The following is a 263,025-nucleotide window of genomic DNA, read 5'->3' as shown; positions in this document are numbered from 1 at the left end:
TTCCATGTTAGGGATATGTTGGAACTGCACCTGCAATAAGCCAGCACTAAATATAAACTTGAAAATGAGTATATGAGGCAATTGAGTTATGGAGTTTAAATTGTGTGTATGTGTATGTATGTGCACACACACTCACGTTTGCTTTCTTGGTGTGTCATTATATACCAGTTCCTTATTTCCTGGATCAGATTGTCTTTCAGTCTGTAATTTTGGTAGTAAGTCAAAGATAAAAACCTTTGCTACAAAATGCTACCTGGTAGCGAGTACTTGGGTACTTTTGATATTGCCTGTGGGATTATGGGATTTCATAAATAAGCCTCTCTCAAAGCTTTGTGACTCATAATTCTCTGAAATATATCTGAAGTAAGGAAATAGTTTAGAATCCCTTTTCTAAATTAGTAAAGTCTTCAGAAAATATGATCTATAACTATTGAATACCAAGTCATATTAATGCACAATTATTTGTTCTAATAACATAGTTATGTTAGGGTTAGCTGCTAACCTATTATACCATAAATTTGCTATGCCTTTTTTTAAACTAGCTCTGTGAAGAGGGGCACTCGTTTAAGAAACAGTTACTAACTCATTCATTCAAAGTCAAGAAACAGGCTCTGGATTTAGGCACTTGGGTGTAAAGAAAATAAGACTTGATTCCTGCTCTAAAAATAAATAAATAAATAAATAGTTTAGTTTCTAGTAAGGGGACATGGTGGGGGATAATGTAAGAAAAAGTTCAAAATATAGTATTACAAAAACTTTGTAACTTAGAGCTGGATGGGAATTTAGAGATTATTTCATTTTCTCTCTTCAAATTCCAAAGAAGGGCTCTGATGCCCAGAGGAATTAAGAGCTTGCCCAAGATCCCATAGCTAATTTGTGGGCTAGGATTCAATATCTGTAGCCCACAATAATACCACTTTGGTATTATTTCTACCACACAACACACTTTATTTTTCTCATAAACCTGAGATCAAATACATTTACAGGTAGTTTGCAGTACAGATAGTTTGCAGTATAAAGAAGTATTATATGATAGAGTCAAAGACAGCACAAATTCCCAAGACACTGTTTTCTTTTTCTTCAAATATGAAATTATTTTAAGTGTTATTTTCAAAAAACTTGCTCAGAAGTTCACAAGTTTATAATTGAAAATTTCTTTTCCCAGCTTTAAGGTCTTAAAATCTTCTTAAACTGCTAAACATTAAAATCTACTCAGTTTCACATCACATCTGCAAGTAGATAACTAACTAGGAAGGCATTTTGCTTACATAATAACCACCCAGAGAATTTCGGGACATATTGTGTTTTCATAGTATGCTCTTCTGTGAACCACACATCTACCAGTCTGTTTGCTATGGGACTTTTCATCCCATACTAGTGCTTCATCATTCAATAAACAAAAATTGAAAAAGAATTCCTGACATTGATTTAGCACTTACAACATGCTAGATGCTATGCTAAGTGCTTTAAGTATGCATTAACACATTTAATTCTATGAGATATGTCTTCTTATCTTTATTTTACACATGAGGAAACTAATGTAGAAACCTTACCCTGGATGAGCTACCATTGTAGAAGAAACCAAAGGAGAAAATAACACACTACACTATTGTTTGTATGGGAGACCAGAAGGACAGCTTGTCAGGAAGAGGTTAGAGAAAACTTCTTAGGGCAAGTAATAGTCTGTGACTGCTTCAGAATTTCTATGGAGGAGTTTTATTAGCTGCAATCTAGTTGAAAGTCCAAGGGACTTATCTTGAAGATGCACTTGTATAGCGAGTACTTTGCTTTTACTTAGTATGTTGCAGATAATAAAAATGCAAATCTTTTTAAAGATGCTTTTTGTACATAGTTTACATGAGATTGCAAAACTCCAATCATCCATACGAAATATTTTTTTAAATTTTGATTTGGGTTGCTTAGGGGGACTGATGGGATTTATGGAAAGGGTTTAAAGCCCCCGTTATACAATGTTTTGGTGAAACCAGGTAACATCTGATGCTGGCCCAAGGATGAGTAGGAATTTGCTTGGTGACAGGGCAGTCTAGATATGGCACTACATTAAGGAATAGTGACCAGGGTGGGTATTGAGTATAGGGAGAAGAATAGTAGGAGATAGGGCTAAAGAGTTGAGCTGGTGGGCCGGGCACAGTGGCTCATGCCTGTAATCCCAGCACTTTGGGAGGCCGAGGCGGGTGGATCACAAGGTCAGGTGATTGAGACCACCATGGCTAACAGTGAAATCCCATCTCTACTAAAAATATAAAAAATTAGCTGGACATGGTGGCACGCACCTGTAGTCCCAGCTATTTGGGAGGCTGAGGCAGGAGAATCGCTTGAACCTGGGAGGCAGAGGCTGCTGTGAGCCGAGATTGCGCCACTGCACTCCAGCCTGGCGACAGAGTGAGACTCCATCTCAAAAACAAACAAACAAAAAAAAACAGTTGAGCTGGTGCTGGGTTCCCAAGGTTGTTACTATAAATGCAATCTTCAAAGTGTTTAAGCCTTGAATTTGGTGGGTATTATGTCTCCTTTATTATGCATTCATTTATTTAGTTTAACACAATGTATTTCCATGTTCTTGGGAAATAACCACCTACAACTCACAATGAGTAATGATCAAAGTTGTTTTTTAAGTAGTTAGGTAACATAACCAGGTGTGTTTTAGAAAGATGACAAGCAGTAATGAAGATGGCCAAGTATGGAGAAGTGCCCAAACCTGTCAGGATGCAATTATGATAGTTTTGTTGACCTTAGAAATAGTGAATTGAGAAGGATTTCATAATAGAGACATTAGGTGGGTTGAGACTGTAGAACTTGGCGAATGATTACATGGTGTCAGAAGATGGAAAAGAATTTTTAAATTGTTGTCAGAGGCTGGACACGGTGGCTCACACCTGTAATCCCAGCACTTTGGGAGGCTGAGGCAGACGGATTGCTTTGAGCCCAGGAGTTCAAGACCAACCTGGGCAACATGACGAAACCCCATCTTTAAAAAAAAAAAATTTTTTTAACTAGCTGGGCATGGTGACATGCGCTTATAGTCCTAGCTACTCAGGAGGCTGAGGCAGGAGGATCACTTGAGCCCAGGAGTTAGAGACTGCAGTGAGCTGTGATTGTACCACTGCACTCCAACCCGGGCAATAGAGCAAGACCCTGTCTCAAATAAATAAATTGCTATCAGAAATAACGTTCATTCCACACATTGAGGGCCAACTATGTTCCCAAAACTTTGCTAGTGCTGGGAATAAAAAGATGAACGACATAGTATCCATCCTTGAGCATCTCAATCTAATAAGGGAGATTGTTAAATAAAAATTGCAAAATTGCAATGTTAAGTGTTATAATAAAGCTGAGTATAAAGTGTAATTTGGAGTGCTTGGATGGGCTCCTTTGCTCTCTAAGGATTAGTAGGAATTCATAAAAAGGCACACTCCTGGCAGAGAAAGTTCAAAGGCAGTGGGGAATTCTGTTGTTCTGTATGGCTAGAGAGAGAAGGAAATGGATGGGAAGGGCAGGGGATGAAGTTGGACAGGAAAGTAGAATCCAGAGATTAACAGGATCAGGTTTGCATTTTAGATGACTGGTAGCAGGATGTAAGATGGAATGGAGCACTGTGACAAGGCAAGGAGACTAATGAGTCGATTGCAATAATAAAAGCTTGAATAGGGCAGTGGCAGTGGAGACAGAGGAGTGGACATATTTGAGGGATTTAAGAGGTTGAATTGAAACCCTTGGTGAGTCTTTGGATGTGGGAAATGAGAGATGGGAATCATCTTAAAAGACTCAGTTTTCTCACTAGGGTGCCTGGGTGGTTGATGATGTCATTAACCAAAAACAGGAGCAAGTGTAGGAGTGAAGATCAGTTTAATTTGGGACACACTGAGTTTGAGATGCCTGGGGGACATTCAAGAGGCTGAGGACAAAATGCTGTGGAATAGTCAGAAAAAGAAAAGCCTGAGACAGAGACTGAACCGGCACATTCAGAAGTAGAAGTAGGAGGCCAAGGTGAGGAGAGATTAACATTTTGTTTTGTTGAAACAGGGTCTCAGTCACCCAGGCTGGAGTGCAGTGGCACAATCATCACTGCAGCCTCAACCTCTCGGGCTCAGGTGATCCTCCCACCTCAGCCTCCTGAGTAGCTGGGACTACAGGCATGCCAGGCTAATTTTTGTATTTTTTGTAGAGACAGGGTTCCGCTATATTGCCCAGGCTGGTCTCAAATTCGTGGGCTCAAGTGATCCTCCTGCCTCAGCCTCTCAAAGTGGTGGGATTACAAAAGTTTTTTTTTGCTTTTTAAAAAATTCAATGTTAGCAAGAGAATGATAAGTTTGGGAGCCTCATATGATGCTTTAGAAGTGTAAATTGCCTTTCTGATAAGTGGCTGAGCAAGCTATATCAGGAATGTAGCTTTTTTGTTGTTTTTTGAGATGGTCTTGCGTTGTTGCCCAGGCTTTGAGTGCAGTGGCATGATCATGGCTCACTGCAGCCTCAACCTCCCTGACTCAAGTGATCCTCCCACCTCAGCCTCCCAGGTAGCTGGGACTACAGGCACGCACCACTCCACTCGGCTGATTTTTTATTTTTTATTTTTGTAGAGACGGGGTCTTCCTGTGTTGCCCAGGCCAGTCTCTGAACTCCTGGGCTCAAGTGATCCTCCTGCCTTGTCCACCCAAAGTGCTGGGATTATGGGTGTGAGCCACCATGCCAGGCTTGTAGCTTTGTATCTTTAGCCCTTTCTCCTCTTGGGATCTACCATTAAGGAACAAGGCCTGTTTACCGCCATACCACCCTGAATGTGTCCAATCTCATGTGATCTTGAAAGAAATAAGGCCAGACATGGTGGCTCACACCTATAATCCCAGCCTCCCAAGTAGCTGGGACTACAGGGCACCTACTGCTGCACTTAGCTTTATCTTTTAACTCATAATTTAAATGTCTTCTACAAGGCACAGAAAAATAAGTAGTTGTGTTCATTTTTAAGTAAATAGTAGTAAACAGTTTCAAATGCTGTTTGAAATGTTAAGGCACACACTTAGACTAGTCCATTTGATTTGAAAATTAGGATTTTATTGTGCTTTTTGTTAATTACTGACTTTTAAAAGATCAGTAGTAGGGGCAGAAACTAGACTAGTGGGTTGAAGGGTGAACAGGAAATAAGTAATACTTATTCTTTCAAGGAGCTTGACTGAAAAGGAGACAGTGGTAGTTTGAAGATACTGCTGTTTTTAAGATAAAAATGATTTCAGCACTTTAAAAATAAAAAGTTGGAAATGATCAATGAATCAAGGATCATCAAGAAAGAGGCAAGAGGAGGTAAGATTAAGCACAAAGAGTATCAACTGATAGGTGGCATTTCAAGGAACTTCAGGTGTTGAATATCTAAAGCACCAAACGCGTGTGGACAGCAGTGAAGATAAAGCTGGAAATGCGCCGGCAGACCAACACATGATGAGCCCTGTAGGCAGTGGACAAAGACTATGAGCAAGCCATTTAGGCAAACATCTGAAGAATTTAAAAATCAAAGGCAAACAAATAGGACTGTTTCATTAAGATCACTTGCATTCTAACAGGTTATGATGAATGGAAAGCTGATGGTTCCTGGTTGGAAAAAAGATAATTTTCAATTTGGACATGTCACATTTGAGATGCAGTTGACACACCCAAGATACATAATATATTGTCTTTCAAAATTCAGAAACCTAATAAACCATGATCTCAATAACCCCCACTCCATCTCCTGCTAGTTTTGGCGGGGGGCGGGGTACTTTATTTGACTCAGTTTTGATCTATTGCAGGGGCTATTTTGAAGTTCTGATTATCTATATATTCTTCTCCAGTTATATACTTTTTATTTTGTAAATTCAAATACCAAGACTATTTTGAATCTGGCTTAGCTAGATATGAGAAGTGTACATTTCTATCATGTTAATATTGTACAAGTTTTAGTGTTTAGTGTTTGTGATTCACCTCTCATAGAGTGGTTTCTTAATTACTTCCAAACTTAACCAATATTAGCATAAGAATTTTAATTCTAATTTGAGAATTTCAATTCTACTCTGATGCTGTATTTTTATTTTTATTTTTATTTTTGAGGCAGGGACTTGCTCTGTTGCCCAGGCTGGAGTGCAGTGGCACAATCACGGCTCACTGCAGCCTTGACCTCCTGGGCTCAAGAAATCCTCCCACCTTAGCCTCCCTGTAGCTACCACAGGCACCACCATGCACCACCATGCCTGGATTTTTTTTTTTTTTTTTTTTTGAGATGGGGTCTCACTTTGTTGCCCAGGCTGGTCTTGAATTGGGCTCAAGTAATCCTCGTACCTCAGCCTCCCAGAGTGCTGGGATCACAGGTGTGGCCAGCCCTGCCCAGCCCCGATGCTGTATTTTCATAACACCATCCCAATCAATTAAACATTGAATTTCCAAATCAGGAATATACTAAGAAAAACAATCTTTTTATTCAGAGACATAACATTTTTCTAGATAAGAGCTGTCATGAATATAATGTACTGAAGTTTACCTCTTTTCTTTCAATTCCATGCTTAATTTTAGCCTGGCAAATGAGCTTAATTAAAAAAAAATGCAACTGAAATATACTTGCATTTAAACAATTACATGCTTAGGAAAGAAAATGCCTAATACTCCACAAAATTTTTCTTTTACTTACATCCATGCAGCTCTCAAAAATATAATCTAGTCAACTGGGGAGATGAAATATATACATACATATATATGTGTGTATATATACATGCACAATCTACTTTGTTAAATAATCAGGAGACCATTGGCCTGAGGTTGTCTCCATAATTTGAGTTTCTACTTGAGGAACTGCAACTTAACTTAGTACATAACAACTGAAAACTAATTTAAGAGTATAATAAACAACTGAGTCTCAGCCAATCCTAATCACCTGAGCTTCTGCTATCACAGGCTACCAACTGATCAGACCATGTCCAAATAAGGCAGACTCACAGCTGTAACCAATCAAGCTATTTCTGTACAATAGTACCTTGGTATTTCCAGGGGATTGATTCCAGAACCCCTACAGATACCAAAATCTTCAGATGTTCAAGGCCTTTATATAAAATGGTGTATGGCCGGGCGTGGTAGCTCATGCCTGTAATCCTAGCACTTTGGGAGGCTGAGGCAAGCAGATCACTCGAGGTCAGGAGTTGAGACCAGTGAAAGGGGAGAGTTGCTTGATTCCCCGTGCAGGAGGCAGGATGTGCAACAGGGGTGTGGCTCCCTTGAGAAAGGGGGAGCATGCAGATGGGCAGGTGCTGAGGTCGGGGCCAGTGCTTCGGGCTCCAGCTCCACGGTAGTGTCTAGGAGTGGGTGCCTGCAGCCCTAGTGTTACAAAGCTCTTTCAGCTTTGCCGTCTGCAGATGGCTTGAGTGTTAATCAGCTCACTGGACCCTCTGCCTTATCACAAGGGCAGAGGGCCAGTGTGACAGCTTTCTGTATCCTGAGATCATGCCCAGTGTCCTGGAAGAATCGGATCACACGTGGCCTTGAAGGATGGATGCAAGGTTTTGTTGAGTGGTGGAGGCGGCTCTCAGCAAGATGGATGGGGAGCCAGAAAGGGAGATGGAGTGAGAAGGTGATCTTCGCCTGGAGCCAGGCTGCCCAGCCACCAGACTCTTCTCCTACCACCCCCATCTGAATTCCTCTTGACGTCCAGACTTTCCTCTTCTTTTCTCTTTCTCCTCCACGTTTTGTTCCACTATCCATCTGCTTGCCTTCTCGTCTCCTCACTTGCTAATCTGCTCTGGAGTTTGAGGTTCAGGGGGTTATATGGGGACAGGATAGGGGCGTGGTGGGCCAAAAGGCGAAACAGGGTGCGAAAACAGAAATGCCTGTTCTTACTTAGGGCTGCGTGGGTATCTGTGCTTGAGGGTGGGGATTTTGCCGGAGAACCACCCTCTTCTACCCAGCATTTCCCCATCTCCTGTTCATATCAACAGCCTGGCCAACATGGCAAAACCCCATCTCTACTAAAAATACCAAAAAATTTAGCTGGGTGTGGTGGCGGGCAACTGTAGTCCCAGCTACTCGAGAGGCTGAGGCACGAGAATCACTTGAACCTGGGAGGCAGAGGTTGCAGTGAGCCGAGATGCTGCCACTGCACTCCAGCCTGGGCAACAATGCGAGACTCCGTCTCAAAAAAAAAAAAAAAAAAAAAGGCCGGGCATGGTGGCTCACGCCTGTAATCCCAGCATTTTGGGAGGCTGAGGCAGGTGGATCACCTGAGGTCAGGAGTTTGAAACCAGCCTTGCCAACACGATGAAAACCCGTCTCTACGAAAAATACAAAAAAGTAGCCGGGCACAGTGGCATGTGCCTGTAATCCTAGCTACTTGGGAGGCTGAGGCAGGAGAATCACTTGAGCACGGAAGGCAGAGGTTGCAGTGAGCCGAGATCACACCACTGCACTCTAGCTTGGGCAGCAGAGTGAGCCTCTGTAGCAACCCCCCACCAAAAAAAGAATAAATTTAACCAAGGAGGTAAAAGATATGTGCACTGGAAACTATAAAACATCAGTGAAATAAATTGAAGACAAGTAAATAGAAAGATATTCTATGTTTATGGATTTGAAGAATACTGTTAAAATGTCCATACTATCCAAAGCAATCAACAGATTCAATGTAATCCCTATGAAAATTCCAATGATATTTTTCACAGACATAGAAAAAAATTCTAAAACTTTTTAATAAATAAAATATATACATTTTTTGAGACAGAGTCTCCCTCTGTCACCCAGGCTGGAGTGCAGTGGTGCAATCTCAGCTCACTGCAAGCTCCACCTCCTGGGTTCAAATGATTCTCCTGCCTCAGCCTCCTGAGTAGCTGGGACTACAAGCAGCCACCACCACACCTGGCTAATGTTTTGTATTTTTAGTAGAGCTGGGGTTTTGCCATGTTGTCCAGGCTGGTTTCGAACTCTTGAGCTCAGGCAATCTACCTGCTTCAGCCTGCCAAAGTACTGGGATTACAGGAGTGAGCCACCATAGCTGGCCAGGTTTTTTTTTTAATAAATAAAAGTAAAATTTTTATTTTAAAAATTTAAAAATAAAATAAAATGATGTAGTATTTGCATAACACCTAGGCACAATCCTCCTACTTTAAATCCTCTCTGGATTACTTATAATACCTAATACAATGTATGTGCTATATAAATAGTTGTTAGACTGTATTTTTTATTTGTATAATATTATTCTTTATTGATATTCTTATTGGGTTTTAAAAATATATTTTTTTGGCTGGACATGGTGGCTCATGCCTGTGATCCCAGCACTTTGGGAGGCTGAGGCGGGAGGATCACTTGAGGTCAGGAGTTCAAGACCAGCCTGGTCAACATGGTAAAACCCTGTCTCTACTAAAAATACAAAACTTAGCCAGGTGTGGTGGTGTGTGCCTGTAATCCTAGCTGAGGGCGAGGCTGAGGCAGGAGAATCGCTTGAACCCGGGAGATGGAGGTTGCAGTGAGCCGAGACTGTGCTACTGCACTCCAGCCTGGGTGACAGAGTGAAACAACATCTCAAAAAAATAAAAAAATAAAAATAAAAATAAAAATATATATATATATTCCATGGTTAGTTGAATCTCTGGATACAGAAGCCACAAATATAGAGGGCCAACTGTACTTCCCATTTCTGTCTATAAATATTCACTGCCCAAGTTGCAGATTGGAGCTCTCTGAGCCATTTCTGCTTCTGAGTACTGCCCAATTCATGAATCATTCTTTGCTCAAATAAACTGTGTTAAATTTAAATTGTCCAAAATTGTTCCTTTGACAACTTTTAGGTTAAGAAAGTAAATAAAATATCTTTCTACAGCTTTCTGGTTTAGAGTAAATTATAGAGAAAATTCAAGAAATTTCGAAAATTCTAAATTCAAGAAATCAGAAAATAACATCAAATTGAATCAAATAGAAGAAAGGAATTATTATGGAACTTAGTGGAACTTTTAATTAGAAATCAGAAAAAGTAGAACTGATAAATCTAAAAGCTGGTTCTTTTTTTTTTTTTTTTTTTTTGGTAAAGACGGAGGTGCTGCTCTCAAATTCCTGACCTTAAGGGATCATCCTGCCTTGGCCTCTCAGAGTGCTGGGATTACAGGTATGAGCCATTGCACCCTGCCTAAGTGCTGATTCCTTTTTTTTTTTTTCTTTTTTGAGAAAGAGTCTTTCTCTGTCACCCAGGCTGGAATGCAGTGGCGAAGTCTCAGCTCACTGCAACCTCTGCCTCCCAGGTTCAAGTGATTCTCCTGCCTCAGCCTCCCCAGCAGCTGGGATTACAGGCACGTGCCACCGTACCTGGCTATTTTTTTTTGTATTTGTAGTAGAGATGGGGTTTTGCCATGTTGGCCAGGCTGGTCTCCTGACCTCGTGATCTGCCTGTCTTGGCCTCCCAAAGTGCTGGGATTACAGGCGTGAGCCACCACGCCTGCCCAAGAGCTGATTCTTAAAGCAATCCACACACTAGCTTAATGGAGAGAAAAGCCTAAGTATACAATATTAGAGAGGACATATGGAAATTAAGAAAATAAGTATTTGGCACAACTACATGCAAATATAATTGAAAACCTGATTGAAATGTATGACTTCTAGGGAAATATGAATTACCAAAATGGAGTAAAGAGAAAACTTACACAGATTATTAACCTTGGAAGAAACTGAGAAAGTGTTCAAAATAGTGCTAACTAGTGTCACTATTAAGTCATTTTAGAATATGGAGAAAGAAGAAAAGCCAACAGATGTGATTTAAGAAGCTATCATAATATGTTCAGCACAATCTGACTAAAGATAGCATAAAAGAGAAATTTATAGAATAACATCACTTATGTTAACAAATGCAAAATTCCTAAAAGATAAAGTAGTATATTAAAATAATAATACATGGCAATTTATTTAAGAAATGAAAGGTGATTTTATGGGAAAACTACTCGTATAGTACACCCATATTAATAGGTCAAATAAGAAAAATATCTCAATACATGACAAAATTTAACTTGAAACAACAAAATTAAAAGAGTACTATAAGAAAACAGGAGTGGTATTTTAATATAATCTTTCAGTGAGAATGCACATGAAACCCAGAAAAATACATGAAACTCAAATCATAAAATAGAAGACTGAAATTTGGCTGTTTAAAATTTAGAACTAAGATATGCCTAAAATATCATAAACAGAATGAAAAGACAAAAGATAGATTGAGAAATTTTTGCTTTTTAAGAAAAATTAAAATGCATGCAGTCGGAAAAAAATAAAAGATTTTCAACCAGACTCATAATTTAAAAAGCATTAGAAAAAGAACCATACAAGAAAAACTTTTAGGCACGGCACAGTGGCTCATGCCTGTAATCCCAGCATTTTGAGAGGCCAAGGCAGGTGGATCGCTTGATCCCAGGAGTTCAAGACCAGCCTGGGCAGCATGGCAAAACCCTGTCTTTATTAAAGGAAAAAAAAAAAAAAAAACTTTTTGAAAATAAAAATAGATTCAATAAACAATAATAAATTTGATAAGTGGGGATACTATAGGTAAATAAGTGAATACATAGTAGCCCTTTTTTTTTTTTTTTTTTTTTTTGAGACAGAGTCTCCCTCCGTTGCCCAGCTGGAGTGCAGTGGTGCCATTTCGGCTCACTGCAAGCTCCGCCTCCCGGGTTCACGCCATTCTCCTGCCTCAGCCTCCCGAGTAGCTGGGACTACAGGCGCCTGCCACCACGCCCAGCTAATTTTTTTGTATTTTTAGTAGAGACGTGGTTTCACCGTGTTAGCCAGGATAGTCTCGCTCTCCTGACCTTGTGATCCGCCCGCCTCGGCCTCCAAAGTGCTGGGATTACAGGTGTGAGCCACCATGCCCGGCCACTAGCCCATGTTTTCACTTAGGAATTACAAATGAAAACAAGTTGGATGCTTTGCTGACAATATAAAAAATTATTGGAGATAATCACAAACTCACCACCAATTGAAATGAAGTAGAAAAACAATTCCAAGTACTATTACACTAATACAAGTTTAAATTATTGGTCAAGTCAGATAACTTGCTTAGAATTCAGTTCACTTCTAATTTTCAATATCAAGCTAAAATTATGTGCAGATTATATTAAAACTCAATGCAAAAACTGTGTGTGGGATGATTGTGCTTTTCATAGTAAATGAGATAACATCTAAAAATTACCAAGGAGGAAAGGAAAACACGCTGGGGTGTCATATGTGGCACAAATGGCTGAGTTCATTTAAATTACCACAAGGATTTATTTACAGCACATCAGCATCATGCAGCTATTACTGCCATCACAGATTTAACACCCTTATCTGCTGCTTTTTAATTTTTTAATTTCCTTAGAAGTAGGAAAGAATTCAAAAGTTCATTGTTTAGTTGATTCTGCCATAAATTTTTTCTTAAAAAATATTGATCATCTTAAAATTCAAACATAATATTAACATCTTCTAGGCTGGGCGAGGTGGCTCATGCCTGTATTCCCAGCACTTTGGGAGGCCAAAGCAGGAGGATCACTTAAGGCCAGGAGTTCAAGACCAGCCTGGGCAACATGGTGAAACCCAGTCTCTACTAAAAATACAAAAGTTAACCGGCTATGGCTGAATGCACCTGTAATCCCAGCTACTTGGTAAACTGAGGCACAAGAATCGCATGGTAGACAGAGGTTGCAGTGAGCCAAGATTGTGCCATTGCGCTCCAGCCTGGGCAACAGAGTGAGACTCTACTCTGTCTCAAAAAAAAAAAAAAAAGAAAGAAATGAAACCTTCTTAGAAACGACAATTCAATCGATAGATTCTAAAGTTAGTAATACTACTAAGTGAAGAAAACATTACATATGTAAGAATTTTTAGAAAAAAAATTGAGTTTTCCCAAGTACTTTTTTTGGAAAGATATAACTGGTTACCTGAGTCATCCATAGGAATGATGTTTAATTTATCTATGAAAATAATCTCATTTTCATGTTTCAGTTCCTTTATTTTTGTTACCAATAATATATCTTCATTAGTTTTGATTGCCATAGTGAAAAGTTGAAGTGTGTATAGTTTCTTTGAATGAGTTACATACTAAAAATCTTGTAATAAGAAAAAAGGCTGGGCACTGGTGGCTCATGCCTGTAATTCCAGCACTTTGGGAGGCTGAGGCGGGCAGATAACTTGAGGTCAGGAGTTCTAGACCAGCCTGGGCAACATGGTGAAACATGGTGAAACTAAATATACAAAAATTAGCCAGGCGTGGTGGCACACTCCTGTAGTCCCAGCTACTTTGGAGGCTGAGGTAAGAGAATCATTTGAACCTGGGATGCAGAGGTTGCAGTGAGCCAAGATGGTACCACTGCATTCTAGCCAGGGCAACAGAGTGAGACTACATCTCAAAAAAATAAAAATAAAAAATAAAAGAGAAAAGTAGGAAAGCAAATTAGGAATATTATTTGCAAAAAAAAGAGACAGATTTATATTCTTAATATATAAATATCTCATATATCAATCAGAAGAATGCTAACAGCCTAATAGAAAAACTAGGCAAAAAATAGACAAAGTTAACAAAAGAAGAAATAGAAATGGCCAGTAAAAATACAGCGAATGATAAAATAGTTTATATACTAGTTAATAAAGAAGTACAAAACAAAACATGTTTGTCTATTTAATTGATGAGAAACAAAATTATAAAACCTAATGTTGGATGGAGTGCAGTAAGATTGGCATTGAATTCATATATTATTAATGTAATGAATACATTGTAAATTGGTACAGACTTTCAGGAAAGCACTTTGGCAATAGGGATAAGGGCCTTAAAAATAAATCATGATTGTTAACTCGGTAATCTCATTTTTAGAAATTTAGTGAATAATCTGAAATTGCTAAGATTTATACATATATGTATATATAACATTCTAAATGTTATGGAATATGGAAATTATTAAATATTACTTTATTTTGATATGTTGGGATATTAAGCTACTTTGATAAATATTATGTTTAATAAGAATATTTGATGGTATTGGGAATGCTCACAATCAAGTGAAGAAGTTTGATACCAATGTATACATGTAGCATAATCTATGATAAAGACTGCTGTTATAATCTTATGTGTCAACTTGGCTAAGCTAAAGTACCCAAGGATTTAATCAAACACTAATCTAGGTGTTACTGTGAAGGTGTTTTGTAGATGTGTTAAACCTAGACAATCATTTGACTTTCAATAAAAGGGATTTCCCTCGAGAATATAGCTGGGCCTCGTCCAATCAGTTGAAGGCCTTAAGCAAAAACTGAAGTTTCCTGGATATGAAGAAAATCTACTTCAAGACCAAAGCATCAACTCCTGCCTGACTTTCCAGTCTGCTGGCCTGCTCTACAAACTTTAGACTTGCCAGCACTCACAATTGTATGTGCCAATTCCTTAAACTTTTTTTTTTTTTTGAGACGAGCTCTGTTGCCCAGGCTAGAGTGCACTGGCATGATCATGGCTCACTGCAGCCTTGACCTCCCTGGGCTCAAGTGACCACCCACTTCAGCCTCCTGAGTAGCTGAGACTACAGGCCTGCACCACTACATGCGGCTAATTTTTGGATTTTTTTTGTAGAGACCAGATTTCACCACGTTGCCCAGGCTGGTCTCAAACTCCTGGGCTCAAGTAATCTTCCCACCTCAGCCTCCCAAAGTGCTGGGATTACAGGCATGAGCCACTGAGCCTGGCCTAAGTCTCTCTCCCTTTTTTTCTTTCTTTCTTTCTCTTTCTCTTTCTTTTCTTTCTTTCTTTCTTTCTTTCTTTCTTTCTTTCTTTCTTTCTTTCTTTCTTTCTTTCTTTCTTCCTTTCTTCCTTTCTTTCTTTTCTTTTCTTTCTTTCTTTTTTTTCTTTCTTTCTTTCTTTCTTTCTTCTTTCTTTCTTTTCTTTATCTCTTTCTTTCTCTCTCTCTCTCTCTTTCTCTCTCTCTCTTTCTTTCTTTCTTTTTTGACAGGGTCTTGCTCTGTTGCCCAGGCTGGATGGAGTACAGTGTTGCAATCTTGGCTCACTGCAATCTCTGCCTCCTGGGTTCAAGCGATCTCCTGCCTCAGCCTCCCAAGTAGCTGGGATTGCAGGCACATACCACCATGCCAGCTAATTTTTGTATTTTTAGTGGAGACAAAAAATGTTATATTTTTGTACCAATTTACAATGTATTTATTACATTAATAGTATATGAGTTCAATGCCAATCTTACTGCACTGCATCCAACATTAGGTTTTATAATTTTGTTTCTTATCAATTAAATAGATGAACATGTTTTATTTTGTACTTCTTTATGGGGTTTCACCATGTGGGCCAGGCTGGTCTCGAACTCCTAGCCTCAAGTGATGCACCCGCCTCAGCTTCCCAAAGTGCGTGAGCCACTGTGGCCTGGCCCTGGCCTAAATTTCTTAGTATGTATAAGGAAAAGTGTAGAGTGGTACTTCCTGAAATTTCCTTAAAGACACCTTCTCATCTTTCCTCTATTGAGCTGCCTGGAGCACAGACGTGATAGCTGGAGCTCTGTCAGTGTTCATGAGGGTGACGGCCAGACCCCAGGGATGGCGGAGTAGAAAGCTGAGAGGAGCCTAGGTCCCTCAATACCTCATGAAACTACTATAGCAACTCTAGATACCGATGTCTGGACTGCTATTACATGAGGGAACAGACCTTTGTGTGTTTAAACTACTATTGATTTGGATTTTCTCTTACATGTAGCCAAACCTAGTCCTAACTGATAAAGTATATACGAATATATTACTATCAAGAGTTAGTTCTGGGTTTTGGGAGTCAATCTGGTTATACTATTCTTTCTAAGAGGGTTTTTTTTTTTTAGCAATAAACATGTAGTAATTACTCATAATAAAAACTTAATAAAAATTACTTAAAACAATGGGATTATTTCTCCTAGTGACTTTTACTATAATTGTAAATATTGTAATTGAAACATAAAGGGTGGATCTCATTGTGTCTTCAAAAGACACATGATAACTTTTACAATTAACATTAAATTTTGTAGCACACCAAACAAGTTAAGTGGGTTTATTATTATTATTTATAGACAGGGTCTCTCTGTTGCCCAGGCCAGAATGTAGTGGTGCTATCATAGCTCACTGCAAGCCTCCCCATTCTGGGCTCAACCCATCACCCTGCCTCAGCCTCACAAGCAGCTGTGACTACCGGCATGTGTCTCTGAGTCTGGCTAAAAATGGGTTTAAACTAAAGAATTAGCTAGAAAAAAGACCCATTAGTTTCAGTTTTTATTTTCATCAAAATTATATGTAAATATAGTTTAAAGAATCAGGCCATGTGCAGTGGCTTATGCCTATAATCCCAGCACTTTTGGAGGCTGAGCCAGGGGATCACTTGAGGTCAGGAGTTCGAGACAAGCCTGGGTAACATGGTGAAATCCTGTCTCTACAAAAATAGAAAAATTAGCCGATGTGGTAGTGCACGCCTGTAATCCGAGCTACTCAGGAGGCTGATGCACGAGAATCACTTGAACTTGGGAGGCGGAGGTTGCAGTGAACCAAGATTGCGCCACTGCACTCTAGCCTGGGCCACAGAGCGAGACTCTGTCTCAAAAAATAAGTAAATAAATAAATAAAATTTAATTTAAAAAAGAATCAAATTGCTCTGCAAGTCTTAGTGAAAAAGCAGACAAAAATGAGTCCCGTGTCTGGCTCCATCCATCCCCAAATCCCACTTTCTACAACAACCACTTTCAAGCCTCCCAACTATTTCTTCTTTGTTGCCATTTCTCTAAATAACATGAACTCCCTATGACAGAATCTGTCACAACATGCTTTTCAGTTTTAGGCATTATGTATTGTTGTCTCACTTTGGAAGATGAGAATTTGGTTTTCATTTCCTCACCTCCGTGATCCAGCATACCTGTATCATAATTTTAGTTATTCCAGAATTTAGAATTTACATTTTTATAATTATGAAAACTGCTAAGCCAGTAAGTAACAATGATTGCTTTTTCTTCCTTTCTTCTCTCTGGAGTTAGTAACTGTTCTTTTTGCCTGTTTTCTTAGCTTTCTATGTAAACATCATTTATTCACACCTAAACTCTTCCTCAGTTATCTATGTATGTTCCAGAATGTTCAAACATACCAGGTATGCATTTCAATTTCTCTTACTAGAACTCTCTCTCCTGGAGCCTCCGAACCTGTTCCCATCTGAATAGTTTATTCTTCAGGAGTACTGCAGTGCTGTCTTCCTGGATCTCCCTTCGCTTTCAACATGAGGATTGCTTCATCTCTCTCCTTTTTAAGCTCCCTGTTTCCTGTCTCACATCTTCCTCTTTGCTTTATATCTTGTTTTGTTGAAGTACTTCCTGCAATAGCATTCTGAGGAGTGCATGGGTGGTACAATTCTTGAGAACTTGAAACTCAGAAAAGGCTGAGTACACTGGCTCATGCCTATAGTCCTGGCACTTCGGGAGTCCAAGGCGGGAGGATGGCTTGAGCCCAGGAGTTCGATACCAGCCTGGGCAATATCGTAAGACCTCTCTCTCTACAAAAAAAAAAAAAAAAAAAAAAAATTAAAAGAAAAAAGAAAATCAGAAAACCTATTTAACCCATACACATACAGGATAGCTTAACCATGTATAAAATTCTTAATCAAAAGAACTTGATTCTTTTTAAGTAGTCTGGAGAGTGTTAGGATTTTCTCCTTGGCCTTAATGTTGTAAGGCAGTATATAGTCATGTGCCTTAATGTGGGTATATTTTCATCCATTGTGCTAAGCACTTGATGGGCCTTCTTAGTCTGGAAACTCATGTCCTTCAGTTCTAGGAAATTCTCTTAAATATTCCTTTTAGGATTTCCTCCCCCTCTATTTTCTCTGATCTGTCTTTTTGAAACTCCTGTTATTTAGGTATAGGACTGCTAATACCTTTTCTCTCCTATTAGTCTCTTTGTCTTTGTACTTTACTCCTTGGGACATTTCCTCAAATTTATCTCTCAGCCCTTCCATTCAAGTTCTCATTTTCATTACTGCTATTGTATTTTTAAATTTTAAGAGCTGTTGATTTTGTTCTTTGAAATTTTCCTTCTTAAGAGTATCTTGTTCTTGTTCCTTGGATGCAATGTTTTCCTTATCTATCTGAAGATAGAGGGTTTTTTTTTTAAGTTTTAAACTTTCTGCACACTGTATTTCCTCTAATTTGCTTTTTTCTATATGTTTGTTTCAGTCTATCTTAAATTAGAGGCATTCCTTGGCTGTTTGCTTATATTTAAGGGACTCAGTCTATTAAAATTCAGCTTGGATTAAGCTCTCAGTCACATCTGCCTGAACTGCAGCTATTTCAAACTGAAGGGAAAAATGTATGACTGTAATCAAGCTGAGAAGTCTATCAACCATGGCTCCTCAGTTTCCCCTCACCAAAGAATCCCTTCTAGTGTCAAAACTCACATTTCTGAAACTATGGACTGATTGTATCTATTCTCTATTACTCACACCAGAGCAGAAAGCACACATTAGGGCAAAATGAAACTTTACAAATATAATGAGATTGTTTCATATATTCACATCTTTCAGTTCAGAGAAATCACACTGAAGAAAAACCTTACAAATGTAATGGGTGTAGCAAAGCCTTTGGTTTGTGTTCAGGCCTTCTAGTCACCGCAGAATTCATACTTAAGAGAAACCTGACAAATGCAATGAGTGTGGCAAACCCTTTATCAAGAGTTTAAGCCTTAGTTGACGTCAGAAAGACCATTCTAAAGGGAAATCATATAACTATAACATATGTGGGAGAGGCTTTTTCCAGGCCTCAGAACTCACCAGGCATCAAAATATACGTCTCTGATGAAACCACACAAATGAAATGTGCATGCTAAACCTTTGACCCAGGGATCAAAACTATGGATCACGAGAGGATTTATACTGGAGAGGAACCTCACAAATGTAATGAATGTATAAGATTTTGGGCCAAACATTCATGATTTTGGTGTCATGAGAGGATTTATATTGGAGAGAAATAAGACAAATACAGTATAGGCAGAAAAATCTTTAATCAAAGGTATCTTCTCAGGATTTACAAAAAAAATCACACTGGAAAGAACACTTACAAATGTAATGACATGATAAATGTTAAAAGCAATTCTCACGATATACTCTACATCAGAACTAAGTCTCCAGTTCTCCAAGATTTGAGGTTTCTTGAAGAGGCTACTTTACTATCTATAACTTTCCATCTGAACTTTGAAGTCTATTGATATTATGCCTTTCTTACAGGCCTTTCCTGGTATCTCTGGGAAATAATCAATAGGATAAAAGGTGATGTCATTAGGTAATGTTTATTTCAATCCATGTTCTGGGAAGAACAAGGAAACTGCCTTTTGAAATTAAATATTGTCTGAATTCGCATTTGTGAGGGGCAGAGAGTAATGTAACACTGTGTTAGTCATCATGCTGATTGCATTCTGGGGACCCTTCTCCAGACAGAGGGCACTGTGTGATATAGGAAAGGAATGCTTCACCAACTAACTGAAATAGAGCAGGCCAGGACCTTAGGAGGCTGGGATTTTTATGGGAGGACAGTAATATATTACTATGGACTGATTATGGTAGAAATAATGCAGGGGAAATGGTGGCCACCCTCTCCATTCAATGGTGATAGCCGTTGTATAGCAAAGATTGACCAAAAAAAAAAAAAAAGTTATTGAAATTGAAGACAGAATCGTTATCAGAAAGGAGGCTTTAATCAAAAGAACCAGAACAGCTTGTCTTGAATAGGAATCACATTTAACTGCTAGTGTTACATTTTGCTTCTGTTTTATTCAGAATGTATCATAGTTCTCATGTTTTAATTAATAAAATTGAATCTTTTTTCATAACTATGAATGAAGTCCATTCCTTTTACCAACAAAGTTTTATCACATCCCAGTAGGATACTTCATAATAGACACTAACAATGTACTATTAGGCTCTTAAGATTGAAGGATCTATTTACTATAACAATTTTTTTCTATTGTAGAATCAAACAACAATTTTGGGAACACATAATTGTTCTTTGCACTGGAGTTATTCTCTTTGCACTCTGCCCTAAGATACTTACATAGGTGTAATGAAAATCCCATAGAAATGGACTTGCAGACTGACACCCTAATACATGTATCACAGTTGATGAATAGGCACCATATTATATTTCTACACGCCTTTTTCTTTTGTGCTATATAAGACCCATAGCATGCACCTTGATTTACAAAAAGTGAAAATACAAATATATTAGGAATAGGATAAAGACTATGAAATGAAAGAAATTTTGCAAATAAAAAAATAACAGTCTCTTTTTTATGCTTGTAGTGCATGGTGAAATATTTTGAAAACATCAGTGTTGATAAATTTCCTCTTAAGAATGAACACATACAATGAGATTTTGTTTGTTTGTTGTGGTAGGTAAACTAGAAACTTTATATATTCACCCATAGCATTTTTGTTAATTTGTACTTACAACCACTCCACTGGAACTGGGGTTGAACTCCACTTAAAGTTCAGTTTGGATGACAAGAATGATGATACCATACACTGGAGTGTTTTGAGAATGTTTATTGTAGAGTAGGGAAAGGTAACTGGCTTAGGATATTATGGTGGTTACTGGGTGGGGCTGGAGTGAGAGTACTTAGACAAGGTTTAAACTTCCAGCTGGTACCAAGGAAGAAAACACTCAGGCTTTATTATCAGCTTTCCCAGATGGGCAGAATAGGAAGAGGGAGTGATGAGGTATACAAGGTGTTAGCAGTCATACATCAAAAAATGGAGTCAGACTCTTTAGTACACCCTGAATTACTCTTTTTGAAACTCTTTACATTTTGGTTGGGAAAGACTCTAATTTTCTTTATGACAATCGCTTACTGCATTCCTTTCCCTGCTGCACACATAGGTCCCATTGCACAATATGATTGTGAATATGTTTGTGAAATACTGTTTACAGAAAACGTCCATGATATTTTATACTAGTTCAATGAAAGTTGATCTGTGGAAATGTTTTTTAGATAATAAATATATATGATTAAACAAATTTTTAAAAGACATTCTAACAGGTATAAGGTGATAGCTCATTGTGGTTTTGATTTGCATTCCCCTGGTAATTTGTGATGTTGAGCACCTTTTCGTATACCTGTTAACCATTTGTATGTCTTCTTTCAGAAATGTCTATTCAGGATCTTTGCCATTTTTCGATCAAATTATTTGTTTTCTTGCTATTGAGTTGTGCTCCTTATAGATCTTGACTATTAACCCCTTATCAGATGTATGGTTTACAAATATTTTCCCCAATTCCATAGGTGTCTCTTTGCTGTGTTGACTGTTTCTCTTGCTGTGCAGAAGCTTTTTACTTTGATAAAATCCCATTTGTCTATTTATGCTTTTGTTGCCTGTGTTTGTGGGGCTAAGGCCAAAAAATCATCACCCAGATCAATGTCAAGAAGCTTTTTCCCTATATTTTCTTCTAGGAGTTTTACAGTTGCAGTCTTATGTTATAGTCTTTAATCCCTTTTGAATTGATTTTTGTACTTGAGATAAGGGTCTAATTTCATTCTTCTGCATGTGGATATCACTTTCCCGGTACCATTTATTGAAGAGGCTGCCTTTTCTCCATTGTATGTTCTTGGCACCTTTGCCAAAGACCAGTTGACCATAAATGTATTCTGTGCCATTTTGTTCCATTGGTCTTTATGTCCATTTTTGTGTCAATACCATGCTGTTTTGGTTACCATAGCTTTGTAGTATATTTTTGAGATCAGGTAGCATGATGCCTCTAGCTTGTTCCTTTTGCTTAAGATTTCTTTGGCTATTCAGGGTCTTTTGGGGTTCCACACAAATTTTAGAATTTTTTTTTCTATTTCTGTGAAAAATATCATTGGAATTTTGATAGGGATTACATTAAATCTGTTGATTGCTTTCAGTGGTATGGACATTTTAACAATATTAATTATTCCAGTTTATAAACACAGAATATCTTTCTGTTTACATATGTCTTTAATTTACTTCACCAATGTTTTATAGTTTTCAGTGTACATATCTTTTACCTCCGTGGTTGTTTATTCTTAAGTATTTTTTGATACTATTATAAATGAGATTATGTTCTTGACTTCTTTTTGGACATTCTGTTGTTAGTGTATAGAAATGCTACTTATTTTTATGTTATTTTTGTTACTACAACTTTACTGAATTCATTTATTAGTTCTAACAGTTTTTGGTAGCATTTTTAGGGTTTTCTGTATATAAGGTCAGGTCATCTATAAATAGAGACAAAAAGGCATTTGGATAGCTTTTATTTCTTTTTCTTGCCTAATTGCTCTGGCTAGAGCTTTCAGTCCTATGTTGAATAGAAGTGGTAAGAGTGGGCATCTTTGTCTTGTTCCTGATCTTAAATTAAAGGAAAATTTTCAGTTTTCCACCCTTGAGTATAATGCTAGCTGTGGGTTTCTGATATACAGCCTTCATTATGTTGAAGTAATTTACTTCTATTTTAAGTTTGTTGAGGTGTTTTTTTATTATTATTATTGGGAAAGGATGTTGAATTTTGTCAAATGCTTTTACTGGATCTTTAAAGATGATCATATAGTTTTTGTTCTTCATTCTTCTAATGTGGTGTATTACATTTACTGATTTGTGTATGTTGAAGTATCCTTGCATCCTAGAGATAAATTTCATTTGGTCATGGTGAATGACACTGTTGAGTTCAGTTTACTAATATTTTGTGAGGACTTTTGCATCTATATTCATCAGGGACATTGGCCTATAATTTTCTTTTTTTGTAGTGTCCTTGTCTGGCTTTGGTGTCAAAGTAGTGCTGGCCTCATAAAAGAGTTTGGAGGTATTCCTCCTCTTCAGTTTTTTGGATGAATTTAAGAAGGACTGGTATCAATTCTTTAATTGTTTGCTAGAATTCAGTAGTGAAGCCATCAGTTCCTTTGATGAGAGACTTTTTATTACCAATCTAATCTTCCTGTTCATTATTGATCTGTTCAAATTTTCTATTTCTTCATGATTTAGCTTTGGTAGGTTGTATGTCTAGAAATTCATCCATTTCTTCAAGGTTATCCAATTTATCGGTGTATAGTTGTTTACAGTAGTCTTTTATGATGTTTTGTATTTGTGTTATCAATTGTAATGCTTCCTCTTTCACTTCTGATTCCTTTTTTTTTTCTGAGATAGGATCTCACCCTGTCACCTAGGTTGGAGTGCAGTGGCATGATCATAGCTCACTGCAGCCTTGAACTCCTGGGCTCAAGTGATCCTCCTGCCTCAGCCTCCCCAGTATCTGGGAATACAGATGCATGCCACTATGCTGGGTTAATTTTATCCATTTATTTATTTTTTGTAGAGACAGGATCTCACTATGTTGTCCAGGCTAGTCTTGAACTCCTGGTGTCAAGTAATTCTCCTGCCTTGGACTCCCAAAGTGCTGGAATATACAAGAGTGAGCCACTACACCTGGCCCACTTCTGACTTTATTAATTTGAGTGTTCTCTCCTTTTTTCTTACTCTAGCTAAAGGCTTGTCAATTTTGTTTATATTTTCAAAACACCAGCTCTTAATTTCATTGCTCTTTTCTCTTTTTTTTCTTTCTTTTTTTTGAGACAGAGTGTGACTCGGTCACCCAGGCTGGAGTGCAGTGGTGCAATCTGGGCTCACTGCGACCTCTGCCTCCTGGGTTCAAGTGATTCTCGTGCCTCAGTCTCCCAAGTAGCTAGGATTACAGGCACCCGCCACCATACCCGGCTAATTTTTGTATTTTTAGTAGAGACGGTGTTTCACCATATTGGCCAGGCTGGTCTGGAGCTCCTGACCTCAAGTGATCCAGCTGCCTCGGCCTCCCAAAGTGCTGGGATTACAGGCATGAGCTACTGAACTTGGCCTCATTGCTGTTTTCAATTGTTTTTCTGGTTTGTATCACATTTATTTCTGCTCTGATCTTTATTATTTTCTTCCTTCTACTAACTTTGGGCTTAGTTTGCTCTTCCTTGAGGTGTTAATATTAGGTTGTTTATTTGAGATCTTACTTATTTTTTTATGTGTTTATTGCTATAAACTTCTGTTGTACAACTGCTTTTGCTAATGTCCTATACGTTTTGGTATGTTGTGTTTCCATTTTTGTTTGTATGTGTTTTCTCTTTTATGAGTCATTTTGACTTTGTTTTAGCCTGGTTCCCCAGAAAACAGAGCCCAAGGCCAAGTTTGTGGAACTAATGCTTTATTGGAGGGTTCAAACCCAGGGAAGCAACAATGAGGGGAAAGTAACATAAAACGGAGAAGGAGGGAAGCAAATACAAGGTTTGTTGCCCTCAGCTCCACTACAAATAGCTGGTTGCTTGGCCACATCTCTGGAGAGGCCAATGGAACGTTTGAATCTTGGAACAGTCTCTCAGAAAGAGGAAGGGTAAACAATTTATCTGTTCACTCTTCCTTATGTCCATTTTCTCATTGCTCAAATTTTGTCCCACAGAAGTTAACTTTCCCACATTTCCAGAGTGTGGCATGGGCCCCTTTATCGCAGCTACTGGAGAATCTAGGGCCTCCATGGATGCCATTGGACCATGATAATTCCCACTGTAGCACATACAATGGAGGCCATGCCAAAGGCTCATGCTTTAACACCCACTTGGAAAGGCTGAGCCAGCTGGTGGTGTCAGGAGATAAAATAGCGATTGAGGCAGGAATTATTATTGCAGGAATGGCATGAGCCTTTGATAGGGCTACTTAGGTTGGGAAGCAGAGCAAGTGCTTAGACCAGGGGGATGGGGGATCAACAGGATATGAAGAGGTGCATAAATAAGTGCAGTATACTTGAACTTAGCTTTGTGGCCATATTTATACTTTAGATTTATGTCTTCAATTAACTTGTTTTAGTGCTCACTGCCAGTTCTTTCTTTCTCTTAGTTACTGAAAAAATAACTTTGAATAATTATATCCTGTAATTTAGTGTGGCAGCAAGGAAGTCCAAGACTGACATGATGTTTTTGTTCTTTCTAGGTAACATATTTTACTTCCTTCTTGGATGTTTGTAAGTCATCTTCTGTAGCCTTGTAATTTAAAAACATTTTCAGGCCAAGTCTAGATGTAGGTCTTCATCATTTATTTTGCAGGAAAAATGGTTATTCCTTTCAACCTCCATCTATGGGCTTTTTTTTTTTTTGCTCATCAAGAAAGGTTCTTCCCATCACATATTTAATTTTCTTCCATTTGTTTTGGTCTCTTCTTCATGAACACCAATTATCTTTTTTTCTCTTTTTTTTACCTTTATCTCAACCACTTACCTCTGATCTTTCTCTCTTCATTCTGGAGTGCTCAAATAGTCCTCATTACTGATTCAATATTCTCCTAGAATCAAGTCTTTATTGCCAATATAGATTTTAATTCTATAGTTGCATTCTTGTATTATTTCAATCCTTCCTTATTTCATTCATAACATTGTATTGCTTTCCATTTCAACCTCTTTCTTCTTCCACTTTATAGATGCATGTTTGTAGAACATGAATAGCTTTTTGAGCTCTATTGCAGATGCAAGTAGTCTCTTGAAGATTTTTTTTTTTTTTTGGTCTTGCAGTAGATCATTTTTATGCTTTTCCTTTGGTTCTTCATGTGGTTATTTCCTTTCCCTTGTTCTGAGGTATTATTTTCACAGGCTCCATGCTGGCTTTTTGTCATTGTTGTTCTTTTACTTACTTTTCCATAAATAAGGGTCTTCAAACTTAGTGTTTCTCAACAGATAAAATGTGTATATTTCTCTTGGTCCTGCTACTTATCCACTTGTATATATGCCAGTTCTTATTTCAATTTCCATGTCTACTAGGCATTCACCTATCGTGGTTTCCCTCTATTGGCTTTTCCCACCACATTGTCTGATCATTTGTAACTCTAAAATGATGGAACACACAAAAAACTACAGTTCCCATCTTGCACTGTTCTTAGGTTCATCCTCTCTCTGCCCCTAACTATGGTGCTATATACCGGGGCACTACATTTCTCAACATGTAGTCTGCTCCTTACTTCCTGCTCAGCTGTTTCCTTTGAGCTCTTCTCTCTATGGATGTAGAACAACAGGAGAGGGTTCATGGAGGTAGAGGGAGGGAGAGAAGAAGAGGTGATTCATGTATCTCTGGCTGCCTCAAAACCACAGTGCCTACCAGGGAAAGTGATAACCACGAAGTTCCTAGCTGGTATAGACCCCCTGTTCTGAGGCAGGTGGCAAATAGGTAATTATGTACCTTTATCCTTTTTCAGACAGTGTCTGATTCATATGATAAAACCTGACTAGCTTTGAAGAGAAGCCTAGGTAGGCCTTTCTTTATGTAGCTGAATATGCTTTAAATTTAGGAATTTTTATTCTTAGATTTAGCTGTTTTTTGGTGCATTGAGTTTTCATCTTAGTTGTTTTTACAGTATGACAGAGGACTGAAGGCAGTTCTTCTTGCCAAAACCAAGAATCTGTCAAAATGTCTAAACTTTCAGGAATTCACCACTGAAAACAGCAGCTAAAGCACAAGGCATTATCATGACAGTCAGCTAAGAACCAGGGAGGGATTTAGTCAAAGAGGGTGAACGGAACCAGTGACATGGGAAAGTGCAATCTAGAAAACTAAGTATGTTTTGCTTTGATTATCTGAGCCATATACATACATATTTGAACCTATTTGAAAATAGAAAAGATTTTGAAGCCAAAAAACCAGCTTTTTTTTTTTTTTTTTTTTTTTTGAGACAGAGTCTCGCTCTGTCACCCAGGCTGGAGTGCAGGACATAATCTCAGCTCACTGCAACCTCTGCCTCCCGGGTTCAAGCAATTCTCATGCTCAGCCTCTTGAGTAGCTAGGACTACAGGCGTGTGCCACCATGCCCAGCTAATTTTTTATATTTTTAGTAGAGACAGGATTTCACCATGTTGGCCAGTCTGGTCACGAACTCCTGACCTCAGGTGATCCACCCATCTCAGCCTCCCAAAGTGCTGGGATTACAAGCATGAGCCACCGCACCCAGCCTATTTTATTATTATTATTATTATTTTATATATATTTTTTAAGATAGAGTCTTGCTCTGTCATCAAGGCCGGAGTGCAGTGGCACAATCTTGACTCACTGAAACTTCTGCCTCCTGGGTTCAAGCAATTCTCCTGCCTCAGCCACCCAAATATCTGGGATTACAGGTGCGCACCACCACACCTGGCTAATTTTTGTATTTTTAATAGAGACAGGGTTTCACCATGTTGTCCAGGCTGGTCTCGAACTCCTGACCTCAAGTGATCCACTCACCTCGGCCTCCCAAAATGCTGGGATTACAGGCACGAGGCACCATGCCTGGCCAAACCAGCTATTTAAAAAATAACTTATGGTTTAATTGAACTGAGTCTGTTGTTTTCAAAATAATAAGTTGTTTAAATCCAACCATTTAAAAATAAGAATTTATATACATAGTCAGGATCTAAGGATATAGTATTGTGTCCATTTCCCATATCAAAGAAAACTGGTGAAGGGCTAGATTTGAAAACAGCCACTTCTTTTTCATCAGATTTCGCCTACAATTCCCTTACTCTCTTTCTCTCTTTGTCTCTGTGTGTGTGTGTATGTGTGTGTTTCTTTTTGACAGGTTACAATGTCAAAGTCAAAAACGGTAAGGATGAAGCAGGAAACAAAAAAAGAGATAGTGGAGTCTCAAAAGAAAATTCTTGTCTTTTGAGATTGCAAACAAAAATGTTTGCAATTGACTAAAAGGGAAAAATATTGAAGTTCATTCATTATCATAGATCCATGCATTCAGACTAGGAAGATTAGAGGGCTTGCTGCTGCTTGTGAAACTAAGGCATCTCACACAGAAAACTAAGCTATTTTTTGCACAGTCTCCTAACAGCTTGTCATTTTGCAACTAATGTGGAAATATGGCATTGCACGGTTTATGAAATATATATTTTTTATTCATTCTACGCTTTCAAGTTGAGGTATACATTTTCAATCCAAGAATCAATAATTTATGGAGTTAATTTTTCATTATAACTTTCTTGCAGCTGTTGAATTAGGAATGTTTTGACTCTAAGCAGGAATGTAAATTGAACATATTCCTGTGCAGGAATTCTAGGGAGTAGTGAATCAGGGAGTTGGGCTGTTATAGAGTTGCCAAATACATTTGTGTGTTCAATTTCAATATATTTGGACCTGAATCGCAGAGGCGCCTTTAAAAGCACAACTCAAACAGCCTTATTTGTTCTAGTAACAAATGATTGGTAGTAATACATGAGCTCCTGAATGAAAACTTGTTAGCAAACTTAGCTGTTAAACTTTTATTTCTAGCAAATACTTCTCAGACAAACTAATTAGCTTGGACCCAGAAGACCAAAGCTTGAAATAAATTAGTTCAAGCCTAAAAGTAATAAGGCTAAAAATTTTAATCAAAACAGAAGCCCCCATTGGTACTATGTATCTTATGGCTGATAACATTCAATGAAGTCTGATTATGTTATCACTAAGACATAAGCCAGAAGGGGCCTTATATATGAGGATGAACGACACTTCAATGTTTGTCTATATTTATTAGTGCTTAATAGGTACTAGACACCATTCTGTAATAGGTGCTAAAGATTCATCAGCGAACCAAACAGACAAAAATCTCTGCTCTCGTGGACTTCACATTGTAGTGAGAAGAGAAAGGCCATAAACAATAGAAATAATAAATATGTAAATTAGATAGTACGTTAGAAGGTGAGAAGTGCTATGAAAAAAGGACAGAAGAGCCTGGGCAACGTTGTGAAACCTTGTCTCTACAACTGATACAAAAATCAGCTGGGGATGGTGGCATGCACCTGTAATCTCAGCTACTCAGGAGACTGAGGTAGGAGGATCATCTGAGGATAGGTGGCCCAAGGATACCACTGCACTCCAGCCTGGGTGACAGAGTGAGACCCTGTCTCAAAAATAAAAAGCACAGAGGAGACTAAGAGGGATCAGGAGTGGTTCCAATTTTATTTTTTAATTAATTTTATTATTTCATTTTATTTACTCATTTATTTTTGAGACAGAGTCTCACTCTGTTGCCCAGGCTGGAGTGCAGTGGTGTGGTCTCAGCTCACTGCAAACTTTGCCTCCCAGGTTCAATCGATTCTCCTGCCTCAGCCTGCCAAGTAGCTGGGATTACAGGTGTACACCACCATGGCCAACTAATTTTTGTATTTTTAATAGAGATGGGGTTTCACCATGTTGGCCAGGCTGGTCTTGAGCTCCTGGCCTCAAGTGATCCACTCACCTCAGCCTCCTAAAGTGCTGGGATTACAGGCATGAGCCACTGTGCCTGGCATTAGGAGTGGTTCCAATTTTAAATGAGAAAGTCAGGCTGGGCTTTATTTTGAAAGATGATAGTTGGGCTAAGATTTGAAGAAGGAGAGATAGTTATGAAGACATTGGGGAGAGAGAGCATGTCAGACATAAAAGCTGGTGCAAAATCCCTGAGGCAGGTGCATGCCTGGCAGGTAAAAGAAGCAAGGAGGGGGCCAATGGGCCTGGAACAGAGGATGCAAGTGGGAGAGATAATAGTAGATGAGGCCAGATGGGTAATGGGATGATACGGTTTGGCTGTGTCCCCACCGAAATCTCATCTTGAATTGTAATTCCCATAATTCCCACATGTCAAGAGCAGAACAGGTGGAGATAGTTGAATCATGGGGGTGGTTTCTGCCATGCTGTTCTCGTGATGGTGACTGAGTTCTCACGAGATCTGATGGTTTTATAAGGGATTTTGCCCTTCACTCGGCCCTCACTCCTTCCTGCCGCCCTGTGGAGGGAGGTGCCTGCTTTTCTTTTGCCTTCTGCCATGGTTGTAAGTTTCCTAAGTCCTCCCAAGCCATGTGGAACTGTGAGTCAATTAAACCTTTTTCCTTTATAAGTTCCCCTCTCTCAGGTATTGCTTCATAGAAGTGTGAGAATGGACCAATACGTGGGGGAATTGGACCATGTTGGCTATCAAGGATTTTAGCTTTAATTCTGAGAGGTTTGAGAGCCATTAGATGGTGTTTGTTTGTTTGTTTTGTTTTGAGACGTAGTTTCACTCTTGTTGCCCAGGCTGGAGTGCAATGGTATAATCTTGGCTCACCGCAACCTCCGCCTCCTTGGTTCAAGCAATTCTCCCGCCTCAGCCTCCTGAGTAGCTGGGATTATAAGCATCCACCACCATGCCCGGCTAATTTTGTATTTTTAGTAGAGACAGGGTTTCTCCATGTTGGTCAGGCTGGTCTTGAACTCCCGACCTCAGGTGATCCACCCACCTCAGGCTCCCAAAGTGCTGGGATTATAAGCGTGAGCCACTGTGCCCAGGCTGTTTTTTTATTATTTCTTTTTGAGAGCAATTATATGGTTTTAATGAAAGGAAAGACACAATCTGACTTCTGTTTCAAAGGATTACCCTGGTTGCTATGTTGAAAAAAGACTTTAGGGGCAAGGTGAAAACAGGGAAACCTGTTAGGAGTCTATTGCAATAATCCAGGTGCAAGTTGATGGTGGCTCAAACCAGAAAGGTTGTCAGACTCTGGATATATTTTGAAAGTACAGGCAACAAGATTTCCTGATGGATGAGAAGGGTATGTAAGAGAGTCAAAGTATTTAAATAAAATATGTGTAATCTTTAATTGAGATAGGGAATACTATGGATGGTGTAGCATTGGGAGGGGAAATCAGAAGTTCAGTTTTGGACATGTGAAATTTGAGATGTCTATTACTGGAAATATTAAACAGCAATTGGTTATACCAGTTTGGAGTTCAGGGGAAAGGCCAGGGCTGTAGATAGATATTTGGAATTTGTCAGCACATGGATGATATCTAACACTATGAGTTAAGGAGGACACCAAAGTAACAAATATACCCAGAGAAGAAAAGAGGTCCAAGGACTGAGCTTGCAGCACTCCAAGCAAGATTAAAAGGTTGGGTTTTGAGGAAGAACCAATAAGGATGCTGATAAATGACCAGTGAGGTTGGAGGGAAACCACGAGAGCATGGTACGGGGAAGCCAAGGAAAGAAAGTTTTTCCAGGAGGAGATGATCAACTAACAGATACTGCTGATTGACCAAGTAAAATTAGTATTGACAGCTGTTTGCTGGATTTACCAATGACTTTGACATGAGCAATTTCTGTGGTATGGTGGAAATGAAAAAGTCTGATTGGAATAAATTTGATAAAGAATGGGAAAAAAGGGCATTAGCAGCAGAAATTACAGACAATCCTTTTGAGTTTTTCTGTAAAGAGAGCAGAGAAATGGATTGTTAGCTGGGGTGGCAGAGGAGACCAAGAGATTTTAAGATGAGAGAAATAATGTCATATTTATTTGCTATTGAGAATATTCAGTGGAGAGGAGAAAATTGAAGATTTTAAGAGTCAGGAAATAATTGGTGGAGATTATATATATATATATATATATATATATATATTTTTTTTTTTTTTTTTGAGACAGTTTTGCTCTGTTGCCCAGGCTGGAGTGCAGTGGCGTGATCTTGGCTCACTGCAACCTCTGCCTCCCAGGTTCAAGCAATTCTCCTGCTTCAGCCTCCCAAGTAGCTGTGACTACAGGTGTGCATGACTACACCTGGCTAATTTTTTGTATTTTTAGTAGAGATGAGGTTTCGCCACATTGGCCAGGCTGATCTTGATCTCCTGACCTTGTGATTCGCCTGCCTCAGCCTCCCAAAGTGCTGGGATTACAGGCATGAGCCACCGCGACTGGCCAGTAGAGCTATATTCTTGGGTAAGCAAGAAGAGATGGGCTCTGTTGTCCATTTGAGGGCTGGCCTTACATAGGATTATACACAGTTCACCTACTATAGTTGGAAAGAGAACAGAATCTGTGCATATAGATGTTGGTAGATTGGCAGGTGGATATCTGTGGAACTTCACTTCTGGATGCTTTTATTTATCTCATTTAAATAGTATTTAATGTTAAATACTAAATACTATTAAAATGAAATCATAAATATTTATGAAATATTAGCAGTAAGTATTTCACTTCAGCTGGAAGTGAAGATGAGGAGTAAGTTCTGGAGATTTGAAGAGAGGAAGAATTGTCTTAGTCCATTATGGCCACGATAACAAAATACCTTAGACCAGGTAATTTATAAACAATAGAGGCCGGGCGTGGTGGCTTAACAAACTGCCCAAACGAGGCAGCAAGAGTGCACCTAATTTTAATATCAGTTATACAAAATGCCAAACATACAAAATGGTTATCGCAGGGAAAAATTAACAGCACATCACAAGTGTGCTCCAAAGGACTTTTCCTGGAGCACCTTTCTTTTTCAAAGGAATACCTGTTTTACAAATTAAGGCACATCGTTTTGTATCCTAACCATTAGGCTCAAGGCAAGTAGTGGTCTTTCTTTGTCTTTTTACATTTTTATGATTGTGACACTTAATAAATTGCTGAGCTTCAATTAGGTCTGAACATAATGGGGTCCTAAAAAGCAAACACACAGGCCCCTGTATGTCCTTTTGATAGCCGCTCATGAAAATCTATCTTTTTCATAATTTGGATAAACTGAAGGCCACTTTGATTTTATGTTGCAAATGATAGTAATCCAAGAATTGAGCCTGAATTTTAGAAAACTGTGAAAATCAATTCCGGACAACTGAGTCTAACACGCAAAAATCTTGTATTTTTTTTTTTGAGACAGAGCCTTGCCCTGTCGCCCAGGCTGAAGTGCAGTGGTGCTATCTCGCTCACTGCGACCTCCGCCTCCTGGGTTCAAGCGATTCTCCTGCCCCAGTCTCCCGAGTAGCTGGGATTACAGGCACGCGCCTCCGTGCCCAGCTAATTTTTGCATTTTTAGTAGAGACGGGGTTTCACCATGTTGGTCAGGCTGGTCTCGAACTTCTGACCTCGTGATCTGCCCGCCTTGGCCTCCCAAAGTGCTGGGATTACAGGCATGAGCCACCGCTCCAGGCCTACAAATCTTGTATCTTCTTTTTTTTTTTTGAGACGGAGTCTTGCTCTGTCGCCCAGGCTGGAGTGCAGTGGCGCCATGTCGGCTCACTGCAAGCTGCGCCTCCCGGATTCACGCCATTCTCCTGCCTCAGCCTCCCGAGTAGCTGGGACTACAGGCGCCTGCCACCGCCCCCGGCTAAATTTTTTTTGTATTTTTAGTAGAGACGGGGTTTCACCGTGGTCTCGATCTCCTGACCTAGTGATCCGCTCGCCTCGGCCTCCCAAAGTGCTGGGATTACAGGCGTGAGCCAGCGCCCCCGGCTGTATCTTCTTAACCATTTTCGGCTTCCTGCAAACCTCGCTCTAGGGAGCCAGAAACGCGGAAAAGGTTTGCGGGGTCTGCGGTTGCGCAGAAGCCCAGCGGCTACAGAACCCTGCCCCAGGCACCCTGGGCACTCTGCCCGGCCGGCAGCGCCTCTCACTGCTCGCGGAACGTTCTGGAAGTTTGGGAAACCCTGAGCAGTCTCTGAGGACCCGGTGAGCAGGTGGGTTTGCAGCGCTGGGGATGAGGCCTCGGCAGACCTGTCTCTTCACGTTTTTCTTTCTTCGTTCTTCGCCCGCGCAGTGCTCTCTGACTTGCCCAGCTCGGAGCTTTACCTCAGGGCTTTGGCGGGTGAGGGGAGGAGATCCTGCCCACCCTATTTTCCCCTTGAGAATCCGGTGTGGAAAGGGCTCCTTCGGGGTTTTCCCTGTCAGAAGTCCGTCACCCACCTGCGATTGTAAATTTTATTTGCTTTAGGCTTTGTTGGTCACTCCGAAAAGTAAAGAATGGAAGAGACCTTGAAGATCCTTGTAGGCCGGCGCCTCACTGGGCCCGTGAGGAGACTGAGCAGGGAAAGTGACTTGCTGGAGTTGATGGGGCAGTGTTAAACTTAAATTTGCAAACACTCTAGAGCTTGGAAAAAAACAAAACAGTAGGAACAAAAGCCCAGAATACCAGGGCCTTGGAACTGGCAAAGGTTTAAGAGGCCACAGGGCCCAAGCTTTTTATTTTTAATTTAACTTTTATTTTAGGTACAGGAGTCTGTGTGCAGGTGTGTTACATAGGTTAAACTCGTGTCACGGGGGTTTGTTGTCCAGATTCTGTCGTCCCCCAGGTGCCCATTAGTGACTGTCCCTCCTCCACCCTCTGGTCTCCCGGTCCCGTCCCCCGCACCTGCCCCTCCCCTCTGTCCCTGCACACTCAGCGTTCAGCTCCCGTTTAGACGCTTTTTGTTTTCAGGTGAGGATGCAGCCCAACCAGAGGTGACGTGATTTGCCCAAAGCCACACAGTCCCCGCTTGGCTGCTGGTCGAGGAGCTTTTCCCCATAAATGCTGAGAAGGCACTGCCCCAGCCCCAGGTTTCTGATTCATTCCTCACCTTTAACAGGGACTTGGGACACGACTGACCCCAACTCCTTTCTCACTTATTGTGCACGTGATTACTTTACTTCTCTTAGCTTTAGTTAAATTGTTTTTAAAACCTATGTATAAGGGTGTGAAGATTTAAATGAATATTTACATATTACTAGATTTAAGTGAATATTTATAGATTACTAACTGATAGACACAAACATACATATCCACATACATACCAGTAACTACTCCAAAAAGTTCTTGTAACCTTTGCATATATGTATTAATAGCTATGTGGGTGTATTAGTAAGTATGTGTAGGGGGGGTTATCGAAGTTGAAGCCCTTCCCCCAGCCAACTCACCATTTACTCATTCACAAATCTTTTGAGTGTCTACTGAGTGCCAGGTGCTGAGTAAGGTAAAACAGAATCAGAATGTGTCCCTGCTCTCATGGAGCTAGTTAACTTGTCATTCATTCATGCATGCAATAAATGAGGAAATTAGCAGCTGGTTTCAACTCAGCAGGAAGAACTTTCTAATTATTAAAGTTGTTGAAAAGTAGAATGAAATCACCTTGAGAGATACTAACTTACCATCACTGAAAGTGACTTTCTCTTTCTTTTTTTTTTTTTTTTTTTTTTTTTTTAGACAGAGTCTCGCTCTATTATCACCCACACTGGAGTGCAGGGGTGGGATCTCAGGTGACTGCAACCTCCAACTCCTGGGTGTGCAGCCACACCTAAGGAATGAGGAGTTATATTCCCCACCCCCACTGTTTAATATTTTTAGAGACAGGGTCTTGCTATGTTGCCCAGGCTGGAGTACAGTGGTTATTCACAGGTGCAAACATAATGCACTGCAGCCTCAAACTTTTGGCCTTAAGCAATCCTCCTGCTTCAGTCTCCTGAGTAGCTTGAATTATAGGTGCGTGCCACTGCCCAGCTCTATGCTCCTGTTCTTAAGGTTGGAGTATAAATACATAAATTATTTGGAATTATTCTGCACAGATTTGTCTCTTCTCCATTTATTGGTTTGTTCAAACCTTTATAGCAGTATAGACTCATGGATATTCATTTTATACTTTGGATTATAATGCTATTTTGCTCAAATTGTTCCAGCTTTAGCCATTGGGAGCTCTTTCAGTTGGTTCCTCTGCTCTTATGACATGCCCCGTCAATGCCATCTGTGTGGGGTTTTTTGGTTTGTTTGTTTTTGTTTTTAAGTACTTTCTTACTTTTTGGCACTACTCTGGACTCATCTTGTATGTTTCCTGTCCCAGTCCTAGAATCAGCCATTTCTCCAAGGAGCCCTGGTTCCTTTTTTGGAGAATGCTATTTAGAAACCAAAATCTGGGTGCTAGGTGTACTTGTTGCTAGCACCCAGGTGCTAGGGTGTTGTTTGTTTTAGGCCCTTTCAGCTAACAGAGTAAAGAAATAGATGTGTGTGTACTAATCTGGGTATATACACATACAGTCATGCATTGCTTAATGATAGGGATGTGTTCTGAGAAATGCATCATTAGGTGATTTTGTCATTGTGAGAACATCATAGAGTGTAATTACACAAACTTAGATGGTGTAGCCTACTAGACATCTAGGCTATATGGTATAGCCTATTGCTCCTGGGCTACAAATCTGTATAGTATGTTAATGTACTGAATACTGTAGGCAACCTGTGTATCTAAACATATCTAAATGTAAAAAAAGTAAAAATACAGTATTATCATCTTGTGGCACCACCAGTCATATATGAAGTCCATTGTTGACTGAACGGTCAATATGCAATGCATGAATGTATCTATAAAATATTTCTGTGTGTATTCTTCTGTATCTATATTAAGTTAACAATGAGTTCATACTGTGACCTCCAATTCTAACTATGGACCATTCTAGCCTTGAGAGGTAGGATTAAAAAGAAACTTTAAACAAAAGCATGAAGAATGAAGTTTTTTAAAATGCTGTTATGAGCATTCTTGTATAAGTCTCTTAGTACAGATCACATGCATTTCTGTTGAATATACATTTAGGAGTGGAGTTGCTGAGTTACAGGTTGCGAGTATCTTCAACTTTAGTAGATAATGCTTGCCAAGAACTGTGAAAAGTCTTATCCTACTTGCAAGCTAATAAGCTAGCCTGTTACTGTTTTATAGATGCTTGCAGAATATATAAGATGCCTCAGACAGAGACAAAGGATATTTTTAATTCATGGAAAAAGCAGGAATTAAATTAAATCATGGCTTGGATAAAGAAAATGTACATATACATCATGGAATACTATGCAGCCATGAAAAGAAAGAAATCATGTCCTTTACAGCAACACGGATGCAGCTGGAGGCCATTATCCTAAGTGAATTAGTGCATGAACAGAAAACCAAATACCACATGCTCTCACTTATAAGTGGGAGCTAACCATTGAGTACATATGGACATAAAGATACAAACAATAGACAATGGGGACTACTAGAGGGGAGAGGGAGGAAGGAGGATAAGGGCTGAAAAACTACCTTTTGGGTACTGTGCTCACTACCTGGATGACAGGATCATTTGTACCCCAAACCTCAACATCACACAATATACCCATGAAAGAAACCTGCACATACACCCCCTGAATCTAAAATAAAAGTTGAAATTTAAAAAGAAATTTTACCACTGAAACAACATGCTGTAAGAGCAAAGGTGGTATTTTTCTAGCTTTGTAAGCAGTGCAGATTATTTTATCTAAAAGTTGAAGATATTTTTCCTTTTGGAAAATAATTGGGATGTGGTAACTTCTGGGACCTTTTTCAGTGAATATCAAAGTGTTTCAAAGAGGTTATTTTTCACTATGCATAACAAGGGATTAGTTTTGCTTTCTTTGCTTGATTTCAACTGCCTGGCATTAATTTTAGTTTCCATAGCAGCAACAGTAAGCAATTGGCATTGGAGTAGCCAGATTTGCTGCAGATACCAGAATCTCACCATAGGAAATATTTTAAGTAGCCCTGGTGTTGGACTCCTGTACTTCTCTTCGACACAACAGAATTTGCTAATTTTAAAATGACACACTTATCATTATTGAATATTTTCAGAGCTATTTAAAAACCTGTAAGATGGCTGGGTGTGGTGACTCACACCTGTAATCCCAGCACTTTGGGAGTCTAAGGTGGGCAGATCACCTGAGGTCAGGAGTGACCATCCTGGCCAACGTGGTGAAACCCCATCTTTACTAAAAATACAAAAAAATCAGCCAGGCGTGGTGGTGCACACCTGTGGTCCTAGCTACTTGGGAGGCTGAGGCACAAGAACCGCTTGAACCTGGGTGGCGGAGGCTGCAGTGAGCCAAGATCATGCCACTGCACTGCAGCCATAGTGACAGAGTGAGATTCCGTCTCAAAAAATAAATACAGACGTGTGTGTGTGTGTGTCTATATTGTATAATTTATATGCAGTATAACATATGCATGTATATGTAACATATACAACATGCATGTGTATATATAATGTATATAACATGCATTATATATAACACATGCATGTATAACATATCATGTATGCTGTGATGTTTTGACACATGTATACACCTGTGAAACAATTACTACAATCAATATAGTGAATATACCCATCCCAAAGGTTTCCTCCTGCCCTTCTGTAATCCCACTTTTTTTTCCCATTATCCCTTCTTCGGTTTTTTTTTTTTTTTTTTTTGTCACTATAGTTTGTATTTCTTTTTTCTTTTTTTTTTTTTTTTTTTTTTTTTTTTGAGACGGAGTCTCGCTCTGTCACCCAGGCTGGAGTGCAGTGGCGCGATCTTGGCTCACTGCAAGCTCTGCCTCCAGGGTTCATGCCATTCTTCTGCCTCAGCCTCCCGAGTAGCTGGGACTACAGGCGCCCACCACCATGTCTGGCTAATTTTTTGTATTTTTAGTAGAGACGGGGTTTCACCGTGTTAGCCAGGATGGTCTCAATCTCCTGACCTCGTGATCTGCCCACCTTGGCCTCCCAAAGTGCTGGGATTACAGGTGTGAGCCACCGCGCCCGGCCTATAGTTTGTATTTCTTATATAAAATAAACTATACAATATGTGCTGTGCTTTTGGGGGCAGGGGTTGGCATCTTTCCTTCATAATTTTTTAGAGTGACTCGGATTGTGTGTATCAATAGTTCACTCCTTTTTGTTGCTGAGTAATATGCCATTGTATGAATATATTACAATATCCATTCACCTGTTGGGGGGCATTTGGGTTGTTTCTAGTTTTTGGTTACTACAAATAAACCATTCATGTGTAAATCCTTGTATAGATGTATGCTTTCTATTTTCTTTGGTAAATTACCTAGGAGTAAAATGGCTGGATATCATGGTAAGTATATGATTAGCTTTTTAAGAAAATGTCAAACTATCTTCCAAGTGTTTGTACCATATACTTTCAAATTAGTAGTGTATGAGAGTTCTAGTTCCTCACATTCTCACCAACACTTGATACTGTTAGTTTGTTAAATTTTAGCCATTATAATAGGTATGTAGTGGTATCTTGTAGCTTTAATTTGCATTTCCCTAATAATAATGTTGACTATCTTTTTATGTCCTTATTTGCCACTTATATATCTTCTTTGGTGAATAACCTGCTTAAATCTTTTGACTATTTTTTAATTGGGTTGTTTGGTTTTTTACTGTTGAGCCTTGAGTGTCTTTTTTGTTTTGTTTTGTTTAGTTTTGTGTTTTGAGAAAGTCTTGCTCTGTTGCCCAGGCTGGGGTGCAGTGGCACGATCTCAGCTCACTGCAACCTCTGCCTTCTGGGCTCAAGCGATTCTCCTGCTTCAGCCTTCTGAGTAGCTGTGACTGCAGGTACGCACCACCATGCCTGGCTAATTTTTGTATTTTTAGTAGAGATGGGTTTTCACCATGTTGGCCAGGATGGTCTCAAACTCCTAGCCTCAAGTGATCCGCATGCCTCAGCCTCCCAAAGTGCTGGGATTACAGGCGTGAGCCACCATGCCGAGCCCAAGCCTTAAGGGTCTTTAAAAATATATTCGGGATACAAGTCATTTACCAGATATTTGCTTTGCAGATATTTTCTTCTAGTCTCCAGCTTGTCTTTTTATTCCCCTTAAGAGTGTCTTTTTAAACATTTTTATAAATGTAGGTGTTACTGGTGCAGTTTTGTTGTTGTTGTTGTTTTATTTTATTTATTTATTTGTTTATTTTGAGACAGAGTCTTGCTCTGTCGCCCAGGCTGGAGTGCAGTGGCATGAACTCGGCTCACTGCAAGCTCCTCCTCCCAGGTTCACACCATTCTCCTGCCTCAGCCTCCTGAGTAGCTGGGACTACAGGCGCCCACCACCACGCCCGGCTAATTTTTTGTGTTTTTAGTGGAGACGAGGTTTCACTGTTAGCCAGGATGGTCTTGATCTCCTGACCTCATGATCTGCTCGCCTCAGCCTCCCAAAGTGCTGGGATTACAGGCGTGAGCCACCGTGCTCGGCCAGAGAGAAGTTTTTAACTTAGATGAAGTCCAATTTATCAATTTGTTTTCTTTTATGGATTGTGTTTTTGGTGTCATACTAAAAATTATTTACCTAACTCAGGGTTACAATTATGTCCTATTTTCCTCTAGAAGACTTATAGTTTTATGTTTTACATGTAGGCCTATGATTCATTCTGAGTTAAATTTTGGGTATGGTGTATGGAATGGATCCGAGTTCATTTTCTAAAACATACTGATATTGAATTGTTCCAACACCGTTTATTGTAAAGACAGTCTAGCTCAATGTTTATCAATGTTGTTGATCTTTTCAAAGAACTGTTTATTTTCTTTATTCTATTTTTATTCCATTGATTTCTGCTTTAATCTTTATTACTTCCTTTTTTTCCCATTGCTTTGGGTTTAATTTGTTCTTTTTTTTCTTTTGAGACGGAGTCTTGCTCTGTCACCAGGCTGGCGATCTTGGCTCACTGGCAACCTCTGCCTCCTGGGTTCAAGCGATTCTCCTGCCTCAGCCTCCGGAGTAGCTGGGACTACAGGTGCGTGCCACCACGCCCAGCTGATTTTTGTATTTTTAGTGGAGACGGGGTTTCAGCATGTTAGCTAGGATGGTCTCCATCTCTTGACCTCATGATCTGCCCACCTCGGCCTCCCAAAGCTCTGGGATTACAGGCATGAGCCACCGTGCCCGGCTTGTTCCTCTTTTAATATAAGATGGAATAAGGTATTAATTTGACATCATTCTTCTTTTCTGGTTTAGCCACTTTTTTTTGTTTTCTTGAGACAGGGTCTCACTCTGTCGCTCAGTCTAGCTAGTGTGCAGTGGAGCAGTCATCTCAACCTCCCCAGGCTCAGGTGATCCTCCCTCCTCAGCCTCCCAAGTAGCTGGGACTAGAGTTGTGTGCCACCATACCCAGCTAATTTTTGTATTTTTTTGTAGAGATGGGGTTTTGCCCTGTTGTCCAGGCTGGGCACAAACTCCTGGGCTCCAGCAGTACACTGGCCTTGGCTCCCCCAAAGTGTTGGGATTACAGGCGTAAGCCACTGCACTCGGCCTAATTTAGTCTTTTAAAGCTATGTGTTTCCCTCTAAGTACTCCTTAGCTACATTTCATAAATTTTTATGTTTTATGTTTGTTTTCACTCATTTCAAAATATTGCCTAACATCCATTATGATTTATTCTTTGATCTATGGATTACTTAGAAGTGTGTGTTTGATTTCCAAGTATTCGTGGCTTTCCCTCAAATTTTTTATTTATATTGATTTTTAATTTAATTCTATTGTGGTTTGTATGACTTTTGTTTCATGTATTTTGGAGCTCTGTTAGATGAATATATAATATATAAGGAATGTATATATCAGGATATACATTGTTATATATTCCTGATATATTGACCTTTTTATCATTATAATACATCCCTCTTTGTCTCATTTGATATTTATCTTAAAGTCTATTTTGGTTTTTTATCAGTATAGCCACTCCAGCTGTCTTATGGTTACTGTTTGCATGATGTATCTTTTTCCATTCTTTTACTTTGAACCTATTTGTATCCTTGAATCTAAAGACAACATATAGTTGGATTTTGGTTTGACTGTAAAATCTTATCCATTCACATTTTAATGTAATTACTCAGTATTGCTGACTGCTATTTAAAAAATTTTTAAATTGAGATATAAGTCATATGACATTAAATACATTTTAAAATGTACAAGTCAGTGATTTTTAGTACATCCACTGTGAGGTACAACCGTCACTACTATTAAGTCTGCCAGTTTGCTATTTAGTTTCTAAATGTCTCATATCTTTTTTGTTCCTCTGTTCCTTCTTTACTACCTCTTTGGTGTTATATGAATATTTTTTAGTATACCACTTTGATTCCTCTGACTTCTAAATTTTTTTTGTTATTTTCTTAGTGCTTTCTCTGGATACTATAATATGCATCTTAATTATTTCAGATTGGCACTAATTTAATTCTGGAAAAATAGAGAAACTTTGCACCAATATAGCTCCATTTCCTCCCGATATACTCACATGCATACATGCACGCATGCACACACACACACACACACACGACTCAATAATATAATTACTGCTTTATATATTCATCTTTTAGAGAAATTAAGAGAACTGAGGAAAATACATATTTATTTAGTCTTACATTTATGCATCTATTTACCACTTACGGTTCTCTTCATTCTTAACGTGGATGCAAGTTAACATATGGTAGCACCTTTCTTTTGGTTAATGGTTGTGTGGTATATGTTTTCCCATCCTTTTACTTTCACCCTTTTTATATCTTAGTAGTTAAAGTGTTTTTATTGTAAGCGGCGTATGGTTTTTCCCTTGTCATTTGGGGCAATCTTTTCTTTTAGTTGTAGAATTTAGTCTTATATGTAGATACTGATGTATTTAGGTTTAGTATGCCATGTCACTATTCGTTTTCTATTTGTCCCTCAAGTTATATGTTCTTTTTTCTCTCTCTTGCCTGCTTTTGGACTTCTGAAGTGTTGTTTGTTTGTTTGCTTGCTTTAAATCTGTTTTTCTCTATTACCTTGTTGAGTTTTTTAAACCATAATTTGCTGATTAACTCAGAAATTACAAAATGCGTGATTGACTTATCAAGATCCAGTATAAGTGAGTACTTCTACCACTTCAAGGACCTAAAGCACCTTAGGTACAGTTACCATCATTTCTCCTTTTTTTGCTATTGCTGTATATTTTAATTGAACATCTATTTTAAACTTCCTTATATATTATTGTTCTTATTTGTAGTCATTCTTGATTTAGAGTTACCCACATATTTACATTTCTCCTTTCCATTAGTCTTCATTTATTCTGGCATCTTTGTGCTTCCATGTGGGATCATTTGCCTTGTGCCTAAAGAACCTCTCCTGGTATTCGGCCGGGCTTGGTGGCTCAAGCCTGTAATTCCAGCACTTTGGGAGGCCGAGGCGGGCGGATCATGAAGTCAGGAGATCGAGACCATCCTGGCCAACATGGTGAAACCCTGTCTCTACTAAAAATACAAAAAAATTAGCCGGGCATGGTGGCGCCTGTAGTCCCAGCTACTCAGGAGGCTGAGGCAGGAGAATGGCGTGAACCCGGGAGGCGGAGGTTGCAGTGAGCTGAGATCAAGCCACTGCACTCCAGCCTGGGTGACAGAGCGAGACTCCATCTCAAAAAAAAAAAAAAAAAAAAAAAAAAAGAACTTCTGCTGGTATCTCCTTTAAGTGTGGGTCTACTGATGATGAAGTCTCTGGTTTTATTTTTCTCATAAAATTTTTCTTTATTTCTCCCTCATTTTAAAAACATATTAATCTCAGCTATGAAATCCTATGTTGGCAATTATTTTCTTTCACTACTTAAGAGTTATTATTCAGTTGCCTCCTAGCTACCATGTTTCTATTGAAGTCAGTTTTCAGTTTATTGTTTCCCTTTAAAAATAATACACCTCTTTTCACTGGCTCCTTTGAAGATTTTTTTTTTTTTTTGGTTTTACTTTGTTAATCTGTTGCTTAGTTTAATCTGTTCAGATTTATTATTGCTCTTGAACCTACGACTTGATGTCTTTAGTCAATTTTGGAAAATTGACTTGGCCACTCTATTTTTATGTATAGGTCCTGCTCCATTCTCTTTTCTCTTTCTCAGACTTCAGTTATCTCTCTGTTAGACCATTTCACAAGCCTAAATAATGCCTTGTATGTGTATTATGCTTTTCTCTGTGTTCTTTATCCTTTTGCTTAACCTACCTCAGTCTGGATATTTTCTTCTGACCTACATTCCACACTTGTGTTTAACCTGCTGTTTAATCTATCCATTGAATTGTTTCCAATTTTGATATTTTTTCATTTCCAGAATTTACATTTCATTTACTTTTACAGTTTCAAATTTTCTGCCAAAATGCTCCAATTGTCGTATACTGCTTTGAACAAATTAATCATTTATAGTCTGGATATGACAATGCCAGTATTCCAGTCTCTCCTTGGTCTCTTCTTTACAGTCAGCTTTTTCCCCTTGGTTTTCAGTCTGTTCTTAATTCTTTGTATGCCTGGGTATTTTTTTATTGTGTGCTGGATGCTGTGATTGCAAAATTATAACACTAACTTGTAACCTGAGGCTCTGGATAATATCTTCCTCCATAGGGGATTTACTTTTGCTTCTGGCGGACAGTTTTTCTAGATACAGCTGTGACTCTCCAGATTGTCTGATTGAAAGGACAGAAACAACTGGTTCAGGAGCCCTTGTCAGCCTCTAGAGAAATCCCAGAACACTCAGCCCTGACACATTAATACCCTGCACAGATCGGAGACTGCTGGCCACGCAGACTCACCAAGCCACAGACTTGTCTTCCGCAAGCATGTTCTTACCTCAGCCACGAAGTGACCAAGCCACATGTACTAAGGGTTGAAATCAAAGATATGTACAGGGTATTAAACAAATACCAAAGGGAATAGTTAACTTGAATACAAGGTCAAAATCAGCAACAAGTTCTATGATCCAGTGCTGATATCAGATACTAGCTTTAAGGACAATTTCTTTTCGAAGGCTTATTCCAGATTCGTGAGGCTAGCATGAGATGTATGCATTTGCCAGGGACAAATTTATACTTCTGAATTAACCCATGCAGCAAAAGCTATACATCTGCTCACAGTCTATTTAGAAGCATTTGTGGTGAACAATGGAGGGGCCCAACTTGTCATACTCCTGCTTGCTAGTGCACATCTGCTGGAAGGTGGACAGTGAGGCCAGGATGGAGCCGTCGATCCACACCGAGTACTTTTGCTCTTGGGGTGCAATGATCTTGATCTTCATGGTGCTAGGTGCCAGGGCAGTGATTGCCTTCTGCATCCTGTTGGCGATGTCTGGGTACATGGTGGTGCCTCTGGACAGCACTGTGTTGGCGTACAGGTCTTTGAAGATGTCCACATCACACTTCATGATGCAGTTGAAGGTGGTCTCATGGGTGCCACAGGATTCCATGCCCAGGAAGGAAGCCTGGAACAGCACCTCCGGACACCGGAACCGCTCGTTGCCGATGGTGATGGCCTGGCCGTCAGGCGGCTTGTAGCTCTTCTCCAGCTTTTTGTCATCAGCTGTAGCTGTTCTTTGTACTGTCTTCTTTCTGTGAGCTGTACCCTTGCCCCCATTCTGGACCTGATCTGGAAGTTTGGCTAAATTTTCTTGATTTGTGCTGTTGGTTAATCTGAAGCAGAGAAGGTCCTCCAACTCCAGTGTGCAGCAAGAACAAGATGGCTGCCCAGGAAGATTTCTTAAATAAGAAACAAAACCTACTAACCATAAATGAAAAGATTGATAAATTTGACTACATTGGAAATAATAATTTGTGTGTATCAAGAATTACCCTAAAGAAGGTAGGGTGGCTCAGAAGACAAGTCACAAACAGGTAGAAAATACATAGCCAACAAAGGACTGATATCTATAATATATAAAGAAATCCTACAAATATATAAGAAAAAGAAAAAACTAATAGGAAAATGGGCAAAAGACATAAGTGGAGAAGTGACTTTAGGGTTTTCAGTCTCAATGAAATTAGAAAAGTAGCAAATTTAGAGCACAGTGAGATTCCATTTCATGCTACTAAGTTTATGGTAATTTTCTTTCCTCTCACCTCATACGTATACTATAAACTTTAGCACGCTGAACTTAAATGCAATTTTATTTTACTATATACCTGGTTGCCAATGTATGGTGCGTTGTTGTTCTGCAGAATACTCTTCCTTCTCTTAGTGCAGTGGTTCTTAAAGTGTGGTCCCCAGACCGGCATCATCAGCATCACCTGTGTACCTCTTAGAACTGCAGATATTGGCCAGGTGCAGTGGCTCACGCTTGTATTCCTAACACTTTAGGAGGTTGAGGTGGGAGGGTCGCTTGAAGCCAGGAGTTCAAGACTGGCTTGGCCAACATAGGGAGACCACCCCCTGCATCTCCACAACAAGTTTAAAAAAAAAAAAAATGGCTGGGCGCGATGGCTCATGCCTGTAATCCCAGCACTTTGGGAGGCCGAGGCGGCAGATCACAAGGTCAGGAGATTGAGACCATCCTGGCTAACACGGTGAAACCCCATCTCTACTAAAAATACAAAAAAAGATTAGCTGGGTGTGGTGGCGGGTGCCTGTGGTTCCAGCTACTTGGGAGGCTGAGGCAGGAGAATGGCGTGAACCTGGGAGGCAGAGCTTGCAGTGAGCTCAGATTGCACTACTGCACTCCAGTCTGGGCAACAGAGCAAGATTCCGTCTCAAAAAAAAAAAAAAAATTAGCCAGGCATGGTGGTGCGTACCTGTAGTCCTAGCTACTTGGGAAGCTGAGGCAGGAGGATTGCTTGAGCCTAGGAGTTTGAGGCTAGCATCGCACCCCTGTACTCCAGCCTGTGGGTGAAAGAGTGAGACCCTCTTTAAAAAAAAATGCAAATATTCAGGTCCCACCTCCTATATTCCCTATGTGAGATATATAGTATTTCCCTCCGTAGTAGAAGGCAGGTTTGCTTACAAAAGATTCAGGTTTCCTAAGCTCTGGGTTTCTTTCCTATAATGCAACCCACTGTGTGTGCAGATGTCACCTGGCCTTTGTCCCATCACCCTGTGGGAATTGGGCTTGAGGAACTAGTGTAAGAAAATAATGATGCTGTGGCTATACTGCTATTGCTCTGAGTGAAAAACTGTCCTTTGTCTCTGAGTCTGTCTTTTATCTGTATAAGTGAAACTCTGGCAGGCTAACTTTTTAGCTTGCAGGTAGGATAAAAACCTCAGACCTTGCAAGTTCTTGATGCAAGTCCTCTTTCTGTAAAGTTAGTGTGCTGAAATGGGAATCATTGCTTTTGATCCTTGTTAATGGGAAGCATAGTATTGAACAGGCTAAATGTATAACAAGACAGATACTTTTTCTGTTGTCAAATTTTGATGTTCAAATATTCTTTAAAATGTCTCTAATACCCTAGTTTTATTTCCATCTTTAATTTACTCATTCATCAGATATTTCTTTGCATTCTTTGTGTTCTTAATTTTCTCAGATTGTTGCACCATTAGAAGCTAGGTTGATCCACAGACAGACAGATGGCTGAAAGTGGAAAAGAAAAAATAAAATGGACAACCACCATTATTATTAGCTCATCTCTTAAGGTAAAGGGGCATTTGGGCCACTGATCTTTAACTTAAAAAAATTAAAAGCAGCTTTCATATAGAACAATATTTTAAAAAGTTCTTAGCTTAATTATCCACAATTAGTTGTGGGGAGCAGGAAGTGCATAAGCTAAATGTATTTTAAAGATAAATTAATAGACTTTTTCCATTCATTTTCAACATCCAACTTCCTTAATTCTTTGAAGGTTGGAGATTTTCTAAAGTCCTTTTTTTTTTTTTTTCCTTCTGTAAGCACTCTAATGGCGATGTTAAGGAATTCCAGTAACAGTAAAGATATGCAAATATATATTAGTTAAGGCTTTCTGAGAGCTAAAGAACCAGAAACTGATATCCTAGCCTTGGCAGCACTGGAATGAGACTGTCTCCTTACGGTTTGGAGAGGGAGAGATGGAAAGTTGAATGCCTGAGAGTAGGTGGTCAACTCACAACCGTTTTAAACTCCTCAGCTCACAAGACTTCTCCATTGCCCTGATATTTATCTTATGGACACCAGCTGATGTCTGGAATGAAGGGGCAAGAAATGATTGTTCCATAGTAAGGTGTGGTTTTATGGTTTTTGCTGTATTTTGTTTTATACTTTGTTGTGAGTCCATTTTCATAAATTATATTTTTACATTTACCCATTTTATAGAGGCTTTTAAATGTATTAAGTTGAACTTTATGAAATTTACATTTCTGTGGTGAAAAGTTTCACATTGTCATTCTTTAAATTTTCTAATAAACTGTTAAGTGCCCCTTTTCATTCCTGTTTTTACTTACATTTTCTTTCTTATGAGTGATAGACATACTAGTTTTTGTTCTTTGTTTTTTTAAGATGGAGTTTTGCTCTGTCGCCCAGGCTGGAGTGCAGTGGCACAATCTTGGCTCACTGCAACCTCCGCCTCTCGGGCTCAAGTGATTCTCCTGCCTCAGCCTCCCAAGTAGCTGGGATTACAGGTGCCTGCCACCACGCTGGCTAATTTTTGTATTTTTAGTAGAGACGGGGTTTCACTGTGTTGACCAGGCTGGTCTTGAACTCCGATCCCTGCCTACCCCCCCAACAACCTGCACGATGGCTTCCCAAAGTGCTGGGATTACAGGCTTGAGCCACCGCACCTGGCTGACATAATACTAGTTTTAAAGATTATTAATAGATGTTACATATGCAGGAAGGAGTATTGTATGGATTTTATTTGGGATGCTGGTATAAACAAAGTTAAACAAGTGTTTTTTTTGTTTTGGTTTGGTTTTCTTTTTACTGCACTATTATTCAGAGACTTTAATATGCTCAAATGCATTGTAAAACCCCAAAAAGAGATGAAATAATATTCAGCATTTCCAAATCTTATTTCAATCAGGAGCATCTTTTAATATCTCATAGGACTAATATCCTATGAAACGTATTTTGAAAAATCTATACTTAGCTTCCTGGTCATTTTGATGAATCAGCTCTTGAACTTACTGTTTTCTCAATTCAATACTTTCTAATTTTACCTTCTTTTTTTTAGCATTCCATTATTTTATTCTTTTAGTTGGCTCCTCCTGATAATAGGATATTATTGAAATTCATTAGCATGATATATATGGGTGCTCATGATCTGCCAGCAATTATTCCTAACATTGTACCCAAATTAGCTGACTTGTGTATACCTTACACACTCACCATATAAGAACCATACCTTTAGGTCTGAATGCCTTTACCTATGTTATTCTTTCTGTCCATACTCTTCTCATATTTGTCTTCTTCCTTCACTTGTCTGCTTAACACACCGCTTTTTATTTTAAAGATTTGACTCAGATTTTTTGTTATATATTTTTTTAATTTTTTAATTAGACAGGGTCTCAGTATGTTGCCCAGGCCAGTCTTGAATTCCTGAGCTCAAGCAATCCATTGCCTTGGCCTCCCAAAGTGCTAGGATTACAGGCATGAGCCACTGTGCCTGGCCCTATTTGAATCAAATTTTATGGAGCTTTCTTAACTCATGTTTTTTATATTTTTAAATGTATCTTCTAGTTCTTTGCCAAAATTCTCAAGCTAGGTTTTATCTTCTTGATCATAGTAAACAGGCTGTTTTAAGGTGTGTGTTTGATAGCTTCACTACGTGGATCCCTTGTGGGCCTGTTTCTGTTCTCTATTGTTTCTGATAGTTTTCTTTAATGGAATTGTGTCCCTTTGTATGTCTGATTATTTTTTATTGTATGTTGGAATTTGTATTTGAAAAATTGTAGAAATAATTTGAAGCCTAGAATAGTGCTATCTTCCCCTTGAGAGGTTTTAATTCTGTAAGAAAATTAAATTCCTGATGCCCTAAGTAGGGTTGCCAGATAAAATACAGGACACTCAAGTTTGAATTTCCAGCCAGGTGCAGTGGCTCATGCCTATAATCCCAGCACTTTGGGAGGCCAAGGTGGGTGGGTCACTTGAGGTCAGGAGTTTTGAGACCAGCCTGGCCAACATGGTGAAACCCTGTCTCTACTAAAAATACAAAAATTAGCCAGGCATGGTGGTGCATGCCTGTAATTCTAGCTACTTGGGAAGCTGAGGCAGGAGAATCGTTTGAATCTGGGAGGCAGAGGTTGCAGTGGTCCAAGATCATGCCATTGCACTCCAGTCTGGGTGACAGAGTGAGACCCTGTCTCAAAAAAAAAAAAAAAAAAAAAAAAGTTTGAATTTCAGATAAACAGTGAATTTACTATAATTATGTCCCAAATATTGCATAGGTCATACTTATATTGAAAATTGCGTTGTCACTCATTCACATTTAACTGAGTGTTGTGTATTTGTATTTGCTAAGTCTGACAACCCAACTCCTAAGGCATCTATTTTATATGATGAATTAAGTTGTATCCTATACATCTAGAGTGTTGAATTAAATTGTCTCCTGTACATCTGGCTGTGAGAGAATTGAGAAAATAGTCACTCAGATCATTTTCTTTGTTCCATAATTCAGATGAGGAGACCTGATTGGGAAAGGTTGCTCTAGAGAGTGCTTCTGCAAGGTGCTTGGAAGCACTAGTAATTCAGTTACCACCTTAATACAATTTCAGAGATTGAAATGGTTTGAAGCTGGGCTATAGTCCCTGTGAGAGCTGTTCTATTTTCGTCAAAAGATCTGTTCAGCCTCTCTTCTGCCTCTTTCTGAGCTGGCAGATGCCCTCAGGGAAAAAAGTGGCCTAAATGCTTGCTCGGCTATTTGAATTTCTGTATAGATCTTGGCCTTATAAGTTTTTACTATCCTGTTAGCTCTCTGGTGTATTCAAGCAGATTTTAAAAGATTGTCCAGCTTTTCTAGTTGCCTTCAGCAGGTGGGTTGGCCTAAATTACTTAATCTGCCATTGCTGGAAGCATTATATAATTTTAAAACAGCAGACGAAAAGAGCCATAGTTAAACTGTAGGTCAGGATCTATCTGAGTGACACAAAATACTCTTTAGAAATGAAAGGAAGCATGTATTTTTATACATAATTTCAGCCTGTGTGCTTAACATATACATGTTCTGAGGCAAAATAGAAAATAAAATTAATTTACCTAAGAGATTTTTATCTATCTGGAAACTAACAAGTTTGAGTTTTATTTATTATTTTTATTTATTTTTTAATTTTTAGTAGAAACAAGGTCTCGCTACATTGCCCAGGCTGGTCTCAAACTCCTGGGCTGAAGTGATTCTCTCACCTCAGTCTCCCAAAGTGCTAGGATTACAGGTGTGAGCCATTGTGCCTGGCCAAGTTTAAGTTTTAACCTATCAGGAAAAACTATTAACCACCTAGATTTTAGCGTTGTGGGTAATATGATTTAATTGCCTGGGTGGAATAGGAAATGAGGTGATATTTGAAATGGTTAGTATTAAAACCAAGAGTCCTATAGCTGTCTTCTTACATGTTTTATGACTCACCTAAGGCTTAAAACATTTTAAAAGTATACTAAAGTAACTGTAATGTAAACTGAGGAACTGTCAAATTGGTTGTCTTCTGTGATGGTATTGTATATGTCTGGCACTATGCGGTTCTGTCAACTATTTAAGAAATATACAACCACCTATTTTCCATAGTTATACATTAGTGCATGTCAGAATCCATCTCCAAGTTGCTTATTATTATTATTATTTGAGACAGGGTCTCACTCTGTCACCTAGGCTGGAGTGCAGTGGTGCAATCACGGCTCACTGCAGCCTTAACCTCCCAGGCTCAAGTGAGTCTCCCACCTCAGCCTGTGAGTAGCTGGGACTACAGGCATGTGCCACTATGCCCAGCTAATTTTTGTATTTTTTGTAGAGAAGCAGTTTTGCCATGTTGCCCCGGCTGGTCTTGAACTTCTGGGCTCAAATGATCCACCAGCCTTGGCCTCCAAGTTCTCCGTGGCCACCATGCCCAGCCTCCAAGTTGTTTGTTTGTTTTTTGAGGTGGAGTCTCGCTCTGTCACCTGGGCTGGAGTGCAGTGGCACAATCTCAGCTCACTGCAACCTCCACCTCTGAGTTCAAGTGATTCTCCTGCCTCAGCCTCCCAAGTAGCTGGGACTACAGGCATGCGTCACCACACCCAGCAAATTTTGGGCTTTTACCATGTTGGTCAGGCTGGTCTCAAATTCCTGACCTCAAATGATCTGCCCACCTTGGCCTCCCAAAGTACTGGGATTTCAGGCGTGAGCCACCACCCAAGTTGTTTTTTAAAATGAAGTTTGCAGCTGGGTGTGGTGGCGTACACCTATAGTCCCAGCTACTTTGGGAGGATTGCATGAGCTCAGGAGGCTGAAGTCAGCGTGGGCAACAAAGTGAGACTTCATCTGTCTCTAAAAAAGAAAAAGAAATTTGCATTTGCTCTGGTTTATACAGTTTTTTAATGCTGTCTTTAAGTTCTGTTCCTAAGTAACATGACTGTAGTACATAACTCACTCCCAAACTTGAAATAAATATTTTAGTAGAACTAAATGTTTTTGCTTTTTTTAAAGTTTTTTTCTCCATAGAAGGCATATTTATTTATCTTTTGATGATCATATCTTTAAGCGGTAGTTATAAAACAACCTATTAAACTTTTAATTTTTTCTTTAGCTTTAATAAAATTGTAAGCATGCCTTAAATTTGTATTTCTGATATTTTTTTAAAAAGAGTTATGAAGTTGCAACTGCCCTAGAAAATCGAAGCCACAAAGTTCGATATTCAGATTCAGTGGAAAATGGATCAATTATATTTTCTCTTTCTGGTATGGTATATTTGCTCACTGCCTTAAGTTTCTTATGAAATATGTTGGTATAAATTCTAATGACTTCATAGTTCAGTAACCATGTAATATGTTATCTTTTGGGAAGGGTAAATGTGTAAAACTTTGTTATTACTACAAACACAGTGCATATGGCCAATTCCAAAATATATTCCTTTTTAGATTACAATTGTTAAAATAAAGCTGAACTAGTGGAGTCTGGTAGAAGATGGGAAAAAACTACTTGCTTTGGAACTGAGATGAAAATAGAAAAAGCCACTTTCCCAACAATTTATACTTACATTAAAGTATTACTTGTATTAACAGAGGACACAACATTTGTCAAAACTGATATACAAAAAAAAACATAGAATGTTTTCCATTAATTTCTATAAGAGTTTGCTGGATATAATATACATATTAACTAAAAGAATCATGGGGACAAATAAATGTTCATGAAATGACAACTGATACAACTGTTAGTCAAGGACAAAAGTCCAGTAAGGAATTAGATTAGGATAAGAGAAGGCTGAGGAGATGGGAAGGGGGAAGGTCCACCTGTGCTTGAGAAATGACAGAAGTGATTTTTAAAAAGGTAGAGGTAAAGGATTTTATCTGGAGGGTTGCAAATAGACTCTTCTAGCAGTTTTGGAAGACAAGCACTTTCAAAAAAGCTCCTAGAATAGATCTCCAGGCTGAAAGTGGTCTAGCCTCAAACTCATTCTTCTGGTTAAATATAGAATCCTCCAGGGAGAAATAAAATATTTGGTGAATATTTGCCTTGGCTACTTTATATACGTGATCTAATTTAATCCTTCTGACAAATCTAACAAAAAATTTACTCCCATGTTACAGAAGAGGAAACTTATGTTCAGAGAGGTTATATAAGTTGCCCAAGTTTACTCAATTAGTGTATAATCACAATCACTTTCCTCAGACTGTCTCCCACATCGTTTGAAGAGCTATAATCAAGTTTCCCTTTAGGACCATTCTTAATGGGCCTGACACTGTTTGAGAGATTGCAGATATCTGCTCACTGAGTGTATTAATTTTTGTAATTCTTTTTTATATTTTTTGAGATGGAGTCTCGCTTGTTGCCCAGGCTGGAGTGCAGTGGTGTGATCTCGGCTCACTGCAAGCTCCGCCTCCCAGGTTCACGCCATTCTCCTGCCTCAGCCTCCTGAGTAGCTGTGATTACAGGCACATGCCACCACACCTGGCTAATTTTTGTATTTTTAATAGAGACAGGGTTTCACCATCTTGGTCAGGCTGGTCTCGAACTCCTGACCTTGTGATCCGCCCACCTTGGCCTCCCAAAGTGCTGTGATTATAGGTGTGAGCCACTGCACCCAGCCAAAGGCTTGCTTAAGACTCTCTTTCTTTAGCTGATTTCCAGCTTTTAAAAATAATTATAGGAGCCTCTTGGTTGCTGAACACATGGAGGTATCTGGAGGGTGGCAGGCCCAGAGAAGGCACTGAAGCTTCATGTCCCTTCCCACATACCTAGCCCTACGCATATCTTCATCTGTATCCTTTGTAGTGTCCTTTATAATAAACTAGTACATATTTTAAAAGTATAACATAAAAAAATTAACTTTTTAAATGTAATTCATCTTTTTAATGAAAAACTACCCAGTATCTTCATGTGGACAATGTCTTCATCTAGGAAAAAAAAAAGTAGTTACTGATCCAAAAAAGTTTTTCTCTTATTTAGCACAAGTCATTCTTTTATACAGAGCACTTCAAAGAACTACCTAAATCATTTTGTTGTGTAGGAATTCCATTATAGTAATTTCTATTCCTTATGAGTTTAGGGCTTGGACACATATGGTATACTTACAGCTATTTTGGTTGATTTTGAGTTTATAACAAAATTTCATCTCTATGACAAAGTGACGTTTTATATTCAATTCACCTTTCCTAGGAGTTGCATTTTTATTAATGGATACTAAGGAATGTCTTCCGTCAACTGAAGAAATATTTCTAGCCAAAATTGAGAAGTTTATTAACATTCACCAAAATAGTTTTTTGGTTTTGTCTGCTGCCCTCCATGGGCCTGAAGAATGGAAACTGATGTTCAGGATTCAGCAGAGGTATGGAAGAATAGCATTATAGACTTATTTTTCTTATATTGTATTTATTTCAGTTCTTAATTCTTTTAGGTGAGTTTTGTTTTGCTAGATGATGAACACTGTGATGTTAACCTATCAAATTTAATGAAACACGGGCCAAATAGCTATTCTATGAATCGAGGTGATGGGGTTCATGATGTTTCAAGGGCTTCTCCAAGACCAAGCCAAAAGTGAACACTTTTTTAGTCAGTGATGTTTTGGCTATAGAGCCATCTCAAATCCTCTGTGGAGTAAGGCAGGGCATGAATGCGTAGACAAATAACAAACAATAGAGATTTGTCTCTTCTTTCCACTTTTTTTTTGTTTTTGTTTTTTGTTTTTTTTTTGTTATTATACTTTAAGTTTTAGAGTACATGTGCACAATGTGCAGGTTAGTTACATATGTATACATGTGCCATGCTGGTGTGCTGCACCCATTAACTCGTCATTTAGCATTAGGTATATCTCCTAATGCTATCCCTCCCCCCTCCCCCCACCCCACAATAGTCCCCAGAGTGTGATGTTCCCCTTCCTGTGTCTGTGTGTTCTCATTGTTCAATTCCCATCTATGAGTGAGAACATGTGGTGTTTGGTTTTTTGTCCTTATGATAGTTTACTGAGAATGATGATTTCCAATTTCATCCATGTCCCTACAAAGGACATGAACTCATCCTTTTTTATGGCTGCATAGTATTCCATGGTGTATATGTGCCACATTTTCTTAATCCAGTCTATTGTTGTTGGACATTTGGGTTGGTTCCAAGTCTTTGCTATTGTGAATAGTGCTGCAATAAACATACGTGTGCATGTGTCTTTATAGTAGCATGATTTATAGTCCTTTGGGTATATACCCAGTAATGGGATGGCTGGGTCAAATGGTATTTCTAGTTCTAGATCCCTGAGGAATCGCCACACTGACTTCCACAATGGTTGAACTAGTTTACAGTCCCACCAACAGTATAAAAGTGTTCCTATTTCTCCACATCCTCTCCAGCACCTGTTGTTTCCTGACTTTTTAATGATTGACATTCTAACTGGTGTGAGATGGTATCTCATTGTGGTTTTGATTTGCATTTCTCTGATGGCCAGTGATGGTGAGCATTTTTTCATGTGTCTTTTGGCTGCATAAATGTCTTCTTTTGAGAAGTGTCTGTTAATATCCTTCACCCACTTTTTGATGGGATTGTTTGTTTTTTTCTTGTAAATTTGTTGGAGTTCATTGTAGATTCTGGATATTAGCCCTTTGTCAGATGAGTAGGTTGGGAAAATTTTCTCTCATTTTGTAGATTGCCTGTTCACTCTGATGGTAGTTTCTTTTGCTGTGCAGAAGCTCTTTAGTTTAATTAGATCCCATTTGTCAATTTTGGCTTTTGTTGCCATTGCTTTTGGTGTTTTAGACATGAAGTCCTTGCCCATGCCTATGTCCTGAATGGTAATGCCTAGGTTTTCTTCTAGGGTTTTTATGGTTTTCAGTCTAACATTTAAGTCTTTAATCCATCTTGAATTGATTTTTGTATAAGGTGTAAGGAAGGGATCCAGTTTCAGCTTTCTACATATGGCTAGCCAGTTTTCCCAGCACCATTTATCAGATGTCAGCAAAAGTTATATGATCTGTATAACATGAATTGTTTTTCAGATTCCTGGGTTGTAACTTACGAATACTTCCAGTACACAACACAGTAAATGCTATTAATCTTATGTGCACTATAGCAAAGGTGAGTCACCCGTGGAATATGACACATACACACATACATTTTAAGGCTTTTAACTTCCAATTGTCACCCTTTTGAGCGAGACTGGCAAATATCTTGCTTCTGTTCCCCTGAGGGAGTTGCTGTTTCAGGATGCAACTTTTTCCCAAGCCTAAGTCTCTCAAGTCTTCTCAATTTACTTCCAGTAGCCACTACCGTTTAAGACTCACTTGGGTCCAAAAGAGCATTTGGCTGGCCCTATTGGTTACTTATATCTACATTCAAATTCTAAAGTTATAAGGGTTGGTCAGATTGAAGTCATAAACTGTCAGAATCCAAGCATACTATCTTATGGAATGTCATCTACCAATTGTCCACTTTCTTTTCTTGCTTTTTGTCCTCTGCAAAGTGTGCCCAGACACCTCCAACCCCCTAGGCAGACTTAGGTCTTCTTTGCCTTTATACTTGGAACATATCCCCATTAAAGCAATTTTTACAGTATTCTACTTTTTGGCTTGCATGTTTAAAATTCCTTGGATAGAAACAAAGTATTTTCCTGTTGACTACTCTAGTAACTTAGCACAAAGATGATCAAGAGATTTGCTGGAAGAATGAAAGTTAGGTATTTTTAAATGTGACCTTGTGAAAATACCTTATTTCTGTAAATAATGCTGCATCTTTATATCTTCTTCCAGACTACCTCCAAACCATACATAGATAGCATTTGCTACAGAATGATAACAGCTAAAGCTTACATCATTGAGCAAAGTCCTGTTTGGAAAACACTTCAGAAGATAAAACTGAATAGTGATTCAGTTAACCCAAGTTAGAGTACCAACTTAATGTTCTTCTCGAAGAATGTGAAAATAATTAGACCTGTTAAATTATAATATTCAAATATCTATTTAAAGACATGTATATTAATTTGAAATAATAACATGTATACAATTAAAAGTGATTTTATTTTAGGAGTTTCGCTGCAAGATTTAACGCTGTTTAGCAAAGGATTGATACATATATATCATAAAACTCAGGTGTAGCTTCTTAGTGAGTTAAATGGACAAATCTTTAGTAGGAAGTAAAAATACAGAATTTTCTAATCAGTTTTTTTAAAGTCATACATAGTTTTTAGTTTTTTTCCATAAAGGTAGCAAGTATTTCTAAAATTAATCTTTGCAGATGTTTTCCTATTATAACTTCTGCTGGAGAGGTGATGATGGGACTCTGCTCCCAAAGACTCCACCTGAGCCAGGAAAAGACAAGCTAAGAAAAGTCAGCTGGCCTCTTTACACTGGTGTGATAGCCAACTTGACACTAGGAGTTCCGAAATGTTTGTTACATAGCATCTAACTGCAGCAGAAAGTGTAACAGTATTTTTATAAGCTCACTAAAACTGTAGGAATGAATATAGACAATTCAACTACATTTTATGAAGTTATAAAATTATTAGTTTGTATTGGATTTTCAAAAGTAGTATTTAGGACATATGTGGGCATTATTTACCATTAGATAACTTTAAAACCAAAAAAACCTGTTCTATAGTGTACCATTATAGAAACTGATAAATGAGAAAACTTACATTTATTTTTCAAGCAGTAAATTTTTACAGAAAAATTTAATAAAGGTATTAAATAAATCATAATGGAAAGTACTATATTTTATTAGTTTTTATTTAGGAAGTGGAACTTTCACTTTATCCCAATATTTTCTTCAGAGGTAGACTTTGTTTTTATTTCAATGAGTTCTTCCACTCGAGCTAGAACACTTTCAATCAAATCAAATGTGAAAAGAGCTGAATGTAGGACCTGCAAAGCCAAGAAAAAGTAATGTTATTAATGCTGCCTTTAAAGCAAAACAAAGCAAAACGTAGATTTCAGCTGGAGGTAGCTTAGGAATATTTAAGACCAGGTACAGTGGTTTGCACCTGTAATTCCTGAGCTGAGAGGATTACTAGAGGCCAGGAGTTGGAGACCAGCCTGAGCAACATAGTGAGACCCTATCTCTACTAAAAATTAGCCAGGCATGGTGGTGTGCACCTGCAGTTCTGGCTAATCGGGAGTCTGAGGTGGGAGGATCACTTGAGCCCAGGGAGTTGAAGCTGCAGTGAGCCACAATCATGCCACTGCACTCCAGCTTGGGCAAGACAGCAAGACCCCGTTTCTAAAGAAGAAAAAGGAAAGAAAAGAAAATTTCAGATCACCTTAAGCTGCATTTCAGGAGGCATATTAGGGCTCTCTTCTCCACCTACAGTTATAGAACAAAGATCTTTAGATTTCTGGGCCTCTGTAAGAGAAGAAGAAAAATCATGTGTGACACTTAACTCTCAGATTTCAATAACAAAGGTATAAGCTACTTTCATTCACTAACTTAAAACGTGTCAGTTATTTGTATAAATTATTAAGTCCATTGTTTAACAGCTCAGGGTATACTTAAGCTATAAGCAAATAGAATGAAATATCAAAATTCTGCAACATGTGAATTAATGCTTCTTTAGATAAATAGCATTATTTTGGCATGTATAGGATTCATGAAACTATTTTCTTCAGTATATAATCAGAATTATAGCCATTATACTAAAAACAAAATTTCTGGTAATGCCTATAAAAGCACCACCACAGATATATGGAAGAGATCATACGACTATTATAGAATTGTTGACTTAAAAAAAAATTCTAGATCTAAGATTCTTTTCGAAATTTGTATGGATTTACTTGAGGGCGAGATGGAGAATGGACCCAGCAATACCAAAGGAATGGTACCCAAATGGAAATAGCTGTAATACAGATTCTTAATCAGACCTTGAGGCTTTACAATGTAATATATGGTTTAAGTCTTCATTAACCCGATTTTAGGTAAATTAGCTTATAGATCTGCTAAGAATTTTAACTATAAATAAAATGGCTTAGCTGTTATGGTCTCTAAAGTACAAGATTTTTTAGAAGTTCTTAAATTTGAATATGACAGTTCCAAAATTGGACTACTTTTTAGACCTAACTGAAAACAAAATTGCACATTACCAACCTTGGCTATTTTTAATTTCTGCTTCATAATGTGCTTTTGACATATTAAGTCCTATATGAAGTGGCTTTAAGAAATTATTCTCAATATTTCCAAGTTCTGTCCATAATCCAGTCTGTTAAGAATGAAAGAATGAGTTATTTAGTTCAACAATGATTGATTGCCTACTATTAAACGTGTTAAAAGCTCAAAAAACAAAAATAAATGAAATGTGGCCCTTGCTTTTCACAATGGACTTCACTATTTAATAATATATTTATTACTAAATCTAGTTATGTGAACACCAACTAAAAGAAAAATGTATTTGGGGCACTATGCTTATCACTGCACCATTTGGATAGCTCCTGGTTTTGAGATCTATTAACTTGTTAAGTTTTATTTATGAGAAAATTATTTGAGGATAAATTCACAGACATCTCTTCCTCTATAAGCCATCCCCACAATGACTCTACCTTATTTATGCCTTCATCCCAAGTATGACCTTTCAATTGATATCCACACCACGGATCTAGTTCTAGAGGATGCTTTCCCTTTCCTACTGATGGAAACTTTTCTAATACTCAGCTAATTTGAACCTCCTTGGTGACCAAAGTAGGTGAAGATTTTGTCTGTTGAGGACAGCTTATTTTGTCATGTATCTTAGAGGTTTTTATTCCAAGAGTATTTTTTCTTACAGTACTAAAGGAGAGGAGTCATGAAGTCTTTATTTTAAAAAATAGAGAAAAGAAAATCCATTGGTACTTCCAGTTTCCAAGTACTCTTTACAAAGGAAAATGTCTTAGGTAAAAAAGGGAAACTTAGGGACCCAATTTATTCTTAACTAGAATAATGAACTACTTGATAACCTATTTTGTAATGAGCTTATTTTGACCCAAGTAGTATATGTTACTTGTAGCATTCCAAGTAAAATCTACATGTCTATGCTGAATAATTGATAATATTAATGTCTCACACATATCCTTTTCATTTGTCATCTTGTCTTATTTATCCTATACTAATAGGAAAAGTAGAATACTAGAGAGGATCTAAAACCCTCAAAAATATGCATACCTTTTCACTTAGCATCTATGAACTTACCTTGGAGAAATAAAGATGTATGTTATGATTCTACTGCAGATGTTTTTAAAAATGTTTAAGTAGTGAAACATTAGAATTAAAATAACTCACAACAGGAGATTCATAGTAAATTATGACATATTAACATAATGGAAAAACTATACAGCCATTAAAATATTATTTTTCAGTACATATTGGTGAATGGGAAAAAAGGTTATAAAACAGTGTGATTCTTTTAGTATGATCTCATTTTCTTTTTAAAAAAGAAAAAATGTACAGATGTATTAACCCAAAACCTAGAAGGGAATACAGTATGTCAACAATGGTGTAATTTTGATTACTGTTCTTTTTTTTTTTTTTGCTTCTTTATGTTGATTTTTAAATAATGGATGTTTTAGTTGTATAATTTTTCAATTGTTAAGTGGAAAGTTTTCTTAACCTCTAATGGCAAATTTGGGTTATATGCAGCAGGAATTTCCTTAACCAGTGTAGCCACATAGTATATTACTATGTGCATATTACTCTTATATGCACTGACTGCTCTCATTTCTCCTATTTTTACCTCTCTCTATCCAGCCTTTTTTCTTTTACTGATACATGATATTTTACATATTTATGGGTACATGTATTTGTTACATGCATAAAATGTATAATAATAAAGTCAGAGTATTTGGGGTATCCATCCTCTTGAGTATTCATAATTTCTATGGGTTGGTAACAGTTCATGTCCTCTCTTCTAGCTACATTGAAATATACAACATATTGTTGCTAATTATAGTCACTGTAATGTGCTGTCAAGCAATACAGCTTGTCTTTTATCTAACTCTTTTTGTACCCATTCACCAGTTGCTCTACATTTCCTCCTCCCATGCTCACACTCTGGTATCAGTCATTCTATATTCTGTATCCATGAGATCAAGTTTGTTAGCTCACACATGTAAGAATATGTGATATTGTCTTTCTGGGCCTGGCATATTTCAACGTAATGACATGTAGGTCCATCCACGTTGCTGCAAATAACAGGCTTTTATTCCTTTTTACGTCCAGCCTTTTCTTCAGCATTTATTCCCTGCCCCCCAACTTTTTTTTTTTTTTTTTTTTTTACTTTTTATTTGCATTCACCTCTGGGTTTATACGCAGAACCCACCGCAACTGATGGCTTTCAAGACTAGGTTACTGATGACTCTCTGTTACCCACTAAAGCACATTTGAACATAAAGAGTATAGAGAAAACACCTAGCTTTGACAAAAGGAAACATTTTATCATATTTACTTCTAAAAAATAAATAAAATACTAGATATGGCTGAAATCCCCTTTATTCAAGAGGTAGCCATTATCTAAAACTTGAATGTTTTGCATTCCTAATGTATCACTTAAACAATATAATTTTTCATGTTTAAAAGCACATAAATGGTATCATACTGTATATAACCTGCTTCTGCTTCCTTTTTCTTTGTCAATCTTATGTTTTTGAGAGTTATTTGTGTTGTAGCTCTAATTTTATTTTAATTGGTGCATAGGCATTCCATTATATGGAATTTATCCTGTTACTAAGTTTTTAGTATTTCAAAATAATGCAGCATTTACATTGCTGTATGTTTTCCTATTCACACGGGGTAAAAGTTTTTCTAGGATACTGTTTTTCAAATTATTTTTGCCATGACTCTCAGTAAAAACTAGGTTTTACATCACAACTCACACGTTTATATAGTTGAAATAAAAGTTTTCCCTCAAATCCTTTTCATAACACATTTAATCTTAATACTTTAATGTAGAAAAATGGAGAATAAGCAATTCAAAAGTAAACATCAGAAAGGTTTTTATATAAATGAGTATGCTTGCCTGTTCATGAGGTAATTTCAGTCTAATTCACTATTGAGCCTAGTTCTTTTGTTTATTATTTTTCAAAGTCAGGTTTGTTGAGGTATTGTTTACATACAGTAAAATATAACCTAGCTATACAGTTCTGAGCTGTGACAAAGATATATAGTGATATAAAGTCATGTAACCACTGCTGCTGTAAAGATATTCCCATGACCCAGAAATTTCTTTGTGCCCCTTTGTAGTCAGTTTCCTTCCACCTCCAGCAACCAGCAATCTGATTTTTGTTAAGGTAATTTTTGCCTTTTCCAGAATGCCATAAGTAGAATTAAAACCCTTTGTGGCAGAAATTGACAAAATTCTAAAATTTATACAGAAAAGGTAAAGGATTTAAAAATAGCCAATACAATTTTGAAAAAGAAGAACAAAGTTGGCAGACTCACATTACTTGAGTTCAAGACTTCTTATAAAGGAATAAAACAGAATAATTTCTTCCTATAAAGGAGTCAAGACAGTGTGGTATTGGTAAAAGAATAGATACACGTAAATGGAAGAGTCCAAAAATAGACCCATACTTATAAAATGATTTTTGATAAAGTTGCCAAGATAATTCAGTAAGTTAAGGATAACCTTTTCTACAAATAGTGTTGAGGTAAAAATAAAAGAAAAAAAATCTCAACCCATATCTCACATCATAAAAAGTTTACTTGAAATGGGTCATTGACCTAAGTGTAAAACCTAAAACTATACAATTTCTACAAGAAATTATCTTTGTGATCTGGGTTAACAAAGATTTCTTAGAACCCATAAATAAGGAATCATAAAAGAATAAAATTGATAAGTTGGACTCCATAAATATTAAAATTTCTGTCCTTTGAAAAATACTATTAAAACACAAGCCACAGACTGGAATATTTGCAAAAATATAACCAAAGAATTTGTATCCATGAAAAACTTTTCTCTTATAAAAGTTGTTCTAAGTTGAAAATTTTTTTCTTTCATCCTTTCAGTTTTACTTTGTAATGGAAATTCTTTTAAATCTGATTGCCAAAATGGTTTTTTTTTTTAAGATGGTGTCTTGCTCTGTTGTCCAGGCTGGAGTGCAGAGACATGATCTGAGCTCACTGCAACCTCTGCCTACTGGGTTCAAGCAATTCTTCTGCCTCAGCCTCCCGAGTAGCTGGGATTATAAGTGCCTGCCACCACACCCAGCTAATTTTTTTGTATTTTTAGTAGAGATGGGGTTTCGCCATGTTGGACTGGCTGGTCTTGAACTCCTAACCTCAGGTGATCTGCCTGCCTCAGCCTCCCAAAGTGCTGGGATTACAGTGATAAAATTTTATAATCATTCATTGGTACAAATATACAATTAAGCTTCACTAATTCTCCTCAGCCAAAAATTTTAACCAAATTACTAAATCAGGACTTTAAAAAGCAAATGTATCTCTAACCAAACGTTTTCTTTTAATGTTTCAAATTTCTCAAATGGAAATAATCACATATTAATAGAGTACTGGCCTGGCGCGGTGGCTCATGCCTGTAATCCCAGCACTTGGGAGGCTGAGGTGGGTGGATCACCTGAGGCAAGGAGTTCAAGACCAGCCTGGCCAACATGGTGAAACCCCTCTACTACAAATACAAAATTAGTCAGGTGTGATAGTGGGCGCCTGTAATCCTAGCTACTCGGGAGGCTGAGGCAGGAGAATCACTTGAACCCAGGAGGCAGAGGTTGCAGTGAGCCGAGATGGCGCCACTGTACTCCAGCCTGGGCAACAGAGTGAGACTCCATCTCAAAAAAAAAAAAAAAAAAAGTACTGCACAATAAGAGGTCTCTCCATCAAGACACATCACAAACTTTGCATCTAGATGTTTTCCAGTAACCTGGATTCGACCAAACATTGTGTTACAATTAAAACATACTTTTAAGACAAGTCAGTAGACTTATCAAACACTGTATTTATCTATACATGCTGGAAAGTAAGCTGTCCAGCTCATTGTGAACCATTTTCTCTTTTGCCAAATAATAGTGTAATTATATACACTGATAATAATTTAGTTTTTAAAGAATTAACTTCTAGAAAAATAAGTTTTCATCTTTCAAAATGTTAGGGTGCCTTATTCACAAGTTCCACATGTTATTCCTAGGTGTCTTTTATTTCGAAGATTTTAAACTTTCATTTGGAAAACTTAGTAACAACACAGAAGTCTATCATTTTCATTATTTTTACTTTTGATAAGACTATTTTACATAATTTTAACTTTCAAATCTTATTTTCTTTCTTTTTAGAATGTGGCTCAAATGAAATCAAAGTATGCTAATTATGGAGGAAATATTTTTCTACATATTGTCACTACATTTCTAGCTCCAGCAGTTCAACATGAAAATGTTTCTGTATTTTTTACTTCTTTTTATTATGGTTCTTCTAATAAAGATTTTGAGTACCATTTATAAATGCTAAAGTTTTATAATTGTCATGAATTTGAAAAAAGTCTCCCTAGGTAAAGTTCATTCTGAAAACACAGGATTATTTTTAAAATTTGATTGTAATATTTAACAATTTTACAGACAGTAGCAAAAATTAGATTCACAGCTAGCTACATGCTATGTTACTATAAAATTAAACTGTATAGGCCAGGCGTGGTGGCTCACGACTATAATCCTGATATTTTGAGAGGCCGAAGCAGGAGGATTGCTTGAGCCCAGGAGTTCGAGACCAGCCTGGGCAACATAAGACCCCATTCTCTGTGAAAAAACATTTAAAAATTAGCTAAGCATGGTGGCTTGTGCCTGCAGTCCCAGCTACTTGGACGGCTAAAGTGGGAGGATTGCAAGGCTACAGTGAGCTATGATAGTGCTACTGCACTCCAGCTTGGTAATAATACTTACTATTTAACTATACAAATGTTAACCCTTCTGTTAATACTCAACCATTAAATACGACATGAGATGTTGTTCAGCAACACTAAATATTATTCTTAGCCAATGTTATAACTCCTCCAGTTCTTCTCATATCATTGCAGTTGGCCACAGAATTTGCTGTAGCATGCGTAACTCTTATTAAGAATCTATAAAAATTGTTGGTCTGACCCACTAAATTGATTTCATGACTCACTAATAGATTTGGCTATGACCAGCAGTTTGGAGAATGATGCTGTGATGTACATATCAAGGGGAGGAGTTGCTGAGCCAGAGAGTACTCCTATCTTCAACTTTACTAGATAATGCCATATTGCTCTCCAAAAGTATTTATACCCATCTGTTTCATCACACTTCCACATCCTCAACTATACTACCCACCTTTTAAAACATCTGCCATTCTGGGCCGAGCGCAGTGGCTCACGCCTGTAATCCCAGCACTTTGGGAGGCTGAGGCGGATGGCTCACGAGGTCAGGAGATCGAGACCATCCTGGCTAACACAGTGAAACCCCGTCTCTACTAAAAATACAAAAAAATTAGCCGGGCATGGTGGCGGGCGCCTGTAGTCCCAGCTACTCGGGAGGCTGAGGCAGGAGAATGGCGTGAACCCGGGAGGTGGAACTTGCAGTGAGCATCTGCCATTCTGATAGGTGCAAAATGGTATCTCACGGCAGTTTAAGTTACATTTCTGTAAACTCTAGTGAGACTGGGAATCTTTTCTTGCAGTTATTGGCCACTTGGGTTTCTTCTGTAAGCTGCCTACAGCTGACACACAGGACAGCTATGTGTCCTTTGCCTGTTTTTCTGATTTGTAGTCTTTTTCTTCTTGCTTTGTGGTTATTTATTTTTGATATCAATTATTAGATGAATATATTTTACATATATACTTTTTTCCTCTTTGTGGCTAGTTTTTTTCAGTTTGTACATTTTTCTTTTCTTGAATAGGTTATAGTTTTAATGTCAGTAGGCTTATCCATCTTTTTTTTTTGTGGTTAGTGCTCTTATATGTAAGAAAACCTTCCCTACCCTTAACTCACAGAGAATTCTCCTATAATGTGTTCTAAAAATTTCTAAGTTTCCTTTTCCATTTTAAATCTTTTAATCTGTTTGGAATTTTGCTTTGTGTAATATGTGAGATAGGTATCTACCCCTCACCCCCATATATATGACAAATTACCCAGCATCATTTATTGAATAGTACCGTCCGTCCTTCTAATTTGTGATGGCATTTCCATTTAAGAGAGGGAGTATAGTGCAATGATGCAGTTAAGACTGTGAGCTCTGGTGATTGCCCAGGTTCAATAACTGGATGCTCAACTAAGTAGCTAGGACTTTGTGTGAATTATACTTACCCTCACTATGACTCTATTCCCTTACCTGTAAAATGAGGACAAGAGTAATCTACCTTGTAGTGGGATTAAATTAGTTAATACATACTTAAAGCACAGCTTGGCAGATGACTCTCAATAAGTATAAGTTACCATTAGCATCAACATCCTCATCATTACATATTAAATTTCCACATAATCTGTTTTTAGGCCCTATTGTATTCTATCAGCCAATCTATCCAAACCTCTGGCAAGACTGCACTAAATTATTGTGGATTTATAATAAATTATACTATCTGGCAAGGCAAATCCTCCCCACCAAGTCACCTTATTCCTCTCCAAACTGTCATGGCTAAATTTGGCCCTTAACTGTTCCACATGAAACTTAAAACCAACTCATCAAATTCCATTTTAAGAAACCTAATTGGTACTTTGATTTGAATTACACTTAATTCATAGATTAATTTGGGAAGAACTGACAACTTTTAAGATACCGAGTCTTACCCCCATAAATGTTAATCAATTCTTCAATTATCTGTCTTCTTTTATGTCTTTTCTGTAAAGTGTTATAATTTTCTCTATAACGTTTTACACATCTTTTGATACATGTATTCCTAGGTTTCTTATATTTCTGTTGCAACTGTAAATAGTAAATTATATTTTCTAGTTTGCTAAGAATTTTTCTCATGATTATGTGTTGAATGTGTCAAATGCTTTTTTTCTGTAGCTATTGACATATCAAATGTTTCCTCTACTCTCTGAATTATAATAAGCTTGCATTACTGGAATAAACCCAACTTGATCTTATTGCTTAACATTTTATTTTTGGCTTGGTAATATTAGTACCTATATTCATAAGTGAAATTAGCCTACAACTTTCCTCCTGCATACTGTTCTTTTCTGTTTTGGTATTACAGTCTTATCTTGCTAAACAGAGTCACAGTATTAGTTATAACTACTCTTTCTACTCTTTACAACATTTTATATAAGATTTGAGTTACCTGTTTCTTGAAAGTATGGTAAAATTATCTGACCATGGGTTTTCTCTTAGTAGACTGCTTGTGGCAGTTAAATTATATTTTCTAACAAATTCCATTTTATTAAAGTTTTCAGATTTATTGATACATTTTCATGTAATTTTACTATTTTTCTGTATTTGTACTGATACTTTTTTTTTTAAGACGGAGTTTCACTCTTGTTGCCCAAGCTGCAGTGCAATGGCATGATCCCTGCTCACTGCAACCTCCGCCTCCCAGGTTCAAGCGATTCTCCTGCCTCAGCCTCCAGAGTAGCTGGGATTACAGGCACGTGCCACCACGCCTGGCTAATTTTTTGTATTTTTAGTAGAAATGGAGTTTCACCATGTTAGCCAGGCTGGTCTCAAACTCCTGACCTCAGGTGATCTGCCCACCTTGGCCTCTCAAAGTGCTGCGATTACAGGAGTGAGCCACCAAGCCTGGCCCGATACTCTTTTTAAAATTAGCATATTGTGTCTTCATTCATTGTTTAAATCAATCTTGCTAGAAATTCATTCAATAATTAATCTGATAATACAAGCACTTAAAGTTGGAAATTTTTCTCTAAGTACTAATGTAGCTGTAGCCCACAAGTTTTAATATATAGCATTCTATTTTTCAGTTCTAAATAGCTAACCAATATTATTATCATAGACAAATGATACCTCATAAAATAGATTTTACTCATAATTCATAGAGAGGTTCTCAAACTTCTCTGTTAGTTAAAAGTATAGATTTCTGTGCTTTACTCAGAGGTTTTGATTGAGTAAATTTGGAGCTGAACCCAGTAATTTGCATTTATTTTAAAAAAACAAATATTCAGGTGATTTTGATTAGAACCACATATTGGGAAACAATGACCTACAACAGCACTGTGCAATGCCACTGAGGAACTGAATTTGTTATTAAAAAAAATTTTAGGCCAGGTGCAATGGCTCACACCTGTAATCCTAACACTTTGAGAGACTGAGGCAGCAGGAGAATCACTTGAGCCCAGGAGTTTGAGGCTGCAGTCAGCCATGATTGCATGATGGCACTCCAGCCTGGGCAAGAGTGAGACCCTGTCTCTACAAAAAATTAAAAAACTTAGCCAGGCATGGTGGCTTCCATCTGTAGTCCCAGCTACTAGGGAGGCTAAGATGGGAGGATCACCTGAGCACAGGAGGTTGTTATTGCAGTGTGCCGTGAATGTGCCACTGCACTCCAGCCTGGGCTATAGAGTAAGACCCCAACTCAAAAGGAAAAAAAAAATTAATATAAATTTACATAGTCACATGTGTCTACTGTCTACTGTATTGGACAGTGCAAATCTAGATCTTTGAATGTTAAAACCTTAGCTGTTTTCAATGGCAATAGCCCATAATCATAAAACTTCAGGTAATAAAAACACATGCCAAAAGTAGCCTAAAGAAATTTTTTACATATTCTGTTCAGCATAATTCCACAAATTTTTCAGATGATAAACTGTAATATTTTTAGAAGCATGTAGGAGTGAAGAAGCTGTGAGAATAAGAATATTTTTTCTCTCTCTCAAGTTAAGGTTACCAGATCGTTTTTAAAGAAATAATAAATACTACAAAGAAAATCACATTTTAAGAGTTCTTAAAATCTTTCAATGTCTAGAAAAAGTAAATTAAGAGTTTTAAAATAGTTATAATAATTAAAAATTTGAAAAGTTCACAAATACCTGCTTTTAATTTCATACCCAAGGAGGCTCACTGATTTAACAGTTCTGAAATCTTTCCAGTTCTAAGGCTTAAAACTATACATTTCAAAATTCACTGTAGCATATCTCACAAAAGGAAGACTAGGCAGTTCTACACTACAATGAAATTTATTGCCAGAACAGTCAGGAACCCTGCAAAGAGTAGTCAATGATGGTAATGAATAAATAAAAAGACATGAACAAGACCCAGGTGTCCCCTTTCTTCTAATTCATATAGAAGTCATCCGGCTCTGCAAATATTTCATGGATATGTTTTATCTTAGAGAAAGAAACAACTTATGCAATATGCCCCTGTAACAAACCTGTACCCCTGAATCTTAAATAGAAATGGAAATTGAAAAAAAAAACTTAAGCTCTAGATTCCTCCTCTCTCTGGGCAGGGCATCTCTGAAAGAAAGGCAGCAGCTCCAGTCAGGGGCTTATAGATAAAACTTCCATCTCCCTGGGACAGAGCACCTTGGGGAAGGGGTGGCTGTGGGTGCAGCTTCAGCAGACAAACATTCCTGCCTGCCGGCTCTGAAGAGAGCAGCAGATCTCTCAGCACAGTGCTTGAGCTCTGCTAAGGGACAGACTGCCTCCTCAAATGGGTCCCTGACCCCTCGTGCTTCCTGATGGGGAGACACCTCCAGCAGGGGTCAACAGCCACCTCATACAGGAGAGCTCTGGCTGGCATCTGGTGGGTGCCCCTCTGGGACGAAGCTTCCAGAGGAAGGAGCAGGCAGCAATCTTTGCTGTTCTGCGGCCTTCACTGGTGATACCCAGGCAAACTGCAGCAGACCTGCACAAGAGGGGCCTGACTGTTAGAGGGAAAACTAACAAACAGAAAGCAATAGCATTAACATCAACAAAAAGGATGACCCAAGCAAAAACTCCACCTGAAGGTCACCAACAGCAAAGACCAAAGGTAGAAATCCACGAAGATGAGGAAAAAGCAGCGGAAAAGGGCTGAAAATTCCAAGCACCCAAACACCTCTTCTCCAAAGGATCACAACTCCTTGCCAGCAACTCCTTGCCAACAAAACTGGACAGATAATGAGTTTGATGAACTGACAGAAGTAGGCTTCAGAAGTTGGGTAATAACAAACTCCTCCAAGCTAAAGGAGCATGTTCTAACCCAATGCAAAAGGTTAGAGTAATTGCTAACTAGAATAACCAGTTTAGAGAAGAACATAAATGACCTGATGGAGGTGAAAAACACAGCACGAGAACTTCGTGAAGCATATGCAAGGATCAATAGCTGAATCGATCAAGTGGAAGAAAGGATATCAGAGATTGAAGATCAACTTAATGAAATAAAGTGTGAAGACAAGATTAGAGAAAAAAAGAATGAAAAGGAATGAACAAAGCTTCCAAGAAATATGGCACTATGTGAAAAGACCAAACCTATGTTTGATTGGTGTACCTGAAAGTGATGGGGACAATGGAACCAAGGTGGAAAACACACTTCAGGGTATTATCCAGGAGAACTTCCCAACTTAGCAAGACAGGCCAACATTCAAATTCAGAAAATACAGAGAACACCACAAAGATACTCCTCGGGAAGAGCAACCCCAAGACACATAATCGTCAGATTCACCAAGGTTGAAATGAAGGAAAAAATGTTAAGTGCAGCCAGAGAGAAAGGCTGGGTTACCCACAACGGGAAGCCCATCAGACTAACAGCGGATCTCTGTGCAGAAACCCTACAAGCCAGAAGACAGTGGAGGCCAATATCTTAAAGAATTTTCAACCCAGAATTTCATATCCAGCCAGATTAAGCTTCATAAGTGAAGGAGAAATAAAATCCTTTACAGACAAGGAAATGCTGAGAGATTTTGTCACCACCAGGCCTGCCTTACAAGAGCTCCTGAAGGAAGCACTAAATATGGAAAGGAAAAACCAGTACCAGCTACTGCAAGAACAAACCAAAATGTAAAGACCATTGACACTATGAAGAAACTGCGTAACTGGCAAAATAACCAGCTAGCATAATGACAGGATCAAATTCACAGATAACGATATTAACTTTAAATGTAAATGGGCTAAATGCCCCAATTAAAAAGCACAGACTGGCAAATTGAATAAAGAGTCAAGACCCATCGGTGTGCTGTATTCAGGAGACCCATCTCATGTGAAAAGACACACATAGGCTCAAAATAAAGGGATGAAGGATTATTTACCAAGCAAACAGAAAGAAAAAAAAACGCAGAGGTTGCAATCCTAGTGTCTGATAAAACAGACTTTAAACCATCAAAGATCAAAAAAGACAAAGAAGGGCATTACATAATGGTAAAGGGATCAATGCAACAAGAAGAGCTAACTATCCTAAATATATATGCACCCAATACAGAAACACCCAGATTCATAAAGCAAGCTCTTAGAGACCTACAGAGACTTAGACTCCCACAAAATAATAGTGGGAGACTTTTAACACTCCACTGTCAATATCAGACAGATCAACAAGACAGAAAATTAACAAGGATATTCAGGATTTCAACTCAGCTCTGGACCAAGCAGACCTAACAGACATCTACAGAACTCTCCACCCCAAATCAACAGAAGATACATTCTTCTCAGCACCACACAGCACTTATTCTAAAATTGACCACATAATTGGAAGTAAAACACTCCCTCCTCAGCAAATGCAAAAGAACGGAAATCGTAACAGACTGTCTCTTAGACCACAGTGCAATCAAAGTAGAACTCAGGATTAAGAAACTGACTCAAAACCACAAAACTACATGGAAACTGAACAACCTGCTCCTGAATGACTACTGGGTAAATAACGAAATTAAGGCAGAAATAAATAAGTTCTTTGCAACCAATGAGAACAAAGACAACATATCAGAATCTCTTGGACACAGCTAAAGCAGTGTTTAGAGGGAAATTTTTAGCACTTAATGCCCAAAGGAGAAAGCGGGAAAGATCTAAAATCGACCATCTAACATCACAATTAAAAGAAATAGAGAGGCAAAAGTAAACAAATTCAAAAGCTAGCAGAAGACAAGAAATAACTAAGATCAGAGCAGAACTGAAGGAGATAGACACACAAAAAACCCTTCAAAAAAATCAATGAATCCAGGAGCTGGTTTTTTGAAAAGACTAACAAAACAGACCACTAGCCAGACTAATAAAGAAAAGAGAGAAGAATCAAATAGACACAATAAAAATTGATAAAGGGTATATCACCACTGATCCCACAGAAATACAAACTACCATCAGAGAATACTATAAACACCTCTATGCAAATTAACTAGAAATTCTAGAAAAAATGGATAAATTCCTGGACATACACACCCTCCCAAGACTAAACCAGGAAGAAGTAGAATCCCTGAATAGACCAATAATAAGTTCTGAAATTGAGGCAGTAATTAATAGCCTACAACCAAAAAAAAAAAAAACCCAGGACCAGACGGATTCACAGCCGCATTCTACCAGAGGTACAAAGAGGAGGTGGTACCATTCCTTCTGAAACTTTTCCAAACAGTAGAAAAAGAGGGACTCCTCCCTAACTCATTTTATGAGGCCAGCCTCATCCTGATACCAAAACCTGGCAGAGACACAACAAAAAAGAAAATTTCAGGCCAATATCCCTGATGAACATCGATGCAAAAATCCTCAATAAAATACTGGCAAACCGAATACAGCAGCACATCAAAAAGCTTATCCACCATGATCAAGTTGGCTTCATCCCTGTGATTCAAGGCTGGTTCAACATACGCAAATCAATAAACGTAATCCATTCCATAAACAGAACCAATGACAAAAACCACATGATTATCTCAATAGATGCAGAAAAGGCCTTGGATAAAATTCAACAGCCTTTCATGCTAAAAACTCTCAATAAACTAGGTATTGATGGAACGTATCTCAAAATAATAAGAGCTATTTATGACAAACCCACAGCCAATATCATACTGAATGGGCAAAAACTGGAAGCATTCCCTTTGAAAACTGGCACAAGACAGGGATGCCCTCTCTCACCATTCCTATTCAACATAGTATTGGAAGTTCTGCTCAGGGCAATCAGGCAAGAGAAAGAAAGAAAGCGTATTCAAATAGGAAGAAAGGAGGTCAAATTGTCTCTGTTTGCAGATAACATGATTGTATATTTAGAAAACCCCATCATCCCAGCGCAAAATCTCTTTAAGCTGATAAGCAACTTTGGCAAAGTCTCAGGATACAAAATCAATGTGCAAAAATCACAAGCATTCCTATACACCAATAATAGACAAACAGAGAGCCAAATCATGAGTGAACTCCCATTCACAATTGCTACAAAAAGAATAAAATACCTAAGAATCCAACTTGCAAGGATGTGAAGGACCTCTTCAAGGAGAACTACAAACCACCACTCAAAGAAATAAGAGAGGACACAAATGGAAAAACATTCCATGCTCATTGGTAGGAAGGATCAATATTGTGAAAATGGCCATACCGCCCAAAGTAATTTATAGATTCAATGCTATCCCCATCAAGCTACCACTGACTTTCTTCACAAAATTAGAAAAAACTACTTTAAATTTCATATAGAACCAAAAAGAGTCCGGATAGCCAAGACGATCCTAAGCAAAAAGAACAAAGCTGGAGGCATCATGCTACCTGACTTCAAACTATACTACAAGGCTACAGTAACCAAGACAGCATGGTACTGGTACCAAAACAGATATATAGACCAATGGAACAGAACAGAGGCTTCAGAAATAATGCCACACATCTACAACCATCTGATCTTTGACAAACCTGACAAAAACAAGAAATGGGGAAAGGATTCCCTATTTAATAAACGGTGCTGGGAAAACTGGCTAGCCATATGCAGAAAACTGAAATTGGACTCCTTCCTTACCCCCTATACAAAAATTAACTTGAGATGGATTGAAGACTTAAACATAAAACCTAAAACCACAAAAACCCTAGAAGAAAACCCAGGCAATACCATTCAGGACATAGACATGGGCCAAGACTTCATAACTAAAACACCAAAAGAAATGGCAACAAAAGCCAAAATGGACAAATGGGATCTAATTAAACTAAAGAGCTTCTGCACAACAAAACAAACTATCATCAGAGTAAACAGGCAACCTACAGAATGGGAGAAAATTTTTGCAATCTATCCATCTGACAAAGGGTTAATATCCAGAATCTACAAGGAAACTTAAACAAATTTATAAGAAAAAAAAAAAAACCATCAAAAAGTGGGCAAAGGATATGAACAGACACTTCTCAAAAGAAGATATTTATGCGGCCAACAAGCATGAAAAAAAGCTCATCATCACTGGTCATTAGAGAAATGCAAATCAAAACCACAATGAGATACTATCTCATGCCAGTTAGAATGGCGATCATTAAAAAGTCAGGAAACAACAGATGCTGGAGAGGATGTGGAGAAACAGGAAGTTGGTGGGAGTGTAAATTAGTTCAACCATTGTGAAAGACAGTGTGGTGATTCCTCAAGGATCTAGAACCAGAAATACCATTTGACCCAGCAATCCCATTACTGGGTATATACCCAAAAGATTATAAATCATTCTACTATAAAGACACATGCACATGTATGTTTACGGCAGCACTATTCACAATAGCAAAGACTTGGAACCAACCCAAATGCCCATCAATGATAGACTGGATTAAAAAAATGTGGCACATATATACCATGGAATACTATGCAGCCATAAAAAAGGATGAGTTCATGTACTTTGCAGGGACATGGATGAAGCTGAAAACCATCATTCTCAGCAAACTAACACAGGAACAGAAAATCAAACACCACATGTTCTCACTCATAAGTAGGAGCTGAACAATTTGAACACACAGACACAGGGTGGGGAACATCACACACCGGGGCCTGTCAGGGTTCAGGGGCTGGGGGAGGGATATTAGGAGAAATACCTAATGTAGATGATGAGTTGATGGGTACAGCAAACCACCATGGCATGTGTATACCTATGTAACAAACCTGCACGTTCTGTACATGTATCCCAGAACTTAAAGTATTGAAAAAAAAAAAAATGAGCACCCAAAATATGGATTATATAGAATTTTGTGTATGTGTATTTATTATACAAGATACAATTTTTTTCCTAAATGAAAAGCACATACACACACATTAAGCAATTCAATTTTAAAATTCCTGATACTTACCTGTGGCCTTTGCCATCTCATTGTTTCCCTTGTCCCGGCTTTCATTCTACATATTATAATTACAAACTTTTTAGAAAAAAAGATGAGTAAACAGATGGATGGGAAAGGAGATGAGTACACAGGACAGAAGGTAAGGGATAACATGATTATTGGATCTGTATTAGAATAAATTATTGTAATTTGAAACAGCTAATAATTATTTAAAGATACTTCCTAAATAGATAATATTTGGTATAAAAACTAAGTTGGTTTTACCAGTAAAGATGGGAGCATGTTTGTACTATAATATTCAAGAAAAGTTATATGAAATTCAAGAGTAAGAGAAGGTGCCTGAAACTTAAGCAAGGAGATACAAGACGCATGAAATAGTGGGGTGAGGAAGGATGGCTTATGAAGAGAATAAGTCAGTTGACAGTAACCCAAAATAGCAAGAAAAAAAATGGATTATTACTCAATTATTAATCACTTTGTTGTCTTTGTATTTGAATGTGATTCTCTTCTTAATCTTCCTGTTCGTATTTCTGACTGTGTGTCTGCTTTTCATCTGACTAACTACCCTCTTAGCACACTTAAGTGCTCAAAAATAGGTACTGGTAGGAGTCCTTTTGAATAAAATGCCCCATATTTCAGCATCACCAGATCATCATTTTGTTTTTTCTTTCTTTTTTTTTTTTTTTTTTGAGACGGAGTCTTGCTCTGTCACCCAGGGGGGAGTGCAGTGGCACGATCTCGGCTCACTGCAAGCTCCACCTCCTGGTTCACGCCATTCTCCTGCCTCAGCCTCCCGAGTAGCTGGGACTACAGGCACCCGCCACCACGCCCGGCTAATTTTGTTTGCATTTTTAGTGGAGACGGAGTTTCACCATGTTAGCCAGGATGGTCTTGATCTCCTGACTTCGTGAACCACCCGCCTTGGCCTTCCAAAGTGCTGGGATTACAGGTGTGAGCCACCACGCCCGGCCCATTTTGGTTTTTCTTTAACGAAATCTTCCAAAAACTCAGAAAGTGTCATTTTTTATTAACCACAGTAGACATATTTGCCTCTCAGTTATATACACGACCTATTGTCATTGCACTCAGGAGAAATGTTTTCAAGATAGACAGGCTCTTAAGTGCCTAAAAGATGTGAGGTTGCCAGCTTGGACTGGGTTTTTGCTAATTTCCCTAGTATAATTCTTACGGTAACTTATAAAGCAATAATTTAGAATATTTGATCCCTTAGAAAAATTATTAAAAACCATTAAATAAGAGATGCCTGTTGGCTGGGCATGGTGGCACACACCTGTAATCCCAGCACTTTGGGAGGCTGAGGAGAGAGGATCACTTGAGGTCAAAAGTTTGAGACCAGCCTGGGCAACATGATGAAACCCCATCTCTAGTAAAAATACAAAAATTAGCTGGTGTGGTGGTGCCTGGCTGTAGTCCCAGCTACTCGGGAGACTGAGGCAGGAGAATCATTTGAACCCAGGAGGTGGACGTTGCAGTGAGCAGAGATCGTGCCACTGCAGTTCAGCCTGGGCAACAGAGTGAGACTCCATCTCAAGAAAAAAAAGAAGTGCCTGTAATCTCAGCACTTTGGGAGGCTGACGTGGGAGGATTGTTTGAGCTGGGGAGTTTGAGGCTGCAGTGAGCCGTGACTGCCACTGTACTCCAGCCTGGGCAATACAGTGAGACACTGTCTCTTTGAGAGAAAAAAAAAAAAAAAAAAGCAGTCCTATAGGCTGGTTGTATCCTTTCCTTCACCATAAAATGTACATGCCAAACAAAAGTGAGGAATTATCTATGGATAGTATAGCAGACACTGCATAATGCTAAACTGCTCTCAAGTCTTCCCTCTCTAAGCAGAGACCAATCTGCTGCCTTTGTACTACTCTGTGTTCCATATCTAACACACCTATCAATCCTAAACAACAAGATTCCTTTTCTTTTTGTCAGGCAAGTCAGATAATCTCTCAAGTAGGTACAGCCTTTCTTGATTACTAAAAAAATAAAAACTCATACCCTACCCTAAGGCCACCTTCCTGAAGTCTCAGGGCCTCTACTGCTGCTGAATTTTATATTGTAGCTTTTCAACTTTTATCACAAGCTCCTTCAGGAATCAGGATTTAGTTTGTGATTTAGAAAGTTCTGGCCACTGCCTGGCGTCATAGCTATTTCTACCACTTTCCAGATGTTTGCCCTTGTGCAAGTTAATGATCTTTTTTTCACCTACTTTATCTATGAAAAGTGAAAAGTAAAGAGTACTTTTCTTGGTTTTCCATGGTGGCTCATGCCTGGAAGTTACCCCAGCACTTTGGGAGGCCGAGGTGGGAGGATCTCTTGAGCCCAGGAGGTCGAGGCTGCAGTGAGCCATGATTGTACCACTGTAATCCAGCCTGGGCAAGAGAACGAGACCCTCTCTGAAGAATAAATGATATATAGCACTTGGGCAGAATATTGGTTGTCCCTGGCAGGGGTGAGTGGCACAACGAGGTCAGAATTAACTAGGAAGGGGCACGAGGAACCCCTTGTGATGCTGGAAATGTTCTATATTGATATGGGATTGAGTAATATAGATCTATGTATTAGTTAAAATTCAGTGAATATACACTTAAAATTTGAACATTTCATTATGTAAATTTTACCTCAAAGAAAAACTACAGACAAATATTTAATCAATGTAATGAAATACATGCTGAAATATTTAGGAGAAAGTATGCTGATGTCTGCAGTTTACTTTGAAATACATCAAAAAATAAGACAGACTGATGGAGTGATAGACAGAGGGTGGAATGATAGATATATGGTGAAGTCAGTACAATAGAATCATAGACTCTAGGTGGTGGGTAAACCAATGATCACTATAAAATTCTTTCAACTTTGCTGTACATTTGAAAATTTTCACAACAAAATGTTAAAAAAAAAAATAGCACCTGATACAGAGTAAGCACTAGTCAATGATGGCAAATAGCTATTTTCAGCTGAAGAGGGATGAACGGGGGGTCAAATCACTGCATCTACTATAGATCTGTCAGGAAGGAAAGAGACTGCTACTTTTCCCATAAACTTTCATCCCAAATCACAATTTACCTAATTAAAAAAAATTTTCTTTGGCATCTTTATATAAAAATGAATTACTAAAAAAAAAACCAATTAACAACACATGATTCAGGTAGTTCTAGCTAATAGAGGTGACACATATAGGGAAAGCAATTATCAGAACCGGGTAGAAAGAGAAGATAAAAAGCAAATATAATTTTACTGTATGACAAATCTCCCTCAAATAGTTTTCTATTTATTGAATACTTCTCTATTTATTGAATACTTCTAATGATGTGCTATTTTTAAAAAAATCCAACTTCCTAAACATTATCTAAAAGGTGCTGTTAACAAATTCTGTTTTAGTGCTGAATGCTTCAATTTGTCATGTCTGATGAGGCAATATTAAAATATCAGATGATTTTATATAGCTCATGAGCTATAGGTGGAGGAAACTGAACAAGACACCCTATGTACATTGAGCTCCACAAGGTTAGTTGACTTAGGATCTGCAACTTATCTACCCAACAGGACTAAGTGCTTTCAGCAAGAAAGCAGACGTATAATAGGAAATGGAAAGGGAAAGGAAAGATGGATGTGGGGTGGTAAATGCTCCTGGGAATTAACTTCAGGTTTCAGAATAATTGTTGGCCCTCTTCCCCGGCCTTTATAGCTGGGTAAGATATTAAATATTGGCTTTAGGTACTGAATAGCTGAAACATTCCTTATGCCTTTTGAATATACTCACAGTTTCTTTTCAAATACTTCACTTACTTGATTGTCATTTTCATTATCTTTGATAACCAAATACCTCAATAAATTTAATGAAGCCATAATCCTGTTAATTAAAAATATATGTTACTTACAGTATGGTTTTATATAGTCAACAGCAATCTCAATAAGCTAAAACTTTGGGCATATTTTTATAATTAGGTTTGCCAATAGAAACTATTTCCATTAATATCTTTTTGAGTAGTAATAACTTATCACTCTTGTTTTCCATTTAAGTTCAAATCATACAATTGTGAAAATTATCATCCTTGTTTAAAGAAAGCCTTGTTACTTTAATATTTGACAGCATCATCTCTTGCTTTCTGAATTTTAAGATTACTTTTAAATGCTTTTAACCATTTCTCAATATCCATTCCAGTATACTGAAACTGAAATTATATGTTCTATATGAAAAAAAAAATGACCTGGAAAACAATAAAACAACAAAACCTAAACACATAAATTACATACACAGATTTTTAGTTTTAAGTCACAAATGCTGTCATTGCAAATTTCTATGGAATGCTGGGTACATAAAAGCTATCAAATCATAGTGTTGGTCATTCATCTAGAAAGAGGAGGTTTTTATTTTGTTTCTACACATTATCAAATCACTTAAATATGAAAAATCTTTATGTAACTTAATGAATTAGCCATAGATCATAAAATCACAGGAAAAGACATTTTATTACTTTAGGTTCCCTAAGCAGATGTTTCACATTTTATTCTGAATTTACTATGTGAACTTTGGTAATGGTCACCTCACCTATCTGAGTTTTGCAGTAAATCTGTTTCTGCACCCTCTGGGAGAAAAAGTACCAAATCAAGAAGGGAAATCAACTGTGGTCCTGTAAACCATTTGTTGTTACATGTTCTCTGAAAAGCAAACGAAAAATTGAGAAAGCTTTATAATTCATGTGTTTTTCTAATATCTTGACACTACAAAAATAAAGAATTGCACATTTAAAATACAGTTTTTAACTTTAATTTCCATACTTTCATTCACTTTCCAGACACGAGGAACGAACCCTGCCAGTTTGAGAACACTGGTCACTCTGTTTTCCATTTAGAATTACTGAGCACTCAGAAACAGAAGAGACTTAAGTTTCCATTCATTTTTCAAAAGCATATAACAAAGCAAAAATAAGCCACAATATCAGCTCAAAGAGGCCCAGAGTGATGACTCACACCTGTAATCCCAGCATTTTGGGAGGCCAAGGCGGGTGGATCACTTGAGCTCAGGAGTTCAAGACAAGCCTGGGCAACACGGTGAAACTCCATCTCTACAAAATCAAAATTCAGCCAGGTGCAGTGGTGGGCACCGGTAGTCCCAATTACTTGGGAGGCTGAGTTGGGAGAACTGCTTGAGCCCAGGAGGTGGAGGCTGCAGTGAGCCAAGATTGTGCCACTGCATTCCAAGCTGGGTGACAGGAGTGAAACCCTGTCTCAAAAAAAAAAAAGCTCAAAGAATACAATTTAAACTTATAGTTAACAAAATTTTCCAAATTCAGAGTTTTTAAAACATAGTAGAAATAGGAGAAAAAAATATGCCTTAATAGTATTTAAGTAATAGTAATACTAGAGATAGAGCAATAACTCACATTAATGTATTCTACATATGAATAAATATACCCTATGAAATAAATTGGTAATTGACACTTTGGCTATCTTCTTACCTTTAATGACATGTCAATTTGATTTTTGATATTTTGAATAATAAAAGCCTCCACACCTGAGTGATTACTTGTATTCAATAAGCACCTTGAAAGCAAAATTACAATAGATGTGAAATTATCCTGGACAGCATTAGAATTAAATGGTGATAAAAGTTTTACAAATTCAAAGAGGCCATGTGTTACTTCTAGGAATAAAAACCCCACAGTAACGGTAATTAGCAAGGTGACCAACCGATTACAAAGTCACCTGTAATAGTTATTGCTCTCACTAAATGGTAAATTCTTATTTATTTTATTTTTTTAGACAGAGTCTCGCCCTGTCACCCAGGCTGGAGTGCAATGGCACAATTTCGGCTCACTGAAACCTCCGCCTCCCAGGTTCAAGCGATTCTCCTGCCTTAGCCTCCTGAGTAGCTGGGATTACAGGTGCCCGCCACCATGCCTGGCTAATTTTTTGTATTGTTAGTAGAAACAGGGTTTCACCATGTTGGCCAGGCTTGTCTTGAACTCCTGACCTTGTGATCCGCCTGCCTCGGCCTCCCAAAGTGCTGGGATTACAGGCATAAGCCACCGCACCCGGCCGGTAAATACTTATTTATAACTGGATCTTCCAACAAGCCATTTCTATCAAACCAAAATTTGAATATTTTTATGAACATAGTTACAATAATTTGACATGGCAAGAAAGGGCACTAACATAATGGTCTAAAAAATCCCCAAATTATTTCCTGTGAAAGTAGTCTAGTGCTAGAGTAGCTTAATTGCAAAAAAAAAAAAAAAAACTAGATATGAGTGGCTTAAGAAAAAAAGGGGATTTATTCGTAGAGATACAGATAGAACAGAATAGGAAAGCTGGTATAATACCTAAGAATTGAGATTTCATAAACTTGCTCCTACTATCAACAGAAAACAAGAAAAGATAGGATCAAGAGTGTTGGCTGGGCATGGTGGCTCATGTGTGTCATCTCAACACTTTGGGAGGCTGAGGTGGGTGAATTGCTTGAGCCCAGGAGTTTGAGACCAGCCTGGGCAACATGGCAAAACCCTGTCTCCACAAAAAAATTAGCTGGGCATGATGGCATGCACCTGTAGTCCCAGCTACCTGGGAGGCTGAGGCAGGAGGATCACCTGAAGCTGGGAGGCCAAGGTCAAGGCTGCAGTGAGCCATGATCACACTGCTGCACCCCCCAAAAAAGAACAGTGCTAATATTGCCCAATCCCAAGTAAGACATTTTAGCAAATCCAGCCTGATGCCCAATTTTATCAATAAAGTTTTACTGGAACACACCCATCCCCAATACAAAGTCAAAGTTGAGCACTTGCAACAGAGACTGTATAGCCCATAAAACCTATATTTACTATTTGGCTCTTCACAGAAAATTAGAAAGTTGACCAATATTTAACTTAGAGAGTTGCTAGAATCTTATCCACCTCAAAGAGCAGTATTAGTAAGCTCTTACTATTAACATAGTGCATAGCCTATCAAAGTAATTCCAGAGCCATCAATTTGAACTGTGAGTAATGGAGATTAGTGACATACATAAAGTTCCAGCAGGAGCATCATCAATCTCAGTTTAATTATTTTTAAGTCTATTTCAAATTTAGAGTATTTCAATTGATTGAACTGCAATATATACTATTATTCATACAAAATATAGACATATATATAGTATGTATCTGAAATATTTGATTAACCCTCTCTCTAGCCATCACTGAGAATTTATAATATGTCTTCCAACCAGAGTTGAATTACATGTAAAACATACTGACATACTATGCCCTAAAACAATTACATGGCATTAACATGACTTTTAATCAACCACACACTTAGCGATTAGCCATGCTTGATACATACCTAAATAATGTATATTTGCCTTGTGAATCCAACTTGTTAATATACAGCTGAAGCATAGCTAAACTCTTTTTCCTCTAAAATGGAACAAACAATATATTATATAAAATGAATACAGCTTACCCAGACTTCATCACTATCCATTTTATGCATGTAATACATCCACACTTGTACCTCCTAAATATATAAAAATTTCACAAATTAAAATTTTTAAAAAGAAGATTAAATTATTTGTCAAATTTTCTCACTGTAACTCATTAATCTTTAGTCACCAAACATTTACATACCAGTGTCTCAATGGGGCAAAGTGTCATTACTTTCACTAAGCCCTGGAAATAAAAAAATGTAAAATTCAGATGTAAACAGATTATACTGACTGCAAACAAACAACTATAATACATCAATAGGATACTAAAAATTCAGAGAAGTGAGGGTAGGAGATTTAAAAGTGAAGTAAATTAATTTTTCCCTAAGCCTTCCATTCCAGAAAGCTAACTACAATTGATTTTTTAAGTGATATTGAGTAGAGTGTCACACAGTGTACTTTTAAAAGCAAATGATAATTTTCAATTATGTCTACAGTGGCAAGAAAATGAAATCAAATCTACAGAAATATAATTTATTAATTAAAAACAATCAAACAACATGTTAACAAAAACCATGTTTTTCTATTTAAATATTAGGAAAACCAGTTCCCACACTGAAATCTAAGGATTTCCTTGGATATCATAACTAACAAAAGAGTACTGGGCAAAATAAACCATAGGAGGGAAAAACAAAATGTGTATTAGTCTTTCTGGTAATGAGTCAGTGGATGCCTTAGATGGAGTCCTGAGAACTTGAGTTATGAGAAACATAAAGGAGCTTCATTTTCCAAGATCCCTACAGAAATAAAGTGTTAAAAGAAGAGTTATGCTTTTCTACTGGATGCTGTGCTATCAATAGTGGTGGCCTCTAATAGCTATTCGTGTTTAAATAAATTAAAATTTAAATTTAAAACTTAGTTCCGGCTGGGTGTGGTGGCTCACGCCTGTAATCCCAGCACTCTGGGGGGCTGAGGCAGGCGGATCACGAAGTCAGGAGATCGAGACCATCCTGGCTAACACAGTGAAACTCCGTCTCTACTATAAATACAAAAATATTAGCTGGGCGTGGTGGCGGGCGCCTGTAGTCCCAGCTACTCGGGAGGCTGAGGCAGGAGAATGGCATGAACCCAGGAGGTGGAGCTTGCAGTGAGCTGAGATAGCACCACTGCACTCCAACCTGGGCCACAGAGCGAGACTACACCTCAAAAAAGAAAAAAAAAAATTAGTTCCTTAGTCACATTTCAAGTGTTCAGTTTGGCTAGTGGCTTTCATATGGTCAAAGTTCTATTGGACAGCATTACACCAGAGTTTTCAAAGGTTGCAGAGAAGAGAGTGGGAAAGGAATCAGAAAAGACCTTACTTTAAGTTCAGAACAGGCAAAGGGCTATTTTCAATATTAGAATACATATTTTATTTACCTGAGGTACAGTAAGAAAAGTCTTGATTTCTAAGTACTGGTAAAGTAGACTATTGTCTTCTATTCTCAATAAACTATTCTCCAGCAGCTCCTACAGATTAAAATATATGCAGATACATATATAGTGAAGTCAACAGCTGTTATTTGTTGACATAACTATGTATTTAAGTTATAATGGGAACAAACATCTTACCAATCCTTTGGAGATAACAGACTCTTCTGTTCTGAAAAATAATATTAAAATTTATCATGAATTTGTAAACTATTTTAGAATGATACTTCATCTTATGAAAAATACAGCAAAAATTGAAATTTTAATGCTTTTAAAATGCATATCATTAAGAAGAAATTCTGTTGAAGAACTTGATCAAAAGTTTTAATCCATCTTTGATCTGTCTTTTGGTTTGGCTAAGGCCGCTAAATCTGACCAAAATAAATCTACTCAGAGATTATTTCCTAACTTCAAAACAATAGATCTTCAACAGCAAGTGCTAAGAAACTAACTAAACCTGATAAAACCAATGCTATATATTCCAGTTGATTATTCCGTAAAATCTTTCCGATTCTTTTTATTCAAAAAAAGACTCAATGACTCTGCAGTTTGGAAATCTCAAGAAAATGGGACTTAGATTCAAAACAATACATATTATCACTGTATAAATAACAGAAACTAAATGTAATGAATATAAAATCATTAAGACATACATAATACAGCAAATTTACAGAGTTAGTAACTACTTGTGCCAGGAGACCCTTGGAAATTCCTGCCTTGTATGCTGAGGCTTTGGACGTTGCCATGTTACAAATCTTCCTTCACCTGGTAAGAGGTGGGACTGATAAACTGTCACTAGTGTTCATAGAGGATAATTGCAAAGCCCTAACTGATCTCGGGGATAATTTAAACATGTTACACGTTATAGTGAAAGAAAACAAAGCATACAGTATTGTGAAATTCTTTAATTTCTGTCTAGAAATTATGTATACCTGTTACTCTGTAATTTCCTTTTTTTTTTTTTCTTTTGTGACAGGGTCTTACTCTGTTGCCCAGGCTGGACTGCAGTGGCATGATCTCTGCTCACTGCAGCCTAGACCTCCCAGGCCCAGGTGATTCTTTCACCTCAACCTCCCAAGTAGCTGGGACAATGGGCAGGCGCCACCACGCCTGGCTAATTTTTTATATTTTTTGTAGAGAGAGAGACTGGTTTCGAACTCCTGGGGTCAAGCAGTCCTCTCGCCTTGGTCTCCCAAAGTGCTGGGATTATAGGCGTGAGCCACCGTGCCTGGCTTTTTTTTTTTTTTTTTTTTTAAATAGAAAGTCCTGCTGCTTAGCACCTCAAATGAGAAAAGTTGTAATTGAATGACATCACTGTCAATAATCTAAATTATAAAAGGTGGAAGTCAAGACACCTCCTTCCTTTTGATGCAGTTCACAGACTGTGTCCATGAAGGAAAAATATGGATGAACTTCTTTTATTGACTGCCCTTCCTTAAGATGCAGGAGGATGCAGTGGGGTAGAGGTGCTTTAATTTACCAACTTTTGGAATAAGAGAAGAAACCTTAGAAACAGATGACTGGAAAAGCCCTTAAGACAAAATCTTAATACTGTCTTAGGTTTAAAATAAAACAGACTTTGGTGTAAAACCTCTTTGACTCATTTCTGTCTCTCTCGTGAATTATTTGCCTCGCTGTTTTATAAAATAACCAATTAATTAATGAGAGCCTAACAAAGAAAAGGCAGTCTCCGCTGATCTTAACAAGGACTATTTTAACACTACTATTTCATTTTGAGATACCATCTAAACGATCTTACCTTTTCAAAAAGACTTCAATGTGCCCCATATTAAACTGCAAAAGGTACAATGGGCTAAAATAGAAACAAAATAAATATATATATTATACACACACACAGAGATATGTACACACATACATACTGTTATGGGTTGAATTGCATCTCCCTCAAAAAAGATATGTTGGAGTCCTAACCTCTAGTACCTCAGAATTTGACCTTATTTGGAGATAGGGGTTTTTATGGAGGTAATCAATTTAAAATGAGATTATTAGGGTGGGCCCTAATCCAATATGACTGTTGTCTTTATGAAAAAGGAAAGTTTGGAGACAGACACAAGCACACAGGGAGAATAGCATATGAACATGAAGGCAGAGAACAGGATAATGCATCTACAAGCCAAAGACCATCAAAGATTGCGAGCAAATCACCAGAAGGCAGGGGAGAGGCATGGAGAAGATTCTCCTTCACAACCCTCAGAAGGAGCCTCCAGAACTATGAGACAAACTATTTCTGTTATTTTAACCATCCAGCTGGTAGCACTTTTTTACATGAGCCCTAGCAAGTTAATACACATATGCTGTATAAGTTATTTTGGTGATAGAATGTGATGCTTAAGAGTATAGCCTCTGGGGGTCAGACAGAACTATCTGCATCCCACCTATGCCACAAAGTAGTTAGTTAGATCTTCGGTGGTATATTAACTTGTCTAAGCCTGTTATTTTCATCTGTAAAATGAGAGAATGCTCTATTTCACAGGCTTATCATAAGGATGAGATAATGCATATAAAGTTATTAGCATAATGTTTCATACATGGTGAATATGCAAATGATAGCCAGTATTGCAACATTTACATACAAATGTACTCCTAGGTATATTCATATATAAATATACAAACTCACACAAATACCCAATGCCTATAAGACAAATACACAATCCTTATTATCATAGAACTCAAAGTCCAGAAGATATTACATTATAAAATTATATATTTTAAAAATAATTTTAATAAACATTGTGGGAAAAGAAGACAAGGTCAAGGTAATTATAATAGAAGGATTCAACCTAAATTGGGTGGTAGTGAAGGCTTTTTTCAGAAAGTGACGTTTAAGGATAAAGAGAATTCTAAGCATATACAAAGGCCAAATAGCAGGAAAATTCATAACATTTAAACTAGAAACAAAAGAAGGTCTGTGTCACTGGAGCATAGTAAACAAGAGGAAAGATGGTAGGAGATGAATCAGGTCAATTAAGCAGGGACCAGACCAGGCATAAGTTTGTCTCAGAAGTTATGCAAAGGCATTAAGACTTTATTCTTAAAGCAATAAAAAGCCACGGGAGAGTTTTCAGTAAGGGACTTCTTTTAAGGCTTCACTTTCTGTTATGTTGAGAATGTGTTAAATTAAAAGGAAGTAAAAGTGGATATATAAATCCACTCAGGATTACAGCAGTAATCCAGTGAAAAGATGATGATACTCCTGGGTACCTGGCTAGTTCCAGGGTGGTCTCAAAAGCTTCAAAACGAAGCCCAGTTTGTCATCTTCTGATTCTTGTCCCCACCATTCCCTTACACCTATTTCAACACTCCCCACTTTCATTACTCATCTACTGCTATCTTTAACAGATTATAGCTGGGATCATTCTTATTAAAAATAGCCTTTACTATTTATTTAAAATGTATTAGTTTGTTAATATGCATATATTGGACATTAGATAAATGAGAATTTTATGAAATTCCTTTTAGAATACATGAATAAACCAAACACTAACTCTTACCTTAAGACCATTGGAAGCTGATCAATACAGATGCCCTGTACAAATACTAGATATGCCAGAGAAGCCATTGAGTCTGCTAACTGTTTATCTTCTTCTTCTTCAAATTCAAGGTAATTCCAAGTTCTCTTTTTCCTTCCATGATTAAAAATCATTTTGGGGAAAGGGTGTCCAATTGCTGATAAAAAAGCCTATGAAATGGATAAAAAAGGAAACCATAGTACACAGACTCCAAGATGCCCCTCACCCTGTATTCAAACTCCATATTCTCACCAAGGGGAGGTGTAATCACTCCCTTTGAGCGTGAGTGGGACCTATGAGACTTGCTTTCAACCAACAGAATGTGCCAAGATGTCACTCCCATGATTAGATTATATGACAAAAGAGAAGGGGTTTCTGCAGATGTAATTAAGGTCCCAAATCAGTTGATTTTGAGTTATTCAGAAAGGAGACTATCCTGGGTGGCCCTAACTTAATCAGGTATATTTTTAAAGGGGGTCCAGGCCTTCCCTGAGAGTCAGAAACTCTCCCTTGCTGGCTTTAAAGAACTAAGCTGCCATGTTATGAGAAGGCTCATGGACAGAACTACATGGCAAGGGACCAACTACAGGCAGCTCCTAGAAGCTAAATGTGGTCCCTGGCTGACAGCCAGCAAGCAAATGGGGACCTCAGTCCTACAGCTTGGAGGAAATGGAGGAAACCTGGAAGTGGATCTTTCCCCAGTTAAGCTTCTGATAAGACTACAGACCCAGTCAACAACTGGCCTGTAGCCCAATGAGACCTTGAGCAGAGGACCCAATTAAGCTGTGGCTGGACTCCTGATCCATAGAAACTGTGAGATAACAAAGGTATTCTGTTTTAAACTGCTAAGTTTGCAGGAATTTGTTATACAGCAATGACAAACTAATACAGAAGCCAACAGCAAAATCGTATTTTACATAGTATTTTATACATGAGAAGTATTCTAAATTAATTCAGAATCATAGTTTAAAAAAAGTTTAAAATCATGAATTTTATGTATATTTCACAATTTTTTTAAAAACAGTGCTTCAGGGATATTTGAGAGCAATCCGAAATGTGAGACATACAAATATATGAAGCAAGGGTAAAGCAACTAAGATGAAGAATACTGTAGGAACAACGTTCCACTAACACTGTCTGCCTGTAGAGAGTGGGATGCAGGAACGCTGGGCAGGGCAGCTGGGCCTGAGGAAACACTGTTGATCTCTCAGTCATCAGGGTTCTCATGTGAGATGAGAAAGAGAAGCATCTTTGCATGAGTGGGTAGGACCACAGAGCTAAATAAAGCTTTATGCTCAGGAAACAGGATCACTCCTATGCCTCTTATACTGGTACTAATTCTAGTGTACTGGAAAGCACCTACCTTCAGAATCCACTGACACTGATTTTGAGTTTGGCTCTACCATTTACTAGTTGTGTGACACTGGATGAACCATAAAATGGCATAATACCTATGTCAAATATTTATTAAGCAGCTCCACAAAAAAAGTGTAAGAAAGTTAAAAGTCACAACAAACTACCATATAAGAGTTAAAAGGGAATGAATGACAAAAACAGCTAAAGCAGAATGAATAACTTCCACACAAGTCACTCTTTTATTCAATAAACACTTAAGTGCAAGGTGCTGGGCCTGACTTTGTGGGGAATTATAAAGCCAAGTAAGTCTTTTCCAGCCTTCAGGGAGTTAAAATCTGCTGATCCCAGATGGTTCCATTAGTCATTTCAGAATACAAAAAGGAACCATGGAAAATCATCCTCAGTCACAAGAGACTGCTATTCAGCGACCAGATGCTAAATATATACTGCTGCAGTGATTTTCAAAGCCATGCATTCTTGTTATAGCTACAAGACAAAAAGTTTATTGCACTCTTGATTCCAAATGTCCTTAATCATGAAGCTCCATTTCTTTATTCAGCCAATGCTACATGTGTTTTTTCCAGAGTAAGGTAGCCCTGTTTTTTTTTTGTTTGTTTTTTTTGGCGACAAGGTCTCACTCTGTCACTCAGACTGGAGTATAGTGGCATGATCATGGCTCACTGCAACCTTGACTTCCCCAGACTCAAGCAATCCACCCTCCTCAGTCTCCTGAGTAGCTGGGACTACCGGTACATGCCACCATGCCCGCTATTATTTTTTATTTTTTGTATTTTTTATGGAGATGGGGTTTCACCATGTAGCCCAGGCTGGTCTTGAACTCCTGGGCTTAAGTGATCTGCCCACCTTGGCCTCCCAAAGGCCTGGGCCTACAAGCATGAGCTACTGTGCCCAGCCTAAGATACCCTTTTTAAAACATCATTATATGCAACTAGATTCTACAGTGCTGCTCTGGATATCCGAAGTTCAATCTGTTCCCAAATCTGGGCCTTCACTATCTATCCACACACCATCCAGCAGTCTTGCTCAGACCCAGGCTGTACCTGCCACCATACAATTTCTCAATATTCATGGCAGCTTTTGTCCTTTCAGGAATGTTCCTGTACTACAAGCCTTTGGGACATTCTAGTAGTTCTGTACCAAAATAACTTGTACCAAAGTAAGGATGGCTGAGGCCTGTGAATCCCAATCACACCACACTTACCAGTACTTCTCCAGCACAGAACAGAAGACATCTCCTCATTTCATCTCCAAGCTGGTCTCACCTCTACTTCTAGAATGCTATGTGCATCCTTACTGCTGACTCTTTCTACTTGCAATGTTCCTTCTACTGAGATATTAGAACCACTCACCTATATCCTCAGTCTCTTCATAGGATGCTTGTTCTGCCTCACTGCTTTAACTAAACCTGTCTGATTTCTGGTGGGAGATGTTCATTCTCACACCTTTTATACCACAGGGCCTGGAATGCAGCTGTTGGGTAGGGGAGTACAGGTAGGGGCTTAGCATAGTATTGTAGTATTGGCTTTTTCTGTACTTTTCAACAAAAGCACATTTTCCTTTGATGCAGATAACATACTGTCCTTTTCTTTGTCATATGCTGACTTCCTGGTAATTTCCTGACATTCACTGAAGACTCTGGCACCTTCTCATAATCTTTTTCTCTACCCAATTCCTGCTATGATCCTGGGAAAATTTAATGTTCATGCAGATAACCCCTATAACAGGCTAGTCTCATGGTCCTTTATTATTATTAATTTATTTTTCAATCAAGGAGCAAGTCATTGCATCCACTCTCATGGTTCTCATTCTAAATTCTAGTGACCTTTAGTTCTAATCCATTTCAGTACCTAATCCCATGCTAGATCTCTGAACATCTGGAAGTATTCTGTATTTGATACTTTAAACTCCAATATGCCATTTTCTGACCAAAATCTCTCATCCTCTCTCTCCTAGCAATCTGCTTTTCTACTTCTGACTTCTCCAGTCCTGTGATTCCTTCATTTTGACCTACCTAGGCACTCCCTCCTAACCCCCCTTCTTTCCCTATCCAACCTGAATCATGGATTATTGACCAGTTGAACTATCTGCACCCTGTATTTCCTTCAGCAGTATCTACCCAGTAAAATGCCAGCCTTGGAAAAATAACTGCAATCTACCTTCTCTACTTCTACACACAGGGAGCTGAGTATTGCTGGATAAAAAAATACAGACTATTACCACTACAGTTGTGGTTTCCAAGCACCACTGAGTGCTCAGTACCACTGACTCATGTTTCCATGGTCTTCCACCATCTCTTTCCTTTCCCCTCAGTATTCCAAACCTTCACCAGTTTCCTTAAGCCCTTTTACTCAATGCCCATTTCTACCTCCTCATTATTAAGAGGTCATCTCTCCTTCTCCTAGAAACCTGAGGCCAGTGGGTTTGACTCCCCTAAATTGTAAGATCCCATTCCTGCTACAAATTTCTCAACATGTTTTCTTACCTTGATACCCATTAGTTCTTCCTCTCTAGGACTTCCCTTATGGCCTTGATATTATGTCCAGCCATTTGCTCATAAGCCACATTATTTCAGTTATCTCATAAACACTTGTATTTTTCTGTCAACAGTTTGCACCCCAACAGCTATAAACATGCTCAAGTCTTCCCATCTCCATTACCTTCCTACCCTTAGTTCATGTCTTCTAGCTATTATGTCTCCTTCCTTATTCATCCAAACTCTTTTAAAGAATAGCTTACACTAGTCATCTCCTTTTTCTCATCTGTGATTCATTCTTTTATCAACTCCACTCTGATTTGTCTCCAACACTATACTTAAACTGTTCTTGCTAAGATTACCAATGCCATCTTACTTCCTAAATCCAACAGAAGCTTTTCAGCATACCTCTATGCATTTAACAGTACTGATCACCTCTATCCTTCTGAAATTCTACTATACCAGTTTCTGTGTATTTCTACCACTTCCGACTTCCTTCTTGGGCTCATTTTAAGTGCTGGTACTCTCTAGAGTTCACTCCTGAGCCCTTTTCTCTTGTCACCTCTTTAGGTAATCTCACCCCCTCTCATTCAAAGTATCTCCTGGCCAGGTATGGTGGCTCAGACCTGTAATTCCAGCACTTTGGGAAGCCAAGGTGGGAGGATCACTTGAGCCCAGGAGTTCAAGACCAGTCTGTACAACATAGTGAGACTTCACCTCTACAAAACAAAAATTTTAAATTAGCCAGGCATGCTAGGGCATGCCTGTAAGTCCCAGCTACTCAGGAGGCTGAGGTGGAAGGATCACTTGAGCCTGGGAGGTTGAGGCTGCAGTGAGCCATGGTTGTGCCACTGCACTCCAGCCTAGGCCACACAGCGAGACCCTATCTCAAAAAATATACATACACATTTACATATAATTCTATATTAAATATACATATATTTACATATTAAAATATTTTAAATTCCTTAAAAACCTATTCTCTCTCTGGTTATTAGATATAAATTAAAAAAATTATTGTTAATCTTGTTAGGTGTTAGGCCGGGAACAGTGGCTCTCGCCTGTAATCCCAGTACTTTGGGAGGCCAAAGGCAGCCAGATCGCTTGAGCCCAGGAGTTCGAGACCAGCCTGGGTAACATGGTGAAACCCCATCTCTACCAAAAATACAAAAATTGGCCAGGTGGGACGATGTGTGCCTGCAGTCCCAGCTACTTGGGAGGCTGAGGCAGGAGAACTGCTTGAGCCCAGGAGGCAGAGGTTTCAGTGAGCCGAGATCATGCCACTTCACTCCAGCTTGGGCAATGGGAGTGAAACCCTGTTTCAAAAAATTTTAACAAAAGGTAATAAAATCTTGTTAGGTGTCATAATAGCATGGTGGTTATTTGTTTTTTTAAAAAAGCCCTTATCATTAGGGAAGCATCCTTAAAGACTTACAGATGAATTATGTTTAGGACTTGTTATACTACAGCAAGAAAAGGAGGAGGATAGATAAAACAAAATGGGCAAAATGTTCATAATTATTGAAGCTGGGTGATGGGTACATGGGCGTGTGCTATATTATTTTTAGTACTTTTCTGAATGTTTTTAAATTTTTATAATACATTTTTTTTAAAAGCACAAGACCCCCAGATTCTTGCTCTGTATTCTCTATCTCAAGTATTGGCACCTTCATCTACCCAGTTATCCAAGCAAAAACCCTCATCCGTGTTTTATTCTAAATCCAATCAATGACCAAATTTTGCCAATTTTACCTACTATAAAGTTCTCAAATCTGCCCTTTCTTTGTCTTTAAAACTATATCCCTACTAACAGAATGTAGCATAAATTTAGTCAATTAAAAAAAGGAAACAAACAAAAACTATCCATACATCTATACTCAGGCTCCCATCCTTTCTTACTTAACTCCCAAGGCTTCCCTACTTCCAATTTTATCCCAGTTAGTCATCTTCCTTTAAAGTGATGAATCCTAAACACAGTTTGATTACATCACTCCCAGATTTAACATCTGTGATACTGTGAAACATATATTTGCTCTTTGTTCCCACTTCCTGGGATATAACTCCTAAAATCCTTGGAATCTCCATAGTGATAAGTGTCTTTATGCTATTGAGTTGACTGATAGCTGGGTCTCCTGGATAGCCTCAGAATGGGAGCTGGTCCGTCAAGGGAACCAACCCTGTGATTAGAAGGTTGGACCTTTCAGTCCCACAGCCCTATCCCCATCCCACCCCAGTAAGGGAAAGGGGCTGAGTATTAACTTGATTACCAATGGTCAGTGATGTAATCAATCATTCCTACATAATGAAGCTTCCATAAAAACCCAAAATGATTGGATTCAGAAAGCTTCTGGAAGCTGAACGCACGAAGTTTCCAGTAGGGTGGTGCATCCAGGCAGGGTATGGAAACTTGGTGCCCCCTCCCCTATACCTAGCCCTATGCATCTCTTCATCTGTATCCTTGGTAATATTCTTTATAGTAAACCACTAAATGTAAGTAAGCAGTTCCCTGAGTTCTGTAAGCCAATCTAGCAAATTAATCAAACCCGAGGAGGGGGTCCTGGGAATCCTGATTTATTGCCAGTCAGAGCACAGGTAAAACATCCTAGGGCTTGAGACTGGCATTGGAAGTGGGGGCAGTCTTGAGGGATTTAGCCCTCAACCTGTGAAATCTGACACTATCTCCAGGTAGGTAATGTTGGAACTGAATTAGAGGACACCCAATTGGTGTCCATTGTACAACTGCTTGCTTGCTTGCCGTGAAGGGCAGGGGGCAGGGCAGGGAACTCCATACATCTGGTGTCAGAAACTTGTTATGACTATAGCAGGAGAAACTGAGTTTGGTTTTTCTACATCACCAGATTTCCTTTAATAGTTTCCAACTTTCATAGTTGTCTTCTCAAAATACATATCATATGTGATGGTGCTTATACTACCTCCAGGAGATGATACTGTGCTCTAGCACTGGCAACAATGAAGAGCCCCCAGACTTTTGTGTGCTCCGGAGAAAACCTTTCACCTCTCCTACTTCATCCCTCACAGCCTCTTCACTATTATCGTGACCATCAGCATTAACCTTATTAAATTATGTATTCCTAATTATATCAGTCACCAAGTCATCTCTCGTCTTCAGAATTTATTCCCATAAACTTCTAGCATCCCTTCATCTGACTCCTTTTTCCATCTCTCCTAAATGAAAATTGGCGCTCATCTGAAAACAGCTGCTTTCTCTGCAACCCTTCAAAAGACTGCTGTATTTTTCATCTATACCCATTGTACCACTGAGCCTGGGAATACATCTGTTCTCCTTGCTGCTTCTACACCATTCTCTCCCCATCCTCTCTAAAAATACCTCAACTCTGAAACTCATTTTTTATGACTTTACCATTTCTACTCCTCTTTGTTGCAGTTAGTAGACCCCAAGGTCACCCCATCACATGGCTTTCCAACATTATAATTCTGTGTGATTTAAATGTACAACCAAAGATCTTCTGATACTCTGAAATCTCAGGTATTTCATTTTCTCTAGTCCAATGACCTTGGCCTCTATCCTCTCCTTTAGAACACCCTCTCATAGTCACACCCCAGACATTGATACTAGTAACTATAAACTTTCCATAATACTATTTTCAAGCATCCTATTCTTTACACCTATTTTTTCAGTTCACCCCTTTTAGTAACCTAACTCCAAACATCTGTCACCCACACCAGGTTCTACAACCTAATGACCCAATCACCTTTTCACTGTCTCTTGCATTTAGTATGTCCTAACTTTACTCCTTACCCAGCTTAAATTCTATGTCCATCATTAAAGTCACTTTGTACATTAAAATCACCTTGCGGCTGAGCACAGTGGCTCATGCCTGTAATCCCTGCACTTTGGGAGGCTGAGGCAGGTGGATCACCTGAGGTCAGGAGTTTGAGACCAGCTTGGCCAACATGGCAAAACCCCAACTCTACCAAAAATACAAAAAATTAGCCAGGCGTGGTGGCAGGTGCCTGTAATCCCAGCTACTTGGGAGGCTGAGGCAGGAGAATTGCTTGAACCTAGGAGGTGGAGGTTGCAGTGAGCTGAGATCATGTCATTGAACCACAGCCTGGGCAACAGAGCGAGACTGTCACCAAAAAAAAAAAAAGGAATCACTTCCAAGATGGCCAAATAGGAACAGCTCAGGTCTGCAGCTCCCAGCGAGATCAACGCAGAAGACCAGTGATTTCTGCATTTCCAACTGAGGTACCTGGTTCATCTCACTGGGACTGGTTGGACAGTGCGTGCAGCCCACGGAGGGCAAGCTGAGGCAGGGTGGGGCATTGCCTCACCCGGGAAGTGCGAGGGGCAGCGAATTTCCCCTTCCCAGCCAAGGAAAGCCGTGACAGACTGTTTCTGGAGAAACGGTACACTCCTGACCAAATACTGTGCTATTCTCACAGTCTTAGCAACCGGCAGACCAGGAGATACCCTCCCATGCCTGGCTTGGTGGGTCCCACACCAATGGAGCCTTGCTCACTGCTAGCGCAGCAGTCTGAGATCGACCTGCGAGGCTGCAGCTGGACAGGGGAAGGGGCGTCCACCAATGCTAAGGCTTTAGAAGCTCACAGTGTAAACAAAGAGGCCTGGAAGCACAAACTGGGCGGAGCCCACTGCAACTCAGCAAGGCCTACGCCTCTATAGATTCTACCTCTGGGGACAGGGCATAGTAGAACAAAAGGCAGCAGACAGCTTCTGCAGACTTAAACATCCGTCTGACAGCTCTGAAGAGAGCAGCGGTTCTCTCAGCATGGCATTCGAGCTCCGACAGTGGACAGACTGCCTCCTCAAGCAGGTCCCTGACCCCCGCGTAGCGTGATTGGGAGACACCTCCCAGTAGGGGGCCGACAGACACCTCAAACAGGCGGGTGCCCCTCTGGGACAAAGCTTCCAGAGGAAGGATCAGGCAGCAACATTTGCTGTTCTGCAGCCTCCACTGGTGATACCCATGCAAACAGGGTCTGGAGTGGACCTCTAGCAAACTCCAACAGACCTGCAGCTGAGAGGTCTGTTAGAAGGAAAACTAACAAACAGAAAAGAATAGCATCAACATCAACAGAAAGGACATCTACACCAAAACCCCATCTGTAGGTCACCAACATCAAAGACCAAAGGTAGATAAAACCACAAAGATGGGGAGAAACCAGAGCAGAAAAGCTGAAAATTCCAAAAAACAGAGCGCCTCTGCTCTTTCAAAGGATCACAGCTCCTCGCCAGCAAGGGAACAAAACTGGACGGAGAATGAGTTTGAGGAGTTGTCAGAAGTAGGCTTCAGAAGGTCGGTAATAACAAACTTCTCTGAGCTAAAGGAGCATGTTCTAACCCATCACAAGGAAGCTAAAAACCTTGAAAAAAGGTAAGACAAATAGCTAACTAGAATAAACAGTGTAGAGAAGCACTTAAATGACCTGATGGAGCTGAAAACCATGGCACGAGAACTTCATGACGCATGCACAAGCTTCAGTAGCTGATTTGATCAAGTGGAAGAAAGGGTATCAGTGACTGAAGATCCAATTAATGAAATAAAGCAAGAAGACAAGATTAGAGAAGGGGGGGAGGAGCCAAGATGGCCGAATAGGAACAGCTCCGGTCTACAGCTCCCAGCGCGAGCGACGCAGAAGACGGGTGATTTCTGCATTTCCATCTGAGGTACCGTGTTCATCTCACTAGGGAGTGCCAGAGAGTGGGCGCAGGTCAGTGGGTGAGTGCACCGTGCGCCAGCCGAAGCAGGGGCGAGGCATTGCCTCACTCGGGAAGCGCAAGGGGTCAGGGAGTTCCCCTTCCAGGGGTGACAGACCGCACCTGGAAAATCGGGCCACTCCCACCCGAATACTGTGCTTTTCCGACGGGCTTAGGAAACGGTGCCCCAGGAGAGTATAGCCCGCACCTGGCTCAGAGGGTCCTACGCCCATGGAGTCTCGCTGATTGCTAGCACAGCAGTCTGAGATCAAACAGCAAGTCGGCAGCGAGGCTGGGGGAGGGGCGCCCGCCATTGCCCAAGCTCGCTTAGGTAAACAAAGCAGCCTGGAAGCTTGAACTGGGTGGAGCCCACCACAGCTCAAGGAGGCCTGCCTGCCTCTGTAGGCTCCACCTCTGGGGGCAGGGCACAGACAAACAAAAAGACAGCAGTAACCTCTGCAGACTTAAATGTCCCTGTCTGACAGCTGTGAGGAGAGCAGTGGTTCTCCCAGCACGCAGCTGGAGATCTGAGAACGGGCTGACTGCCTCCTCAAGTGGGTCCCTGACCCCGACCCCCGAGCAGCCTAACTGGGAGGCACCCCCCAGCAGGGGCAGACTGACACCTCACACGGCCGGCCAGGTACTCCAACACACCTGCAGCTGAGGGTTCTGTCTGTTAGAAGGAAAGCTAACAGAAAGGACATCCACACCAAAAACCCATCTGTACATCACCATCATCAAAGACCAAAAGTAGATAAAACCACAAAGATGGGGAAAAAACAGAGCAGAAAAACTGGAAACTCTAAAAACCAGAGTACCTCTCCTCCTCCAAAGGAACACAGTTCCTCACCAGCAACGGAACAAAGCTGGACGGAGAATGACTTTGACGAGCTGAGAGAAGAAGGCTTCAGACGATCAAATTACTCCGAGCTACGGGAGGATATTCAAACCAAAGGCAAAGAAGTTGAAAACTTTGAAAAAAATTTAGAAGAATGTATAACTAGAATAACCAATACAGAGAAGTGCTTAAAGGAGCTGATGGAGCTGAAAACCAAGGCTCGAGAACTACGTGAAGAATGCAGAAGCCTCAGGAGCCGATGCAATCAAATGGAAGAAAGGGTATCAGCCCTGGAAGATGAAATGAATGAAATGAAGCGAGAAGGGAAGTTTAGAGAAAAAAGAATAAAAAGAAACGAGCAAAGCCTCCAAGAAATGTGGGACTATGTGAAAAGACCAAATCTACGTCTGATTGGTGTACCTGAAAGTGACGGGGAGAATGGAAACAAGTTGGAAAACACTCTGCAGGATATTATCCAGGAGAACTTCCCCAATCTAGCAAGGCAGGCCAACATTCAGATTCAGGAAATACAGAGAACGCCACAAAGATACTCCTCGAGAAGAGCAACTCCAAGACACATAATTGTCAGATTCACCAAAGTTGAAATGAAGGAAAAAATGTTAAGGGCAGCCAGAGAGAAAGGTCGGGTTACCATCAAAGGGAAGCCCATCAGACTAACAGCGGATCTCTCGGCAGAAACCCTACAAGCCAGAAGAGAGTGGGGGCCAATATTCAACATTCTTAAAGAAAAGAATTTTCAACCCAGAATTTCATATCCTGCCAAACTAAGCTTCATAAGTGAAGGAGAAATAAAATACTTCACAGACAAGCAAATGCTGAGAGATTTTGTCACCACCAGGCCTGCCCTAAAAGAGCTCCTGAAGGAAGCGCTAAACATGGAAAGGCACAACCGGTACCAGCCATTGCAAAATCACACCGAAATGTAAAGAACATCGAGACTAGGAAGAGACTGCATCAACTAACGAGCAAAATATCCAGCTAACATCATAATGACAGGATCAAATTCACACATAACAATATTAACTTTAAATGTAAATGGACTAAATGCTCCAATTAAAAGACACAGACTGGCAAACTGGATAAAGACTCAAGACCCATCAGTGTGCTGTATTCAGGAAACCCATCTCACGTGCAGAGACACACATAGGCTCAAAATAAAAGGATGGAGGAAGATCTACCAAGCAAATGGAAAACAAAAAAAGGCAGGGGTTGCAATCCTAGTCTCTGATAAAACAGACTTTAAACCAACAAAGATCAAAAGAGACAAAGAAGGCCATTACATAATGGTAAAGGGATTAATTCAACAAGAAGAGCTAACTATCCTAAATATATATGCACCCAATACAGGAGCACCCAGATTCATAAAGCAAGTCCTGAGTGACCTACAAAGAGACTTAGACTCCCACACATTAATAATGGGAGACTTTAACACCCCACTATCAACATTAGACAGATCAACGAGACAGAAAGTCAACAAGGATACCCAGGAATTGAACTCAGCTCTGCACCAAGCGGACCTAATAGACATCTACAGAACTCTCCACCCCAAATCAACAGAATATACATTTTTTTCAGCACCACACCACACCTATTCCAAAATTGACCATATACTTGGAAGTAAAGCTCTCCTCAATAAATGTAAAAGAACAGAAATTGTAACAAACTGTCTCTCAGATCACAGTGCAATCAAGCTAGAACTCAGGATTAAGAATCTCACTCAAAACCGCTCAACTACGTGGAAACTGAACAACCTGCTCCTGAATGACTACTGGGTACATAACGAAATGAAGGCAGAAATAAAGATGTTCTTTGAAACCAACGAGAACCAAGACACAACATACCAGAATCTCTGGGATGCATTCAAAGCAGTGTGTAGAGGGAAATTTATAGCACTAAATGCCCACAAGAGAAAGCAGGAAAGATCCAAAATTGACACCCTAACATCACAATTAAAAGAACTAGAAAAGCAAGAGCAAACACATTCAAAAGCTAGCAGAAGGCAAGAAATAACTAAAATCAGAGCAGAACTGAAGGAAATAGAGACACAAAAAACCCTTCAAAAAATCAATGAATCCAGGAGCTGGTTTTTTGAAAGGATCAACAAAATTGATAGACCGCTAGCAAGATTAATAAAGAAAAAAAGAGAGAAGAATCAAATAGATGCAATAAAAAATGATAAAGGGGATATCACCACCGATCCCACAGAAATACAAACTACCATCAGAGAATATTACAAACACCTCTATGCAAATAAACTAGAAAATCTAGAAGAAATGGATAAATTCCTCAACACATACACCCTCCCAAGATTAAACCAGGAAGAAGTTGAATCTCTGAATAGACCAATAACAGGAGCTGAAATTGTGGCAATAATCAATAGCTTACCAACCAAAAAAAGTCCAGGTCCAGATGGATTCACAGCCGAATTCTACCAGAGGTACAAGGAGGAGCTGGTACCATTCCTTCTGAAACTATTCCAATCAATAGAAAAAGAGGGAATCCTCCCTAACTCATTTTATGAGGCCAGCATCATCCTGATACCAAAGCCTGGCAGAGACACAACAAAAAAAGAGAATTTTAGACCAATATCCTTGATGAACATTGATGCAAAAATCCTCAATAAAATACTGGCAAACAGAATCCAGCAGCACATCAAAAAGCTTATCCACCATGATCAAGTGGGCTTCATCCCTGGGATGCAAGGCTGGTTCAATATACGCAAATCAATAAATGTAATCCAGCATATAAACAGAACGAAAGACAAAAACCACATGATTATCTCAATAGATGCAGAAAACGCCTTTGACAAAATTCAACAACCCTTCATGCTAAAAACTCTCAATAAATTAGGAATTGATGGGACGTATCTCAAAATAATAAGAGCTATTTATGACAAACCCACAGCCAATATCATACTGAATGGGCAAAAACTGGAAGCATTCCCTTTGAAAACTGGCACAAGACAGGGATGCCCTCTCTCACCACTTCTATTCAACATAGTGTTGGAAGTTCTGGCCAGGGCAATTAGGCAGGAGAAGGAAATCAAGGGTATTCAATTAGGAAAAGAGGAAGTCAAATTGTCCCTGTTTGCAGATGACATGATTGTATATCTAGAAAACCCCATTGTCTCAGCCCAAAATCTCCTTAAGCTGATAAGCAACTTCAGCAAAGTCTCAGGATACAAAATCAATGTGCAAAAATCACAAGCATTCTTATACATCAATAACAGACAAACAGAGAGCCAAATCATGAGTGAACTCCCATTCACAATTGCTTCAAAGAGAATAAAATACCTAGGAATCCAACTTACAAGGGATGTGAAAGACCTCTTCAAGGAGAACTACAAACCACTGCTCAAGGAAATAAAAGAGGATACAAACAAATGGAAGAACATTCCATGCTCATGGGTAGGAAGAATCAATATCATGAAAATGGCCATCCTTCCCAAGGTAATTTACAGATTCAATGCCATCCCCATCAAGCTACCAATGACTTTCTTCACAGAACTGGAAAAAACTACTTTAAAGTTCATATGGAACCAAAAAAGAGCCCGCATCGCCAAGTCAATCCTAAGCCAAAAGAACAAAGCTGGAGGCATCACACTACCTGACTTCAAACTATACTACAAGGCTACAGTAACCAAAACAGCATGGTACTGGTACCAAAACAGAGATATAGATCAATGGAACAGAACAGAGCCATCAGAAATAATGCCACATATCTACAAGTATCTGATCTTTGACAAACCTGACAAAAACAAGAAATGGGGAAAGGATTCCCTATTTAATAAATGGTGCTGGGAAAACTGGCTAGCCATATGTAGAAAGCTGAAACTGGATCCCTTCCTTACACCTTATACAAAAATCAATTCAAGATGGATTAAAGACTTAAATGTTAGACCTAAAACCATAAAAACCCTAGAAGAAAACCTAGGCAATACCATTCAGGACATAGGCATGGGCAAGGACTTCATGTCTAAAACACCAAAAGCAATGGCAACAAAAGCCAAAATTGACAAATGGGATCTAATTAAACTAAAGAGCTTCTGCACAGCAAAAGAAACTACCATCAGAGTGAACAGGCAACCTACAAAATGGGAGAAAATTTTCGCAACCTACTCATCTGACAAAGGGCTAATATCCAGAATCTACAATGAACTCCAACAAATTTACAAGAAAAAAACAAACAACCCCATCAAAAAGTGGGCGAAGGACATGAACAGACACTTCTCAAAAGAAGACATTTATGCAGCCAAAAAACACATGAAAAAATGCTCACCATCGCTGGCCATCAGAGAAATGCAAATCAAAACCACAATGAGATACCATCTCACACCAGTTAGAATGGCAATCATTAAAAAGTCAGGAAACAACAGGTGCTGGAGAGGATGTGGAGAAATAGGAACACTTTTACACTGTTGGTGGGACTGTAAACTAGTTCAACCCTTGTGGAAGTCAGTGTGGAGATTCCTCAGGGATCTAGAACTAGAAATTCCATTCGACCCAGCCATCCCATTACTGGGTATATACCCAAAGGACTATAAATCATGCTGCTATAAAGACACATGCACACGTATGTTTATTGCGGCATTATTCACAATAGCAAAGACTTGGAACCAACCCAAATGTCCAACAATGATAGACTGGATTAAGAAAATGTGGCACATATACACCATGGAATACTATGCAGCCATAAAAAATGATGAGTTCACGTCCTTTGTAGGGACATGGATGAAATTGGAAATCATCATTCTCAGTAAACTATCGCAAGAACAAAAAACCAAACACTGCATATTCTCACTCATAGGTGGGAATTGAACAATGAGAACACACGGACACAGGAAGGGGAACATCACACTCTGGGGACTGTTGTGGGGTGGGGGGAGGGGGGAGGGATAGCATTGGGAGATATACCTAATGCTAGATGACGAGTTGGTGGGTGCAGCGCACCAGCATGGCACATGTATACATATGTAACTTACCTGCACATTGCGCACATGTACCATAAAACCTAAAGTATAATAATAATAATAATAATAATAAAGAAAAAAAAAGAAAAAAAAAAAAAAAAAAAAAAAAAGATTAGAGAAAAAAGAGTGCAAAGAAACGAACAAAGCCTCCAAGAAATACGGGACTATGTGAAAAGACCAAATCTATGTTTGATTGGTGCACCGGAAAGTGACAGGGAGAATGGAACAAAGTTAGAAAACACTCTTCAGGATATTATCCAGGAGAACTTCCATAACCTAGCAAAGCAGGCCAACATTCAAATTCAGGAAATACAGAGAACACCACAAAGACACTCCTTGAGAAGAGCAACCCCAAGACATATAATTGTCAGATTCACCAAGGTGGAAGTGTAGGAAAAACTGTTAAGGGCAGCCAGAGAGAAAGGTCAGGTTACCCACAAAGGGAAGCCCATCAGACTAACAGCGGATCTCTCGGCAGAAACCCTACAAGCCAGAAGAGAGTGGGGGCCAATATTCAACATTCTTAAAGAAAAGAATTTTCAACCCAGAATTTCATATCCAGCCAAACTAAGCTTCATAAGTGAAGGAGAAATAAAATCCTTTACAGACAAGCAAATGCTAAGAGATTTTTGTCACCACCAGGCCTGCCTTACAAGAGCTCCTGAAGGATGCACTAAACATGAATAGGAATGACCGGAACCAGCCACTGCAAAAACATGCCAAATGGTAAAGACCAGTGACACTATGAAGAAATTGCATCAATTAACAGAAAAAATAACCAGCTATCATCATAATGACATGATCAAATTCAAACATAACAATATTAACTTTAAATGTAAATGGGCTAAATGCTCCAATTAAAAGACACAGACTGGCAAACTGAATAAAGAGTCAAGACCCATCGGTGTGCTGTATTCAGGAGACCCATCTCACATGCAAAGATGCACATGGGCTCAAAATAAAGAGATGGAGGAAGATCTACCAAGCAAATGGAAAACAAAAAAAAAGCAAGGGTTGCAATCCTAGTCTCTGATAAAACAGACTTTAAACCAACAAAGATCAAAAGAGACAAAGAAGGCCACTACATAATGGTAAAGCGATCAATTCAACAAGAAGAGCTAACTATCCTAAATATATATGCATCCAATACAGGAACACCCAGGTTTATAAAGCAAGTCCTTAGAGACCTACAAAGATACTTAGACTCCCACACAATAATAATGGGAGACTTTCACACCCCACTGTCAATATTACACAGACCAATGAGACAGAAGGTTAACAAGGATATCCAGGACTTGAACTCAGCTCTGGAACAAGTGGACCTAACAGACATCTACAGAACTCTCCACCCCAAATCAACAGAATATACATTCTTCTCAGCACCATATCACACTTATTCTAAAATTGACCATATAATTGGTTGTAAAATACTACTCAGCAAATGTAAAAGAACAGAAATCACAACAAACTGTATCTCAGACCACAGTGCAATCAAATTAGAACTCAGGATTCAGAAACTCACTCAAAACTGCACAACTACATGGAAACTGAACAACCTGCTCCTGAATGACTACTGGGTATATAACGAAATGAAGGCAGAAATAAAGATGTTCTTTGAAACCAATGAGAACAAAGACACAACATACCAGAATCTCTGGGACACATTTAAAGCAGTGAGTAGAGGGAAATTTATAGCACTAAATGCCCGCAAAAGAAAGCAGGAAAGAGCTAAAATTGACATCCTAACATCACAATTAAAAGAATTGGAGAAGCAAGAGCAAACAAATTCAAAAGCTAGCAGAAGGCAAGAAATAACTAAGATCAGGGCAGAACTGAAGGAGATAGATACACAAAAAACTCTTCAAAAAAATCAATGAATCCAGGAGCTGGTTTTTTGAAAAGATCAACAAAATACATAGATCTCTAGCAAGATTAATAAAGAAGAAAAGAGAGAAGAATCAAATAGATGCAATAAAAAATGATAAAGGGGATATCACCACCGATCCCACAGAAATACAAACTACCATCAGAGAATAGTATAAACACCTCTATGCAAATAAACTAGAAAATCTAGAAGACATGGGTAAATTCCTGGACACATACACCCTCCCAAGACTAAATCAAAAAGAAGTTGAATCTCTGAATAGACCAATAACAGGTTCTGAAATTGAGGCAATGATTAATAGCCTACCAACCAAAAAAAGTCCAGGACCAGACAGATTCACAGCCGAATTCAACCAGAGGTACAAAGAGGAGATGGTACCATTCCTTCTGAAACTATTCCAATCAATAGAAAAAGAGGGAATCCTCCCTAACTCATTTTAGGAGGCTAGCATCATCCTGATACCAAAGCCTGGTAGAGAGACAACAAAAAAAGAGAATTTTAGGGCAATCTCCCTGATGAACATTGATGTGAAAATCCTCAATAAAACACTGAATCCAGCAGCACATCAAAAAGCTTATCCGCCACGATCAAGTCGGCTTCATCCCTGGGATGCAAGGCCGGTTCAACATATGCAAATCAATAAACGTAATCCATCACATAAACAGAACCAACGACAAACACCACATGATTATCTCAATAGATGCAGAAAACGCCTTGGATAAAATTCAACAGCCCTTCATGCTAAAAACTCTCAATAAACTAGGTATTGATGGAACGTATCTCAAAATAATAAGAGCTTTTATGACAAACCCACAGCCAATATCATACTGAATAGACAAAAAATTGGAAGCATTCCCTTTGAAAACTGGCACAAGACAAGGATGCCCTCTCTCACCACTCCTATTCAACACAGTGTTGGAAGTTCTGGCTAGGGCAATCAGGCAAGAGAAAGAAATGAAGAGTATTTGATTAGGAAAAGAGGAAGTCAAATTGTCCCTGTTTGCAGATGACATGATTGTATATTTAGAAAACCCCATTGTCTCAGCCCAAAATCTCCTTAAGCCGCTAAGCAACTTCAGCAAAGTCTCAGGATACAAAATCAATATGCAAAAATCATAAGCATTCCTATACACCAATAATAAACAGACAGCCAAATCATGAGTGAATTCCCATTCACAATTACTACAAAGAGAATAAAATAGCTAGGAATCCAACTTACAAGGGATGTGAAAGACCTCTTCAAGGAGAACTACAAACCACTGTTCAACAAAATAAAAGAGGACACAAACAAATGGAAGAACATTCCATGCTCATGAATAGGAAGAATCCATATCATGAAAGTGGTCATACTGCCCAAAGTAATTTACAGATTCAATGCTATCCCCATCAAGCTACCACTGACTTTCTTCACAGAATTGGAAAAAACTACTTTAAAGTTCATATGGAACCAAAAAAGAGCCCGTATAGCCAAAACAATCCTAAGCCAAAAGAACAAAGCTGGAGGCATCAAGCTACCTGACTTCAAACTATGCTACAAGGATACAGTAACCAAAACAGATTGGTACTGGTACCGAAACAGATATATAGACCAATGGAACAGAACAGAGGCCTCAGAAATAACACTACACATCTACAACCATCTGATCTTTGACAAACCTGACAAAAACAAGCAATGGGGAAAGGATTCCCTATTTAATAAATGGTGCTGAGAAAACTGGCTAGCCATATGTAGAAAGCTGAAACTGGATGCCTTCCTTACACCTTATGCAAAACTTAACTCAAGATGGATTAAAGACTTAAATGTAAGACCTAACACCATAAAAACCCTAGAAGAAAACCTAGGCAATACCATTCAGGACATAGGCATGGGCAAGGACTTCATGATTAAAACACCAAAAGGAACGGCAACAAAAGCCAAAATAGACAAATGGGATTAATTAAACTAAAGAGCTTCTGCACAGCAAAAGAAAGTATCATCAGAGTGAACAGGCAACCTACAGAATGGGAGAAAATCTTTGCAATCTACCCATCTGACAAAGGGCTAATATCCAGAATCTACAAAGAACTTAAACAAATTTACAAGAAAAAAACAACCCCATCAAAAAGTGGGCAAAGGATATGAACAGACACTTCTCAAAAGAAGACATTTATACAGCCAACAGACATGAAAAAATGCTCATCATCGCTGGTCATCAGAGAAATTCAAATCAAAACCAGTGAGATACCATCTCACGCCAGTTAGAATGGCGATCATTAAAAAGTCAGGAAACAACAGATGCTGGAGAGGATGTGGAGAAATAGGAATGCTTTTACACTGTTGGTGGGAGTGTAAATTAGTTCAACCATTGTGGAAGACAGTATGGCGATTCCTCTAGGATCTAGAACTAGAAATACCATTTGACCCAGCCATCCTAATACTGGGCATATACCCAAAAGATTATAAATCATTCTATGATAAAGACATATGCACACGTGTGTTTCCTGTGGCACTACTCACAATAGCAAAGACTTGGAACCAACCCAAATGTCCAATGATAGACTAGATTAAGAAAATGTGGCACATATATACCATGGAATACTATGCAGCCATAAAAAAAGATGAGTTCATGTCCTTTGCAGGGACATGGATGAAGCTGGAAACCATCATTCTAAGCAAACTATCACAAGAACAGAAAACCAAACACCGCATGTTCTTACTCATAGGTAGGAGTTGAACAATGAGAACACAAGGACACAGGGTGGGGAACATCACACACCACGGCCGGTCAGGACGTAGGGGGCTGAGGGAGGGATAGCATTAGGACAAATATCTAATGTAAATGATGAGTTGATGGGTGCAGCAAACCAACATGGCACATGTATACCTATGTAACAAACCTGCATGTTGTGCACATGTACCCTAGAACTTAAAGTACCATTGAAAAAGAAATCACCTTACATACATGCTCAATCCCTTGCCCCCCTCTTGCTCTCTGCAACTTACCCTGTTCTCAAAACCCCACCCTAATTAAACCAAATGTTACTCCTATGCTGCACCTGCACTCATGTAGCTGAACATGGCTGAAGAAAACTACACAGCCACATGGACTTTCTCTTTGGAAATTCAGAAACATCAACTTAAAATAAATTTTTTAATATTTCAGATTATTTCTCTAATACAGAATCTGAGCACATTTTAAAATACTATTGATGCATAAAGCCAAATTGCTTTTAAAATAAAATTTACTTAAATATGGAGCTATTTTGAAAATATTTATCACGGGGCATGGAATTTCCACTCTAGGAGTTTTAAAGAAATAATTTGAAAAGTATGCAAAAATTTAATTACTAGGTTACTTAGCATAGACTTAACAGTTAAAAAAAGAAACTTGGAGTTGTCCTACAATAATGAAAAATTAGAAACAATCCAAATGTCGAACTATATGGCACAGGTGAAATACATTATACTAAGTTCACACCATGGAACACTATTAAGCCAATGGAAAAATATTCATAATATACTGTCAAAGAGGAAAAAGGCAGATTACAAGAGTGTGTATATATATATATATATGTATAAAATCTTTGAAAAATTTATATATATATGTATTATTATAAATAAGTATATAAGAAAAAAGCCTGGAGGATGTTAATATTTATCTTTGGATAATAAAATTATTGCTGTTTTATTTTCCATCTTTTGTTTATGTGTGTTCTACAGAAAATACATATTTCTTTATTAATGAATGTATCGATTTACATGTGCAGTACTGAGAATATAGTGGGATAACATTTGAGATTATAGCAGATTAAATTAGCTGTACTTACTATTATTTCTGATGCAAAATACCTGAAAGGATCATTTCCACCTTCTTCAGACTGTTCAAGGAATTGTGCTGTCAGCAAAGGGCATTTCAAGCTTTTGAAACAACTAAGGCATAAGAAATAGGTAACTATGAAATCAACACTTCCAAGTATAAAATCCCTAGGTCTTCAAATCTAAATTAATTTTACTTGAAAAATAACATAGGCACTGCTATGGTTTGAATGACTCTGCTCTCCAAAACTCATGTTGAAATTTAACTGCCATAAGGAGGTGGGAATTAGGCCAAGGGGGCTCCACTCTCACGGATGAGATTAATGCTGTTATAAAAGGGCAAGTTCAGCCCACTTTTGCCTTTTGCCCTTTTACCTTCAGCCACATTATGACACAGCTAGAAGGCCCTTGCCAGATGCCAGTGCCTTAATTGTAGACTTCCCAGCCTCCAGAACTGTGAGCCAATGAATTTCTATTCATTATAAATCACCCAGTCTTAGGTATTCTGTTATATCAGCACAAATGGATTAAGACAAGCATCAATAACTCAATGGTCTATAAAACTGGTGATGTAATGTCGTTCGTACTAGTAATGGGGAGAACATGAGAACACCTTGCTAGACTCAACATGCTAAGACTGACTTCTACATCTGAACTATTCCATTGAATTCTGAATGTTTGAGGGCTGGTGCTAGTCTATGATGTTGTTTTCATTAGTTCAAAGAAAAAATCAGGAAATACAGTCATTTTTTCACACAGCTCTATTTGTCTTATTTAGAAAACCAAACTTTATTCTGTGATTAAGCCTTTCCTATTTCTTTAGTTAAAATACCTTTTCTTTTATGAAATAATGGGTTTTTTAATTGTTAAAAATTTTTTTTTTGAGACAGGGTCTCTGTCACCCAGGCTGGAGTACAGTGGCACAATAATAGCACACTGTAACCTCAAATTCCTGGGCTCAAAGGATCCTCCTGCCACAGCCTCCCAAGTAGCTGGGACTACAGGCACACACCACCGTGCCCAGTTAACTTTTTTATTTTTTGTAGAGACAGGGTCTCACTATATTGCCCAGGCTGGTCTGAAACTCCTGAGCTCAAGCAATCTCCCAGCTTGGCCTCCCAAAGTGTTAGGATTACAGGCGCGAGCCACCACGTCTGGCTGTAAATTTTTTTTTAAATGTCCTAACCTGACAAGTAGGAAGCTAAAAATAGTATTAGTCTCCAAAATTAAAATATTATTTTATATTCTATTTTTTAGAGACAAGGTCTTGCTATGTTGCCCAGGCTGGGCCTCAAGTGATCCTCCTGCCTCAGCCTCCCAAGTAGCCAAAATTTAAAAATTACTGGTCCATGTAATTAATCTAGTCTATCACTGTCCAACAGAAATATAACATAGCCCCATATATAATTTAAGATCTTTTAGTAGACACATGAAAAAAGTAGTAAGAATGGGAGAGATGATTTTAATAATCTTAACCCAATATATCTGAAATATTGTCATTTCAACATGTTATCAATATAAAAATTATTGAGGTATTTTACTGTTTTTTTTTTTTTAATAACAAGTCTTCAAGATCCAGGGGATATTTTATACTTAAAGTATATCTGAATTTGGACCAGCCATATGTCAAGTGCTACAGCCATATTGAATAGTAGATGTTTAGTCTATAGTACCCATGGAGGGAATGCTATTGGGTGGATACTCTACTACTATTTTTGTGGTCCAGTTGGATGTTCTGTCTGGTGGTCTTTCTGCTGCTTCCTTTGAAAGAGTAAAACACAATTTCTCCACAGAGCTACCTATATCTATTTCCCACACTCACCCTGAGCTACATGTATCTATTTCCCCCGCTTTCATTATTCACTTACTATGATGAATAAGGCAATACAAAGAAGAATATAAAGTAAATGAATGGATTTTGGTTTTATAATTATTTTATTTTATTAATTAATTTCTTAAAGACAGGGTCTTGCTCTGTTGCCCAGACTGGAGTACAGTGGCCAATCATCATTCACTGCAGCCTCACACTCCTGGATTCAACCCATCCTCTAGCCTCAGCTTCCCAAAGTAGTAGCACTCCAGGTATATGCCACTACATCTAGCTAATTTTTAAATTTTTTTGTAGAGATGGGGGTCTCACTATGTTGCCAAGGCTGGTCTCAAACTCCTGGCCCCAAGCAATCCTCTCACTTCAGTCTCCCACAGTGATGGGATTACATGTGTGAGCCACTACACCTGGCCTATAATTTTTTAAAATATAAATGTCTCAAGTTCCCATGCTGTATCAACTGAACCCCACATTCTTCTAAAATTCAAAATCTGAAACTAGATTTCTATTTACATGTCAAACAAAGTGAAGAAACATAAAATAACTAAACTATCAATTACTAAAGTCCACTGTGAGATGTTCTTAAAATTATACTTACAATTTCAGTAATTCATCCTTTAACTTTTCATTTTCCAGTGAGTTTTCTTTGTTATCAATGACTTCTTCCACAAAAGGCTTAGTGAACTCTATTAAGGCCTTGCAACACTGACAAAGGCCATAGTCATCCATTTGTATTTGTTCTTTTGAGTATGGAACAGGAAGAAGAGACAGCTGATTCCAAAGGGTAGACAATGCTAATCCAATTGAATATGCCTTGTTATGAAGTTTCTGAATCACTAAAACAGAGATCAAGTTGTCGCTCATCAAGTAAGCTAAACATGGGACAAGGAAGTCAGCAAAGTGGAATTATAAGACACTTCCTCCTCCTACATTTTAACAACTCTTGAATCAAGATGACACATCACAGTCTAATTGGCAGTGTTTTTTTCTTCTTAGTTGTGCACAAAATAATACAGCATCTTGCCATGAAATGTTGTTTAGGTTATGTTTATAACAGACTATGTGTAACAGGCTATGTACTTAAGACAGAAACATGTTCTTTCCATGTTTTTGGGTTGTTATAAGCAGAAAATATGAGTGTATTGTAAACTATAAAGCACTATACAAATAGGAGGTGGTATTATTAGATTTTTTTTCCCTAGAAGACTGAATATTACAGGTAGTATGAAGCTGGTAGGCATTCATATTTAAAACAAATTTAATTTCTGATTCTAGGTCCCTCTATCAGATTGTGAGATAAACGAATTTCCTAAAATGAAAAATAACCTCTTCCCATGGATACTGTCTGTCTTGGTTGCCAAGACCCATTACCTACCAATACTGTTACTGCACTCAGCCATGGAGCCTCATCATCCCATAGCTCCTCGTTTCATTCTTCAGTAGTACCTTTGCTATGCCCAATCCAACCTCCCAAAGCAGAGGCTGAGCAATGCCTTGCCTGATACTCTTCTGGACTACCATAATGCTATCAGATTTAGTACTGCAGACACCACAGAGGTAATCCTTGAAACATGTTTAGAGAGAAAATTCTAGATTTAAGCAGCAGATAGGAAGGTTAGGCAAAAAGGTATAGGTTTCAATATAGCACATGAAAAATAGTATGACATTCAACAGAATATTTACTGGGTACCCACTCTGGCCAGATACTACAATCTTTCTATGAGCAGCAGGATTCACATTGGCATTGCTACTATTGGTTCAAGCAGAGTACTCACTAATTGGCTGTAAACTTTACTTTGGTGTAGTATTGACATTTTGGGGTAACCATCAAGGCACTTAGAGATACAACAAGTACTCTGATATCAAAATTCTCATTACCTGTTTGTAATGGCTGGAGCAAAAGAAGAATACTTCGGGATATCTGTTTTCCAGAGGGCTCTTCAATCAGTTCAAGCAAACCCAACAATAATTCCTTTGGATTGCATAACTATAAAAATATTCACAATTGAACCTGTTTAATACAAGTTGTATTTAAAGCCACATTATTACTATTTTTAAGAAGGCATATATTGACAAAATATTACACAATTATGTTTTTGCTTAACATTAAAATTATTTATACAATTGTTGAAAAAATATGCACGAGCAAAACACAGAATCTGTGATGGTCAAGTAACTCTAAAACTAAAAAGAAGCAAGAAGTCAGTGGATCTTTAAGCTCAGGTTTCCTTTGAGCTTCACCTGTCTACTCTGAAATTGCCTTAATAGATTCCCAGGGGCTCCAGCAGGTGGGACCTTTCAATCCCATGCTGCAAGCCTATTTAGACTAGTCTGGAATCTCTTTTGTATTTTTTGAACAGGTAAAACTTTGCATTGCTTTCTGACTGGCCATATCTTATCATCTCACTTGACTGGTTTTTTAAAAGCTCCCAGCTCCCATAGTCAATAACTCATACAGATGGAGCTCTCCTTCCAATATATATTTGGGTATATTCGCACTGATCACTAAGCAGTTTCTTATAATATCCTTTTTCTCAGAATTTATCTTTCTTAGCCATCAAATATTGACTTTAAACTCTACTAGCCTTTTACCCAGGGTCTCTTTCTAAGGTTGTTAGTCACAACTGATCTGTGTTCTACCCTATTCCTACTTCCATTTTAATCACTTGTATTCTAGGCCTTCCATTTTCTTTTAGGGAACACACCACAAAGGAAAGAGGACTGAGATTTTAATTCTAGTTCCAATGTTGCCAAAAGATAAATGTGACCTTGAACTACCTCTCTAAAGCTTGTATTCCACATCTATACAATAAGGCTACTTGTTAAAATATAGCTTCCCAGGTCTCTCCCTGGAGATGCTGAATCAATGGGTCTGATATGAGGTTAATATGAGGTTAGATGATTCTTTTATCCAGAAAATTTGGGAAATCCTGAAATGGAATTGCCTATCCAATCAATAAGACTGGGTCTTTTCTCCAACGAGTTCCTTTCTGCATGTACTTTCATGAACCAAAAGCTTTCTTACCAAACAATAAACATTACAGGGAATTATAAAATACTGCTGTGTGTTATGATAAAGAGAATCTTGTTTTGTTAACTTACCTTTACCAATAAATCAAAGATCAAAAAATAAACTTTTCTTTTATTATCCTCTTTATTTTTACACAAAAGGCATCGAACAACAGGACCAACGAGATTCCAGCCCATATTCTTGATGATGACCTGTAAAAACATTTTCAGAGTAAAGCAAACACTGCCATCTATAGGACTCTCACAGTGTGCTTTCCTATCTTGGAAGAGCTCAGAATTGTCTTTAAAATAGGAAGATGAGACAAGTGAGGCCTATGACATTTCACCACAGACTTTCCAGGGCTGGCTACTAACAGACATCAACATTTTTAAATAGTTTTTAATATGTTCACTGAGGAAAGGCAAAAGGGTCTTTACTTTTTATCAGGCAAGTTGGTGTTTCCCAAGATTTAAATAGTGCCTCTATTTCCAACAAGAGAGTTAATTTGCTTAATACAGGTACTTAACTTCCATAGACAATTTTATATTGTCTATGGAAATCCAGCCAATGCTTATGTACCTTTTAAAGCTCCTTGGAGTCTCTAAATATAATCATTGTAATTTATATAAAAAAGAAGGGATACAACTTCATTAATTTTCTCTCCTACATGCAAGTGGCTTCTATGTTCAAAGATATTTCAGAATGCTTACCATACAAGTAAAAGTTTATCTTTATAATGACTAATTCACATTCATTATCAAAACCACTGATTCTCAAAAGTATCAACAATGTATTCCACTTCTCTGGCCTGCTTTGTACTTTAACTCATCAGTATTTACCAAGCCTACACTATAATATACTAAGGGTTAGAAATAAAGTGAGGAACACACTGGATAAGATCACTACCCTCCTAGAGTTTACATTCTAGAATCCTTCTTTAAAAGCACGGTGGTTGGCTGGGTGCAGTGGCTCACGTCTCTAACCCCAGCACCTTAGGAGGCTGAGGCAGGAGGATCACTTGAGCCCAGGAGTTTGAGACCAGCCTGGGCAACCTAGTGAGACCCTGTCTCTATTTTTCAAAGTTAAATACATTCTTATTTATTTATTTATTTTGAGACTGAGTCTCACTCTGTTGCCCAGGCTGGAGTGCAGTGGCGCTGTCCCGGCTCACTGCAAGCTCTGCCTCCTGGGTTCACGTCATTCTCCTGTCTCAGCCTCCCAAGTAGCTGGGGCTACAGGCACCCGCCACCACGCCCAGCTAATTTTTTGTATTTTTTTTTTTTTTTTTTTTAGTAGAGATGGGGTTTCACCGTGTTAGCCAGGATGGTCTCAATCTCCTGACCTCATGATCTGCCCACCTCAGCCTCCCAAAGTGCTGGGATTACAGGCGTGAGCCACTGCACCCCATCTTTTTTTTTTTAAAGCATGGTGGCTCATGCCTGTAATCCCAACACTTTGGGAGGCTGAGGTGGGCGGATCACTTGAGCTCAGGAGTTCAAGACCAGCCTGGGCAACATGGCCAAACCCTGTGTACAAAATACAAAAATTAGCTGGGTCTGGTGGCACATGCTTGTAGCCCCAGCTACTTGGGAGGATGAGTGGGAGTTTGGCTTCAGCCTGGGAGGCAGAGGTAGCAGTGAGTTGTGATCACACCACCGCAAACCAGCCTGGGTGACAGAGACAGACCCTATCTCAAAAAAATATATAAATAAAGAAAAAGCAGATCTAACCCATCTGACAAGGGATTAATAACCAGAATAGAAAAGAAGCTCAAACAACACTAAAGGAAAAAAATCTAATAATCCGATAAAAAAAATTGGAAAAGATTTGAATAGACATTTCCCAAAAGGCATACAAATGGCAAACAAGCATATGAAAAGAAGGTGCACATCATGATCAGAGAAATGCAAATCAAAACTACAATGGGATATCATCTCACCCCAGTTAAAATGGCTTATATCCAAAAGACAGTCAATAACAAATGCTGGCAAGGATATGGAGAAAAGGAAACCCTCACATATTGTTGCGATATATATTGTCGCGATCTCAGCTCACTGCAAGCTCCACCTCCTGGATTCACGTCATTCTCCTGTCTCAGCCTCCCAAGTAGCTGGGGCTACAGGTGCCCGCCACCACGCCCGGCTAATTTTTTTTATTTATTTTTTCAGATATTGTTGGTAGGAATGTAAATTACTACAACCATTAATGAGAACAGTTTGGCAGTTCCTCAAAAAATACAAAAATAGAGCTACCATATGATCCAGCAATCCCACTGCTGGGTATATACCCAAAATAAAGGATATCACTATATTGAAGAGATATTTGCACTCCCATGTTCATTGCAGCACTGTTTACAATATCTCAGATTTGGAAGCAACCTAAGTGTCCATCGACAGATGAATGGATAATGAAAATGTGGTACACATACACAATGGAGTACTATTTGGCCATAAAAATGAACAACATCCTGTCATTTGCAATAACATGGATGGGACTATAGACCATTATGTTAAGTGAAAGAAGTCAGGCACAGAAAAACATTGAATGTTCTCACTTTTTTGTGGGATCTGAAAACCAAAACAACTGAACTCATGGACATAGAGAGTAGGAGGATGGTTACCAGAGGCTGCAAATGGCAGTGGGAAGCAGGGAAGATGGCTAATGGGTACCAAAAAAAAAAAAAAGTTATAAGTAATGAATAAGACCTACTATTTGATAGCACAACAGGGTGACTATAGTCAATAACTAATTGTACATTTTAAAGTAACTAAATGAGTATAATTGGTTTGTTTGTAACACAGAGGATAAATGCTTGAGGGGATGGATACCCCATTCTCTATGATATTCTTATTTCACATTGCATGTCTGTATCAAAACATCTCATGTACCCATCAATATATATGCCTTCTATGTACCCACAAAAATTAGAATTTTTTTTTAAAAAGTTGATCTAGGAAGAAGACAAAATGACACCTATAATACCTCATCTTGACCCCAGTCTTGTAAGATAATAAAAATAGAGTATAGGATACAGTAGTCTCCCCACTTATCTGCAGAGGGTACATTCCAGGACCCCCAGTGGATGCCTGAAACCATGAATAGTACCAAACGCTATATATAAATACTATACATGCATATCTGTGACAAAGTTTAATTTATGAGATTAACAATAACTACAACAATTATAATATACTGTAATAAATAGTATGTGAATGGTCTCTCACAAAGCAGTAAATAGTAAATCTTTTTATTTTTATTTTTTTTCTTTAATTCACTCTTATAGTTGAAGATAATAGTAAATCTTGGTCAATTTTGATAGTGTCACCTGGCAAGAAAATTAAATTGTAGTCAGTTTTTTGTTGTTGTTGTTGAGATGGGGTCTCACTGTTTCCCAGGCTGGAGTGCAGTGGTACGATCTTGGCTCACTGCAGCCTCCACCTCCTGGGTTCAAGCAATCCTCCCATCTCAGTCTCCCGAGTAACTGGGATTACAGGGGCGTGCCATCACACCTGGCTAATTTTTGCATTTTTTGTGGAGACAGGGTTTCACCATGTTGGCCAGGCTGGTCTCGAACTCCTGACCTTAGGTGATCCACCCGCCTCGGCCTCCCGAAGTGCTGGGATTATAGGCATGAACCACTGTGCCCAGCCTGTAGTCAGTTTTGAACATTGTCTTATCAATATCTGAACCTTTGCATTTAGCTGACCACATATTGCAAAGGTGATTCTCAAACTATTAAGACTAAGCCTCACAATGTTTAAATCTATCCCATTGGCTATTCAGAAGCATGCTAAAAATAAAATGCTGAGGCATGCAATGCCTGAAAAATACTTTGTTTATACTTCCCTTTTCCTTCTGCCTCACTGATGTGGTGCTGATCCTCATCTCCTTGGCAGGCCTCTTCTCTCTGTTTCTTAAATTCTTCAAGATGGGATCTTGGGCCTCTTCTCTTCTGCCCCTTTTATGTGAACTCAGGTAAATTCTTGTTTTTTTTTTCACCCCTCAATGCTTCAATTACCCAATCTTTAGGTAATTAAAGTCTCACAGATATGTGTCTCAGAGATCTACATCTTAATTCCTCTATCTCTACTGAGCTCAAAACCTTATTTTCCAGTTGACTGCTGTACTTAAACTCAAAATTTCTAAAAGTCAACTCACTTGTTCCTTTAGGAAACTTTTCCCTCTACTTAGGTTGCCTTTTTCTGTTTGATATCATATGTTATCCTTTTAGAGGCTAGAAACCCAGTCATTTTTGATGCCTCACCCTCTCAATCAAACAATCCCCTGTATTCTACCCTAAAACCATACGCCATACAGCACTAACCAGAGGTAGAGCAGAGTGGTTAGGAGCTCCAAAACCATGCTACACAGGTCTGAATCTTGGATGTTACATAAAAGTTGACTTACTTTTGGGCAAGTCATTTAACCTTTCAGTTACAAAATGAACACCTACCTTCTGAGATTTTGGAGAGACTAATTAAGTTAGTAAATGTAAAGGACTAAAGACAGCATCTGGTACATGTAAATATGCAATAAATATTAGTTGTTATTAATTTTTTTATTATTAGCTAAAAGCTAAGTACTTTAGAAGGTTATCCTCTGAGAACACAATTAGAAAAAAATCAAGAAGAGTTTAAAAAACATAAAATTTATTATATTGGGGGTTACAAAGTTATCATAAACATATATCAAAAACTAAATAAAATGTCCTATTTTAATAAAAAATAAGAAGGGTATAAGCCATTTGAACTATGACTAAGAGATGCTATAATAATGTATGATTAAAAAGTTTTAGGAATCCCCCAAATCCAATCAAGATGCCCTGGAGAGAAACACAGGTCAACATGATTACACTGTGATATCAAGAAAGAAAACTTCTAATAAATAAGTAGCACTGCAAATGAAGAAAGAGTGTGTACCTAGAAAGGAGATAGTCTTTGTATTAGTCTGTTCTCACGCTGCTATGAAAAAATACCCAAGCCTGGGTAATTTAGAAAGAAAAGAGGTTTAATTGACATGCAGTTCCACATGGCTAGGGAGGCCTCAGGAAACTTAACAATCATGGCGGAAGGCACCTCTTCACAGGGCAGCAGGAGAGGGACTGAGTGCCAACAGGAGAAATGCCAGATGCTTATAAAACCATCAGACCTCGTGAGAACTCACTCACTATCATGAGAAGCATGGGGAAACCACCCCCATGATTCAATCACCTCCACCTGGTCCCACCCTTGACACATAGGGATTATTACAATTCAAGGTGAGATCTGGGTGGGGACACAGAGCCAAACCACAGCCGTCTTCCTTATAAGGAGTATCCAAAGACACAAAATTTGGCAGGTTGTTGCCAACACAGTGTCCCAGGAAAAAGTTATTCCTGATCCACAAATAAGATCCTTTTCCATTGTGGAGGATGATTTTTCAAACCATTGTAACTGGATGATACTGGCTAGTATAATGACATATCGCTTTCCTCCTGTTCTGATTCTATGCACATAAAATACTGTTTTAATTAAAATTTGGTTTTCCATACACATTTGGCTGGAGGAGAATGGGCTGATCACCCAAAATGAATATTTAGCCTGCTTGATATGTATATTTCTCATTGTAAATTAATGACTCAAACACCATTTTTGGACTCCCTAAACCAGAAGTAATTCTGATTCTTCTAAAAACTCTTTACTTCAACTATAGCACTTATTTATTTTGCCTCATTATTGTTAGTTGTTTACATGTTTATCTGTTTGACCAGATGGTAAGCACCTTCAAGTATATGACTGTTTCTTTTTTTTTTTTTTTTTCTGAAACAGGGTCTTACTCTGTTGCCCAGGCTGGTCTCAAACTCCTGGGCTCAAGTGATCTGCCTGCCTCGGCCTCCCGTAATGCTGGGATTACAAGCGTGAGCCACTGCGCCTGGCCTAAATATTTCTAATTCTTTTTTTGTTTTCAGTTCCCTACTGTGAAAATTTAAGTAGATTCTTAAATGTTTGATGGATAAATGACTGGATGAATAGCATCATGTGATTATTCTCTTCCCAAGACTGAAAAGTAAACACCAAGATTCTACGCACCTTATTCTTTTCATTTTGAATAATTTCTAAGAGCTGGTCTGTGTGCCCTTCTTCTATGCATCTTTGCCCAGCTAACTGAAATAGGCCAAAATCCTCTTCTTTAAAGTCTTGCTCTTCTAGGATTTGCTGACAAAAAAAAAAAAACCAAAAAACAACAAAAAAAGTATATGTAAATGAAAATGAAATACAATAACTTCTTGATTTATCTATGAAAAAAGGAAATCTATTTAAATTCTAGATAAATGTAACGTAAATAACACATGTATCAAAATTAGGATTACCCTAATAAATACTTTAATAAGTGACCTTGAAATCTACTGTACCAGTGAAATCTATGAAAAGGATCAGGATTAAAATGTAAAAGGTTATTTAGATAAGTATGTCACCTGGAGAAATAATCCAATCTGCCTCCCCCACTCATGCTCTTTACAGGTCAAAAAAAGCAAGGATTAAAGAAGATAAACAATTTGAGTGACCACAAATATAATTAAAAACAATCTGTGCCCTTCCCATATTTTGAAAGGTATTTAATTTTACAAAAATTAAAAAAATACTTACACATCTCTTTATTATAGACTGAAGTTCCTCTACAGCCATTCCTATTTCTCCTAGTTTCGATGCTAAAATCTACAAATACAAAACACACTGTTAACTATCCATGATATTACACTTAAGTATTCAAAAGTTATGTTTCAGTGTGATAAATTATTAGTAAATACAATAAAGAAAATGGAAAGTTTTTGTTGTTGTGTTTTTTGGTCCAATAGCATGCTAGGAGAAAATGTAAAGTTTTAAAGTTGAAATGTTATTACTGAATCTTAGTATGTTTGCCTAAGAAAATAAAGTGTTTTTTTAGAAGCCCTTATTGCATCTTTTAAGTTTTCTAGGAGCATAGTTTTGAAAGTTACTTTGAAGGAAAAAAAACAAACTCCCGAGCACTCCCAAGAGGCGAGGCACATACGAACTAAAGGGCTTTTAAAAAGCAAAGTACTTCTTTTCTGAAAAAAAATTTCCAAAAGGTGGACCTGAAATCAAAATTCTAATCATTAGGGGATTTTTTATTTTTAATGTCTCACCTCACAAAAACTGGGGTGCAACACAAGCTTATCTATGGGGGTGAAGATTCAGATGCCCTCCATTCCATTTCTCTCTAGGAGTTGCAGTCCCCAAAGTGATCAATCCAGCTAGTGAAATTACTGTATCACACGGAGACAAGACAACGGCGGCCTTCAGGAGGAGACCATCGCTTCTCCCGGCGACAAGGCTCGGCCCCAAGCCCTCAGTAGGGGCGCGGGTCAGCCCGGTCCTCAGGGCAGCGCGCTGGAAGGCGAGTAACACCCCAGCGCGCGTGCGGGCGGCATCAGAGGAAGCCATGTCTTCCGATTCCTGCTCGCCTAGGTGGGCAGGCTCCACCACCTCGCATGGCCTCGTCGGCCCGCAGCACCAAATCCGCCGCGGCTCACGGTCAACCGCGAGCCCTGGCCACCCTGAACCTCTCCACGACTCCGCTTACCTGACAGATCCCTCGCCTCTCCCAGCCGCCGCCACCTCCTCCGGCCTCTCAGCCCGCTCTTCTGGCCCCGCCCCGCGCTACGCGTAGGGAGGCGGGGCCTCGGGGCGAGACGCCGGAGCTTGTCCCCGTCCGGCAGACTACTCTCCCAGATGGCGGACTGCGCTGGGCCGTCTTCTGCCGGCCGCAAGGCCGGGGCTCCCCGCCGCTCTCGAAAAGCCGCAGGTAAGAGCAAGGATCTCTTCCCACTTTTGGACCCTGAAAGCTGGGCCCCGATCTCGAGTTCTAGACCGCAGCGCGCGGGCGCTCCTGAAAGGCTGCTTGGGGGGAGGGGTTCTCCCAGGTAGAGAAGGCCGAAAGCTTCCCACCGCCGTCCGCACCTCCTGGGAAAGATTTCCTGGCCGGCCCTCACCCCTTTACGCCAGTGTTCCAAGATTTCCCTCACGCGGACTGTGGCCCCAGCCTCTGAGAGAAAGGACAGTGGAGGCGCCGGGAACCCAGGCCTGGGGTCCCCGGGTTTCGGGGCAAGTGACTAGGGCAGCGTTGGCAGCTGGCCTTGAACCTAGGACCGGTCCTCCTTTCCAGATTGCTTGGGTGCCCAGTTCTTTAAGGTGCCGGACTCCCCTCTTCCCCCAGAGAGGACGTTTGGCAGACGGAGAGAGGTTTCCCCTAAAAGTACCCAGATCTCAGATTTTCAGGAGTGGTTAATTAAGCAACTATGATACAGAAGAAAATTCAATCCCCAGAGATACATTTTAACCAAGAAAAATTAGACAGTAATCAATTTGCAAAAACAAATTGCTTTCCCTTCCTATTTCATTTTGATTTACACATGATTGGACATAAAATATGTGGAAAAGAAGAAAAGGTGGTCTACAGTTTGTTATTTGTGTAGGAATCTATCTTGTACCTAATGTGTTTGTGTAGACCTGACCTACTGCCACCATGTGTAGCTTAACTGCGGGGATGCATTTTGAGAAATGCGTTGTTAGGTGATTTCATCGTTGTGTGACCATCATAGAGTGCACTTACACAAACCTAGATGGTATAGCCTACTTACACACTAGGCTATATGGTACAGCCTATTGCTCCCAGGCTACAAACCTGCACAGCATGTTACTGTACTAACTACTGTAGGCAACTGTATATCTAAACATAGAAAAGGTACAGTAAAAATACAGTATTTTAATCTTATGAGACCGCTGTCTGTATGCTGTCCGTCGTTTACGGAAATGTCATTATGTGGCACATGACTGTATTTTTATTGTAGGTACTAAACAGACAAGTACTTTGAAACAAGAAGATGCTTCTAAAAGGTATGACAGCTACATGGACAACTACGTTGGCATATCTACTTATCTCATATTACTTGTACCAATTTTAAAACAATAATGGTTACCTTTTTTTTTGGAGAAAATTATCATGAGAGGGAAGGGAAAGATCTGGGAAGGCCTATAAATTCTCACATAGACTGTTACATTCCTCTACTCCAGGCTTTAAGAAAACCAAACTAAGCACTCAGACTGCTAGTGAAGGCATGAGTGTCTGTAGAAGGTGTTTGTTTTTCACTGCTTCAGGTACACTCTCCTTTTATTGCTTTATATGCCAGACTCACTCTCCAAGTTTTGCTGTCACTCCAAGAAACCTTTTCTGTTCTTTGTTACATCAAGTCCAGATTTTCACTAAAAAGCTGTCTTGTACTAGTTCTGGTTCTAAAAAGGCAAGATATTACCACATATCACACAGAGTTTCTAGAAGAGGAGTAGAATGTGAAGGGGATTAAAAGTATATGTAGCTATGATTTTCATTTTGTGAAGACTCACTAATCTTATATTGGCTTTGGTCTTAATTTACTCATTCTTTCAAAAATTATTTACTGAGTATAAGATATGCCAGACCTGTGTTAGGCTCTGAAGATATGGTGAACAGAATAGACACAGTTCTTGTCTAGTGGAACAGAGGAATAAATAATAATAAATTAATTAGTTAATTAACATAAACAAATACATAATTACAAATTGTGATAAGCACTATGAAGGAAAAGACTGTGATGTTACGAGAAGGAATAACGAAGTCTAATTTAGTTGGAGGTGGGTGGCAGGGAGGTTGGCTGTGAGTTTTCAGCGAAAGCATTATGCTGAGACCTGCGTGCTAAGTAGACATTAACCATACAAAGAGTATATAAAGACTTCTGTATGTGCAGTGCAAAAAGTAGCTTGTTTCCTTTTTGAAAAGTATTGGATCAAAAGAAACAGCATTAGAAAACAGAAATTTGGCCGGATGTCGTGGCTCATGCCGGTGATCCCAGCACTTTGCGAGGCTGAGGTGGGAGTGTTGCTTGAGGCCAGGAGCTCGAGACCAGTCTGAGCAACATAGTGAGACCTTGTCTCTACAATTAAAAAGAAATAAATATTTTTATTCAAAAAAATTTTTTAATATATTTAAATTTAAGTGGCAAAATAGTGAGTTAGGTTAGTATTGTATTTTAAAACATGGAATGTTGGACATGAAGCTTTTAAGTAGATTAAGTTTCTCTTTCAACTTTTAGGAAAGCTGAACTAGAAGCAGCTGTGAGAAAGAAGATTGAATTTGAGAGAAAAGCTCTACATATTGTTGAACAGCTTTTAGAAGAGAATATTACAGAAGAGTTCCTAATGGAGTGTGTATGTGTTAAGCTGACAAATTATTAGTTTTGTAGTATAACATCTTTATATCTGCGCAGCATGAAACTTCTTTGCATTATTAAAATCTTTGAATTTGTTGAGTCATTAGATGCAGATAACAATCCATATAATTCATGCATTTTAAAATAAACAACTATCATGCATTCCTTGTATAATGACTTTAAAATGCACTAATGAAAAATAAGTACGTAACAAGGTGATGACAGGTAATGTATATTTCAAAATTAATAAGAGTGGATTTCAAATGTTCTCACCACAAAGAAATGATAAATATGTGAGGTGACAGATATGTTAATTAGCCTGATTTGCTCAATGTATACATGTGTTAAAACATCACATACTACCCCACAAATATATACAATTATTATTGTCAATTAAAAAGCAAAAGAGGCCAGGCACAATGGCTCATGCCTGTAATCCCAGCACTTTGGGAGGCCAAGGCAGGCGGATCACTTGAGGTCAGGAGTTTGAGACTAGCCTGGCCAACATGGTGAAACCTCGTTTCTACTAAAAATACAAAATTAGCCAGGTGTGGCTCATGCCTGTAATCCCAGCTGCTCAGGAGGCTGAGGTATGAGAATCACTTGAACTCAGGAGGCAGACATTGCAGTGAGCTGAGATCACACCGCTGCACTCTAGTCTGGGCAACAAGAGTGAGACTGTCTCAAAATAAGTATATAAATAATAAATGGGAAAAAAGAAAAACGAGGATGGGGGAGAAAAAAGGAAAAAGCAAATATATTTTACCCTTAGTCATAGTTCTTTTAACCAGTCTGCTAATATCACTTGATTTTCTTCAATTTGTTCTAATGATTGCAATTCCAGTTTTCTATATTCTGTGTTGTGTTATTTTAAGCAACTGAAGAATATTATTTTTCTCAATGTAATTTCATCAATTTTCATATTTCAAAAACCTGAAATACAGATCATTTATGACTTAACATAAAACAGGAGAATTAAATTCTGCATTAAATTTTTTTTTTTTTTTTTTGAGACGGAGTCTCGCTCTGTCGCCCAGGCTGGAGTGCAGTGGTGCGATCTCGGCTCACTGCAAGCTCCGCCTCCCAGGTTCACGCCATTCTCCTGCCTCAGCCTCCTGAGTAGCTGGGACTACAGGCGCCCGCCATCACGCCCGGCTAATTTTTTTGTAGTTTTAGTAGAGATGGGATTTCACTGTGTTAGCCAGGATGGTCTCGATTTCCTGACCTCGTGATCTGCCCGCCTCGGTGTCCCAAAGTGCTGGGATTACAGGCATGAGCCACCGCTCTCGGCCCGCATTAATTTTTTTTAGGCCAGGCATGATGGCTCATGCCTGTAATCCCAGCACTTTGGGAAGCCAAGGCGGTAGGATCGCTTGAGCCCAGGAGTTTGAGACCAGTCTGGACAACACAGCGAGACCCTGTCTAAATAAAAATTTGAGAATAAAAAAATTTTTAAACAGCTTTACTACATTAAAATTTTGAATGGAAATTTCTTTTATATTCTTGTAATCCTTAAGAGGGCAAATTAAAACTCAAAGTTTCTATTACAAAAACACTTCTTAGTATAGTTCATAGATCTTTTTCTAAACAGGAATATGAACATGACAATTCATATTTTTATTGACACAGGTAACTGCATCAGAATCTGCATATTTGATGACACCAGAAAAGACAAAGGCAAATATGCTTCATTTGAAACATGAAACTTACATCACTCTCAATAAAAAGTATTTCAGTCCCTGTGAAAACAGAAAAACTTGTTAAAAGATCTCAAAGTTATGAACAAGAATCAAAATTATTTGATCATGAAGATGTCAAAGGAAAATATTTGATGTTAGCTTATAACCATCACCTCACCACTCTGTACAGATTTTTCAGAAGTAGGAAAATTTTGCACAAACTGTGTTCTGGAGTCACAATGACACTTTTGAAATACTTTGTTTTTAAAGATTATGCTTTAAAAAATAGGTAAAATTATATTTTATTACTTTGTGATTTAGTTAATGTTTTAAATAATACTTTTTCAAAAATAAAAGATACTGTTGTCATTTAGCTTGTGTATAGCTATAGCATCACTTCTTCCTCATGCCTCAGAATTATTTCATTTAACTATATAATCTACAAAGATGCAGAGACTACTGTGGCAGAAATTTTTTTAATAATAACTTTTTTTTTTGAATGCTTACTATATGTTGAGCACTTCTCTAAGTGATTTTGCTTTATTTTCTCCTCTAATTCTAACCTCTAACTTATGAGGAAGGTACTATTGCTATCCCTGTGTTTTCAGATAAGATTGATGAGGGTTAGAGAGCTGATAAATGAACTTTTCTATTAAACTAGGAGGAAATAACCCTCTCATTTCATTTTAGGGGAAGTTCATTACACCTGCTCACTACAGCGATGTCGTGGATGAACGTTCTATTGTCAAACTCTGTGGTTATCCTTTATGTCAGAAGAAGCTGGGAATTGTAAGTAACTCATTTTTTTAAAATATAGGCTTTTATTATTTTCATTTAGCAAAATACTTTGTTGTAAGAATAAGAAATGAAACCTAAGGTCATGAACTAAAGGCATGGATTGGCCAATGATATGATATGTAGATGACTTAATCTTGTAACATAAGGTTCATGTTTATTATTTGGATTCTTTTGTAAGCTGTACTTTCTTTTCTTTAGGTACCAAAACAGAAATATAAAATTTCTACCAAAACCAATAAAGTCTATGATATTACTGAAAGAAAGGTGAGTTTAAAGGTTTTCATTGTGGCAATTAATTTTTTTTCTTTACTAACCACTATCCTAACAAGGAATGGCAATTAATTTTTAATGATATTAAATAGGATTCTAAAAGAAACTTTAAAATCTTACTGGTTAGAAAATAGTGATGTTAAAAGTTTGATTTTATTTGTAAATATTTCAATCAAGGTATTAAAATTTTTTTTGCTTAATCTTCAATTAAGACTTGAACATTTAAAAGTTAAAAGTGCATATTGGCACAAATCTAGGCAAATAAATCATGGAACAGAATAGAGAGTCAGCAGCAGACTAACCACATATGTAGACACTTGATATATGACAGCGGGAGTATTGTAGATCAGTAGAGAAAGGATGGATTTTTCAATAAATTATACTGGCACAATTAGTTATGCAAATGGAAAAAAATGAAAATTGATGCCTATCTCAGTCTATATACATAGATCAATTTTAGGTAGATTAGAGACATAAATGTAAAAGGTAGAAGACACTATGGGAGAGGCTGGGCGTGGTGGCTCACACCTGTAATCCTAGCACTTTGGGAGGCCAAAGTGGGCGGATTACCTGAGCTCAAGGAGTTGGAGGCCAGCCTGGGCAACAGCGAAACCCTGTCTCTACAAAAAGTACAAAAATCAGCCAAATGTGGTGGTACACACCTGTAGTCCCAGCTACTCAGAAAGCTGAGGCACATGAATCGCTTGAACCTGGGAGGCAGAGGTTACAGTGAGCCGAGATCATGCCACTGCACTCCAGCCTGTGCAACAGAGCAAGACACTGTCTTCAAAAAAAAGACAATAGGCTGGGCGCTGTGGCTCAAGCCTGTAATCCCAGTACTTTAGGAGGCCGAGGCGGGCGGATCATGAGGTCAGGAAATCGAGACCATCCTGGCTAACACAGTGAAATCCCATCTCTACTAAAACTACAAAAAAATTAGCTGGGCGTGATGGCGGGCGACTGTAGTCCCAGCTATTCGGGAGGCTGAGGCAGGAGAATGGCGTGAACCCGGGAGGCGGAGCTTGCAGTGAGCCGAGATCACACCACTGCACTCCAGCGTGGTAACACAGTGAGACTCCATCTCAAAAAAAAAAAAAAGACAATATGGGAAGATATAAACTTAGGATAGAGAGACTTCATAAAATAAGATGGAAAATTATAGGCCAAAGCAGAGAAACTGATAAACATTTCTATATTAAAATGTAAAACTTTTGTTCATCAGAAGTTTCCAAAAAAAGAATGAAAAGAGAAGCCACAAAGCAGAATGTTATTATTTCCCACATATAACTGACCATAGAATCATATCTAGAATGTATGATCTATAAGAAAAAGACAGACAAACTAATAGAAAAATTTACACAAGGAACTTGAATGGCTAATAAACATATGAAAAGATGTTAAATATTATCAGTAATCAGGGAAATAGCAAATAAAAACACATTGAGTTATGTTTTCACAGCCCACAAAATTGCCAATATTAGGAAATCTTTTTGCAACTAGTGGGAATGAAAATTGGTACAGCCTTTTTGAGAAATGGCTTGGCATTTGTCTGGTGAAGTCTTTGCACATTATCTATAATTAAGCCTTTCTATTCTTTGGTATAAACCCTAAAAAAATTCTTACACATGTACACCAGCATGTATGTATAAAAATGTTTATAGCTGGATAAACAATGTGGTATATACACACAATGGAATATTAGCCTTAAAAAAAGGAAGGAAATTCTGACACATGCTACAAGGTGGATGAACCTTGAAGATAATATGCTAAGTGAAATAAGCCAGCACAAAAGGACAAATACTGTATGCTTTCACTTATATGAGGTATCTAGAGAAGTCAAATTAACAGAGACAGAAAGTAGAATGATCATCAAGAGAGGTGGGAATGGGAAGTTAGTGTATAGGGTTTCAGTTTTGTAAGATAAAAAGAGTTCTAAAGATGAATGGTGGTAATAGTTGTACAACAGTGTGAAGGTACTTAATGCCACTGTGCTATACACTTAAAAATGCTTATGATGATAAATTTTACATTATGTATATTTTATCACAATTGTAAACATTTTTTAATTGTAAAAATTTATAGTAACATTGTAGTGATAGCAAAAAAATTAGAAACAACTCAATTGTCTATAAATGGTAAAGTGTAATACACTAACACAATGGAATGTAGTACACAGTGAAAATTAATAAGCCACAACTACTTGAATGAATCTTAAAAACATAATTTTAAACAAAAGAAGTGGCTAGGTATGGTGGCTCACACCTCCAGCACTTTGGGAGGCCAGGGAGAGAAGATAGAGACCAGCCTGGGCAACAAATAGAGACCCCATCTCTACAAAAAAATAAAATAGCCAGGTGTGGCGGCACGCCTGTAGTCCAAGCTACTCAGGAGGCTGAAACCAGAGGATTGCTTGAGCCCAGGAGTATGAGGCTACAGTGAGTGAGACCCTGTCCCTAAAAAAAATAAAATTTAATAAGTGAATGAAGTAAGATAAGAATGTATAACAATATTATTCCATTCAAAAAAATGTTTAAAATAGGCAAAACTGAATATTTTTTAATAGGGATATGTACACAGGTGCTAAAACTGAAGGGAAATGAGGGAATGATTAACACCAAATTTATGATAGTGGTTACTTCTGGGGAATGTGGAGGGTGATGCAGTTGGGAAGGGGCACATAGAGGCCTTCAAAGATTCAGTATCTTATTTCTTACCTTGGGTGGTAGATCTGTAGGTTTCCATTTTATTCTTTGAACTATACATTTATGTTTTATACTCTCAACTGTATGTAGATAATGTTTCATGATAAGGAAAAAAACTAGATTTATAATGTTCTTTTCAGTCTTTTTGCAGCAATTTTTGTTATCAAGCATCTAAGTTTTTTGAAGCACAAATTCCCAAAACTCCAGTATGGGTTCGAGAAGAAGAGAGGTAATTTAAGTCATTGTGTATATACATTTGTTCATATATTCTAATAATTTGTTTCTGCTTTTTGAGATTAGCTGAGAGTAAGTCTAGTTTTCTGTAAAAAGTTACCATTTTATATACTTCATAGGGAAATGGTTATATTTTAAGCATAGCTATGAAGGATTTTACACTTAAAATCAGAAAATGCATACATACAAATGTTATTTGTTTGTTGTTTTAGCTTTAATTGCAAAATCAGAACTTTAACTCCAGTGTCCTGTGATACTAGTTATGTCTGTGAATCCTGTTAATATAATAATCCTTGAGGAAGAATGTTAAATTTTTTCAGAAGTTACTGGGTCTTAGGATCTAGGTAAACTCTGCTGTGAGGAATGTTAGAAAGTTCAGGTTCATTTAATCTTTATAAAAATCAGTACACTTATCAATTTAAAGACAGACAATTAAAAAGTAATTTTTTTTTGTAAAAAGAGTTTATGGGCAATGCTGGAGTTTAGCCTCTTGGGAAATGATTTAAATACTTGCAATGTTTTACTAGATGCTAAAGTCAAGAAAATTTTATTATTGAGGGTGAAATGGCATGATAATATAAAGGTAACAAGTTATCGTTATGGTAATTAAACTGTATTGCCTAGAAATTCCAATGAAATGCTTAATGAGATAATGCCCAAAATAAATTCATGTTTGAAAGAGTGTATTATAGCAACACAAGGCAGTGTTACTTGTGGTAAGGTAGGAACTATGCTAAATAAACTAATGACCTAAACATAATGAGATGCAGGTTAGCTAAAAAGCTCTGGCTCAAAAAACAAAACAAAACAAAAAAACCTTGAAGTCTTTTCTGATGCGTAAGGCGACGTAACACCACTCTCAATTCAAATAACATCAATTATGCTGACGACAGCACCTGTGATGGCAGACACCTCTGCCTGCCGATCCAATCCTGTGTGGTTTAGGATATGGAAAACTTAACACTGTGTGGCCCTTGATAATTGAGTTAAACATAATTAAGACTAAATTGTTCATCATTTCACCACCAGCCTGTCAGCTTTCTTGCTGGGAAAATAAAAGACTGGCATTGTTCGACATGACTGGGAAGCTAAGAGTACTTTTTTACTTATTCTTTTTCTCCTTTCTTAATATTCCTGTCACTAGAGCTGCCCACTACTTCCCCAGTCCTCTGAGAGCAACATATTTTATTCCCCACTGAAACCAGTGTTTCCTCAAGTTATCCTTAACTTTGCTTCCAAAGATATTTTCTCTACATCTTAAATGTAACCCTTTGTGCCATCCTCATATCTACCTGAACTGCTTCAAAACCATTTACCAAACTACCTTTCCTGCCATCTCTGTTTTCTTCAAGGATAGGTATTGGTACTTCCTTTAGCTAATTTAAAACAAATCTTCCAGCCTGGTGTAGTGGCTCATGCCTATAATCCCAACACTTTGGGAAGCCAAGGTGGTTGGATCACTTGAGTTTAGGAGTTTGAGACCAGCTTGGCCAATATGGTGATACCCTGTCTCTACTAAAAATACAAAAATTAATTGGTTATGGTGGCGGGCACCTGTAATCCCAGCTACTCAGGAGGCTGAGGCAGGAGAATCACTTGAACCTGGGAGGCGGAGGTTGCAGTGAGCCAAGATCGTGCTGCTGAACTCTAGCCTGGGCCACAGAGTGAGACTCTGTCTCAAAAATTAAATAAATAAATAAAATGAAGTAAAACAGGTCTTCCTCTAACCTTTTCCTAAAATCTTACCATCCTATATTCAGAATGCTCACTGTTTCCCAAAACTTGAAGCCCTTTTACTTTATATTTGCAGTTCTTGAAATTCTACCTTAGCTATATACCCTTCACTACCTCACTAAAAAAGAAAGATGAAAATGTCCTTTGTGCCGGGCGTGGTGGCTCACACCTGTAATCCCAGCACTTTGGGAGACCAAGGGGGCAGATCACAAGGTCAAGAGATTGAGACCATCCTGGCCAACATGGTGAAACCCTGTCTCTATTAAAAATACAAAAATTAGCTGGGCGTGGTGACATGTGCCTGTAGTCTCAGCTACTCAGGAGGCTGAGGTAGGAGAATTGCTTGAACCTGGGAGGCGGAGGTTGCAGTGAGCTGAGATCGTGCCACTGCACTCCAGCCTGGTGACAGAGCAAGACTCCGTCTCAAAAAAAAAAAAAAAGATGGACTTTGTTTCTCTAATCTAAATGAATCAACTTAATTTACATTTAAATTGTGCAGTAAGTGCTTAGTACCTGGCAGGCTACACATACACATACACATATACAAGTATAAAACCCAACCTGTGAATTTAACAATCACTGGATGGCAGAACATGAATTAAACAAGTTTGTGTTGACTTTAATGGGGACCTGTCCTATAAATTGGCAAGGTTAGGACATTGCATAATGAGAAACTGTGAGCAAAAGTGAGAAAATAAACTTGTGGGAATGGGTTGGGATATTGAACATTGGCCCATTTGAAATTTGGGAAACGAGAAGATAACAATAGGTAAATAACAAAGGGCCAGGCTGAGTGTGGTAAACCCTCAAGTACTGGGGAGCCATCAAATGTTTTTGAGCAGAATTTATTCTGATATTAGTGTGCAAAATGAATTAAAGAAGAATCGTGATTAAAGAGCTAAAAGGGTCCTTAGAGAGATTTAATCCAACCCCTTCATTAAGTGTATTTCTTAAACTAGTGATCTGTATGAGACCAGGATTCTATTCATTATATTCCACTTGATTAGAAGGAAACAGTGAATAATCTATATATATGCACCTGCCTCATTGTATAGCATAACTGTAGCCCTTTATATAATAACACTTGTCAGTGTATAACCATATCAGTATCTTTTATATCTGGATGCATTTGTGTTACCTTAATTTCCAAATTCTTAGGGGCAGGGATTATGTCCATGCTATTTAATGAATCCACTAGAGGTCACTGTTTTTTCAGAGACATCTTTTTACCTGTGCCAAGGATCAGAATTCTAGAATTTGGTATTTTTAAAAGCTTGTCTAGCTATTGCACATTTAAGCTCTACAGAAATGTGATATTTTAAAGAAAGTCTGTTCACACATGGCATGGAATACAATATCCTGAGCCAGTCTTCCTTTAGAGAGGAAAAAATTGCTTATTTTAAATAGTGGCATATAGTATTTAATGCAGAGATATTTGTATTAGCTTACAATGAGTCATGATAAATAATAAATTGCATCATAATAGTAATTTTAATAATCATAATTTTAAAATAATAATAAATTTTTATGGCCAGGCATGGTGACTCACACCTGTAATCCCAGCATTTGGGAGGCCGAGGCTGGTGGATCACCTGAGGTCAGGAGTTCAAGATCAGCCTGGCCAACATGACAAAACCCCATCTCTACTAAAAATACAAAAATTAGCCAGGAGTGCTGGAACATGCCTGTAGCCCCAGCTACTTGGGAGGCTGAGTAAGAAGAATCGCTTGAACTCGGGAGGCAGAGGTTGCAGTGAGCCGAGATCACACCATTGCGCTCCAGCCTGGGCAACAGAACGAGACTAAGAATAAATTGTTAAGTCCACCCAAAAGATTAGATATTTTATTGAAATGACTTCCAAACTTTCAACCACTATAATAAGTGCATTTTACATTATCTCATATATGCATATAACTAAAAACTAAAGCAAAACTTCTGTGAAACAATATTATTCTTACTACATGAAATGCCTCTGATATTTTCTACTCTGTTGCTTTTTTAAAATGCTGGCAGCAACCTACTTAATTGATTGGTCCTGATCTGCAGTTTGAAGACCACTGTTTTGTTGGATTTAGCTCACGTTTTTGGTTGTTTTACTGTAGGAAATCTGCTTCTCAACACTAAGTCTCAGTTTCCTCATTTGTAAAAGGAAAAAGTTGCATTCAACTTCTGAGTTCCCTTTGGTTCTAATGATTTACAGTTCTAAGCCAATTGTGTCATTAGTCATTGCTACTATAAAGTTTTCTACATAAGGAAATATTTATTAAAATGATGAAAATTAAAATTATCTGCTTAAGACTAGAGAAACTTATACTACCTTGTAGAAAGGTCTGTCTCAAGAATTTTGAATAAAGTTACTGACTTTAATAATTTGATCTCTTTAGTCTGTAAAAGTGAAGGCTGATAAAATATAGATCAAAGCTTTTAAATTATGAAGAAAAACCAGGGATGTTTTAGAGCGTGTCCTGAACAATTTGAACTTGGCATCACTGAAGATGCCATGACCTTACACACCATTTGGAAACAGAATATTGAATTTGACCTAATTTGGTCTTACATTATTGTGAAAGCCAGTAAGTACAGGCATATCTTGGAGATATTGCAGGTTTGGTTCCAGACCACCACTATACTAAAGCAATAAAGCAATCGTGGGTTTTGTTTCCCAGTGTATGCAAAAGTTATGTTTCCACTATACTGTAGTCTTTTAAATGTGCAGTAGTGTTATATCTTTAAAAAATAACGTACGTACCTTAATTTTAAAATATTTTATTGCTTAAAGATGACTGATCATCTGAACCTTCAGCAAGTATTAATCTTTTTGCTGGTGAAGGGTCGTGTTTTGATGTGGATGGCTGCTAACTGATCAGGGTGGTGGTGTCTATAGGTTGGGGTGGCTGTGGTAATTTATTGAAATAAGACAACCCCAGGTTTGCTGCATTGATCGACTTCCTTTCACTAAAGATTTCTCTGTAGCATTAGATGCTGTTTGATAGCATTTTACCCACAGCAGAATGCTGTGGATCTTTCAAAATTGGAGTCAGGCCAGGAGCAGTGACTTATGCCTGTAATCCCAACATTGTTGTGGGGCAAGGCAGGAGGATCACTTGAAGCAAGACATTTGAGACCAGCCTGGGCAACACAGTGGGACCCATCTCTACAAAGTGTTTAAAAAGTAAAAAATTAGCTGGGTGTGGTGGCACACAACTGTAGTCCTTGTAACTACTTGGGATGCTGAGACTAGAAGATCACTTGAGCATAGGAGTTCATGGTTGCAGTGAGTTAGATCACACCACTGCACTCCAGCCTTGGCAACAGAGCAAGACCGTGTCTCAAAAAAAAAAAAAAAAAAAATTTGAAGTCAGTCCTCTCAAATTTTATTGCTGCTTATCAGCTAAGTTTATGGAATATTCTAAATCTTGTGTTACCATTTCAGCGATATTGACAGCACCTTCATCAGGAGTAGATTCCATCTCAAGAAACCACTTTCTTTGCCCATCCATAAGAAGCAGCTGCATATCCGTTCAAGTTGGATTATGAGATTGATGCAATTCAGTCACATCTTCAAGCTCCACTTCTAATTCTTATCTTGCTATTTCCACCATATCCATAGTGACTACCTCTACTGAAGTCTTGAACCCCTCAAAGTCATCCATTAGGGTTACAATCAACTTCTTCCAAGCACTTGTTAATGTTGATGTTTTGGCCTCCTCCCATGAATCCCAAATGTTCTTTTTTTTTTTTTCCTTTTTTCTTTTTTTCAGACAGAGTCTCACTCTGTCACCTAGGCTGGAGTGCAGTGGCATGATCTTGGCTCACTACAACCTCTGCCTCCCCAGTTCAGTGGCGAAATCTCAGCTCACTGCAACCTCTACCTCCCAGGCTCAAGCGATTCTCATGCCTCAGCCTCCCAAGTAGCTGGGACCACAGGCATGCGCCACCACACCTGGCTTATTTTTGTATTTTTAGTAGAGATGGGGGTTTTGCCATGGTGGCCAGGCTGGTCTCGAACTCCTGGCCCCAAGTAATCCATGCACCTTGGCTTCCCAAAGTGTTGGGATTACAGGCATGAGCCACTGCGCCCAGTCCCAAATGTTCTTAATGACATCTAGAATGGTGAATCTTTTCGTGAAGGATTTCTATTTACTTTGCCCAAATCCATCAGAGGAATCACTCTATGGCAACTATACCTTTAGGAAACGTATGTCTTAAGACTTGAAAGTTGGAATTACCCCTTGACCCATGGGCTGCAGAACGGATATTGTGTTAGCAGGCATGAAAACAACACTAATCTTGTACATTTGCATCAGAGCTCTTGGGTGACTAGGTACATTGTTAATAATCAGTAATATTTGGAAAGGAATCTTTTTTTTTTTTTTTTGAGCAGTAGGTTTCAACAGTTGGCTTAAAATATTCAGTAAGCCATGCTGTAAACAGATGTGCTGTCGTTTAGGCTTTGCTGTTCCATTTATGGAACACAAGCAGAGTAGATTTAGCGTAATTCTTAGGGGCCCTAGGATTTTCAGAATAATAAATAAGCATTGGCTTCAACTTAAAGTTACCAGCTACGTTAGCCCCTAACAAGAGAGTCATCCTGTCCTTTGAAGCTTTGATGCCACATATTTACTTCTCCTCTATAGCTATGAAATCCCTAGATGGCATCTTCCTCCAATATAAGGCTGATTTGTCTACATTGAAAATTTGTTTAGTGTAGCTATCTTCATCAGTGCTCCTAGCTAGATCTGTTGGATAACTTGCTGTACCTTCTACATCAGCACTTGTGGCTTCACCTTGCACTTTTATCTTATGGAGATGGCTTCTTTCCTTGAATCTCATGAACCAAACTTTGCTATCTTCTACCTATTCTTCTGCAGCTTCCTTACCTCTCTCAGCCTTCACAGAATTGAGGAGAGTTAGAACCTTGCTCTGGATTAGGCTTAAGGGAATGTTGTAGCTGGTTTAACCTATCCAGACCACTAAAACTTTCTCTATACCAGCAATAAGGCTGTTTTGCTTTTTTGTGTTCACTGGACTAGCATTTTAAATTTCCTTTAAGAACTTTTCTTTTGCATTCACAACTTGTGTACTGGCAAAATAGGCCTAGCTTTTGGCCAGTCTCAGCTTTTGACATGCCTTCCTCACTAAGCTTAATCATTTCTAGCTTTTGATTTAAAGTGAAAGATGTGTGACTCTTCCTTTTACTTGAACACTCAAAGGCCATTGTAAGGGTTTTTTTGTTGTTGTTGCTGTTGCTGTTGTTTTTTGGTTTTTGGGTTTTTTTTTTTTACATTTAGTAATTCTAAATTTTTGCATTTTATTTATTCTAAGTTGCATACATTTTTACATTTTTAACATCTGTGCAATTGAAATGGATCTCACAACTGATAGAATCTTAGATTACAGCTGGACACAGAGGCTCACACCAGTAATCCAGCACTTTGGGAGGCCAAGGCCAGTGGATCACTTGAGGTCAGGAGTTCGAGACCAGCCTGGCCAACATGGTGAAACCCCGTCTCTACTAAAAATACAAAAATAGGTGGTGGCATGCACCTGTAATCCCAGCTACTTGGGAGGCTAAGGCAGGAGAATCACTTGAACCCAGGAGGCAGAGGTTGCAGTGAGCCGAGATGGTGCCACTGCACTATAGCCTGGGCAACAGAGTGAGACTCCATCTCAATAAATTAAAAAAAAAAAAAAAAGGCTGGGTGTGGTGGCTCACACCTGTAATCCCAGCACTTAGGGAGGCCAAGGCAGGTGGATCACCTGAGGTCAGGAGTTTGAGACCAGCCTGGCCAACATGGCAAAACCCCGTCTCTACTAAAAATACAAAAATTAACCGGGCATGGTGGCTCACGCCTGTAATCCCGGCTACTCCGGAGGCTGAGGTGCAAGAATCTCTTGAACCCGGGAGGCAGAGGTTGCAGTGAACCGAGATAGTGCCACTGCACTCCAGCCTGGGTGAAGAGCGAGACTCTGTCTCAAAATAATAAATAAATAAATAGAAATTAGCTTTTCAGAGAGACAGAGGTCTTGTCTTGTTGCAGTCTCAAGAAAAAAAAAATTTAAAGGAAAAGCAGTATTCAATGTCAGTGAGTCTTCCATTGTAAAGTTACTAATTGGCCTAATTTCAATATTGTTGTGTCTCAAGGAATAGGGAGGCCTGAGAAGAGGAAGAGAGATGGGTGAACAGCTGGTTGGTGGATCAGTCAGAACACACACATTTATCAATTAAGTTTGACATTTTATGTGGGCTTGGTTCATGGTACCCCAAAGCAATTACAACAGTAACATAAAAAATTACCACATATTACTATAACAGATAATAATGAAGTTTGAAATATGGTAATTACCAAACTGTGACACAGAGAACACATTTTGTTGGAAAAATGGTGCTGATAGACTGGCAGACGCAGTTACCACAAACATTCAATTTGTAAAAAATGCAGTATCTGCAAAGTGCAGTAAAGGAAAGCACAGTTAAACAAGGTATGCTTGTATAAATTTATTTACCAGATTTTAGGATACCAAAACCAAACAATATCCCTTAAAATTTATAAGAGTAATATCTTTATATCACAGTAAGCTCACTACCTCATTGGTATAGATGTTTAAATAAATTTAAGATTTAGACAAATTCATAAATTCTACCTCCATACTTTTATAAGGTTTTGGAGTCAGAAAGGGCCTTGGAGGTTTTCTAGCTCCTCATCTTTAAGGTATGTAAAATATCTGGAGTAGATCCGTAATGTCATGGAGACTAACAGTGGTTCTCACAAAATGTCTGCTGATACCCTGTTAGAGACAAAACATTGACTTAGAATGGTCTGGGTCGTGACGCACTGTGATGCTTCTCATCTTGTGAGTTAGAAATTTTTCACCCACTTGGTGGCCAGAAACAGACCACATAGAGTTTTGATGCTCTGAGACAGTGTGCTCATATAGGTAATTATATAGTTGCAGTTATAAATCCTGTTTGGCTAAATGTAGGCTCTGACAAGCCTTTGAAGGTGGGAAGTCTCCTGAATTGTAACCTAAAATCTTAAATCTAAGAAGGACAAATGTGGAAAATCAAATTATGATTTTAAAGATGAAATTGGGGTGAATGGTTAATGCTGACAGAGCTAAAAGCGCCATCATCTGGTCCAGAGTAGGGGATTTCACACGTTGCTTCTTGGCAGTAAACAGTAGAATCTCAGAGGTGCGGAAGCCAAAAACCTCTGCAGAACAACTATAACCTCTTCCTGAACAGCCACCTCTGTTGCTTGGTATGCAGAATAAAAGCTTTCTGAAACAGGGTTTGACATGTCTCAAAATAGATTTGAAAAGTTCTCACCATACCTGCTGCTTCTGTCGGTTTATATATAACATGCATATTCCAAGTGATATATATGCACATATATATAAATAGGTACATATATCCACTAAGTTCTTTGGCATAAGTTATTTCTAGTTTTAGATTTACTTTGCTAAAATGAAAACCAATCATCTAATTTATACCTTAGTGAAAGTAAGATGAAAATGTTTATAAAGAAACAGCTTACAAGCATTCTTTAACTAGGATGGTTACATATTTTTGTTTTTTAAACTGAGCTTTCATAACTATCTTCAGGACAACAAAAATTGTGGGAAGATAATAGAAAATACTTAGCTGGAAGAGAAATGGCACTTTCTCTTCAAACGAAAGAAATTTGGATTTCATCTAAGAAAGGATAGAAAAGAAAGAGCAATGTAACTTGGTGCTTCATTCTTTCTAAAACAGCACATAGCAAAAACAAACTGGAATTTTATATTGAATCTTGAATCTAGTTTATTTCAGTGTCAGGTACCATTCTTTATAGATTGGGGACGAGGGAAGGTATTTAAGGTTCCTTTAAGATAATTGACATCTAGAAACAATGTTGAGTTTAGTTCTTAGAAAAATTACACAAAGGAGAAGAAAATAGTTTGTAAAGTATATTGAGTTCCTGTGAAAGGGATTAACCAAAGGTGGTATCCTTGCAACTTTTTTGGGTCTTTAAGCAAAGATGGTATCCTTGCAACTTTTTTGGGTCTTTTTCTAACACTAAATAGACGCAACAGGATATAGAAAGGGCTTGGCCTAATTCGAATCCTAGATTTACTACTTGTTAGCTATGTGATCTTAGGAAGTCATTTAACCTCTCAAAACTTCGGTTTCCTCATCTATAAAAATAGAGTTGAAGGCTCGGTGCAGTGGCTCACAACTGTAATCCCAGCATTTTGGGAGGCCAAGGCGCGCGAATCACAAGGTCAGGAATTTGAGACCAGCCTGGCCAACATGGTGAAACCCCATCTCTACTAAAAATACAAAAAATGAGCTGGGCGTAGTGGCGGGTGCCTGTAATCCCAGCTACTCAGGAGGCTGAGGCAGGAGAATCGCTTGAACCTGGGAGGCGGAGGTTGCAGTGAGCCGAGATTGTGCCACTGCACTCCAGCCCAGGCAACAGAGTGAGACTCTGTTTCAAAAAAAATAAAAAATAAAAATAGAGTTGTAAATTGTGTGAGGATTAAATGAAATAATGTGTAAAACCATCTAGCAGACAGTTTGGGAAGATGAAAAAGTGCTGGAGATGCATGGTGGGGATAGTTGCACAACAGTGTAAATATACTTCATGCTACTGAACTATATACCTAAAAATGTATTAAACGGTAAATTTTACCACAATTTAAAAAATCCACCTAGCATATGGTAGGTGATGCTTACCTTATGCTTTTTCCCTTGCCTTCTTTAAAGATACAATTTTCTTTTAATTCTCAAAAAATAACAAGTTGTATAGCAGGAGATGTTGCATAAAGCTGTCTTAAATTGCATTCATAATTTACAGTAATGTTTATATATTTTGATTACCATCTGATTGAGCTACACTTGGACCTCATTCTTGTTTGGAACTATTCTGCCTTCAAGATCTTGAAATAAGAGCTTCCCGTCTCTGACCACAACCTCTATCTCAATCTGCAGCTATCACTCCTGAGTCTGCTTTGTGACCTCATTTTGACCTCCTATCTCTAGCCTAGCTCTATTCTGAGTTGGCAGACCCTCTTTTGTTTTCTTGAGCTCTACAGTCAGTGATTACAGTGTCCTCTTAAACAATTGTAGATTCTTTCTCCCTTAACCTTCTGCCATGTCCACCTTCCCGACCTCCAGTCATACTTTTTTCCTATTTAGCTTGCTGAACATTTTAGGGAAAGTTCTCAAATAAGACCATTAGCACTTTAGATAAGCTATCTCATTTAATTCAATCCTCTTAGTATCCCTAGGGAAATATTATGTTACTCACTTTATGGATGGTGGAACTGAGGCTCAGAGTGGTATGGTGACTCACCCAAGGACACTTAGTTATATACAGATTTGGGATTTAAACCCAGGTCTGTCTGATATCCAAGCCTACATTCGTTGTATTCCTTTGGCCCTGTTCTCTCTACTATGTTTTTCCCACCTTTTTTTTCTTTCTTACTGACTATAGAATAGACCTTTTCTACTCTCAAACTTTGAACCAACCACCAACCATAGTAGATAGTTTAACCCACTTTACTGAACCAATTGAGGGCATCCAGCAGAAACTCCTTCAACATTATTTTCTTCATATGGGCTCTCATTTCTCTGCCTCATTGCCGATAAAGTACCCTCCTTTATCTTACTGATTCCACTTTCTCTCCTGGGCCTTGCTTTATGATTTATTTGTATTCTGCCTCCTTTGAGATATCCTTTCATATTGATTATTTTCCCTCTACCTTAAAAAAACCTGAAAAATATCTATTAGCAGTCTTATAGTAATTGGTGATCTCAGCGAGAGCCATTTCAGGAGAGAAATGAGTACAGATTCCAGAAGGCAGAAAGTTGGTAACTGAGTAGGAAATATGGAAGTTGAAAATGATGAGGGCAGACTTCTTTAATAAAGGCTTACAATGAAATGAGGAGGGGCTGTGTGATCAAAGGATTGTTTTGTTTTGTTTTTTTAAGAGATTGGGTAGATTTAAACACGATTACATGCTTTAAAAAAAAAGAGAAAAAAGGGAGAGGTTTGTAGAGTAAATACCCCAGAGTGGAGATTCACGGGATTAGCCTCAAATGCCTTTATATACAGACTGTATCCATCTTTATAAGCCCAGCTGAAATGACACCTCTCTGAAACTCCTTTTGATTGGCTCAGAAGGAAGTTTTTCTCTGATTTCCTGTAGCAGCTTATACATCTCTCATGGCATTTAACACATACTGTCTTGAATAACAATGTAGTTATTATGAGCTTTACTGTCTGGGTTTGATTCCTGGCTTCACCACCTACGCTAGTGTGATTTTGGGCAAATTGCTTATTCTCTCTGTACTCAGTTTCCTTATCTATAACATGGGGATAATATTAGTAGCTACATCATTGTTATGAGGATCAATATCTGTAAAGCTCTTAAAACATGCATTTTTCTTCTACTAAATTGTAAGGTCTGGCAGGCGCAGTGGCTCACACCTGGTAATCCCAGCACTGTGGAAGGCTGAGGTGGGGGCAGTGGGGAGCGGGGGGTTGCTACTACTCCAATGTAACTGCTTTCTCAGAAATTAAGGCAAAAAGTCTTACTGACCATGTAAAGGAAATCCAACAGAATTATAAACAGTCTCTGCCTTTAAGGAGCTTATAGTCTAGTTAAGAAACCAGACTTAAACATATGAAAAGTTAAACATTGGCCAGGCACAGTGGCTCATGCCTATAATCCCAGCACTTTGGGAGGCCAAGGCAGGCGGATCACCTGAAGTCAGGAGTTCAAGACCAGCCTGACCAACATGGAGAAACCCCATCTATACTAAAAATACAAAACTAGTTGGGCATGGTGGCACATGCCTGTAATCCCAACTACTTGAGAGGCTGAGGCAGGAGAATCACTTGAACCCGGGAGGTGGAGGTTACAGTGAGCCATGAAAACACCATTGCACTCCAGCCTGGGCAACAAGAGCAAAACTCCATCTCAAAAAAAAAAAGTAAAGAAAAAAGAAAAAGAAAATTTAAACATTTAGGTAATGGTTCTAGTAGTAGGCCATAAAGGAGTTCATGATTAATTATGTTAATTGTACAGACAATGATGACTCTGGAATTTAGGGAAGGGATTTACTTTAGTCCAAGTTAGTCAAGGAAAACTTTATTGGGCTGGTGGAATTTGAACTTAACCCTGAAAAGTGAGTGAAGTTTGGGTAAGAGAGAGACTAATCCAGATTTCTTGTTGATGAATTTCAGAGTACTTTGTCCTTTAATTTTTTTCTTTTTTTTTTTTTAAGATGGAGTCTCGCTCTGTCGCCAGGCTGGAGTGCAGTGGCGCAATCTTGGCTCACTGCAACCTCTGTCTCCCCAGTTCAAGCGATTCTCCTGCCTCAGCCTCCTGAGTAGCTGGGACTACAGGCGCGCACCACCATGTCCAGCTAATTTTTGTATTTTTAGTAGAGATGGGTTTTCACCATGTTGGCTAGGATGGTCTCGATCTCCTGACCTCAAGATCCGCCTGCCCAGCCTCCCAAAGTGCTGGGGTTATAGGCATGAGCCACCGCACCCGGCCTAATTTTTATTTCTGTGTTCTTGTTACAGGCATCCCGATTTTCAACTGCTAAAGGAAGAACAAAGGTATGGTTGAATCAGTATCATTTACCATTTATATATTTATGTTAATAGAAACATTAGGAGTGAACGAAGTGATATGAGCTCTTGGACTTCCTGTGCTGATGCATTATGTAAGTGTCCCATTCTAGCCCACACAAAGAAATATTTGACCTGTTCAGCTTTTTCTTTTGTGATGGTAAGATGATGTGTTTGATCTGTATGATTTATTGTACAGCTGTTCCTCCCGAGGAAATCTAATTTAACCTGTTGAAATATGACATAAACACAGCCTCCATCTCAGATACCATGCTTCTTTGTCAACTAAATTGTGCCTATTACATTTGTTGAAAGGTTTTTATAGTCCTATAGGATTTCAAAACCAGTAATGTACCAGTTACTTAATTATTTGAAAGAGCGTCTAAAGCATTAATATAAATTCCAAGTTGTGATTTTCTTTCTAAACTTTCCTCATGGTATTGTTTGCCTGACCATGGCCATCTCTCAAAACATATCCCTTAACTCTCAAAATAAATGTTCCTAGTTAATAGTCACTACCTTAGTCACAGGGCGTTGAGCACAAATAAGAGATATTTATTTATTGATGTATATCTTTATAGCTTCAGAGTAGTATAAAAACATAATTGCCTTAAAACTCCAAGAGAAAGTATGAAATACATGAAAGTTAAATTGTTCTAATTTTTTTGAGCTTACACCTATTTTTACTTTTCTTCTGATGCAAGAGACAGCCCCATGGCTATATAGGCTAGATTCTAACTAAAAGATGGTATCTAAGACTAAAGTAATTTTCATCTTTTTTCTTCATTCCCATCCACGACCTTGCTTTCAACTTTTATATATATATGTATATATTTTTTTCCTTTACATTTCCCCACAACAGCTTGCTTCTTGACCCAGAGTCTTTTTCATCCTGATCTTTTAAAGTTTTGATATGTGTCTGTGCTTTACAGCGTCCTTGTTTGTTTCAAGTTTGTATTGGCAAAGCTACTGTTACCTTCCCTCTTTCGTAATTCTTCATCTTATTCAAATCTAATCTGGAAATTGAAGAACATTGTCAGGGAAAACTTTTGTCTTTTATTGTTAGCATGTTGTTGTAACTCTGGATTTTCAAATTTAAATATCTTTTATTGAAAAATGTTAATTTGCTAACCTGTTCTGCTATGACTTTCCTGTGATTTTCATTCTGTAGAATTTTCTGTACAACAATCAACCAGAATTAGAAAATGTTTACCCATTTATTTTTATCATTTTATCTTTTCAAATCTAAACACAATTCCTGTAATTTTTTTTTTTATTTAAGAAACCAATAATGAAATTTTCTTTCTTTTTTTTTTTTTTTCAAGACAGAGTCTCACTCTATCACCCAGGCTGGAATGCAGTGGCGCAATCTCAGCTCACTGCAACCTCTGCCACCTGGGTTCAAGCAGTTCTCCTGCCTCAGCCTCCTGAGTAACTGGGACTACAGGCATGTGCCACCACTCCTGGCTAATTTTTGTATTTTTAGTAGAGACAGGGTTTCACTATGTTGGCCAGGCTGGTCTTGAACTCCTGACCTCAGGTGACCCACCTGCTTTGGCCTCCCAAGGTGCTGGGATTACAGATGTGAATCACCACACTCAGCCAAAGTTTTCAAAAGAAAAACTTTTTTAAAGGTCAGCCAGTAATCCCAGCAGTTTGGGAGACCAAGGCAGGTGGATCACTTGAGGTCAGGAGTTTGAGACCAGCCTGGCCAACATGATGAAACCCCGTCTCTACTAAAATACAAAAATTAGCTGGGCATGGTGGTGTGCACCTGTAATCCCAGCTACTTGGGAGGCTGAGGCAGGAGAATCACTTGAACCCGGGAAGCAGAGGTTGCAGTGAGCCGAGATCTTGCCACTGCGCTCCAGCCTGGGTGACAGAGCAAGACTCCATCTCAAATAAATAAAAATAAAATAAAATACAAAAATAAAAAATAAAAAGCTCAGCTGGGCACAGTGGCTCACCCCTGTGATTCCAGCACTTCGGGAGGCCAAGGTGGGCAAATCACTTGAGCCCGAGAATTTGTGACCAGCCTGGCCAACACGGCAAAACTCCATCTCTACTAAAAAAATACAAAAATTAGCCAGGCGTGGTGGCACCCACCTGTAATCCCAGCTACTTGGGAGGCTGAGGTGGGAGGATCACTTGAACCTAGGAGGCAGAGGTTGCAGTGAGCTGAGTTCACACCATTGCACTCCAGCCTGGGCAACACAGTGAGACTTTGTCTTAAAAATATATATTTATTTTTATATTATTTTTTATATTATATATTTTTTAAACTACATATATACTTTATATATTATATATAGTATACATTATATATGTACAAGTATATATTATATATGTAAATATGTGTACATATAAATATATATATTTTTATATATTTATATATTATATATACTTTATATATATATATTTGCAACAACAGGCAAATGCAAATAGTGCAGTAGGATAGCATTATCAAGTTTTTAAAAAAGTTTTGCTGTACTCCTGTAACAGTTTTAAAATAATTGGGGGAAAAAGACGAAGGAAGAAGACAGAAGGAGAACTATATCAAAAAATATATTATTAACAGATGTACTGAAATTATAGGCTTCTTCTGAAATTTATATATCAGAACCTAGAAATAAGGTTTTGTCTAGGGAATAAAAATTTCTACCTTGAAAGTTACAATGTATAAATACTGTGGGGTACTTTACTTTCCTATTGTTTCGGGTTTTATTTGCTATTTGTTATTTAGTTATTTTATTTCTCTTTCATTCTACAGTGGCCATTCTGGAGAAGAAGTACAGTTATGCAGTAAAGCCATTAAAACATCAGATATCAACAATCCTAGCCACTTTGAAAAGCAATATGAATCTAGTTCTTCTAGCACTCACAGTGATAGTAGCAGTGACAATGAGCAAGACTTTGTTTCCTCCATTCTACCAGGAAACAGACCAAATTCTACAAGTATTAGACCACAGCTGCACCAAAAAAGCATAATGAAAAAGAAAGCTGGTCACAAAGCTAACTCCAAACACAAAGACAAAGAACAGACAGTAATAGATGTCACTGAGCAGTTAGGCGATTGCAAATTAGATAGTCAGGAGAAAGATGCTACATGTGAACTTCCTTTACAGAAAGTAAATACTCAGAGTTCTTCAAACAGCACTTTGCCTGAAAGATTAAAAGCTTCAGAAAATTCTGAAAGTGAATACAGTAGGTCAGAAATAACTCTAGTAGGCATAAGTAAGAAAAGTGCAGAGCATTTTAAGAGAAAATTTGCCAAATCAAACCAAGTGTCTAGGTCAGTCTCTAGTTCAGTGCAGGTGTGTCCTGAAGTTGGAAAGAGAAACTTACTTAAAATTTTGAAGGAGACTTTGATTGAGTGGAAGACAGAAGAAACATTGAGGTTTTTGTATGGCCAGAATTATGCTTCTGTGTGTCTGAAACCCGAAGCCTCTCTGGTTAAAGAAGAACTTGATGAAGATGACATAATCTCAGATCCAGATAGTCATTTCCCTGCCTGGAGGGAATCTCAGAACAGCTTGGATGAGTCTTTACCTTTTAGGGGCTCAGGTACAGCCATTAAACCACTGCCAAGTTACGAGAATTTGAAAAAAGAAACTGAAAAGTTAAATCTGAGGATCAGGGAGTTTTATAGAGGACGGTATGTTTTGGATGAAGAAACCACCAAATCACAAGACTCAGAAGAGGTATGTCTTACAGACATTGAGTTTTTCCAGATCGTTAACATTTGGAAAACTCACCACAGCAAATCTTGGAGCAGGAAGGATATTGAAGAGTTAATTGTTAAATTTTCAAATAGTTTCTTTAGTCATTCTGCCTTTTGGTTTACAGTGCCATCTCCACTGTTGGCATTACTATTTTACAAATAAGTTGATGTTTACCCCTAGTAAATTTTCATCAGTGTGCAATATTTTTTTTCTAATGTAAAAATAGCCAAAATGGTGGGACAAAGTTTTCCCTAATTCTTCATACAATAAATGAAGCCTCTGAAGAGGCTTGCTTTTTCTTCTTCGGTATTCTTTCAGATTTTTACATGGGGTCTGTGTGTGTGTGTGTTTAATGGAAGTATATGCCATGGAATAGACTTGGTAGTTACATTGGAAAATATTTAGCAAGCATGTCCATTGAAAACATAGATCAAAATAGTTTGTAAAAGAGACTTATTGGGAAATAATGGACAAAGAGAATGGAAAGCACATTCAGATAGACCTAAATTTGTTTTGTCATTTACTAGCTGTATGAAAAATTAGTTTCTTGGTCTGTTTGCTCATCTGTAAATGGGACTATTAATAGCTTCTCTTACTCAATTGTTATTTGTTTTAAAGATAATGTGTGTAAAGCATTTATCACAGTACATGACATATAATTGGTACTCAGTAAATAGTACCCATATGTAGAGATTGAAAATGTGCCACTGAGATTTAGAGAGCATCTTTTATTATTTCTACTACCCATCTTTGATTGATGTGTACTCCCTGGAAAATGAAGTCATTTAACATGAAGAGGAATGGGTAATAACCTTGTTTTTACCACAAAACTTTGTTCTCAAATATTCCTAAGTAAATGTGGCTCTAAATTTAAAAGCACATTGGAGATTTGGAAAGAGAGTAGAAGTAGAAATGTAGTAAAAAATTTAGAAATATATTTCTATAGAGTGTTGCTTGGCCCAGCACCCTACTTCAAATCATTTCAAGTATATTATTAGACATCATCCAAAACTTATATTAAGCTGGGAGAAATATTGATCTCTGTCACTGAGCTGCATAAACCTACCATAGGACATCACTTATTTTATCATTTTGTCCTTTTTAGCCTTAAAAAGGAAAAAATAATCCCTGAAATTTGACTTTTAAAAATTTATAACATTTTCCAAAAATGTTACATAACATGTTAAAACATTTCCATTGAAGTACAACACAAATAGTAATTATATGATTTCTTGAGTATTCACATATGAATGTCCTGATGTAATCACTACCCAAGCCAAGAAATAGATCATTACAAGTAAACTAGAAGCCCCATATATATCCCCTCCTAATCAGCACCTCTTTCCAAAATTAATATTATATTAGCACAGATTAGTTCTGTCATTTTTTTTCCAGTATATATTCTTGGTGTCCAATTTATTTCATGCAGTATTATACTTTTGAGTCATTTGTGTTGTTGCATATAGCTGTAGTTCATTCTTTTATTGCTGCATAGTATTCCATTATATAAACATACCATTTACTTATGCTGATGGACATTTAGACTATTTCCAATTTGGGGCTATTATGAACAATATTCTTAGGAACTTTCTTGTATTTATCTCTCTGCTAATATGCGTATGTATTTCTGAAGTATCTAGGACTGGGAATGCTGGGTTATCGTATATGCATATATGCAACTATACTAGATAATGCCAAACAGTTTTCCAAAGTGGTTGTACCAGTTTACAGTTCCACTACTACTATATGGGAGTTTCCTTGACTCCATGTCCTCCCTGGTACTTGATATAGTTAGTTTTAGCCATTCTGGCAGTATTGGTTTATGATTATAATACATTTCTGTGATGATTAATAAATTCAGCACTATTTTATTTGCTTATTGACCACTTGGATAATCTCTTAGGTCAGGTCTGCAGATCTCTCAGCCATGGATACCAGCACCTGCTCTGGTGGAGATGGCAGGGGGGTGAAATGGATTCTGTGAGGATCCTTACTTTTAGTTGTTTAATGTACTATTTTTGTGCTGGCTAGCCTCCTGCCAGAAGGTGGCACTTTCAAGAGAGCATCAGTTGTGGTAGTATAGGGAAGATCAGGCTGTAGGTAGGGCCATAGAACTCCCAAGAATATATGCCCTTTGTCTTCAGCTACCAGAGTGGGTAGGGAAGGACCATCATGGGGGCAGGGCCATGTGCGTCTGAGCCCAAGACTCCTTGGGCAGGGCTTGCTGTGGCTGTTGTGGGGAATGAGAGTGTGGTTCCCAGGCCAGTGGAGCTGTTCCAGGAAGATTATGGCTGCCTCTGCCATGTCATGCAGGTTGTCAGGGAAGTGAGGGAAAGCTGGCAGCAGGCCTCACCCAGCTCCCATGCAACCCAAAAGACCAGTCTCACTCCCACCATGTCCCTCCAAACAGCACCAAGTTTGTTTACAGGCAGTGGGCAGGAAGGGCTGAGAACTTGCCCCAGGCTACCAGCCTCTCACCTGTGAGAACAAGTAGGGCTTTCACGTCTCCCAGCCTGTGGAGTCTGCACACCAGATTCATACCCTCCCTTGAGTTCTGGCCAGGAGACTTCCTGTTCATTTGGAATTGTTACAAAGTTCAGCTGGCATATCATATGGTCTATCTTGGAGACTGTTCCATTTGCTGATGAATAGAATGTATATCCTGCTGTTGTTGGGTAGAATGTTCTGTAATTATCTGTTAAATCCATTTGTTCTAGGGTATAATCAAAATTATATCAAATATTCTCTCAGACCACAGTGGAATTTTTTAATTTCTACTTTGATTTCATTGTTGACCCAGTGATCACTCAGGAACAGGTCTTGATGACCTGTCTAGTGCTGTCAGTGGAGTACTGAAGTCCCCCACTATTATTGTGTTGCTTTCTATCTCATTTCTTAGGTCTTGTAGTAACTTTTATAAATTTGGGAGCTCCAGGTTTAGGTGCATATATATTTAGGATTGTCATATTTTCCTACTGGACTAGTACTTTTATCATTGTATAATATCCCTCTTTGTCTTTTTAAACTGCTGTTGCTTTAAAGTTTGTTTTGTCTGATATAAGAATAGCTACTTCTGCTCACTTTTGGTGTCCATTTGCATGGAATATGTTTTTCCACCCTTTACCTTAAGTTTATGCGAATCCTTATGTGTCAGGTGAGTCCCTTGAAGAAAGCAGATACTTGGTTGGTGAATTCTTATTAATTTTGCCATTCTGTATCTTTTAAGTGGAGCATTTAGGCCATTTACATTCAATGTTAGTATTGAGATGTGAGGTACTATTCTATTCATCGTGCTATTTGTTGCCTGAACAGCTTTTTTTTTTTTTTTATTGTCTTATTGTTTTATAGGTCCTGTGAGATTTATGCTTTAAAGAGATTCTATTTTGGTATTATTTCCAGGATTTGTTTCAAGATTTATCGCTCCTTTAGCAGTTCTTGTAGTGTTGACTTGGTAGTGGTGAATTCTCTCAGAATTTGTTTGTCTGAAAAAGACTATCTTTCCTTCATTTATGAACCTTAGTTTTGCCGGATACAAAATTCTTGGCTGACAGTTGTTTTGTTTAAGGAGGCTAAAGATAGGACTCCAATGTCTTCTAGCTTATAGGGTTTCTGCTGAAAAATCTGCTGTTAATCTGATAGGCTTTGCTTTATAAGTTATCTGATGCTTTTGCCTCACTGCTCTTAAGATTCTTTCCTTCATCTTGACTTTCGATAACCTGATGACTATGTGCCGGGGCAATGATCTTTTTATGATGAGTTTCTCAGGTGTTCTTTGAGCTTCTTGTATTTGGATGTGTAGGTCTCTAGCAAGGCTGGAGAAGTTTTCCTTGATTATTCCCTCAAATATGTTTTCCAGACTTAGATTTCTCTTCTTTCTCGGGAATACCAATTATTCTTAGGTTTGTTTGTTTAACATAATCCCAAACTTCTTGGAGCCTTTGTTCATTTTTTTAAATTCTTTTTTCTTTGTCTTTGTTGGACTGGGTTAATTCAAAAGCCTTGTCTTGAAGCTCTGAAGTTCTTTCTTCTACTTGCTCAATTTTATTGCTGAGACTTTCCAGTGCATTTGCATTTCTCTAAGTATATCCTTCATTTCCCAAAGTTGTGATAGTTTTTTATTTATGCTATCTATTTCACTGGAGATTTTTCCATTCATATCCTGTATCATTTTTTTGATTTCTTTAAGTTGGGCCTCACCTTTCTCTGGTGCCTCCTTGATTAGCTTAATAATTGACCTTCTGAATTCTTTTTCTGGCAATTCTGAGATTTTGTCTTGGTTTGGATCCATTGCTGGTGAGCTAGTGTGATGTTTTGGGTTCTTAAAGATCCTTGTTTTGTCATATTACTAGAATTGTTTTTCTGGTTCCTTCTCATTTGGGTAGACTGTTAGAAGGAAGATCTGGGACTCAAGGGCTGCTATTTAGATTCTTTTGTCCCACAGAGTGCTCCCTTGATTTGGTGCTCTCCTCCTTTCCCTAGGGATGGGGCTTCCTGAGAGCCAAATTGCAGTGATTGTTATTGTTCTTCTGGATCTAGCCACCCAGCAGAGCTACCAGGCTTCTGGCAGGTACTAGGGAGTGTCTGCAAAGGGTCCTGTGATGTGATCCGTCTTCAGCTGTGGATACCAGCACCTGCTCCAGTGGAGGTACAGGGGAGTGAAGTGGACTCTGTGAGGGTCCTTAATTGTATTTTTTTTAAGTGCACTGGTTTTGTGTTGGTTGGCCTCCAGCCAGGAGGTGGTGCTTTCAAGAGTGCATCAGCTGCAGTAGGATAGAGAGGATACAAGCTTGCTCTGGGGTCAGGCAGTGGGCAGGGCCATAGAACTCCCAAGAGATTAAGTCCTTTGTCTTCGGCTACCAGGGCCAGTAGAGAAAGACCATCAGTTGGGGGTACCATTGTGTGATTCCCAGGCCAATGGAGTTGTGTTCCCAGGGGGATTATGGCTGACTCTGCTGTGTCACACAGGTCACTAGGGAAGTGGGGGAAAGCTGGCAACCACAGGCCTCACCCAGCTTCCACACAGCCTGCAGCCTAAAAGGTCAGACTCACTCCCACCGTGCCCCCACAACAGCACCAAGTTTATTTCCAGGCAGCTGATGAGCAGGGCTGAGAACTTGCCCCAGGCTACAGGCCTCCCAGCTGAGAAAGCAAGCTGACTCACAGTTCCTTGCCTTTTCTGGTATGTTTCTGTGGTAGTTCTTGGAGCAAAAGTTCATGATGGGAGTCTCCACATGCCGCTCTGTCCGACCAAGTGGGAACTGCAAGTTAGTCCTACCTCCTATCTGCTATTTTTTCCCAGACCTAACATTTATTTTTAATATTAAACCAACTTTGCATTCTTATAATAAACTCAATTTGATTGAGCTATAATAGCCTTTTTATATAATACTGGATTTGGTCCTCCTAATATTTGCCTTAGAATTTTTGCACATATTTTCAGAATGAGTGACATTAGCGTATGAATTGGTCATGGTCTCATCATAAATCACATGGTACAAATTAAGTAATCTGAGGAAAGTTTAATTATGGGACTGTTTTCCAAAGTGTGAAAATGTGGTCAGAATGAAGGAAACCAAGGGAATAATACACTAATCATAGTTTGAGAGCCCTCACCACCCCTAGACCTCAAGGAAAAAGGTAGGAGTGGACCACAAGGTCTTGTACCAAGGAAGTGCTGCGTGTAGTGGACCAAGCGGGAATGACTCTTCTGCACCATCCAGTTCCTTATTCTTCATTGGCAAAACTGAGATAAAAGCCAGAGAGCAAGGAAGCCCATTGATGCAGCCCATGCAGATCAGCCTTCTGAAGTACAAAGACAGGTGGAAAAGGGTGAAAATTGTTCAGAATGAAGATACCTGGCACTGCCTATAATTTTCCTTTCTTGTAATATCTTTATCAGGTTTTGGTTGTAATCATTTGGTAAAACAAGTTGGGAAATGTTCCCTCCATTTCTGGAAGAATGTGTCTAAAATTAATGTTAGTTCTTTAAATGTTTAGAAGATCACCCATTGAACTATCTTTTCCTCTGATTTTCTTTGTAGGTTGTCAATTTTTTTTTTTTTTTTTTTTTTTTTTTTGAGATGGAATCTTCTCTGTTGCCCAGTCTGAAGTGCAATGGTGCCATCTTGGCTCACTGCAGCCTCCGCCTCCTGGGTTCGAGCGATTACAGGCACCCACGCCATGCCTGGCTAACTTTTGTATTTTTAGTAGAAACGCGGTTTCACCATGTTGGCCAGGCCAGGTTGGTCTCGAACTCATGACCTCAAGTGATCTGCCTGCCTCAGCCTCCCAAAGTGCTGGGATTATAGGTGTGAACCACCACGCCTGGCCTGTGGGTAGTCAATTTTTAAAAAGTTTTTGTTATGGAAATTTTCAGAAACACACAAAGATAGACTAATACAGTGCTTACTATACAATGTGTGGTCCATGGAACCAGCAGCGTCAACATCATCTAGAAGCTTGTTAGAAATGCAGGCTCTTATCCCCACCCCATATTTACTGAATGAGAATTACTTTTTAACAAGATCCCCAGAAGATGAGCATGCACATTAACATTTGAGAAGCACTGTTGGGGTGTGGTGGTTTGGGTTTCGGTTTTGGTCTGCTCATTCCATCAGTCACTGAGAAAGATGAGTTAAAATCTCTCACCTTAATTGTGGATTGATTATTTCTACTTTTAGTTCTGCAAATTTTACTTTTTGAGACCATGTTATTGGGTATAAATGTAAAATTGTTATGTCTTCCTGGTAAATTGAAACTCATATCACTATGGAGCAACCTTTCTATTTGTTTTTTTTCTTTACAGTCTACTTTGCCGACATTAACATTCTTGTATTAATGTGGTCAAGGACAGTCTGTCTAGATTGATAATCTTTGTCCTTTATGTGGAGAATTTAATCTATTCGCATTTCATGTCACAATTGGTATACAGTATTTGGGTTTAAATCTACCATCTCACTCCTCTATGTGTCCCACTTATTCTGTCTTCCTTTTCTCTCTTGCTTTCTTTTGCATTGAATCATTATTCCATTTTTTAGCCTCTGTTAAATTGTTTTTATATACTCTTTTACTGATCATTAAATGGTTACCCTAAGTGTTAAAACCTGAATTTTTGTCTTATTAAAGTCTAATGTAAGTTAATACTTTTATTGCTTCCCGGACAATTAGCACCTTAGAATGATTTAACTCCATCTATACCTCTTGACTTATGTTCTATTATTGGATATTTTTAGTTTCTCTAAATTTCAAATATATTGCAAGATTATTTATAGCCAATACTCAGCTGGATTTATTCAATTAATTACTCTTTCATTGTTTTTCATTCCTTCTTCTATCCCCATTCTTCCATCTTTGAGATCATTTGCCTTGTGCCTGAAGAATATACTTCTCTTAGTATCAGTTAATAATGAATTTTCTCAATTTTTCTTTGTCAGAAAATTATTTTACTTTCACTTTTGAAAGATATTTTTCTATATTGAAGTTTAGATGAGCAGTTATTTTCTTTCAGCCCATTGAAAATATCATTCCCTTGTCTTTTGGCTTCCATTTGTATCTCTTATTGCTACTCCTTTGAAAGTATTGTGTTTTCTTCCTCTAGCTTCTTTTGAGGTTTTTTTTGTAAGTTTTGGAATGTTCCCAGTTATCTCTTAGATATTGCTTCTATTCAATTCTGCCTCTTCTCTTTAGTCTTTTTTTTAGTGTATCTTGTAGGTCTCTTAATCTCCTTTGTGCTTTACATTATATGTTTGGGGAGTGGTGACTGTGCTTCATTCTGGATATTTTCTTATTCAGCATTCTCTCTTCAGCCATTTCTACTATGCTTTTATGTCTACCCATTAGTTCTTACTTTTAAATACTGTATTTTTCTGTTCTAGGGTTTTCATTTTGTTATTTTATGTAGTTTCCAGTTGTCTGTCAAAAATTTTCAACCTTATAATTTTTCTTTGAATATATTAAACATGTATTTTAAATAATGCTGATAACTTCATTATTTAGATTCCCTGAGGATTGATCTCTGTAGACTGTTTCAGATTTTTATCATATTGTCTTGTTTTATTACATGCCAAACATTGTATATTAAAAATTACAGAGATAACTGGAGACTCAGGATGATGTTATCTTCCTCTAGAATAGATTTATATTTGCTTCTGACATGATTTGTAGCAGTTCCATGTCACTGTAATGTAATCAGAGATTAAGATGATTTCAAGGTGGGATTCACTCCCTGAAAGAACTAGTCTATTTCCTATTCTTATTGTTATTCCTATAGTACGGTCTTTCCAAGTCCTGGTCTCATATTTGGGGAAGGTTGCCCATACCCCTCCCTTCTTGAAGGATACCCTGAACTCTTTTTATTAGCAAAACTGCTCAGTTTCTCAATATCTAAATAGAAAATTAGTGCTCTATCTGTAATTACCTTCTCCAGGATCTCAGACTGTAATTCTTTATAGCCTCATTAGCTCTCTGATGCTAACAAATGTGTTTCAAACAAATGTGGATTGTTTTCCCCCAACTTTTTTCAGTTCTCAGAGAGAGTCGGTTTGAATTATCTTGTCTGCCATTTCTAGAATGGTTAGGGGTCAAATGACATAATGACTGAACTCCTCATAATATATTTGTAGTATTTGCTAATTTTAATATTTTAATCCCCTACATTTGTACAGCACTTAGCAGTTTACAGAATCTTTTTGTTTACATTTTATTATTTAATAAAGGAGGTATTAATATCCCAGTTATAAAGATGAGAAAACTAACTCTCCAAAGAGGGCAAATGACTCAAGCAAGTTCACAACAGCCTAACAACTGAGTTGATACTCAAATTTAAATCTAATTCTCAAGTCTAGTTATTTTCCTACTGTGCCACAGATATAAACTTTTGTGTTATAATATTTATTGTTCTACTTATCAAAGAAAGAATGTAAACTTATGATTCTGTTTTGCTTTGTTTAAAAATGTGATTCAGCATGATTCCACCTTTCCACTGATAGACTCAAGTTCCCAGAACCAGATTAGAAAACGCATCGTACTTGAAAAGTTGAGTAAAGTGTAAGTATGTAATTGCCATTCCAGCTTTGTAGTCGTTTTAAATTAACTTGACATTTATGAGCTCATAATGTGTAAGTATTATCCTCAGATTTTGAACATTTTGAAAAATAATGTGAAAAGTTTACATGGATTTCTTCACTTAAGAAATTTGGATTGTTAAGACATTTTATCCAAGAAATACAAATTTTTGTGTAGAGGACACAGAGGCACATCATAAAGAGGAAGGTTGAGATTGTGGGTTTAGAAGACCAAACTACCTTACTCCCACTTAATCAGTGAAGTCAGGGAAAAAATATCAAAGCTAGACCCATTTAAATACTGATTTGCGGTAAATGTGTCACAGCAGTTTCAGATGCAAATAAGATGTTATTACAAAGTTTTAAGGGTCTGTTAACTCACTCTGCATGCATATCCTTAGAACCATTTCACACTCAGCAACATGAGTTTTTGTTCAATTCAACGTTGCACTTTAGCTTTAAACTTCCCGTGGTGGAAATTATTGTTCTTGTAATTAGCCCAGTCATAAATGACATTTAAAAATTGCTATCTTGGTTTTTCTTTCAAAAAGAACTTGAAGATTTTTTTTTTTCCAGAGGTATGAGGGCTGTGTTGAACTTTTCGATCTGCATTTTCTTATTTTAGCAGAAAACATGGAAAAGTGTGTCAGTCATTATTTAAGGGTTGTGAATATGAAGTTTTATTTTGTAGCAGTTTGAAAATACAGAAAACATTTCACATTAACCAAGGCATGAAGAGTGAAGACAAAACTAATTATGGTATAGGAGTTTTTTGTTGTTTGTTTATGAAAGCTGTTGGGTTTTTTTCTCATTATCAAAGTTAGACCTTTTTTGGTTTTTTATTTGAACCAACCAATTGTAAAAAGTGTTTATTTAGAGTATCAGAGGAAATTAAATATGTTGTATATTAGATGACACTAAGGAATTGTTAATTTGGATGGTTATGATCATTTTATTGTGATTATATAAGAAAGTGCCTTTGTATTTAGAGATAAAAATGGAAACAGGGGTCAAATGACATGACGACAGGGATTTACTTTAAAATATTACTACAAAATAAGAAAAAAAAGTACCAGGTGTGGTGGCTCATGCCTGTAATCCCAGAACTTTGGGAGGCTGAGGCAAGAGGATCACCTGAAGCCAGGAGTTCAAGACCAGCCTGAGCAGCATAGTAAGACCCCATCTCTACAAAAATAAAAATAAAAATTAGGCCGAGCGCGGTGGCTCATGCCTGTAATCCCAGCACTTTGGGAGCCTGAGGCAGATGGATCACAAGGTCAGGAGATCGAGACCATCCTGGCTAACACGGTGAAACCCCATCTCTACTAAAAATACAAAAAAAATTAGCCGGGTGTGGTGGCGGGTGCCTGTAGTCCCAGTTACTCAGGAGGCTGAGGCAGGAGAATGGCCTGAACCCAGGAGGCGGAGCTTGCAGTGAGCCAAGATCGCGCCACTGCACTCCAGCCTGGGCAACAGAGTGAGACTCCCATCTCAAAAAAATAAATAAAAATAAAAATAATTAATCGAGTGTTGTGGGGCTACTACTCAGGAGGCTAAAGTGGAGGATGACTTGAGCACAAGAGTTTGAGTCTACAGTGAGCTATGATTATGTTCGTGATTAAACTGTTCTCCATAGTGGGTGTACTAATTTACATTCCCACCAACACTGAATGAGGGTTCCCTTTTCTCCACATTTCTCACCAGCATTTGTTATTGCCTGTCATTTGGATTATGCCACTGCACTCCAGCCTGGGTGCTGAAGGGAATGAAAAATGAAGCAAATGTAGCAAAAATTAAGAAATTGAATCTGGAAATAGATATATGGGATTATTACTATTCTTTCTATTTTGGAACATGTGTGAAACTTTTTATACTATCACACTGGTCTTAAAAAGAAGCTTAAAAAAAATAAAGTAACACATACTTTAGATAATGAGGCAGTACAGAATGGTTTAAAGAAGGAAGTAAAAATTACCTGTAATCCCACCACTCAACAATAACTACTACTAATATTTTGATGTATATCCCTGACATATATATGGCATATGTATATTCATTCTATTTGGTTCTCCCTGTGGATAAACCTAGAAGGAATGAAATATGCTTGATATATATTATATATGAAGTACAATGGTATAATACATTTTTATAAAAATAAGATAATACTATGTACATTTTTCACTTCACATCTATCATGAATATCTTTTTATATTAAAAAATAGATTCACATTATTTTAAATGTCTTATTCTATTAAATGGGTATAGCATAATTTATCTAACCAATCACCTATTGATACACATTTGTTTCTGATTTTTCACTACTAAAACTATTTCTGCAACAAGCATATTTTTTATGTTCATCTGATTATTTCCTTAGATTAAATTTTTTTCATAGTAAAACTGTTGGGTCAAACACATTTAAACTGTTAATATATATTGTCAAATTGCTTCCTAAAAAGGTACTAATTTTCACTCCCACCATGGGGATTTAGTAAGGAAAAATATACCACACTCTCAGATTGGACCATTTTGGGGGCAGTTGTGTTCTTTCCATCTTGGTCTAATGTTTGAAAATAAACAGGTAAGTAAAACTACGGACAAGAATTTAAATAACTGCCAAAATGATTTTGTGTTTCAGTGCTTCACACTCAGTAACAGACTACAAAGTGGAGTGTGGGGTTACTATGAATGTTTCCTTATGAGTTCTCACCAATCATAACCTAGGTTAACCTTTAAATCATGACTGCTTCCACCTAAATGCCATTATTACCTATGGAAAATTCAGATCTAGGCATGACCCAAAAAAAGTTTCCATATAATTTTGTTTTAAAATAAATGTAATTTTTTAATTTTCAGATTGCCTGGGCTTCTGGTTCCTCTTCAGATTACATTGGGAGATATTTACACACAACTTAAAAATCTTGTTCGAACTTTCAGGTTAGTATTTATATTACAATTATCCTTCTCAATTATTTTGACTTTATTTATTGCCTTGCAGAATCCAAAGGCACAGAGAAAGTAAGTGACTTACCTTTCAATGTCACAGATCTAAATACAGTATTCTATTTTCTCCTCCACTAAACATTATTTCTCTCTTCTATTGAATGCAACCTTTATTTGCTCAAGCCATTATATATTTCACTTTGGATAGTTTATTTATGGAATAGCCTAAAATTGAGAAGGAAAATTATATCTATGATGCAAAGCCAGTAATACTATGGGTTTAAGTGAAATAGTAAATATATATTGGCTGACCCACACTGCACCAGGCACTATGGGTAATGTAAAAGAAACACAGTGCCACCCTAAAGGAAGAACTCTCATGTGTGAAGATCATGTGAGTACAGTAAACAGTACAAGACAGTGGGCAATTTAATATTGAATTACACAGAACAGACTTAAAGTGCTAAAAACTATAAAGGAAAGGAGAATAGAGAATTGATATCAATTGTGAGTGAAACTGTTGTGATTTTTCCTAAAACTATCAAGATAAAAATAATCAGGCTAAGACTAGGTTCTCTCTACCAAGAAGCATAGCAATAAGCCTCTAAATGCCTTATTAGTAGAGGTGTACCAAATACACATTTCAGCCAAATGCCAGTGACCAAATATTAAAATTAACATTTGCCTTTGGCTAATGTTGCACTGACACAGAATAAACTTCTAGGGTGGAAGAATTCATTCATCCAAGAAATTTATCATATATATTTATTATTATAGTTTATTGTTGTCAACAATAGCAGTCAGATTTTAGAAGTGTAAAATTACAGTACAGGAACAGTTTCTTGGCACAGTCAGCTGTTAGATTTCTCTTGCAGTCACATACTGTACATTAGTAACACCTAATAGACACCATTTTAAACTGGCAAATTTAAAAACATCAGTAACCTTTTTGTATGCCAAAAGTAATTCAGGAAAAAGTTTTTCAATAAGGCTTTTACTAGAAAGAGCTTTGTATCTAGAATTCATAGTTTAAGGCAAACCTCAAAAATTATTTGTCTTCAAAGAATTGTCTTCAGCTACTGAAAAGGATAATTTGTAATAATTTACATTAAACTATCAAACCTTCATAGATTCCAAACTATAGATGTCTTAAAACATTCTTCTAGAGTCTTCTGTAGTGAACTTTGAGTAAACAAAATGTACGTGGGATATCTCCGTTTTCTCTAAGTTTTATCTTAACACTTTTTAATATCATGATTAGATATTATATTGGATTATTATATATCTGTTGTTTATATATAATTTAGGAATTTTTCCAACTCATGATAGTTTGAGGGGACATTGATTTTCATTCATCATCAGTTCCCCAACAGAAATTTAAATACAGGTCTTCAAGGTTATTTTCTTTAATGTTGTGACTACTAGTAGGTAATACATTTCTGCAAAGTTTGAGTTATTATAAAATCTAATGTCTATTATTCTGTTTTAGATTATTTAAATTTTTATTAACCTGTTCCCAAGATATGTTCTTGAGAAAGTAATCTAGTGTATTCAATATTTGTATTAACTATCATTCTATTTTCCTAAATAATTGAAAGTTATTACTGATTGTTTTATACTTAAAATTAAGCTTTCACAGGCATCATTAATTATTGTGGTATTTTACACTTCAGTTGGCTGATAAAACAAGCACATAAAGACATTTTCACTTCATTTTATCTAGGATGTTTATATTTGAAAGTGAATGTTTAGGTAATGATAAACTGAATGATATGATTGTTCTAATTACTAAGATTTTTACCCTCATTAGGTGTCATGAAAACTATGCAATTTGAAGATTATTGATCACTCACAAGTTCAGGGATGTCAATCCTCAGATTGGCCTTGGCCTTTGCCAAAAGAGGATTTGAGCAAAATAACAAGTCCAAAGCTGAACTTGTCTGCATGCTGTGTGTCCTGTTAGTAATGATGAGAGACATTTTTTAGATACACTGTCTTACACCTATCACAGAACCATGCATCCAAAAGGAGATAAAAAGTATTTAACAACTGTCTACACTGATGATAAAGTTTAAATAGATATACACAGTATGGAAACACTGAAGTTTAGGATTTGTTCAGGATTTATCAGGGAGTGAATATCATCATACTAACATAAAGTCGAGTGAGGGAAGATGAAGGTCAGATCAGGCAGAGGCTGATCATTGATTTTTTTTTTTTTTTTTTTAAAGACAGGGTCTTGCTCAGTTGCCCAGCCTGGAGTTCAGTGATGCGATCATGGCTCACTGCAGCCTTAACTTCTGAGCTCAAGCTGCAGCCTGGCTAATTTTTTTTTTAAGTTTTCTGTAGAGATAGGGGTCAGTCTCACTATGTTGCCCAGGCTGGTCTTGAACTCTTGCCCTCAAGGGATCCTGCTGCCTGTCAAAGTGCTGGGATTACAGGCACAGGCAAGAGCCACAGCTCCTGACCATTTCATTGATTTTCAAAGGACTTGCCATTCACCTTCCTGCAGACAACACTTATTTAATCACCATTCTGAGCAAACTGATAAAGTTATGTTGTACATATCAGAAAAGATTAGAATAAGCCCTATGGTCTCCAACTACACATTTTTTATCTAGCTTATGTAGAATAGGTTAACTAGCAATTTAATTTACTTTGTCTATATTTTTTAGAACAGTATTTTTCTATAGATCTAATTTGATGTCTCTTTTTTAAAAAACTATTCTGAGGTTCTCAAAAGTTACTAGAAACTTTAGGGAAAAAATGTTAGTCTATCCCAGATACTTCTAATCAGTGAGATTTGCTCAAATTTGGAAGGTTATTAGAATCACCTAGGGAGCCTTTAAAAATTGCCACCTGGGTCCTACCCCCCCCAACAACCCCTGCCCCATCCCCCAAGGATTCTGATTTAATTGGTTTGGCATATGGCATTCAAGAGACAGGATTTTAATGCTCTCCAGGTGATTTTAATGGGTAGTCAAAGCTGAGAACCTACTGCTGTAGGGCATAATGCAAAAAATAATAATAATAATTTTGGGACAAATACCTCACTGACCTTCCCAGTCCCTTGGTTTTCCTGCCTGCTCCCTTCTGGCAGCCAGTCAATAATTTTAGAACTTTTACTGAATGGAGACTGGTAATAGTGACATTTCTATTGTAGTGATTCTTCACAGTTGTTTTTTTTCTCCTACGTCTAAGGACCTCTTTATTTTTCTACCATAGAATTGATAAGTAGTGACTAATTTGTGTTTTTTAAAATATAATTATTATTAATGAGAAATACAGCCAGGCACAGTGGCTCATGTCTGTAATCCCAGCACTGCAGATATGAGGAGACATTCAACTGCCCTTTTCCTCTTATAAACTACTATGACTTTTTTCTGTCATTCCTATTTTCTGGCTCTAAGTCCCTTCTAATTACTTTCTGCATTATTTAAAGACTTGATTATATGACATCTGAGATTTGCTTCAAAATTATCTAGATTAGCAGTAGTGTTGAATATGGGGTTGTACAGAAGAAACATGATTAGCTGGGAGTTGGTAATTGTCAAAGTTGTGATGTGTATATAGGAATTTATTTTATATTCTCTCCACTTTTATATATGTTTGAAATTTAATAAAAAGCTTTGGGAAAATAAGCCCAAAAAAGTATGCTTTATTTTGGTAGGAGGTGTTATAAAATTCTGTTCCAAAAACCTTGGTGTTAATTATTTTTGAAAATCTTTACTCTTTAGTAACTGTAAGTCAAAGTCTGTAGCTTTGATAAAAATTGCTTAAATTGGCTTCACTGTCCTTCAGAAAAGTGTCAGTTGCTTAGAATACAGAATGACCTCTGGTAAGACAACTGATTTGAAGTCTTCAGATTCCAGATTCTGGACAACATTGGCAGGTCTGTGACAGTTTGTAGGCTACAGCTGCCAGGTGAAGCTTCTGGAAAAATGCCATATTGATGACAGTAACTATTGTTGAGAAATCTTTTCAATCAATACTGATAGTGGGAAAGAGTTGACATAAATAACCATATCCTTCTCTCTGAAATGACAATCAATAATGGGAACTTGTAGAACAGTGATTCTCAAGCCAGTTGTGCATCAGAATTACCTGGGGAGCTTTTAACAACTATAGATGTCCGGCTCCACCCTAGAGATTGAGTTTCATTCGGCTAGGGTTGGGCTCAGACATTAGTATTTTCTAAAAGCCCCCCTTAGATGATTCTAATATGTAGCCAGTGTTGAGAGCCTATTTTGGGACCTAAACATAAAGCAGCTTTTTTGGCTCTATGAGAATTTCCCCAGTGAATAGAGCTGTCTTTTCCACTGAATTGCATTACAAATCTGCTATCTAGAATGTTACATTGGTTTACCTGTCATAGTGTAAAGCAGGTTCCATCAGAATCTGCTTGATAATGATTCACTGTCATCAGTGTTGAATCAAGATATTTTTCTAAATTAGATTTGAATTAAAATTTATTTTTACACAAAAGTCCATTTTAAATTTAATCAGTGAAGAATCAACGTATTTCAATCTGTATGAATTTCAAATTATGTTTTGAAAATCTGCTTTTCATTTATTTTTATTTTTGAGACAGAGTCTCACTCTGTCACCCAGGTTGGACTGCAGTGTCGTGATCTCAACTCACTGCAACCTCTGCCTCCCGGGCTCAAGCAATCCTCCCACCTTAGCCTCCTGAGTAGCTGGGACTACAGACACACACCAGCATGCCCCGCCAATTTTTGTATTTTTTGTATTTTTTGTAGAGACGAGGTTTCACCATGTTGCCCAGGCTGGTCTCGAACTCCTGAGCTCAAGCAATGTGCCTGCCTCAGACTTCCAAAGTGCTGGTATTACAGGCATGAGCCACCATACCTGGCCTGAAAAATCTGCTTTTTAAATGTTTTCTATCAAATATTACTGTTTCCCTTTTGAATTGTCACTCAAACAATAGTAAATACATTCATTTAGCATCTGTGCTGGAAATTATTTTGGCTCAGCAATAGGAAAAATATGAAAACAGGTGAAATTTTGCTAGTTTGCTACTAGAAGTACTTTGAAATGAAATGAAATGAAAGCAAAACCTCTTATTTGTGTTCTCTCCAGTGCCTAGAACAGTGATAATACAGCAGACACTCTAAATACATTTTTGGTGAATGTATAAGTGAATTATGAAATCTTAAATCTGTCTTAACTCTAGGAGATTTGAGTATAATAGAAAAGGAAATACTTTTTTGAGTTGTATCTTGCTCTGTCGTCCAGGCTGGAGTGCAGTGGTGCAATCTTGACTCACTGCAACCTCCACCTCCTGAGTTCCAACAATTCTCTTGCCTCAGGCTCCCAAGTAGCTGGGATTACAGGCATGCGCCACCACACCCAGCTAATTTTCATATTTTTAGTAGAGACAGGGTTTCACCATGTTGGCCAAGCTGGTCTCGAACTGCTGACCTCATGATCTGCCTGCCTCGGCCTCCTAAAGTACTAGGATTACAGGCGTGAGCCACCACACCCGGCCAGGAAAGGAAATTCTATTTTTTTGTCATTTTATTCCTATATGCTTATCCTTATTTGAGCTAGCTCCTTTGGCTATATGCTAGATACTGTTTTATTTGCTACAGGTACACCAGTGAACAAAACACACAAATCCCTTCACTCATGGAACTTACATTCTAATAGAGGGAGTACAAAAATATGCCCTTTTCCTTTGAAGCAGGGAAATCAGATAGTACTAAGGAGGGAGAAAGTTGCACTTTTTAATAGGCTGGTTAGGGAAGACTTCATTGAGAAGACACTGTTTGTGTAAAGACCCGAAAGGAGGTAGGGGAGCAAGCTGTGTTGCTGTCTGTGAAACCACAGCAGACAAGGAATAGCAGGTGCAAAGACTAAACCAGGAGCAGACCTGGTGTATTCACAGAATATTTAGGTTGCTGGTGAGGCTAGAGAAATGAGCAGAGGCAAGAGTAGAGAGATATGTGGTCAGAGAAGTATGGGATTGGGGTTGGGTGTAGTACAGACTGTATAGGCCCTGTAGCTATGATCATTCTTTGACCTTTACTCTGAGTGAGATGGAGGGTAATTGCTAGGTTCTGAACAGAGGAATGACATGATCTAACGTACATTTTTTAACAGCATCATTTTGGCTGCCAAGCTGATAATTACAACAGATGGGCAGAGGCAGAGAGACCAATACAGCTAGAAATAGCCAGGGCAGTTTTGGTAATCTAGGTAAGAAATGGTGTGGCTGAAGAGAAAGCAGTGGAGGTAATAAGAAGTGATCAGATCCTATTTTGAAGGTGGAATCATTAGATTTGGTGACTGGCTGGACATGGGATGTGAGAGAGTCAAGTTTAACCATAAGATCTGTGGCCTGAGCAACTGGATTCTGGAAGGACAGGGTAAGCCATTTACTGAGATAGGAGTGTCACACCATCCTTAGTTTTGGGAGAAGGATGAGGAGCCCAATTTTGGCTCTACCAAATTTTGAGATGCCTATTAGACATCCAAGTAGAAGTGTCAAGTGGACCCTTAGATATAGAAATCTGGAATTCAAGGAGGAGGTCCAGACTAGAGGTAATACATTTGAGAGTTGTCAGCATGTAGTTTCTAATATTTAAAGTCGTAAGATTGGATAACATCACCAAGGGAAAGAGTGTTTGTTTATACAGGAGAGAAGAGACCTAAGGCCAGAGGCCCTGGGACACTCCAGTATTAAAAGGTCCAAGGAGGGTGCTCATGAGAGGTGGGGGAACCAGGCAAGTGAAAACCTGGTGAAGAAAATGTTTCCTGGAGAAGGGAGTGATTGTCAAGTGCTGGACAGATTAAGATGAGGGTTGCAAAATGTCCGTTGGATTTGGCAGTATGGCTGTCTCTTGTATAGTTAATCCTCACAAGAACCCTATGAGGTGGGTGATATTATTGTCCTTATTTTACCAAAGTAAGTTTCACAGCCATCAAACAATGTGTCCAAAATAAAACACTACTGAGGACAGATCTGGATATTAAACCCATATCTTTCAGACTCTAACCTTTATATACTGTACTTCCTTTTTCTATCATCTAGGCTTTTTTAAATTTTGGAAAATGATGGGGAAAATTCAGATTAATGTAACAAAATATATCCTCCACTCAGAATTAATAGATTTTAATATTTTCTAAAATTTGATTCAGGTATATATTTTAAAGAAAACATTATAATTAATTTATTCAAAAAGTATTAATTGAATGCCTACTGACTGCCAGCCACTTGTTCTGGAAACTTGGAATAAATAGTGAAATACACAAAGACTCTTGCCCTCTGACAAGAAAAAACAGAAAATAAACAACAATTATATATTAGAAGGCAATAAGTGGTATGGAAAAAAAAGAAAAACATATAGCAGAATAAGAAGGTCAGGAGTATTGGGTTTGGGAGATAGAGGGCAAGTTGTACTTTTTAATACTGTGGTCCAGATAGGCCTTATTGCAAAGATGACATAAGGAAACTTACCTGGCAGAAGATTGTTTCAGATGGACGGAATAGCTGATGCAAAGGAGGAAGAGGGCATGAAGTCAGTCCCCTTTGTTCCCTTTCCCAACCCATTCTTCATTCCTCCCCAGAAGCAACTGCTACTGTGAAGTAGATGTGTATCCTTCTAGTCTTTTTTTATATGTTTACTGCCATAAACAATATTTAGTATTTAGTCTGTTCTTGATTTATATAAATAATGCTATACCAGCTGGGCCCCGTAGCTCATACTTGTAATCCCAGCATTTTGGGAGGCCGAGGCGGGTGGATCACTTGAGGCCAGGAGTTAGAGATCAGCCTGGGCAACATAGTGAAAGCCCACCTCTACAAAAATACAAAAATTAGGCGTGGTGGCATATGCCTGTAATCCCAGCTGCTTGGGAGGCTGAGGCAGAAGAACTGCTTGAACTCGGGAGGTGGAGGTTGCAGTGAGCTGAGAGCATGCCACTGCACTCCAGCCTGGGTGACAGAGCAAGACTCTGTCTAAAAAAAAAAATGCCATACAATGTTTGCTTTCTTTCATTCAAAATTATGATGAGCAAAATATGTAAATCTAGTTTATTCATTTTAACAGCTATTTAATATTTTATAAATATGCCACAGTTTATTTTTCTATTACAAGCAGAGTTGCATTAAAACCCATTTTTTAACACACTTTTTTTTATGTATAAGTGAGAGTATTTTTAGGCTTTATATCTAGAAGTATATAAATAGCTGGGCTGTTTATATGCATTTTCAACTTTATTAGATATTGCCAAATTGTCATTCAATTGCTCACATCAATGGTGTGTTAAAGGCACTATTTCTTCCAATCCTTACCAACCCTTGGTATTGTCAGTCTTTCATTTTTCCAGGTGGATGGAGTGAATTATTGTCTTTATATTAATTTCTCAAATTATTAGTGAGACTGAGCTTTTCAAATTTTACTGTCCATTTCAGATTTCCTCCTCTATAAATTCCCTGTTCATATCCTTTACCATTTATGTATTGGCTGATATTTTCTTATTGATTTATATAATTTTTAAATTTAGAGTGATCTTTCTAAATGCTTTCTGAGAATCTAAGATGACTACAGAGTTTTTTGTTGCCATTAATGGCTAAGTGATAAAATTTACTTCTGATTTTTTTTAAAACTTAAGTTTTCTTTAATAAAGACCTATTCTTATAATTTATTAAGCCAACTCTCATTTCTGTAAATTATGCATTATAACATGCCTTAATTGCCTGCTACCAACCTAGCACCCGATGGAAAGGTACAGAAAATGAAGTAAAATTAAAATCAGAAATTGCTTACCTTAAGCCAGACACAGCGGCATGTACCTGTCATCCCAGCTACTCAAGAGGCTGAGTCAGGAGGATCTCTTGAGCCCAGGAATTCAAGGCTACAGTGCGCCATGATCATGCCTATGAAGAGCCACTGCACTGCAGCCCAGGCAACATAGCAAGACCCCGTTTCTTTAAAAAAAAAAAAAAAAGAGAGAGAAGAAAGAGAGAGAGAAAGGAAGGGAGGGAGGGAGGGAGGGAGGGAGGGAGGGAAAGACGGGAGGGGAGGAATTGCTTGGTTAGGGGAAAGCATAGAGAATATTATGTTTGTTGGGGATGTGTGTGTTTTAATCAAGCAATTTAGTTTCCCACATTGTTCCTACATGCTTATCTTGTCTAGTAGTAATATTATTAAAAACATATAAAAGTGAGGCTGGAACACTTCCTTTTGAGATGGCCATTATCAGATAGTGACTATTGAGCCACGTTATTGTACTATTGACTCTTTCTTGTCAAATATAACAAGTATTTAGAAAAAATAGTGCTTCTTTGGCACATTATTATAAATCTGATGTTATCTAGAAAGAAATAGAACGTTTATTTAAAGGTAATACTCTTTGGATAAATTTTATCTTTCAGGTTAACAAATAGAAATATTATACACAAACCTGCGGAATGGACTTTAATTGCTATGGTGTTGCTGTCATTGTAAGTACTCTCTCAGATTTTAACTCTAAATACTAAATGTGAAGCATATTGATTAGGGAAAAACAAAGTGATCCACTGATTTTGTAAACTGCCTTGGAAAATATCATACCTCTATTTTGTGCCTTATTTTCCTTTCCTATGTAAGAAAACAATTTTTATTTAAAGTGATATGTAATTATTCTCTATATTTTTTACCATCTTTTCTTCTGAATACCTTATTCTTTACAAATACTATTTGTTTTCATCTCTTTTTTGTTTTTTTTTTTGAGACAGGGTCTCACTCTGTCGCCCAGGCTGGAGTGCATTGGCGTGATCTCGGCTCACTGCCACCTCTGCCTCCCAGGCTCAAGCAATTCTCCCACTTCAGCCTCTCTAGTGGCTGGGACTACAGTCACACACCACCATGCCTGGCTAATTTTTGTATTTTTTGTAGAGACAGTGTCTCGCTATATTGCCCAGGCTGGTCTTGAACTCCTGGACTCAAGAGATCCACCTGCCTCTGCCTCCCAAAGTGCTAGGATTATAGGCATGAGCCACCACACCCAGCCTGTCATCATCTTTGAAAAAGACAAATATCCTCATGTGGAGTATATACAGAATAGTCTTTTAGTTTCATTTTTAGTAGTCTATTGTATTAACATTGAATGGGCTTCATTATTTTACATCTGTATTTTTACATATCTAATATTATTTTGTTTTTCAACATACTTTATTAGCACCAAAAAAGTTTTTCAGATTAATGTACATTTTTAAAATCTAACAGGTTTAAAGGAACTAAACCAGATGCTTACTACAAAAGCATATATAAAACATTTACTACTCATTCAGCTTTTAAGAAACCACTAGTGGTTTCTAAGGCTATTTATCAATAGGGTTAAAACTATTTAATAAGTGTAGTGTTTTTCAGCTTGAATTGTAAAATTCTTCTTTTGAGGATCATTCATTATTGCATTACTGTTGCTGCTTGGTGCTTGTTAGAGGTCATTGAAGCCCATAGGACATTAAAAACTTACCAGACACTCACAGGTCAAAAAGTGTTATGAATCAATCTCATAGCCTCTCCAGCCTTGCTTTCTCTTTCTTTGATATTACTTCAGTCTGACATGTTATTCTGGCTTTACTGTCCCTAGGAAGGCTGTGCTGAGAAGCATTAGAGTAGGCTTCAGTGAGCCAGAATCTGTGTCACCCAACTAGATGCAACTCACATGATTCATTAAATCAGAACACAGAAAATAACTTTACTTGAATGCCCTGATATAAATTTTTTATCAACCATAAGAACAAATCTTTTGTCATTTCTACTATTCAGTGTTCCAGCTGAATTGGTAATTTGTGAAACAGATCTTATTAATTTTTTAGAAAGTTCTTTCCATTTTATGAAATTTGTAAATATTTTGGTCACCGGCAAAGAAAATATCAGTATCTCTGCTCACCCACCAGATCATATGCCTGCTAATAAACCCTTATAGACAACTGTTTAACTGTACTTCTGCAATTCATTATACTAAAGGGAGAAGTAACTTTTTTGGTTGACAAGTCAGAGGCCTAGGCTCAGCACTAATCTCAGAATCTTGCTTTCTAAGCCACTTACTGAAAGTATTATCGTCATGAGCACTGCTTACTGAAGACACATTAAGTCCTACTGTTTTTGGATTAAGTTTTTGCCACATCTTATCTAAAATATATAGCAAAGAACTGAAGAAGTATGGAAAATGAAATAATAAAGGCTACCATTAAAATTTCATATGATTATTCCATACAAAAGTAAACCTCTCTAGTGTTTGATTTTAATAGAGGCATCCATGTGGCACAAAATACTGAAAGCTTTGCTAGTCCTTTTATGCACTGTTTGACTTCTTTAACTTTGGATATAATGTAGGGAACCTCTTATTTCAAGAGTCAGTGACCCATAAAAATTGTGCCTTAATTGAATTCATGGAACAAATTGCACACATTTTACTGTAGTGTACTGCATGTTTTATATTGGGTAATCAATCTTTTTTTTTTTCTTTGAGATGGAGTCTCACTATGTTGCCCAGGCTGGAGTGCAATGGCACAATCTCGACTCAGTGCAACCTCTGCCTCCCGGGTTCAAGCAATTCTCCTGCCTTAGCCTCCTGAGTAGCTGAGATTACAGGCACCTGTCACCATGCCCAGTAGAGTTGGGGTTTCACCATGTTGGTCAGGCTCGTCTCGAACTCCTGACCTTGTGATCCACCTGCCTCGGCCTCCCAAAGTGCTGTGATTACAGGCATGAGCCATTGCATCCAGCCTAGGGCACTCAATCTTGAAATTGTAGCAGTAAACACTATTTGCTTTTGTCATTCACGTTGCATCCCTTCTCTCTTTCGTTATGCCCTAATCCCTACCTCTAGATCTAACCTTCCTTCTAGTCATTGGTCAACTGGACAACTAAAATCTTCCCCAGTTAGGGGAAACCCTTTTGGCTTCTTTAAAAATCTTTGGTCACTATAGACACCAAGACAAGTGGTGTTTCCTAGGTTTTTGCCTTTGAAATCTTGTTTTCTGATAATTCTAACTTTTGCTCTAGGCCTTCCTTGCAGATTCTTTTCATTCTGCATTTGCACATTCTGTATCTTCACTAGCTGAATCTCCCTATTCTTTTGATCATCAGCTTCTAAGACTTCTGTCTCCTGCCCAATATTATTTTCTTATTTCCTCTTTTCTCAGAAATTCCCCTTTAGCTTTTCATATTTCTGCCCCCACTGGAAATCTGTGGCTCAACTGATAGACTTTTTAATCTCCAGCTTTGTCCATTTATCACCTTTTTACAGAAAATACTACTGTACAAGTTAGGGATAAAATTAAAATACATATTCATCATGTTAAAACTCCATTGACTTCTATAAAGTATAATTATACTTTAATGTGTATTTCCACCCCTTTTCTCCCCCTTACAGTTTTCACAATTACATTTTAGAGAAGGCATTTTGTCATTGGGGAAAGCAAAAGCAGGCATGAGGGCCAGCATTGGATAAATAGCCTTACAGTGAAAAATATGGAGACTTTAGAAGCCCAGAGACATGCACATATAAAGAGAAAGGACGAAACACATGCACACGTTATTTGTGGAGAAGTAACCCCACCTTTCAGCCTTTTAGCTTATTGCCACTAACATTGACTGTAGGCATACATGGGTGTATGTCATTTTTAAAAATAATTATCCTATTATTCAGAAAATTTTCACATCCACTCTCAAATTTCCAATGGAATTTTTAAGTCACAACTTGTAGACATTTCTAGAATTCATGTTTAAAAACAAACTGCTTATAAGTCTTTATAGCTAGGCAAAAGATTCTAAATGGCAGTTGTCACTTAAGATGAATATAAGATAATATGTTCAGTAGAACTGTTCTTTATATATGAATATTGCTAAGTTTTGTTATTACTATAATAGCATTTGTTGTATCCATGAAAGCTGTTTTCAGAGTTCCTCATGAACTCTTAGAAGAGGATACATACATATACCTATATATAATTGTATTAGTATGTTGCTATAATGCCACAAGTCTAACTCTTGTTAAAGGGGGAAAAAAGTCAACATTTTGACCAAAACATGATAGTCTAGGATAACATAAATAAAACTGAGTCTTGAATTTTCACACCTTTATTCTTAAAGGAAATAAGGAGTTTTGGTAGTAAGCCATCTTCTCCTGGTGACTTTCATTGTTCTTTCACAGATGTATTAACATTTTTTAAATCTGTGCCAGGTGCAGTGGCTCATGCCTATAATCCCGGCATTTTGGGAGGCTGAGGCAGGAGGATTGCTTGAGCCCAGGAGTTGAAGACCAGCCTGAGCAACATAGTGAGACCCCATCTCTACAAAAAATAAAAACATTAGCCAGGCACAGTGGCATATGTCTGTAGTCCTAGCTACTAGGGAAGCTGTGGTGGGAGGATCGCCTCAGCCCAGGAGATCAAGGCTGCAGAGAGCCATAATCGTGCCACTGCACTCAAGCCTAGGTAACAGAGCAATACCTTATCTCAAATAATAATAATAATTTGGACCATAACATGTAATTTATCAATGTATACTGATGGAAATTGTATTTGCGTATCTCAGAAAAAAATCTGATCAAACAGAGTTGGTACAGTTGATCATTGCACACTCAATGAAATGCATCCCATATGAAAATACATCATGACCCATTCCCACTTCATTTAGGTTTCTCACTGATTCCATGGGACTTGAATTACTATTGTGATTGCAACATTTATTGATATTTATACTATGAATTCAGCCCTAAGTGGTCACCCAAGAGCACATGGAAAGACCTTTTAAAGCAGAGCTTAAGCACTATACATTTATGAAGGAATTAATGTTCCTTTAATTCCTTTAAAAATGTCCTCTTATTCTTATTTAATAAATGTTATAATTAAAGACTCTCAAGCACTCCTTACACATAAAACATATATAACAGTGATAATTGATTGACTTTTTTTAGAAGAACTCATTAGAAATGCAATAAAATAACCTGATAATTGCTCAGATTTATTGCTTAAGTACTTGGTTGTAATTTTGCATCTTAGTTGAAGTTTATCAGACTTTACTCTTAGATCTGATTTTGTTCCTGGAAAAGGTACTATATAGTGAAATAATATAGAGTTGAACCTGATTTTCTTAACTAAATATGCCCTATTGAGATGTTAGACTCTCTCCACAATCTTTGATGCATGACTTTTAATAAAAATGTATATAAGTATATATAGATAGTCTTCTATAGGCCAGGTGCAGTGGCTCATGCCTGTAATCCCAGCACTCTGGGAGGCCGAGGCAGGCGGATAAGTTGAAGTCAGGAGTTTGTGACCAGCCTGGCCAACATGGTGAAACCTCATCTCTACTAAATATACAAAAATCGGCAGGGCATGGTGGGGCGTGCCCATAGTTCCAGCTACTCTGGAGGCTGAGGCAGGAGAATCACTTGAACCCAGGAGGCAAAGGTTGCAGTGAGCTGAGATGGCGCCACTGCACTCCAGCCTGGGCGACAGAGCAAGACTCTGTCTCAAAATAAAAGATAGTCTTCTATAAATATTTAGTACCTATATACTCTACTGTGTAAAGCTTATTAATGTATTTATATATTTTGAAGTTAGAAAGGACAGTAGGCGGGGCGCAGTGTCTCACGCCTGTGAGCACTTTGGGAAGCCGAGGCAGGTGGATCATGAAGTCAGAAGATTGAGACCATCCTGGCCAACATGGTGAAATCCCATCTCTCCTAAAAATACAAAAATTAGCTGGGTGTGGTGGCACGTGCCTGTAATCCTAGCTACTCGGGAGGCTGAGGCAGGAAAACCGCTTGAACCAGGGAGTCAGAGGTTACAGTAAGCCAAGATTGCACCACTGCACTCCAGCCTGGTGACAGAGTGAGACTCTCTCAAAAAAAAAAAGAAAGGACCATAACGAATTGCATAAAATTATATTTTATGATGTGGTATCAAAGTATATCATATTTGTTTTTATATTCCTCATAATTCCATGTTACCCACAATATAAGAAACCTGAAAGTAAAGAATCACTTTTAATCATGGTCACAGTATTCAGAATAGCTTTTTTGAGATTTAATTGGTATTTTGAGAAGATTTTCTAGCCATAGGACACATCGCTCAGCTTCTGTCCCATTTACTCCTTCCCTCTTCCCTTTGCTCTTGGTCTTCCCCAGTCTTCTGTGACCTCTGTCAGTATACTTGAGCCTGTAACACAAGAATGGACTGTGCTGATGGTGACCTAAAACTGAGAAATACAGGGAAACGTCCAGACCAAAACTGGCAGCCAAAGAGAAGACATATAGAAGGCTATCGAGAAGCAGCTTGACTGGTCTGAGTTCCTTTATGTGCAGCCTATGTGCCAGAAGTGGGAATCAGGTTTCCTCAAGAGTGCTTATACTTAAAATGTAACTTTTCCACCCAAGTTTAATATGAAAGCTTTGTAAATAAGCCACTACTTTGTATTCTGATGGTCTATGGTCAATTGTGTCATAGAAGTCAAATGTCTCTTGGTGGCCAGGGAGAGAGGTGTGTGTTGTGTTCTGTGTGAATTATTTGGTTATCCAATGAAGGAGATGAATACTTTGTATTACTCAGAAAGGATAGAGGATAAAGTGACTTGTAGTAGTCTAACATGGATACATGCTATTCCTAGTTCTATGCCCTTGATGTTCTCTAATGGAAAGCTTTCAAGACCATCTCCAAAAATGTCTGCTTTCATTTTATTTATCTGAACTGGCTGTTTCCAGTGAACTGTGGCCCGCTTCCTAGGCAGAGACCATACAATAGTTTATTCTCTCTAAAAGCTTTGAGTATTCCTGTCGTTCAGGGAGTAGCATGTAAGTCCTGGGAAATGGTATTTAAACAAGCTCAACTTGACCATGATCGCTAAACAAAAGCCATCACTGGACATGGGCAGCCACTTTAGGTAACCATCATACAGATAGATACTCTGGAGAGTCACTTCCCTAGGGCTACCAGGCCTGAATGGAAAGAAGTGACTAAGGCTTTTGCCTCAGCAGGCTGTTTTTTTTAAAGCCTGCCTATCAGTAATTTCCTCAGAAAAATCTGTGAACATACCATGAAAAACAAAGAGATGGTTCCTTAGAAATGTATTGGTTATAAGTATTCCCAACTCTTTCCCTTAACAGTCCAAATTTAATTTTAGGTATCTGAGACCATATTTGAAGATCATTGAAATTACTTTTTTATATTTCCTTACAATTATGGAATTTTTATATTTAACTGAGCTGTTTAAAGTTGAGATAAAATTAATATACAGTTCACCATTTGTATATTTTAAAATATACAAAATATACAATTCACTGGTTTTTAGTATATTCACTATGTTGTACAACTATCACCACTATCTAATTCCAGAACATTTCTGTCACCCAAAAAAGAAACCTCCTATCTATTAGTTCAGTCCCAATTTCCCTTCCTCCAGTCCTCTGGCAACCATAAATCCATTCTCTTATCTTGACAGATTTACCTATTTCTGAACTTTTCACATAAATGGAATCATATATTACCTTTTGTATTTGGCTTCTTTCACTTAACATGTTTTCAAGATTCATCCATTTTGTAGCATGTAACAGTACTTCATTCCTTTTTATGGCCAAATAATATTCCATTGTATGGGTATACCACATTTGTTTATTCATCAGTTGACAAACATTTGGGTTATTTCCATTTTTTGCTATTTAATGGATAACAGTGCTATAAACATTCATGTACAGATTTTTTTGTGTGAGCATATGTTTTATGTTCTCTTAGGTATATACCTAGGAGTAGAATTGCTGGGTCATATGATAACTCTATTTAACCTTTTAAAGAACTGCTAAAGTGTTTTCCACAGTGGTTGTATCATTTTACATTTCCACCAGCAATGTATGAGGGCTCCAAAGATTGAACTTTACAAATTATCTCATCTTGCTTCACACCCAGTAGTCATTTTAAAGGCTTATATATGCGGTTTCCCAAAAACTTAAATATGCCTAATCTAATTGATTTTAGGCTTTCATGGACATGTAACATCAATTTCTTATGTTTTAGGAATTTCTACTATACACACAAAATGAGTACTTTCGAGCTAAAAACAAAGGTTACGGTGTTCATAGTGTTCAATTTGAAACCATATAAATGTCTGAACAGTAGCTACTGGTATTCTTTTGGATTCCTCAGTATCCATAAAATTCATTTTTTGTTTCTTGCTTATATAAATATTGAATTTGTTATCTTATGATATTTACTATCCTATCACCTTTGTCATTGTGAAGTTTAAATATTTACCTGTTTACTGAGGATTAAGCAATAATTAGATTATTTCTATACATTCCCATACTTATTGCTGAGAGTTTATGTAAGAAAAACATATTTTTAAATTGAAATAACTTTACCCTCAGCCAACAGAACTATATGGGAATCTAGATAGTTTCTAAAGAAATAATACTTGTTTAAATTTTTAATCAAAGCCGATTTTCTACAATAATTTTCCCCACAGAATTCCCTATATCTTTGGCAGTTTTATAATGCTACTCTTTTTTTTATTCATAAGTAGTTGAGTGACTCCAACTTCAGGCCATACTCCACATTAAAAGTCACCAAGGATCCTGAGCAAAAAGATGTGCACTCCAACTTCACTATCCCAAGCAACAGCAGTGGTGGTGATGACAGCAGTTAGCAGCAGTTGGCCCTTGCAAATCACAGCCTTGATTTTAGGAGCCAGTCCCTAGATCTGCTAGTGCCACCATCACATCCTGACTGAGCTCCCTGAGAGCTAGGAAGCATGAAGCTTAAGGGAACTGTTACCCCTAGCATCGGGGTCTGACACTATAAGGGTGTGATAATCATTGTGTGTGGAAGCCATAGTTGATTACATTTCAATCTTAGAGTATTGAAAAAATGCTGGAGACACTATTCTGAGAGAATTGTTACAAGACAACAATGATGAAGAAAAGCTTTTCCAGCATTCATCTGCCAAGCTGTTCTATAGATCTGTCACAAACAGGAATTAGATATAAAGTTGTAAAGTCACTGTAACCCAGCCCTTTAAACAAACCTATGTGTAATATATCACCACAAAGTGAGTTACAAAGAACTTTTTTCTTTTGAATTAGAAATATCAGTGGAAAGCATCCCTGCTTCCTTATTAATGGGTAAACCTAAAGCATTAAATGCAAACATTAACAGGACATAAACCATCTGTTATAAGAAAAACATTTTATTTTATTTGGCTATCATAGTTTCTTATAATCAAAGTTTTTATCTCTGTTTTCTAGATAGTAGTTCTGAAATGGAAAGTTCATAGTGACATACTTCTTAATGGTATAGTCTTCTTGTCTACTTTTTTTGTTTCTCTTAGAAGTCCTTTAATGGTACTAACCTCACATGCCCCTTGGTTTTTCAAATTTGGGGACATTAGCTTTGTGCCTAAAATTAAATAAATGCAATTTTAATTTATGTAATTAATTATTATTATTATTATTATTATTATTATTATTTTGAGACAGGTTCTCTGTCACCCAGGCTGGAGTGCAGTGGCACGATCTCAGCTCATTGCAATCTCTGCCTCCCAGGCTCAAGCAATCGTCCCACCTCAACCTCCCAAGTAGCTGGGACTATAGGCACATGCTACCATGCCCAGCTAATTATTATTATTATTTTTTGTAGAGATAGGGTTTGACCACATTGCCTAGGCTGGTCTTGAGCTCAAGCAATCCTCCCACCTTGTCCTTATGTCATTAATTTTTATTTAACATTATTTTTTTAATACAATTATTCTACCCCATAGACTACCTTTAACTATACAAGGGTCTCTTGAAACCCTAAACTCAGTCTCATTCTGGATATATCCTATTTTTGTTCCTAACTATCAGTGTAGCCTTGTACAAGTTACTTAACTTCATTGACTATTATTGTTGGCAGTATGAGGGATTGGACTAAATCCAGGTTAAATCAACTTGGTAGTGCTAATTCAAGTATGAGGTGTAAAAAGTAAGAAACTGTTTTTATGCAATATGTCAAAGGCTTCTGAAAGAGATAAAGATGAGTATATTTAGCATAGGAAACAATTTAATTTTGCAAATGGAGTTCCATGGTGACACTGTCCAAGTGTTATACTTTGTTAGGTATCTCCATCATAAGCTTGGCAGGGAAATACTAGTCAGTCACTCTTTCTATGGAAAGATTTCAGAGTACTCATTTAAGAAAATGAGAGGAACACCCCCAAGATGCCTTCTCTTTCTAGTGCAGACTTTAGTTGACATTATACAGGTTAAGTATTAGAAATCCAAAATCCAAAATGCTCCAAAATCCGAAACTTTTTCAGCACCAACATGATGCTCAAAGGAAGTACTCGTTGGAGTGTTTCAGATTTTGGATTTTTGGATTAGGGATGTTCAACCAGTAAGTATAATGCAAGTATTCCAAAATTCTAAAAAATCCGAACTCCAAAACAGTTCTGGTCCCAAGCATTTTAGATAAGGGATACTCAAACTATATTGCTCTTCATATCAAAGATATGGAACTTTTCCTCAAATGCAAAAGGAGAACGTGGAGGGGTTTAGTATCTGCACATTATAATAAAGGTGGTAAAGAGCAAAATGAAATGTATAAATTAATTTTTTAAATGTTAAAATGTTTTAAAACTGTTTTACTTACAGAATCCTCACTCCAACTGTGGGCCTTTTTTTCCTCATCCAATTTATTCTTTACATTTTATTTTATTTATTTATTTTTTAATTTTTTTAGTAGAGACGGGGTTTCACCATGTTGGCCAGGCTGGTCTCAACTCCTGGTTTCAAGTGATCCACCTGCCTCAGCCTCCCAAAGTGCTGGGATTACAGGTGTGAGCCACCATGCCCAGCCTATTATTTATATTTTATTCTGGGAATAAGTATCAACAATGAATAGAAAAGTCTAGAAAGTTATTTTATGTGAAAGTTTCTGATTCTTCAAATCACATTTAAGGAATTTTTTTAAAAATAGCTCTGTAATAACATTTTCCTTTTTTTATTTTTATTTTTTGAGACAGAATCTCTCTCTATCACCCAGGCTGCAGTACAGGTGACCTGATCTCGGCTTACTGCAACCTCCGCCTCCTGGGTTCAAGCAATCCTCCTGCCTCAGCCTTCCAAGTAGCTGGGATTACAGGTGTGTGTCACCACTCCTGGCTAATTTTTTTTTTTTTCTGTATTTTTAGTAGAGATGGGGTTTTGCCATGTTGGCCAGACTGGTCTCGAACTCCTGGCCTCAAGTGATCTGCCCACCTCAGCCTCCCGAACTGCTGGGATTACAGGCATGAGCCACCATACCTGGCCCATTTTCCTTTTTTATTCTCTACTTTTTTTCTCTCATTAAAAAATGGGCCAGGCTCAATGGCTCACACCTGTAATCCCAGCACTTTGGGAGGCTAAGGTAGGTGGATCACCTGAGGTCAGGAGTTCAAGACCAACCTGGCCAACATGGTTAAAGTACGTCTCTCCTAAAAATACAAAAATTAGCCAGGCATGATGGCGGGGACCGCCTGTAATCTCAGCTACTCAGGATGCTGAGACAGGAGAATTGCTTGAACCCAGGAAGCAGAGGTTGCAGTGAGCTGAGATTGCGCCACTGCACTCCAGCCTGGGTGACAGAGCAAGACTCTGTCTCAAAAAAAAAAAAAAAAAAAAAAAAAGAATTACATATATATATATACACATATATACATACATACATACATACATACATATACACACAGAGATGTTTATTGAGCAATGCTATGAGTAAGACTGTGTCTTAGACCCTGTAGGGAATACAAAGATTAAACAAATCCGTTTCCCTCAAACACTTTACAGCCTACTGGAGATTGAGGAAAGGGAGAAATCATGTGCAAAAGTAGCTACAATAAAAAATTGAATGTATTAAATGCCAAAAAAGAAAAAGGCACAAAATATTGTTGGGATTCATAGAAGTAAAAGACTTCAATTGGGAGGTTATAACAGAAGTAAAAGATCTGTTTGGGGGGCATACAAAGTTGATGGGTTCAAAAGACAGAAAGGATTTCAAGAAATAGAACAGATGAGAGTATTCTAGGAAGTACCTATAGGGCGTGAAAAAAGCAAGATAAGGCGATAACTAGAAGGAAAGTTTGGGTCTATTGTACTGATATATTATTTTTTTTGTTTTCAGACACAGTTTCTGTTGCCCAGGCTGGAGTGCAGTGACATGATCTTGGCTCACTGCAACCTCTGCCTCTCGGGTTCAAGTGATTCTTGTGCCTCATCCTCACAAGTGCTGAGACTATAGGCGTGCGCCACCACACCCAGCTAATTTTTGTATTTTTAATAGAGATGGGGTTTTGCCATGTTGGCCAGGTTGGTCTCGAACTCTTGGCCTAAAGTGATCTGCCTGCCTTGGCCTCCCAAAGTGTTGGGATTACAGGCATGAGCCACCATACCCTGCCCCTGAGATTAATTCTTTAATGGCAGATAAACTTAATTCAGTGGGTAATGAAAGTCGTTTAAATTTTTTGTTTTTGTTTTTGTTTTTTGTGGAGTTTCGTTTGCTTGTTTGTTTGTTTTAGACACAGGATCTCGCCCTGTTGCCAAGGCTGCGGTGCAGTGGCATGATCATAGCCCACTGTAACCTCAAACTCCTGGGTTCAAGTGATCCTCCCTTCATTTAAGTTTTGAGTAGAATAACATCATAAAATCTGTGTTTTAGGAAGGTTAGTCTTGCAGAGATCTGGAGTCAGATCTGATACTATCTTCCACCTTGCGTCAGCCCTTCAAAGGCTTTCAATTGCTCTTAAAGAAAAACTTTTTATTGTGGCCTACATACCCGTGTGGTCTAGCCCTTCTTTCTTCTCCAGCCTCATCTCACACCATCCTACCTTGTTCTCCCATTCCTGTCACTCTGACCTTCTTTCATATGTTTCTCATCATAGTCTTTACCACTGTAGCACACAGGTCCAGAATTTTCTCTCCCCTTTTCCCTTGGTTAATTCCTCTTCATCTTTCAGAACTTGAGGAAGTGTTTCCTCCTCAAGAAACTTTCCCTGACTTCCCTGACTAGATAAAATAACTCTATACGTAGGCCTTTACAACACTATGTACTTTTCTTTCTTAGCACTTATCCTGTTTTCAGTTTTATATTTAATTGTATGATTACTTGATTAATGTATGCTTGTCTCACTGTACTTAAAATTTTTAGGGGCTGGCTCATCTTTATTTTTTTTCCTTTTGAGACAGGATCTCGCTCTGTCACCCAGGCTAAAGTGCAGTGGCACAGTCACAGCTCACTAAAGCCTTAACCTCCTGAGTTCAAGTGATCCTCCTGCCTCAGCCTCCCATGCAGCTGGGACCATAGGCATGCACCATCATGCTCAGCTTTAAAAAAAAAAAAATTTGTAGAGATGGGGTCTCACTTTGTTGCCCAGGCTGGTCTCGAACTCCTAAACTCAAGTGATCCCCAACCTCAGCCTCCCAAAGTGCTGGGATTACAGGTGTGAGCCACCATGCCCAGCCTATTCATCTTTAAATTTTTAAAAAACAAAACGGGAAAAACAAATAGACCTATCCTTTATTCTTGACCTCAGGCTAGCATCCACTCACCTACCAAACTTCTTGAAGAGCAAGTCTGCTCTCAGTAATTCCAGTGCTTCTCATTAATCCTTTGCATTCTATATCTTGCCCCCACCTTTTATGGAATTGATTTTCTCAAAGCCTCTACTAGTAACAGCCTACTTAAACAAAGAGCAATGAGGCAATGAAATGAAAAGGAAGAGACAAATTATGAGAAACACTACAGCTCTAGAATCCACAGGATTTTGAAAAGCTGGGGAAAGTCAAACATAATTTTAAGACATTAAGACAGGTGGCTGTGAAGATACTGATGCCTTCTGGGAAGTAGGTAGGAAGAACTGATTGGAAGAGATGATGCATTTGTTTTTATTTTATATTTATTTATTTATTTATTTATTTATGAGCTGGAGTTACACTCTTGTTGCCCAAGCTGGAGTGCAATGGCACAATCTCGGCTCACTGCAACCCCCGCCTCCCAGGTTCAAGCAATTCTCCGGCCTCAGCCTCCGAAGTAGTTGGGATTACAGGCATGTGCCACCATGCCCGGCTAATTTTTGTATTTTTAGTAGAGACAGGATTTTACCATGTTGGCCAGGTTGGTCCCGAACTTCTGACCTCAGATGATTCACCCGCCTTGGCCTCCCAAAGTGCTGGGATTATAGGCATGAGCCATCGTGCCTGGGGATGCACTTGGTTTTATACCTGTTTTGCAAGTGCTGAGACTTCCTGTTCAATTTAAGATTTAGGCAGATTATCAGTTAGATGGCTCCCTGACAGGGGTTGAAAATATGGAACTAGAGCTGAAGAATGGTGATGAAAATCAGAGACCTAGATTTTGGTGTCAGCATTGGGATGGATGAGATGGCAAGAGGCAGACGATGTTAAATGCAGAGTCAAGATGGGACAGAACTTTGTGGGACAGCTGGATCAAGGCCAAGGATGCCTGAAGAATACAGAGAAAGCAGAAAAGGGGAGGGAGGGGAAACAGACACTTTGAGCACCAACTAAATGCAAACACTGCTAGACTCCACATTATTTTATTTGATTCTCACAATTCAGTCTAGTAAGTGGTAGTGTTCCACTCACCAACGGAAGAAATAGGCTCTGTAAAAACACATACTTTGCCCAAGGTCAGAGCTGAGATTCAGACTCAGACCCTATCTGACTTCAAAACATGTACTTTGCACTGCAGTGTGCCTCAGACAGGTATGTAATCAACCAGAACACTGTTAAAGAGTCCAGAGTAAGTTTAAGTGTCAAGAAAAATGTAGTAACTACCTTTCTAGAGATGAAGTAGTTGCTGTCTGCTAAACAAAAATGAGAATAAGGACTAAGGGCTGTGGTCCTGGCAATTAGGTGGTGTGGGTAACCTTCAAGAAAGCAGTTTCTACAGAATGATAGGAGTGGAGACCAGATTGCAAAGGCTGCTATAGTATTACATATGGTGTTGGGGCACTAGATGGAGCAAATGCCAACTACTCTTTTCTTACGGTTGGCAAAAGCAGAAAGGAGAGGGGGTTTATAATCCAATATGATATGATAAATTGTCAGAAGATTCTCAGGATAGTGGAAGTTTGAGCATTTTGGTAGCAGAGGGGAAGGAGACATTAGACAGGCAAGGCTGGAAGAACTAGAGGGTAACTGGTGGAATGTGGCCCATGAAGAGACTGGGAATGACATCAAAGTTGTATTTGCCTCTTTTTCTTTCCTAACTCCTTTCACCCACTTTCCTACATATCTGCCACATATTTCTCTCTCCTTGCCTTAAATGTCAGTGTTATTTGGTAACATTTTGCCTCCTGTTCTGAATTTCAAAAGGCAGGAACCAAACCTTGTATATTTCAGCTCCCAAAAACCCATATTATTAATTTTCATTACTGTTAAATTCATTACTGTATTATTAGTTTCATTCTGGCTCTGATTGATTCTTACCCCCCTTTATCCACAGGTCAATTATTCCCCTAGGAGAATTAATTTAGGCATTTCTGAGCTTGAGTTGTACAGCCACTATGTTTAATTATGGTGACTAACCTTTATTTTCTCATATTCATGACTTTTACCTTCCCCTGCCTTCTCACCTTCCATGACCCACAAGTCGGTTTTAGGAACATAAACATGTAATTTACCAAAAAAAAAAAAGCATACATATATACATATACATAAAAGTAACACACACACACTTAAGTTTCTACATGAGAATAAGAGAATTTCCATTTATCCAATATTGTGTTTGGACAATATGTAAACAGTGCTAAACCAGGAAAGATATCTATAGTAAGTGAGGTGAATTTGAAGCAGTTTTCTTACCAAAACATAATCTCCATGCAGTCAAATACATTGTCTGGATTACTTTTGTCTTCCTAGTGCCAAGCACTTACTCTAGCACTTAGTAAGCATTCAGTGAATATTTGTTGATACATCAAAAGAATGAATGGATGGGAAAAACTTGGATAAATTATTGTTGATATTATGGACTTAAACAGCATAGATTTGATAACACTGGTAAAATTGCATTGCATGTGAAAAAACAAAAATAGTTGCTTACTATTGTGACTGAAGAAAAGACTTTCATTATAGAGATGTAATCTGTATAATGATTCATATTTTCCCACGTGAATACAGTCTGATAAAGATGTGACTATTTTGCCTTAAAAGAATTGCTACTTTTAACCAAATCCAGCATTGCCTTTTTGCAAATACAATTTTTATAAAATCTTTAATAAAATTAACAAAAAAGAAAGTTAGATGTAAATGTGAGATTATCTTTTAATTCATTAGTTATAAAATTAGTAAACACTTTAACTTTTTAAAATGTTTCTTTGATTCAAAACTTTATTCCAAATATTGCTTTTATCTTCCATGGACGTAACTGTTTTCTCTTCTGTGGACTAACAAAATAGAAGAATTGGTTAGAGAGCAGTTAATCACCAGGTCGATAGAGGTGGCACTAAGTCTTTTAGTTATTTATCTGATGCATCACAGATACAATTCTGGAGAATTATTTAAATGTTTTACATGTTGATATTTGTTCATTGAATTGGAAGCATTTATCAAATATTAATGGATCCTAATGGAAATTTTTTACTCAAGAGGCAAACTCTTCCTTTAACTAGTTTTACTGAATGCATTTTAAAAAATAGCCTTGCAAACTTGAATGAAAGTTTATAAGGAGAAAAAAATTATTCCCAGGTGTATTAAGAGTGCTCGTTAAATTCAAGATCCTGATAACCGAGTGTGTTTTCTTCTCTGTTGTTAAACACTTCCATTTAGATTGTATATTATAGAGACTCAACAGCTTTTAAATATTCTTCCTGCCTCTGGCTTTTCTCATTCTGATAATTCCAGTTAACCAATAAAGTCCTGTGGTTTTTGGAAGCAAAATTCAAATGCTTCCATTTTATTCCTTGTTTAAATATTTTTACAAAGTTTTAAAGCAGATTTTACAAGCCAGAATGGTGAAAAAGAGCCTGGAATTTTCTGGTTCTCACTATTGGCTGTTTGTGTTGTCCCACCATTCACTTTGAATGAGTTTGGGATTTGGCTGTTTGTCATTTTAGTACAGCTCAAGTATAATCTGCCTTAAAGATGGGAACATATCAGAATACACAAGGCTTAACATTGAAAATTCTGAGTGCAGCAAAAGCACTTCAGAAACTGCTCAAAACTTCTTGGTGAACACCTGCAATTTCTGTGGTGGTGAAAAGACATTACAGTAATTGAATCTCCACGACTATTTCCATTTTATTTATATACTGATTTTCTTTTCAGTGAGTTTTGAGGCCCCACATTATAATGTTTTTTATCACTTACAGGTTTTCATTGCAATGAGTGACAAATCTGCTGCACTACAAAAATGTTTCATGAGAATAAAGCAATTGCCAGGTTATAACTAGTATTATTCTGGTTTCAGTGCAGAAAAAAATGTTGCTCTAAAATACTAAGACTTACACAACTTTTACATGCTCCAAAATCAAGTTCCCAAACATATAAAATTAAGTGCCACTAGCTAATTCTTTGCAGCCAAGGTTATACATTGAGATAGAAGGTTATACATTAAAAGTAGGAGTAAAATCTATACTCCTTCTCCAGGGGGAAAAAAATGCACATTTGAAAAAATAAAAGCCCTTTTTATAATTTGAAGGAGTATATGAACCCCTGCATCTCAAGTTAAGATAAGGAAGTGGAGTCAGTAAATGTTGGCTTCTCTTTTGAGGAACCTGATGATAAGGGTAGGAAAGAGATTGAACAGTAACCATTTGTTTTGGATAGAAACAGACTTAAGCATACGGTATGGAGAAGGAGCCAATAAAGAAAAATAATTTGAAGCTGCGGGCAAGGTAGATACACATGATGGAACAGGGCAGGTCTCAGAGGAGGCACAAGGAAATGTGATCATGGCACAGGCAGATGGAATAGTGTGAACGGGAGAGAAATACTACATCTTCTGAGATGGGAAGAAAAGAAGAACAGCATGGCTGCAGATACATTTATAGGTAGAAGGGAGAGATTTTTACATCATGCCTAACAACTTCATTTTTCAGTGAAGTAGGGTATGAGGTTCTCTTCTAAGAGTACAGAAGTCACAGTTGTATAAAGAGTGAAAACACAATTGACCCTTGAACAACATGGGTTTATGGGTTTGAACTGTACAAGTCCACTTCTATGCGGATATTTTTCCACCTCTGCCACATTTAAGATAGCAAGACCAACCCCACTTCTCTTCCTCCTCCTCCTCAGCCTACTCAGTGTGAAGACAAGGATAAAGACCTTTATGATGATCTACTTCCACTTAATGAGTAGTAAATATATTTTCTCTTCTTTATGATTTTCTTAACATTTTCTTTCCTCTAGCTTACTTTATTGTAAGGATCTAATACATATTCTTACATATGCATTATGTAATATTTATTATAAGCATATAACATAAAATATGTGTTAATTGACTGCTTATGTTGTCTCTAAGGCTTCTGGTCAACAGTAGGCTATTTATAGTTAAGTTTTGGGGAGTCAAAAGTTATATACAGATTTTCAACTGCATGGGGGAGGGGGTCAGTGTCTCTAATGCCTGCATTACTCAGGGGTCAACTGTAATGATAATGGAGTAGTCATTGAGAGGATCCAGAAAAGGAGCTAATTCAGGGTGAGAGAAAATTCACAAGTGACATTAAGTATCCAGATGAGGCTACAGATCATGGGTTTGTAGTGGTATCGACCTTCAGGGTTCCCTTCTTCCCCATATCCCCATACCACCAGTAGTTTCCAGCCATCTATTATAAGTGTGGAGAAAGCAGATTGCAACATTTATCTCAGGGTGTAGGTTTTGCTAGGTAGAAAAGCTAAGGCAAGGATGCAAGAGGTTTGGAAGAGTACTAATGAGATAACAGTTCAAAAAATCAAGACAAATATAATAAGGAAGAAAAGTAGAGTTACCTTAGAAAGAAAACTGGTCATCCTAATCAAATAATGCTTGTGTTTCTCCCCCCAAAATGGTATCTTCAGCTCTGACATCTCTCCTAAATTGTAGACCAAAATTTTTTTTATTTTTTGCTGGGCACCTTCATTTGGATATCTCCCAAGCATTTCAAACTCTCAAATTTGAGATGAAGTCATTTTGCCTTTCAAATGGCCCCTTTTGGTGGCATTGGTATCCTCCTAGTTACCCAAAATTGTGCTTCTCTTTATCTCTCATATCTAATCAATTGCTAATTGTATACGGTTAGCTTTCTCCATTCCCACTGCTACTAACCCACATTAGGCCTTCATTACTTGCCTAGACTGCTGCAATTATAGCCCTCCCAAGCAGGTCTCCTCGCCGTGTGTCTCTTCATTCAACTAGTCCATCCTTCCCTCTAGCTTTAAAAATCATCTCACTGAAGCTTAACTCTGATCAAGGCAGGCCTTTGTTCAGAAACTTAGTGACTTCCCAGCTCCTACCACATAATTTTGCATGAAATTCAAGGCCCTTCAGAAGTGGCCCCAACTTACCTATTCACCTTATTTCCCTTTTATGTCTTCACATTATGTCCACTGACTGTTTCTCCCACAAGCATCTTTAATAGGACTTGACCTATGCTTGAAACTTATTTTCTTTTCATATCTGCCTATTCTAGCCTTCAAGATCCAGTTCAAATGTTACCAACTCCTTGGAAGCCTTCCTTAACACCCCACAGGCAGAAATAATACCTCCCTTGTATAAACCCCCTTAAGTAAGACCTCTCATTGGGCCCTTCTGCTTTGTTACACATTTATATAAAAATCTCATTTTCTTTACTATCCGATTTCTTCCAAAAGTGTAGTTAACAAGTATAATAAATAAACAGAACTACACAAATTTATTCAATTCAGAAATTTAACACAGCTTCACATCAGTTGTTTTCAACACTGGCTATACATCAGAGTTACATGGGGAGGTTTTAAAAAAATACTAATGGCTGATTCAAAGATTTTGATTCATTGGTCTTGGGTGGGGCATGGGCATAAGAATTTTTTAAGTTCCCCAAGTGATTCTAATTTGTGCAGGCAGAATTGAGAACCACTGTCTTAATTCTAGTGCACATTGGTGTGCTAAGTAGAGAAGTGCTAAATCAGTTGACTTAGCTGCATATACCAGGATTTGCTTGGTTAGAGGTACTTACCTTTCTTCTAAAATTGTTAATAGTGTTGAAAGGTTCCTCTTGACTATCACAAAGGAAGGATGAATTAGAAACAGCAGAATTGTTGGTTTTCATTTGCACATTTTATTTGGTTATGACAGATTTCAAAAATTATTTGAAGAGTATATCCAAGTGGGTCTTTGAAAATTGTAAGATCTACTCAGTTCTTAAAATGAATCAGACATGTGAACTTGTGTGGTCTAGCGGTTAGAAGTGTAGACTAGTGGGAGTATTTCTGGGGTTATTTGTTCATCTTTTACTGACTTACATGACCTTAAGAAAGTCACTTGAGCCTCAACACTTCCTGCAACTTCACAGAAAGGTTGAAGACCAACAAGTCAGTCTCATAAAAAAAAAATTTAACAACCTTGGAAATCACGATAGCTTCTTAGGTTTGACTGAGTTGTTGAGATCTTTCCTGCCACACAGGGAACAACTAGGAAAGAACTGGCATTCAGGAAAAGCTCTCTAGCTCCAATTTAGAAAGTTTCCCACCATCCATTTTAAAGTATCTGAATGTTTTAGCCGGATGTGGTGGTGCTTGCCTGTAGTCTGAGCTATTTGGGAGGCTGAGGTAGAAGGATTGCTTGAGCCCAGGAGTTCGAGGCTGCAGTGAGCTGTGATTGCACCACTGCACCTCAGCCTGGGTGTCAGAGCCAGACCATGTCTCTTAAAAAAAGTGTCTGAATTTTAAATTTAGCTCTGACCTCTTGGCATTTGTTTCCTTGTCAATTATAAAACCATGTTTACTGAAAAACAACATCAATAACAGCAGTTTAGCTAAGTACCACAAAGTAGTTACCTATGCATGTGGCCCAGTCCATGTTATTTTATGGAAAAACAAAAACTCAACAGGGTGACAGGTTCGTTCTCTATGCCCAGGGAGCTATTGTGTTACTTTGGGGAGGAAACCAGGGGCCACAGATGAGACAGATGTTTTCAGTGTCTCACTAATGGAGTTGAATCTTCTGCCTTTTCCTCAATAAGAAACAAGCAAGGTAGAGAAAGAGTTAATATTAAACATGAAATTGTAATTACTTTCATGCTAAGGAGCATGCAGTGTATATTGTATATTTTATCTAACATGCAGATAAAATTCCTTTTGAAAGTATATATCAGAATTTTTTTTCAATATCTCAGAGAGGCATTTTGCAAAATGTCTGGGGTTTGTATGGAGCCCTGCAATTTCTGGAAATAGGTGACATTTTGACCCTTGGTGTTACTGGTCACAGCTCTTCATTTCAGTTTTGATTGTATGGGTGTGCAAACAGGTATTTTGGTTTAATCCTTTATCATTTACCACTTGTTCTTGTAGAAAAGGGAAAAATCTCTACTCAAGTTTTAGAAGAAGATAAAATATGGGTAAGGTGACAGTTGTTACTGCCATGCAGGAAGAAAATATTGGGGCTTGATAGATAAGCAAATAAACAAAATACCTTTGTGATAAAGGTCTCCACTTTTAGCATTCTTCTTAGCCAGTATGACCCTGGATAATTCCTTTACCATCTCCAAAGTTTCAGGTACTTCAGCTCTCAAAAGGAAACTGACTGGATAGGTTGCACCTAAAACACATTTGGGAAAATTAAGTGTGATTTCCTCAAATATAACCATATAGCCTCCTAAAATAAGACTATGCTGTTAAAACTCATCTTTTAGATTCTTTACTTACCCAATCCATTATTAATTAGTGCCTCATCTATCCAAGAAGGCTTTTGTGTTTGTTTGATTGTAAGCCTTCAAAGTGTCAGGTATTATAATACCCATTTGTTTTAATTGGTTAAAGTGATAAACATAGTGCCTGTGCATGTACACATTGAAGGTATGGCTGTTTGACAGAAATAGTCTTCCTACCTTCTCCTTCCCAGCCCTAACTTCTGAAGGGTGAGAAAATGAGTGTTTAAAAATTTTTCTTTTAAGCCCAATGTTATCTTTTAGCAGTCTTTACATCTTCATCACCTTTATGCATGGTAATCAGCAGAACAGGTTTCCGTACTGCAGCAGAACTCTGCGTGAACCCAGTAATTTCTCAAATCTGATAGGTATAGAAAAGTGTGTGGCCTTTCACTTCCTGTCCCTTCCTCCAACCCCAAACCATAGAGAAGCATGCTTTCTGGTGACATTTTATTCACATAGACATTCTCACAGCTCTTTATTCTGTAAGATTATGTTGAGTATGAGGAGTGTTGTTCCGTGTCATTTTACAACTGCCTACTCGTTTCATTTTGCAAATTTGGAAATAAATTATGAACACTCAGGAAAATCCTTCTATGAGAGAGTTATTACTTCTGTCCAGTTTTGAAAGTCAGGTTTGCAGCTATCTGTGCTATATCATTTTAGGAAGGTGCCTGATGTGATCTTCACACATATCACCTAGGATTATTCAGGAAAGGATAACTCAGATTGTGGAGCTACAGTATGGAGTTTCCAGTGGTTCAGTATGAGTGCAGTGAGCAAGACAATAGGGACCAGAATGGGGAAGGCCACTTAAAAATCCAAGTTCACGGCTGGCCACGGTGGCTCACACCTGTAATCCCAGCACTTTGGGAGGCTGAGGTGGGTGGGTCACAAGGTCAGGAGTTAGAGACCAGCCTGGCCAACACGCTGAAACCCCATCTCTAATAAAAATACATAAATTAGCCAGGCGTGGTGGTGGGCACCTGTAATGCCAGCTACTCGGGAGGCTGAGGCAGGAGAATCGCTTGAACCCAGGAGGCAGAGGTTGCAGAGAGCCGAGATCGTGCCACTGCACTCTAGCCTGGGCGACAGAGCAAGACTCTATCTCAAAAAAAGAAAAAAATCCAAGTTCGTTACTGACTTTTATTGTACTCCACGAGATAAATAACAGAGATTCATCATTTTAGCTCCACTTGCTCAATAAACCACAACTTTAACTCTTTATATATATTTTTCTGTTGACAGAATACAAACTGGTGACTTCCAAAATTATGGGTACCCTACTTCTGAGGTTTAGTCAAGAGTTTGTACAGCTCTAAATCCTTGGATAGAAGGTTTTAATAAAAATGCCAACTTTTAATTAAAATCTCTCTCTCGATTCAGTTATCTTGCCCAAACTTGGAAACTCTTCTTACTACTGTATATAATTCCTGTTAACCAGATGTTGTTTGATAACTCAGTAATAACAAATGGAGGGTACTTGTCCTAACCTGATTTACATTCTTTCCTTTTGATGTGTAGCATATGTGGAGCAGTCAGCTAAATAAAGGTCTTATCAATAAGATGCAGTTTGACATTGGCTTTTTGCTTTTGTTGTTACGCCACTTACCATATGGTAAAGAATTGTTATAGAAGGATATCTGTCTTTTCAGAAGTGAGGTTTGAATCAGTGGAGGTTTCATGAGCAGTTTCCTCTTGTTTGTGATTTATACATTGTAAGTTTTTATCATGTGAGTTGTTTTCAAATTATATTCACCAGCAGATAGCCTGTGTTAAGCCATCTTAAGTGTCACCTTTTGAGGTTTTTATTCATACTTAAAAGCACTTGAGAGAAATAACTTTCAACAGAAATCTTTTGTTTTTACTTACAGTCAATCACATTCTCTGCTGGTTATTTTAATAAGTATTTCCTGCATAAAACACATTAAATATCAGCTGTAGTATAAATTACTGTTTTTTATTTACATAGAAGTTATTTGGGCCCACCATGTTATTATGGGGTTTTTCTTGTTTGTTTTATGTTTTAGGGACAAGGTCTGTCTCGCTGTTTCACCCAGGTTGGAGTACAGTGACATGATCATAGCTCACTGTAAACTTGAACTCCTGGGGTCAAGTTTACAAGTTGTGGGAACCGATCCTCCCGCCTCAGCCTCTTGTTGGGACTTCAGGCATGCACCTCCACACTCAACTAATTTTTTTATTTTTAGTAGAGATGGGACCTTGCTCTGTTGCCAAGACTGGTCTCAAGTTCCAGGCCTCAAACAGTCTTCCTACCTCAGCCTTCCAATGCACTGGGATTGCAGGTATAAGTCACCACTCCCATCCTGGTTTTATTTGATATTCACTATTAGAAGTTGCAAGATTGGAATAGAGGCTTGAGTCCCTTTCATTGTATAATGGGGTAGGAGTTGTTCATTAATGAAAAAATTAAACAGGTAAGTAATTAGTATATCATAATTTATACTGCACAGATAAAGGAATAAGGAGAAAAGAGGAGCCTGGAGAGTCAATTTAACAAAAAAAAAAAGAGAGGAAGCAGGTGTTTGGTAAGATCTTGCAATTGTACTTCAAAGATAACCTGAAAGTAAACATTTTTATTTTATGTTTCTTTTTTTGTGAGACAAGAGTCTTGCTCTGTCACCCAGGCTGGAGTGCAGTGGCGTGATCTCGGCTTACTGCAACCCCCACCTCCAGGGTTCAAGTGATTCTTGTGCCTCATCCTCCCAAGTAGCTAGGACTACAGGCATGCGCCACCATGCCCAGCTAATTTTTCTATTTTTAGTAGAGATGGGGTTTCACCATGTTGGCCAGGCTTGTCTTGAACTCCTGGCCAAAAGTGATCCACCCGCGTCGGCCTCCCAAAGTGCTGGGATTACAGGCATGAGCCACTGTGCCCAGTCTATTTTATGATATATTTCTGTGGGGTTGGACGTGTTTTGTTTTATATTTTGAAGTACTGAATTTGGACAGTTTGGGCAATATTTATATTATGGGGCACTACATTTTAGGAAAGTGATAAGCTAGAAGTGAGTATAGGAAAGAACACCACTGTAAACACCAATCCCAATAGGGAGTAGTCAGATGGCACCTATAAGGAAAGATTAAAAAGACTCGGAATTAACTGAGAACCATTTTCAAGAATATGAAAGAATAACTTCAAGAGCTTTCGTACCCCCCCACCAAAAACACCCACAAAAGTTCCATGAAGAAGAAAATAAAATTCTGCAAGAGACATTTAGATTATATATGAGAAACAATGTCTAGAATTTAAGGTTTATTAACTGTTGCAGCATGCTACACATAGAAGTGTAGAATCTCCATCCTTCAAAATCATGAAGGTAGTTTATTAGCAGTTTTGTGAAAAGAGACTAAATCACTATATTAAGAAAGGGTCTATTCTGCTTACTTTGGTGAGACTTTAAAAAAAACGGGGGTGGGGGCTTTGGGTCTCATTTAATTCTTAATAGAAGGAGACTGAAAGGGAGTATAAATCCCCAAAACAGTTGAGTCTTCATTTTGCTGATACTTTCTGCTATTCTCATTTACCTAAAAAAAATAAAAATATACCCCATGCAAGAAGAGTGATAGCCAGAATTACACAGAAATAAAGACCTATAGATAACAAGCATTGGTGAAGATACCTGGAAAAGGGAACCCTTGAACATTGTCAGTGGGAGTGTAAATTAGTACAGCCATTATGGAGAACAATGTGGAGGTTCCTCAAGAAATTAAAAATAGGCCGGGCACTGTGGCTCATGCCTGTAATCCCAGCACTTTCGGAGGCCGAGGTGGGTGGATCATGAGGTCAGGAGTTCGAGATCAGCCTGGCCAACATGGTGAAACCCCGTCTCTACTAAAAATAGAAAAATTAGCCAGGCGTGGTGGCGTGTGCCTGTAATCCCAGCTACTCGGGAGGCTGAGGCAGGAGAATCGCTTGAACCTGGAAGGCAGAGTCTGCAGTGAGCTGAGATCGTGCCATTGCACTCCAGCCTGGGCAATAGAGTGAGTCTGTGTCTCAAAAAAAAAAAAAAAAAAAAAAAAAAAAATATATATATATATATATATATACCTACAATATAATCCAGCAATCCCACTGAAGGGTGGGTGGGTGGGTAGGTAGCTAGGTAGATAAATAAGACAGATGGATAGATAGATAAAACAGATCCACAGGAAATGAAATCAGTATGTCAAAGAGACATCTGCACTCCCATTTTCATTGCAGCATTGTTCACAATAGCCAAGATACGGAATCAGCCGAAGTGTCCATCAACAGATACATGAATAAAGAAAATATGGTATATATATTATATACATATAAACAGTGGCATATATTCAGCTTTAAAACGAAGGAAATCCTGTTATTTGTGACAACACAAGTGAATCTGGAGGATGTTAGGTTAAGTGAAATAAGCCAGGCACAAATACAAATACTGCACAATCTCACTTATATGTGGAATCTTAAAAAAAACTTGGGCCAGGTGCAGTGGCTCATGCCTGTAATCCCAGCACTTTGGGAGGCTGAGGTGGAAGGATTGCTTGAGGCCAGGAGATTGAAGCTGCAGTGAGCTCTGATTGCATCACTGCACTCTACCCTGGGTGACAGAGTGAGACCCTGTCTCAAAAAAAAAAAAAAAAAAAAAACAGAAAAAGCAAAACAAAAAGAAGTATCTGACACCTAGAAAGCAATAAATATTAGCCATTATTATCATCATCATCAAAAGAGTAGATTTAAGTGTTCTTACCACATAAAAATAAGTATATGAGATAATGCATATGTTAATTAGCTTGATGCAGTCATTCCACAATGTACACATATTTCAAAACATCATGTTGTACTCCATAAATATATTCAATTTTTATTTGCCAATTAAAAAATAACTTTATGTAGATACCCTAAATTGCTTCTTCCCTTGGCCAAGTAAATATCATATCATTTAGAATGAAAAGAATTTCCTCTCCTTTCATATTTCACCTATGAGGCTTAATTAAGTACTTTTGTTCCTGAGAAAGGGACCAAGCAACCACTCCAGGCCCAGCCCCTTGCTCTACAGTTTACTTTGTAGTTCTGGAAGTGAATTAAAGCTAATGCCTAAGCCTGCTCAGTGGCACATAGCACTATTCATGCTTAGCCAGTCTTAGGGCTTCCCAGACAACACTGAATTCCAGGACAAATGGAAGTGAGGAAGAGAATTTCAGTAACAAGTGGTAGGTCATGATTTAATGCCTGATGAATTTAAAGCTCATCTCACACCTCACTGATGGATGTTCTGAAATATTCTGGCAGGAAGATGCAGAATGTGTGGCCTGGGGGAGGGGGAATGAAGAAAATGTTTCCTCCATTCTTCTAAAAATGAAACGAGGGGAGCCCAGCACAGTGGCTCACACCTATAATCCCAGTCTCTCAGGAGGATGAGGTAGGAGGATTGCTTGAGGCCAGGAGTTCAAGACCAGCCTGGGCAATATAGCAAGACACTAAAAATTTTTTTTTTAAGTAGCCGGGTATGGTGGCACATGCCTGTATTCCCAGCTATTAATACTTTGGAGACTGAGGCAGGATTGCTTGAGCCCAGGAGTTCGAGGCTTCAGTGAGCTATGATCGCACCACTGCACTACAGCCTGAGCGACACAGCAAGGCCTCATCTCAGTCTTTCAAATGAGAGGAGGAAAATTTTGTGAGAGAAAAACATTTCAGTAATCACAATAAATAATTGTCCTCTTAAACTAGTTCTTCAACAAGTAATTATTGATGATCTACAGTGTAACAGGCACGAAGGATACAGTGGACACAATATATGAAGTCATTGTCCTCATGACGTTCACATTCTTTTGGATGAAGATAGACAAGCAAACAAATAGACAATTATTAATAATGATGGAGAAAAAGCAAAGAAAGGAAGTAGAGAGGTGAGACTGAGGATGGACTTTAGAGGGAAAGATGACATTAAACAAAACTGAATCACATGAAGGATCCTACCATGCAGAGAACTGAGGGGGAATATCCCCAAGCAAGCCTCTAAAGAAGCCTCTAAAGTGAGGACAAATTTAACCTCAGCACAAATTAAGATACGGTTGGCCAGTATGATTGGAATAGAATGAGCCAGGGAAAATGTTCTCTCCAGCTGGAAACTTTTATGAGATAGTTTTGGTTACTAAGTATCCTCCATCCATAAGTGGTCCAGTATGCGAGAGATTTTTCATAGATCAGCCCGTGAATATCCTAGAGCTAAATGGTTCCTTTAGATTTCTCATCTCCTGTTGTAATTGCTCTAATCATCAGAGCGATAGTATATAAAGCATTACATTAATGACTGAGTTATTCATTTTAAATTAAAACTGTAAGGCCGTGCACAGTGGCTTACACCTGTAATCCTAGCACTTTGGGAGGCCAGGGCAGGCGGATCACCTGAGGTCAGGAGTTCGAGAGCAGCCTGGCCAACATGGTGAAACCCCTTCTCTACTAAAAATACAAAAAAAAAAAAAAAAAAAAAAAAGTAGCCAGGCGTGGTGGTAGCGCACCTGTAATCCCAGCTACTCGGGACTCAGGCTGAAGAACTGCTTGAACCCAGGAGGCGGAGGTTGCAGTGAGCAGAGATAGTGCCATTGCACTCCAGTCTGGGCAACAAGAGCGAAACTCGGTCTCAAAAAAAAATAATTAAAGCTGTATATAATAGTACAGGGGTTGGCAAACTTTGGTAAAGGACTAGATCATAAATATGTTTGTCTTTGCTGGCACTACAGTTGCAACTACTTGATTCTGCTGTTGTAGCATGAAAGCAACTATGGAATATGTAAATAAATGGTTACGGCTGTATTTGAAATAAATGGGAAGCCCAATTTGGCCTGTGGACCATAGGTTGTCCATTGACCTATTTTATTACATTGAGAAGCCAACAAGAGAGATTATAAAGAATCAGGGGTAGGAGAAAAACCATGACTAAGAGGAGGAGAATTCTAGGAAGGGAGGAAGTGATCAGAAACATCCAATACTGCAGTCAACTAGGAAGAGAACACAGAAGAGGCTTTCAGAAGTGGAAGTTAGGAGGCCATTACTGACCATGAAAAGAACAGTTCTGGTATTAAGTCTGTTCATCTTTCATTAGGCCTGGTTCTATGCACATATAGGGACTGCACTGCTAGGTGCTTTGTGGTTTACAAAGTCCTCTTCCATGGTTACTACTAACAAAAGCACACTCTGAATAGAACCTTATCTCCAAGCTCAGTGCTTGGACCTCTACATCAGATAGGTCCTAAACTCGAGTTACTCCAATGACACCTATCATTAGGGCAGTATATGCCCTAAAAAGAATCCCAATAGTAGCATCTTTGGCAATAGCTACAACCAATTCTTATAGTTGATCAAAACCATAGTAGGCGGATAAAATGTTATAATCTCACTTCTGATTCATCTATGCAAGGAGACACAGAGCCTCTTGCTACAGAGATAACATGGAATTCAGAAAATGCACAGTATGCAGCCAGACTGGAAAAGCATGCAGATAGTTAATTGCTATTAAGTAATAAAACATAAAGTTGATGGGTGAGAGGGAGTGAGGGATTAAAAAACTGCATATTGGATACAGTGTATACTGCTCGGGTGACGGGTGCACCAGAATCTCAGAAATCGCCTCTAAAGATCTTATCTATGTAAGCAAAAACCACCTGCTCCCCCAAAACCACTGAAATAAAATAAAATTTAATAAATAAATAAAAATAAAGTAGATGGGGCAAGGAATCTGTGCTATTAAGTAATAAAGCATGTTAAATGAATCTGGAAAACATAAAGATTATATATAGACCTTATTCAATTTTGAATGTAAATTACTTTGGAAATAAAAGCAAATCATAATACTCTTGAATTAATCATTCATAAAATTATATTATACATCAGATTTTCAGGGTTCAGCTTCTTAAAAATAATACAAGTTTTACATGACTCCAAAAGTAGTCCGCTGGATTAATATTTAGAAATACACAGGAACTATTACAGTATTTATTCATGTATACATCGCCTAATTCCAAAAATAATTTCTCAACTTATAACCCTTAGAAAGCTAATAGTTAGTTCTTTGTACACAGGGGTTCTGCAACTGTGGATTCAGCAAACCACAGATCAGAAATATTCAGGGAAAGGGCCGGTGCAGTGGCTCACGCCTGTAATCCTAGCACTTTGGGAGGCTGAGGCAGGTGGATTGCCTGAGCTCAGGAGTTCAAGACCAGCCTGGGCAACATGGTGAAACCCTGTCTCTACTAAAAATACAAAAAATTGGACAGGTGCAGTGGCTCAAGCCTGTAATCCCAGCACTTTGGGAGGCCTACGCAGGCGGATCATTTGAGGTCAGGAGTTGAAGACCAGTCTGGCCAACATGGTGAAACCCCGTCTCTAGTAAAAATACAAAAATTAGCTGAGTGTGGTAGCGGACACCTATAATCCCAGCTACTCAGGAGGCTAAGGCAGGAGAATCACTTGAACCCAAGAGGCGGAGTTTGCAGTGAGCCAAGATAGAGCCACTGCACCCCAGCCTGGGTGACAGGGTGAGACTCTGTCTCAAAAAAAAAAAAAAAAAAAAAATTTAGATGGGTGTGGTGGCACTCACCTGTAGTCCCAGCTACTCAGGAAGCAGAGGCCCAAAAACCACTTGAACCCAGGAGGCGGAGGTTGCAGTGAGCCAAGACAGCGCCATTGCACTCCACCCTGGGTGACAGAGTGAGACTCTGTCTCAAAAAAAAAAAAAAAAAAATTAAAATATTCAGGGAAAGAAAAACTGCGTCTGCTTTGAACACATATGGACATTTTTTCTTGTCATTTTCCCCTTAAAAATACAGTATAACTATTTACATAACACTTACATAGTATTAGATGTTATAAGTAATGTAGAAATGATTTAAAGTATACGGGAGGATGTGCATAGGTTATATGCAAATACTATGCTATTTTATATCAAGGACCTGGGCATCCTCAGAATTTGATTTCCATGGGAGGTCCTGGAGCCAATCCCCGACAGATACTGAGAGATGACTATATTATATAGATCTATAATCATTTATATTCTGTTAGGGACTGGTGGGGGAGGAGTCTTTTCAGTTAAAGATTAAAAGGGAAATACAAGGGAATAAATAAGATTAAAGGAAATCTTATTTCCTTACTGACTAAACTTTCCAAGAGTATAATTATGCAGCAACAGTTAGGGGTCACGTGTTAAGAATAGTCAGGAAATCCTGTCTCCAGATGCCTGAGAATTGCTATCTATTTGTTTGATGACTTGCTGTAGAAATCTCTAGGCCCCAAGTTGACATTCTTGTCTCCACGAGACACCAGACTTTGTGTGATTTCTCTATCAGCACTTCCTTCTGCCTCCCAACTACTTGCCATTTTTACATCTGTAGTCCTCTAGTTCTCTAAAGCAAATTTAAATCATTCTATTCCTTCTGCATGTTCATTGAGGGATCAGTACACGTAAGTCAGGCAAGTAAAAATTAAATTTATAGCACTTTATAGCCTACAAAGAACGAAAGCTAGCATATTAGCTAAGAGTTTGGGCTTTTTGAGATAAATTGTTTAGGTTCAAAGCCCCAACCTGCTACTTACTATCTTTGTGACCTTGGGGAAGATACTTCTATTTTTTATGCCTTTATTTCCTTGTCTGTTAAATGGAGGTGACAACTACATCCCTTAGGATCTCTGTACATTTAAAGGAGATAATTCATGTTTAGAACATAGTACATGGTAAGTACTCATAAGTAACACATGGTAAATGTTAGTTGATAATATAACCAATACTATAATTGATAAAAAGAGCTATTCCTCTACAGTATCCCATTTGAATTTTGTAATACTCTTTTAAGGTACTTTAGTATTATCAGCCCCATTTTATAGATCGACCCTAAGGCTTTGAGGTGCAACTTGCCCCAAGTCATACAAGCATTCCTAGCAGGGCTAGGATTAGAATTGGATTGTGTAGGCCGGGCGCGGTGGCTCACGCCTGTAATCTCAGCACTTTGGGAGGCTGAGGCGGGTGGATCACGAGGTCAAGAGATCGAGACCATCCTGGCCAACATGATGAAACCACTTCTCTACTAAAAATACAAACATTAGCTGGGCGTGGTGGCACACGCCTGTAGTCCAGCTATTCAGGAGGCTGAGGCAGGATAATTGCTTGAACCTGGGAGGCGGAGGTTGCAGTGAGCCAAGATCGTGCCACTGCACTCCAGCCTAACGACAGAGCGAAACTTTGTCTCAAAAAAAAAAAAAAAAAAGAATTGGGTTGTGTACATAATTCCTCTAGGGCTTGTAGTTAGACTGGGAGGGAATAGGTTTCATCTCAAGAGCCAGCCCTAAACAGTTGAAATGATTATTCAGAGTCCTGTTTTGAGAATTCTCAAAGCAGGTCCAAGCTCATTAAGAAAAGAATGCCTGACTGATGAGCAATATTTGCCATGGGCTCAGGAACATGTAGTGGGATTATGTCCTTGCTCTCCTTTTGTGTTTGTTTGTTTCCTCCTACCTAAAGTTTCTCGTTAATCCAAGGATTTCTTTATAAACAGAAATTTTATTAATTTTTGGTTTTAGTAATTTATAGAATCATTTTAGCCTTACAAGTTGTCTAGAGAAGTGTTATTATTCCTAAAATAGTTTGTAACTAAGGCAGTTGACAGAGGGGCAGCTCTTACAGCTGTTTCTCTGTAATAACTCTTTACGTTTGCTATTCTTATATGGGCACACAGATTGAGAAATCTGGTAGTCACCATTTATTTATACTTTTAGGTTTAAGTTTGGACATTTGGGTTAAGTACTAATGGCACTTTGAGAAGGAATTCAGAAAACCTTATTTTCACATATGTGCCAAATACTAATCTCCTTGAAAGTCAGAGAAGTTGTTTTGGATGTGTCAAATAAGTACCACTTTATTTATTTATTCATTCATTCATTCATTCATTCATTTTTGAGATGGAGTCTCACTCTGTTGCCTAGGCTGGAGTGCAGCAGTGTGATCTCTCCTCACTGCAACCTCCGCCTCCTGGGTTCAAGCGATTCTCCTACCTCAGCCTCCCAAGTAGCTGGGATTACAGGTGCCCACCACCACACCAGGCTAATTTTTTTTTTATTTTTTATTTTTAGTAGAGATGGGGTTTCACCATGTTGGCCAGGCTGGTTTTGAACTCCTGACCTCAAATGATCCACCCACCTTGGCCTCCCAAAGTGCTGGGATTACAGGCATGAGCCATCGTGCCCAGCCAGTACCACTTTATATATAAACAAAAGCTAGGTTTCTATGGAGTTGGCATATTTGAACCGCCTGACTTGGACTTCTTGGTTTTATTTTAGCCAGTGTTATCCCATCACTTATTCTTGGTCTTATTATGGGGAAGTAGCAACTTATATTTTAAATGTTGACATCACTTAAGTATTGGAAAAGCTAGAGTTAGCTTCTGGGTTCCACCTTCTCTACAGGAAAATGCCTCAGAAAAAAAGCTGGCCACAACTCTAGGTTTACCTCTATACCCAGCTTGGGTTTGGCATTGGAATACTTGGGTAGTCCTATTTCTCAGTATGAACTACCTTTGGAGAATATGTGCAGACAAAGCTCATGAAGTCTGAGAACTTGGTACTCCATCCCCTAGTTGCAAAGAAATACAGGAGAGATGGTAAAGGAATGCACAATAGCAATTTTCCCAGCTAGAATTCTATGGATTTCATTGGACTATTGCAGTCATCTCATCTCCAGTTCTTGCTAAAATACTTCAGGGATATAGAGAATTTCCCACCTCCTCTGGAAGTCCTGGCCATATTTGGACAATTCTGACAAAATTTCCCTTTTACTTCTACTTTCCGTATAGGATGGGCTAAGCAAGGAAGAAAATCTGCCTCTCAGAAAACACTTACATTTCACACTGACTACTATGGGACTGATCTGCTCTGATTTCTTGAGCTTTATTGATTTAAATTTGAGAGTTATTTTATTTTTATTAAATATGCCCAGGCAAATAACCAAGATTAAATAAATATCTGAAAGAGCTTTGTGGGAAGTGTAAAACTATTTGGGGAGAAAATAATTTTCTCCCAAAAAGCTTTCTAGGAATGTAACTTGTAAGAACTCTGAGACGCATGCTCTCTAGAGAAAAAATATATATATATGAGAAGTCAGGGTCTTTAATCTTTGTAATTAGAATAGATATTGCTCAGTTTTTAAAAATCATGTACTGATCACATTTCAGTTTAAATTACTTTTAAAATTCCATTGTGCAGAGCCAATCTTTAGGAGTACTTACTGGAAATGATTAGAGAAAAAAGCATATTGTTTCTTACAGAACTAGTATGAAGTGCCTTACAAGACGTAATTCATTTATTTAGTGTTTTAAAAAGAAAAATGTTAGCCAGGCGTGGTGGCTCACGCTTGTAATCCCAGCACTTTGGAAGGCCAAGGCGGGTATATTGCTTCAGGTCAGGAGTTCGAGACCAGCCTGGCCAACATGGTGAAACCCCATCTCTACTAAAAATACAAAAATTAGCCAGGCGTGGTAGCACACACCTGTAGTCCCAGCTACTCAGGAGGCTGAGGCAGGAGAATTGCTTGAACCCGGGAGGTTGCTGTGAGCTGAGATTGCACCACTGCATTCCAGCCTGGGTGACAGAGCAAGACTCCATCTCAAAAAATTAAAAAATAATAATAATAATATAAATAAATAAATACAAAAATGTTGCCTAGGCACAGTGGCTCACGCCTGTAATCCTAACACTTTGGGAGGCTGAGGCTGGTGGATCGCCTGAGGCCAGGAGTTCGAGACCAGCCTGGCCAACATAATGAAACCCCGTCTCTACCAAAAAAAACAAAAATTAGCTGGGCGTGATGGCGAGCACCTATAATCCCAACTACTCGGGAGGCTGAGGCAGGAGAATCGCTTGAACCCAGGAGGTGGAGGTTGCAGTGAGCCGAGATTGTGCCACTGCACTCCAGCCTAGACGACAGAAGCGAGACTCTGCCTCAAAAAAAAAACAAAATTTCATTCAAAAGGTAATCTTGTTTGTTTACTATTGTCTTTTTAGGTGATATAATCCAAACATCTAATATAAGTATGTTTTTAAAGCAATTCTCAGCTCTAAACTACTTTTCGTAACCTCCCTTTCCCAAATGGAAAGAGTTCATTTTCTGAGCAGAATTTTAGTAGTTTTTGCTGGCATGAAGAACAAACATATTATAGATTTAGGCTTTTATACTTCTTTCATACTTAATGTTTGATCTTTCAGTCTTTTCCTGAGACTTCTCTTCTGCCTTTGTTAGTAAAGCCTTCTCTCTGGGAGTTTTGTTAAATCAAAGAGACCTTCTTATTCTCATAAAATTTTCTCTGCCACGTTGAAGATAGGAGTCCTTTTGCCCTTATCATTTCATGGATATGCATTTAGTATTTTTGGTTGTTTCAGACTGACCCCAATTCTTGGCATTCAGAAACATTCTCAGGAAGGTATGGTGTTTACACGGTTTCTAGACACCCTGCTTGAAGAATTACATCTAAAGAATGAAGACCTTGAAAGTCTAACCATCGTATTTAGAACCAGCTGTTTACCAGAGTGGTAAGTTGGATTGTGTTTTATTTTGGTTTTTATTCTTCATTTGTTGCCTATGTGGATTCGTTTTGTTGTTTTTTTTTTTTAATTGGAAATTGTAAAAACCAAGTACAGACCTCAAGATGCCCTCAGTTTGCTAAGGAAGGACATGATATCCCTTAGTTCTCAGCTGCCTCAGTCACTTCCTGTCTACTTACTTTGTGCCCCATATTTGTTGCATTCCTCTCTTGTAGGCTACAACAGTTCTGTTTTTTGCAGTCCAGGAAACTCCGCATTATCAGTTTCATACTCAAGCGTAGGCTATCCCACATGTCCCATCTGATAAGTTTCTTCCCAGGAAGTAGCAGTTTACTTCAACCCGGCTACTGCAGTGATCCATTGTGAACATCCTCATCCTACTGCCCCTTTCAGTGAAATCACCCCCTACCCAGCCAGTACCTTAGTCATTTCATGTACAGATAAGCAGGTGAATTTACACGTCTGACTTTGTTGAATCCTAACCCTGTTCCCAGATACACAGCCCTCTCCGACTATCCCAAACCCTTTCCTCTTTCAGAACTGCCCATCAGAATATTCCCTCCCTTGTCCTGCCTTAATCATAACTTTCCATCTATTCCTTCCTTCTCATTTTACACAATCCCAAAGTGCATGCTCAGATAGGAACTGATTTAATGTTATAATTGAGGAAATTCATCCTAAGCTACAAATGAGATTCTCTCAGGGAGATTTTCTTTTTTTTTTTTTTTAACCTTTTTTAAATTGTAAAAGCAATACAAAATGTTGTAAAATAAAAATTAAGCAATACAGATTGCATAAATATAAAAGGAACATTCCCCCTTCACCTCTGCCTCTAATCCTATCTCTTTCCCACAAGCATACTTGATGTCTGTCATTTATTTTATTTTATTTTTTATTTTATTATTATTATACTTTAAGTTTTAGGGTACATGTGCACAACGTGCAGGTTTGTTACATATGTATACATGTGCCATGTCGGTGTGCTGCACCCATTAACTCGTCATTTAGCATTAGGTATATCTCCTAATGCTATTCCTCCCCCCTCCGACCCCACAACAGTCCCCGGTGTGTGATGTTCCCCTTCCTGTGTCCATGTGTTCTCATTGTTCAATTCCCACCTATGAGTGAGAACATGCAGTGTTTGGTTTTTTGTCCTTGCAATAGTTTGGTGAGAATGATGGTTTCCAGTTTCATCCATGTCCCTACAAAGGACATGAACTCATCATTTTTTATGGTTGCATAGTATTCCATGGTGTATATGTGCCACATTTTCTTAATCCAGTCTATCGTTGTTGGACATTTAGGTTGGTTCCAAGTCTTTGCTATTGTGAATAGTGCCGCAATAAATATATGTGTGCATGTGTCTTTATAGCAGCATGATTCATAATCCTTTGGGTATATACCCAGTAATGGGATGGCTAGGTCAAATGGTATTTCTAGATCTAGATCCCTGAGGAATCGCCACACTGACTTCCACAATGGTTGAACTAGTTTACAGTCCCACCAACAGTGTACAAGTGTTCCTATTTCTCCACATGCTCTCCAGCACCTGTTGATTCCTGACTTTTTAATGATTGCCATTCTAACTGGTGTGAGATGGTATCTCATTGTGGTTTTGATTTGCATTTCTCTGATGGCCAGTGATGATAAGCATTTTTTCATGTGTCTTTTGGCTGCATAAATGTCTTCTTTTGAGAAGTGTCTGTTCATATCCTTCACCCACTTTTTGATGGGGTTGTTTTTTTCTTGTAAATTTGTTTGAGTTCATTGTAGATTCTGGATATTAGCCCTTTGTCAATGAGTAGGTTACAAAAATTTTCTCCCATTCTGTAGGTTGCCTGTTCACTCTGATGGTAGTTTCTTTGCTGTGCAGAAACTCTTTAGTTTAATTAGATCCCATTTGTCAATTTTGGCTTTTGTTGCCATTGCTTTTGGTGTTTTAGACATGAAGTCCTTGCCCATGCCTGTGTCCTGAATGGTATTGCCTAGGTTTTCTTCTAGGGTTTTTATGGTTTTAGGTCTAACATTTAAGTCTTTAATCCATCTTGAATTAATTTTTGTATAAGGTGTAAGGAAGGGATCCAATTTCAGCCTTCTACATATGGCTAGCCAGTTTTCCCAGCACCATTGATTAAATAGGGAATCCTTTCCCCATTTCTTGTTTTTGTCAGGTTTGTCAAAGATCAGATAGTTGTTGATATGCGGCATTATTTCTGAGGGCTCTGTTCTGTTCCCTTGGTCTATATCTCTGTTTTGGTACCAGTACCATGCTGTTTTGGTTACTGTAGCCTTGTAGTATAGTTTGAAGTCAGGTAGCGTGATGCCTCCAGCTTTGTTCTTTTGGCTTAGGATTGACTTGGCGATGCAGGCTCTTTTTTGGTTCCATATGAACTTTAAAGTAGTTTTTTCCAATTCTGTGAAGAAAGTCATTGGTAGCTTCATGCGGATGGCATTGAATCTATAAATTACCTTGGGCAGTATGGCCATTTTCACAACATTGATTCTTCCTACCCATGAGCATGGAATGTTCTTCCATTTGTTTGTATCTTCTTTTATTTCATTGAGCAGTGGTTTGTAGTTCTCCTTGAAGAGGTCCTTCACATCCCTTGTAAGTTGGATTCCTAGGTATTTTATTCTCTTTGAAGCAATTGTGAATGAGAGTTCACTCATGATTTCGCTGTTTGTCTGTTATTGGTGTATAAGAATGCTTGTGATTTTTGTACATTGATTTTGTATCCTGAGACTTTGCTGAAGTTGCTTATCAGCTTGAGGAGATTTTGGGCTGAGACGATGGGGTTTTCTAGATATACAATCACATCATCTGCAAACAGGGACAATTTGACTTCCTCTTTTCCTAATAGAATACCCTTTATTTCCTTCTCCTGCCTGATTTCCCTGGCCAGAACTTCCAACACTATGTTGAATAGGAGTGGTGAGAGAGGGCATCCCTGTCTTGTGCCCGTTTTTCAAAGAGAATGCTTCCAGTTTTTCAGTATGATATTGGCTGTGGGTTTGTCATAGATAGCTCTTATTATGTCTGTCATTTAATATTTATTTTTATTATTTGAATTTTTATAAAACAATCTTTTTTTTTTTTTTGAGACGAAGTCTCGCTCTGTTGCCAGGCTGGAATGCAGTGGCGCAATCTCAGCTCACTGCAACACCTGCCTCACAGTTCAAGCGATTCTCCTGCCTCGGCCTCCCTGTAGCTGGGACTACAGGTGCGCACCACCATGCCCAGCTAATTTTTGTATTTTTAGTAGACATGAGGTTTCACCATGTTGGCCAGGATGGTCTCAATCTCTTGACCTCGTGATCTGCCTGCCTCAGCCTCCCAAAGTGCTGGGATTACAAGCGTAAGCCACTGCGCCCGGCCTATAAAACAATCTTTAATCAAATCTCTAAATATACAGGAAGGATATTTGAAAGAGTTGATTTTGGTGATTAAGAAAGAATACCAGACCGGGTGCACAGTGGCTAATGCCTGTAATCCCAGCACTTTGGGAGGCTGAGGCAGGCAGATCACTTGAGGTCAGGATTTCGAGAACAGCCTGGCCAACATGGTGAAACCCTGTCTCTACTAAAAATACAAAAATTAGCTGGGTGTGGTGGCAGGTGCCTGTAATCCCAGCTACTCAGGAGGCTGAGGCAGGAGAATCACTTGAACTCAAGAGGTGGAGGTCGCAGTGAGCTGAGATTGTGCCATTGCACTCCAGCCTGGGTGACAGTGCAAAACTCCATCTCAAAAAAAAAAAAAAGGAATTAGCACTGTAACCGCCCCCCAATTTATACCCAATGGTCTTTTCAAGTGATCCTGCCACTCTGAGGACACTATATAGCAAAGGCTTTTACTGAAGGAGTGAGCTTGGGTTGGTTTGTATAAGCATAACATTCAAAGGCCCTTAAAGAATATGGAGAGGTTGGAGTTTAAACCAATCATACTCCTCAGTCCATGACATCCTTTGTACATTGGTTGAAAGGTTTCTTGGCCGGGTGCAGTAGCTTATGCCTAAAATTCCAGCACTTTGGGAGGCCAAGGTGGGAGGATCGCTTGAGCCCAGGAGTTCAAGACCAGTCTGGCAACAAAGTTGCCCAGTTTTGTAGAGATCTTGTCTCTACAAAAAATAAAAAAATTAGATATGGTTGCCTACAGGTGGCACCTGCCTGTAATCCCAGCTACGCGGGAGGCTGAGGCAGGAGGATTTCTTGAGCCCAGGAGGTCAAGGCTGCAGTGAGCCATGATCACACCACTGCACTCCAGCCTGCGCACCAGAGCAAGACCCTGTCTCAAAAAAAAAAGAGAGGTTTCTATTTCAGACTGAGAGAAAACAGTGCCTAGCCAGAAGTCCTTCTAAACCTGCTGCAATGAATAGATACCAATTAAAAATCATTTTAACTAGCATATTTTAAACTTGTACATAAACAGATGGTGTTAAAGTAGTTTTAAGGACTTTCAACAGTAGGTGTTTTAAGTGGACTTAACAGTTCCCCTATGATCATTATTTATTTACATTGTTCATTTGCTTAAGTAATCAAAGGTAAATCTTGGCCCAGATTACTTTGTCAGTATTATAAAGGATTATGAATGAATGGCCCTTATTACATAATTTTCCATATGAGAAATGAAGATGGTTGTGAGTAGAAGGATAGAAGGTTTTTTGTTTGCATTATTTTGGTATGCCATGGTAAATTCATTTGAGTTTAGAGATTTTAATATCTAGTAACCTTTTCAAGATTACTACCTAGTATATTAATATGCTTTCAGTTGTGAATAACAGACAAAAAAAATCCATTTCCAACTACCTTTTGTTACTGTGGTATATTAGTTAACTTTTGTTACTAACAAATTTCTCCAAAACAAACAAAAAAAAGATGTTTGTGGTTTAAAGTAACAAACATTTTTTATGTCACAGTTTCTGTGAGTCAGGAATCTAGGTGCAGTTGAACTGGGAGCCTCTGGCTCAGGGTCTTTCCTGATGTTACAGTTAAGCTATCTGCCAGCGCTATGATGTCACCTGAAGGCTAGAATGGAAGATCTCCTTCAGGCTCACTCATGTGGTTGTTGGCAGGATCACGCTCCTCATAGACTGTTGAACTCAGGGTCTCAGTTTTTCACTGTTGTCTAGAAACCTCCCCTAATCCTTGCCCACAGGCCTCTCTAGAGTGCACCTCACAACATGGCATGTGGCTTCCATCGGACTGAGCCAGTGAGAGAGGATACCCATGATGGAAGCCACAGTCTTTTTGTATTAATAACTAATCTCAGAAGTGACATCCCATCACTTTTGCTATATTCTGTTAGTTAGAAACTAGTCACTAGGTCCAGCCCATACTCAAGGTGAGAGGATTATACAAGGGCATGAATACCAGGAGACAACAGCCATTGGGGGATATCTTAGAAGGTGTCTAGCAGAGGGGCAAAAATGTTCAGTAGGCTCCAGTTTTATATATAGCATACCATACTGCCTTGGTGAGAGTCTTGAACTTCATCTGATTGAGGACACCCCTGAACCAATTCATGGGGTCATGGGAATGCTGTGAGCTAACGAAATCATTCTGGCAAAGGATAAGGGAAAGAGCTAATGAAATCATTCTGGCCAGGGATGAAGGAAAGAGAGGGGCTTTTCCAGCTGACCTTGATTAGTCAAACTTAGCCATCAAGTTGAATATGAAACTCAGTCTATTCCAGCCAAACTGTTGTTGGGTAGAATATACATAATGGGGAAGAAATTGAATGAATATTGACAAGACACACAGTGTCTACCACAGCTAGTAAAATACTTTACATTTTTTTTGTTGTTTTGTTTTTTGGGTTTTTTTTGAGACGGCGTCTTGCTCTGTCACCCAGGCTGGAGTGCAATGGTGTGATCTTGGCTCACTGCAATCTCTGCCTCCCAAGTTCAAGCAATTCTTCTGCCTCAGCCTTCCGAGTAGCTAGGACTACAGGTGCATGCCACCATGCCTGGCAAACTTTTTGGGTTTTTTTGTATTTTTAGTAGAGATGGGGGTTTCACCATGCTAGTCAGGTTGGTCTCAAACTCCTGACCTCGTGATCTGCCTGCCTTGGCCTCCCAATACATGTTTTATTCAAAGTATCCTTTTTTGCTTCACAGATATATTCTATGAAGACAAAATAGAAGATGAACTTCTATTCACCGTTTCTGGAATTCTAGCCGCCATGATGGTCTGGTGGTGACCGATAACTAGTTTTATTCCAAGACAGACCTTTACCTCTTTAAGTTTCAATCTCCCATCTCCCAGTCCTTCAGTCCCCAACTGCAGAGGATGGCCTCCCCAGATAGAGGAGAATCATTACTCCAACAAGGATAACCAAGTCTTTGTATCCCTAGTACAAGACATAGTATTTTTATTTGAAAATGAATGTTTAAGTATTAAATTGAAACTTGAATGAATATTCAAGAAAATATAATGATCTCTACTTTTTCTGGATGATTCCAGCCATCATATCAGTTTGCCAAAAAAATTGAGGAAGTTACAATTTTGACCTCCCAATCTAAACTCTAAATTCTAAAGATCAGTAAACAATTAGGTCAATAAATACAATTTAAGATGAAGCCCTTTGGAAGTCCAGTCCAAAACAGGAAAATCTCAGAACTTTCTGGACTCAAGGAAATACTTTAAATGGAATCTGTAGTTTGTTTGCAGGAGAGACAATTTCTAGAATTTAGATTGCTTTTCAAAATGTGTATCAGGCAAGTTAGCAGTTGAGGGGGGCCACAGACAACTTGGGGAGCTTTACTGGAAGGCCAAGAAAATACTCTTGGACACTGGAGGAAATGACAGCTGCTAAAGCCCAATCATGGAACAGGACCAGAAAGCAGCCCCTGGAATGGGGAGCTTAGTGGGCAAGGAGGTAGGGATATAATTTCTCTTCTTGGCTCCACCAGTAATTAGCTCTGTGGCCCAGTCACCTAAACTTTCTGGACTTCAGTTCAGGTTGTATGGCAGTAGGCCATAGAATTGGCTACTGCCATACAAACTCTATGGGAAAGGACTGCAAAAACTAAACTTTATCTCTGTATGGGCAAAGGCTACTGTCATCCTGTTGTTGGTCTGGGGCCCCTTTGACAATTTTTTTTAACCTCATTTGATTGTGTAAGGGTCTAACCACAACAAAAAATTATAGTGTAATAGAATTAATCAAGTTCAGCAAGGTCACAGGCTAATCAATATACAGAAAATCAGTTGTGTTTTTCTGTTCAGAAAACTCCAAAAATGAAATAAAGAAAATTGTGTTCACAATATCACCAAAGAGAATTAAATACTTAGGAATAAATTTAACAAAAGAAGTACAAGACTTGTATAACGAAAACTATAAAACATTCAAGAGGGCTGGGCATGGTGGCTCATGCCTTTAGTTCTAGCACTTTGGAGGCAGAGGCAGGAGGACTGCTTGAGCCCAGGAGTTCAAGACCAGCCTGGGCAACAAAGTGAGACCCTGTCTCCACAAAAAATAAAAATAAAAATAAATTGAAGATGGCCAAATAGGAACAGCTCCATTCTACAGCTCCCAGCAGGATGGACAGAGAAGATGGGTGATTTCTGCATTTCCAACTAAAGTACCTGGTTCGTCTCACTGGGACTGGTTGGTCAGTGGGTGCAGCCCACAGAGGGTGAGCCGAAGCAAGGTGGGGCATCGCCTCACCTGGGAAGCGCCAAGGGGTCGGGGGATTTCCCTTTCCTAGCCAAGGGAAGCCATGAGTGACTATACCTGAAGGAGGGGTACACTCCTGCCCAAATACTGCTCTTTTCCCACAGTCTTCGCAACTGGCAGACCACGAGATCCCCTCCCATGCCTGGTTCAGTGGGTCCCACGCCCACAGAGCCTTGCTCACTGCTAGCGCCAGCAGTCTGAGATCGACCTGGGACGCGGGAGCTTGGCAGAGTAGAGGTGTCCACCATTGCTGAGGCTTGAGTAGGCGGTTCTATGCTCACAGTGTAAACAAAGCAGCAGGGAAGCTCAAACTGGGCGGAGCCCACCACAGCTCAGCAAGGCCTACTGTCTCTCTAGATTCCACCTCCAGGGGCAGGGTATATCTGAACAAAAGGCAGCAGACAGCTTCTCCAGACTTAAATGTCCCTGCTTGACAGCTCTGAAGAGAGCAGTGGTTCTCCCAGCACCGCATTTGAGCTCCGAAAATAGACAGACTGCCTCCTCAAGTGGGTCCCTGACCCCCGTGTAGCCTGACTGGGAGACATCTCCCAGTAGGGGCCGAAAGACACCTCATAGAGGTAGATGCCCCACTGGGACGAAGCTTCCACAGGAAGGATCAGGCAGCAATATTTGCTGTTCTGCAGCCTCCACTGGTGATACCCAGGCAAACAGGGTCTGGAGTGGACCTCCAGCAAACTCCAACAGACCTGCAGCTAAGGGGCCTGTCTATTAGAAGGAAAACTAACAGAAAGGAATAGCATCAACATCAAAAAAAAGGACATCCACACCAAAACCCCATCCATAGGACACCAACATCAAAGACCAAAGGTAGGTAAAACCACAAAGATGGGGAGGAACCCAGAGCAGAAAGGCTGAAAATTCCAAAAACCAGAATGCCTCTTCTCTTCCAAAGGAAAACAACTCCTTGCCAGCAAGGGAACAAAACTGGACAGAGAATGAGTTTGACAAGTTGACAGAAGTAGGCTTCAGAAGGTCGGTAATAACAAACTTCTCCGAGCTAAAGGAGCATGTTCTAACGCATCACAAGGAAGCTAAAAATCTTGAAAAAAGGTTAGACAAATGGCTAACTAGAATAACCAGTGTAGAGAAGAGCTTAAATGACCTGATGGAGCTGAAAACCACAGTACGGGAACTTCGTGAAGCATACACAAGCTTCAATAGCCAATTCGATCAAGCGGAAGAAAGGATATCAGTGATTGAAGATCAAATTAATGAAATAAAGCGAGAGGACAAGATTAGAGAAAAAAGAGTGAAAAGAAATTAACAAAGCCTCCAAGAAATATGGGACTATGTGAAAAGACCAATTCTATGTTTGATTGGTGTACCTGAAAGTGACAGGGAGAACAGAACCAAGTTTGAAAACACTCTTCAGGATATTATCCAGGAGAGCTTCCCCAGCCTAGCAAGGAAGGCCAACATTCAAATTCAGGAAATACAGAGAACACCACAAATTTACTCCTCAAGAAGAGCAACCCCAAGACACATAATCGTCAGATTCACCAAGGTTGAAATGAAGGAAAAAATGTTAAGGGCAGCCAGAGAGAAAGGTCAGGTTACCCACAAAGGGAAGCCCATCAGATTAACAGCAGACCTGTGGGCAGAAACCCTACAAGCCAGAAGAGAATGGGGGCCAATATTCAACATTCTTAAAGAAAAGAATTTTCAACCCAGAATCTCATATCCAGCCAAACTAAGCTTCATAAGTGAAGGAGAGATAAAATCCTTTACAGACAAGCAACTGCTGAGAGATTTTGTCACCACCAGGCCTGCCTTACAAGAGCTCCTGAAGTAAGCACTAGAAATGGACAGGAACAACCAGTACCAGCCACTGCAAAAACATGCCAAATGGTAAAGACCATCAACACTATGAAGAAACTGCATCAATTAATGGATGAAATAACCAGCTAGCATCATAATGACAGGATCAAATTCACACATAACAATATTAACCTTAAATGTAAATGGGATAAATGCCCCAATTAAAAGACACAGACTGGCAAATTGAATAAAGAGTCAAGACCCATCAGTGTGCTATATTCAGGAGACCCATCTCATGTGCAAAGACACACATAGGCTCAGAATAAAAGGATGTAGGAAGATTTACCAAGCAAATGGAAAGCAGAAAAAAGCAGGGGTTGCAATCCTAGTCTCTAATAAAACAGACTTTAAACCAACAAAGATCAAAAGAGACCAAGAAGGTCATTACATAATGGTAAAGGGATCAATTCAACAAGAACAGCTAACTATCCTAAATATATATGTACCCAATACAGAAGCACCCAGATTCATAAAGCAAGTTCTTAGAGACCTACAGAGATTTAGACTCCCACACAATATTAATGGGTGACTTTAACACCCCACTGTCAATATTAGACAGATCAACAAGACAGAAAATTAACAAAGATATCCAGGACTTGAACTCAGCTCTGGACCAAGCAGACCTAATAGACATCGACAGAACTCTCCACCCCAAATCAACAGAATATACATTCTTGTCAGCACCACATCACACTTATTCCAAAATTGACCACATAATTGGAAGTAAAGCACTCCTCAGCAAATGCAAAAGAACAGAAATCACAACAAACTGTCTCAGACCACAATGTAATCAAATTAGAACTCAGGATCAAGAATCTCACTCAACCGCACAACTACATGGAAACTGAACAACCTATTCCTGAATGACTACTGGGTAAATAACGAAATGAAGGCAGAAATAAAGATGTTCTTTGAAACCAATGAGAACAAAGACACAATGTACCAGAATCTCTAGGACATGTTTAAAGCAGTATGTAGAGGGAAATTTATAGCACTAAATGCCCACAAGTGAAAGCAGGAGAGATCTAAAATCAACACCCTAACATCACAATTAAAAGAACTAGAGAAGCAAGACCAAACAAATTCAAAAGCTAGCAGAAGGCAAGAAATAACTAAGATCAGAGCAGAACTGAAGGAGATAGAGACTCAATAAACCCTTCAAAAAATCAGTGAATCTAGGAGCTGGTTTTTTGAAAAGATCAACAAAATTGATAGACCGTTAGCAAGGCTAATAAAGAAGAAAAGAGAGAAGAGTCAAATAGATGCAATAAAAAATGATAAAGGGGATATCACCACTGATCCCACAGAAATACAAACTACCATCAGAGAATACTATAAACACCTCTACACAAATAAACTAGAAAATCTAGAAGAAATGGATAAATTCCTCGACACATACACCCTCCCAAGACTAAACCAGGAAGAAGTTGAATCTCTGAATAAACCAGTAACAGGTTCTGAAATTGAGCCAATAATTAATAGGCTACCAACCAAAAAAAGTCCAGGATCAGACGGATTCACAGCCAAATTCTACGAAAGGTACAAAGAGGTGCTGGTACCATTCCTTCTGAAACTATTCCAATCAATAGAAAAAAAAGGAATCCTCCCTAACTCATTTCATGAGGCTAACATCATCCTGATACCAAAGCCTGGCAGAGACACAACAAAAAAAGAGAATTTTAGGCCAATATCCCTGATGAACATCGATGCAAAAATCCTCAATAAAATACTGGCAAACCGAATCCAGCAGCACATCAAAAAGCTTATCCACCATGATCAAGTGGGCTTCATCCCTGGGATGCAAGGCTGGTTCAACATATGCAAATCAATAAACGTAATCCATCACAAAAACAGAACCAATGGCAAAAACCACATGATTATCTCAATAGATACAAAAAAGGCCTTCAACAAAATTCAACAGCTTTTCATGCTAAAAACCCTCAATAAACTAGGTATTGATGGAACGTATCTCAACATAATAAGAGGTTATTTATGACAAACCCACAGCCAATAGCATACTGAATGGGCAAAAACTGGAAGCATTTCCTTTGAAGACCAGCACAAGGCAAGGATGCCCTCTCTCACCACTCCTATTCAGCATAGTATTGGAAGTTCTGGCCAGGGCAATCAGGCAAGAGAAAGCAATAAAGCGTATTCAGATAGGAAGAGAGGAAGTCAGATTGTCTCTGTTTGCAGATGACATGACTGTATATTTAGAAAACCCCATCGTCTCATCCCAAAATCTCCTTAAGCTGATAAGCAACTTCAGCAAAGTCTCAGGATACAAAATCAATGTGCAAAAATCACAAGCATTCCTATACACCAATAATAGACAAAGAGCCAAATCATGAGTGAACTCCCATTCATAACTGCTACTAAGAAAATAAAATACAAAGCACTGCTCAAGGAAATAAGAGAGGACACAAACAAATGGAAAAACATTCCATGCTCATGGATAGGAAGAATCAATATCATGACAATGGCCTTGCTGCCCAAACTAATTTATAGATTCAATGCTATCCCCATCAAGCTACCACTAACTTTCTTCACAGAATTGGAAAAAACTACTTTAAGATTCATATGGAACCAAAAAAGAGCCCACATAGCCAAGACAATCCTGGGCAAGAAGAACAAAGTTGGAGGTATCACGCTACCTGACTTCAAACTTTACTACAAGCCTACAGTAACCAAAACAGCATGGCACTGGTACGAAAACAGATATGTAGACGAATGGAACAGAATGGAGGCCTCAGAAATAACACCACACGTCTACCACCATGTGATCTTTGACAAACCTGACACACACAAGCAATGGGGAAAAGATTCCCTATTTAATAAATGGTGTTGGGAAAACTGGCTAGCCATATGCAGAAAACTGAAACTGGACCCTTTCCTTACACCTTATACAAAAATCAACTCAAGATGGAACAAAGACTTAAACGTAAGACCTAGGACCATAAAAATCCTAGAAGAAAACCTGGGCAATACCATTCAGGACATAGGCATGGGCAAAGACTTCATGTCTAAAACACCAAAAGCAATGGCAACAAAAGCCAAAATTGACAAATGGGTTCTAATTAAACTAAAGAGCTTCTGCACAGCAAAATAAACTATCTTCAGAGTGAACAGGCAACCTACAGAATGGGACAAAATTTTTGCAATATATCCATCTGACAAAGGGCTAATATCCAGAATCTACAAAGAACTTAAACAAATTTACAAGAAAAAAGCAAACAACCCCATCAAAAAATGGGCAAAGGATATGAACAGACACTTCTCAAAAGAAGACATTTATGCAGCCAACAGATATATGAAAAAATGCTCATCATCACTAGTCATTAGAGAAATGAAAATCAAAACCACAGTGAGATACCATCTCACGCCAGTTAGAATGGTGATCATTAAAAATCAGGAAACAATAGATGCTGGAGAGGTTGTGGAAAAATTGGAACGCTTTTACACTGTTGGTGGGAGTGCAAATTAGTTCGACCATTGTGGAAGTCAGTGTGGCGATTCCTCAAGGATCTAGAACTGGAAATACCATTTGACCTAGCAATCCCATTATTGGGCATATACCCAAAGGATTATAAATCATTCTACAGTAAAGACACATGCACACGTATGTTTATTGCTGCACTATTCACAATAGCAAATATTTGAAACCAACCCAAATGCCCATCAATGATAGACTGGATTAAGAAAATGTGGCACATATATACCTTGGAATACTATGCAGCCATAAAAAAGGATGAGTTCGTGTCCTTTTCAGGGACATGGATAAAGCTGGAAACCATCATTCTCAGCAAACTATCACAAGATCAGAAAACCAGACAACACATGTTCTCACTCATAAGTGGGAGTTGAACAATGAGAACACATGGACACAGGGAGGGTAACATCACACACCAGGGCCTGTGGGGGGTGGGGGGCTAGGGGAGGGATAACATTAGGAGAAATACCTAATGTAGGTGACAGGTTGGTGGGTGCAGCAAACCACCATGGCATGTGTATACCTATGTAACAAAACTGCATGTTCTGCACATGTAACCCAGAACTTAAAGTATAATAAAAAATAATAATTATTAAATTTTAAAAAACTAGCCAGGCATGGTGCTGCACACCTGTAGTCCCAGCTACTTGAGAGGCTACATTGGGAGGATTGCCTGAGCTTGGGAGGTTGAGGCTGCAGTTAGCTGTGACTGTGCCAGTGCACTCCAGCCTGGGCAACAGAGCAAGACCGTGTCTCAAAAAAAGAAAAAGAAAAATTCAGAGAGATTAAAGAAGGTATCAAGAAATGTAGACACAATCCATGTTCGTGAATTGGAAGATCAAATGTTGTTAAGATAGCAGTTCTCCCCAAATTAATCTACAATGCAATCCCTATCAAAATCACAGCAGGCTTTTTTGAAAAATTGACAGGCCAATCTTAAAGTCTGTATGAAAACATAAAGGATTCAGAATAGCTGAAATAGTTCTGAAAATGAAGAAATAATTCTGATCCAGAACTTACTACGAAGTTACATTAATCAAGACAGTGTGGTACTGATATAAAGATAGGCATACAGATCAGTGGAACAGAGTCCAGGAATAAACCTTCACATTTATGATCAATTAAGTTTTGACAAAAATCCCAATGAAATTATGGAGAAAAGATGGTCTTTTCAACAAATAGTGCTAGGATATTTGGATATCAAATGCAGAAGAAATTAATTTAGATTCTTACCTCCTACCATATGCAAAAATAAACTCAAAATTGATCACACACCTACATGTGAGAGCTAAAACTATAAAACATGTAGAAGAAAACATGGGAGAAAACCTAGATGACCTTGGTTTAGGAAGAATTCTTAAGACACTAACAGTACAATTCATAAGAGAAAATATTAATAAATTGGACTTCATTAAAATATAAAATTTTGTTTCAAAAAACTATTAAGAAAATTAATTAGCCCGGGGAGGTGGTTCACATCTGAAGTCCCTGCACTTTCGGAAGCCAAGGAGGGTGGACCACTTGAGCTCAGGAGTTTGAGACCAGCCTGGACAACAGAGCAAAATGCCATCTCCACAAAAAATACAAAAATTAACCAGGCATGGTGGCGTGCTCCTGTAGTCCTGGCTACTCAGAAGGCTGAGGTGGGAGGATCTGTTGACCCTGGGAGGCAGAGGTTGCAGTGAGCTGAGATCACACCACTGCACTAGAGCCTGGGTGACAGAGTGAGACCCTGTCTCAAAAAAAAAAAAATTAATTGAAAAATCACAGACTGGGAAAAAATATTTTCAAATCATAATAAGTATCTGATAGAGGACTTGTATCTAGACTATGTAAAGAATTCTTAAAACTCAAAAATAAGGCAGACAACTTAAAAATGGACAAAATGTTTGAATAGATATTTCAGCAAAGAAGATATACAAATTGCTTAGCATATGAAGAGATGTGTACTATCACTAGTCATTAGGAAAATACAAGTTAAAACCAAAATTAGATACCATTTTGGACCCACTAAAATGACTATAATAAAAAAGACAGACAAAGATAAGTGTTGGTGATGATGTGGAGAAACTGGAGCCCTAATGCATTGCTGGCGGGAATGTAAAATGGTGCAACCACTTTGGAAAACAGTTCGGCAGTTTCTTAAAAAGATAAACATAAGTTTACCATATGATCCCGCTATTCCATGAGAAGAGTAGTGGAAATGTGTTCACATCAAGACTCGTAGGCAAATGTTCATAGCATTATCATTCATATTAGTCAAAAAGTGGAAACCAAATGACCATCAACTACTGGATTTTTTTTTTTTTTTTTAAAGAGATGAGGCCTCACTATGTTGCTTACTCCGAAGTCAAACTCCTGGGCTCAAACAATCCTCCTGCCTCAGCCTCCTCAGGAGGGTGGGACTGCAGGCAGGCACCAACATAACCAGATTATTTCTTTTTCTTTTTTTTTTAACTGGTGGATTTCTTTAAATGATATATGTATACAATGGAGTAGTGATATATGCTACAATATGGATGCATCTCAAAACATTATGCTTACTGAAAGAAGTCTGATGCAATATCCCACATATGGTATGTTTCCATTTACAGTCCAGAAAAGGCATATATTAAATTAGGAGTTGCATGGGTCTGATGTGAAAACATGGATTGCCTGCAGATGGGCACAAGGGATCTTTTTGGGGTGACAAAAATGTTCCAAAACTAAGTTGTAATTTTTGCACAACTTTTATGTGTGTGTATGTGTGTGTGCGATGGAGTTTCACTCTTGTTGCCCAGGCTGGAGTGCAATGGTGCGATCTCGGCTCACCACAACCTCCACCTCCTGGGTTGAAGCATTTCTCCTGCCTCAGCCTTCTGAGTAGCTGAGATTACAGGCATGTGCCACCATGCCGGGCTAATTTTGTATTTTTAGTAGAGATAGGTTTTCTCCAGGTTGGTCATGCTGGTCTCAAACTCCTGACCTCAGGTGATCCGCCTGCCTTGGCCTCCCAAAGTGCTGGGATTACAGGCGTGAGCCACCACACCTGGCCATTTTTGCACAACTTTATAAACTTTAAAAATAATTGATTTGTGCACTTAAAACAGGTAAAGTTTATGTGTATAAATTATACCTTAATAAAGTTATTAAAAGTCAAAGATGATGACAGGGCCTCTCTCTCTCTGACCTAGTGACCTAGGGTAAAGAGAAAGAGAAGCTGGCCAGGCACAGGGCTCACACCTGTAATCCCAGCACTTTGGGAGGCCAAGATGGGCTGATTGCTTGAGTCCAGGAGTTTGAGACCAACTTGGGCAACATAGCAAAACCCTGTCTCCACCAAAAATTAAAAAAAATTAGCCAGGCATGGTGGTGTATGCCTGGAGTCCCAGCTACTCAGGAGTCAGAGATGGGAGGATCACTTGAGCCCAGGAGGCAGAGGTTGTAGGGAGCCAAGATTGCACCGCTGCACTCCAGCCTGGGTGACAGAGCAAGACACTGTCTCAAAAATTAAAAATTAAAAAATGAGGGAAGCTGCTGTATCTCCACTTCTTCCCTCTCTGTGCCCAGAGATATCTCTTCAGTTATCTCACATGCCCTACAGGTCTAGAGACCTCAGGTGAGGAGCCAGTAGCTCAGTATAGAAACTAAGGATTCAAGTGGACAACTGCCACCAAGTCACCACAGGGCCAGCTGCTTTGGGAGGGTGCTGCATCTGCCTCCCACACACTCCTGCCAAGTTTATGTTAGTTTGGGAGGACTGAAGTAGAATTCAGTTCAAAGTACTGTGCTGGATTTTGGTTTCTAAATATTTTCCAATAAAAAAGAACCCAGGCTTCTTGGGAAAATGGTGAGGTTCTGAGGCTAGAGCCAAAAAAATGCAAGATAAGCCTGGAGCATCTTGTAGTACCAGAAACTAAGCAAGTGCTCAAAAACAAAAGGATAGAAGCATGTCAGACAGACACAGGAGCCAATCTGAAAGAGCTCCCTGGCTGGGCATGGTGGCTCACGCCTGTAATCCCAGCACTTTGGGAGACTGAGGTGGGAGGATGACGTGAGCCCAGGAGTTTGAGACCAGCCTGGGCAACATAGGGAGACCCCATCTCTACAAAAAAGTAAACAATTAGCCGGGCATGGTGGCACACGCCTATAGTCCCAGCTACTCAGGAGGGTGAGGATCACTTTAGCCCGGGCGGTCAAGGCTTCAGTGAGCCATGATTGTGGCACTGCACTCCATCCTAGGCAATAGAGTGAGACTGTCTCAAAAAATAAATAAATAAAATTTTAAAATAACTGAAGAGTATAACTGGATTGTTTGTAACACAAAGGATAAGTGCTTAAGGTGATGGAAACCCTATTTATCCTGATGTGATTATTACACATTGCATGCCTGTACCAAAATATTTCATGTAACCCATAAATATATACATCTACCATGTACCCACAAAAATTAAAAAATGTTTACGGGAGTGAACCACCGCACCTGGCCAGTGGAGTCTTTTTAAGGTATTATTTACCATCTTCTGCTTATAGTCATGTCCAAAAACCAGTTGATCTTCCTTACTCATTAGGGGACAAGATCAATTCTCTAAAAAATTAACCTAGCCCAAGGTAAGTGGTACTATTCTGAAATCTGAAAATCTTCAGTAGCCTCACATTATAAGCCCTTCGTAGAAAAAGAAAAGCATTTCTAGAAGCGCATTTTTGTTGGACTGAGGGTGGGGCAAGGAGCAGGGGTGACTTTCATCTGAAATGTACCTAGACAGGCCAGAGTCTGAGTTGGGACTGGCTCCTAGGACTTTGCCATCCAGGCCAAGAAGCATGCTCCAGTGTGCATGCACTCTCATCAAAGCCCTAGTCAGGAATCCCAGCCACTCCTCTCCTGTGCAGCACAAGCTGAAGGATAAGGTGTGGGGCAGTGACTGCGTGGGGCTGCCTGTGTGATTCCTGATAAAGAAATGCCTTGATGAAATTCATTGTTCCCCAGTAAAGCTCATTTTCTGTGAGAATTCATGTGTCCTTTCCCAAATTAAACTAGCAAAATATGAACTTTTGTAAAATGTCCACGGCCAGCCAGTTTTCTACTCTCTAAATGTTCAGGCCTTTGCCTGTCCTTCCCTCAGCAAAAATACTGTGTTTTGGAAAACATTACCTATAAAGGAGCTGGGAGGTGGAATTGGATCAAAATACCTTTAGATGAAAGCAGCAGCACAAGCCATTCCCTTTAAATGAGCTGGCCTCACCTCTGGGGCCTATGAAGAAAAGCCTGCTTCAAGGTGATAGTTTTCATTTTGCTTCCCAGCACCTCTGCAGTCATAACCAAAGTGAAGGACAATATTGCATGACTTCAGAAGAAAGCCATCCAGCCACCTTGCAACATGTTCAGGAAATTCTGGACTCCCTTGGGGCTTGCAAAACTCCCTATGTCTTGCAGACCAAAAGCAAGTTATCAGTCACCTAGCTCTAGTTTGCATAATTAAAGAAAGTGGAAGCTGGTTCTTTTCTGGGTGACCCTTCACCCAACCAAGCTCATAAGGACTTGTGACAAAAATAAGATAGCAATAAAATGAAGTTTTAACAACAGTGAAAACTTCTATCATTTAGATGAGCAGGAAAAGCCAGTCCCCTGGATGCCCACCTGACCCTACCTTACTGGGGTCATACAGCCAAGGCAGTGTCCACTTCAGGTACTGTAATGTTTTGAAGTTGACAGACATATAATTTAATGTAATTTCATGTCACAATTTATAAGAATTTTCAGAGAAACAATTTAGTAATATCTTCTGTAATACCCATCTTCATTTTTTATATGAAAAAGCATAGCCTATGATCTGTCACCTTGCTCACTCCCACATCCTTACCTCTTATCCTTTTCACATTGTCCCATTAACACATTATCCATCTTTAGGGGGAAAAAATAAAGACACTAAATTTTAGACAGAGTCACTTTCACTATGGCCACAATGGGAGAAAAGACAGTCCACCTTCAAAGTCAACCAGAATGACTCTAACCTCTCTTGTCTGGGTTGGGCATCCAGATAAGATTTTCTTCGTACAAAGAGTCTTGCTACTAGGAAAGAGTTTGAAAATCACTAGTCTAACTAAATATCTCACTTTAAAAAAAGCACAAACTAAGACTCAATGAGGTTTATCTTCCACAAGATCAGCCAGTTTTAGCAGAGCAGTTGCTAAAACCCAGGTCTCAAACTCCTTGTCTATGGCTCATCTAACTAAGCAACAAAAAGCCCAATGAGCTCTGGAGAGAGAGAGGGAGCTAAAACAGGACTCAATCAAAACCCACTTGGGATTAGGGAGGCCACCCTCTGTGAGTTAAACTGAGATTCCCTCCCCTTCACCCTGGCTTCCTTTGCAGAACAAGGGTCACCGCCAGAGGGAGAGCTGAGTTTACAGAGGGGATCCTGGTTGGAGTCAGAGTACACCTTGGTTTGGTTTTGTGGGGTTTTTTGAGACAGGGTCTCGCTGTCACCCAGGCTGGAGCACAGTGGCAGTCATAGCTCACTATAGCCTCAGACTCCTGGCCTCAAGCAATCCTCCCACCTCAACCTCCAGAGTATCTGGGACTATAGGCATGCACCACCATACCCAGCTAATATATTTTTTTAATTTTATATTTTGTAGAGACAGGGTGTCACTATGTTACCCAGGTCTCAATCACTATGTTACTCCTTGCCTCAAGCAATCCTCTCACCTTGGCCTCCCAAAATGCTGAGCTTACAGGTGTCAACCACTGTGGCCAGCCACGCATCGGTTTTAAGGTCCAGAATTTTTCTGTTTGGAGCCTTCACACTTAGTTTTAGGTTGAGAGACCGTGAACCCACCAAGCAGCCCTTTAGAGGCTGGAAAAAGAACTCTGTTGCTTTAGGAATTTCTCTCGGAAATCCTCTAGGGCAGAGAAGGAAAATTTACCAAAGGGAGAGTGTATTAGTCTATTCTTACATTGCTATAAGGAAATATCCCAGACTGGGTAATTTATAAAGGAAAGAGTTTTAATTGACTCACATTTCCACATGGCTGGGAAAGCCTCAGGAAACTTACAATCATAGCAGAAGGCAAACGGGAAGAAAGGCACCTTTTTCACAGGGCGGCAGGAAGGAGAAGTGCAGAGCAAAGTGGGGCAAAGCCCCTATAAAGCCATCAGATCTCATGAGAACTCACTATCACGAGAACAGCATGGGAGAACCACCCCCATGATCCAATCACCTCCCACGAGGTCCCTCCCCCAACACGTAGGGATCACAATTCAGATTATACTTCAAGATGAGATTTGGGTGGGGACACAGAGCCGGACCATATCAGAGAGAAAGCTATTACTGAAGACCTTTCTAACTCACTTCTGTAAAGATCAATTCAATAAAACCAGCAAACACACATACTTTGCTTTCCTTGTGATTAATGCCTTGACTTTTTTGTGGAAAGTAACACCCTAAGAAAGCCAGCTACTCATGTTGGCAATAAAGGTAAAAGTATCTATGGAATAAGGACCATTTTTAGAAAGACAATACTTTCCCTACTACTTAGTTCTAGTCCCTTTTTTGTAGAATTCTGAGGACTTTCTACATACATAATCATGTCATCAGCAAATAAAGATTATTGTACTTGTTCTTTGCCAACCCATATGTCTTGCCTTACTGCCCTGGTTAGGACCTTCAGAACAATACTGTATATAAGTGGTGAAAGCACATATCCTCCCCTTGTTCCTAATTTTAGAGGGAAAGTACTCAGTCTTTCGCCATTAAGTACAATATCAGCTGTAAGTTTTCCTAGAGACCCTTTCTCAGCTTGAAGATGTTCCCTGGTATTCATAGTTTGCTAAAAGGTTTTTGTCATTTTAAATCATAAATGGGTGTTGAATTTTGTCAAAGGCTTTTAATGCATCTATAGAGATGATCCAAGTTTTTTTTCCTCCTTATTTCTGCTAAGGTTGTATAATTATACTCATTGGTATTTTAAATGTTAAATTAACCTTGCATTCCTGGGATGACCCACTGATCATGATGCATTTTCCTCTTTGTAAATTGCTGTATTCATTTTATTTTTAGTTTCTTCAGGATTTTGCCTATGTTTGAAGGATATTGGTTTGTAATTTTTCTTGTAACGTCTTTGTCTGGTTTTGAAATCAAAGTAATACTGGCCTAATAAAATGAATTGGAAAGTGTACTGCCCAATTCTATTTTCTAAAACTTCTGCATGGATGAAGGATTCTATTATTCCTTCCTTAAATGTTTGATACAATTCACCAGTGACATCATCTCAGCCTGTGAATTTCCCTTATGAGACAATTTGTAATTATGACTTTAAATACTTTCATTAAAATATTTATATTTAGGAATGTTTTTTCTTGTGTCATTGTTGGAAACATGTTTCTTCCAATGAATTCTTCCATTTCATCTATGTTTTCAAATGTATTTGCATAGTCATTCATAATATCCTCTTACTAGCCCCTTATTTAATGTAGAATCTTAGTAGTGTTTTCTCTCTTTTTTTTTTAAGAGACAGGGTCTCACTGTGTTGCCCAGGCTGGAGTGAGGTGACTATTCACAGGCACAATCCCACTGCTGATCAACACAGCAGTTTTTACCTGCTTCATTTCCAGCCTGGGACAGTTCACCCTTCCTTAGGCAACCTGGTGTTCCCATGCTCCCAGGAGGTCACCATACTGATGCCAAACATAGTGCAGACACCTGACTGGCATGCATATTACAGCCAAGAACTCCTGGGCTAAGCAGTGCTCCCACCTCAGCCTCCTGAATAGCTGGGACTGTGCACCACCGCATCTGGCAGTGTTATCTCTTTTCCTAGATACTGGTAATTTGAGTCTTCTTTTCTCTTGATCAGTCTCAAAAGAAAAGAGCTGGGTGTGGTGGCTCACGCCTGTAATCCCAGCACTTTGGGAGGCCGAGACAGGTGGATCACTTGAGGCTGAGTTCAAGACCAGCCTGGCCAACATGGTGAAACCCCATCTCTACTAAAAATACAAAAATTAGCCGGGCATGGTGGCAGGTGCCTGTGATCCCAGCTACTTGGGAGGCTAAGGCAGGATAATTGTGTGAACCTGGGAGACAGAGATTGCAGTGAGCCAAGATCATGCCACTGCACTCCAGCCTGGGCAACAGTGTCTGTCTCAAAAAAAAAAAAAAAAAAAAAAAAGACTTTATTTTGCCTTCATTTTTGAAGGATATTTTCACTTGTTTTCAAATTGTCCTTTTTTTTTTCCTTTTGGCACTTCAAAGATACCACTCCATTGTCTTCTGGCTTGCATAGCTTTAGACAATAAGTATGCAGTAATTCATATCTTGGTTTCTCTGTATATATTGTATCTTTTTTTTCCTCTGGCTGCTTTTAAAATTTTTCTGTTTATCAGTTGTTTTTCAGCAAATTGATGATATGCTTTGGTGTGAGTTTGCATGTGTGTAGGTTTATCCTGCATGGGGTTCATTGAGTTTCTTGAATTTTTGCATTAGCATTCTCATCAAATGTAGAAAATTTTTAGCATCACGTCTTAGTATTATTTCTTTTCTTTTTCTTTTTTTGAGACAGGGTTTCACTCTGTTGCCCAGGCTAGAGTGCAGTGGCATAATCTTGGCTTACTGCAACATCTGCCTCCTGGGTTCAGGTGATCCTCCCACTTCAGCCTCCCAAGTAGCTGGGACTACAGGTGCGTGCCACCATGCCTGAGTAATTTTTTGTAGTTTTTGGAGAGGTGGGATCTTGCTATGTTGCCCAGGCTGGTCTTGAACTCCTGGGCTCCAGTGAGTTACCTACCTCAGCCTCCCAAAGTACTGGGATTACAGGCATGAGCCACCATGCCCAGCCAGTATTATTTCTTAGCATTCAGAAAATGAGGCCGGGCACGGTGGCTCACAACTGTAATCCTACCACTTTGTGGGGCAGAGGTGGGCAGATCACGAGGTCAAGAGTTCTAGACCAGCCTGGCCAGCACAGTGAAATGCCATCTCTGCTAAAAATACAAAAGTTAGCTAGGCACGGTGGTGGGCACCTGTAATCCCAGCTACTTGGGAGGCTGAGGCAGGATAATTGCTTGAACCTGGGAGGTTCAAGTGCAGTGAGCCGAGATCACACCACTGCACTCTAGCCTAGGTGACAGAGTGAGACTCCATCTCAAAAAAAAAAAAAAAAAAGAAAAGAAAAAAAAAAACTTAATGAGACCCCAGTGCAAATTTCTGGAGCACTTCTGCATAACACCCCCTTATCTGAATTTTTTCCCAACTTTCAGCTGCCTCAGCCTCCCTGAACTACTCCAATATCTCTGTCTCTCTCTCTGCCTCTCTCTCTCTCTTCAACTCAGTGAGAGGATTGTGCTCTGCTTAGGATCTCTCTCCTTGCTCCATGGTCTGGAATGTGCCTTCAAATAGAAACCTAGGTGATAATAAAGCTCACTTCATTTGTTTCTGCTTTCTCAAGAATCACAATCCTGTGCTACCTCTAATTCAATATCAGAAAACAGCTGTTTCATACATCTTGTCCAATTTCTTCCTGTTTACATTGACAGGATAAATATTGTCCCTAATACTTCATCATAGATTAAAGCCAAAGGTCATTTATGCTTTTTAAAAAAGCATTTACTTTGGGAGGCTGAGGTGGGTGGATCACTTGAGGTCAGGCGTTCAACACCAGCCTGGCCAACATGGCAAAACCTCAACTCTTCTAAAAATACAAAAATTAGCTGGGCATGGTGGCATGTGCCTGTGGTCCCAGCTATTTAGGAGGCTGAGGCACAAGAATTGCTTGAACCCAGGAGGCAGAGGTTACAATGAGCCGAAATCACCCCACTGCACTCCAGCCTGGGTGACAAAATGAGATTCCATCTCAAAAAAACAAAAAAAATTACCAACAAATTTTGGGAGGTAGTATGGAGAAAACATATGTGTTCAGTCTACCACATTTAAATGGAAATCTACTTCAATTTTTTTTTTTTTTTTTGAGACAGGGTCTTACTCTGTCACCAAATTGGAATGCAGTGATGCAATCACAGCTCACTGCAGCCTCAACTTCCCAGGGCTCAAGCCATCCTCCCAGCTCAGCCTACTGAGTAGCTGGGACTACAGGTGTGCACCACCAGGCCTGGCTAATTTTTTGTATGTCTTGTAGAGATAGGGTCTCACTTTGTTGCCCAGGCTGGTCTTGAACTCCTGGGCTCAAGTGATCCCCCCACCTCAGCCTCCCAAAGTGCTGAGATTACAGACATGAGCCACTGCACCCAGCCTACTTCAATTTTTTAAATTACAAACATAAGACATAATAGTTTTCAAATTAGTAATTATTCCAAAGCAGAGGAATAAGATTATTTTCACCAGACATGGTGGCACACACCTGTAATCCCAGCACTTCGGGAGGCCGAGGCAGGTGGATCACCTGAGGTCAGGAGTTCACAACCAGCCTGACTTACATGGTGAAACTCCATCTCTACTAAATACCAAAAATTAGCCGGGCATAGTGGCGCATGCCTGTAATCGAGCTACTTGGGAGGCTGAGACAGAAGAATCGCTTATACCTGGGAGGCAGAGGTTGCAGTGAGCCGAGATTGCACCATTGTACTCCAGCCTGGGCAACAGGAGTGAAACTCCGTCTCATTAAAAAAAAAAAAAAAATTGTTCTCAACTTTGTGCCAAGGTGTCTGCGGTCATCTTGGTAAGGACTGGCTTGAGCCATAAGTCAGTTCCACATCCAGTTGTTTTCCTTACTTATTTTCAACAGGATCTTTTGATAAAAGAACTATGCCAGGTTTGTTCTGCCTTCTCTCCAAGCCCTATGCTTGTCATTAGTTTAACTTAAGCTGACTATTCAAGCATCCTTACAGTAGTATGACTTGTATATGTTTTTGCTGTAAGTACAACTTTAAGTAATACCTCTGTAATTTTGGTCTCTGCTCTACCTTTATTAACAAAATCCATATCCTACACATACTCTGGAAAATGTCCATTGATTTACCAGAGAAGTAACCATATTTTTTTTTAACTTTGATGGCCTTTGCCACTATCGGACAAAGCATCACAAGAAACAATATCCTTAGGGACCATTCACAACCCAATAAAGTCCAATTTTCAGATATTTAGCACTGTATTTCCTATTTGAACTCCTCTTTTTCAACTACTGTGCCAAATCAGCTCTCCTGCTGATTATATTGTCCTAGCTCATAAAGATTCATGGTGTATATTCATAGTGTAACCCTATTAAGTATTTACACTTACAACATTATTCTCTATTGCACTATTGACAATATTATTCTTCATCAATTTTACTCTTTGATGAACTACTTTTGAATCATGAGAAATAATGCAACACAATAGTAACAACAAAAATGTACATTTTGTCTGGGTGCAGTGGCTCACCCATGTAATCCCAGCACTTTGGGAGGCTGAGGCAGGAGGATTGCTTGAGTCCAGGAGTTTGAGACCAGCCTAGGCAACAAAGCAAGAGCCCATCTCCACAACACAAAAAAATTATTTTTAATTAGCCAGCCAGCTGGGTGCAGTAGCTCACACCTGTAATCCCAGCAATTTGGGAGGCCAAGGCGGGTGGATCACCTGAGGTCAGGAGTTTGAGACCAGCCTGACCAACATGGTGAAACCCTGTCTCTACTAAAAATACAAAAAATTAGCCAGGCATGGTGGTAGGCGCCTGTAATCCCAGTTACTCGGGAGGCTGGGGCAGGAGAATTGCTTGAACCCAGGAGGTGGAGGTTGCAGTGAGCTGAGATCGCGCCATTGCACTCCAGCCTGGGCCACAAGAGCAAGAGACCCTGTCTCAAAAAAAAATAGATTTTTATGACTAAGATTTTAACACTCATAATGTGAAACATATTCAAAATAAACTATAATTGATAACTGAAATTAGCTATGATGAACTAGCCAATACAGTCCTTGCAGTAAATGTCATGAAACAATTATTAATAAAATAATAAAATTTCTATGATAATTGTAATCTTTTTCTTTTTAACTTTTTTTAATGAGACAGAGTCTTGCTGTGTCGCCCAGGCTGGAGTACAGTGGCATAATCTCGGCTCACTGTAACCTCCGCCTCCTGGGTTCAAGCAATTCTCCTGCCTCAGCCTCCCGAGTACTTGGGACTACAGCCATACGCCACCATCCCTGGTTAATTTTTCTATTTTAGTACAGACAAGGTTTCACCATGTTGGCCAGGCTGGTCTCGTACTCCTGATCTCAAGTGATCTGCCCACCTCGGCCTCCCAAAGTGCTGGGATTACAGGCGTGAGCCACCGCGCTCAGCCAGAAAATCTTAATCTTTTTATTTATTTATTTATTTATTTTTGAGACAGACTCTTGCTCTGTCGCCTAGGCTGGAGTGCAGTGGCATGATCTCAGCTCACTGCAACCTCTGCCTCCTGGGTTCAAGCAATTCTCCTGCCTCAGCCTCCTGAGTAGCTGGGATTACAGATGCGTGCCAACACATCCGGCTAATTTTTGTATTTTTAGTAGAGATGGGGTTTCACCACGTTGGCCAGGCTGGTCTCAAACTTCTGACCTCAGGTGATCCACCTGCCTCAGCCTCCCAAAGTGCTGGGATTACAGGCATGAGCCACCACACCCAGCCCTTAATCTTATATTTTAAATAGTTAAGTGTATATGAACAAAATTGTTTCATCGCTCTTTACTCTGAAACTATCAAACCAGTTGCAAACTCCTTGACAGACCACCAGAGTTTTGTGGACAACTTTTGAGAAACCATATTCCAGGATAGGCATTCGTATCTCTAATCAGTCATAGTAATTACTGATTTTCAGGGCTCCACACATAGAAGGCATTTAATAACCATTTAATAAATGATTAGTCAATATTTATTGGTTTTGTTCATATGTTAAGCACTGTTCTAAACTCTGAGGATATAGCAGTGAAAAGACATTGTTTCTGTCTGGAGGTGCTTCCTCTCTAGTGGTGAAAAGCACACAATACAAGGAAATATAAGTTTAAAAATATTAGTGATATAAAGTTCTATGGTTGAATGTCCCCTCGAAAACTCATGTTGAGGCCCAGTGCAGTGGCTTACGCCTGTAATCCCAGCACTTTGAGAGGCCAAGGTGGGTGGATCACTTGAGCTCAGGCATTCGAGACCAGCCTGGCCACCATGGTCAAACCCCCGTCTCTACTAAAAATACAAAATTAGCTGGGCATGATGGCACACGCCTGTAGTCCCAGCTACTCAGGAGGCTGAGGCAGGAGAATCACTTGAACCTAGGAGGTGGAGGTTGTAGTGAGCCAAGATAGAGCCACTGCACTCCAGTCTGAGTGACAGAGCAAGACTGTGTCAAAAAAAAACACACAAAAAAACAAAAAACAAAAACAAAAACAAGCAAAACCAAAACTCATGTTGAAACTTATGACAGTATTAAGAGGTGAGACCTTTAAGAAATGATGACATTATGAGGGCTCTGCCCTCATGAATGGATTAATGCCATTATCACAGAAGAAGTTATCATGGGAGCTTGGCCCCCTTTTTCTCTCTGTCTCAAACACTGGTTTGCCCTTCCACCTTCCACCACGGAATAATATAGCACGAAGGCCCTCATCAGATGCCAGCACCTTGATACTGGATTTCCCAGCCTCCAGAATGGTGAGAAATAAATTTCTTTTTTTATAAATCATAGTCTGTGGTATTCTGTTATAGCAACACAAAACAGACTAAGACATAAAAGGAAATAGTATAATGATATAAGATGTGACTTCAAGAGGGCAAGAGCTACTTCAGATGGGTGCTCAAGGAAAACCTGCTGATGAGGTGACATTTGAGAGCACAGAGCAAAGTGATGAGGAGTAGGCAAACATTGAGGAGCTGAGACCATTTTAGGTAGAAGGTCAGTACGTGCAAAAGCCCTAAGGCAATAGTAATGGTTTGGCCTTTTGGAAGAACTGAAAGAAAGCTGAGGTACCTGAAGCAGAATGAGCAAAAGGAATGATGGAATGAGAAGATGCTGGGAATACAGCCAAGTGCTAGATTAGCAGAGACTTGTGGGCTGTGGTGAGGATTTTAGGAAGCTACTAGAGGACTGTAAGCAGGGGAGTAACCGGAGCTAATTTACCTTCATAAAAGACCACTGGATAGTGCATGGAGTATGCAGGGGTTGGAGACAGGCAAAGTGAGGGTAGAGAGACCAGCTACAAGGGTTTTTAATAATCCAAGCAAGAGGTGTCTAGGGTGGAAGCAGTGAAGATGGAGAGAAGTGGATAGATTTTGGAAGTATTTTTTCATATAGAACAGGTAAGGCTTGCCATGCATTGACTGAATTAATCAAAGAGTCCATTAATGAATCATTACTAAAATGGGGTGATCCAGAGGAGAAAGGTCAGTGTGTGCTGTGGAAGTTAAGGAATGCTTTCTGGGGGAGGCAGAATGAGAGCTGGGCTTGAGAGATGAGCTAATTATAGCTGAAGAAAAGTGAAACAGTAGGGATCTGATCTTAAACAAAATCCATGAGGTGGGAATGAGCTTCCATGTGTTTGGGGGATCTTGAGGAACCTGCCTGCTAGCTTGGTGTGGATATTGGTTGTTGAGGAACAAGCAGGATGATAGGATAGGGTGAGATGGGAAGAGCCTGGATGTAGTAGATCTGGAAAGCCCAGATGAGTGAACCTTGTACCTACCCTCTACTTAATCCCCAGAGAGGTGTACCATAGGCTTCCTATCAAGCTGACTGGCATTGAGCCCTTTCTCCAAGTTTTATTCCTTGACCCAGACATTCACTTTATTGCCTCAGGAGAGGTTCAGTGTGATCACTGACCTGCTCAATGTCAAGGTGACTGATGAGTCAGTGGGCTTGGAACTGGAACAGGTCCTTGTCACATTTACCATCCCTGGAAGATACGGCAACACCTAACAGTCTATAAATGCCTCAGATAACAAGTAAAGTATCCCATAAACTCTGAGCTATGGAGGCATCAGTCTGTCTCTGCCAAAGGTGGTGAGTTTTTTCCAGCATCAGATGGGAAGCACCTCCAGGGCTGCCTGTTCAACCACCCACCCCCAAAGCAGTAGCAGCAGCTCCTCCTCCTCCTCCTCCTCCTCTTCCTTCCCCCCACCCCACCCCTCGCCCAGCAGGCTGGCAGCCCAGCCTTTCCTGTCTCCGCCAAGGAAGGTGTGTGTCCCACAACTCCACGAAAGGGCCCCTGTTACACCTGGAGAGGAGGCTTGGATTTTAAAATGCCAGACTCTCTAAGAGACCCCATTGAGGTGGTCAAGCTTACATTTCCAGGCCCTGTCACCTCTGTGACTATAACAGATACTTCCCTGCCATGTGGTTCCAGCTCAACTGTGAGCTCTACAAAGGCAAGGATAATGCTATCTCATACCTGCTTGTCCCCAGCAGCCGACACAGTGAGTGTTTAGAATGCATTCACTAAACAAATGATTGACCATGATGTGGACTTAGGGATGGGACACAAAAACTGCTCAATGCCTGTGCAGCTCCTCTGGAGGTCTGCTCACCACCTCCATGGAATAACAGCTGCCTTTTACTCAGTTGTGCATTACGGTGGTAGGCACATTTCCCACAGCAGTTCATTTAATATTCACAACATCCACCTTTTATGGGGAGCATTCTTATCTGCATTTTACTGATGAAGAAACTGAAGGTAAGACGAGTTAAGGTCACACTGCTAGCAAGAAGCAGAGCCAGGACTCCCACCCAAGTCTGACTGACCCCAAAACTCTCATCCTTTCAGACTGTAGGCCTAGAGTGCTTCTGTGAGCAAAGTCACTGGAGTCTTCCACCTGCCACTGGGATGGCAATACAGCAACCCTTTAGCTCCCCCTCCCACCTTGGCAGGAAGCGGTTTATCAGATTAACAACCTGCCTGCTCCCACAGCAGCGACCAGTGCTCTAAGGAAACAGAATTGAGCTGGGCTCAGCCTTCTGTGGGGGCCAAGGACACAGGGATACCCCAGGCCTTGGAACTGGGGTGCTACCTTATGCTTTTCCCCTTCCCAGCAGGAGATCCTAAAGTATCCTTTGACATCAACGTCAGTATGAAGTAATAGGAACTACACAGAATTTGGAGACAGACAGACATGGGTTTGAGGTTTGAGTCCTGACAGGCTTTGTGCCCTTGGACAAGCAGCATAGCCTCTCAATTCTCAGTTTCTTCAGCCAAAGAATGGTTTCAAGACATCATGGGAGTTATCTTCAGTATTAAATGAGATGGCATGTTTAAGGAGCTCACTCCACAACTGGCACCTAACAGTGCTTTTAAACAAGAGTTTTCCTTTCCTTTCAACTGGATAGGGCAAACATTATTGGTCCCACTTGTCAGATGCGCAAACAGGTGCCAATAGGTTGAGTGGCCTATAGCTAGAAGAAGGGTGCCATCCCTAACTCACAAGCCAAGGCTCTTTCTGCTGCCTTTTATCTGGCTCCTCAAAAGCAAAAACAGTTTGTTCTCCCCAAAACTGCTGATTTTGCCTTGAATAGGACGCGGTCTGGGTCATCTTCCTTTTCTCCTTGCTCCCTTTCCCCATATTCTTATTTTACCAGTCTCTTTGCTCACAAATCAGACTTATCATCATAAAGCAATAGAAAGGGCCATGGGCAGAATGGGAGGTAAATACAGTCCTCTTCACAAGGAAAACAAGCCCTCTCTATTGGTGCACAGTCATGACTCACCCCAGGCCTTTTATGAGGGCCAGATGCTGAGCATGTCTGAATTGCTTCAAATTGCTTCTTCTTCAGTGTGTGCTGGTGGTGGGGAGGGGAACAACCAACATCTATATATATTTATACATTTACCAGGAAATGTGTTTAAATTGTTTTCCAATCAGGTTTTACCACAAGCAGGGAGTTCCACACCTAATGAGTAGGCCAAACCCAGCCCATTGTCAACAGAGAAAAGTACATCTCAAACATAAAAGATTTCAAATCAAAATGGATATTAGAAGAGCATGATTCTTGACATTGTTGAGCAGCCGGAGTTGTCTCCAGCAGCTGACAGTGTGAGTAGTAGTTGTTTTGAGGCTGACTTTATCCTGGATACCTTAGGAGCAAGGCAACGAAGGCTTCCAAGGAAGGAAAGCATCTCTTTATGGCCTGCAACTGCTATACATTCAGACCTTTGGAAATCCCTGGTATGGCTGCTGACCACCGAGAGCCCATCCCTGAGTTTGCCCACAAGGCAGCAGCCCTGCCTCAACCTGTCTGTTGCTCTGGGGCCACAGTTTGGGTCTTCTCTAAGACAACTTGAACCTAGAGATCTGTATGGACCCCTCACATCCAGATGTTACCTGTTACTTTCTTTTTTTCTTTTTCTTTTTTTTTTTTTTTTGAGACAGGGTCTTTCTTTGTCACCCAGGCTGGGGTCCAGTAGCACAATCATAGCTCACTGCAACCTTGAGCTTCTGGGCTCAAGCAATCCTCCTGCCTCAGCCTCCCAAGTAGCTGAGACTACAGGCATGCACCACCATGCCCAGCTGATTTTTAAATTTTCTGTAGACAGGGTTTCACCATGTTACCCAGGCTGGTCTCGAACTCCTCATCTCAAGAGATCCTGCCGCCTCGGCCTCCCAAAGTTCTGAGATTACAGGCGTGAACCACTGTGTCCAGCCCAGGCATTACATTTTGTAGTCTTCAGTCAGTGTCCAAAATATAAGCCTTCTCATTTGTTCTTTCTCACATTCTCATCACCACACTGCTCTGTGTCCTCTCCCAAACACCAGCTGCTCCCTTTCCCTTTCCCTGCAAGGCTTTCCTCTATGTACACTGGATCCTCATTCCATGGCAAATCAATCCTCTTCGTCCTTCATCTTCTCACAGAATGCTCTCTCCTCATGTTGGCCTCCCTAAGGCCTGGTCATCCCCCAGTCACAGGTGTGACTATCAGCTATCTTCAGGATGGCTTTTTATTCTGCTACACCTGTGTATCTACCTGGGTCAGCAGATTAGGCCCACAGGTAAGGTCAGTGTTCTCACACTCCTGTGCTCCTCTAGACCATTACTCTCCTCCCCCAGGGAACTGCCTTGGGGATCACACCATCTGGCTACACCAGCTTCCCTGTATTTTGTGTCTCCTGCCATATTCCTGCAGTCCAGTGTGCAGTGGGAGGACCCTCCCAGGCCATGCCTTACCCTCCTTATATTGAGTGACCCTCATCTCCCTTCCGTATCCATCACCCACTGCCACAGCCACACTATCTGGTTTTTAATCCCTCTGAGATCGCTAGTCCCTTGATCCCTCCTCCTTCTCCCAGCTTATCATCCCCCAAACAGCATTCTCTCCTTTCCAACATGGCTTAAACTATTCTCTCATCCACACCCTCCATGCCTGGTACTGATATTCTGCTCCCCCCAACCCCCTGCACCATGTCCCGTTTGCCTTCTCCTTTCTGTACTGGTAGCTAAGAAGAGCTACAGAAGAAAATCACATGCCTCTACCACCCCACAAATGTGCCTGCACAGAGGCTGCTGACTACCAACCCTAGTATGTCTATTACCACCACCTTAGAATCTTGATTTGGAATAAAAATATTTCCCAGCATCCCTTAGAGCAAAACATGGCCACATCACTCAGCTCTGGTCAGTAAGATGTGAGTAAAATTATTATGTGGCAGCTTCTAGGAAATTTCTTTAAAATATACCCGGAATGTACCCTTCATCTCATCTTCCTCTCCTCCATCCTTCTTGGAACATGGATATGATGGCTGGAATTCATCCTGGACCATAAGGATAAGGGTCACACCTGACGGATGGCAGAATGGAAAGCTAGAAGCAGTCTGGGTCCCGCAGAACTGTAGAACCTGTATTGCCTACAATAGGCTTTCTTTTATATGAGAAAGAAAGAAATGTCATTCTGTTTAATCCACTGTTTTTAGGTCACTGTTACTCACAGCTTCTCACAATGGAATTGACTTCTACTAACACAATGCCCTACACACACAGTCAATTCTTCTGCTTTTCCTTGATCTGCTTCCTTTCCTGACCCACTCAGGCTCTAGGGCAAGACAGTGTCTCACAGTTTTCAACACACTCAACTGCCACCCCTTCCCTAATCTCACCAAGTGACCTTCCAGTCTTTAGTTAGGTGGCTAGATACAAGATAAACATTTTAAAATTCATAACCTTTCTCTATTCCAGCAGCAAGCACTAGCAAAGGAAATGGGGAAAGCCAAAATTATAACACATTTAGAGATCTATTTAATACAAAGACACTGAAACCTAAATGAAGAATATGTATTAGAAGATATAAAACAATATCTGGGTAATAGAAAGCTATGGCATTTTCTTGGAGAAGACCTACTAGCTTAAAAAATGTCAGTTTGGGCCAGGCATGGTGCCTCATGCCTATAATCCCAGCACCTTGGAAGGCTGAGGCAGGCAGATTGGTTGAGTCCAGGAGTTCAAGACTAGCCTGGGCAACGTGGTGAAACCTCATCTCTATGAAAAGTACAAAAATTAGCTGGGTGTGCGGTGGCATGCACCTGTAGTCCCAGCAGCTCAGGAGGCTGAGGTGAGAGGATCACTTGAGCCTGGAAGGTTGAGCTGTGATCATGCACTGCACTCTAATCTGGGCACCAGAGTGAGACCGTGTCTCACAAAAAAAAAGTCAGTTTCCTCAAAATGTGCGTGTGTGTGTGTGTGTGTGTGTGTGTGTATGATTAGTTCCAATTAGAATCCCAACAATGTTTTTAATAGAATTTTATGAAGATCCCTGAAAAGAATAAATGACTGAAAATACTAAGAAAATTATTTAAAAAGAACAGTAAAAGGGACTTGCCTTACCAGAACATATTATCAAGTCAAACGGAAATAGAGAAATAGATCAGTAAAATAAAATAGAAAATCCACAATCAATAGAAGTATTTATGAAAAGTTACCACGATGCATGTGAAAGTCTAATTTGGTAGGAAAGAAAGTTACTTTTTTTATGGTGTACAATGTGATCTTTTGATATCTGTATACATTGTGAGATGGCAAAATCAAGCTAATTAACAACCCATTACTTCACATACTTATCATTTGTTTTTGTAATAAGAATATTAAAATATACAGTCTTAGTAATTTTCAAGAATACAGGCCATGGCTGGGTGCGGTGGCTCACACTTGTAATCCCAGCACTTTGGGAGGCCGAGTCAGGAGGATTGCTTGAGTCAAGGAGTTAGAGACCAGCCTGGGCAACTCAGCAAGACCCTGTCTCTAGTTAAAATAAAATTTAAATTTAAAAAGACTCTATGGCCGGGTGCAGTGGCTCACGCCTGTAATCCCAGCACTTTGGGAGGCTGAGGCGGGTGGATCACCTGAGGTTAGGAGTTCAAGACCAGCCTGACCAATACGGTGAAACCCTGTCTCTACTAAAAATACAAAAATTAGCTGGGTGTGGTGGCAGGCACCTGTAGTCCCAGCTACTCCGAAGGCTGAGACAGGAAAATTGCTTGAACCCGGGAGGCAGAGGTTGCAGTGAGCTGAGACTGTACCATTGCACTCCAGCCTGGGTGACAAAGCGAGACTCCGTTTCAAAAAAATAAATAAATAAATAAATAAGACATTTATCATTCAGAAAATAAGGAAAAAAAAAGAATACAGGCCAAGCTTAGTGGCTCATGCCTGTAATCCCAACACTTTGAAAAGCCGAGGTGAGAGGGTCACTTGAGCCCAAGAGTTTGAGACCAGCCTAGGCAATATAGTGAGACTTTGTCTCTACTAAAAATGAAAAGAAATAGCCAGGAGTGGTGGCACATACCTGTGGTCCTAGCTACTCGGGAGGCTGAGGTGGGAAGATCATTTGAGCCCAAGAGGTCAAGGCTGCAGTGAGCTGTGTTCATGTCACTGCACTCCAGCCTGGGTGCCATAGCGAGACCGTGTCTTCAAAAAAAATACTAAAAGAATACAATACATTCTTGGAAGGCTGAGTCAGGAGGATCACTTGAACCCAGAAGTTTTAAGACTGCAGTGAGCAATCATATCATGCCACTGCACTCTAGCCCAAGCAACTAAGCAAGACCCCATTTCAAAAAAAAAAAAATAGATAAGTGTGATCCAACATGTATATTAGCATGACCCCAAAACCGTGTGTGTGTGTGTGTGTGTGTGTGTGTGTTAGGACTTGAAGAAGTCTTCCATGAATAAGTAGCACCCTTCTTCCTTGCCCAAGGGTCTGAAAAAGTTGAGAGTAAACAACCAGAACTGGAGAGCCAGGTCACAGTCAAGCTGAGACCTGAAAGTGAGAAAGGAGTTAACAGGAAAAGAGGGATAGAAGACATTCTGGGCAGAGGGAACAAAGGTACAAAGCTTGGAGGTAAGAGATAATATAATACATGCAAGAACTGCTAGGATTTCAGTATGCCTAGTGCACAGAGTGATAAGAGATGACAAGAGAACATGCTGAATGGGTGAGCAGAGAGCAGACAAGGATTGTGAGCTCTTTGGTGATGATATGGAATTTATATCTCCTAGGCAGTTTAGCACAAGCTTCAGATAAACAGACCTGGGATTGAGTTCAAATCCCAACACTGTCCCTCAATGATTTTGGACAACCTCTCTGAGCTTCAGTTTTTTTAATGTCTAATTCTATAATCTATAAAATACAGCTATTAATAGCTCTTTTTCAGAGTTGTTGAAGGGTTATACAACAGGGTATATGTATGGTCTCTGACATATAGATAGTCTGGATAAAAAGTAACTGTTATTATTACTATCAGTGCTTCTCTCAGGCCTGGCATCCCTGCCCTCAAAAACCAAACAATACCTAAGTAGTATCAGTAAACATCTGTGGACTGAAGGGCTGGCATCCCCTGTGAATCAGCCTTGCCCCTGTACATAGTTCCATACTCCAGCAACTCCTTAGCCCCTGACCCCAGTTCTGCAGTGTCCTCCTCAATTTCACAGTGCTCACAACTGCCAAGAAATACCCAAAGCATACGTATCAAAAGACTGGGACCCCAGGCTGTTGGGCCTGCAGAGATGGCAGACTCTGCCCCATATGTGTACTCTGGCTGGCAGTCCTGAAAAGACACAGCAACCAGGGCTCGGGAGAGACCAAGAGACCAAGGAGGACACAGCTGCCTGAAGAAGATTAGGGAAAGCTTGGCTGAGTGAGACATCCCAAAGGTGGTTTTTGTTGGCCTCCTCCAGAACCTAGGAGACTAACTCTTAGTGGTATATATTCTGGGATCTTAGCACCTCTTTCAGGGCATTTGGAAGTGAAAAGGATCACCATGTCTGAAGATCTGGATGTCAAATCTGTCACTATCTATCTCCCCAGAGGCTGAAGGCCTTTAGGTGTCTCTATTCAGAAGCTGCTGGACACAGACCTTTTTCAGGCGTCCCTAAAGGGTCTAGGGAATTGGTAGGCGTTGACCACATTATACCTGCCTGATCATCAGTGTGCACAGTGCATAAAAACTTGTACATGGAGGCCAGGTGCAGTGGCTCACACCTGTAATCCCAGCACTTTGGGAGGCCAAGCAGGGCAGATCACTTGAGGTCAGGAGTTTGAGACCAGCCTGGCCCACATGGTTAAACCTCATCTCTACTAAAAATGCAAAAATTAGCTGGGTGTGGTGGCGCATACCTGTAATCTCAGCTACTCGGGAGGCTGAGGCAGGAGAATCACTTGAATCCGGGAGCTGGAGGTTGCAGTGAGCCAAGATTGTGCCACCACTCCAGCCTGGGCAACAGAGACTGTGTCTCAAAACAAAAAAAAAAAAAAAAAAAAAGAACTTGTACGTGGAACTCTCACAGAAATAGGCTTGAACCTCAGCTCTGCTATTCCATATTTGACTTTGGGCAAGGTACTTCACATCCTCATCTTCAGTTTTCTCATCTGTAAACTGGGGATGGCAATGCTGAGAATTAAATAAGAAAAAATATGCATAGTGCAGTTGAAAGCGGTGGCTCATGCCTATAATCCTAGCACTTTGTGAGGCCAAGGCAGGTGGATCACTTGAGGTCAGGAGTTCAAGACCAGCCTGGCCAACATGGTGAAACCTCGTCTCTACTAAAAATACAAAAATTAGCCAGGCATGGTGGCATGTGTCTGTAATCCCAACTACTTGGGAGGCTGAGGCAGAAGAATAACTTGAACCCAGGAAGCGGAGGTTTCAGTGAGCCGAGATCACGGGCCACTGTGCTCCAGCCCACACAACAGAGTGAGATTCCATCTCAAAAAGAAAATATATATATGTGTGTGTGTGTGTGTATACACACACACACATATGTGCAAAGTGCTAAATATGAACATTCTTCATAAATATTAGTTCTTTTCCTTCCTTTGTTACTATCAGGCTTTTTTCCTTACTCTTGGGTTCTTTCTCCTATTCTTTGGCACCCATCCATCTTGTCTCCTGTTCTTGCTGTGTACTGACTGTCAGGAAGCTTCATAGTGCTGTCCTCTTGGATTAACTTCCTCCCAAACCAAGGCACTTGCACTTCAGAAGACTTGGCAGTAAAAAGAGCCATAATCATTCAGTCATGCAAACTGAGCACTCTATGCTAGGTCTTACGCTAAGCGAAGGAAACACCAAGGAAAATAAGGCAGTCTGTTCCTCATGAAGCTCCACCCCAGTGAGAGACACCAGCACAAAAGAGCTCATAATAACGCTGTGTAAGAATGCGTGACTTTGGCAAAGAAGGACCTACCTGTTGGGTGTGGGAGCCTCTAGGAGGAAGCAACACACAAGATGAGTCTTAAAGGATGAGTAGATACTGGCTAGAGGAGGGAAGGTGAGGGGAAGCATGAGAAAAATCAAGGAGGAGACCTAGAGCCTGGCATGTGCAAAGAAACATGGGCAGTTCTGTATTGCTGGAAAATAAAGTGGCACATAGCCTATAGTAGATGGCCAATTAATATTTGTTTGGGTAAACATAGAAAGAGACTGATGGACAATACAGCAAACTGTTCAATACTATGAAGTTGAGAACAGGAGGGAAGGGAATCCTTCAGTTTTCACATTATGCACTACCATGTTGTTTGAAATTGTTACAAGCACGTATCAATTTTATAATTTAAAAATACACTTTTGGCCTGGTGCGGTGGCTCATGCCTATAATCCCAGCACTTTGGGAGGCCGAGGCAGGTGGATCACCTGAGGTCAGGAGTTCAAGATCAGCCTGGCCAACATGGTGAAAACCCGTCTCTACTTAAAATACAAAAGATAGCCAGGCGTGGTGACAGGCACCTGTAATCCCAGCTGCTCGGAAGGCTGAGGCAGGAGAATTGCTTGAACCCAGGAGGCAGAGGTTGCAGTGAGCTGAGATCGCATGATTGCACTCCAGCCTGGGTGACAGAGTGAGACTCCACCTCAAAAAAAAAAAAAAACTTTTTTGAAAATGATAAAAAGTTAACTTTGGCTGCAATGTGTAGAACAAGTTGGAGTTGGGGTTAAGTCTGAAGCAGGGCAACTCAGTTATAAGTCTACTGTAGATGATGAAGGAGTCTTTCTTTTTTTTTTTGTATTTTTAGTACAGATGGGGTTTCACCATGTTGGCCAGGCTGGTCTCAAACTCCTGACCTCGTGTTCCACCCTCCTCAGTCTCCCAAAGTGCTGGGATTACAGGTGTGAGCCACTGCACCTGGCTGATGAAGGAGTCTTAAACCAGAGAAGTAGCTATGGGGGTCCGGAGAAGGAAAAGTCAAGAGCTTCAAGATTGTACAGCTGTGTAGGTGGTGGTACCTTTACTGAGACAGAGACCATGAGGGAAAACAGGTCTGGGTTAGGAGGGGAGGAGAGGTAGAGACAATAAGAGTAGTTTTGTCCATGTAGGAGCTGTGGTGCTCATGGGATACCCAGCTGGTAACTTGACTATATGAGTCTGATGTTTAAAAAGAGACAAGAAGTGCTGGGCACGGTGGCTCATTCCTGTAATCCCAGCACTTTGGGAGGCCGAGGTGGGTGGATCACAAGGTCAGGAGATGGAGACCATCCTGGCTAACATGGTGAAACCCCGTCTCTACTAAAAATACAAAATTAGCTGGGCATGGTGGCGCATGCCTGTAATCCCAGCTACTCGGAAGGCTGAGACAGGAGGTCGCTTGAACCCGGGAGATGGAGGTTGCGGTGAGCCGAGATCATGCCATTGCACTTCAGCCTGGGTGATAGAGCAAGACTCCGTCTCAAAAAAAAAAAAAAAAAAAAAAATAGCTGGGCATGGTGGCACACGCCCGTAGTCCCAGCTACTAAGGAGGCTGAGGCGGGAGAATCGCTTGAACCAGGGAAGCTGAGGTTGCAGTGCCACTGCACTCCAGCCTGGGCGACAGAGCCAGACTCTGTTACCAAAAAAAAAAAAGAGAGAGAGAGAGACAAGAAGAAAATGTAAATTTGAGACATACCAGCATGTAAATCATTAAAACCAAGAGGACAGATGATACCACACAGGAAAAATATGGCAAAGAAGAAAAAGAGAGGGTCTGGGATGGACACCAGCCTTTAAAATCAGGCAGAAGAGGCCAGGCGCAGTGGTTCATGCCTGTAATCCCAGCACTTTGGGAGGCCGAGGCGAGTGGATCACCTTAGGTCAGGAGTTCTAGACCAGCCTGACCAACATAGTGAAACCCGTCTCTACTAAAAACACAAAAATTAGCTGGGCATGGTGGCATGCACCTGTAGTCCCAGCTACTCGGGTGGCTGAGGCAGGAGAATTGCTTGAACCCAGGAGGCGGAGGTTGCAGTGAGCTGAGATCACACCATTGCACTCCAGCCTGGACGACAGAGTGAGACTCTCTCAAAAAAAAAAGAAAAGAAAAGAAAAATCAGGCGGAAGAAGAATCCATGGTGACAGAGGAAGAACAGCCAGAGGAGTAGGAAGAAAACCAAGAGGTTATGCTTCCTTGGAGGAAAAATGGTTTGGAAGAGGGAATAGATACCAGTGTCAAATACTTCTAAGAAGTCAAGGAAGATGAGGTCTCAAAGTGACCTTGACATGTCCATCAAGACCTCTAGGTTTCCTGGGAGTGTCACTCAGAATAATCCTAGGTAGGAAGGGCAGATACTGGAGCTTCCATCCTGCTAATGACTGTGTGAGCTGACTTTTGCCTTTTCCTTTCTTATCCCAATACTGCAGGACCCAAACCTTATCACTACACTTAGTCTGGCTTTGTACATTCTGAGTTCTAGAAAGTCTCAAATGGAAAGGGCTGCGAACCACCCTCGGGCATCCTGAAAAAGGCGCCAATCCTGGCACATCCTTAACTTTCTTTTTGACCCTGAGTAAGCCATAGTTCCTCTGTTGGCCTGTTTTCCCATTAGTAACTAAAAGGGTCAGAGGGAATCATATTTAAGGGCCCCCTCCCAATCCTCATATTCCATGATCCAATAAACCCCATGAAGAGACAGCCTAGCTTTTTCTGAGCAGGGAGCATTTTAAGATCTGGCTTTGGCCGGGTGCAGTGGCTCACTCCTGTAATCCCAGCACTTTGGGAGTCTGAGGCCAGCAGATCACGAGGTCAGATGGACACCATTCTGGCCAACATGATGAAACCCCATCTCTACTAAAATACAAAAAGTTAGCTGGGCGTGGTAGTGCACGCCTGTAGTCCCAGCTACTCAGGAGGCTGAGGCAGGGGAATCATTTGAACCCAGAAGGCAGAGATTGCAGTGAGCCGAGATTGTGCCACTGTACTCCAGCCTGGCGACAGAGTGAGACTCCGTCTCAAAAAAAAAAGATCTGGTTTCCTGGCTGATGCCTATAATCCCAACACTTCGGGAGGCTGAGGCAGAAGGATTGCTTGAGTCCAGTAGTTCAAGATAGGCCTGGACAACATAGTGAGACCCTGTCTCCACAAAATTAAAATCAAAAACTTAGCTGTGCATGGTGGCACATGTTTGTAGTCCCAGCTACTCGGGAGACTGAGGCAGGAGATTTGCTTGAGCTTAGGAGATTGAGGCTGCAGTGAGACATGATGGCCCCACTGTACTCAAGCCCGGGCGACACAGTGAGAAGCTGTCTCAAAAAAAAAATTAAAATTAAATTAAATTTTAAAAATCTGGCTTTCTGATGTAAAAGCTTGCTCAGAGATCACAGGCTGTGGTTTCCCTTTTTTTTTTTTTTTTTTTTTGAGATGGAGTTTCGCTCTTGTTGCCCAGGCAGGAGTGCAGTGGTGCAGTCTTGGCTCACTGCAACCTCTGCCTCCCGGGTTCAAGCAGTTCTCCTGCCTCAGCCTCCTGAGTAGCTGGGATTACAGGCATGCGCCACCACATCCAGCTAATTTTGTATTTTTAGTAGGGATGGGGTTTCTCCATGTTGGTCAGGCTGGTCTCGAACTCCTGACCTCAGGTGATCTGCCTGCCTCAAGCCTCCCAAAGTGCTGGGATTACAGGCATGAGCCACCGTGCCCAGCCAAAAGCACATCTCTTCTAATTGCTGCCACAGAACAGAAAGGAAGCTTTTCTTTCCAAAAAATGTTTATTCTCCAGTTGCCTAAGGAGAAACAGAGCAGGTCAAAACGGAACAGGTCAAAACTCCCATGCTAATCAGTAGTGGGATTTCACCTATGAATGGGCACTAATGGGCACGGCACTCCAGCCTGGGCAACACAGCAAGAACCTGTTTAGAAACGTTTTTTTTTTTTTTCATTAAAAAAAGATTTAGTATGTTTTCTTCTCACTTGCTGTAATTGGAGGAACCTATTCTTGGAGGTAGGATGAGGTCAGTCCCATCCAAACCTATGGCTCAACGGAAGACAGTGAACAGGTCCCCAGAGGAAGATCAGGATATAATTTGACCAAAGGGTGGAAGATGTTTACTACAGGTCTCTACTAGACAGCAAGCACCATGCTACATTCTGGAGACATAATGTTCAAAGACACAATTCCTTCCTTCCAGGAGTTCACAGAACAGTGATGAGGAAACAGTTATAATACAGCACAAGGAGAAAAGCATGAACCTGAGAACACACAGGAGTTCCTCCTGCTCAGCCACTCCAGTGGGGTGAAGGGCCATAAAAGAGTGAAAGTGGGGGGTTGTCATGGAACTTCCCAAAAGAGGTAAATCTTTTAAACTTTTTTTAACATTATTTTTTACACACAGCCTCCCATAGGAGAAGGGAGTGAAACCTTGAAGGATAAGTAAAGCTTTATCAAGTGTAGATGGAAGAAGGGATTTCTAAGCACAGAGCACATCAGCAAAAGCATAAACATCTCAAGAAAATGGGAGTAGCTGAAAATGACTGGACCATAAAGTACATGCAAGAGCCAAGGAGAAGAGGAAGCAGTCAGGAGAGAGTGGTGACACACGAGGCTGGAGAGGTGGGCAGACCTCAAAATCTGCCGTGCTGACATTTATGCCAAGATTTAAGTGGCATTGACATAAACTCGACAGTTGAAGATCTGGGTAGGGTAAAGCATGAGGAAAACGTCAGGCAAAAAAACAGGGAACCAGAAAAAAGCCTGAAAAGGTGTTACCATAGACGTGGAAGGACCAAGTAAAACAGAAGGAAAAACATTTAAAAGGGAAAGATAGGAAGTGGCAGTTGCTGCAAAGAGATTAGGGAGGCTGATTCCTGAGAAGACTTGTGATTAGTAATTAATATTGACCTTGACCTCTGACAGAATGATTTCAGTGACAGTGAAAGGGTTACGTTTGCTTGGAATTTAGTGAATGGGATTTAAAGTTGAAGTGACGACAGTAGGCTACTCTTTCAAAATATTTATGTTTTGCAAAAGCTATGTATCCAAATACTTAAAAGATGCACTCAGTAATTCCCCTTCAGAAATTTATATTAAAGAAATAATCAGAAATATGTGCAAAGATGTATCACAAAGGTTGTACTGTTACCAATTATAGCAAATAATTGAGAATAACCTTGTGGTTATGGTTTAAAATGGCTAAATAAATTATAATGCACCCATATAATGAAAAGTTTAATGCCATGATTAAAAAATAATGTGGATAATGTGGTAGAATACTTACTGGTACAGTAGAAGTGTCAGATTACAAAATATAACATCCAGAATACTCTCAATGTTGAAATAAATGAATATTATATATGCATAGAAATAAGATTTGAAGGATATAAACCAGAATGTGAACCTCAGTAGTTACCTCCAGAAGTGTGATTACAAGTGTTTGAAACATGTTTAGTTATTTGTACTTTCCATTTTTCTACTATAAATATATATTACTTTTGTAATGAAAAATACTAAGAGCTTGACAATAGAGAAAGGAGGAAGGAATTAGCTTTGAGGGAAACATGGTAGAGGCTTCTATAGTTCGAGGAAGATTTGAGCTTGTTTATGGGTCAAGGGAAAAGAGGGGAGAAATTGAAGCTATATGAGAGGAAATAATGGGAGAAGCCTGCCCTGGGCAGAGAAGAGGGGACCTGGGGACGAGGGCCCTGGGGAGATGAGGTGAGGATGGCAAAGAACCCAAAGGCAGCAGGAAAGAGAACTGTTCACGGATGCATGATCACCTGCCACTGTGTTGAGAGCAGGGAGGGGATTAAGGAGATGGAGGAGAGTGGAAAAGGTTTATAACAGCTGCTGTGAGGAATTAGGAAGTCAATTAGCAAGAAAAAAGGGGATTGCAGAAAGGCTCCAAGGGAGGGCCCAGCTGCCACTGAGGAGCAGGACTTGATTCCATTGCCAGTTAATTTACTAACTGCAGCTAAAGAGGAGCTATGTGGCCTGGATCCATCCAATGAATGTCCAAAAAATATCCAGAAAATGTGACTCAGAATAACTACAATCACTAAGGACTATACTCACATATTAACTAATTTAAGTGCTGCTTCCTTCTTCTGGTTTGGTCCCAGGCAGTTGTACATCTTCACTATAATTATTATTTTTAAAAATAAATAAGAGAGGTGAGCAAAGTTAGTAAAATGAAAAAGAATTTAAGAAAATGACATTTTATCAGCCAAAATGAAGAAGTGTCAAAACACCACTAACACATTCGACCAAAAGACAAAGCTGTTTTCAGGGCTGCTGGTGCTTGTTCACATCTAGATGAATGTTTGTAGAAGCCTTCCTAGTGTCTGATATAAACATTTGCTTTGCTTTGGCCTTACAGGTAGGTGATTACAAGGGATTCTAGTCACATAAATAATTGATACCCAGATTTTTCCAATCTGGCCAGTATAATCATTATAATTCACCTGGAAGGAAAAGTATGAAGAAATTCAGGATTGCTAGCAACCAAGCAGAATTCTCTTATAATGTAGTTTGTGCTTAAGGAAATCATTTCCTGGACTGAAGGAAAAGAGCTACCATCTGTTAAGCACCTACTATGTGCATGTTCTTTGTTCAGCCCTTTATGTTCACTATTTGTATGTAATCCTCACAACAGTTCTGCAAGGTAGATATAATTTTCCTCATTTTACAGATGACAGAAGCAGCTCAGAGGTGGTAAATGGTAAAAATGATAGTACCTGCCTCATAAAACTGTTTGTGTATTAAATGAGGTAACATCTGTAAAGCATTTAACACATAGCACTTAGCACATAGTATACTTAGCATAAGCATGAGCTGCAATAATGATTTAGCCATAATAATATACCAGCATTTATGATATTGTTTGACAAAATAAGGTGGATCCTCTTATCATCATCCTTACTTCACAACAAATGAAACTGGTTTACCCAAGGTTCCAGTAAGCTCTCTATAGTCAATATTTCAGTAATCACTTTCACTAGGATCTACTGGGCCTCCATCCTTCCCCCCTAGATTTGAATTTATGTTTTCTCTGTGTTCTCAATCAAATAATTTTGCAATCCCTTGAGCACTGGGGAGGAGGACAGCCCAGAAAAGCAGCTTAGTTAGGCTCCAGCCAGAATAAATTTGGCATAAAAAAAGTGCTGCATATAGGGAAAGGAAAATCTTTTCAGCAAATGGTGTCAGGGAAACTAGATGTCCCCAACCACAAGAATTAAGTTGGACTCTTACATTATATCATACACAAAAGTTAAATCAAAATGGATCAAAGACCTAAATATGAGACCAAAAACCATAAAACTCTTAGAAGAATATGGAGGGAAAAAGTTTCATGACATTGGATTTGGCAGAGTATACTTAGATACCAAAAGTACAGACAATGAAAGAAAAAATGGACTGCATCAAAATTAAACACTTTTGTGCATCAAAGGGCACTATCAACAGAGAAAAGGCAACCCACACAATGGGGAAAAATATTTGCAAATCATTTATCTGATAAGGGATTAATATCTGGAATATATAAATAACTCCTATAATTCAAGAACATAAACACCAAACAGCCCAATTAAAAAATGAGACAAAGACTTGAATAGATATTTCTCCAAAGAAGAGATACAAAGAGTTAATATGCACATGAAAAAATGCTAAACATCACTAATCACTAGGGAAATGCAAATCAAAACCACCATGAGGGCCGGGCGCGGTGGCTCACACCTGTAATCCCAGCACTTTGGGAGACCGAGGCGGGTGGATCATGAGGTCAGGAGTTCAAGACCAGCCTGGCCAACATAGTGAAACCCCGTCTCTACTAAAAATACAAAAATTAGCGGGGGGTTGTGGCATGTACCTGTAGTCCCAGCTACTCAGGAGGCGGAGGTTGCAGTGAGCCGACACCGCGCCATTGCACTCCAGCCTGGGTGACAGAGTGAGACTCTGTCTCAAAAAAAAAAAAGAAAGAAAAAAAAAACCTCAATGAGATACCACTTCACATCCATTAGGATAGCAATTATCAAAAATTGAAAATAGGTGGGGTACAGTGACTCACTTCTATAATCACAGCACTTTGGGAGGCTGAGGTGGGAGGACTGCTTGAGTCCAGGAGTTTGAGACCAGCCAGGGCAACATAGCGAGACCCCTGTTTCAATTCTTTAAAAAAAAAATGGAAATAACAAGTGGATATGGAGAAATTGGAACCCTTCTGCACTGCTGACAAAAATGTAAAATGGTGCACTTGCTATGGAAAACAGTATGATGGTTCTTCAAAATATTAACCATTGAATCAGCACATGATTCAGCTATTCCACTCTGGGTATTTTCAAAACAGAATTCAAATTAGGGACACAAACAGATATTTGTACACCAATGTTCATAGCGGCACTATTCACAACAGCCAAAAGGTAGAGATAACCCAAATGTCTACTGACAGATGAATGAATAAACAAAATGTAGTATACAGATATAATGGAATATTATTCAACCTTAAAAAGGAAGGAGACTCTGGTACATGTTACAACAGGGATGAACCTTAAAAACATAAGGCTAAGTAAAATAAGCAAGACATGGCTGGGCGCAGTGGCTCATACCTGTAATCCCAGCACTTTGGGAGGCCAAGGTAGGCAGACCACCTGAGGTCAGGGGTTCAAGACCAGCCTGGCCAACATGGTGGAACTCTGTATCTACTAAAAAATACAAAAAAAATTAGCTGGGTGTGGTGGCAGGTGCCTGTAATCACAGCTACTCGGTAGGCTGAGGCAGGAGGATCACTTGAACCCAGGAGGCAGAGGTTGCAGTGAGCCGAGATCGTGCCATTGCACTCCAGCCTGGGCAACAAGAGCGAAACTCCATCTCAAAAAAAAAAAAAAAAAAAAAAAAAGATAAAATAGGCAAGATACAAAAGGACAAATATTGTATGATTCCACTTATATGAGGTACTTAGAGACATAAGGTCAAATTCATAGAGACAGAAAGTAGAAGAGTGGTTGCCAGGGGCTGGGGGAGGGAATAATGGACAGTTATTGTTTATGGACATAGGGTTTCAGTTTGGGATGTTGAAAAGTTCTGGAGATGGATAGCCATGCTGGTTGCAACACAGTGTGAATGCACTTAATGCCACTGAATTGTACACTTAGATATAATTAAAATGGCAGGGCGTGGTGGTCACACCTGTAATCCCAGAACTTTGGGAGGCCGAGGTGGCAGATCACCTGAGGTCGGGAGTTCGAGACGAGACTGACCAGTATGGAGAAAAAAACCCGTCTCTACTAAAAATACAAAATTAGCTGGGCGTGATGGTGCATGCCTGTAATCCCAGCTACTCAGGAGGCTGAGGCAGGAGAATTGCTTGAACCCAGGAGATGGAGGTTGCAGTGAGCCGAGATCACGCCATTGCACTCCAGCCTGGGCAACAAGAGCGAAACTCCGTCTCAAAAAAAAAAAAAAAGAAGAAGAAATAATTAAAACGGTAAATTTTACATTGTATGTGTGTTTGTGTATATATGTATATGCGTATATACATATAATTTTTTTGTGTGATTCTTCTGCCTCAGCCTCCCAAGTAACTGGGACTACAGGCATGTGCCACCACAACCAGCTAATTTTGGTACTAATATTTTTAGTAGAGACGAGGTTTTGCCATTTTGGCCAGGCTGGTCTCGAACTCCTGGCCTCAAGTGATGCACCCGCCTCAGCCTCCTGAGGTGTTGGGATTACAGGCATGAGCCACCACACCCAGCTGGTGCATTGTGTATATTTTATCACAATTAAAAAATGTGGTAAAAAAAGTGCTGCAGATAAAACAAAAAAGACAAGAAAGGAGTTCATTTAAAGCTTCACAGCAATTATCTTTGGAGTGTGGATTACAGGCAACTTTGTTTTCTTCTTTATACTTTTTCTTATTTTCTACATTTTCTTTGATGAGCTTTTAAAATGAGGGGGAAAAAGTTTTGGGTTTTTTTTTTTCATATCAATTATATTTATTTGATCGTACAGCTTCTTCTTTCCTACCTCACCCCCCTTAAAAGTAGATTATGTATAAGCTATTTTAAAAGTAGATATGTATAAGCTATTTTACACACACATACACACACACACACAAACTTATTTTTAGAGCAGTTTTAGGATCACATCAAAATTGAGCACAAAGTAGAGAGATTTCTTATATGTCCCCTGCCCCACATGTGCACAGCCTCCAAGTTTTGGGTTTTTTTAACTGCTGTCTCTCCACCGGGATGACAATGGAAATGATGTCATCAAGCACCAATTTTTAAAATGCCAATAATGATTTTCTCCAGAACAAATATGGAGTTTATCTTAATATTATATGTTAAAACAGTTAAAAGTATTCTGAAGAGCAGAAAAGCAATTTTGATACTTTGGGTAAGATTGATTTGGAATTTTTTTTAAGATGATTGTTCACTGTACCAGCAATAAACTTTAAATTACATAATACATACTGAAGACATGATCCAGTCTCTCTTAATCAATTTAACAGACATTAGTTGAGCACCCAGGATGTGTCAGACCTGAGCCTCGGTGCACAGAAAACCCTTATCCTTTGAGCCTAAAATGTAAGAGGGTGGATCTTGACTGCTGAGAGTTCTCTCACTCTTCTATCACCACTTCCACCCCAGGGGTAACCATTGTTAATAAACTGAAGTATATGCTTCCAAATCATTTTGCAATGCACACCATATAAAAATACTCTTTTTACAAATATAGTTACAAAAATTACATTTTATGTTTTTAAATTTTTATTTTTTAATTTTTATTATTTATTTATTTATTATGTTAGTTTTATTTTTATTATTTTTTTATTATACTTTAAGTTCTAGGGTACATGTGCACAACGTGCAGGTTTGTTACATATGTATACATGTGCCATGTTGGTGTGCTGCACCCATTAACTTGTCATTTACATTAGATGTATCTCCTAATGCTATCCCTCCCCACTCCGCTGATCCCATGACAGGCCATGGTGTGTGATGTTCCCCACCCTGTGTCCCAGTGTTCTCATTGTTCAATTCCCACCTATGAGTGAGAACATGTGGTGTTTGGTTTTCTGTCCTTGCAATAGTTTGCTCAGAATGATGGTTTCCAGCTTCATCCATGTCCCTACAAAGGACGTGAACTCATCCTTTTTTATGGCTGCATAGTATTCCATGGTATATATGTGCCACATTTTCTTAATCCAGTCTGTCATTGTTAGACATTTGGGTTGGTTCCAAGTCTTTGCTATTGTGAATAGTGCCACAATAAACATATCTGTGCATGCGTCTTTATGGTAGCATGATTTATGATCCTTTGGGTATATACCCAGTAATGGGATGGCTGGGTCAAATGGTATTTCTAGTTCTAGATCCTTGAGGAATTGCCACACTGTCTTCCACGATGGTTGAACTAGTTTACAGTCCCACCAACAGTGTAAAAGCGTTCCTATTTCTCCACATCCTCTCCAGCACCTGTTGTTTCCTGACTTTTTAATGATCACTATTCTAACTGGTGTGAGATGGTATCTCATTGTGGTTTTGATTTGCATTTCTCTGATGACCAGTGATGATAAGCATTTTTTCATGTGTCTTTTGGCTGCATAAATGTCTTCTTTTGAGAAGTGTCTGTTTACATCCTTCGCCCACTTTTTGATGGGGCTGTTTGGTTTTTTCTTGTAAATTTGTTTAAGTTCTTTGTAGATTCTGGATATTAGTTCTTTGTCAGATGGGTAGATTGTAAAAATTTTTCTCCCATTCTGTAGGCTGCCTGTACACTCTGATGGTAGTTTCTATTGCTGTGCAGAAGCTCTTTAGTTTAATTAGATCCCATTTGTTAATTTTGGCTTTTGTTGCCATTGCTTTTGGTGTTTTAGACATGAAGTCCTTGCCCATGCCTATGTCCTGAATGGTATTGCCTAGGTTTTCTTCTAGGGTTTTTATGGTTTTAAGTCTAACATTTAAGTCTTTAATCCATCTTGAATTAATTTTTGTATAAGGTGAAAGGAAGGGATCCAGTTTCAGCTTTCTACATATGGCTAGCCAGTTTTCCCAGAACCATTGATTAAATAGGGAATCCTTCCCCATTTCTTGTTTTTGTCAAGTTTGTCAAAGATCAGGTGGTTGTAGATGTGTGGTATTATTTCTGAGGGCTCTGTTCTGTTCCATTGGTCTATATCTCTGTTTTGGTACCAGTACCATGCTGTTTTGGGTACTGTAGCCTTGTAGTATAGTTTGAAGTCAGGTAGTGTGATGCCTCCAGCTTTGTTCTTTTGGCTTAGGATTGTCTTGGCTATACAGGCTTTTTTGTTGTTGTTGTTCCATATGAACTTTAAAGTAGTTTTTTCCAATTCTGTGAAGAAAGTCAGTGCTAGCTTGATGGGGATGGCATTGAATCTATAAATTACCTTGGGCAGTATGGCCATTTTCACGATATTGATTCTTCCTATCCATGAGCATGGAATGTTCTTCCATTTGTTTGTGTCCTCTGTTATTTCGTTGAGCAGTGGTTTGTAGTTCTCCTTGAAGAGGTCCTTCACATCCCTTGTAAGTTGGATTCCTAGGAGTTTTATTCTCTTTGTAGCAATTGTGAATGGGAGTTCACTCATGATTTGGCTCTCTGTTTGTTACTGGTGTATAGGAATGCTTGTGATTTTTGTACATTGATTTTGTATCCTGAGACTTTGCTGAAGTTGCTTAACAGCTTAAGGAGATTTGGGGCTGAGACAATGGGGTTTTCTAAATATACAGTCATGTCATCTGCAAACAGGGACAATTTGACTTCCTCTTTTCCTAATGGAATACCCTTTATTTCTTTCTCCTGCCTGATTGCCCTGTCCAGAACTTCCAACACTATGTTGAACAGGAGTGGTGAGAGAGGGCATCCCTGTCTTGTGCCAGTTTTCAAAGGGAATGCTTCCAGCTTTTGCCTGTTCAGTATGCTATTGGCTGTGGGTTTGTCATAAATAGCTCTTATTATTTTGATATGTCCCATCAATACCTAGTTTATTGAGAGTTTTTAGCATGAAGGGCTGTTGAATTTTGTTGAAGGCCTTTTCTGCATCTATTAAGATAATTATGTGGTTTTTGTCTTTGGTTCTGTTTACATGATGGATTATGTTTATTGATTTGTGTATATTGAACCAGCCTTGCATCCCAGGGATGAAGCCAACTTGATCGTGGTGGATAAGCTTTTTGATGTGCTGCTGGATTCGGTTCGCCAAGTATTTTATTGAGGATTTTTGCGTCGATGTTCATCAGGGATATTGGTCTAAAATCCTCTTTTTTTGTGGTGTCTCTGCCAGGCTTTGGTATCAGGATGATGCTGGCCTCATAAAATGAGTTAGGGAAGATTCCCTCTTTTTCTATTGATTGGAATAATTTCAGAAGGAATGGTACCAGCTCCTCTTTGTACCTCTGGTAGAATTCAGCTGTGAATCTGTCTGGTCCTGGACTTTTTTTTTTGGTTGGTAGGCTATTAATTATTGCCTCAATTTCAAAGCCTGTTATTGGTCTATTCAGGGATTCAACTTCTTCCTGGTTTAGTCTTGGGAGGGTGTATGTGTCAAGGAATTTATCCATTTCTTCTAGATTTTCTAGTTGATTTGCGTAGAGGTGTTCATAGTATTCTCTGATGGTAGTTTGTATTTCTGTGGGATCGGTGGTGATATCCCCTTTATCTTTTTTTATTGCATCTATTTGATTCTTCTCTCTTTTCTTCTTTATTAGTCTTGCTTGAGGTCTATCAATTTTGTTGATCTTTTCAAAAAACCAGCTCCTGGATTCATTGATTTTTTTGAAGTGTTTTTTGTGTATCTATCTCCTTCAGTTCTGCTCTGATCTTAGTTATTTCTTGCCTTCTGCTAGCTTCTGAATGTGTTTGCTCTTGCTTCTCTAGTTCTTTTCATTGTGATGTTATGGTGTCAATTTTAGATCTTTCCTGCTTTCTCTTGTGGGCATTTAGTGCCATAAATTTCCCTCTACACACTGCTTTAATTGTGTCCCAGAGAGTCTGGTATGTTGTGTCTTTGTTCTCACTGGTTTCAGAGAACATCTTTATTTTTGCCTTCATTTCATAATGTACCCAGTAGTCATTCAGGAGCAGGTTGTTCAGTTTCCATGTAGTTGTGTGGTTTTGAGTGAGTTTCTTAATCCTGAGTTCTAAATTGATTGCACTGTGGTCTGATAGACAGTTTGTTGTGATTTCTGTTGTTTTACATTTGCTGAGGAGTGCTTTATTTCCAACTATGTGGTCAATTTTGGAATAAGTGCGATGTGGTGCTGAGAATAATGTATATTCTGTTTATTTGGGGTGGAGAGTTCTGTAGATGTCTATTAGGTCCGCTTGGTGCAGAGCTGAGTTCAATTCCTGGATATCCTTGTTAACTGTCTTGTTGATCTGTCTAATGTTGACAGTGGGGTGTTAAAATCTCCCATTATTATTGTGTGAGAGTCTAAGTCTCTTTGTAGGTCTCTAAGGACTTGCTTTATGAATCTGGGTGCTCCTTTATTGGGTGCATATATATTTAGGACAGTTAGCTCTTCTTGTTGAATTGATTCCTTTACCATTATGTAATGGCCTTGTCTCTTTTGATCTTTGTTGGTTTAAAGTCTGTTTTATCAGAGACTAGGATTGCAACCCCTGCTTTTTGTTTTGTTTTGTTTTCCATTTGCTTGGTAGATCTTCCTCCATCCCTTTATTTTGAGCCTATGTGTGTCTTTGCACATGAGATGGGTTTCCTGAATACAGCACACTGATGGGTCTTGACTCTTTATCCAATTTGCCAGTCTGTGTCTTTTAATTAGAGCATTTAGCTCATTTACATTTCAGGTTAATATTGTTACGTGTGAATTTGATCCTGTTATTATGATGTTAGCTGGTTATTTTGCTCATTAGTTGATGCAGTTTCTTCCTAGCCTCGATGGTGTTTACAATTTGGCATGTTTTTGCAGTGGCTCGTACTGGTTGTTCCTTTCCATGTTTAGTGCTTCCTTCAGGAGCTCTTGTAAGGCAGGCCTGGTGGTGACAAAATCTCTCAGCATTTGCTTGTGTGTAAAGTATTTTATTTCTTCTTCACTTATGAAGCTTAGTTTGGATGGATATGAAATTCTGGGTTGAAAATTCTTTTCTTTAAGAATGTTGAATATTGGCCCCCACTCTCTTCTGGCTTGTAGAGTTTCTGCCAAGAGATCAGCTGTTAGTCTGATGGGCTTCCCTTTGTGCGTAACTCGACCTTTCTCTCTGGCTGCCCTTAACATTTTCTCCTTCATTTCAACTTTGGTGAGTCTGACAATATGTGTCTTGGAGTTACTCTTCTCGAGGAGTATTTTTGTGACATTCTCTGTATTTCCTGAATTTGAATGTTGGCCTGCCTTGCTAGGTTGGGGGAGTTCTCCTGGATAATATCCTGAAGAGTGCTTTCCAACTTGGTTCCATTCTCCCCATCACTTTCAGGTACACCAACTGGACATAGATTTGGTCTTTTCACATAGTCCCCTATTTCTTGGAGGCTTTGTTCGTTTCTTTTTACTCTTTTTTCTCTAAACTTCTCTTCTCACTTCATTTCATTCATTTTATCTTCAATCACTGATACCCTTTCTTCCACTTGATCAAATCAGCTACTGAAGCTTGTGCATGCATCACGTAGTTCTTGTGCCATGGTTTTCGGCTCCATCAGGTCATGTAAGGTCTTCTGTACGCTGTTTATTCTATTTAGCCATTCGTCTAATCTTTTTTCAAGGTTTTTAGCTTCTTTGCAATGGGTTCAAACATACTCCTTTAGCTCAGAGAAGTTTGTTATTACCGATCATCTGAAGCCTTCTTCTCTCAACTCATCAAAGTCATTCTCCATCTAGCTTTGTTCCATTGCTGGCGAGGAGCTGCATTCCTTTGGAGGAGCAGGTGCTCTGATTTTTAGAATTGTCAGTTTTTCTGCTCTGGTTTCTCCCCATCTTTGTGGTTTTATCTACCTTTGGTCTTTGATGATGGTGACGTACAGATAGGGTTTTGGTGTGGATGTCCTTTCTGTTTGTTAGTTTTCCTTCTAACAGTCAGGACCCTTAGCTGCAGGTCTGTTGGAGTTTGCTGGAGGTCCACTCCAGACCCTGTTTGTCTTGGTATCACCAGTGGAGGCTGCAGAACAGCGAATATTGCAGAACGGCAAATGTTGCTGCCTGATCCTTCCTCTGGAAGCTTCTTCTCAGAGGGGCACCTGGCTGTATGAGGTATCAGTCGGCCCGTACTGGGAGGTGTCTCCCAGTTAGGCTACTTAGGGGTCAGGGACCCACTTGAGGAGGCAGTCTGTCTGTTCCCAGATCTCAAACTTCATGCTGGGAGAACCACTACTCTCTTCAAAGCTGTCAGACAGGGATGTTTAAGTCTGCAGAGGTTTCTGCTGCCTTTTGTTCAGCTATGCCCTGCCCCCAGAGGTGGAGTCTACAGAGGCAGGCAGGCCTCCTTGAGCTGTGGTGGGCTCCACCCAGTTGGAGCTTCCCGACCACTTTGTTTACCTACCGAAGCCTCAGCAATGGTGGACGCCCCTCCCCCAGCCTCGCTGCCACCTTGCAGTTTGATCTCAGACTGCTGTGCTAGCAGTAAGCAAGCCTCCCTGGGCGTGGGACCCTCCAAGACAGGCACGGGATATAATCTCCTGGTGTGCTGTTTGCTAAGACCATTGGAAAAGCACAGTATTAGGGTGGGAGTGTCCCGATTTTCCAGGTACCGTCTGTCACGGCTTCCCTTGGCTAGGAAAGGGAATTCCCCGACCCTTGCACTTCCTGGGTGAGGTGATGCCCCACCCTGCTTCAGCTCACACTCCATGGGCTGCACCCACTGTCCGACAAGCCCCAGTGAGATGAACCTGTTACCTCAGTTGGAAATGCAGAAATCACCCGTCTTCTGCGTCACTCATGCTGGGAGCTATAGACTGGGGCTGTTCCTGTTTGGCCACCTTCAATTTTTATTTATTTTTTCGAAACAGGATTTTGCTCTGTCACCCAGGCTGGAGTGCAGTAGTGTGATCATAGGTCACTGCAGCCTCAAACTCCTGGGTTCAAGGAATCCTCTTGCCTCAACTTCCCGAGTGGCTAGGACTACAAGCAAGCACCACCAGGCCAGGCTAATTTTTTGTATTTTTTTTTATTATTAATTTTTTTTTAGAGACAGGATCTTGCTATGTTGCCCAGGGTGGTTTCAAACTCCTGGCCTCAATCGATCGATCCCCCCGCCTCCCCCAAAGCTCTGGGATTACAGGCATGAACCACTGCACCTGGCTCAAAAATTACTTTTTAAATTCTACATTATGTTACTGACATCTTTCTATGTTACTACATAAAGACCTACCTTTTTGTTTTAACAGTTACAGAGTATTTCAAAGTGAGGGTATTCCATTATTATTTATTATTTAGTTAGGCATGTCCTTATTGATGGACATTTAAATTGCCTATAATATACAATAAAAGCACTTGAATATTTACCCTTGTAAGCACCTATGACTTTTATTTATTTATTTATTTATTTAAGGACCAGAGTCTTTCTCTGTCTCCCAGGCTAACGTGCAGTGGTGGCGTGATCATGGCTCACTGTAGCCTCATTCTCCCACCTCAGCCTCCCAAGTAGCTGAGACTACAGCCATGCACCCACTATATCTGGCTAATTTTTTGATTTTTTATAGAGATAAGGTCTCACTATGTTGCCCAGGTTGGCCTCTAGCACTTGGCCTCAAGTGACTCTCCTGCCTTGGCCTCTTGAAGTACTGGGATTATAGGTGTTAGCTACTGCAGACGGCCTTCTGTGACTATTTCTGAAGAACAAATATCTAGATGTGAAGTTGCTGGATCATGTCATACACTTTTAATTTATACTATTTAATTGTTTTTATAATCTATGTAGGCCATCTTAATCCATCTTGTAACATGGTGTAAACACATAGAGTGAGAACTTTACTTTCAAAAGACACAAGACAAAGAGGGAACTTTGTGTCTTTTCAGGAAGCCCACAGAACTGGAGGTAGGTCAGGAATGTTTAGTGAAGGCAGAGCAGATTAAGGGATTTTATTCTTTGTGCTCATCACTCTTCTTTGTACCTCTTTCTTGTTTAGATAACAGGAAACCATTTTGGACAACTGTTTATGGTTTGAACCAACAAATAAAGGAAAGACATTCTAACTGATGAAGCTGCTCAACAACAAAACCAGGAATCTTCTGAGACAGTGAGCTTCCCATCACTGGAATGGTTAAAGCTGAAGCCAAATGGCTTACAAGAGAGGCCACACATTGTGCTGGTTAAAAGCACAGACCCTGGAGCCAGGATGCCTGGATTTGAATCCTGATTCTGATATATAGCTGGGAAACCTTGGGCAAGTTTACTTGACATTTTTTATGCCTCAGTTTATTTATTATTGTTATTTTTTTCCAAGACGGAGTCTTGCTCTGTTGCCCAGAGCTGGAGTGCAATGGCACAATCTTGGCTCACTGCAACCTCCACCTCCCAGGTTCAAGTGATTCTCCTGCCTCAGCCTGCCAGGTAGCTGCGATTATAGGCGCAAACTACCATGCCTGGCTAATTTTTGTATTTTTAGTAGAGACGGGTTTCACTATGTTGGCCAGATTGGTCTCAAACTCCTGACCTCGTGATCTGCCCACTTCAGCCTCCCAAACTGCTGGGATTACAGGCATGAGCCACTGCACCCGGCCGTGCCTCAGTTTCTTCATCAGAAAATAGGAATAATAAAGTACCTACCTCATAGAGTTGTTACGTGTCACTTGTTCTCTCCATGATTAAATATACCTTTCAAAAGAAACAAGGAAGAAATTAGCTTTCTAAGATTATATACCTTGTAACAGTTTTTTGTTTTGTTTTGTTTTTTAATCCCCATAGAAGTTAAATCACCCAAAATGAGGTTGGGAGAGGGAAGACCCTGAGGATAAAAAACTGATCAGGAACTTTGGCTCTGAATCCCTCAGGCCTAGGTCCATTCCAGAGTTGTTAGGGGAGTAGCATCCTAATAAGGAAACTAATAAAACAAAAATGTATTTAAATACTTCTAGGAAATTCTCTGCAGGAAAGTTGGAAGTCAAGCATCAAATCTCATCATGGTGAAGTGAAAAGAACACTGGATGGGAGTCACAGACTAGGGTTTTAGTTCTAAATCTGTCACTGTGCCACCTTGGTCAAGTGACTTCACCTGCCTGAGTCTCATTTTCCTTAAAATAAAATCATCTCCATGCACTTTACACCCATTAGCTCCCCAAATCTTTGATTTTAACAATTAGTACTCAAGTTCAGAAGATAGCTGCTGGTCAAGCCCCTCACACTAAGGCAAATGAAGGGCTGTGGTATGTACGTGAAACCCCTCCATCAAGGAAACAAATCAAGGGAATCCCAGAGGGCTGAAATGTAGAATAGGGTGCTTATCAAGGATTCTGTTCTCTAGGGAACAGTTTGATGTAGATGCTTCTTTCTAACCATAGATTGTCAAAACTGGAAAGTACCCACTCTTGCCCTCTCATTCTGCAGGTTCACAAAGGTTAACTAACCTGGCTGAGGTCATCCACCCAGGAAGTGGCAGAGATGGGACTAGATCTCATGTCTCCTGACAGATCAGAGTTTTGCCACTACCCTTGTTATCTGGAAGTGTGGGGCTCAGAGCCTAGCACACAGCAAGTGATCAGTTACATTAGGTTTTTAGTAAAATAGCATTCTGGACACAAGCTGGGCTGGGACTAAAGTGAGGCAATAAAGCACCTGTGTCAAGTACAAAATTTAAAAAGGGCAGGGAGCAAAATGCTCAGTATTCAAAACAAATAATATTTTACAAGTTGAATATCTCTGATCTGAAATGCTTGGGACCAGGAATATTTTGGATTTCAGTATGGGTTTGTGTTTGGTTGGTTGGTTTTTGTTTTGTTTTGTTTTGCATATACATAACGAGGTATCTTGGGGATGGGACCCAAGTTTAAACACGAAATTCATTTATGTTTTCATATATACTTTACACACATAGTCTGACGGTAATTTTATACAATTTTTTTTTGTTTTTGAGACAGAGTCTCATTCTGTCACCCAAGCTGGAGTGCAGTGGCACAATCTCGGCTCACTTCAACCTCCGCCTCCCAGGTTCAAGTGATTCTTCCGCCTCAGCCTCCTGAGTAGCTGGGATTACAGGTGCCCGCCACCACGACTGGCAAATTTTTTGTGTTTTTAGTAGAGACAGGGTTTCACCATGTTGGCCAGGCTGGTCTCAAACTCCTGGCCTCAGATCATCCGCCCGCCTCAGCCTCCCAAAGTGCTGGGATTATAGGCGTGAGCCACCACACCCAGTCTACAATATTTTTTAAAATGTGCATGAAACCAAGTTTGTATACACGGAACCATCAGAAAGCAAAGGTGTCACTATCTCAGCACCCATGTAGACAATCTGTGGTTGTTTGGCATCGCCATCACTCCCTTGGGGATGCTGAAGAAACTGTGTGTTGTGTGCCTGTGTTTTGACTGTGATCTGTCACATGAGATCGATTGTGGAATTTTCCACTTGTGGTGTCATGTCAGCACTCAAAAAGTTTTGGAGCATTTTGGATTCTGAATTTTCTGATTAGGGATACTCAACCTATAATGCACTATTTAATTTTTTAAAAATCCATGATGAACAAAATACAAAATATAAAAATTTAATCAAAGACAAGCTCTGACCCTGCACTTGGACAATCCTGTCTCACCCATCTCACCATACTCCCTAGTTCCAATAAAAGGTTGTTTACAAAAAAAGGCAACAGTCCACGGTTTGCAGATATGATTGTTTAAAATGCTACATTAATATTATCCATCTTGGCCCAGCGGGGTGGCTCATGCCTGTAATCTCAGCACTTTGGGAGGCCCAGACGGGCAGATCACTTGAGGTCAGGAGTTCAAGACCAGCCTGGCTAAGGTGGTGAAACCCCGTCTCTACTAAAAATACAAAGATTAGCCAGGTGTGGTGGTGCGTGCCTTTAATTCCAGCTACTCGGGCGGCTGAGGCAGGAGAATCACTTGAACCTGGGAGGTGAGATTGCAGTGAACCGAGATTGCACCACAGCACTCAAGCCTAGGTGACAGAGTGAGGCTCCGTCTCAAATAAATAAATAAATAAATAAAATATTATCCATCTTGATTTCCATACTTTTGTACGGCCCCTTAAATTGTGTATCCAACGCATAATTTGGACTCTCCTCAACCTAGTCCTATCTCTGGGCACGACAAGAAATTCTGGGTCCTCAGGCCCAGGTCGTCGGGGCATGCTGTACCTAGAATCCAAGGTTTCCTAACCTGGGAGTCTGTAGATGGGTTCCTCTGATTACAGGCAAAATACTGTGTTGACATTTCTCTTCCCAGGGAAATGGCTCTTAGTTTTCGTCTAAATCTCAAAAGACCCCAAAAAGGTTAAGAAATGCTGCCACAGAATGAGACATTAAGTTTGCTTGTAATACTCTCAACCTACCCCCCCCAATTTTCCTATGTCCCCATTCCCAGCCTAAAACGTATCGCCCTGCACGTTTTTATGTAGGGAATGCGGACGTAGGAAAATTTAAGGAATAGGCTAAGATATGCATTCCACTGAAATGCGAATGACTTTATAAGACACAAAGCCCAGAGCACTGTTTATTCACGGCAGCTCAAAAGCCTTTGGCCAATGTTAAGTCTCCTAGGGTAGCAATTAAAGCAATGGACACAGGCCTTTCCCCTCAAATCACGCCTGTCACCATGCGTCCTTGGAAGCCTCCTAACCCTTCCCTGGCATGTCACGACACCTCCAGACGGCCACAATCAACACCCTTTTGACAGGTCGTGGGACGTGAGCAAAAGCAACACCTGCCTGAAAAGGTTATTAGCTCCGCGAAGCGAGCAACTCAGCAAGAACGCTGCCTCCCTTCTCAGGCATTCGCCTCTCACAAGCGCAGGCCTCGAGGCCGGAAGCGTGGGGGCGGTGCCTGCGCGGGGGCTCACGGGAGAGGGGCTGGGCCGGGACTCCCGACCAGCTGCGCCGGTCCCTATTGAAAGTTGATAAGTGGCTCACTGTTTCATGCTACCAATGTTACTGCAATCGAACTGGCAAATATTTGCCTTGGGATTAGAGTGACTGAAAATATTTGGTTGGAGCCAGATGCGTCGCGTGTCTGTCCCTGAAATATTAGCTAAAGGAGTGATTTAGCAAAATAAAATGGTGGGTGGGGCCCCTGCCTGGCGGAGCTGTTTACTTTACTCGGAGTGGAGCTTCTAACAATCCCGGAGGGAAGGTGAACAGCTGGGAAGCAGGCCAGACCCAGAGGGAGAAAGGGTCTGTTTTGGTTTGGGGCGGATGGTTTTACATAAATCAGAGATGTGAGAATACACATCTTCCTTAAAAAGTTCTTTGTAATATTCCAAAACAAATGACTCTCTGGAGATAAACCGTGAAGTGGTTTTGTTATACACAATTGTAGAGCTCATCTGAAATAAAGGCGCTTGTTACTAGGAAACCAACAGCACCACTTAGAAATGCTGCTGTTCTCTGAGCGGCTTGTCTGTTCCTGAGGTGTTGGTGAGCCAATTCATACAGCTCAGTGTTGTCCAACATGCCTACTGCTTCGTACCTCGCAATATGGTCACCTCGGTTGGAGCATTGTCTAGCAGTCTCACAGCCAGCACAAACCCAAGATGAGTTATCTTTAGCTCCATTTTGTAGATGAGGATCAGCTTCTGAGCCACAGCAAAATATGCCCAAGATCTCCGAACTCGAGAGTGGCAGAGCTGGGATTGGAACCCAGACTCTCTCTGGACC

At 39.1% G+C, this 263,025-nt stretch overlaps 4 protein-coding genes across 15 annotated transcripts; 2 read left to right on the top strand and 2 right to left on the bottom strand.

Moving 5' to 3' along the window:
- The first annotated feature begins 33,305 nt into the window (after positions 1-33,305).
- C1H1orf146 (chromosome 1 C1orf146 homolog) lies at positions 33,306-57,533 on the top strand. Of its 2 annotated transcripts, XM_054531158.2 has the most exons (7): positions 33,306-33,439; positions 34,177-34,295; positions 46,777-46,885; positions 51,989-52,082; positions 54,004-54,172; positions 55,827-55,905; positions 56,577-57,526. In XM_054531158.2, the coding sequence occupies exons 3-7, from the start codon at positions 46,820-46,822 to the stop codon at positions 56,709-56,711; spliced, it is 543 nt and encodes a 180-aa protein (XP_054387133.1). In that variant the 5' UTR covers positions 33,306-33,439; positions 34,177-34,295; positions 46,777-46,819; the 3' UTR covers positions 56,712-57,526. The 2 variants fall into 2 exon arrangements, with proteins under 2 accessions (XP_054387133.1, XP_002810651.2); XM_002810605.5 differs by lacking the exon at positions 34,177-34,295 and having other exon boundaries at positions 56,577-57,533.
- On the bottom strand, positions 44,406-45,383 carry LOC103892065 (actin, alpha skeletal muscle-like). Its single transcript, XM_024244271.2, has 2 exons — positions 45,379-45,383; positions 44,406-45,018 (listed from the first exon to the last, which is right to left on the bottom strand). Exons 1-2 carry the CDS (start codon positions 45,381-45,383, stop codon positions 44,406-44,408), a joined length of 618 nt encoding a protein of 205 aa, XP_024100039.1.
- On the bottom strand, positions 57,444-120,911 carry GLMN (glomulin, FKBP associated protein). 4 transcript variants are annotated; one of them, XM_002810603.5, is made up of 19 exons: positions 120,770-120,911; positions 119,815-119,883; positions 119,257-119,382; positions 113,281-113,400; positions 112,057-112,165; positions 110,777-111,014; positions 108,362-108,464; positions 87,270-87,457; positions 85,517-85,570; positions 83,899-83,929; positions 83,707-83,796; positions 82,490-82,531; positions 82,206-82,279; positions 80,351-80,435; positions 79,441-79,550; positions 78,678-78,741; positions 58,903-59,014; positions 58,082-58,164; positions 57,444-57,686 (listed from the first exon to the last, which is right to left on the bottom strand). In XM_002810603.5, exons 2-19 carry the CDS (start codon positions 119,851-119,853, stop codon positions 57,570-57,572), a joined length of 1,785 nt encoding a protein of 594 aa, XP_002810649.1. In that variant the 5' UTR covers positions 119,854-119,883; positions 120,770-120,911; the 3' UTR covers positions 57,444-57,569. The 4 variants fall into 4 exon arrangements, 3 of the variants coding, with proteins under 3 accessions (XP_002810649.1, XP_063584475.1, XP_002810650.1); XM_063728405.1 differs by lacking the exons at positions 80,351-80,435; positions 82,206-82,279 and adding an exon at positions 82,326-82,379; XM_002810604.5 differs by lacking the exon at positions 82,490-82,531.
- Positions 120,854-258,979, top strand: RPAP2 (RNA polymerase II associated protein 2). 8 transcript variants are annotated; one of them, XM_009247636.4, is made up of 13 exons: positions 120,854-120,991; positions 122,037-122,082; positions 123,315-123,429; positions 125,801-125,899; positions 126,107-126,172; positions 129,021-129,109; positions 142,428-142,463; positions 145,246-146,176; positions 155,160-155,242; positions 158,116-158,196; positions 167,603-167,671; positions 202,486-202,635; positions 258,331-258,979. In XM_009247636.4, coding segments are annotated over exons 1-13 (1,839 nt in total). In that variant the 5' UTR covers positions 120,854-120,918; the 3' UTR covers positions 258,332-258,979.
- The last annotated feature ends 4,046 nt before the right edge of the window (positions 258,980-263,025 follow it).

This window comes from Pongo abelii, chromosome 1 (genome assembly GCF_028885655.2).
Source record: "Pongo abelii isolate AG06213 chromosome 1, NHGRI_mPonAbe1-v2.0_pri, whole genome shotgun sequence".
Lineage (NCBI taxonomy): Eukaryota > Metazoa > Chordata > Mammalia > Primates > Hominidae > Pongo > Pongo abelii.
This window is presented reverse-complemented; position numbering and strand designations above follow the sequence as displayed.

Coding starts and splice junctions, on each gene's coding strand:
- RPAP2 (XM_054519551.2), top strand. CDS start 120,919: ATGGCGGACTGCGCTGGGCCGTCTTCTGCCGGCCGCAAGGCCGGGGCT. Junction 125,900..126,106: donor GTCAGAAGAAGCTGGGAATT/GTAAGTAACTCA, acceptor TCTTTTCTTTAG/GTACCAAAACAGAAATATAA. Junction 126,173..129,020: donor ATGATATTACTGAAAGAAAG/GTGAGTTTAAAG, acceptor TGTTCTTTTCAG/TCTTTTTGCAGCAATTTTTG.
- GLMN (XM_002810603.5), bottom strand. CDS start 119,853: ATGGCTGTAGAGGAACTTCAGTCTATAATAAAGAGATGT. Junction 112,166..113,280: donor TCTTTGATTTATTGGTAAAG/GTAAGTTAACAA, acceptor ATATTTTTATAG/TTATGCAATCCAAAGGAATT. Junction 108,465..110,776: donor AAGGATGAATTACTGAAATT/GTAAGTATAATT, acceptor CTTATGCCTTAG/TTGTTTCAAAAGCTTGAAAT.
- C1H1orf146 (XM_002810605.5), top strand. CDS start 46,820: ATGGCTGAAAGTGGAAAAGAAAAAATAAAATGGACAACCACCATTATT. Junction 54,173..55,826: donor ATGTTCAGGATTCAGCAGAG/GTATGGAAGAAT, acceptor ATTGTTTTTCAG/ATTCCTGGGTTGTAACTTAC. Junction 55,906..56,576: donor TTATGTGCACTATAGCAAAG/GTGAGTCACCCG, acceptor ATCTTCTTCCAG/ACTACCTCCAAACCATACAT.